General features: G+C 44.8%; 1 protein-coding gene and 1 non-coding gene across 2 annotated transcripts; one reads left to right on the top strand and one right to left on the bottom strand.

Annotated features, from left to right (window-relative positions):
* Window positions 1-85,862: 85,862 nt before the first annotated feature.
* On the bottom strand, window positions 85,863-85,990 carry LOC138297996 (U6atac minor spliceosomal RNA). The gene has a single exon (XR_011204527.1). It is a non-coding gene; the product is annotated as a U6atac minor spliceosomal RNA (small nuclear RNA).
* A 24,423-nt stretch (window positions 85,991-110,413) lies between these two features.
* On the top strand, window positions 110,414-234,700 carry MRPS18A (mitochondrial ribosomal protein S18A). Its single transcript, XM_069236303.1, has 6 exons — window positions 110,414-110,586; window positions 143,193-143,224; window positions 156,546-156,659; window positions 169,269-169,392; window positions 175,403-175,472; window positions 233,919-234,700. The coding sequence occupies exons 1-6, from the start codon at window positions 110,433-110,435 to the stop codon at window positions 234,061-234,063; spliced, it is 639 nt and encodes a 212-aa protein (XP_069092404.1). The 5' UTR covers window positions 110,414-110,432; the 3' UTR covers window positions 234,064-234,700.
* The last annotated feature ends 53,658 nt before the right edge of the window (window positions 234,701-288,358 follow it).

Genomic DNA, 288,358 nt, shown 5'->3' with positions numbered 1-288,358 from the left:
TGCATTCTATGCCACTCTACTCTGCCCAATGCCACTATATGCAACTGCACTCTAAACAACTGCACTGTATGCAACTGCCCTTTACTCTGCACCACTGTACTCTATGCCACTGTTCTCTATCCCACTCTACACCACTACACTGACACTCTACTCTGCAACTCTGCACTCTACACCACTCTACTCTATGCCACGGCACTCTAGGCACTATACTCTACTCTACACCACTCTACTCCACTTTGCACCACTCTACACCACTGCACTCTGTGCCACATGAGTCTACTCTGCACTCTATGACACTGCACCACTCTGCATTACTGCACTCTACTACTCTATTGTATGCCACTCTACTCCACTGCACTCTATGTAACTCTACCCCATGCCACTCTATGCCACTGCACTCTGCGCCAATGCACTCTAAACAACTGCACTGTACGCCACTGCCCTCTACTCTGTACCACTGTACTATACGCCACTGCTCTCTGTGCCACTCTACATCACTGCACTGACACTCTACTCTGCAGCGTTGCACTCTCCACCACTGTACTATACACCAATGTACTATGTACTACTGCATTCTATGCCACTCTAATGTATTCAACTCTACTCCACTACACTCTATGCCACTCTACTCTGTCCCACGCCACTCCATGCCACTGCACTCTAAACCACTGCACTCTACGCTAACACACTCTAAACAACTGCACTGTACCCCACTGCACTGTACTTTGCACCACTGGGCTTTACGCCACTGCTCCTATGCTACTCTACTCCACACCACTATGCCACTAACTTTAAGCCACGCTGAACAGCAGCTACTCTGGTGTATAACATGGCTAATGGCTAAAACACATTAACAAAGCCAATAACTCTTTCGTAGATGGGACCTATTGCTTTGCCAATGTGTGTTAGTACTATGAGGTACCGAGGTACCTGAAAGAACTGTGAAAAATACAATTACATCATAATAAAGGCTGCTACAAAATGCGCAAATACATTTTGGTTAAATAAAAAAAAAAAGTGCTTCTGAAATACAGATTTGAATGATTACAGTTTATACCTAATACTAAAAAAATGTATAACGCTCCATTAAAACCACACACTCCACAGCTCACCTTGGAACAGTAATGTCTTTGCCATCAGAAAACTTCAAGTGACTCCTTTTAGTAAAGTCAATGCAGGTTTTCAAGCCCTTTTGTATTTGCAGATTTACCAGTTGGGCACATTTGCATGTCTTTAGGGAAGGAGACTCCCTGACAATAAGGTCTGATACTTATCTGTCTGCCCCTCCCTCCCTCAGAGCACTGGAGACTCCCTGCCTTCCAGTCCAGTTGGGGAAACTGATCTGCCGTAATTTCGCCCTGTCTCCGTTGCCCTTTAGGTGAAAGGCTAAAATTACGGACAAATGCCGTCCGTTAAAGCTTTCATCACGGACAACGGACAGCAGGGCAAAATTACGGACAGTCCGTGAAATTTACGGACGGGTGGTCACCCTAGGCTCAACAGAGGTGCGGGCCAAGCCCAAGCGCGAGGGCCAAGGATGTAACAAGCACCTCCTCGAGCCCTGCTATGCAAGGGGGAGGGTGGGTGACAATAAGAGATGTGGAGATGGAGGTGAGCAGGCAAGATGAAAAGAAGAAGTAAGAGATAGGCCACGCCTGTCACAAGGTGGGTGAAAAGGGCTCTGCCATGGCCCATGGCAGCACTGATGCTCACCAGGCAAGACTCTTCAGGGCCCTAGCTTCAGGGGTGTTTTGGGGTATTACACACCCCTAATAAAGGTATTCTGTAGTAACTAGTTGGGTACAGGTGCTTCATGTTGGGTATGGTGCGGTGTCTGTCAGATTTCCCTTGGGATGTTTACATGCACATGCACATAAAAACACACACACGCAGTCTCATCTTTGTTTTAAAGGTCTTAAAAATTGTTATTTTACAAAATATCGAGTTATATGTACCCCTCACAACTCACACTCCTCTCCCTGCCTACTGCTGATTCAGGGTCCCTCCTGCCCTGCTTCTCATATAATGTATTTTAATCTGCATAATTGTAGGGAAATCTGAAGCCTTACCCCCCCCACAACCTTACTGCCCAAGCTCCGCCCCTGAGTATCATGACCCGCTCTGCAGAAGAAGGACACTTCTCAGCAGGTTACCAGGTGGGGCGCACAGGACCAGGGTCATGCCACCATGGGGAAATGCCAGCTCTTCTGTGGGTTAAACTGGTGATGGGTCTGGGGCCTGTTCACCGTAACAAAGGCACAGTCTTGTCGCCCGTTCATCGTAGGGATGATGCTTGTACCTCTGGGTTTGTCCTGTGGGGACCAGGCTTGTCAGATCTTAGTGCAAAGGCCTGGTGCTAAAACGTAAAGCGAGGCCCTTTAGGTGCATCTATGTTTTTTCACCTGGTGCAATAAGCACTACCTGTTCAAGGAATTAAAAAATGTACTTAAAGAAAGAGTAAGTGTGGCGTTTGCCGCCATCTTGTGGTCTGGTCACACACGCTGTTGCGTCATTAACGTGCCCCTCTGACACCCCTTCCACATGACAGCCCTCGTGGGACCCTCACATTTCAGCTGCCACATTCTTCTGTGTACTTGTAAGTATGTAAAATATGTTATGTTATGTTATTAAACTTATAGAGCGCATGGCTACCCGAAGGCCTCCCAGCGCTAATGGACTGACACCTAAACTAGGAGGAAGGACAGCCAATTCTAGAACAGCCAAGTTTTCAGTGCTTTTCGAAAATTGTATTTGTGACTTATCAGTCGAAGTCTAGGGGGGAGGGAGTTCCAAAGTTTGGCTCCCAGGTAAGCCCTCGTAGCACCACCCCATCTTACCTTTTTAACTCTAGGTAGGGTGGCCAAGGCTGCCGATGTCGACCTGAGGTCTCTGTTAGGCTTATAAAAGACTGCAAGGGTCTTTAACAGAGGAGGACCTCTGTTGTGCAGCGACCTATGAATACAGCACAAAGCCTTAAACTTATTGCGCTGTTCCACTGGTAGCCAATGCAGAGAGACTAATGCTGATTTTAAAGAAGAACGTCTGGGAATGTCTAACAGAAGGCGGGCCGCCGCATTTTGTACCACCTGCAATTTCTTTTTCACATAAGTGGGAGAGCCAAGCAATAGACCATTGCCGTAATGAAGACTGGAGAGAATACTCGCCTGAATAATGAGCCTTTTTGCCAAAGATGGAAGTATTACAAAGACCTTCCTCAAGAGTCTCAATAATCCAAAGCAGGTGGCAGAGATGTTCCTAGCATGCTGTTCCAGCGTAAGTAGGGGATCTAGCCAAATTCCTAGACTCTTAATATTTCTTTGGGGGGGGGGGGGAATTCTCTCAGGGCGCTTGGCATCGTAAGAAGCTTGCCTAGTCCAGAGTAATGGCCCAAGATCATTACATCTGTTTTATCACCGTTAAGTTGGGGCCTACTATCCGTCATCCATCTTTAGACTGCTTGTAAGCAGGAGGACAATGAAGAGTTCTCCAAGGCAAAGTTCGATGAGAAAGAGACCACCAATTGGGTGTCATCTGCGTAAGAAACCAGTGATAGTCCAAAGGATTCCACCAGCTCGGCCAGAGGGGTCATATATATATTAAATAGCGTGGGGCTGAGTGATGAACCCTGTGGCACTCCGCAGCTATAGTGGAGTCTATCAGAGAAGTAGGATCGGTCAAGGACTTGGAATGATCTACCCTCTAAAAAAGAGGTAAGCCAAGAGAGAGCTAGACCCTCAATTCCAATTTCCTTTATCCTTTGACCCAGCACCTGGTGATCTATGGTGTCAAAGGCCGTCAAGAAGTATTAGGTCAGATCAAGAAGTATCACCGCCGTCATCTGGCCCAGGTCCATGCGCTTCCTAGCCTCTTCCATGACTGCAATCAGGGCTGTCTCAGTACTATGACGGGGTCTAAAGCCCATCTGGGTAGGGTGAAGGCAGTTATTTTCCTCCAAAAAGGTAGAAAGTTGAGTGTTAATATGCTTATCTAATATTTTGTCCGGAGCGGGTAATAATGATATGGGTCTGTAATTCTTGAGTGCAGCGGCATCCAAGGTAGGTTTCTTTAACAGTGGCTTGACTATTGCGTGTTTCCACTGACCGGGTACTGAACCCCTGAATAATGACCCGTTCAGTAGTTCTGTCAGGACCAGAACAATAACTTAGGCCCCCCCAAATTAATATCTGAGGGGGAGCTGGATCCAGTGGAGACCCTGATTTAAGAGAGCTAAGAAGCAAGGCAACCTGCTCCTGTGGTAGAGGGGTGAACTGAGAGATAGTGGCAGTACCATTGTTGGTGGAACTATCCCGACCTTCCGACCTAGCCTTACTGGTAGGAAGGTTCGAATATATATCGATAATCTTTTGTTGGAAGAACACAGCCAGCTTATTGCTGTGCTCTACCGAAGCTACAGTGGGGTCCTCCTCTAAAGGAACCTGAATTTCTTTCAACACCTGAAAGACCTCTTTGGGAGAGCCAGAGGCTTCTTCAATTCTGTCAGCATAGTATGTACTCTGTGCTGATTTTATCTCTGCGTGATAGTGTCTGATCGCTATCCTATATGCATCCCTCTCCGCCAGGTCGTATGATTTTCTCCGCCTTCTCTCTAAGCCTCAACACTTTCTTTTAAGAAGATGCAGGTGAGGGGTGAACCACTGAGAACCAGCTTTCCGGCGACTCCTGGTTTTTGCCCTATAAGGGAGTAATGTATCTAAGCTGTCAGTAATCCAATCGTTAAATGCCTCCACTTCGATAACATTACTGTTAAAGAAAAAGGGTTTGCGGCTTTCCAGCACTCCAATCCAGTCATTGGTACTAAGCTCGTGCCAGCGCCTGCCGGGCTGCACAGTTGGCTGTAAGCAATCGCTTGAGGTGGAAATGGCTAATTCCAAAGAAATTAGGAAATGATCTGACCAAGCCAAAGGAAGAGGGGGTTTAGAAGTTAAAGCTGTTAGAGTAAAATTCCTGAGAATGTAAATAGTGGATTGAGCGCGAAGGAGAAGAACATACCCTCCCCTTCTGATAACTGAAGGGGGTGGTAGGTAAGTTTAGTAGAGTCCTTATAAATAATCACAACTCCTCCCCCTCTGGAGGTAGTTCTATCTGCCCTAGCTATGAGGTATCCTGGAGGTAGTGACAGATTGATATCAGGCCCGACCCTTCGTGCAGCCACGTTTCCGTAAGGAACAAGGCTGTAGGCGATGCCTCATTTAATAGAAGATTAATATCAAATTTGTGAGCTGGCAAAGACCGACAATTAATCAACAGGAGGGAGGTATGGGATGTAACCTCTGCGGGCGCCCTTGTCCCTCAAAGTTGGGGAGACCACTGGCAGGAGGGGCATCTCCATGAATTAGTCCTCAGATCTGGGCAAGCCAGACACTCCTTAAAAAGGGGCGGCCTAAGTGCCCAGAGGGTTTCAAAGGAATAAACAAGAACAGACCTCTTTGAACCCTTTATTGTGGTCGGGCCAGGGGAAACTCGCCCCTAGGCCCGACCTGGCGCGGACGGGCGCAGACGGGCTTGCCTTAGGCGCACCAGCGGCGCACCCGCTGCACGCGTCTGCTGCGTGACCGCAACATCGCGCTCTAAATAGAGGTCTCGGCTTAGTTCTCTAGCAACTAGACCGCTAACAGCTAAAAATGGCGGCTGTCCGGTGTGCTTATGGCCCCAGAAGGCGAAATGGCGGCCGCACCCTGACCGGCAGTCAAAACGGCAGCAAAACAGGCAGGTGAGTGGGAAAAGAAGGGGAATAGCACCAGATGTAAAACTTTCCCTGATAAAACTGACTGGCCACTGAACACAGGCCTGAGTCATATATATATATAAAATTGAGGCTAAATTGCTCGCTATCACTTCCAGGGGAGACAATAAACAAAGTTTAATTTGTCTGAGAAACATCAGGTATTAGAAAATCAAAAACATTGTTTGAAGACACGGTTATCACCTCGCCTATCACAATCAATCAGGATTTGTAAGGCGTGGCTAATCACCCAGCAGGGTATTGTAGTAAGTTGTTATTCTTAGGTCTAGTGCTAAGTTCTATATCCAAGTTTGTTTGAAAAACAGTCACGTCTGCATGATTGTTATGTATGTTTCTTCCTATTGGTTCATACTTGTATGTACTTTCACTTTACATTCTAAGTTCTAAGAGGTCAGAGAAGGCAGTTGCTGTTGGTGTTTCACCCGCATGGATGCGCCAATAAAACGCTTATACTTCATCAACTTATTGTGGTTTTCATTACTTACCACAGGCATCCAGGCGCTTGCAGGTCCCGGAGGCTCAATCGAACCGGCAGGTCTTGAGGACCCTTTGGAATTCCAGAAGTGAGGTGATGGTCCGGAGTTGCGCAGGGGGGCTGCACCAAAAAACGCGGTTAATGCAAGGAGAAAGCAGTGAAAACACGGGAAAAGCAAGGAGAAAGCAGTGAAAACGAGGGAAAAGCAAGGAGAAGGCACACAAAAAACAGGAGGAAAAAAGCAAGGATAAAGCAGTGAAAACAAGGAGAAAGCAGTGAAAACTAGGGAAAAGCAAGGAGAAAGCAGTGAAAATTAGGAGAAAAGCAAGGAGAAAGCAGTGAAAATGAAGGAAAAGCAAGGAGAAGGCACACAAAAAACAGGTGGAAAAAAGCAAGTTGAAAGGAGTGAAAACAAGGAGAAAAGCAAGGAGGAAGCAGTGGAAATTAGGGGAAAAGCAAGGAGAAAGCAGTGAAAACGAGGGAAAAGCAAGGAGAAAGCAGTGAAAATGAGGGAAAAGCAAGGAGAAGGCACACAAAAAGCCGGAGGAAAAAGGCAAGGAGAAAGCAGTGAAAACGAGGAGAAAGCAGTGAAAATGAGGGAAAAGCAAGGAGAAGGCACACAAAAAACAGCCTCACATTAAAAATAAATTAAAGGAAAATGGTATTTAAAACAATCTGCTTAAGAATTCATCAAGGCCATCATGGAAAGACTCTGCAGAACAGGGCTGGATCTACCAGGGGGTTCACTAAAAACCTGGGGTCCGGGGCCAGAGCCCACTTTGCCCATGCCTTAAAACACCTCTGCCAGGCTGCACCCCTCACGTCTGTGCATGGTGGCTGGTACTAGAATACTCGTGAAGCGTGTGCAGAGGAACACATGAAGTTTAAAAAGCTCTGAAGAGCCGCCCGCTCCACTCTGCACAGGAATCTGAGAGCGGCGATCCTTTTCTAACCAGAATTCATTTGTAAAAAACAACAGTAATTGCTGGGGATAAAAAAATTTCTCAGGAGCCCAGTGCTGCCTATTGCTTGGGTTGTCGAATACGTGCGCTGCTTGGTCTTGATTCCACCTCATGACTCTTCCATCACCCTACACTTCCTGTCTCATTCTCTCACTCTCGCAGATTCTTTCTCATCCCTGCCCTCTCCCTTTGTCACTGTTCTCCCACCTTTCCCTTCCTCCTTCTTTTTCCATCTTCTGCATGTCTCTGTCTTGCTTCAGGTCCGAGTCTGGTGATGAAAAATAAGACCTGGCCAGGTCTTAATTTGTGCCAGTGGCTGCCGGTGCTTAGCATCGGCACTAAACAGTCAACACCGGCTCTTATGACAGTCCGCCACACGGAGGTGCTGTTTGACAGTTTTTAAATGAGCACAACAGGTATTTAGTAATTTAACATGCATTAAAATGACAAAAATCTGCTGCCCGAGCCTTTCTTATAGGTTTTAGTGGCCTGGAATAGTCTGAACTGTCTCACTTGTGGGAGTGGGATGGTTAGTAGTTGTGTTGGTTCTGTCCTGAGCAGCGCTGGCAGGGGCAAAGAGGATACCAGCTGCAGTGGTCGCCCGATGAGGACCCTGGCACTTCTTTTTTTTTTTTACAAATCAAGCCCTGGCCCTTTAATTTAAAATGAGAGTTGGTGGCCACAAGAGTTAGTTGCAAGCACTGCTCTGAGAAGCGCTCTGAAGCATCAGCTGGGCAATGCAAGCACTGTAGAAAATAGAAATAAAATTAATGAAATCAGTACTGGACAATAGCTGCTCCTCTTTCAGGAGCTGGGGTTGACAAATACCACTAGTTGCCTGGTACCAAAGATGCCAGGAAGTGTTATTCCTTGTATACTTAAAGAGACAGGGTCCCTTCATTGCAGACTTCTGAGAATAAAGACAACGCAGCGTGCATGATTAGTGGTTTAGCACACGGTCTCTCAGTGGCGTGGCCCAGCAGCTCTGCCGCGTGGGACTATTCCCCGGGGCTGCATTCATTCAATTCGATTGCAGTAATCGAATTAAAATAAGACTAAAATAAATGGCGTTTCAGGCGACTCCTGGAAAGATGAGAACCCCCCGAGCAAGCTTCCTGTCCCATAGAAAGGAGGCACAATATTGTGGCCTAGACAGGCCCCTGTGGAAGGCCGCGAGCTCCCCCTAGTGGATTTAGCGGTTATCACAAGTCTCCAGGCGCAATAGATGAACGCGCGTTGTTTCCGAGATCAGCTACATCCAATGAGACAACAGCCGGGAGCCTCCATCCTTCAGGTGCAACACTACCCTTCAGCCTGTGTCTAAATGACCCAGTCTTTGGCACAGGGTGGAAAGGAAGCACCACGAGGGAGTGATTGGCCCAGGATCACACAACTTGTCATCAAACAGAGAAGCCGAGACTAACAAAGCGCAATCAGTAATTTGCTCTGTGGCATGACAGCTCAACCAATAACACTTCTCTGAACTTGTGCTCAGGCATAGTCATCGGGGCTAAAAACTGAGCTTTTTGGTGATAACTCTGCTCTGACCTACATCAAAGAGCAGCAGAGCGCTGAACCGAGAACAATTTAATTTGTTTAATTTAATGGTTTGTAAGTGCTAAACTTCAGGAACAATTCTCAAGATCGATAGATACAGACAATACCCAGTGCTTTAAATGGGCCGGTACTCTCCGGTACTGAGTACCGGCACTTTTTTATTTTGAGAGGGAGAGTACCGGCATATCTCAAGAAAAACGTAATACTTTTAATTCTAGAGTACCGGCACTTCTCAGAAACAAGCAGGTACTCTGGTACAGAGTGCCTGCACTTCTATTTTTCCATTTAAAGCACTGACAATACCCATTGCAGAAAAGGCCTGCACTCTGCTTTGTGATAGGTCTACAAGTTACATTCATTAAAACAAGTAGCGCTCAGAGAAAATCAGTAGAAACAAAGCTAGAGCTCCCTGGGGAGAACATCGCACACATGTATACCCAGAGGCATCTTAAGAATTTCAAGGGCCCTGGACCAAATGTAATTTGGGGGCCCCTATTCGGAACAGTTTTGAGTTTATGATCCAATTTCAGCTCTTTCATGTCCTCTATGCCAGGTCACTGACACCGCACAGGCACACTCCTCCAGATCCCAAATGTGTTTACATGTAACATTCGGCGACAGCGACACGTGTTTTCAATATTACAGTACAGCAGCAGCTCACTGATTTTGCTGCAGATAATATTTGTGACTCGCCCATTTTTCCTATGTGAGGTCCTGTTTTGATCTAAAAGAAACTTTGTTTATGGATGTTGCACAGTGTTGAAAAACAAACATTTCTCTATACAATGTCTCCTATAGACTCCCACACATCACACACAATAAAGATAAATAAAAGGAAAACGGTATTTAAAACAACCTGTTTAAGAATTATACAAGGTCATCAGACCAAGACTCTCCGCAGGTCAGAGCTGGCTCTATCAGGACCCCCTGAAAGGCCGGGGCCACAGCCCACTTTTCCCATGCCTTAGAACGTCTCAGTTTAAACCCAATTTGAGATTATCCTAGATGGGCCACCTGAGTGTATGTTTGGGCCTTGTAATCTAAGGGTACAAGTATTATTTAATGTGAAACAGAGAGTCGACTCAAGCAGCCTTCAAAACTATCCACACAGGAACAAGGCTCCTAGAAACACAGCAACTTCCAACATTCACGATTCAGATGCCAAGTTACAACCCATCCAGATGTGAAGTAGTTTGTAACTTATGGTGGATTTTGGAGCATACTATCACAAATATATTACTAAAACAAGGTGTGGTAGCACACTGCTATTTACAAACACCATAGTTTCCATTGCAATGGACACTAAGGTTGCATAGGCGTGCAGGTTTACTGCTAAAACTACACCGTACACACACAATAATGTGTTATCATCAAGAAACGTATCTTAATTTTCTTTTGGTTCTATTAAAATCTTTGTTTCCATCAAGCCTCAGAATTTCCCAACAATGTGCCTTATACATGCTTCCCTACTGATATATGCGGATATATTTCCAAATATCTGTGAGGTTCATTTACAGGTATAGAAATGTCAATGTGTGTTAGAATACACTTGACATCCTACAGCCTTTCCTTTCACACTCCCTGCACTCCTGCAGGATTGTCACACAGCTCGCGTCACAAAATCCCCACACTTTGCAGTGAAAGAAAAGTAAACACCAGTCTCCATATTAATAGAATAAGCATTAAGAAGACATAGCCTGACATTTCACCAGTCTTTGAAGGGACAACACCTGACATGATAAAACATTTTAAGGCCTCTTTATTGCTCAGTCATTCCTGAACTCCAGAATGCTTATTTTGAGGGGTGTTGCAGCATCCCCGGTATCTTTATGTCCGGCACCTATGCCTTTAAGCCTTTCTTGACATAAGCTTGAAGAGGGAACAGTGTTCCAGACCATTAGAACCCAAACCAAGATGGCGTGTGCTCTCCTTCTGAGACCAGATTGCAGAAAGCAGTAGATGACAGAGAAGGTGTGATGGCAACATGCACTCAGGAGAGACACTGTACACAGTTGATTGTTTCTGTATTTACTGTATGAGATGCAGAGATTAGCTGCTTTGACGAGATTCTCATGTTTTTTGGTCACATGCTGAAGTCAGTTGTCCAGTTTCCAAAGTCAACGACCTTGTCATCAGCTCACAACTCCAGTGAAATTTCTCATGACCAATGTTTCTGTGTGGGCATTTCTTTCTAATAAATATGTAAACAAATATCATTCTGTAGAATAAAATAAGACCATATGACGTATGTTAGCGCCTTTAACACACAGCCACACAAAATTGAAACAATAATCCTATTGTCAAATCTGAATTCGCATTGATTTAATTACCAGTTCTTCCCACTTTTACATTAACATCACAAACAAAATTGCAGGACCTGGAACAAAATTGCTTTATCCATAAGGCCGCCTATTTAGTAAAGATCTGTACGGTCACACTACATCGCAACTCTATAGTGGCCCACTTCTGCTCTAGGAGTCCAGCTCCCCTACGCCTAGTAGCTACTTAAATGTATTTTAGCCTTAGAATGATGAACGTCAATTCACCAAAATGGCAGCGGAAGTGATGTCACACACCCTTTGACCTTCAGTTTCCCTCACACAGATGCTTACACATATATGCACAATCACACTTACGCACACACTATCTCTCTTGTAAACACATACTCACCTACAAGCACACACACAACATACATTTTAAAGTATTTTTTTTATACTTACCTCAGCTGCCAGGGAAGGTCATTATGCAGATAATTGTACTCCATTTTTATTACACTAGCAGTGAATTATGAAACATTAGTCACTATTAGTGCAATAAAAAAACTGAGAGAAAACAAAGAGAGTGGAGCCCCAAATGAGATGCCCCTGCCATTGATTTTGCCACCTCTGAGGCCGGGGATCACAAAGGTAGTGCCAGATATGCGTGCCTGTTATCCAAAAACTATCATGGCCGCCAGTTATAGGCGGGTCAGAACTGGGACATGAAAGCAGTCCTGGCAAACCAGAGCACCCCTGGAGATACATATCTTACATAAATGTTGAGCTTCAGAAAGTAAAGGACTTTTATATCCCATGAGAAGGCTGTTCTTCCATAAGAGCGGAGGAGCGTCCCCCCCGCCCCCCCACACTGCTGCAGAAAGCGTGAAAAATAAAATGGTAATGAAATGATTTTATTACCATTTTATTTTTTACTCTCTTCCGAATGGAGTGTGAGGGCGGGCCAGTGCGTCATTGCAGTAGTGAGGAGTGGCGACTTCAGTTTGAAGTGCACATATAAGTGTGGCCGGCTGTCATGCTACAGCCAGACGGACATGCGCAATTCAAGCCTCTCAACCCAGCTGCCACGAACAGCTGGGTTGGAGTGAAACTACAAGCCTCTAGTGCCTTTCAGAGCGCTGAGCCAGTCTACTCCAGCCAATCCAGACTCTTCGCTCATGCTGGTTATGAGAGTAGCGTCTCGATTGGATAAGGTAGCTGGCTGTGGGACCTCGCACTCAGAGTAGGACTGGAGAACACAGAGGATGTGCTGCAGGCTGAGGTAAGTGAAACTTTTTTTTTTGACCGGATAGACAGGTAGATTCTTTGGAAGAAGTTGGATGCCACGGCTATTCCAGGGAGCTCTTAAAACTTATTATTGCCCTTTATACAGATACTTGGGGCCATTTTAACAGAAAATAATGGAGCGCAATGGTGCACCAAAATAGTCAGCACCGCGCTCCGTAATTTTCACAATGCAGGGTTGCACCGTATATAATTGAATATGGCGTACCCCTGTGCTACCCCCTGCACTGGCACTACATTTGCAGCCAAGCGCCAACACAGCCACCCTTGAGCCATGGTGCAAGGATGGCTGCGTTGAGGGGGAGTCTGCTTTTGTGCAGGAGGGTCACTTTCCTACACAAAAACAATCTTAAGTGGCGATTTGCACTACAGCACACATAGAAAGAGCAAAAAACGAGGAGAAATAAAAACAGTAACCCAGGGGTGGCATTAGATTTAGATTCGATTTTGGCACTGCTGCAGGTTTACGAAAACTCGTAAATCTGGGGAAGCATCAAAATACAATGGGTGTTGCTGTGGCACACCCACAGCAACACCCATTGCACGCCCCTTCCATGCACAGTGCTGCATGTGAAGGGGACGTATTTACAAGGTGGCGTTAAACCACAAAAGGTGGCTTACCGCCATCTTGTAAATACAGAGCAGGGAATAGCTCCACCGTGGTGTCACGAAAAGTGGCACCCCGGTGGTGCTAGGGGCTCTTAAATATGCCCCTTGGTGCCATGTGATGTTAGGTGGAAGACGGCGCATGACACCTACATTTTTGACTAGAAACAGGCTTAATCGGGGCTTCCTGTTGGCGCCTCTGCTTTTTTCTTCATATATTGCAGATTTACCCTTGTTGTTGAGTAAGTCTGGTGGGATGCTCCAAAATTAGGTGGCTACTCCTTGGGGACTCTGCTATAGGCAGATGATATGGTTTTATTAGATCTGACACCTAAAAGCCTTAAGAAGCATCTTGATGCTTTATCCGTTTATTCTGAGGCCCACTTCTTGGAAGATAAATATAAATAAGACCAAAGTCATGAGATGTACTGTAAAAGGTTGTCCGAAGGGTAGAGGGTATAGATGGTCCTTTAATAACACTCTTTTGGAGTTAGTAAATTCATACCCCTATCTGGGTAGAATTATTCCATCAAATTTGGGAGATAAGGACCATATTGCCTATATTTCAAATAAGGCTTATGCCCATGGAATCGCATTAAAAGCACTTTAAGGGGCAACTGGCTACAGGCATTTTAAGCATCCCTTAAAGGTGTACAAAATGAAGGTCCCCCCTACTCTTCTCCTCTTCTCTATGTTATAGAGACGATTAAAGTTAACTGTTGGCACTTTATGCATAAGGTTGAAGGTAAGATTCTACTTACTATTTGCACTTTAAATGCTGTGGTCTCAGTAGAAGCACAAACACTAGAATTAGGATTGGTGATACGTATGTAAGAGGCTTAGCTGCTATTTTGAGAGGGAACCATTTTATCCTACACGCTAAAGATAATACTTTAAGGGGCCTCATAGCTGCAGAATCTCTATTTGATTATGCACAGACTGGTTGCACTGCAGCACTCTTCACTGTCTACATTAGACATCCAGAATATGAGTTATGTTCATCTCCAATCATTTTTAAAGGGCTACATGAAGAATTCTTCAATGATGCATGATATGAATGTATGTAATGTTAAGCCTTCTTTTATCAATGTGGTTCATTCCTGTCAACTGGGTAGTCCACGGGTATATTTAACCTGGAATGTGGCGCATAGGGTGCAAAGGTGTGTAATGCTTTCAAGGATGAAGTGACTGCCGGTACATATTGTAATTGGTGCCTGGTGGGGAGTACCCAGGGATGAAAGAATATGTAGTTGTGTCAAACAGGTCTGCAGACGATTGAGCATGTTATTTTTGTCTGTCCTGCCTTAAGGCTTTTGCAACAGAGATATTTAAAAGCGTTATTTAAAAGGTACAGAGTGAGATCTGCAAATGCTGGTATGGATTTGTCTAGTGAATGAATTAGTGTGTGGAAAACTTTTTAAATGTTTTGCTTCTTTTTTTAAATGTGTATTGAATTGATTTTATATAATGCAGATCTTGTTGTAAGATCCATATCTTTAATAAAAACTTGTCGTTTTTTATTTATTAAATGTTTATTTTGATGAATGTTATGTATGTATTTTTATGTATAGTGCTCCACCATTTTTGTAAGTCACTAACCACCACTAATCCCATGGCAGCCTGGTGCAGTGACCCAGAGAGTGTGTTATTGTCTACCCTGCAGACCTGCTTGATCTGGAGGCAGGGTGTGGCGGTGTCCAGGTGTGCTCACTTTCACAGCCACTATGTTTCTATGCAGAGTATTCTGAGAAAGGGGTTACTGATTGTCCTTCTGGTGAGTTTCTGAGAGAGCGGGGGAGGCGGGCAGGGAAGCATGGGCCTGCAACCCCTGCAGCTCCTAAGCAGGCTGCTGTTCAGCACTGGTCCACATATGGAGCGTGCACCGGACCTGTGTTAGTGCTGGCCTCCATGGTTCCTGATACTGTCACACTGCACCAGGGCGCAGAGAAGGAACATAGGGCCAGATGTATCAAAGGGATTTACCCATTCTGTGTCTATGGGAAAATGCGTTGGTACATATGGCCCATAGCTCCTGCTTGAGAAGAGTGGCTGGAACGGGACACCGTCCAGCTGCCGCTCGATGCTTGCACAGTGTCCCCTAGCTTGACTGTCTAGAGTTCAGGAACAGGGTGGAGGTGGCAGAGGGAGATGTCTCCGGCTTCCTCAGGATGAATTTTGAGATATCTTAAATTTGAGGCTCAAGGCCCAGTGGTAGACAGTACCGTGCACTTTGCTGCAGTGGGGGTGTCTCTGTGGGCGCTCGGGACCTGAAATTTTACCATCCTAAAAATGTACCTCAATAGAATGTCCACAATTCAATGAATCAGAGACAGTGTTAAACCTCAATTTCATGAGGCAAGGTGTCCTAAGTTAAGGCACCACCCAATACTTCAAAACTATCAGAAAAACATTAAATTAAGTAAAAGGCCCACTCAATAATTGAGTTTTAGATTAGTGGAATCGTTTGAAGATTTATTACAAAAATTTAGAAGTACAGTAAAGGTTAATTGTCATGAAGGCTCTCAGCAAATAAAGTATTACAGAATTGCAAAATCAAACAAATACTAAATCCCAAGTGAGTAGCAAAAGAACGGACAGCGTCCCTAATAGAAGAGGAACGTCTCTTGCTCAGCCCCAAAACTGAGGGTTTTTATACATTATTTTAGCGTATGAAATTAACAGAACTGCAAAATAGTGGTATGAACAAACATGTTAGCAAATCAGAGAGCAGACTCTTAAATTGTTATATTTGCCGAGCATCTAAGCACTATTGCATAACATGAATAATGAGTCTGTCCCCCTCTACGCTAATGTCACCCAGAGATGGTGAAACAAACTAGATACATGAAGAACAGGGTGCTTTGGAACGAATAGGAAAAAGTGATCTACCAGGAACATCCAATAGTTGCAGTTTTGTAACTAAGGAACAACATAAACATTGGCAATGGATATGAATAATATTCTGCTTGATTACATGCTGCAGAAATCACAGACAGTAGGATGTGCAGGGGGAGGACAAGATTACATACATAACGAAAAAAGTGGCTGTTAGGCCCAAGTTGAGGCGTAGTTGACAAGAGTCAGGAAAATGCACTTTTATACAACACAGGAAATTGGTTTCAAAGACAATAGTACTATGTGTGCATGTGTATTGTTGAGTATGAAACTGTATTCTGCCTGTTGTTAATGATGCACAAAAATATAAATGCACAAACTCCTCACTACTCCAATGTAATTTAGGTCAGATGATTGTCTCTAGATATTTCCTTTGACACTCCTACTGATACATTCAACGAGGAAGGCCTTCTTGGCTCTGTTGCTAACTATCTCTGTGTATTTTGCATTGTGTCTTGTCTCGGAAGATCTGACTCTATGCTCTGTCTTGCTTCCCACAAATCAACACATTCCTTCTTGTAGTCTTATTCTTGGCCTTGCTTTCTATTTTCATTTTCCTTCAGTCTGCTGGCGGCAGGTGTGTCCTGGGAAGCTGATGCACTGCGATGGGGATTAGCTAGCAGAGCCTCAGAATCAGTGGCCTTTGGCGGTGTGTAAGGAAATGCCTCCTTGGCATGGTTGCCCCCTGACTTTTTGCCTTTGCTGATGCTATGTTTACAATTGAAAGTGTGCTGAGGCCTGCTAACCAGGCCCCAGCACCAGTGTTCTTTCCCTAACCTGTACTTTTGTATCCACAATTGGCAGACCCTGGCATCCAGATAAGTCCCTTGTAACTGGTACTTCTAGTACCAAGGGCCCTGATGCCAAGGAAGGTCTCTAAGGGCTGCAGCATGTCTTATGCCACCCTGGAGACCTCTCACTCAGCACAGACACACTGCTTGCCAGCTTGTGTGTGCTAGTGAGGACAAAACGAGTAAGTCGACATGGCACTCCCCTCAGGGTGCCATGCCAGCCTCTCACTGCCTATGCAGTATAGGTAAGACACCCCTCTAGCAGGCCTTACAGCCCTAAGGCAGGGTGCACTATACCATAGGTGAGGGTACCAGTGCATGAGCATGGTACCCCTACAGTGTCTAAACAAAACCTTAGACATTGTAAGTGCAGGGTAGCCATAAGAGTATATGGTCTGGGAGCTTGTCAAACACGAACTCCACAGCACCATAATGGCTACACTGAAAACTGGGAAGTTTGGTATCAAACTTCTCAGCACAATAAATGCACACTGATGCCAGTGTACATTTTATTGCCAAATACACCCCAGAGGGCACCTTAGAGGTGCCCCCTGAAACTTAACCGACTGTCTGTGTAGGCTGACTAGTTCCAGCAGCCTGCCACACTAGAGACATGTTGCTGGCCCCATGGGGAGAGTGCCTTTGTCACTCTGAGGCCAGTAACAAAGCCTGCACTGGGTGGAGATGCTAACACCTCCCCCAGGCAGGAGCTGTAACACCTGGCGGTGAGCCTCAAAGGCTCACCCCTTTGTCACAGCCCAGCAGGGCACTCCAGCTTAGTGGAGTTGCCCGCCCCCTCCGGCCACGGCCCCCACTTTTGGCGGCAAGGCTGGAGGGAACAAAGAAAGCAACAAGGAGGAGTCACTGACCAGTCAGGACAGCCCCTAAGGTGTCCTGAGCTGAGGTGACTCTGACTTTTAGAAATCCTCCATCTTGCAGATGGAGGATTCCCCCAATAGGGTTAGGATTGTGACCCCCTCCCCTTGGGAGGAGGCACAAAGAGGGTGTACCCACCCTCAGGGCTAGTAGCCATTGGCTACTAACCCCCCAGACCTAAACACGCCCTTAAATCTAGTATTTAAGGGCTACCCTGAACCCTAGAAAATTAGATTCCTGCAACTACAAGAAGAAGGACTGCCTAGCTGAAAACCCCTGCAGCGGAAGACCAGAAGACGACAACTGCCTTGGCTCCAGAAACTCACCGGCCTGTCTCCTGCCTTCCAAAGATCCTGCTCCAGCGACGCCTTCCAAAGGGACCAGCGACCTCGACATCCTCTGAGGACTGCTCCTGCTTCGAAAAGACAAGAAACTCCCGAGGACAGCGGACCTGCTCCAAGAAAAGCTGCAACTTTGTTTCCAGCAGCTTTAAAGAACCCTGCAAGCTCCAATTTGTGAATGTCTGCTTAAATTCTTATGTGCTTATTTTGTTGAAATCTCTGTTTGAGGTTGCATGTGATCTGCACATGTCCATGGTCCCTAGGCTACACATGAAAGAGCTGGTTACTAAGTTGTCAGATCGTATATGTGATTCCAGATAGGTATGTCTGGTTTAGACTTTGTGACCGAATAAAAAGGGCCTGATAATGAGTTAAGAAGATACATATGTGAATGTGCAGATGTCCGAACCTATTGTGCCGCTGAGCACGTATCTTTCTGTTATGAGTTAGAATGGGGAATAACTTTGCAGGCCCAGATTTACTGGGCTAAATTTTGCACGGAATGGGTCATAACACATATATTTACCAACTGCTCTAAATGTTCTGAGGAAGGCTGGGAATGGCTTGCACAGAGCTCAGAGAGGGTAGGCAATGGAAAGGAAGGATCTTTCCTTGGGGGGAGTAGAGGGGAAGTATTACAACCTGCCTCAGTGGTTTGGTAAAGGTTCGGACAGGGGACAGTGGCCGGGTCCGGCCTGCGTTGAATCCCAGGCCCAGTGCAATTTTACCAACTGGATTTTCTGGCCAGCAAACTCAAGTCACACATGGTAACTCTGGGTGCATAAGCAATCACCCACCTTTAATTTGGATGTGTAGCAACTACCTGTGGTGGGTCATTCAGTAGATCATAACCCAGCGGAGCTGCACTGCTTGTTTAATTTGGGGTCTGATATTCCAGAAATTAAAGCCTCCTGCAACAGAGTTTTCTGGCTGTTGTCTGCAGGTGTAGGAGTAATTTAGGGATGTTTCTCTTGTGGTGTCAGAAGACTACTGCAGTAACGAAACAGCTGTTTACGATGATTGCACAACAAGCGACTAAGCGTTTGAATCATGAGCAATAAATATGCGGTGCTTCAGGTGCTGGTTAGGGGTGTGGTGTACACTGGAGCCAATTGTGACATTTTCAATTTCCTATCTCTGTAGAAGATGCTGTACCCAGGAAGAGCTTGTCTCCCATCATGTTCACAATTGTCACCAGACCATGTTTCTTTTGAGCAGGCTACACTGCAGTCATTTTCTTCAATCAGAAAATACTACAAGAAGCTCTTTTTGGTGCCAGTGAGTGCTGCTTTGCCAGATATTTAGGAAGGGATTGGACTTTTTTGAGGATCTGAAACCGTCCAAAGGCCCTGGTTTTGGGGTGTCTGGTGATTTAGCTTGGTCATGGTCATCTCATAGCATTTTTCTCAGGCAAGCAGCCAAGAATAATTCCAACGAAAGGCTATATCACCTATATCGTGGTTCCAATAGGTAATAGCCGTGGGACTATTGGATTTTAAAGAAGTAACTCAGCACCGTTAATCCACGTAGATTCAGTGATGCTAGAGTGGCGATACGGGTGTTAGTGTGTGGCTCAAATGTTGAGACACTTGTTGAGCAGATCTCGGTCGAGTGATCTTTTTGGCCTTTTTGAGTCTGTTGAGACCTGCTTCCGTTGTTTGCTTGAAACATTTTTGAGCCAGCAAAGTGGAAATTAACTGTGAGCTTTCTATGCTATTTGGTATTGCTTGGTACTTCAATCTGAAACATTCTTTGCTCCTCAAGCAACTAGAAATGGTTGATACTACTATGAGACTTTGTTTCCAAGCTACTATGGAAAAGAAGAGGGACGCAAGGTTGCGCGTTGCATTGCGAGTGACGAATCTCTTCAGAAGGGTACTTCAGTCTCTCTTAACCGTCTTAATGTTATGGTTTAGTTTAGTTAAGTTTAGTTTAGTTTAGAGTTCATTCAGGGAATATATAGAGCACAACTTATAATATGACAAGCTTATTGGTACAGTTTGCAGGAAGAAATCCTCTATTTCAAATGTCAGACCACATAAATGCGCACACTGAGTCGGGACCATCCAGGTTTTCTAACCTCACCTGTACGACAGGTGGATATCCTTTAATTTTAGGGATGGGAATAGAGATTTTTTTTAAAAACTCAACCCTCTAATTACCTCCCAGTGTATCCTCTAGACCACAAATTGATGGTTCCTCCTAGTACTATGGCACAATTCTTTGTTCATGGAATATCAGTGCCCGCAAGGGAAAGACTTAAACCTAATTATATAAGCTTAGGTTACCATTTTACAAACTGATATTTAGGCACCCTATATAAGGGCCACTGTAATTATGTAATTCTGTGGCTGCTGTGTTTTTCCATATATAATTATAGATTTTCCCTACTTGCCATTTAAGCCACCTACTACTGCATTATTATTAGATTTCAACAAAAATATGTTTTGTTACTAGCTTAAGCAGATCAAAAGTTGCTACGTAAACTGCCCCACCAATTGCCGCACAGTGACAGATCATTTGAAAAGTTTAGTGATCTTTTAGTTTCTAATTGCTATAATAAGGTGTTGAACTGGCTCTAGTGCAATAAAAGTTCTGCCCAAACAATATTAATGTGTGTTTGGATGTCATCGTAATGGATTAATACTGACACAGAATATGTTGCATTATGCTGCAGAATTTGTCACTTCATCATTTAGTGAATTCTCCTGCACAATGTGGTCCTTAATTGTTGCATAACTGCAATGACCCTGTCGAAATACATGCTGCTGGTACAATAGAAAGCTGAATTGTCAAGGCGATGCGCCAAATCTGCCTTGTATGGAGAAAAAAAATCAAATAACACAACTGAAAAGTAAGGAAAGAACAAAGTTATGAAAGTTCAACAACAGAAAAACAGATATTAATAATAAGTGCTATTGGCGTGGCCATTCCATTCACAATACATCGTTTGTGAAATGTCCAGCACATACTGCTAAGTGCTTAGATGAAACCATTGTTGGACAAGGTGTGAGGGCTTCCAAGAAATAAGGGAACAAAGACGACTTTCTATCTTTGCAGAAAACAACAAAAATACACCAGAAAGTAATAATGAGTCAGTAGATTCAGTATTTAATGTAAACCTGGGTGTCGTGTTGAATGCAATGTTGGATGATTATTGGGGGAGGGGTGACCACTACAGGTTGGATGTGACTCAGCCCCCCCTTATATTATAGTAGATTGTAGTATATTGGAGAATACATTTGTTCACAAGATTGGGAATAGGTTGGAATCAGGAGATGACAGATCAACAAAGTTATACTTGTGATAGTATAGATCTTTAGTATTTGTATTCAAGAACAGAATGACTAATTGCAAACTTAAGTGTCCAAAGAATGTACATACGTTTTGTGTTGGAAGGAATAGAGATCTTTACATTTATTACTTAGGTCAAACACTTTTGACTAACAATAAGTCATGGGTGATAGTGAGGACACTAGGAAGTGGGTGGAAGATGAACCTCCAAAAGAAGAGATGAAGCGAAAGTCAAACTCAAGAATAAATAATTCAACTTACTGAGGCTTCTGAGTGGTTGTTACCTTTGGTTGTTGAACGATAGGCAAGTGGAAAGGTGAGACTCTGTGTAGACCTCAGATGCCTTAATAATAGCATCTGTCGTAGGCTAATTTCGACTACCCAGAATTGATGAGATGTCATCCTTCCCTAAAGACAGAAATGGTTTTCCAGCCTGCGTCTTTATCAGCTTATTCCCAGCTGATGTGGTCTAGAGGTTTATGGCAGAGGTATTCTGGCAAGTGCATTGCCTTATATATTTTCAAGACAACATACTGATGTTAGAAAGAGAAATAAATGGAACATGACGTGTGCCTGTGTGAGGTGTTGCATGTACTGGTTGGCTAAGGCTTAACAACTGAAATTAACAAATGTAGGTTTGATGAACATGAGGTTACATATCTAGAACACAAACATATTTACAGAGGCATTACATCTAAGAATAGGTTAGTGGCAGCCACAAATAACACATCAGCACCTCAGAATAAGGACAACATCAAATCCTTCCTGGGGTTAGCTAAATTATACTCGAACTTTGTTTTGACATTCTCTGACAAAACCTATCATGACACATTGTTTAAAATAAGAGGTAAAGTTTGAGTGCCCACAAGAGTGCAAAAAGACGTTTGATAATGTTAAATTAGCAATCTGCAAAACTACATTGCTACAAAATGTTGATTCTAAAGCAAGACTACTATCACCACTGATTCCGGTAATGAAGGTTTTGAGAGCAGCCCTTACTCAAGCTGGATGCATGAGCAAAGAATATGTGATCGCCTTTGTCCTCCATCCAGCATCACCAATAGACGAACGTGCACAGTGATGGAGACAGAGGGTCTCTGGTATGCATATGGACAGTTGAACATATGTATAAATGCATATGTGAAAGAAGCTGATTGCAAACCTCAAACTCAATTATTGACTACTGAAGCTTTGTTTAGGGCTTCAGGTAGGATTGCAAGAATATCAGTGCTCCTGTAGGATATCGCTTATGATGTGAAATATGTACCAAGAACTGAAAACGTAGCTGCAGATTTTTAAAGACGAATGCTTGTTTTAATGATGGAATCTGCTGAAGATGGTTGGAATGAGCACAGCACTGCATGTGTCATGGAGGTGAGGGAAACTGTGGTAAGGTTATTTCAAATGAAGATAGAATCAAGCATACAGAAACAATGTTGTGTCAGCAGATATGGAAAAGCAAAAGTGCAAAAGTTCGCTTGAAGCGAAGTACAGGATGAACTTACCGAAGAAAACATTTTTCTATTGAGGGAAAGAAGAGCAATACCTCCTGTGAATTTGAGGCTAACAATAGTACTATGATGTCACAAATGGACATATGAGTATTTTTCTAATAAAAAAAGAGAATCCGAGTCATATTGTTGGTGCGACATTGATTTGCTACTAGGGGTAGATTCCACAAACTCAGAAGAGTGCAGGACTCTGCAGCACGGCTGCTGCTTAGCTTACCAAAATTTGTTTCTATGGGTCAGGCCCTCGGTTCCCTCCATTGGCTCCTGATAAAGAAGAGAGTGGCCTTCAAAGTGCTATGTTTCTGCCATAAAGTCCTGCAGGGCAGTATCCTCCAATATCTGCACCCCATGGTGTCATGGTACTGCCCACCTCGAGGCCTGAGATCTTCCACCACGGCCCTGGTGTCAGTCCCAAGAGTTAAGAAAGCAGTTAAGTGTTAAGAGTTAAGTGGCTCCTGCTTTAAACTTCTAGTCTCAAAATTATGGAACTCCCTGCCACTAGAGCTGAGGTTGGAAGGCCAGGAGGCTGTCTTTTGGGGAAAAAACTCAAAACATGGCCTTTTCAGGCTTATGAAAACTAAGTAGGAACCCTGTAAATGGTAAGATGGACCCTAGCGCAGGGACACTCCAGGTGTAGTAACCAGGCGCTGTATAAATCTCATTAACATAACATTTGGAAATGGAGAGGTATGTTTATGTATGGATGTATGTATGTATGTATGTATTGGTATTTATGATTGTATTAATGATTGTATGGATTGTGAGATAGCTGACAAGACACAAATACCATTGAGACTTTGCTACTTTTCCCATTGTAGAGTCCTTCCATACCTAAGAAAAGTTAGGCATTAGATGTAATGGAACCTATTGGTCGGAATGACTCCACGAGCAAATTTATGATTGTTTTGGTTGACATAATGGTTTGAATTAAAGCTTGTTGGCAAGGTAAATACTAATGCTGTGACTATTTCAAAATGAGATATTCATCAGGGAAGGCTTACACTGATATATATCGAGTCAGTTTGTCGCTAAGTCAATGTTAGAGTAGTTGAAATGTTCCGGGGTCATGTATAAAGCAACTTTGTTGTATCATACGGACAGGAATGGTGCCACAGAAAGTGTCCAACGGGTAATTAAAGGTACAATACAACTGGTGAGTTCTAACAAGTAAAGTTGGAAGGAAGTTAAGGAATACTGCGGGCTTACTGTGTTATGACTCAAACCACCATAGGAAAAAGTCCTTTAAGAGTTTTGAAGGGGAGTGCAAAGCTCAAAAAGCAATTGAGTTGGATGAAAAGGACATGAGTTATGAGGTGAAACCCAGTGGATCTATGCAAAAATATTGAGGAATCTCAGGGAAAGTACAACAGTTAAACACACAATTAAGAAATTGAAAGCAGATGGGACAGTGAGTATGAGTGACGAATCAGTGTAAGGTTTCCAAATGTGTTCTGGCAAAATATTGAGGAAAGAATGTCTTAAGACATCAATATTGTTTCTTAACTATTGTGATTTCAAAACTTTGGGGGGGGGGGCAGAATATGGCAGGTAAGATTATATTTTTAAAATCTTTTTTTTTCTTATTGTTATAAATAAAGTTGTGTGTCGTACCATTGTAACTTATATAATTTTAAGTGAATTTTGTGTTTGTGTTTTTATTTAATATATTTTGTTTATTGTTTACTTCTAGTGGAATAATTTTAGGAGCAACGTGTTGGGTTTATAGGGGAATTGGATGGGGAGTAATTTATATTTTATATTTTTCAAGTTTGTTCATGTTTAAATTGTGTCTTTTTCTTTTTCATTCTTAAAAATGTGTAATACATTTAATGATATCTTTAAATCTGTATTTTTAGTTTTTTTAATCAAAACTCATATTTACATATGTAGTGTTTTTTACTTCATTATTTAAATATTGTTTTAATGTTCTTACTTCTTAAATCTTCCAATACATTTAGTGCATAATTTTATAAAATATTCTTCTTTTATATGAATGATTTCAAATATTTTTACCTATTTATTGGATTTAAATAAAGATCTTTTTGTAATTTGCATTTTTTTCATTGGGAGCCTTAAATTTATATAATTTAATTTTATCATTTTAAAAATAGCCAATGTTTTTTTTATTTAACATTTTGTAAAAATAATTATAGCTATTATTTGGAAGTTATAGTTAATATTTGTTTTTATATTGTTGGTAGTACTCTGAATTTGGATTTTTATGTTGTGTGATTTATTTGTTTATGGAGTTAATGAAAAATATTTTTTTCATGCATTCTTTTAAGCGTAATGTTTAGTTTAGGTAGTAGTTAATTTTGAAACCCATAAGTATGGCACTTTCATGAATGCTGTTTTGTTTGGAATGTGTATAGTAGATTTTGACTCTCTGCCCCAAAATAGACTTCCCTTTTGCATAATTTACAGGTTGTGCAATACGAATGAGTTCAATAAAAAGAAAGTTACATGTCATAGAACTAATTTAAAGTACATATAAATTCATGGAATTTTGGCTCATTCAAACCTTCATGTTTCTACAAAGCCATTACGATGATCATAACACTCAGAATAACCCCCTTGTTGCAGAGCTCGATGAACATACAGATTGAATAACTTTGAGTGAAGATAAGGGGATTATTTGGTTGTTCATTTACGTGAGGCTCACATAAGATTCATTAGAGTGTCAAGGACTTAAGTCCACTGTGCCCTATGTTTCTGTCTAGTTACAATGACAACAATGTTCCCAGGATAGATACAAGATCATTGCAGTGCATCGACACGTAGTCTCTTGATCTGTTTTTCTAACAACCTCATGAACTTAGCGAGTCAAACACTCCAGATGGTGTTTGAGGGGGTTCAAGCATTAAAAAACTGCATGTCTACAGGTGCAGATTGCAAGGTGTTTGAGTGGTTTCCTTAAGAAGTGTCTGCACACTTTTAAAAGTTCCAGAAAGATACAATTATATGAATGATTGTTTCTCCTGCTCTGCCGCATAATCAACACATGGTACAATGTGTCAGTGTTTTCCACGTTGGTAGACTGTGCAGTGTTGGCAGATCACCAAAACGGTAGTGCAGAAATTTGCTTTATACATGCTGGGAATACTAAGAACTCAGGTAGAATTGCAGTCCGGGTGTGAAACAGTTGTTTATAATTTGGCATAATGTGCTTGTTTTGCTTGGGCCATTTTGTCCTCCCAACATCAAAAGCCTTCAAATTTACCCATTTAAAGTCTTTTTGAATTTGTTGCCCTAAAGAGGGGCCATCCATGCTTGTAACGTGTTGAGTGATGTTTCCAAGTAATTTTGACATGATGAGGCTAGGCTGGAGATACAAATTTCTTGACTGATAATTTAATCCAGGGTGCCAGGCTTTGCGGCTTTGAACAAGTGATATATCTTCAGGAAGGAGCCTTGCCTAGCCAAGTTCTATTTAGGAAGGCAATACTTAAGGAGCACTTGGGCTTGGGATACAAATTTTGCGTTGTTGCTTTTGACGAGTCATTATGCTCTGAGTCTTTTCCCCTCATTATTTCACTTTCTAAGTTAATGTGTGGATCAATTTTGCACTAATGATGTACTGTAAAGGGGCCAAATATATGTCCCTTCAGTGGTCTTGACAGCGTTATGAATGCTGTGGTTAGGGTGCCTGCTAATGCCTTTATTTGGAGCTTTTGCTGGATGAAAGAGCTCCTATTATCTACGATAGTTCCCAGATATTTGCATTCATTTTGTCAATTAAAATATTTTTACCATTTATGTTCCAGGTGCCAGTTTTTTACCTTCCTTCCAATCTTAAGCACCTTTGTTTTTTTAACAAATTTACAACTACCTTGTTTGCAATTGAATAATCATGTAGTTTATTCGATAGTCCATGAAGTTCTATTCTGGTCTTGCATAATAGGGCATCAGCATAGAACAGATTTGAGATCAGTTTGCCCCTAACTTCGGTGGGTGCGCATTGACCATGTCCAGATTTGAAGAGGGGTCTAAAACAACTTAAAAGGGGGGGGGGGGGTGCCAAAATACAACCCGTCCTTAAACCACAGAATGTATAAACGTTTCTGGACAGTTTATTACCTTCACCTAGTTTAATACACAACCATGTATTAGAGTATATGGATTGCATCACTCTGAGTAAATTGCAGGGTATACCCCAATGGACTAGTTTCTGAACGGAATCCAGTCTGATTCCATGGGACTTTTTTTGATCTGTTGTCCATTTACTGAGATCTATAAAGAGCAAACTGGCAAAACACTTGGCCTTGTGTCCAGCAGGACTATCAATCGTCAGTTCCCTAGGTTGCATTTTTCAACGCCCTTAAAAATCGGCCATATTATTGACCCCCACCACGTGGCCGGGGCATCACCTGTACTTAAAGGTGCCTCAGACAGAATACTTAGGGCCATGTTTATGGGATTTTGGTGCAGCGGAGCCAGGGATGTGGCGTACCAATGCTGGAACCCTTTTGGCTGCCTAGCGCCAACGCAGGCCCCCTTGCACAATGGTGCAAGGGTGTCTCTGATGAATGTAGGATTGCTTTTGTGCAGGAAGCGGCACCTTTATGCACAAAAACAATCCTGGGGTGATATTTCTCCTCAATACACGTCCCTTTGGGAGGCGTAAGGTTTTGACACATCCCCAGGTTTACATGGCCTTGTAAATTTGGGGATGCATCAAAATCCATGGGTGTTGCATGGGAATACCCACTGCAAAGCCCATAGGTTGCCTCCCTAAATGCAGAGTAAGGCAATGCAGTGATTTGCACTGCCTTGCCTTATTCCATATCTACGAGGCCATTCAGATCCACGCAAAGTGGCTTTGCGTGGCCTCATAGATATGACTGAAAGGTTTGGGCCACCGTTGTATCACAAAAAGTGACGCAACAACGGTGCAAGATACTCATAAATATGCCTCTTAGTTCTTTTGCCCACAAGTCTGAAAGACTTGAAAAAGGCCTGTGGCAGACCATTTTGCCCAGGGGGCCCATAGTTATAGTTATGAAGTTTGGAATTGGAATATTAAATCTAAACTTGTCCCGTCCCCCAAAGGCCAATAATATCTCCTATGTGGTTAGGTTTTGAGTGGGAATGGTAAATTAGAAACCCTTAAACTCCAACACTTTCCCCATGTGGTTAAGTTTGGAGTTGGAATAGTAAATGTCATCCTTCCAAGGTCCAACACTTTACCCAATACAGTAAAGTTAGGAGTGGGAATAGTCATTTTGAACCCATCCAAAGTCCAATTCTTTTCCCAAAGTTTTTACATTTGGAGTGAGAATAGAAAATATGAACCCTTAAAGTTCAAACTTTTGCCCAAAGTGCTTTAGTTTGAAGCAGGAATAGTAAATGTGACACTGCTCTCCACCAAAGTTCATTTTCCCCAGTGAGGTGTAGTCTGGAGTCGGAGTAGTAAAGTAGACTTTCCCAAGCAATCGCTAATGTGGCTAAAGTTTTATTGGTAATAGTAAATGTGATATTGAGAAGCTCGTAGCATTTGCTTGTATTTTTTATTTTGTACTTTTAAAAGTTATAAGTATTTATAATAATACATATTTGTTTGTTTTCAATATAGTATTTAGAAAGTTTTGTTTTTTTACATTTCATTATTATATACATTTTTAGAACATCTCTACCATGTTTTACTGTTCATTATGTTTCAATAATTTCATCATGTTTTATGGAAGATTTTTTATTTCCAAGAAAAATCATTTGTATACCTCAGAATAATTAAAACTGCACATATGATATAGTTGTAGTGTACACACATTTTATTTGTAATTATACAACATTTCTGTTAAACATTTTATACAGTTATTTTCAACAAACATAATTTTTTACATGTTAGAAATTGGGTATCTTCTTGTCAGAGGTTTGCATTCTGTTCAAGTAGGAACCACAATCCTAGTCAGGGCAAGTAAGATAGACACTAAACGTTTACCTGTGCTGACCCTCGGGTAGCTTGGCACAGAATAGACAGGCTAAACTAAGGGCCTGTTGGACTGCTGTGGTTGTGGCTGTCCGTCTGCCACATTCCAAGGTTGGCGGGTAGCCTCGCCAACCTACCGCCGTCTCCGCCATGACCTTCAATCCTGACAAGCTGACAGTGGTGCAGATCGTAATCAGCTGATTATGACCTGGTTCTCCACCAGCCTTTTAATGGTGGTTTCACCACCATGAAATGCTGGCCGGGAACAGGTGCGGTGGGCCACCGGGGGCCTGCACTGCCCATACACTTGTACTGCAGACAATGAGCATTGCAAGGGTGCTTGTGCACCCTGCGGGCAGCAGCATTACCCCCGGCTCTATTACAAGCCGACGATAATGCTCCTGCCACTTTCCCTCTGGACTGGTGGGCTGAAACCTTGGTTTCCGTCCATCAGCCCAGCGGGAAAGTCGTATTGGGCCTGGCGGGGAGGTAGCCAGTAAGGCGGCAGCCTCCCTGTCTGAAGTTTGGTGGACAGGTCATCCTATCCGCCGAACATGAAATCAGGCCCTTAATGTGTAAAGTATTTGTGCACACACAGTAACATAGTGAAAACACCACGAAAGAACATAATAATAAACATAATATCAATCTTTGGGCCCCATTATTGACTAATGTCCTTAGGGTGGCAAATAAAGGAAATTTGAAGGCGTCATGGAAAGAGGCTATCGTAGTCTGCATTTTTAAACAAGCATTTGCAATGCAGTGGGTCTCGCATTTGCTTGTGTTAGAGCTATTAGCGTTGTAAACTCTTAACCAGACTTTTCTTGCCACAAACTGAAAATGAAAAGTAAAACAGTTTCACATAAGTGAGCCGACAGCCGCCATGAGCGTGAATGAGACACACAAAAGGAAACAGAAGCTCGCTCGCAGTCACACGTATCAGTAAAAGTGCAATTATCCATATAACCGGCAAAAGTGCAATTATCCATGTAACAGGGTCGATGTCATGCAAAGCGCTCGACTGCTGCCCACCGAGATCGCACTGTGTAGGTAATAAAAGGAAAAAATATTCAGAAGCCATTTGGAAAACACGGAGCCTTGTATGTTTTCAGTAGTTTACCGGTGCTTGGAGGAGGGCTAAACACCAGAAAAGGCATGACGTAGGCATGCGTTTGACTAATGAAATCAAGCAAGCCCACGAACCAACCGCTCTGATGGGCATGACAATGGTGTGGTTAAAAGCCCACAGAGAGATTACATTAGGGGCCAGAGCACTTGCGCGCTCGACCCTAAAAAGGAGATTGGAACTCACCAACGTGCTGTCGCCAGATCTCCTTACTAGATTCTACAGTGAAGATTCTTGGACAGGTAATTTTAGATGAGTTAGAGACTTGGGCTGAGTCATCTTTTTTTCCCTGCTACAATATGGTTTTTGATCCAGTTTGGGGACTGTAGAGCAGGCCCTAAATCTGACTCTTATTTGGGGAAATTATGTCAAAGCCAGGAGAGGTACCCTTCATGTGGCATTTATGGATCTCTCCTATTCTTTTGACTTAGCGGATCGGGCAATTTTATGGGACTTGATGGAGCACGCAGGAATTGACCATACACTAGTTGGCTTAGTGCAGCAATTGCACACAGATATAACCACAGAGGTGTGCTACACATCTTCTGGTGAATGCACTAGTCCAGTTGGGGTATCTAGAGGTGTGAGACAAGGCTGCATTCTCACACCTTTTCTGTTGTTATAATATATCAACTCTTTAGGCACCTTTTTAGAATCATGTAGGAAAGACACTCCACGTGTGGTTGCGCAAGCAGTAGCGGCCCTCCTATATGCGGACGATGCTGTCCTTTTGGAGCTAACTGCAAATGTGCTTCAAAGTCTGCGGAATGGGTTTCATGATTTTATGCGTAAACTGAATCTCAAGGTATATTATCAGAAATCGTTTATTCTGACATGTGGTCCAAAAACTACAAAAACAAAGACCTTGTATATAGGGGGGAACCCAAATAAGGAAAGTGCCTTACTTTTGTTAGCTGGGCATTTTGTTTGACGCCCGTGGTTCTGGGGAGAGGTTAATTGCTCAAAGAGCAAAGGAAATAGGGATAGTGTCTGATTTGCTATTCAGATTTTCTAACCGACTTGGTTGCAAACCTATTAGGGGATTGATCCAGCTGTATAGGAGCAAATGTTTCTCCCGTGGGGGATGGTGCTGGTATGTAGGGCTGCGCATCTCCACAGAAATTGCAGGTCGCTGAGCATAAATTTCTCTACCACCTGTTAACAATACCTCAAAGTACAGCAAGTTTTATTTCTCATCTTGAACTTGGAGTGGATTATCTTGAGGCACCCCCCTGTTGTTATGGGTAGAAATCTAGGGTACACTGAAGGCTGAATTTTCCAGTCTAGTGCTACTGTTTAGAATTGGATAATTGGAACACCATCCCTTGGTTGACATACGTTAATAGTTATTTGTATGAGCTTGGCCTGAATGCACTTTTTGATTCTCCTGATAAGATCTGCCCCCAAATTAAGGAATGTGTTAAAAGGCTTCCCATGCTAGGAAGGGTGCATTGTAAGGTCCCTTAAGACGGTTTCCTTGTTGAACTCTATGCAGTTCAACAGTATTTCAGGGATGAATTCGTACCTGATTTGGCTCACTAAGCCACAGCACAGGTCTGAGAAGGTTTAGGCTCAATTTAATAACCATTTGTTTGCCTTTCCTGTAGCTGGCTCGAGAGTATCCATTTGCTCTTGTTGCCCGTGTGACAACGGTTCAACTCAATCCACTATGTACTTTATGCTCTTTTGTAAATTGTACTCTGTGTTTCGAGCTTATTTTCTTTGCTCTATTTTAAAACATAAGCACTTTATGTCACATAAAATTGGTTTGAGATATTTGCAGTCTGCACCAGAAATGTATTTCTCTGTTGTGAGTTTTATCGGGGCTGGCATGACATTACGGAAGCCATATAGTACTTAGACTTGGATTTTAAGATTCTTTTATTTTTTTATATGTCTGCGATAATGTTTCAACTTAATCTACTATGCACTTTGGCCCTCATTACGACTTCAGCGGTCTTTTAAAAGACCGCCGAAGCCTCGTGCGCCAACATACCGCGAGTGCTGGCGGTATGTCTGGCACCCTATTATGACATTTCTGCTGCGCCAGCGGACGGAAACAGCGTTTCTGCCTGCTGGCCCAGCGGAAAAGTCACAACAACATTGAAGCCAGCTTGTAATCGAGCCGGCGGCAATGTTGAGGTTCATCGGGTGCAGCAGCACCCGTTGCCCTTTCCACTGCCCCTAATTCAGGCAGTGGAATGCACGATGGGGCTGTGTATGGGGGCCCCTGCAGTGCCCATGCCAGGTGCATGGGCATTGCAGGGGCCCTCAGCCCCCCCGAGTCTCCCATACCGTCAGCCTTTCCATGGCAGTGTTTACCACCATAGACAGTCTGGCGGGTGGGGACTCGCAGCGCTGCCCTGGTGGATTACGACCGTCGGGACCGCTGGGATCGCCGGGACCGCCGGGCTGCAGGCTGGCAGCAGCCTGGCAGTATCGTCGGTATTATCGTCGCGGGTCCGCCACAGTCATAATGTGGCGGTAAGTACCACCAGTCTGTTGGCCGTACTACCGCCACATTATCGCCTCCCGCTGGGGTCATAATGACCCCCTTTATGTTCTTTTGTAATTTGTACTCTGTGTCTCAGGCTTATTTTCCTTACATTATTTTAAAACATAAGCACTTTATCTCACATAAAAATCGTTTGAGATATTTGCAATCTGCCGCTACATTGGAAATTTGTTTTGCTGTTGTAAGTTTTATTGGGGCTGCTACGAAATTACGGAAGCCATATGATATTTAGATTTGAATTCTAAGATTGTTTCCTCATGATATTTTGTTTTTGTTTTCTTTCAAAGGCATTTTTACTGTCACTGGGCAAGAGTATGTAAGTATATTTTCTTGCACAATTCTTTTTTATGATCTCTGTTTCAATCAATGTATTTTATGGTATTCGTAGATGGTGTTTTATTGTATGTGCTTTTATGGTCAATTGATGGACCGACTAACGTTTATTATGATGGTGATAATGATTGAATGGTGGTGGGCATGACTTAAAAGTGTCATTCATCATTCATATGCTACATTGCATTAATGTTAGTAAATTGTTGTTGGCAGGATAAATTATTAATTTTTTAGCATCACTGAGGTTGCCACATAAGGAAAGGGTGTCTTTCATTGAGTGGACAGTAAGTTTTGGGTATGTCTAAATCTTCATATCTTTAGGTGCTACTGGTGCTCTTCCAATTAATCTTTGTGGGGCTGGTATGCCAGGAAGTTTACCTGTTGCTAGTTCAGAAATGTTTGGTATTCTATTTGCAGGTATCATTCCTGTTGGCTCTTATGAGCTTCTACTGTTCTCTTTCAGGCCCAGTAAAACATTTGTGACATTTATTTTAGTAATATTAGGGGGTGACTATGTTCCCTGTCACTTTCGAATATCTTGTTTTTTAATGAAAGCTCTGCTACAGCATGTGTTTGAACAATATTTGGGGCACTTCAAGGGTTTTTGTTAATGGTGGCACTCTTCTTACCATAAGTAAATGAAAATGTTTCAAAATAAAAAAAAAAGTATATTCTCTGTAATTTAATACAGCTTCCCTTATTGGCATTTGTTGTATTTTGCTATTTGAAACATTTTATCTGTGGGTTCTAGAGTATAGGGTAGAGTTTAGAGTGTTTTTTAAACAATATGTGATGTTATATTCAGTTTAAAATGTTTAGATTGCAAATGCACATTTTAACCCGAGTTCTAAATGTTGTCTTCACTTATTTAGATGTAGATCTTTCCTTTGTAGATCTATATGATGTTGATTTTGGCACAGTTTTCTTTTGTTGCAGTCTGTTGAGAGAAAAAAATTGTTGGGGTGTTTTTGCTTTAGCTTTTTTTAGATATATTAAAGGGTTATTTTAGTTTAATTTTAAGTTGGTGCTTTGGTTATATTACTTACTTTCAGGGTGGTCTTTCTTGTATTTTGAGTAATTCAGTGTTGTGTCTTTAATTTATTTTCCTTTTAGCATCTTTACCTTCTTGTAGTGGGTGTACTGGTAATTTCTAGAAATAAACATGTAGCGTAGTTGTAATTATTTATTACTTTAACATACTTTAGTTAGTTATTAATTATTTAAGCTTTCATTTATTGTCAAACTTACTTGGTTTGTGGTATTTAGTGGGCCATTAAAGTGTTTCAACCTTCTTTTGTAGGTTTTCAAACCAACATTGTGATGCTGTCCTGCTGTAATTCTTTTTTTTAGGAAGACTTTACTTTTGTTGTGTGTTGTTGTGGCCTTTTTATATTGTTTGTTAATCAGAAATGTGTTTCTATTGATTAACAGTTTTTTAGTTTGATTTGATAGGTTAGTTGGAAAGTAGTTTCAATTTTGTTTTTGCACCATTTATGGTAAACACAAATTAGTGTTTTCATTATCAATGTAATGTATCTTCTATTTATTTTGCCATATTTTACATGTGTGTATATATTTAATGTAGTAATGATGTATGTTATTATTGAGAATTATGTTGATTTTACAATGTTCAATATTTAGTTTTTTGTCATTGTTGTTATGTTTCCTTAGTTTTCATGTGAAGTAATATTCATTATTTCTTTATTTTTGGCCATCTTATTGCTATATTTTAGATATTTTTACTGCAATATTTTTGTTATTGATATTTGTGTGTCTACTGTTACTGAATAGAGTTGCAATATTTATGTTTTCAATTTTTTGGGGCGATATTTTTGTATGTCGATCTTGTTTTTCTTGATGTAATATCGTTCCACTCTTTCCAAAGTGTAAAGTGTGTTGACAGAGCCAAATAAACTTGTTCAGCTGCTTTGGAATGCTGAGAAACAGAATGGTGGGAGCGGGCGGGACATGGGTAGCTTTAGCTCAGGGTAAGGGTAGTAACCAAAAGACAAGCATTGGTGCTTACAACAGATGATGTTACTGGTAGCTGGAAGAGGATATGCGTGTGGAGAACAGCTGAGAAATGACTGTTGTTTCAGTGTTTTAAGAGGAAATTAATATAGATATGGGGGGTGTACACGAGTATTGGGTTGCTGTGGGAAATAAGTAAAAGGAGGAGCAAGTTCTTGTAAAATATGCTTAAGAGATGTTTCAATTTCTACTAATGTGAAAAGTGATCAAGAAAGGGTCAGTGTTTTTGTATTGAAAATTAAAACTCCTTAAAAGTGGTGCAATGTGTATGATCATCGATTCCCATGCAATTACCTATTTCAATCTTTGGTTCTTTATTGTTTCAGCCCTGAATTATTTATGTTTTGTTTGTGTTTTTTTAATTTTAATAAGAAAAGAGGATGATGTGTAGTGATGTGTACGCTTATGCTACCTTAAAGTGGTTTCCCTTAACAGAAATGTGTTAAATTTAGTGTTCTTGTTTTGATAGTAAGATTTTTGTTTAAATGCACAAGTTTGTTGGTGAAGAAGAAGAGCGCACCTTGATGATGACGGTGGTGCCACTGGCAGTTATCCAGAAATAAAGCACAAGTGAACTGGATACTTGAGTTCATCACTACAGACAACCTATGTACAGCTTTTCCAGAAGGCACCAATGTGATCTATTCCCACTGCCAAACCAAGGTTGCTGATACCTGCCTATATAATAACCCCTCCCACTCCAAAAAATCTAATGGTAATGGTGCATCAGGATGAAAATTGTAAAAAAAAAGGGCATGATTTACATAACCACTTCATAAATCAAGAATTCTACTTCTTGAGGAAGTACTGAAGGGAGGACAAGTCAAATGCATTAAAGATATACATTTCTACAAACAAGTAACTGCATGGGGGGGATGGGGGGCAACTTGGAGACTGCCGACATCTTTCTGAGTCCACACCTACACATTAACACTCAGTTTGGCAGGAGTTCATCAAATTGCTAAGAAATGGGCTGTAGGATTTTGTGCATGCGCATTTGAACAGCAGGCGTCCTTGCCAACGCGCACTCTTTGAGATCCCACATCTGATAGTAATTAACAGTTATTCTACACTTTGAAAGCCTCAAAATAAGAAATATTAACAACCTTCCGCCAAATATTAAGGTCTTCAGCCGGTCCACCCTTCTTTCTTGGAACCACTTGAATGCGGGTTAAAGTAAGCAACTCGTCAAAACAAAGAAAAATGCTTTTTAAAAATGTTTTATGCCAAATGTGAACTCATGTGTAATAACTATTAGCGTTAAGTAGGGAAATAATTAATCCATTTAATGAAACATTAAACTTTGTGTATGTTGCTAAGTCAAAATGATTGAGCTTGTGGGCTCTATTTATTTGCACATACAACAGAAAATTATTTCTGTGGTGTTGTACGATGTGGCAAATTACCAATGGCTACAGAGACTCTTATGAAAAATTGGCAAATTTTCATAGGAAGGCCATATCCAAACAAAGCCTTTAACACCAAAAAACAGACGAAGTGCTTCGCTCTGCAGATGTTTCTTATTGCACAGAAGAGTCAGGAGGACTGAAGTGGAGCAGGCTTTAACACTGCCTTTAGGGGCATTTCATTGTGCATGGGCCCTTTTTGGGAAATTTAAGTCCAGAAAAGAAACAGAAAAAATCTCAAATACAAGCTGTAAAGTCAAAGGGTCCAATTTAGTAATGTGAACTTACACACACAAAAGGCTTAATTTATGAGGGAAAATTCACTTTTGAAAATGATAACATTTTAATTTGCCCTGGTAACCTAGTTGATATAAAATTACAAATAAATAAATATTCTTCCCATTGGCAGGATGTGTTTTATACTTAGCATAGATGCCCTTTTATGTTTGTGGACAACCCAAAGAATTGTGAGTTTGTGAGTATTCCAAAGATTTCCACAGCCCTTTGCCATGCTGGAAACATCAGAGATGTACTCCTCTCTTAAGCAAGAGTTAGGGCCTGATTCTAAGCTTGGCGGGCGGCGGGTGCCGCCCGCCAAGCGGGAACCGCCAGAAGACCGTTCTGCGGTCAAAAGACCGCGGCGGTCATTCTGGGTTTCCCACTGGGCTGGCGGGCGACCGCCAAAAGTCCGCCCGCCAGCCCAGTGGGAAACACCCTTCCCACGAGGAAGCCGGCTCCGAATGGAGCCGGCGGAGTGGGAAGGTGCGACGGGTGCAGTTGCACCCGTCGCGAATTTCAGTGTCTGCAAAGCAGATACTGAAATTCTTTGTGGGGCCCTCTTACGGGGGCCCCTGCAGTGCCCATGCCATTGGCATGGGCACTGCAGGGGCTCCCAGGGGCCCCACGACACCCCATACCGCCATCCTGTTCCTGGCGGGCGACCCGCCAGGAACAGGATGGCGGTATGGGGTGTCAGAATCCCCATGGCGGCGCAGCAAGCTGCGCCGCCATGGCGGATTCCCATGGGCAGCGGAAAGTCGGCGGTACACCGCCGGCTTTCCGCTTCTGGCCGCGGCTGTACAGCCGCGGTCAGAATGCCCGGCGGAGCACCGCCAGCCTGTTGGCAGTGCTATCGCCAACCACCGCCCTGGCGGTATTTACCGCCAGGGTCAGAATGACCCCCTTAGTCTGTTTCCAGGATGATGACAGGAAGTGCTGGGCACTAGCCATAGAAGAGGAGTCTGCCCTTACTGTTTTGAAAGACAAGTAATCAAGGTACCTCTGCAGAAGGAAGACTGGAGGAAATCCCAACAGAGCTGTCTGGGGAAGAGCTGGTCAGAAATAAAACTAGAGTGAACTCCTGCACTGCGAAGCCAAGGAGGCAATCAGCAGTACGAGGGACTGTGGTGACCCTCTGTATCCCTGCTTGCAAAGTGTGTACTCCTGTGTGAGGGAAATGCAATATGCAGTTTACAATGAATGCAATAGTATGAGTGGAGTGTACTGTGAGGTGCTCCTTCGGGCAGTGACCCTCGAACTCATCGCCACCCTGAGAGGGGGATCCTCGAGTGCAGGCTCCAACAGACGAATGTAGTGCCAATCCGGATCCTATTTCACCTACTGGTGGCGCTTCTATTTGACCATACTCCTGATTTTATGGGCACGGGTGGGTGGTAGCAGTCAGAGGACAGACTGACTGGACACGAGGAAGAGTAAACAGCTTCTGTGTCTGACCATGCTTGTTCCTGGTTCCAGGATAGCCTCACTGAGACCTTGTTGAGGCATACACTGGAAGGGAGGAGCCAAGGGAGTTGTGATAAGGGAACAGGTTGCTGTGACAGAGGTGCTCCCTCATCAATGCTTTGAAGGGAGGAACCAGGCAGACTCTTACAAAGACATAGTAGCAACCTTGTTGGCAAGGCAGGGAGACGCGAAGCTAAGAGGAAAATGGGAGCACAATCTCTATATACAGAGTGTATACAACGAAAGAGAAGACCCAAATAGCCCTTGCAGATCATAAAGGACTGATATACTAATTGCAAAAATGATCAAAGAAAGAACTGAACAAGAGGTGGGATATGACATCATTACAGCAGTATGTTGATACACAGAGTATATCTAAGGGATTAAGGATTTTTACAATATATCTTCTTATGAGAATCCTGACCAGTTAATGATGGAGGAGTGGTATGCCAGTAATGCTGTGTGTGCTCAAAGCATATGATGGAACTTCTCATAAAATTTGCATGGAGAGACAGAAAAACTTAGGGAGGAGATTGACTCTATCTTAGATGAGTTTCAAAAACTGAATGAGCAGGAAGAAATAGAAGACCTTAAGAAAGTGATGTACAAAGGATTAGATGATTATGAAATAGAAATTAAGACCAAGAAACAAAGGATGTTCCTGCAGAATTATAATAATTACAAGTTTAACCACATCCTAACTTTTGTAAAGAATTATGACAACATTCGGAGACAAGAAATGGCCTCAGTTTCACAGGCTAAAAGGATGCGGTGGTGGCTAGACATTTCAGATGTGTAGGAGGAGAATGATGTTTCAGAACCAGGTGCCAGCAAAAGTAGAATTCAGACCGATCACAGGAGAGGCCACCCAACAGGTGAAAGTGGAAGAGGTTGAGGTGTAGGAAATCCGGAAAGGGGACAGAGAAGGCACCAAAAAATTAAGACAGTGGCCTGAAAGACAAAAATAATGGAGCAATCTACAGCAATTTACCTTTCAAATAGTCTCTTGACTGACAGTAAATTGAGAATTTTGAATTTGCACCTATTGTTTTTCCCCACTGGAAAGAGTGGTTATACTAACCTTACAATTAATTTGCTAAGAATTGTGGCAACAATGACTGTTTTTTAGCTGCACATTCCAACAGTTCAATTGTTTGTACAGACGGTGCTCAAACACTAAACATGTACCTGCTGCCAAAGTACGTATGCTAGGATAGAAAAAATCTAAACAGCTACTCACAGACCAAAAGACAGTTAGCGGAGCACACGTGTATAAAGAGTCCTAATCTAAACCAAAATAGCAGATTCAGTTCATCCAAGACCATCATTCCAACTCGAAATGTATTCATTAAGATGGCGTCTTAATGGATACGGTGCATTTACAAGGTTCAATTACAAACTTGTGGAGTAAAAAGTTACTAGAGATTACATATATGCTATTTTGAAAAACATACTGGTCACAACATACTCATAAATTTCGAGTTGGAATGATGTTCTTGGATTAACTTTACAGGGGAATTAGAATTTATTTGCTAACCAAACAACTAATATAAGCGATATTTTGGAAGAAAATGGATCATATTACTTATAAAGAGCCTTAAAAAAGTCCTATAACAGGACGAAACACGTGTCGGCTGAATCCTATCAACTTCAACTATTGGCTGAATCCTGTCAACATCTGTAAGACTGCTTTTAGTTGGACCTCTCATGAACTAATTATAAATTTGGCTGAATATCTGAATCCGGCCAACATTTGTGAAATTGCCCACAGTTGGATTTTTTTCTTGTCTTTTCTAGAATCAGGTCAGAGTATTTATTATATTATGATATTGCTTGTAGGCTTGTTAGGAATTGTTTGTTGTTATGGACATATTTGTGTTAAATAAATTGTTTTATTTGAATTAATTAGCACATATCCATCCATATTTTCTGTAATTATATCTTGCAACTGGATCCTATGTCTGTATTGATATATAATGATCACTGAATCTGCTATTTTGGTTTAGATTAGGACTCTATTCATGTGTGCTCCGCTAACTAACTTTTGGTCTTACAATTAATGTATTTACATTTTCTTGTACATTTAAATTGAGGAAATATTTTGGTCAGATAATTAGCAAGCTAAAGGAACCCCCATCCCATCACATGGCATGGGCCAAAATGCCCAAACTTTCCTTGCAGTGAGGGAAGTTGACACCTTGGCTACTCTTATTGAATTACCTAATGATTCCTACTCTGAATCAAGTAGGTCAGTAGTTATGAGTGATCAGAATACTGTTTTGGAGAGAAGTAGTCCTAGTGGATTTAAAACTACATCCACTTTCTAACCTCCTGCATCTCCTCATGCCATTGATGTTTTCCAGGATGTGATGATCAAAGACATGAAAAAGCAGTGTAAAAAATATTCTATCCTGAGGGGCAATTTGAGTTGGTTTCAACGGCAGACATTAAACTCATTGGAAAAAGTTAATTGTCATATGGCCTTCTGTGGCAATGTTGCAATCACCCCGAAGGAATTGTATATAAGTGAGGCCCATCGTCAATTCTCTGGTGCAAGTTGTTATCCTTTGACTGCACATAAGGAGTTTTCTGAATTATTGTGTAAATGGGGAGATAGAGGCCTCAAGTAAATATACTTTACTTCCAAAAGCACATAAAGATAAAACTAAATCAAAAACATCCTTCCGGGAGACCCATCATTTCCTCTGAGGGAGCTTCTTGAAGAAGAAGAATAGTGATTTTCTTGCCCATCCCTTCATGAAGGCACTGTCATCATACATAAAGGTAGTCAAGTCTTGCTAGCACATATTAAGGGTATAGTTTGGAAGGACAACTTGTTCTGTTCGTTACTCCTGATGTCTGTGATTTTAATACCAGCATTGAATACACTACAGGGGAACAGGCATGTAAACAATTTTTAAAAGCTAGATCGAAGGCCTGCGCACTACATACGGACATGCTTATTGCTATGATCACTTTTTGTTTACATAACAACTTTTTCTTATATGAAAATACCATCTATTTACAGAAACAAAGAACACCGATGGGCACCTGCTTTGCCCCAGCTACGCCAATTTGATGATGGGATGGTAGGAGGAGCAGGTGGTCTGAGCATCCAAAATGGTTAGATATAATTCCCACATTATTTCATGGGTTAGATATACTGACAACCTCTTTGTAATTTGGGAGGGTGATGTGACATCTGTAGTAGAATTTGTGAGTATTCTTAATACTAATACTTTTTGCCTCTGTTGCAGGTGCTCGAGGATAGAGACAACTGTGCTGCGAGAGGCACGGCTGCACACAGAGGCTGTTACTGACGAACAGCTGGGAAAGGATACTTGAAAGGCCAGTTGTGCATAAATGTGAGACCACATTCCCCCACCTGTTACAGTTAAAGTTCTCTATGGCCAAAGGAGGGCTGTCTGCAGACTATTCAGAGGGATGCTGTCCACCCAGGACTGGTGTCTGTCTGGCAGCGAGGTTCTTGTATATGAGGGGGCATCACCTGAAGTTTGAATCACTGTCTGTACCTGTTCTGAAGTGCCTAGAAGCCTGCCTACTGAGAGAGGGAAGGGAATTGCCTACCCAGCAGGAGGAGGGTGTGTTCATGAAAGCACACAGTACAGATATACCTAGTGGCTGTGGGGCACACAGACGAGCAAATTGATGGAGAGCAATCCAGGAGGACACAGACACCTGAGGGCCCCCCAAACTCTCCTAATGGTTTGTGGGTGACAGTGGTGTAACAATAGTCCCCACGACCCCCATGGTGTGAGGAGGCCCCTGACCTCAGGTGCGGCCCCCTGGCCTGACAGCTCCTGACTGGGTCCAAAGCTTGGGGGCCCCTTTCAGGTATGGTGGGCTTGTGAGGCCCACAGTGGTGGACACACCGGGCGAGACCGGAAAGAAGTGAATTCACCCGTGAGAGGGTAAAAGACTAAAAAGACCGAGCGCACGTACTGTTTGGGGAGTGATTTCACGGCACCTGTAATAGATTCATGCAACTCCTGTTCCACAAGATACAGAGGGGAGCCAAGAGAGCACCCAGAACCAAGAAGAGAGCCTGGGGCCAGTGGGTACATGAGTAGAATTGTGTAATAAATGATTTGAAAACATAAGTACTGGGATGGACATTCACTTATTGGGTTGTTGATTGATTGTGGAGCTCTGAGTTTGAGCACCCCTATCCAACCTGCCTGAGAAGAGCTTGACTACTCGCCATCCATACCCTGAGAGTCAAGTACCTAGGGGTTGTTCATGGCCCGCTTTACAGAGCCCTTGTTGTACAGTCCCGTGACATCAGAGGCAAACAAACCCATCCCACATGGTTGTGCCCAGTAGCCACTGCTTGACCAATGGCTCCCTAAATGAGGTCAGACAGAAAATGGGCAGAGTATTGGTACCAAAGGATGATGATATCAGAGTTATCATCAGGGATACCATTTGGAATATCATCAGTTACATCACTATAAAAGAAATTAAAACACTCAGGACAGCGCACAGAAATCCAATGCTTAATTTGAGTCGGTAGTTTCCGGTGCTGAGCACCAGCACTTATTTTTGAGGGCTGGCACTTATTGAGCTAAAGACACCAATGGTAAAGACGGAGGAAGAGAAAAATTAAAAAGTGTCACAAAGGGAGAAAGCAGAAAGCTGCAAGAGTGAGGTGAAGGGGCAGGGAGTTGCTGTAAATGGATTAAAGAGGCCCGAGATGGCTTCAGGATTACGCTGCCTCAGTATTCTGTGTTTGCACATTTAATTGCATCAGTCGCGTGTTTTGAGAGGAGAGCTTTGGGCACCGGCACGTTTTTATTTACAAATTAAGCACTGCAGAAATGTAACATGCTTAATGCAAAATTAGCCAGCTAGCATCCACAACAAGGGACGTAATTGCCATATCAACAGAGCAGAGATTAGTTATTGATCATTTGGAGCATGTAAAGCTAAAATCCGTACATTTTGGTAAAAAATCCGTAGATGTTGGTGCTACATTTATACACTTTTTTGTCAATGCAAGTGAATAGAAGTGTGAAAAAGGAAACCCACAGATCGGCCCTTATAAGCAGGTGTCAGCAACTTCTGGTGGGAAGAATGCGAGAAGGACCTGGAAGATGGTAACAGATTCTTGAACCAAGTGCTAACTTCCTTATTTTCTCTAATCCTTGCTTCATTGTGCCACCCTCAGAACAAGGCTATTCTTTGCTAAAATGGTTGAGTACAATGTGCTCTGTACTGCACAGGATAACATGAGGGATATTTAGTCAAAACACTTGTAAGTGTACAGTCACACAGAGCCTTTCGAGATCTTCAGACACATACAGAAACAAAATATCAATTGACTAGTAAAATGTAGCACACATGAGTTTACATAGTATACTTGAAAGCACTAAGGCACACATGCAAATAAATTCAGTTTTTCAGTCATCAGTGATGTCATTTACCACGTCATGAAATTTGTCTTATGTGAGGTCATATGCCTGCATAGTGGGAATATGAGTTATGGTTAATTTTCCTAAACATAACTCGTGATTTTTACGTTTTGTTTTGTACCAAACCTTTACCTTAACCTTATGCTTTACCTTAACCTCTGTTTTTTCACTCAATGTCTAAGTTCTTTTAAAACTTACCTTTAGATGTTATAGCCAAGGTTAATTATAACTTCACTTCTACTTTCGTTTTTTGGTGGGTTTCTGCTCATATATCACAAACAACAGCTTCTCACACCCACCCAGACAACCCAAGACTTTTTTTTTGTTTTTATATAAACAAAACTCGGCCCACCACAGGACACCAACTCTCACTGTGCCCTGGTTTTCCCAGGGCCAGCAGGGGTAGACTCAGACCCTGGCCTTTGGATACGCGGGGATAACTAAATATATTCTATTGCAGCCTGTGTAATTGTTGGGTTTCTCGTGCTCTGCTTTGTTCCTCGCGCAGTGGAACCAGAGTGTGCGGAATCGTGGAATGGAATGTTAGGTTTGGGGGTTTGTTTTTGAAACCGAGTGGGTGGTTGGTACCGGGGGAGACTGAAGGAGGACGGAGGTATTGAAGCTGTCGTATTCTTCATAACTTAATAAAAGAAGTTCAACTTACCGGTGTGGTTTGGACTACCCTTCAGTGGCGACGAGTGATTCTTCATCTATCATGGCGTATAACAACTGGATCTTTCCAGTTCATTACGCAAAGGTTTTTCCAGATTACGTCGTGGACAACCGATCGTGAGCAACTGACAGCTTCATCTTCCGCATACATTGGGTCCTTGAAGACTTTTGATTAGTACGCTTGAATCCTGTGTGTACTGTGTTCGACGACTAGTGCGCTCCTTTTTCCGGGGGCCATTTTGGATGTATGCTTTTGCGTGTCACGGTGACACGCACACCATCCGCGGCCATTTTAGGACACAGTTGCACGTCATTGCATTGCGGCCATATTAGATTAAAGCATTTGCGTGTCACGGTGACACGCACACCATCGGCGGCTATTTTGTGGCTGTAACGTGTTCTGTATCTAGAGCGCGTTTATTAAGCTTCCATTAACCAAACAGGAATTTGCGCGTTACGGTGACACGCACACCTACGTCACCGCCATTTTAAATTGCGCTATTTGAACATTTATATTTGTATTGGACGAAGGAAAGTAATTTTGAAGAGTCTTCCCTGCCTGTGACAAGCACTCCTCTATCATCTTATCTCGGCACACTTTGGCATCCATATTGAATGTACTTACAGAGTAACTTTATTTATTACAATCTGTATTTTATGTTATTTCGATCTTCACTATGCAACAGTCTATTTCCCCACCTCCTCCTTTTGTACCTAATCCAGCTTCTCCTGACGTGGATTGGGAACAATCGAAGGAGGCATTTGAAGCATATTTGGATGCTCTTGAGGGTGAAACATTCACTCACAATAGAAAATTTGCGATTTTGAGACACTGCCTAGGAAATGAAGGGCGGAAAATTTTGAAATATATTCCCAAGGTAACTGTTGTAACTGCAGTGGGTGAAGGTGATAGTGTTGAAGATGACTACGAAACAGCAATCAAGTCTTTGGACACAAGGTTCAAGAGGTGTAGAAATGTCACCTTGGAAAGACATCAGTTCTACAAAAGGGTTCAAGCTGAAGGCAAATCTGCGTCTGGTTATGTTGGTGCCTTAAGACTATTAGCGGTTTCATGTGATTATAAGGAATTCGAAGAAGAAATGATCAAGGATCAACTCGTAGAGAAAACTAATAATAAAAAAGTGCAAGAGGCCCTGTTATCTACACCTAATTTAACCCTACAGAAAGCATTGGAGATTGCCACCAGAATCGAAAGTACTGTATCATTCATGGAACAAATGTCAATTTCTGACAAAAGTGGTCAAGTTCCAAAATCTGATGTACTTGTGGTCAAATCAAAACATAAAAAAGGATACAAAGGAACTGTACCACAATTTACAGGTGGAAAGTCTGACAAAAAATGTACAAGTTCCTTAGAGTGCTATAGATGTGGTAGTCCTGCGCATTTGGGTAATGCTAAATTTTGTCCGGCTATTGAAAAGATATGTGCCAAGTGTTATAAAAAGGGGCATTTTGCAAGAGTATGTAAAGCAAATAAGTTTAACAAAGTGGATAAATCTGTATCTTACAGAGTTAACAACGTTGCCAGACCTTTTTGTTTGGTAGAAGTAAACGGAGTCCAGGTTCAGATGATGGCTGACTCTGGATCACCCTTTACTCTTTTGAGTGAATCCAAATGGAGTGACCTGTTCAAAAATCACGGAATCACTTTAAACCAATCACGTATCCAGCCTGTTGGTTACGGTGGAAAATCTATTGATGTAATTGGTGAATTCCAGGCTGATCTCAGGTTTAAGAACAACTCAACCCTTGCTACCATATATGTGGCCAAGGATAATGCTTGTCTTTTGGGGTGGTTTGACCAAGGCAAATTGGAACTAGTTTTGGATCCGAATAACCTAGAACAAGTCATAACAAGAAAGGAATTCATGCATGTATCTTCCATTATGTGTGATAAGTGGGAGTCGTGTTATCCTGAAATTTTCAAGAAAGAGGTTGGGTTATACAAGGGTTTTTCTCACAAGATCAAAATTAACGATAATGCCCAACCAAAGGTGCACAAGGTACGGAAGGTTCCTCTCACTTTGAGGGATGATTTCAAGAAGGAATTAGACAAACTGTGTACTCTTGACATAATAGAACCAATTGAGTCCTCAGATTGGGTGGCGCCTGTGGTTTTAGCTTGTAAGGCGAATGGCACGATTAGGATGTGTGTGGACTTACGTGACCTTAATGACCAAATCTGGATCGATCAATATCCTTTACCCAACATTTCAGAAATGTTGTCTTCTGTTAAGGGTGGGAAAAAAAATTCTTTGCTTGACATGACGTCTGCATATCATCAAATTAGTCTGCACCCTAGTTCAAGACATTACACTGCCTTTATCACTCCTTTTGGGTTATTTCAGTTTAAACGGATGCCATTCGGGTTGGCATCTGCATCTGCTGTCTTTCAGAGGACAGTAGAAAGTATGTTTCAAGGTATGCGTGGAGTGATGGCATTTCAGGATGACATTCTGGTTTATGGAAAAGACATGCAAGAACATGATGAGAGATTGAACAAGGTGTTGGAGGTTTTGAAGTGCAAGGGCATTACCCTCAGTTCCAATAAGTGTTGCTTTGGTGTACCTATAGTGGATTACTTGGGTTTTGAGTTGTCAGCGGATGGTATCAAACCCAAGGTAAATTTAGTGAAAGCCATCCAAGATTTTGGTTGTCCTGAGAACAAAGACCAGTTAAGGTCCTTTATGGGCTTAATAGAATTCTATGCTAAATTTATACCCAAATGTTCAGAAAAAACGTACAATTTAAGAATGCTTCTGAAAAAGAATGCTAAATTTATGTGGGACGTTGACTGCAACCGTGAATTTAGTAATATTAAGCAAGAGATCTCCCAGGCAATTCCCTTGAAACCTTTTGACACTAGAGATCACACAATTGTAATGACCAATGCCAGTCAAAAAGGTTTAGGTGCTGTTCTGTTGCAAAAAAGAGATGGAAGGGAGGAAGTAGTTGCATTCGCTTCGAGGAGTTTGAAGGGTGCTGAAGCGACATATTCTGTGATAGAACGCGAAGCTTTGGCATGTTGGTGGGCTATCAACCATTTCAAACAGTATGTATGGGGATCAAGGTTTACGGTTAGGACTGATCATAAGCCCTTAGTTCAACTGTTTACTGCCAAGGGTGCAGAGAAAGCTACTCCACGTATTGCTAAGTGGCAGTACAAGTTGTATGAACACAATTTCAGGTTAGAGTATGTTCCTGGCAAGAAAAATATATTAGCAGATTGTTTGTCTAGATTGTCGAGCTCTGATTCTTCGGAAGGTTTATCAATGGATTTGGGGGCCAAAGACAAAGATCGTGAAATTGTGGTTTGTTCAGTAGATGAACAATTTAATGGGGCATTAGGTGAATAAGATTGGAGGGAAGCTTGCGATGAGGACCAGGACATTAAGTCAATTGTGGAAGGTGTTGCGTCAGGGTGGTCACAGTGGTCGCCTGATGGTGACCTTAAAGATAAGTACAAACATGTTTTTAGCGAGTTGTCAGTAATCAATGGTCTATTATTTAGGTCAAAGTCGTTGGTAGTACCTAAAGGCATGAGGAATAGAGTTTTGAGCCTTGCACATGAGGGCCATATTGGTATGCGTGCCATGAAAAGAAGAGTCAGGGAAGGTTTCTGGTGGCCTGGAATAGATAAATGTGTGGAACATTTTGTAAGGGATTGTGTGTATTGTGCCGTCAGTGACAAGTCTCAAATTACTGTTCCAAGTCCTACAGAAGCGATTAAGGTTCCTGAGAAACCCTGGGGCAAGCTGGCGATTGATATAATAGGGCCAGTGAGTTTATCCTATGGATCCTTGGAATACGGATTAGTACTTATGGATTTTTACAGCAGGTGGCCTGAAGTAAAGTTTGTTGAAATTCCTGACTCTAACAATGTTATCCAATGGTTAGAAGGAATTTTTGCCAGGGAAGGTATTCAGGACGAAATTTTGACTGACAATGGGTCCCAATTTACTTCTGGACAGTTTAGAAAATTTGTGAATTTATTGGGAATCAAACATTCAAAAACTTCCCTGTACCATCCTGGAAGTAATGGACTAGTGGAAAGGTTTAATAGAGTTCTTAAGGACAATATTCAATTGGCAAAAGCAAGTGGATTGCATTGTAAACGTGAATTGGAAAAATTGCTGTGGGCTGTGCGCACGACCAACAATTCTGATACACATGTATCACCTTTTGTTTTATTACGGGGACGCGTTCCGTCCTCAAAACTAACCAGGGAATGGATGGGTCATTTTGACGTGCCGTGGTACAAGGTTGAGAGTGTCATGGAAAAACGTGGGTTAGCGCAACAAAGGTATGTACAGAATTCAGAAACTCACCAACGTAAATTTAAGTGGAAGGTAGGAGATGTTGTGCGGGTGAAGTCACCTAGAACAATGGTCAAAAGTTTGTCCAAATTTGGTTGTGGGAAGAAAATTGTTCAGGTTGGTGACAGTGCTGTTAAACTGGACGACGGCAAATGGTGGAACAAGGATAAAATATCTCTAACTAAAACTGTTATTGTGGAAGATGTTAACAGTGGTAATGGTAATGGAAACAGAACAGAGCACCTTGAACGTTCGGGTAATCAGGCTGTTGTTCCACCTGTTCCATCTGCGCAGTCGTGCAGACGTTCAACTAGAACTGTCAAATCACCTAAGAAACTTGATGATTACACATTTTAATGTTCTGTATTTAATATTTTGTGAATTACCATGTATTGACTGGTGGTTATACATTAATGTATTATCTTTGTAATTTTTATGTTTTTGCATTGTAAGGGAAGAGATGTGTTGGGTTTCTCGTGCTCTGCTTTGTTCCTCGCGCAGTGGAACCAGAGTGTGTGGAATCGTGGAATGGAATGTTAGGTGTGGGGGTTTGTTTGTGAAACCGAGTGGGTGGTTGGTACCGGGGGAGACTGAAGGAGGACGGAGGTATTGAAGCTGTCGTATTCTTCATAACTTAATAAAAGAAGTTCAACTTACCGGTGTGGTTTGGACTACCCTTCAGTAATATACGCATGCAGATATGCAGAGTGTAATATGCAATGTATTACTATTGTTGAGTGTGTGTAGAAGGGCAGTGGCAATGACTCACGAGAATTGAAGCCTCAAGTGAGTCATGATGAGCTGCCAATCTCTCAAAAATGGTAATAAAGTGTGATACACTCTGTGCAGCAAATATGGAATAGGCTATGCTGTTCTGTCATGTCAATCAATAATAAAGATATTTAATCATAGCTGAATGCAAGGGTTTAAATCCATGCTCCGAGATAAAGAAGCCCCTGACTATTAGCAGAGTTGTTTCCCTCTGTCAAATCATTGTGACATGCAATCTGAAAGAGAGTAGACAATGTATGTTTTTTAGGCCTGGGAAGAGTTTGCGGAGTTCTGCTGTGCGAAACTCTGCGAAGTACTGAAAAAAGTCCACCACACTATGCGGAGTTCCACGAGCAGAAGTGTTTGGGTAAGTCACGCTGATTTTCAATGTCAGGAGTTTCTGCTGCGCTGTAAAATCAGAGCGAGCGGCATCATGCAGAGCGCCAGAGGGCTCTAACTTCTTTCTGCCGCTCAAGTAGATTTTCTACTCGAGCAGCAGCTTCTTCAATGCGAGCAGCAGCTTTCTCAGCGCGGGTGGTAGCGACCTGCCACAACCACCCGTATTCCGAAATCTCGCTTGTGCTTGCTACCATAGCGATTTCTCTCACTCACGCTTGACAACTTTACGTTGGCGAGCTGCGAGAGAGAAAAAACTCTGCTCCACATCGCTTTGCTGAGTTTTTCAGAACTCTGCGTGGAGGACTTTTTAAAATGTTCAGTTTTGCAGTTTGCTTCTTTATTTATGTACACTTTATTACTCTGTTAATATTATTTAATTTTCTAAGCTATCTCAGACCCCATGAGTTGGTGTTATGGTCCCCGCGGCACCCCGGACCACAGGTTAGGACACGTTGCTGTATTGTATCCTATTTCAGGAACAGCTGGGCTGGGAGGCTTGCAGCAGAGTGTCTGCAGGCCGGGCCCTTTGGCCAACTGCCTACCTGGATGGAGGCAACACCTGCGGCCAGCTCTCCACTGTGCACAACCAGAGGCTGTGGGCAGTGAGGGGGTTAGGTGCCCATGGGGTTGGGTGACCGCTTGGGGGTTGGAAGCACAGATTAGCCTAAGGCCTTTACTTTGTTTAACATGGAGTACTATTTGCACCCTACATTTTACTGGTTTGTGAATAATGCACCATATAACTTTTAAAATGCACAGCCACGCTTGCCACCACCGCTTACACTATTTCCATTCCATGCACCATACTTGTACACACAGTGACTCTATGCTGTGTATAACTATAGGCCTTTTGCTAAAAACTATTTTAAAATGATTTAAGGGTTTGTGAAGTAATGCGAATAACAGTATCATGGATGATGTCATCAGTAATTTTATCAATGATGTAATTTGAGATGTCATCAGTGATATCATCACTGATATAATGTAATATGTTATGAGTGATGTAATATGTGAGGTCATAAGCAGTGAAAGATTTGGAAGGGGCAAGTAATAGTTCACCAAACTAATCAGTGTTTTTTGTTTTTTATTTAACCCCTAGCTATAACGTCACTTTAACCTTGTTTTAGTGGGTATATATATATGTGTGTGTGTGTGTGTGTGTGTGTGTGGGTGTGTACACACCTGTGTGTGTTTCCAGAACAAAAGTAAAATATTAAGTCACTGGCTTCCCCTGACCAAATTAAAACAGACAATTTTAGGTATGGTTCAACACCTCACTGGTGCTACTTATAAATCAATCAATCAGGATTTGTAACGCACAGCTAATCACTCTGCAGTGTATCCAGGCGCTTGCAGGTCCCGGAGGCTTAGTCGAACAGTCAGGTCTTGAGGGCCCCTCGGAATTCCAGAAGTGAATTGATGGTCCGGAGTCACACAAATCGTGGGAAAAAGCAAGTGGAAAGCAGTGAGAATCAAGGGAAAAGCAAGGAGAAGGCACAAAAATGGGGGGAAACCAAGGAGAGAGGAGTGAAAATGAGAGAAAAGCAAGGAGAAGACACACAAACAAGAGAAAAAGCAAGGAGAAAACAGTGAGAACAAGAAAAAAACAAGGAGAAGGCGCTAAAAAAACTGGGGAAAAAAGCAAGAAGACAGGAGCAAGAGCGATGCAGCTGTGTGAGAAGTGTTGGGCCCTGGGACCTGACTCTGGGACTTATATGGATTAGCAAAACAAAGTGGCCTGTGAGAAGCCACTGAGGTTGCTTTTAGTTACTAGTTTGTATGAGACACATGTGGAAGTGCATCTTGTAATGAAGAGACATTCATTTATATTTTCGGCTTACAGTACAAGTTGAACAGCAGATGTTATATATCTGCTCAGCTGTCCTGCATACAACAGTTTTAGTGTTTCCAAAACTGTGTTAGGAAGAGAATAGGGCAGGGCCTGGGGATGTTTGCCTTGGCTCTACTTTTGGAGCAGTCATCATATGACTAGGGCCGAGCAGGAGACAGACTTTAGGATTGACCTGTGTCCAACCCTTACTTGATTAGTCAACTATTCCTTTTGTGGAGACTTTCACCATTCCCAGACTCACCTTCACCCTCAGAACAAGCCAGCTCTCACCCACCATAGACCTAAATGGGATCACCTTCTGTACAGATCTCTCTAAACGTACTCTTACAAAATGTTTGTTACCTCCATTGTTTACCCATGTTGTGTCCCAACAGGATAAGAAGTATACAGCACTGTTCATCCACCATACCTGCTAACATTGGACACACTAAACAGCAAAAGTCAGAGAAAATAATTGAGAGAAATGTGTTTTAACTCAACATCAATTTTGGAAATAAAGAAACATTTGAGAAAAAAGCACGTGGATTGCTGAGAAGTTATACGGAAACAGAATAAGTTAAAAATAAGGGGCAATATAGCTACTACTGAGTGAGTGGTGCAACTAGAAGGAGACCCAAACCAGAATTTGGGGAGTACATTATTTTTGTCAGGAGGATGGCACATACATGTTTTGGGTCCACAAATAAGTCCAGGCACTGAATACATGTGTCCCATATTTGTGAATCACCTCTTCTGAGCACCACTGGTTGGTTAGTACGGAGGAAGGAGCAAAGGATGATGCACAGAATGGCCAGCAGCACCATTGTGTGACCATAGTGGATACACAGGTAACACCTGGTTCACAAAGGTAACTTACACTTTGGAGTACGTTTACACTTTTAAGTAAGTTTACCACTTTTTGGCATTCACAAACTGCACTTTGTAGTTACTTACACTTGTGTTAAGCCACTGGTACTGCAACACCCTTCCATAGAAAATAATGGAGGTAGGGACTTACTATAAACGTGTGAGTTAAGTTTTGAAGTACTAATGTAGTATCACAAAATGCTCTACAAAGAACAGTTTGTGAATCAGGCCCTATGACTGAGGCTTTGCAGAGCAGGGCTGAGGGTGTACAGCATATGAGTCAGGGACTGAAGAGTAAATTAGGTTGATGATATGGATCCATTGTCAGAAATATATGTGGACACACATACTTGTTTGATAATACCTGATTAAAGATAATTTAAAACAACAACTAAACCACCAAATAATTTAGGTAACATATAGATAACACAGTAGAAAAGGGTGATTATCAATCATACTTTTGTCAAGGTGCATACAGATCAATCACCTTTGCACAAGGGGAGGTATCCTAATAAACAGGACTGTCACCCAGATGCTCCTGGGAACTTCCACCAGGTCCAAAATAGGCCAGGGACACAGCCACATTACTGACATCCCACCCCCTTCATCTGTCACTGACTGATGAACATCCCTAAACCTTGCAAAGATTTAATGATGGTCCTCTTCTATAGACTGAAGGTATAATGTGTTGTGCAATAGGAGGTAAAAATAGGTGAATAGCATGAAAGCAGCGTCAGGATTGGCCGGAGCGCCCTGGGTTGGCGCTCCGAGGCAGAGTGGGAGCCTCTGCCTGCTGTCTCCAACCCAGCAACACAGTGCCAGGTTGGCGAGAGCCCAGTGTGCATGTGTGTTTGGCCAGCCCGAAATGGCCGGCCAAACGCACATGCACACTGAAGGGAGTGCTGTACACTCCCCCTCCGTCCCTATCATTGCTTGTGGCCGTGCCCTCTGAAAAAAAAAAAACGATTATAAACATAATTTATTATGGATTTTATTTTTAGGTTTGTAGCTGCTGTTGCTGCCGGTGTGGAGACGCTCCTCCACCATAGCAGAGGAGCCTCCACTGCACACAGGCAAGGGTTACTCGGCCATGGGCTGCAAACCCCTGCTGCATACGGTCTTAGTTGATATTTGGACATACGCCCATAGCTAGTAAGGGACAGCCTGCACTATGCACTAGGTTGAGCTAAGCCCACCGTGTGTGGATATTTAAATGGTAAGGGACTGCCTGCACTATGCACTAGGTTAAGCCAAGCCCAGCATGTGTGGATATTTAAATTCTTTGAGGATTTCCGCTAAAGTGTGCTTTGTGGCCACTGTTAGCCTTAAGTAGATCATTCATTGGTAAGTTGAGGTTATGGCCGATTGTAAATATACTCAGGGTTATGCTGAGGAAGCCTAGGTAGATTTGTATGTTAAAATGTTTCCCTTATGTTCAGATTCACTTCTTGCCACATAGGGAGCAAGAACCTGCACTGAAATAGCAAATGGAGGAGTTGCCTGGACTTTGCATAGTTCCAACACTTGTCCTCTGAAATTAACTCTAATTTTAGTAGAATCACTGTACTTCAATACGACCTGTGAGGGGATAGTTATTTACATTGGGATTGAGCAGGCACAATTTTTGTAGTGATGTATGTCTTGTATACACAATGCCATGATTCTGGAGGTAAAATGAGTCTGGCTATTGTCTTTAGGTCCTTGTTCCACTTGTCATGCAGAAGGGGCACATTGTTGGATTTAGTGATATTCATTAGTTTATTTTTTAGAAGCAAAATATCTGGATTTGTGCAGTACAGGAAACTCCATTGGTATATCTGGGGTGTGTAGCCAGCCAACTATGAAAATGGTTTCTTTTAGTTTCTTTTAGTTCTTTTGGTTTCTGTTAAGATAACAAGCACAAAATGGATAACAAACAGGGTGCTTTTGAGTCAGACAGGGTTATATGGTTTCATGGTCAATGCCTATGGCACCAGGGTGTAAACAAGAGAGAGAGAAATACCAGGTGAGAACCCTGCTAAGGAGATTTAAAGAAAGGTATGTGGGTGCGTAGGTGTACCGAACTATGTGGGGGACCTTTGTAAATCTTGGAAGGACTGGGAGGGATGGGTGATCTCTTAGGGGACTCCTGAATGGGTAATGAGGATGGTACAAGGATGGCATGGACCCGCCTAGTGAGACTCAACTTTGGGGGAATCCCCTTCAGCATGGGGGGGGGGCGGGGAAAAATAATAGCTGGATACTTTTAGGAATCTCCAATAAAGGAGTGAGAGGGAGCATACATCCTCTTCACATGCCACATGGCTGACTTGAGCCTGGAAGCTGAGGGTAAGTGCACATACAAGCCATCCCCAAAACCATGCAGCAGGACAAGTCCAGAAAGAGACGCTCATGAGGACCTGGTGTCATCTACTCAAGGGTCTGCAAACTGCAATAGCAACTGATTCCATTTCGGAGTTATTGGGCGGCATCAAAGCCCTCTGGTGTCCTCCCTACAAAGGGCCACTGCTTCAGCCCATGCCCAAGCACTTCTCCAACTTCGCTATTAGGAGCTATCACACTTTTCTATTTCAGTGTGATTGCTCGCTTTGCGAGCACGAGGGCCAGGTACGTAAAACGGATGGCCATCGCATGTCCCTTTGAATGCTTGAAAATCTCCAGAGGTCCTGCCTCCCATGAGTCCAACTGTGCTAGGCCTGTGGTGTCTATGATCTTCTGATCATCGGTGTGACATCTGACCAATATGTTTGCAGTCTCGTACAATCCCATAGCACATGTTTGAGGTCCACCGCAGGGGAGGTACAGCTGATACGTGAGTCAGAGGTTTCTGGAAATAATCTATGAATCTATTTGGGCTAAGATTTGCCGTATGTGATGTCTTAAATTGTATAAGTGCGAGCGTGCAATATGGGAAACCCTGCAGGGGTACTCTAGAGCTCTGGACTACTCCTTGGCATGTAGAGCTATGCAAAAGTCACCCTCCCAGGTGTCTCGCAGGAATTGCAATAGGTTCTGGGTATGAGTGCTAGCGCAGCGCCCTGACAGTCAACTGGCAAGCTGTCTGCCAGTACCCAAGGTATGTAAAGACTGTTTGGGGCAGTGGGTGGTAAGCTCAGAGTTGTGCACTTGCCAGGTGTTGCGAACAAAGTGGAGGCGTAGACCATTAACCAAAATATTTCCTCTGTGAAGGTTGTATTGTTCCATGGGGGCTTCAAAGGACAGCAAATGTCCATTCTGAAAGAGATCTCCCAAGGTAGAAAGACCCAGTTGGTCCCCCAGTCAGAGGTTCAGGATGGTTATGGGATGATAGGAAGCAGGGCCCAGAGGGCCCCACCTGAATTTTAACAAGGAAGGTATCGAGGAGGTGACCAGCTTCCTGTACTTTGCTTCTAGTGCAGCAAAACTCACAGGAGAGCCCTTATGGTCCATGTCAATTATTTTGGAAGTGTCTTTTAATGCTCATTTTTTCAAGTAGAGTGAATTGCCATCCAATTTCAGGGTTATATTGTTTCACAGTGACATGACATTTGACTTAAGTGGCTTGTTCTCAATTTCCTTATCAACTGATAAGAGAACCTGGGCTATGTCTTGTACGATTGTTTTAGAGTGGCTTAGATGTGGTGGTTTATATGTGTTGAGAGGATGTAGTGGGGGGCTATTGTGTTTTCTTGATCAATAGCTAAAATAGAGGTCTAGCCAATCCTCACTGACTCTCACCACAGCTACCTTCTCGGACACGTGGAAACACACCACCATTCTGCAGCTACTGAAAAAGCCTACAGCAGACTTGAATGCACAAGCAAACTACAGAGTCATTTCCCTCATACCCTACCAGGCAAATGTCCTGGAAAAACTCACCAACAAGCGACTGGCTGGCCACCTCAACATAAGCCACCTTCAAATCAAGCCTAGCGCCAAGACTGCCCTCATACTAAAAGCCAATGAAAATCATCACGTTATGGGCAAGGGCGATTCCGCGGCTCTCATTTTTCTAAATGTCTTCATGGCCTTTGACACCGGCTCCCACCCGATCCTCATCCCATACCACCCCAAGACTAAAATACACAGAACTACTTTTCTGTGGATCAGCTTCTTTTTCACAGGCCACATAAAGGCTGTCAGCCTAGCCCCATATATCTCCTCCGCCTCCAATTTGATCTGGAGAGTCCCTTAAGGTTCAACTGTCAGTCCCACACTCTTCAATGTCTACAAGTCTCCAATCACCAGCATAGTCTGAGCACATGGACTCAACATCATCTTGCATGTCAACTACACCCTACTCATCCTCTTTGTCTCTGTTGAACACCCACAGCATTCCAAACAAAGTATATTGACTGCATGCCAGTGTCATAACTCAGAGTGCATCTGCTATTTGTTCCCCATTGTTGGCACTGTTCTCTGGTTGGGTAGGTGCCATGCACTCTGCCATGCACTGTTCATGGTATTCTAGCGGGGCAGCTGTCCTTTACTCTGCTATGCATGTTTCACTCTTTTCTAATAGGGTAGCTGCCATATATTTGGCTGTAAATTGTATTTAGACATGCTATGTACTTCAGTTTGAGTGCACTGTTTCAATATCTGTTTAATTAACTGCAAATGCATTCAGTTTATTTTTGAACAAACATTTTGAACAAAAATGTGGTGCTGATTAGTTAAAAGCCTCTGTTTCTTGCTGACCTTAAGATTGTCTGAAATGCTTGCTTGCTGTTTATTTGTTCAGCTGACCTACCATTAGATTAGTTCAAAACCTCTGTTTTCTGCAGACCCCAATTTTACTTGATATACTTGTTTGTTCTTTATTTGTTCAACTGCCCTGCCATATAATTAAAGACTTCAATTTCCTGCTTAGTCTGCAGCCAGAGACAGCCTTCTAATTGACAGGAAACACTCAATAATCTTCAGGAAGGCAACAGGCCAAATGTGTTTGTTTACTCAACCTTCTATTTCCTGCCCCAGTCTCCTGCCAAAGACAAACTTCTAATTGACGGGAAATCCCTAGCAATCTTCGGGAAGACACCAGATTATCACTTGAATGACAGGTTATGACTACTTCCCCTACTTGGCTTTGTCGATCAGTCTTGAGAGAGAGATGTGTCTCCCATCCACACCGTCCTTGGGTTCAGAGCCTCGCCACCTATGACAAGAATAACCAGAACATCTTCAACTGGAAGGTAGGGGCCAGCAGCCCCTCTTCAAACTTCATCACTTTGAGACAGCTTCAAACAATCTTGAACCCTGGAACCTGTTTTAGCAGCCGGTGCTGCTGTGGACCCATTGTCGTAACTACAAGTATCTTTTTGCTATTTAACTCTCCAGCTATTCCGGTCCATTACATGTACCTCAGGTTAATCCACTAAATGGACGCTTCTAGTTTTTGTATTCCCTTTTTCTTCAAGGACACCCTAGTAAAATTGAGTTTGAATAAGAAAGCTTTGACTAAAGGAAAAGGACTAGTTATGTGAAGTAGTATAACGTTAAGGACAGATAAAAATTTCAAAATCATATGAGCAGAGGCTAAAGGATACGTGCTCAGGATTCAGCACAGGGGTCAGTGCTCAGTTCTTATTTCATATATTTCATTAAGGACGTGCACCTCAGGCTGATTGTAAAGCATTTTTGTATGGTTGTCTGAAATTATTTTGTCCTTGTTGCAGGGAACCTCTTCTGACTGAAGGAGTGCGCCTTGCCACTAGAACTTGCAGGGACCTGCTCAGAAGGATTAACACCCACCACCACGCGCCATTGTTTTCACAGGAGCCCCAGGTACCCCAGAACCATCTCTCTCTCTCTTCCTCTAAACCCCCTATCTCCGAGGGTTAGTCACTGGTATCAGTCAACTCTTCTGATACTAAGGATTAATCTCAAGGGGAAGTGGTGGAAGAACTTCGCTTCTGTAGAAGTCCTGTCTATTCAAGTGAGCCACCTTTGGTGTGACCGCCAGAAATCACCCATTGCATGAAGTCCAACTGTGTGAAGCTCAACTCTGACAAGACAGAGGTGTACTCTGTGGGAAAGAAACTGCACTGTGGCCCTCTGAATGTTGACTCTCAAGTTAGAACCAACACCCACTCCATCAAGCCAAGCCAGGAGCATAAGGATCTTGATTGACAACCAAATCCCTCTGTCCAGCCCTGCCAACTTGTTCCACACCTTCAGCCTCCTCAGGATAATCTTCAGATGGCTTTAGCTCAAAACTCGTCAAACCCTCAACCAAGCCCTTATCACCAGCAAGCTGGAGTATGGAAATGCACTCTACGTCAGAATCACAAAAAGACTCCAGGTCATCCAGAGCTCAACAGCCAGACTTACACTCAAGATCCCACCCTGCACCAACATATCCATGGACCTCAATGACTCACACTTGCTCTCCACAAACGTGCCCTGATCAAACTACTCATGCACAGATACAAAGCACTGCATGTCCTGAGTACCTAAACTACCACTTCCAGTCATCTTCACACCACTAGTCTACTGCCCATGTTCCTGTATCCAAAGAGCAAGAGCCGGTGGCCACGCCTTCTGGTACCTCATACTAAAGCCTGGAAAGACCACTCCTTCACCCAGGGCCATCAGCACAGTCCTAGAATTCCAAAAGAAACTTAAAACATAGCTCTTTCAAGAGTCCCCTCCCCCCCCACCCACTTCTTTAAGCACATTATGTATATTTGATTTGATGATGGTACTTATAGAGCACGCAATTGCCCCAAGGCATCTTGGCACTGCATAAGCTGAAACCTCTCTCTTGTGCCCTACCAGAGTTAATGATTCACATATCACCAGTTGTTAAATAGGCATCGTAAACATCCAGGTCTTAAACATCTTATGAAAACAGAGAAAATTATCTTGTGTTTTGAGGGTGCATCGCATCTTATTCGAAAGTGCACTAGTTGAATGCGCAAAGCTCTGACCGCCCCAGTTCACTTTCTTGAATCTGGAAACAGTCACAAATCTTGTTGATGCTGATCGGAGAGCTCTTTTTGGCAAGTAAAGTCTAAATTTCTTTCTAAAAACCCTGTCCCATGTCCATGCAAAGCTTTATGTGCCAAACATAATGCTTTAAAATAAATCCTTTTTTATGACAGACAGTCAGTGGAGCTCCAGCAAGGCATTCTTTACAGACTGATATTTTTGAATATTTTTAAGTAAACGACAGGCAGTGTTTTGCAACATTTGGAGCTTGGTTAGTGGTCTCTGTTTCATGCCAACATACAATGTATTAGAATAGTCTAATCAAGATAAGACTAGCGCAATAACCACTGACCTTTGCAGATCTGGTGGAATAAATTGTAAAACCTTCCTAAGTATTTTTATGATAAAAAAGCATGATGAAACTAATTTGTTGGTCTGCACCACAAATGATAGCTCGGCATCAAATATAACCCCTAGATTTGTGACTTTCGTTACTGATGTAGGGAGAAGTCCGATTGAATGAGGCCACTATGTGAGATCTTTCCCAAAAAGTAAAACTTCGGTCTTTTGTGAATTCAGCTTTATACAGTTATTACTCATCAAGTTAGCAATTACTTGCATACATTTGTTAAAGCACCCAATGACCTCCCTAAAGTGACTAGAAACAGACACCACAACCTAGGCATCATCGGCATAAGCTACAGTAGCAAAGCAGAAGGGATTGATACGCTTCACTAAGGGAGCCACATAAATACTAAATAATGTGGGACTAAGTGATGACCCCTAAGAGACACCACACAGAAGAGAAAAAGCTTCCAAGCTGTATTCTCCAAGGGCTACTCTTTGTACACAGCCTTCCAAAAAATGATGTCAAAAGCAGAGCCATATATCGCTATTTCTGTTAACCGCTCCAGAAGCACAGCGTGACTAACAGTGTCAAAGGCTGCAGAAAGGGCTAAAAGAACCACCACTGCCCTTCCAACATTATCCATGTTGTGCCTGATTACTTCTGAGACTGCAACTAAAAAACTCGGTACTATGTCCAGATCTTGTGATGCCACAGACTACCACAGCATCCCTTTTGCAGACCGCGGTCAGGCCGGCAGTCCGCGTCTCAGGACGCCGGAACCACCGCAGCCTGTCTTTTTTGATCGGCCTGCCTTTTTCTGCCGCCATGCGGTCCACGAGTCTCATTTCGAGCTCCGGTTCTCGCATTGGGCATTGGCAGCCTCCCTGACCTTCTCCCCCACTTACCTGCTCAGTTCTTTTTCCTTCTTTTTCTTCTTTGTCTTCTTTCTTCTTGTCTTCTTTTTTCCTGGGTCTTCATATTGTCTTCTTCTGTCATGGTTGTCTTCCCAGCATGCATTGTGTCTTTCCTTTTCTACTTAGCTTTTCTTCCCATTCATTTCTGTGTAACCTTTCCCAATCCAAGGTGGTGTCATTTCGTTTTCCTGTTTTTTCACTCCCTGTTTAATGGTATATAATCACTGCATTTCCTTCTTTCTTTGCGTTGCAAACACTTCCGTCTTGGTGGTGATCCTTGCTCCTGTTTCCATTTTTCTACTCGCTCCTGCTTTTTGTGTTTCCCTGCAGTTTTGACCCCCATTTTTGCCTTTTTGTTCATTGTTTAATTTTTGTCCTATTTTTCAGGAGATCCTGTGATAGAGGTTTTTTTCCCATTACTTGGGTTTTTCCTCTGGGACTCCTTTTGGAGGGTACGGTTTACTTGGTGTTTTTTCTAGTCGGCAACACCATGGCTAAAGGGGTCGCCCTTATCTTGGCCAGTCCAGAACCAGTAAGAAACCAGGCGTCCATTCAAGTACTGCAGCCTACGGTGGTAAGAGACATGCTGACCGTGACAGATCTAAAACCAAATTCAGACTCATTTGAAATGTTATTATTATTTGACAAAATACTATTAAGATGCCTTTCAATAACCTTGACCAGAAAAGGGAGTCTCATTCACCAGGGAAACGTCCTTCCTCTAAGATTTTGTGGTACAAGTTCCATAGGATATAATGAAACTTGTAATGCGGCAGGCGGGATATCCGTCACATTTGGGATGGAGTAATCCCCTCCACCAAGGTCATAATCAGGCCCTAAGTGTGCAAAATCAACTCTGTCACCTATCTGTAAGAAATGGGAAGCAGCATAACTCAATGTCTTTCTGTACCAGGGAAGCAGACACAACCATTTGACCTGGTGGAGATCTCTTAAGATCGAATTCATTATAAACTATTTCCACTTTGTCTTTAAAATTGATTAATAGCTTATCACAGAACGGCTGAGTGGGAAGGGGACATGAAGAAAGTTCAGGCCAGGCTAAGCTCTGAGCTGTTTTAAAAAGCTCTCCCATTGAATTGGCTGTCTGAGTGATTTTCTCTGAATAATATTTAGTTTTATCCCCTCCACGAGTGCTCTTTTATACTCCTGGATCACACTCTTATACTTAATCCTTCCCCTCCACGAGTGCTCTTTTGTAGTCCTGGATCACACTCTTATACTTAATCCTTTCCTCATCGTTGAAGTGAAGTTTCTACAACTTCTCCTGCCTACGGCATTTTTGCTTCAATTGTCTTAATGACTGGAAGAACCAAGGTCCGGTCTGCGTTTTTCTAAAAGAATTAACGCATTTCTCAGGTACCACCTTGGAGGCTGCCTCTGATAGCCATTTACCATCCAAAACTGCAGACGATTTAGCATCCTCCGAAGATCCCTGCATAGAAGCCTACCAGGCATTCTTCCAACTCTGCATAATTCAATTTATTCCAGGCCCGATATTTTGTAATGCTTTCTTAGCAGGTTCTGTAGAATTGGAACAAACAAGCTCTAACTTAAAATGCACCACACTATGATCTGACCAGATGATGGGGAGTGCAGTTTCCACTTTCAGCTTAGGATAGTTGGAAAAGATACCATCCAAAATATGTCCGGCTTTGTATGTGGCCATCATAACCATTTGATTCAAACTGAAACAGTCCAAGGTTTCCAGTAATAATAGAGAATCTTTATTCTCATTATTCTCTAGACGATCATTAAAGTCCCATAGCATAGTTTAATTAGGGTAATGGACAGTCTTCTCCATGAGGTTACATAGTGACTCGAAATACTTTGCGTAAGGGCCTGGGGATCTATGGATTAGAGCTCCAGAAAATGTCTCCTGTTTTGTTAAATGACCATCAAATGCCAATGCTTCACAGTCCTCTATAACCAGTGGTCTACATAACACTTCAAGTGATTCAGCATAAATTATAGCGATGCCACCTCCCCTCATACCCAATTGGTAAGAAACATATCCAGAAGGGGCACTATCATGAAATCTGGATCTGAAGCTTCGTCAGCCCATGTTTCAGTGAGAAACATTAGGTTGGGAGAATAGGTCTTATTTATAAGCTATATTTATAAGCTATTAATAAGCTTATATTTATGTCTAATAACAAAGCGGGAATTGATTAAAAAAAAACAATTAAAAGAGTTAGAATAACCAGTCATATTAGGAGGTAAATTGGTATATGGTGGTGATTTTTTGCTTCTCCAACTAAAATCACAGCTGTTACAATGAAAACGATCATTACTATTCATACATTTAATCCGTGCACAGCCGCCGGTCACCTTACCTGCTTGATTTAGGAATTACTTCCTTCTAAAACCTTTTTTGGCTGGAAACTGCCAGGGATTCTGGTGCTAGGTGCGGTCCTGGCATGGACGGGCACAGATGGGCTTGCCTTTGGCCAATGACTAGGGCGTCAACCACACAAGATGGTGCTTGCTTGCTCCCAGAGGCGAGTGTGCAAAGTGCCCAAAAACAAAGTGACAGGTTGCAATAAAACAGGTTAAAAATAGAAAAAAAACTAAAACCTTTTCTACTAGGGCAATCAGACAGTCTGTCAGGGTATAGAGAGGTTCAACAACTAACGTCACATGCTGTCATGTGCATTAAATAGTCCCTCCTTTCTGATGACTAGAGGGTCAACCACACAAGATGGTACTTGCTTGCTCTCACAGGCGAGTGTGCAAAGTGCCCAAAAACTAAGTGATGAAGTGCAATAAAAACAGAGGGAAAAACCTTTTTCTGAAAAACCTTTTCTATTAGTGCAATCGGACAGTCAGGCAGGGTACAAAGAGGTTCAACACCTAATGCAATCTTTTTTAATGAGTCGCACCTTCTAGGTCAACTCGGGGAACATTTCCTCCACATGTCATGCCTTGGCTTCAGGGGTCCCTCAAGGCTCGGCCTTAAGCCCTGTCCTTTTCAACATCTATGTTCACCCTCAAGCCGACCTTGTAGAACGTTGTGGTCTCTCCTACGCGGATGACACCCAAATCACCCTCTCTTTGTCATCTGCTCAGGACCATCATGCCACGTCTCTGAACTCCTGCCTCAAGCTGCCTCTTGAATGAGCAACAACTCGTTAAAGCTTAACGGAGACAAGATGGATGTGCAAGTGTCTGGTAAGAATCTTTCCCTGTGGGGACCTCAGCACTGGCTGGAGGCCTTAGGGGCTATCGCTCCCCAAGCCCCTAAAGAAACCTTGGCTTCTTATAGGACTCTAGGATGTCCATGAAGTCTCAGGTGGCAAAGGTTTCTGCTACCTGCTTCTTGACCCTAAAATGGCTACGGACGTTTATCTGGATACTTCCGCTGTCTGCTCAAAGAATTGCTATTCAGGCATTTATCCTGTCCAGACTGGATTATGGCAACATTTTGTACATGGGAGTAGAAAAAGCTTCCCTGAAACTTCTACAGGTGGGGAAGAATGCGGCCTCCAGGTTGATATATAAACTGCCATTACAGGAATCAGCTACTCCCCTCCTTCAGGAGCTCCGTTGGCTCAAAGTGGAGAAACGTATCCAATTTAAGGCCCTGTGCTACGTCTTCAAAGCAAGGGCAGGGACTGACTCCTGCCACATCATGGATTTGATAAAGCCTCATCATCCGGTGTGCTTACTCCTCTCGAACAACCTGGCCCTCTGCACTGCTTCTAGAATTAAAAAGCATCGCATGGGAGGTCGTTCCTTCGCACATTTTGGCCCCAGGCTCTGGAACACCCTTCTGGAACATCTAAAGCTCTGCCCCTTGCTCACATCTTTCCGTAGACAACAGAAAAGTTGATGGTTCTGAATCAGGCAGACGTGGTGGAACTCGTTCTGCTGCTAAGAGCGTCGGGAAACCCTGTGTGGGAAGCTGTCGCTCTATAGAAGTCCTTAACATTATAAACCAATCTTAAAATAAGTGAACCATTTCATGTTTTTCCTTCTGGAATGCTGTTTGTCTTCTCTATTGAGAGTGTTGCAAGAGGCTATGGAGCACTGATGAATGACTTTAGGTGGGGCTGGTATGGAATTTTCACCTGCATCACTTTTAAACAGAATATTGTCTGGTCATGCTGCTGTTCTGTGAGTCCTGGATTGCAATTTAATACCAGTGATGACAGGGCAACTGTTGATTATGCAGAGTTGGGTAGCAGAAATAACAGAGGGGGGAGTCTTGCCTCGGCTGAGGGGGGAGCTATCAGATAGATCACCACACACTCTAACCTTGGCTGTGGGATTTCCCATCTCTATGCATTGTTGCCCAAGTCCACATTTTTGCAGCTTGTAATGCAGAAAAATGAACAAGACCTTACCAGAGGCCTCTCCTACATCCAACACCAGAGCCTCCAATGTTGAGGTAATATGTTTTTGCCTTTTCAATGCTACGAAAGAAAGTAAACGCGTTGTTGCAAGTCATTCTATTGCTAAAGAAGCCTGTTCGAGTTGGATCTATTAGTTTTTGTGTTACCTGGTTCTAGCCTCATCACTAGGACGTTTGCCCCTGATTTACAGTCTGTGTTTATCAGTAAGTTGGGTCTGTAGTTTTAGGGCAGGTGTGTATCATTGCCATCTTTGGAGATGGCTGCGTTGTTGACGGCGGGTGCCAAATCTGAAACTTTGTGTGTGTAGTGAAATAGGTTTTCATGAGGGGGGCAATGGAGTAATAGCAGGACTTATGGAACTAAAATGGGTAACTATCTTGAGCTGGGGTCTACTCGAGCAGTTTGGTTTCAGTGGCTTTGATGATTCCTTCTCTTTCAGTTAGTCTGTTTAATAGTCTTTTCTTCGAGGGGGTACATGTTGAGTTTAAGTATGCAGAGCACATAGCTTCTCTTATTGATGCATTTGGGTAATATAGGTTTGACTAGTAGTTGTGAAATGTTGAAGATGTATTTCTGGTCTTAATGTGGAGTGTGCCAGATTAATCTGAGATGGCTTTATTTAGCATTTTTTTTAAATGTTATTGGAGGTACGTTGCAAGGTTTGTGCTTGCCTTGTTGAATGTGCAAAGTTATTTAGCTTTTTGAGCTATCGAAATCTCGAAGTCAAGATCTTATTATATTAATATTTCAGTTTTTGAGTGATTAGAAAGTCTCTAAACCTTTTATACGGTTATGGTGTCCACTTAACTCCATGTCATTAAGGACGCTGCTTCCAGTACTGGGTCTTCTTGTTAACTTAATACATTCTGGTGTTGGAGGCTTTTTGTTTAACCTCCGCGGAGATAATTGCAATACCACACCTAAAATCAATAATTTGTAGTTTAAAAGTCCATAACTGCCAACAGTATTGTCATGATATGGAGTGAGATTCTTTGATTTGTTCAGTTTCTGTTTCAAGGGTGGCTATTCTTCCTGGTATTCTTTGTTTCTCTGTAAGATTGTACCTATCATGCCCCCCCTCAGTATATCTCTAAGGGCTTCTTGGGAGGTCAGGTTGGTCGTCACAAGGATGTCCTGTCTTCGAGGTTTGTCTAGTAAGTCTCTGATTGTTCTCAATGCTGTCAGGTTGACATCAGTTTGGGATTTATTTTCCATATGTCTTGCTTAGGATCACAATAATATTGTTAAGGGAGCTGCAAACATTTCACAGACTAGATTCAGCTCAATAGTTGGTTCCAGTGTGAGACAGGTGGCCTGAGTCAACAAGTAGATGGTAGATGCGAGAGTGACTCTTGTGGGGGATGAAAAGAACATGTATTCTCTACCTTTGGAGTTAAAAAGTCCCTCTGTGCCTGAGAGGTTATGTGAGGAGCATAGATTCCACATATTCTTATATGATTTGGATGGTCTAAGTATACACGGTGAGTTTCTGTCTAGAATACCGTCCATGGAAAGGTTAAAATCACCCCCAAAAATTAAGGTGAAATAAAGGCGTTTCTTGTTTAGCGGCTGAGACCATACATAGAGTGGGGCATCATGCCCATGGTAGCTTATGTGATGAGGGGTATCTGCAAAGCCAGTCATATGGGTTGTAATGAAGTGTAAAAAATGTGTCCTTTCTGCAGGGTCATCTTTTTGCCGCAACTGGACCCAATATTTTGCTGGCTATAGAGCCCTGTGCACTTTACCCCTGTTAACCAGGGATAATGTCTCTGTACTCCAAATTTCAAAATAGTGAAATTGCCATAACCCTAATTGGCATTTTAGACATACAAATAACCCCTAGTACATGTTCCAAAGTGTAACCGGGGGCTCTAAGTTAAATATCACTAGTGGACTGCAGTACCCATTGTGCCACCCACTACAGTGACAGTGCAAACATGACTACAGGCATCCCATTTGTAGCCTGACTATTGCATATTTAAGTTGAAAATTTGACCAGTCAGGCGACAGAGAAATTGACCACATCTGCTGCCAGGTAGCCTGCTGTTTACCCTCCTTTTATTGGCTCAGCTCAGTGCAGAGCTAATAAAAGGAGTATCAAACTCATTTTTTAAAAGACAATTTTTGTGGTCATGTTTATAAAAAAAATCAAAGGATTTTTTCAAAAGTGCAGTTTATTTTTATTTTTTTTGCTGATTGCAAAATTGTACTATCATGGGTGGTCTGCCAAAACCTATTTTTACTGTAGCAAGGCTGGCTTTTTATTAGAAAAACAGTGGGTTATAATATTACATTTAGTAATACTACTTTCAGTTAGGAAATAGCTAGAACAATAATTAAGCATCTATTTTTGATAGTTATTAAAAATCTCATTTAACGATGAAGTTGGACTTTTTGCTAAATATTAAGTAAAACTAACTTTCAGACATTTACCTTTTTCCTGGCTGAAATTCCTGGAGTCTAAAATACATTTGTTCATCCACTTCTCACGGTTAGTAACTAGCATTTGAAGAGGTGTAAAAACTGCACCTAGTGCAGAGAACAAAGGCCTGGATGTGGAAAGGTGCTGTTCTCTTGACAGGATGACCAGTGGTGTTGGGCTTAGGAATTGGATTATCTTCATAGAGGCCTTTCCTGTCACAGAATATGTTAGCTGACACCTGGGTAGGGCTGTTCCTTTGTCTCCCCAATCCAGGCAGGCTTCAATCACAGTACGCTCTTTTCAACATTACAGTGTCAAATTCTGCAGAAGTGTTAAATTCTGCCTGACAGATCTGCAGGGTTTTTACATATAACACTGGGGTGAATTTGAAAGGACGGGAAACAGGATGTAAAACAGTTCTTATGTCCAATGTCTGCTTTCTGGAAATCCCCGCTTTGTTCTACTAGGCTTCTGTCTCTGGGTTTATTGGATCTAAAGTGACTGCCACAAACTGGATTTTAGTGTTAGATATGGGAGGACACTACGGTTACCATAGACCACTCCTCATACCTCCCCAGCCCTGTCAGTTTAATGTGACTGAAGACTTGTCCCATTTTGAAAATGTCCAAAGTCTGTAGGGTTGGCCCCAGGAACTTTTATCCCATTACTCAGGGCATCCACAGTCAATCTCACCCCCAGCTTATGCCAGGCATGCATGCAGCATCTTCAGGCACCCACTTCACAACACTTCTGGACCTTTGGAAGACCAGAAGAGGACTAAACCTGCAGTCTGAGATCTATGAAGAGCCTAGAAGACTGGACCTCCTCTCCCTATTACACCCACGACAAAGAAGTATACTCCACGATCATAAGGCTGAACACCCGTTAAAGCTACAGAACCCAGCAAGCTAAAAGAGACACTTTACTGTAACTGCCCAGCTAAACAGTGGCAACTGGACCCTCCTGTGGACTATGGCCTGCCACCCGTTGAGTATCTAAGCGCCTCCTTTGAGGTACTCAGGGCTTTTAGAAGAGTACCCCTGCGGTGGATTGGGACTCGAGGGACTAAAGCCAGCAGGTAAAAGGTTTACCCAAGACAGTCTGGTTGGCATATCTAATGAGCACTTGTTCTCTCTATGGTGGGCGCCAATGTGGCCGCTCATCTTCATACCTTTTGTGGCGCACAGAGGGATTTACAGCGTGCACTCTTTTCAGATAGCAGATGAATGATAACTGCTTCCTCATCAACATTCTGTAATTTGTTTATGTGATCTGGTAAACAGTTTCCCATGACACCAGAAAAAGCAGCATGGCTAGTTTCTACAAACTTGCCAAAAACATGTTTTCATTTCTGAATGCAGCTGTGAGATTTTGGTTTTGCTTTGGAATGGTTATATTTGTCATTAAAGAAGCTTCTTGTCGGGCACTCGGGCTCTGTGCCTCAGAGGAGTAGGCCCTTTAAGAAGGTGGAGCGCGTAGCCTGTAAGGCTGCACGCTGCACCTCGGACGATCGTCGTCTGTGCTTGCTCCTGGGATCTCCAGTGAGATGTGTTGCTTGCGTCTCTGCTCTTGGGGTCTTAGGACAACTTCTGGCTTCCTGTTCCTCTGTTCCAATGCAGGATTCTTCAGGTGGCTGGGCTGGGCCCAGCGGTGCTTTTCATTCCAAAACTTTATTCTTCTCTGGGTAACGCGCTTGCTGAAGTACTATTTTGTTTGCACTTTAATCCTCCACTAATGAGCCTAAAGACATTTTTTACTTTTTGATTTTTTTCAGGCTCTTCAGTAGTTGATTTGTCCCCATAATGTGTTTGTTATCAGATGTTTTTTTCTCATGGACTTACTTATTGCTCTTCTAATGATGAAGTACCATTGCTCAAACCTTTGTTTCACCACCCATGTGTATGAACTCTATGTGAGCATATGATGTGGTTGCGACCTTGCAGATCTTTCCCCCATTTGTGTTATGGAACTAAGAGACTTTCCTTTTGAACTATACAAGGGTATGAAGTAGTACTCCTGGTGACCTATAATGTATTGGATTAACCAATGACTATCTATTGAAGATTATTATTCTAGTCAGGACTGTGTGCACTCTCTCTGAGAATATAGTGGAAGCATTTCTTGGAGTTTTGCTCTTCGTACAACGTTCTCTGTAAAATGTAATAGGTACTCGAAATTCCATCATCGTATATTTGCATATGTATCCAGTGAATTGTATTAGCAATAATACTTACCTTTTGAGTTTCTTTTTAGATCCAAGGATCAGATTTCACAAGGTGGCCTCAACATAAAGACAGGGAGAAGGGATGTTTAGGTAAATCTATGTCACCCACAAATCTAATTTTTGATAACTGCATCATTGAGTACGAAGGTATTAATGGTGGTCTCTTATAGATGCAGATAAAGCCCGCTGTGACAGAGGTGACTAGAGGTAGCCTGGTACACTACAAAATACATCTGTTCATCCCGGGGAATCGGGCTGACTCCAATATCCTCATGGAGTCGGTTTAGTTATTTGGCAGACATGGTTCTATTGTCATATCCATTTCACCCCTGCGAACAGGGGACTTCTCTGTAACACGAACATGCATTCTCATGCCTTCCCTTCAATACAGGAGCCTTGTTCACTCTTTTATTTAGGCTTTTCTGAAAATAAGCTGAAAAAGGTTGTTGATAAGAACTGAGACCTTTTTATGCGCCTATTATGTTCGTTGTTTAGCCTCCGGTAGGTACACAGTTAGTGCTATGTCCAAAATTAAATAGTTATTTGGTTGGTGCTGCTAAGTGCTGCTGAAGACTTTTTGCTGCTACCTCAGCCCGGACCTGCAGCAAATCAATCTTTCCCGGCACAAAGAACATATAGGCCCTCATTACGTCCCTGGTGGACGGCGGTATTTTGGAGAAAGGTACTGCCAACATGTTGGCAGTACCTTTCCCCAAAATATGACATTGGCGGTGTGGCCCAAGCCAAACCGCCAATATACCACTCTGGCCGCCAGGGCGGTAACAGACGCCGGGCTGGAGACTACAGTCTCTAGCCAGGCGGCTGTCACTGTCCCACCCCCCGGGATAATGACCCCACCTACCGCCATGGTTTTTGTGGCAATCTTACCGCCACGAAAACCATGGCGGTAGGCACTATCAGTGCCAAAGGAATTCCTTCCCTGACACTGATATGGGTCTCCCCCCGCCTCTCTGCTCCTCCCCAGAGTCCTCCCTCACCCTCCCCCTTCTGATCCCCGACGTACACGCACCAACATACACATGCATACACACACTCATATCCACATTGACCCACGCATGCATACATTCATTCACACACACACAACACACACTGATATACATTCTAGCACACATGCATTCACACCACACAACATACACACACACTCACACCCATTCATGCACACACGCATTCCACATGCCACACACCCGCATGCAGGCACACAATCACATACACACACAACCCCACACACTCACACAACACCCCCCCTCCCCTGTCGGAGCACCCGACTTACCTGCTTGCAGGGGGTCCTCCCGCAGGAGACGGGACACGGCGCTGCTGCCAGCAGCAGCATCTGCCAGCAGAACACCGCCAGGCCGTAGCATGGATCATGACATGGTCTGCGGCGGTCTACTGGAGTCCGTCCGCCGCCATGACGTAGCCAGAATTCCACCAGCCTTCTGACGGAATTCCAGCTACGGTCATAATATGGCGGATGGTAGGTCGCCACGGCAACAGTGTTTTGGCGGCCGTCGCCGCTGCGGTAGGCAGTCATTACCGCCAATGTCTTAATGAGGGCCATACTGTCCTGCCAATGTATCTCCCTACTGACCAGGAGGACACCTCAATCTTGACTGCTGTGACAGACACATAGTGCGCTTGGAGAATGTTTTACAGTCTGCTACTGTGGTCAGACTCTGCTCACGTCTGTAGTAAAAGTAAACTTAATACACGTGCATGTCAATTTATATAGCACCTCATTGTGTGAAAGTCTATGTTTAGGAACATGTACTTTAGGTAACATGGTTACTGAAGCCTAGGGAGGTGAAGTGACTTGCCTAGGATCACACAGTGTGGTGAAGAGGAGAACGTATGACTAAAGGTAACACAAATCACTCCTAAAAAGTGTGTATGATTGGAGGTGGAAGAGTAAATATTGGTGCATCACAGCAATGTTTTATCTTGCCACGTTATTGTATTTTATATTTTTGCTATACTATTTTTAATTTTATATCCAGCCATCTGTACAGCTCCTGCTATCTTTAGACTATGGGGTGATTTATAAACTATAGCAATACAAAATGATGTATGTGTATTAGTGTTTGTCATATGTGCATCAATATATGCCTTTAGGGACGCACCATGCTGCTACCTGCAGTTTTGTGTGAATTACATGTGTCTAAAAGCCAGATGTATCAAAGGGTTTTATCCATTCTGTGTCTATGGGAAAATTAGTTCATACATATGGCCCTAAGTGTGCTATATGCGTCTGCGGGCCCGATAAGGCAATGGCTGTGGGACTGAGGCAGACGAAACAAATTAATGCATGTCTCACAACATAAAGAGATGAATGCTGTTTACTTTGCCCACATGTATGTCAACAATGCTGATGTGCAAAAGGGAAATAAAGGCAAATTATTAAAGTGATTTGAATGGAGGAGAGAAATGAAAGAGGAGGCAAATGTAACAGTAGGATAGAGAAGTGGAACCCAAGGTGAGGAATGCAAAGCAAAGAGACAATGAGTGGGGGAGACAGAAAAAAAGGAGGGGAAGACATCGAGAGATAAAGAAGGAGATAAAGAGAGGGAAGGTAGACAATCTGATAAATTAGGACAGAGAGAGGAACAAAGTAAGACAAGTCTATATATGGGATTTAAAGAATATCAAATCTGGATCACTGTACTTGGCCCCACGGAATTCTGAATGAACTAATGGAAATTCAGTATCAAACATTTACTTGACAGAAAATCCTCAATTAACTCTGCAGAGTGCAATTCATGTTAAAATGCTTTCAAATGTTGGCCAATATTGTTAGCCTCACATTTATTCTTTGAAACATTCTGAATAATAGAAGCTCCGAAAGATGTCCCATCAGAAGAGTGGACTGCTGAAAAGGCATTACTAAGAAAAGTGTTCAAGGGCTCAACAGCAGTGCTGGCTCCAATTTGAATGTATTTTAACTATTTTAAACTAGGCAACTGCCTTACACTGCAGAGCCTAATCCATGCTCCTAGTGACCTCTATTTTACTATAGTAAATTCTAAGCGTAAATATTTTAAATTTCTAGAGAGAGATCCGTGTGTGCGATCTAGGCCAGCTATATATTTTGAAGAGATAGATGGTGGTGGTTCCTTCACTAGATGTTTGGACCTTTCTCACCATTTCAAATGCTACGCACTGTACCTACTCAGCCATATGGCACGTGCAGGGCTGGAGGAGGAGGACATACTATTGTGAACAGGTAGCCTAGACCCAACCTGTGACACCAAATATCACTTCCAGATCTGGGTGGACACTAGCTGACTTCTGTTCCTGTGAATGGAGAAGTAGCCGGTGCTCCCTCCCTGAGCACAGTCATCGCCACGTCACCTTTCACGTATCCCAGCAGTCTGGCTCTACCATGACCACTTGTCATCTGATGGCAGTCTCTTGTAGACCGCATTGTGCCGTCATTGCTGCGAAGCCCGCTGGGAGTATGAGGCAGTCACGCCCCTATCGCTATCCGTTGTTTAGAGCTGCCTTCAAGATCCATTCAGATCCAGTGCACAATACATAATTTCCATACATTTTGCTCCACTGTAAGCTGTGCTCATTTGAGCTGGTGGTTGCAGGTGGCGGCCACCAGAACTCATGTTTGGGGACCGGACCATATTTATAATTATCAGAATTATCAAAACAGTGGAAAAAAGGGGAAAAGAAGAGATGAAAAACAACTTTCAAGAGTGAGCCGAAGGGTGAGGAGAGGGTGATGGGGATGAAGGAATCATGAGGTGGAATCGAGAGAAGAGAGCCTTGGTATTCAGCAACCCTTCATTCAACAGTGGCACTGGGGGGCTTCTGAGGAAAAGGTGGGCACAATACTTATTCTTTCACAAATTAAACCGTGCTTCTAAGTTAAACTGTAGCCATATAAGATCAATGTTTCAAGCTAAAAGTCTGATTCTTATTTCAATAATGGTCTCAGGTGTCGTCCCAGAAGCAATGTGAAGAACCACTGTTTTTAAATGCCTTCAAGTTTCCACTGAGCAAATATTCTTCAGTTTGTGCCTCTTATTTTCACCAAAGCCCCACATACAAGACCCTGTAAAGTTCTTCTCAGGTCTCAGTAGGTTTGACCAAAGGATACTATTCCTGCATCCCAAAACTATGTCTGCTCTAAATGCTACCATGGTGTGCTGCTTCGGAACCCAGTCCCAAACCAGATATTTATGTTACAAAGTTGGTCCACACAGCTGAATAAAGCACGCTCACAAACATTCAGTTTCTGCAGAAAGAAAAAATCATTAGACGGAACATTGCTAACGAGTGCTCAATTTGGATCAATATTAAATTACACTTATGTCCCATTTACTATCATTGGTACTTTGTGATTCTTGGTGCTATTTTTACTTAAAACTTTTAAAATTCTTATCTCTGCGTCCCCTTATTTTAGTTTTGTCATTTTTGTGTTGTTCTGTTTATTAAATTTTGTTTTGGGACTTTCATTGTTTTTTATTTCAACTTTATGACTGTTTTGGTACCGACTGCATGAATACTTTACACATTGCTTGCCTGATCTCTGTCATAGCTACCAGGGTGTGGATTTGGCGACTTTGAGGATTCGGGCTGGCAAGGGCTGTAATTTTTCCATAACGTGGGTAGTTAACCGCCCCAAATAATAATCCAATTTCTTATGTTAAGTGACACATAATAGTTTCTGTGTGCCCAACATGTCAGATTAAAGATGATGAGTCCCCTTCCCACACCTAACCTTCCCCAACACTCCCGAGAGGCCTGTGGTGGGCACTGAGAACACCTCCTGGATGTTACCCAACCCCCATCAGTAACAAGTGCAAATGTGGGAGTCATATTTGCCCGGTAACAATATGGAATTTAACTGTGTGCTATGTACAGCTTTGTTTTGTAAAAAATGACAGGTTGCAAACAAAGACAATGAGGATATAAACGAACGCAAGTTAATTCTGAGAACAATTGCAAATCCAGTGAGTGAGAGCTACAGCATCTCGTTGAGGGGTTGCCATAAGGTCCATGGGGTGCGTGGAATTACGGCGTGGCGGCATGCTTCTTGGTGAAACCAGTAATGAAGAGAACAAGAACAGGGAGATTGGAACTCGGGATGGAGAGGTGGTAGGAGGTAAGCAGTGGTGTGTGTGTTGGGGTGTCATGAGGGCATGGAAAATATGGCGAATGGGCAGTAGGGGCGTGTGTGAGCCTGTGGTGGAAGATAGCAGAACAAACCTTCCAGCTGTGCTGTGTATGGAGGGTGCAAGGCAGGTTAGTGGGCCCTGGAGGCCGTGAAGGGATGGCACTTGTTGCCTCCTGGTGGAAGTGTGCCAGCAGTGTGGCACGGTGGCGGTATATCGGGCACATACACAGGCCATGCACCTCCTCGTATCGACGGGCATCTTCCTCCGCTGGGGAGTGCCAGTACAGTGTCAGTGTGGGCTTTGCGAGAAGGAATGCTAATGGTGGAAAACGGGCCTGTACTTTCTGTTTAGTATGCCTGAAAATACCTAGGGAGTTGGCCTTCCGTGAGTCGAGGTTTGTAAGTTCTGTGACAATTTGCAGCGTAGAGTGTACATAACGCAGGTACCTTTGGAGAGCGGGACAGGACCACAGCATGTGAATAAAATCTGCCTCTTGAAGCTGGGCAGCAGGGAGCAGCCTGGTGGTGTGTCTGGAAACAAGTGGCGTAACCTTGCTGGGGTGAGATATGCCCAGTGCAGGATGAGGAACTGTATATTTTTTAATTGGGAGTTGTGCGATACAAGTTTAGGGAATTGTAGCGCTGTGGCCCATTCCTAGTCCCATAGCGCCCTTCCGAAATCATCCTCCCACTGATGTTGGCGTGTCGGCAGAGGGGTGTGCATGAGTTCCTGTATTGCTAAGTATGCCCATGTGATTAGGTGGCAGCCAGTTCCCATCAGCAGGGTGGAATGTAGCACCGGGTGTGTAGGAGGTTCCCCTTCTGTATGTCCCAGAGTGCCTGGCATGTGTGGACTATAGTACCCGGATGCCTCCAGTAGGCCCCCGCCCCAACACCCGCCAAACGAAGACCGACAGAGTCTGATTGTTTTTGGCATTAGAATAATTTTATTTACAAATGACAATTACTTAAAATCACAAATCATAAAAAACATTTCCTGTAAATCAAAATTCAATCCTGTCATAAATCACGATAACGACACATCCAAGGATCCTCCTGCGTCCCGAACACCGTTGGACCACACAGGTGAACCGTACTTCACCTATATCCTTGGGGAGGCGGTTCCCAACACCTCAACGTCCCTTGTCCTCGTGCTCCGGGTTCCACCCCCACCCCAACACCAAGCTGCCGTAGGGGTGCAACAGGGTGGCCAGGAGCGGGAGCCCCGTGCCCACCCCAGCGATCTGGGCACCCTAACCCCCAAGCTGGTGTGTACATCCACCGGTTGATTCAGGACTGCAGGATCCTACCTTCGGTGTTATCCAGGGTACCCTGCCTTGGGTACCCCTCTGTTGCTTAGGGAGAATTTATTATCTCATTTCCCGACACGAGGGCGACCAGGGGCCCAGAGGTCCTTTGCCCTCCCCACCCCCAACCGAACTGTAGGAAAAGGCCTAGTTGTCCTCAAGGCAACAGTCTGTGCCCGCGTCAGAGAAAAGGAATGGTTTCTTACCTGTAACTCCAGTTCTCTCGTAGGGGTATTTCCATGATAGTCATAAGCACTGAATAGTTCCGCGCGCCTGCGGGGACCCCGGAGCACTGATGTGAAGTATATTCTTAAGTGCAAACACCAGCCGTTTGAAGAAAAGGTCTGTCAAAAAACACTTAAGAATAACATTGTGCAGCCTATGTGAATAGCTACACAGGCCAAATTGTTGAAAAGAAAATCAATAGTAGTGTAAATTCATGTTCAAACACCTATTTATTCTAGAAATGTAATAACAAATACATTCTCATACTTTATTTACACCTCTGATGAGAATAAAACAATGCAGGGCAGTGTAGCCCATAGGCTGCCATTATACAGAATGTAAATAGAGCTGTGCCTTTAAGAAAGCAAAGTCTTCCTGTATCCCATCATGCACAGCAACAGGCAGTTGCCTCAGTTCTTTTTGAAGGCTTTTAACCTGGAACAAGCTTTGTTGGAGTACCAACATCAACCATATTTATGGCAACTTTTTCTATGTGAACTCCACCGGGGAGGAGGGAGGGTTGCTTATGACTATCATGGAAATACCCCTACGAGAGAACTGGAGTTACAGGTAAGAAACCATTCCTTCTCTCGTAGGGGATTTCCATGTATAGTCATAAGCACTGAATAGAGTAGCAAGCCCATCCCCATAACCGCGGTGGAGCAGACAGAAAAAATAGTGCCAAAACACTAAAGTTATGCAAATAAGTTCTTAAGCAAGGCCTGTCCAACCTGTGCATCCGCCCTAGCGTCTGTATCAAGGCAGTAATGCTGAGTAAAGGTATGGACAGACTTCCAAGTGGCAGCCTTGCATATTTCTGCCAAAGGTATATTTCTCATTAAGGCTGTAGTAGCTGCCTTCCCTCTAGTAGAGTGGGCTTTTGGCCTACCACCGAGGGACTTGTTCGCTAGCTGATAACATAACATTATACATGAAACAATCCACCTGGATAGTGATTGCTTAGACGTGCCCAACCCTGTTCTAAGTGGGCCATAGTTAACAAAAAGCTGTTGCGATTTACGTAAGCATTTTGTCCTGTCCAAGTAAAATTTCAAAACCCTCTTTACATCCAGAGAGTGCAGCGTTCTCTCAGCAGGAGTAGCTGGATTTTGAAAGAAAGTTGGAAGTGAAATGGTTTGATTCACATGAAAATCGGAGACGACTTTCGGTAAAAATTTTGGATGAGTTCTCATTACCACTTTCGCAGAATGAAAAACCGTGTAGGGTTCCTGAGAGCAAAGGGCTTGGATTTCACTGACCCTACGCGCTGAAGTGATTGCCACAAGAAAAGCAGTTTTCCATGTGAGATGTTGAAGCGATGCCTTATGTATTGGCTCGAATGGAGGTAGCATCAGGCGCTATAGGACAACATTCAATTCCCATGGAGGAGACGGCCTTCTAATGGGGGGAAAAACCTTTTTTAAACCCTCCAGGAAGTCTTTAATAATTGGGATTCGAAAAAAGGAAGGTTGCGATGGGCTCTTCCTGTATGCTGTTAGAGCCGCCAAATGTACCTTTATTGATGATAATTGTAAGCCCGATTTTGCCAATGTTAGGAGGTATGGCAGAATAGACTCTTCTCCACAGGATATCGGGTCAATGTTGTTGTCTAAACACCACACACAAAATCTCTTCCACTTGCTTGCATAAGTGGATCGTGTGGAAGGGCGCTTAGCTTCTCTCAGGATTTCCATACAGTCCTGAGGTAAGTTCAAGTGTCCATATTGCACTAGCTCAGGAGCCATGCTGCCAAACTCAGTGATGAGAGGTTGGGATGAGATATCTGCCCTCCGAACTTCGTGAGCAGGTCCGGACGATAAGGGAGCCTGATGTGTGGTTTGAGTGACCGGTGAAGAAGGTCTGGGAACCACCATTGTCGTGGCCATTCCGGAGCAATCAGGATCATTTTGGACTGAGCATTGGATAACTTCTGGAGGACCGCCGGAATCAGGGGAAGTGGTGGAAAGGCGTAAAGAAATGCTCCTGACCAGTTTATCCACAGGGCATTCCCCAGTGTCCCTGGATGGTAATATCTGGAGGCGAAGTTTTGGCATTTTTTGTTTTCTGGGGTTGCGAACAGGTCTATAGAGGGGGAACCCCATAGTGCGAAAATGGAATGAACGACGTCGCCGTGTAGAACCCACTCGTGGTTCTCGTCCATTACTCGGCTGAGAGCATCCGCTTGCACATTCTGGATGCCCGGCAGGTGAGTTGCTACTAGCGACATGTTCCTGGCTAGAAGCCAATGCCAGATTGTCTGAGCCTCCCTGGATAAAATCCTGGACCTGGTGCCTCCTTGTTTGTTTACATGGTACATGGTGGCCACGTTGTCCGTCTGAAGAAGGAGAGTTTCCACTCTCAGAGAGGGAAGGAAAGCTTTGAGCGCAAGGTGGACCGCTCGAAGTTCCAGCAGGTTGATGTGATAGAGACTCTCTTTCTGTGACCACTTGCCTTGGACTCGAAGATGTCCCATGTGCGCTCCCCATCCGAGCAGTGACGCATCTGTTACGATGGTTTGAGCTGGAGGCTGTCGTTGGAACGGAATCCCCACCAAGAGATTGTCGGGTAGACACCACCACTTGAGGGACTGTAAAGCGTGGGGAGAAAGGAGGACTTTGTTCTCCCATTCGTTCATTAGTTGACTCCATTGATCCTCCAGGTTTTCCTGTAATGGTCTCATATGGAGGCGAGCATTGGGAACGAGATGGATACAAGACGCCATCGAGCCCAGTAGGGAAGCTATTACTCTTGCAGTGGTCTGTGGAGCCTCTTGCAGTTGTTTGCACTTTTGGAGAATCGATAATCGTCGTTCCTCCGAAGGAAACACCTTTCCTAGATTTGTATCTATAATGGCTCCTAAGTAATGCAACCTCTGAACCGGTGTTGCTGTGGATTTCAGGAGATTTACTTGAAGACCGAGTTTCTGTAACAGCTGTAGAGTCCATTTGAAATGTTGTTGCGTCTCTAGATAACTGGAGGCCTTTATGAGCCAATCGTCTAGATAGGGGTAGACAAAAATTCGATGCTTCCTCAAATGGGCGGCTACCACCGCCATGCATTTGGAAAAAGTCCTCGGCGCTGATTTTAGGCCGAAGGGCAGAACCGCAAATTGGTAATGATGTTTTCCGACGGTGAACCTTAGGAATTTTCGATGTTTCTTGGCCACCGGAATATGAAAATAAGCGTCGCAAAGGTCTACTGCACAGAGCCAGTCGCCCTGACGAAGATGTGGGTAAATTTGGTGCAAGGATAGCATCCTGAATTTCTCTTTGCGAATCCACTTGTTTGCTGTCCTTAGGTCTAAAATGGGACGAAACTCTTGCTTGTCTTTTTTTGGCACAAGGAAATACCTCGAATAAATCCCCTTCCCTTGCTGGCTGATCGGGACGGGTTCTATGGCTCTTTTTTGCAATAGGATGGTGACTTCTAACTGAAGAGCTTCGAGGTGTCGGTTGGTTGTTTTGGGTGGAACAGATGGTGGAGGACTGGTGAATCTGAGAACGTAACCATGTCTCACAATATTCAAAACCCAGGCGTCTGATGTGATGTGTAGCCACTCGTCCAGATGATTTGAGATACTTCCCCCTACCGGAGTGGGTAACGGAGGAGGGGGAAGCAAAGATTCAGGGCTTAGACGCGGGCACCTGTCGAGGTGTCTGGGTCTGAGGTGTTGAACGACCCCTTGTCGACCTTCTGGAGAAGCCCCTCTGATGCTGCTGCTGTTGCTGAGGGCGTGAAGACGTCCAATGTGGAGTCTGATACCTGTGGGTGAACAGTCTTCTTTGATATGGTCGGAATCCTTTTCGCTGTTCTTTAGGTCGCTCCATGCCTACCGCTTTCAGGGTATCCAGCTCCGACTTCATTCTGGCCATCTCGTCATCGGCATGAGAGCCGAACAAAGTGGAGCCTGAGAAAGGTAGGTTCTGTATCCTCTGCTGTGCTTCGGGTTTAAGCGATGTAAGCCGCAGCCATGCATGTCTCCTGAGCGCTATACCATGAGCATAGTTATGTGCGGATAGTGTTGAAGAATCCGCCGCAGCACTTATAATCTGGTTAGAAACCATAGCTCCCTCGCTCACGACCTCTAGGAAATCTTCCCTTTTGTCCCTAGGGAGATGCTCCGCGAACTGCAGTATAGAGACCCAGAGGGATCGATCATATCTCCCTAATAAAGCAGTGGCACTGGCTGCTTTCATGGTGATGGATGCCGTCGAGCATACTTTTCTTCCTGCAGCATCGATCTTTCTGCTCTCTTTGTCTGGAGGAGCAGAGGAAGACGGTGACGTCGAATGCGATTTCTTCGCTGCCACTATAACTACCGAGTCTGGTACTGGGTCCGACCTCAAGAATAGAGGATCTTGCTCTGGTGGACGGTACTTTTTAATGAGTCTGGAAGGAGCAGACTTTGTTGTAGCCGGCGTGAGAAAAATGTCCATTGCTGGCTCAATAAGACCCGGAACCAGTGGAAGTAAAGGTCGTGAAGATGTCTTTTGATGCAAGGTCTCAAAGATCACTGATGTCGATGGGGCCGGAGCTGCTAGCGGGATATTCAGCTTGGTTGCCCCTCTCACTAAGACCTCCTGAAATGTGTTGACATCATCTATGGGGGACACTCTTGGGGACGGTGAGTCCGATAAGGTTGGAGAGTAGTCCCGTGTGGACGATGAAGAATGTCCATGATGTGATTCCTGACGACGGTGCCTAGAGGTAGATGTACGCCTCGACGAATATCCAGAACGCCCTACAGATCGCGTTGGGGTCCTCGGAACAGGCTCTGGAGGAGGCGCCGGAAGAGGAGCCGTAGGTGTTACCGGCGTCTGTGGTAACGGCGACTGCCTTTGCGAGAGCTGTGGCGATGCTGGAAGTAGGATAAGCGAGGCCGAGGATTCCGAGGTTGTATAAACCCTTCTAGGCCTCTTAGATGGTCTTCTCGACGTCGAAGCACTCCTCGACGTCGAACTGCGGTGACGGCGAGTGCCTCTAGACGTCGACTCGTCTCGCCACTGCGAACCTCTCGACGACGACCCTCGACGTCGGTGCAGTGACGGTGAACGCCTCCGACGGCGAACACTCTCTCTCGACGGCGATCTCCCTCGCCGTGTCGACGGCGAGCCCGACTCGGATCTCCTTGGCGTGGACTGTGTTCGCCGTGTCGACGGCGACCCAGATCCTCTCGACGTCGGGTGTCTTCGCCGCCTCGACGGCGAAATAGCTGTCGACAGCGAACGATGTATTTTTCTCGCCGGCGAACCACTCCTCGACGGCGAACATGTTGGCGCCGTTCCCTGCTTCGACGTCGACGCTCTCGACGTCGTCGGAGATCTATGTCGTTTTTCAGCAGGTCTGGAAGGAGTCATGGAGGAAACAGGTACAGCCCTGGTAGAAGCCTGACCTTCTCCTCGCTCTGTAGTGGAATGGCCACTTTTTCTCCTGTCCTCTCTCGCCTGAAGTCGGATCTTCTCTCTATCACGAAGGGTTCTTCTAGAGAAGGTTTTACAAATGTCACACGACTCCGGTTTGTGGCTGGATGGAAGACAAATTATACAGACCCTATGTGGATCTGTTTTAGCCTTCTTTCTGCCACAAGAAGGACATTTATCAAAAAGAGAAGGCATTTCTAACTAGAAAAACCTCAAAATTCTGTCAGAATTTAACAGAAATCAGTAGAAAATGATCACTCAAAGGTAAAAACGTCGAGTGAAAATGAAATTCAGAAGATATTTCAATGAATTTCTGTCACAAAAAGCTTTGTGAGGTAGAGCTCAATGCTTCAGGGTCCTGTCAGCAGGAGCCGGAAAAAAGAACTGAGGCAACTGCCTGTTGCTGTGCATGATGGGATACAGGAAGACTTTGCTTTCTTAAAGGCACAGCTCTATTTACATTCTGTATAATGGCAGCCTATGGGCTACACTGCCCTGCATTGTTTTATTCTCATCAGAGGTGTAAATAAAGTATGAGAATGTATTTGTTATTACATTTCTAGAATAAATAGGTGTTTGAACATGAATTTACACTACTATTGATTTTCTTTTCAACAATTTGGCCTGTGTAGCTGTTCACATAGGCTGCACAATGTTATTCTTAAGTGTTTTTTGACAGACCTTTTCTTCAAACGGCTGGTGTTTGCACTTAAGAATATACTTCACATCAGTGCTCCGGGGTCCCCGCAGGCGCGCGGAACTATTCAGTGCTTATGACTATACATGGAAATCCCCTACGAGAGAAGTACCTGACCGCACCCTCAAACAGACTGTGTGGGATGTTCCCCGTGCACCCTGGACCAAGGCACTACCATGGTATACTTGCCTCTCCCAGGTCCAAGTCTCCCCTCTGTACGGCAATGAGTTCCGGGAACAGAAGTCCCCCGTACCCCTGCACCGACTGGACCAGTTGCTGCAGCTGCATGTCTCAGAGCACCGATCTCACACCACTGGGTACGTCGCAAAACCAATGCCGGCTGAGGCTTATGGAGCGGTAGCAACCTGGAAGCCGCCCGCCGGACACAGGAGTGACCGAGCACCCATACCATTTAATACGTTTTGCTACTGAAACAAAGGAAACAAGCATGAGTATGTCATACAGAAGTGAAGCACAGCGTAAATAGCTTTGTGTCATTGCAACACAGACCGACTATGACATCAATAGCAGACAAATGGCCACTGGCATTCAATTTCCCAGCGGCTGCCCTTCTACGGAATGACTGGCACATAACCAGCTGGGCCACCCCAGCTGCTCCTAAGGCAGTCGCCCTGTCTTAAGAAAAACATTATCAAACCACGCACACTTTAGGGCACCAGAATTTTTGCCGAACCACCATGGACAATCCCGAAATTATCTACTGGGGTACAAGGGGGGGAGGCACCATGTGCAGCTCAAAATTTTAATGGCTGTCCCTCACCCTCTCTTAGGTCGTGACCGGCTCGGAGGAGTTGGGCCGGCAGTCCAGGACAACAACATGGTTGTGTAGGCCATTCATAGACAGGGCGCTTCATGTAGACCCAACTTGGGTTACATGAACATTTGTGCGAGGCATAGCACAAGGGGGGGTACCCAATGTATCTAACAGTGCCTTCTGCGGGCCGCAGCAAAAACGAAGGAGCCCTCAGTATAACAGCATAACAGTGTCCACGGGAGCCCATCTCCACGGAAATTGTGGCCGCATCCCCTGCAAGACGTTCTATGGGAATTAATGAGAGTCAACAATTTTTCAGTGCCATGTATTTATACATAATGGCTCTAAAGCACTAAGCGGTCTCCCCCGCCTCTAAGTAACTTTCTTGTGTGTAGGCGAACCTACAAAACTGACGATGTATGTCTACACAAGAGCATTCGTCCTCTTCAGGACAGTGTCAAAAATACAGCCTGGGATGATCGTCATCTCCATAGGTAGCTATTTATTACGGGAGTGGCCACCACCGGCAGCTATGACCGAAATTCATCAGCTGGGAACCTGCAGTGAACGAAAATTTGTAACCCCATAGCTACTAACTAGCTCCCCCAGCATGGACCCCACGCGGAGCAAGGGCTCTTCCAACACACCATGAAGTGTTAACATTGTGCGATCTCTCACCAACCAACCTACCCCATAGGCCGGCTACCCAAGCATCTGCCAGTAGAATATGTAAGAAGCTCATTGGGGAGCCTCGCTTGTGGTTCTTTGGGTCTTTGGACTACAAAGTTACATTCCTAAGAAATCAGAGGAAAAATGTGTGTTCAAGCAAAACCTTAAAATGCAAACCACCATTCCGAAGCACTCCTTCGCTACCTTCCCAACCCCAAATAACCGCCTCGGATCGGCCTTTCCGGGCAGGGACGAAGAGGGGCGCTGCACTCGCCACTGGCCTGATTTTTTGCCCGTTTAACTCTTTGCAAACACCAGCCGCCCAGAGCGGGCCCAGGGCAGACCTCATATTGATTCTGGGGTCTTTAAGTCTGCTCCACCGGCTTTAGGAAAACAAGTTTAGCAGGGGGTGGCGCTCGACGGGCAGATAATGAGGGCAAGAAGAAAAGCTGTTGTGGTGTTCTATTTTCTTTTTTAATCAAAGGACCTAGCTGCTGTATCCTTTTTGTTGCCTAGTTGCTGATTAGCAACGATTTTTTACCACCCAACACCCAGCACTTATCCCTGTCAGTGGCCGTGAACATGGGTGGATGACTGGGTGGAAAGGTCCTGTGGCTTCCACCTCCCCCACTTCCCGTCCACCTACAATTGGGCGTAGGAAAGTCAGGCAATGACAAAATTAACACCTATCATTTAAAGCTCCTGAAAGCCCTTAGTTTTGTGGTGGGAGCTTGGGAAACTAAAAGTCGGACTTGGAGTACATGCCAAAGCAGTGATTGCATGAACCCACTGAGCTATCTTACTCAGTGCTTGAAATGGAAAATTAGAAGTGCAGGTACTCTGTAGCAGAGTACCTTCTTGTTTCTGAGAAATGCTGGTACCCTCCAATTCATAGTATTGCGTTTTGCTTGATAAGTGCAGGTAGTCTCCCTCTAAACATAAAAAAGTGCCGGTACTCAGTAGCGGACCGTAACAGCCCATTTAAAGCACTGATCTATGGAGCAGGGACTCACAAGTGTAGCTTTCAGGTCACATGTTTCCTTAGCAAGTGTCTTGATCTAATGAGATATCTTACTGGCATCCAACAGATTAACAAGGAGAGCTGAGCCGAGACAAGGGTCGACTCGGGCTATAAGACTCAGCACGAGCCGGGCCTTGGAACTATATGGCTGTAATTCATGCAACTAACATCGTGTAACATGTGCTAAACTCTCCTTAACACTCAAGTGTATTTCTCTAACAGGTAAAGAGTTTCATCTTAGTACATTATATTGGATCTCCGCTTTGAGAAGTATTATTAAAATTGAGTTTTTAAACATGCACTGGAACAATTCCCGCCCTAATGACGATGCTAACAATGAAAAGGTTAGGCACTGCTGAGATCTGAACTCGTGACCTCCTAATTATCAGACAGACGCTTTACCCAACTAAGAGAGCACATCCTTAAAGCACGAATTTGAAGGTGATATATGTGTGAAAATGAACAAAAACGGAGCTTCTGTGAAATAAAGCAGGGTAGGATCAGACAATTTGCTTATGCAGGAAAGCCAGGATTGATCCCAGATTTTCTAGTTTCACACTGTGCAGTTCGGACGTGTACCCCTTTCTGGCACACCAGGGATTACTGTGTGATTTTAACAATCACAGTTGAACTTTTAATCCTTTCCTTTGATGCACATTGCTATTTCACTCAAATCTAAATGAGACATTTATGAGTGATGAATGCCACTACTATTTTTGTTCTTGATTCCTGCTGGCAATTTTTTTTTTTTTTTTGATTATCTTAGACGCTCTGGCACAGCCCTTTTTGCTGCCCTAATATCAGGTGGATTGATTTATTGACGCTGGTCTGTATATCAGGTTCACATTGACCACAATGCTAAGTTCTTTAACTCAGAACGGTCTCCCCCTCTCACTGCTCAGTCGGTAGCCTTCGCTCCAAAGAATTCTGTCCTTGTACAGCACAGAGGGCAGACAATCCAAAAGGTTTACACATGGCTCTAGACTGTCATGTGGAACCTGCTATTCCATGGCGAGCAGGCAAACATTAGGACTACGTCTGCACAAAAAAATGGGATTTGACGTCAAACCCAAAAATCCGCAGGAGTGCATCTCTTTTACTGGCCTCGCTAGGAAGCACACACCAATGTGGCGCAATAGGCATGCCTCTAAGGGTTCAGTAACTTGTTTGTTGGGTGGCGGCCCACCCTCTTTTATTCTTGTTCACTGGCTTCCCAGCTCACGGAGACAGGAGTCAAGCTCAGGTAATTCCCAAATCACTGCACGAGGACAGCCTTGCCTGTACTGGATGAGAGGCCAAGGACTGGATGGGCATGCAATCTTAACTACTTCCTCACTACTCTGACGGAACCAGAGCACCCTGCCCAATAGACAAACTGACAACGCATATTCGAAAAACATGGTTAGACGTCACGAAGTAAGTGGCAGTGCCTTAACCGTATATGTGTTGTAAAGGCCACTAGGACCTCTTCCATCCTTGTCAAGGGGAGTGTTAACCTTCTCTCCTTTCATACAACAGAGTATATACAGCAGCTCGCATCTGCCCAACGTGGCCGAAGCAAGTAGCAGAAATGATAAACTCGTGAGGGCTGGGGGTGCTGCCGCCGAAATGAAGATGCCAAGCCTCAGGGTCCGAGCGGCGGAAGCACATACACAGCTCACTGACCTACAGTGCTAGATCCGGATAACTTTAATGACAATCAGGAAACAATGAGACGTACTGCCAGGTTTTATCTCTAGCAGCAGAAAGCCTCACAGACCACTGCCCGGCACCTTTTTATGTAGGATCTTCAAAGAGGCCACGGAGACTTGGAATCTACCAGTTCAGGATTACACAATTTGGCTAATTCGCCTTCCATCAAATTGCGGGGACACGTTTCTATACCCAGGAATTCGACACTTTATTTGCAGTTCACGGTATATAAATGAATAGCTGAAACCCGGCGCTCCTTCTCACCCAAAACATCCATTAGTTGGAGAGTGCTGCTCTGGGCCCCTCGTGGTTTCTGCGATCACTCTGTGACAGAAACAACCAGGCCCCTGGACTCCCACCGAGTGACGGGCACTCACCTCCTTCAAGCTTTTTGTTTACCTGATGGTCAGATTCCGGGGCGGGGAGGCCTCGGCCTGGGTGGCAGTGGTCGCTTTGGCCACGGGGTCCCTGGCGTGCACTTCACGTCATGTCAGCGTCCTCCATGTCCTTCTTCATGGCGCCGATCACCGGAAAGCGACGGGCAGAGACTAGGACTCGAACATTTGCTCGTTAACCCTAAAGACACGAGCTCTCGTTGTTGGGCCAAACCGGAGGAGGTGACCCCTATGATAGAGATCACACACTGCGCATGCTACCTACAGCTTTACCTGCTGATTTCTTGTAGAGCTGTGGTTCCCAACCTTTTGACATCTGTGGACCCCCCTTTATCATTACTGGAACCCGGGGACCCCCACTGAATTATTATAGGAATCTGCGGACCTCCCACTGAGTCATTACTGAAAGCTGGGGACCTAATCTGTTAATATTGTTTAATTTTCTAAGCAGTCGCAGACCCCCTGAGGAGGCTTCGCGGACCCCCAGGGGACCCCGGACCACAGGTTGGGAACCACTGGGGTAGAGCATTGATGATACTCTTACTCCAGCTCTTGGATTAGTGAGCGCAACACGAGAACAGGTTCTGTGCTGTGATGGGTGGGAGGTGGGTTTGCAGACAAACACCAACCACCTATTATATTAGCTTTTTACTTATAACAGTGAATGTAAGAAAATAATAGCTTACATATATTACCTAGAAAGAAGTTAAGACAGCAAGAGAAGTTTGTTTGTAGCATGGCCCTTAGTGATTCAGAGAAATTGAAAATGAAGGTCTCGATTTAGGTTGGCTGTTGGAAAATATGTTTTTTGCCCTTGAAAATTATCATGGAACATGATGGACCCAAAAAGGAAACGGTGGTATTTCTGTCTTTAATTTTGCTACATAGAAATAGAAAACCTTTGCAGCGTTTGACTGTGTTTTTGGCAAAGTCTTTGGTAATGTTGATCCTAGGACCATTCTATGTGATGCAACTGACTTTGCCCCTGTACAATAAGAGTTATTTTTTATATGTTGGCACCATAGCGGTCTAAAGATTGTGGGACTTAGGATTTGTAGGAACCTGGCAGGCAGCTTTGGTGACTATTTCAGATGTGATGTCGGGATGGGGGAGAAAGGAGCTTGACAGACACGCAGCCACGTGTTGAGCGAGTTACATAACACATTTATAATGCTCAGCGCATGCTTTGGCTCATAGGGCAAAGCCAGATCTTTGGCATGGCTCGTGCTCAGCACTCTCCTTAAATTCACTGTTTTTTCTACTTCTAGTTGAGAAGTATGCTGCTGAACTGTGTAAAATAATACATAAAAAACACTGAACTCTCAAGTTTAAAATTTTTTGCATTTTTTAAAAGAAAAATGCTTTATTGATTTTCAGCATATAATCAACATGCACTTTTACAAATACAACCAGTGCCAAGATTTGTATAAACTCCATCAATCTATCCAAATATTAATCCCATTCATCCTCTGGCCTATCCAAGACTCCCATTTGTATTGCAACAAAGACATTATGACCAGACTGCTCATCCCTGACCCGTCCGCGCCTAAGTCCAAGGAGGCCATATTTTGAAGTACTTCTTGTGTACCCCCCTGGCTTTATATACCAATTATTCAAGGATCCCACACTGATTCATTCTATTTGTCCATTTAAAGATGGAGGGAGCAGAAGCCTCCTGCCAGTGATGGGCTATTTGCCTTTTGGCCACTAGATATGGAATGGCTACTAGTGCGTGAGCCCCAAGGGGGCCCCATTGGAATCCATCACACCCAGCAGAGCCACCCTCAGACCCAGATCTATGGTCTATTTAGCACCTCACGCAGTACGTCATGAATGGCTTTCCGATATCTAGTCATCACTGGGCACTCTCAAACTATGTGAAAGAAGGTCCCAAGAGAAGACCCGCACCTGGGACAAGCAAGGCTTGCTGCTTGCCACATTTACCAAAGTTGATGTGGAGGGTAACAGAATCTTTGTAGGTACTTCAACTGTATTAGACAAAATATCATCAATATCCTCAACTGCTGTGCTGCCATATTGACTTCAACCCTCTCCTCATCTTCAAGGATCCCTAGATCTGCCTCCCATTGTGTCCGTAACTTAGACAAGAGGGTCTGGGACTTTATTAATACAGGGAGTGCAGAATTATTAGGCAAATGAGTATTTTGACCACATCATCCTCTTTATGCATGTTGTCTTACTCCAAGCTGTATAGGCTCGAAAGCCTACTACCAATTAAGCATATTAGGTGATGTGCATCTCTGTAATGAGAAGGGGTGTGGTCTAATGACATCAACACCCTATATCAGGTGTGCATAATTATTAGGCAACTTACTTTTCTTTGGCAAAATGGGTCAAAAGAAGGACTTGACAGGCTCAGAAAAGTCAAAAATAGTGAGATATCTTGCAGAGGGATGCAGCACTCTTAAAATTGCAAAGCTTCTGAAGCGTGATCATCGAACAACCAAGCGTTTCATTCAAAATAGTCAACAGGGTCGCAAGAAGCGTGTGGAAAAACCAAGGCGCAAAATAACTGCCCATGAACTGAGAAAAGTCAAGCGTGCAGCTGCCACGATGCCACTTGCCACCAGTTTGGCCATATTTCAGAGCTGCAACATCACTGGAGTGCCCAAAAGCACAAGGTGTGCAATACTCAGAGACATGGCCAAGGTAAGAAAGGCTGAAAGACGACCACCACTGAACAAGACACACAAGCTGAAACGTCAAGACTGGGCAAAGAAATATCTCAAGACTGATTTTTCTAAGGTTTTATGGACTGATGAAATGAGAGTGAGTCTTGATGGGCCAGATGGATGGGCCCGTGGCTGGATTGGTAAAGGGCAGAGAGCTCCAGTCCGACTCAGACGCCAGCAAGGTGGAGGTGGAGTACTGGTTTGGGCTGGTATCATCAAAGATGAGCTTGTGGGGCCTTTTCGGGTTGAGGATGGAGTCAAGCTCAACTCCCAGTCCTACTGCCAGTTCCTGGAAGACACCTTCTTCAAGCAGTGGTACAGGAAGAAGTCTGCATCCTTCAAGAAAAACATGATTTTCATGCAGGACAATGCTCCATCACACGCGTCCAAGTACTCCACAGCGTGGCTGGCAAGAAAGGGTATAAAAGAAGGAAATCTAATGACATGGCCTCCTTGTTCACCTGATCTGAACCCCATTGAGAACCTGTGGTCCATCATCAAATGTGAGATTTACAAGGAGGGAAAACAGTACACCTCTCTGAACAGTGTCTGGGAGGCTGTGGTTGCTGCTGCACGCAATGTTGATGGTGAACAGATCAAAACACTGACAGAATCCATGGATGGCAGGCTTTTGAGTGTCCTTGCAAAGAAAGGTGGCTATATTGGTCACTGATTTGTTTTTGTTTTGTTTTTGAATGTCAGAAATGTATATTTGTGAATGTTGAGATGTTATATTGGTTTCACTGGTAATAATAAATAATTGAAATGGGTATATATTTGTTTTTTGTTAAGTTGCCTAATAATTATGCACACCTGATATAGGGTGTTGATGTCATTAGACCACACCCCTTCTCATTACAGAGATGCACATCACCTAATATGCTTAATTGGTAGTAGGCTTTCGAGCCTATACAGCTTGGAGTAAGACAACATGCATAAAGAGGATGATGTGGTCAAAATACTCATTTGCCTAATAATTCTGCACTCCCTGTAAGTGCATTATATGTCGTGGAGATGCCACCTGTCCCCAGAGTATCAAGAATAAGGTGACGTACCAGACGGTTACTTTATGGAAGGGAGTCAAGTCTATTGCAGTATACGTCCAAGGCGTGTCTTAGCTGTAAGTAATGATACAGTTGTGACCTATGGAGGTGGATGTCAGCTGCCAAGTACTGGAAGGATCTAAGCCGTCCACACATCAACCAGTGTGGAGAGTCCCATTAAGGCACATTTGGCAAAGCCGGCTAGTCCCGCAGCTTCAGACAACTAAGTGCCCTATCACAGCGGGGTCGCCGCTGTCAACCTCCGGTTCCAGGACATGTGCTTTAACGCAGCATGTCAGCATAGGAAGGGAAAGCGAGTAATAGGAGGGAGTGTGCCTGGTGGTAACTTGCCATATAGGAAGTTTAGGATTCCATAGAAGGCAAGGAGCTCATGCTCCAGGCGATTGGCCGGGTTATTTCTATCCATGTGTAGCCAGTCGTCTACCGGCACCAGATGAGACGCCCAGTAGTATAATTTAACATCAGCCAGTCCCAGTCCTGCCTCATATGGCGACATTCAACACTCGGCAAAAGATACTCACAGGTTTTTATTGGCCCATAAAAAGGTCCCAATTTGAGCCTGGAGATTCGAGTATGGATAATGTTGCAGGATGTAAAGGAATCATGGGAGAGAAATCATTGTTGAAAGGTGCACCTCCACCTGCCATGGCCAGTGAAAATGACACCCATGTCTCAAATTCACGTTTCATCTTGCTGAATAGTGGAGCCACATTTAAGTGCCAGTATCTCAGCTGGGCAAAAGCCACTGTCATACCCATGTAGCGGAAGCTTTCTCCTGCCAGCTGGAATCCACCCCCTTGCAGTACCCCTCTCACTGGCACCAATACTGCCTTTCCTCAGTTCACCCATAGCCCTGACACCTCACCATAATGCCAGAGGATTTCCACCAGACGAGTTCTAATGGTCTCTGGATTTTGAACAAATAACTGATTACAAGGGGGGTTGGGTGTGGATAGCAGGATGGCCGATTAGACGTGCACTCCCGGGCTGCCGCCGGACGGAGTGTGCAGGGAGGTGCCTGGACCATTACTGGATCTGTGGGGGAGAGTTCTCCTTATACGGGCAGAGATACAATGGGGAAGGATAAAGTGCTTCGTCAATCACAAGCCAACAAGATTGGTAATTATACCCAAGTGACGATGGTGGTAGAAAATATGGCGGAGATACAGAAGGCTGACAAACAAGATGGTCATCCATTGTGGATAGACCCTGGACTGACCCTAGCAGATGTTATGGAGGCCATTAAGAGGACACGCATGGAACTTGCAACAAAAATCAATTTGGTCACCATTGATGTCAACCTAATATGTGCTGACCTCCATCCAGACAGAGTGACAAACCTGGAAGAGATGGTTGGAACCCTACAGCGAGGGGTCGCTGCTCTGAAACAAACCATGTTCTCCTTCCAGAAATTATCTGTATGGCTAGGGGAGTGTTCCAAGGATTCGGAAGGACGATCATGGAGGAACAATTAGCAGTTTATGGGGTTCCTGGAAAAAGCAGAGGGTCACTCAATGGAAACATTCCTGGAGGACTGGTTCATGTCTGTCATACCTATACAGACTCTGTTCAACTTCTTCACAATAGAAAGGGCACATCGGGCCCTTGCCCCTGTGCCACAGCCTGGCGCACCACCTTGTGCACTTATTGCACGCCTCTTTAATTACCGGGACACCATCCTGCGCCATGTATGGATGAATGTTCGCCTGCAGTTTGAGGGGACAACAATTGCAATTTTCCTGAACTATACACAGGCTGTTCAGGCACAACACAAAACTTATATGGATGCCAAAAAGAGACTGCGAGCGTTGGACTTGAGATACAGCCTCATGGTTCCTGCAATATTGAGGGTGATACACAGAGGTAAAGTTCATTTTTTCTTTAATGCAAGTGTATCAAGCAATTGGGTGGACTCGGTGTTGAGACCCATTGGTCGGGAATTAGTGCCTAGAGACACAGAGACATTGGGGAGCCAGAGGCGCTCGACCAGGCCCAGGAAACAGAACAGGCAAGACCGTGAAAGGAGCACACCTGGGCTGACTGGCCGCATTGTGGTGGGACCGGAAGGCACGCTTAAGCTCGCCAGCACTGTGACGGACGACAGTGCTTCTCATCAAGGCCGGCGAAGCCAACATGGGTCAGGCACGGACAGCACGAATGAAGGAAGGGAATAGGGGACACCTTGCACTGCTAGATTTCTATAGAGCGCTTGCACCAGGCACTGAATTATGTGGTATAGTCCTGTGCAAATTCTGAAAGGAGGAGATGGATTTGGGGACCTCCTCAACACATATCGTCTTCAGGATCCAGATGCTGAAGGGCCCAAACGGTTTCAAGGTATATGGGGTTGTGGGAGCTACTTGAGTGCTGCGGCCTCATGGCTTCTACAGAACCCTGGCCCTAGCGGACCATTATGTTTATAGAGTTCTGGTTGTTCGTTAAGGTGTATTAGACCTACTAGAAGGGAATGGGGCGGGTTATGCATGGCCGTGCCTGGAATTCTTCTGACTTGGACGAGGCGGTTCACTACCCAGGGGGAAGGGGGACTTGGGAGGTTGTTCTGGTTGGTTCATTCTTTGGTTCTTGGGGATTGAATGCTACTTGTGTATGGGTTGTGTGGATGCTTGAGACTGCGGATAGCAGTAGGTCAAGTGTGTGTGGCCCAGCTGGAGGGGTTGCCTGAAATTTCTTCCCCCCTTTTTTGCCTCAAAGGACTGGGGATGGATACTGTCTATAAATTGATCACCTGGAATGTCCAGGGCATAGCCCATCTAGAGAAACAACGCAGGGTGCATGCGTATTTAAAAAGATATTGAGTGTCCGCTGCCTATCTCCAGAAGACTCATATATGGAGATATTGTATACCTAGTCTCTTTAAACGTTGGCTGGGACACATCTATGCGACATCATACTCCGGCTATACACAGGGTGCCCTAATATGGGTTGCACCGGGGGGTCCTTTTCAATAAAGAGACCATATCATTGACCCTGAGGTCAGGTATGTTATCCTTTTTGGGAAGTTAGATGGCCATGAACTCTGTGTGATTAACGTCTACACCCCTAATAGTGATAGCAAAGATTTCTATGCAAGGGTGATCACAGTAACTGCGCCATTTCTGACTGCAGATGTTATGCTAGCAGGAGACTGTAACTGTGTGTTGGATGGCGACTTGGATCGGAGGCCCCCGAAATTACATACTAAACCTCATCTGACTAAACAATTGAGGGACCCACTGAGGGAACTTAATTTGGTGGATGTGTGAAGACAGAAACACCTGATATCTGAGACATACTTCTATTACACGCTGGCAATGGGAACATATAGTAGATTGGATTACTGTTTTGTCTCAGTGTCCCTGGTCATACAGGTGAAAGAAACCTCATTCCTGTCCTGTTATCTCTGTGATCAGTCCCCGTTGCTGCTGAGTAAGGTGGGAGGGTGTGAACGACATGTAGTCCCGCTCTGGAGACTGTGGTCAGAAGTACTGACAGATCCACCATTTGAGACAGATATCTGAGACGGGAAACGTCCTTTATGCCGAAGTTTTGATAACAAAGTCGTGGTTAACGAAAGCGGGAACAACGCTTTCTTTAACCACGACTCCGTTATTTTGTGCCTTAACTACGCATGTTCTGAACAACGAACATGCGTGGTTAAGGTACAAAGAAGGGAGTCGGCTAAGGAGGACGACGCAGGTGACGAGGGGACGACTAAGGTAAGTGGGGGGTTTTAGGTTTTGGGGAGGGGGTTCAGGGGGTTTTAGGTTTTGGGGTGGGGCATTTTTGGTTTTGGGGAGGGGGTGGGGGTTCAGGGGATTTTAGGTTTTGGGGTGGGGTTGGGGGGGTGGGGCGTTTTTGGTTTTGGGGAGGGGGTGGGGGGTCAGGGGGTTTTAGGTTTTGGGGCGGGGTTGGGGGGGTGGGGCGTTTTTGGTTTTGGGGAGGGTGTGGGGGGTCAGGGGGTTTTAGGTTTTGGGGCGTTTTTTGGTTTTGGGGAGGGGTTGGGGGGTCAGGGGGTTTTATGTATGTATGTATGTATTGGGCATTTATAAAGCGCATTCCGACCCTCAGGCATCGAAGCGCTAACTGGGTGAGGCAGTAAAGACCTAAGCAAAGGAGCTCCCAAACTTATTGAGGAAACAGCCATGTCTTGACCAGTTTCCTGAAAGTTAAATGGTTGTGTTCTTGCCTTATACTCAGTGAAAGAGAGTTCCAAATTTTAGCAGCTGCAATAGTAAAAGCTCTGTCTCCCCATTTTACTTTCCTAGTACGGGCTATTTGAATTTGATAGGCACCGGCTGAACGCAACAAGCGATTAGGCTTATGCCATTTCAGTTTGGTGGTTAGTGTTGTAGGCCCAATCCCATGAGCCGCTTTGTGAGTGATGCAGAGGGCTTAAAAGAAAGCCGATGGATGATCAGAAGCCAGTGTAGATCTTTAAGGCCCCTCTTAACAGAGGCCCCACGAGGTAATTTTAGTAGCAGCCTGGCAGCCGTATTCTGCATCAACTGAAGTCTGTGCAGAGATTCTTTATTCAGATTAAGTAAAAGCGCATTCCCATAATCCAATCTGGAAATGACCAGGGCCAAAATGACGGTGGTTCTACTGGTCTGAGGAATAAAAGGGAGATTTTTAATTTCTTCATTGTCCACACACAGGACTTAATTATCAGATTCACCTGAGGTTTAAATGACAATTGCTCATCGAACACTACTCCTAAATTTCTCGAGTGAGACTGTGGAACAGGAAGCGTCCCACACTCTTCCGGCCACCAGCTAGAGGTCCAATGTACCCTGTCAATTCCGAAGCACAAAATCTCGTTTTTTTCGCAATTGAGTTTCAACCAGTTGGACTTCATCCAGTGACTGACTGCCGTCATACAGGCATTGAAGCGAATAGCTACTTCTTCAAGATCATAATCAATAGGGATAATGATTTGAGTATCGTCAGCATAAGAAGTAGGAATGAAGCCAAAAGAACGAACCAACTCCGCCAGAGGTGCCACGTACAAGTTAAACAACGTCGGGCTCAAAGAAGAGCCCTGAGGGACCCCACACGGCAAAAGATAGGGAGGAGACCTAAAATCGCCACAGCTAACTGTGGCCCACCTGTCAGATAAAAAAGATCCGATCAATTTGAGAGCCTGGTCTCTAATGCCTACCTGATAAAGGCGGTCTAGCAGGATATGGGGAGCGATGGTGTCAAAAGCTGCTGACAAGTCCAATAGCACCAGAAAGGCCCCCTGCCCCTTATCCACCAGTCTATGTATAGTATCAGATGATGCAATGAGAGCAGATTCAGTACTGTGGGCTTTCCAGAAACCATGTTGCGAGTTGTCCAAGCCTTTAGAACCCGACAGGAAATCCACCAATTCCTTATTAAGGTGCTTTTCCAGAATCTTGGCTGCACAGGGGAGAAGGGCTATAGGACGTAAGTTCGTTAAGTCATCAGGTTTACCTGCTACTTTCTTTTTTAGCGGAATGATAGTAGCTTCTTTCCAAACCCTAGGGTAAAGACCCGATGCTAGCACTTCCTGAAAAATAGGGGCCAACATAGAAACCACTAACTCTGGTACTAGTTGGAGAATAGCCGGGGGGCAGGGATCCGTAGGGGAGTCCGATTTACCTTCCCGGAGCAGTTTACACAGAGCCTCCGAAGAGGGCATCTTAAAGTTAGATAGTAAAAGTAGGTCGTCTGATGCCCCGTTGGTAGTCCCCTCAGGATGCGAACAAGCAGTCAGTCGTGGAGATGGGCTAATTAATGTCTCCTCCAGCTTAAAGCTGGAGTAAATATCTAGCACCTTGCATTCAAAAAATGTAGCTACTTTGTTACAGAAATCTTGGGAATTTTCTACTCTGGGTGAACCTGATGGGGTGGTAAGAATATTGACCGTTTTAAATAATTCTCTGGAAGAGTTAGCTGCTTCATTAATTTTGCATGTAAAATAGAGCGATTTGGCTTCCTGACAGGCATTTTTGTAATTGTGGAGTGCAAGCTTAAGATCCGCCCTCTCAACTTCACCAGGGCTGAGTTTCCAGCAGCGCTCTTTCTGCCTGTATGTCCTCTGCAGGGATTTGAGGGCTTGGGAAAACCAGGGTTGATTAAATTTCCTCCTGATGCGAGAAGCAAAGATTCTTACGGGTGCTAGCGTGTCCATAGCTTGTTCAATGCCTAGATTAAATCTGGTAAGTGGAGGCAGCCTGGACAGCTTGGGCTCATTCCAATTAAGTAGAAGTGCCGCTGTCAGTGGTTCTACTTCAATTTTTCTCCAGGATCTTATCCGTTTTTCATGGGGAGTGACTATTGGGGGCTGCTGCTTGGCCAGAAATTTAACTGTCAAGAGGGCGTGATCTGTCCATTCTAATGGGGTAGTAGAGAGATAAAATGATTCATCAGGACGAGTGAAAATCCCATCAAGGGTATGACCAGCTCTATGCGTGGCCATCCCATCCTTTAAAACCCAATCTAGTGCCTCCATAAGATTGAGAAATTCCACAGCCAACAAATCACGGGTATTGTCAAAGTGAATGTTAAAATCTCCCAGAATAATGGCTTTAGGGGCCATGATTAAAGGTTCCAGTACAGAGGGCCATATCGAAAGAAACTTAGCAACGGGGCCAGGGGGACGATAAATTAAAAGGCCTTCCCAGACTAAAGATGTATCACAAAACAGTTTAAAGGCCATGGCTTCACAGACCTCTGTAGTGTAACTCGCATTATTCCAAGTACACGTGAGTTCAGACCTACAGATAATGGCTAGGCCTCCTCCTCTACCTGTATTCCTGTCCACCCTGTAGAAGGAGTATCCAATAGGAGATGCTTCGATAAAATCGGGATCCGAATCAGGCCTTGCCCAAGTTTCTGTTATAAAAAGACAGTCTATGTTAAGGGAGCGGATGAGCTCATTAATTTCGAATTTATGTTTAGGGAGGGATCTAGCATTTATGAGAGCAAAAGGGCCCCCCGCTCTGCCATCCTTTACAATTCCCTCCCGAGCTTGTTCAATATTATTCACACCTGTGGCCCAAACTCCCTGGGTTGCCTGCTTACCCATCACAGATGGCATAGGCACCGTCCAATTGCACTGCGTGCATCTCCAGGCGCACGCAGTATCCGGGTTCAGCGTATACTGTAGGTACAGCGCGGGCCCACCAACTTCTTGAGTTCATCCCCAGTGTAACTCAAGTTTCCAGAACCAGAAACAAGGTTCCTGGCCCTCTGGCCCGTTCTGGCGCGGACGGGCGCAGACGGCTGCGCGGCCGCGATTTTGCCGGCATTTATCCCCCTAGACCCGACCACTAGACCGCAAACCGTGGTTGTACCGTGAAAACCGGAAGTGGGCTTTAACCGGCCCAACTTCCTGACCCCAGTGTTTAGAAGACCTTGCTTGTCCCAGTTCCTCCCGTAAGTGAGTCAAATTCCGCGGTGCACAAAGCTTTTTTAAAGTTCGTAGGCTTCCCACACTTTTAAGCAGTCATGCAAGCTCCAAATTTCAATTTTATATTAAAAACAAAGAATAGTTATGTGCAATTTTAGGTTATTGTTGGGGGGGTGGGGCGTTTTTGGTTTTGGGGAGGGGGTGGGGGGTCAGGGGGTTTTAGGTTTTGGGGCGGGGTTGGGGGGGTGGGGCGTTTTTGGTTTTGGGGAGGGGGTGGGGGGTCAGGGGGTTTTAGGTTTTGGGGTGGGGTTGGGGGGTGGGGCGTTTTTGGTTTTGGGGAGGGGGTGGGGGGTCAGGGGGTTTTAGGTTTTGGGTTGGGGTTGGGGGGGTGGGGCGTTTTTGGTTTTGGGGAGGGGGTGGGGGGTCGGGGGGTTTTAGGTTTTGGGGTGGGGTTGGGGGGGTGGGGTGAGGGATGCAGGATCAATGGTGCCTATTACTAATGCTTTTATCAGGAATGCCTTTACAACGAAATATCGTTGTTAAGGCATTCGTGGTAAAGGCATTAGTAATAACAACGAGGTCGGTGTTCCGACCTCGTTTTTAAGGCACTAGTTGTTTCGGAAGTCGGTGTTCCGTCGTATAACCATCTGAGACGCACTCTCCAATTACTTTCAGGAGAACTGGGGGAGTTTGGTAGTAGGGCACATGACTGGGAGGCCATGAAGGTGTTAATACGGGGAGCATGCCTCAAGACTACTTATGGGGTGAAAAGACAATTGGAAGCTGATCTTACTCATTGGAAACCATAATTGTGGGATCTAGAGCAGGATATCCTTTCTAATCCACATAAACACACAGAACAGCAAAATGTTCAACGAGCACTGCTAAATGACTGGCGCAGATTGGAAAAACATGTCTACACAGCCTATAGGCAAAGACTACATGCAGAGGGGGACAAAACTGGGTCAATGGTGGCACATTTACTACATCAGGCAGACTCCTAGGAACCCGTCATGTCATTACGTATTGGACAAGCACCTTGGTGCATACACAAAAAGCAATGAATGAATGGTTTTGGGCTCATCTGGACAGGCTATACGCAGACAGGGCTGTGAAGATGGAAGATCATGGGGATGCATTCTTGTTGGAGATAATGCTCCCGACATTAAATGCTGAGGATAGAGCCATGTTAGACAAGCCTATTACTCTAGAGGAAATTAAGGCAGCCATTCGGAAACTTACCACAACAAAAACGCTGGGTGGAGATGGCCTTCCAGCAGAAATTTATCAACACTACAAGGGTTTGCTAGCTGAAAAGTTATTGGAGGTCCTCCAGGAGGCACAGAAAACTGGTAGAACTCCTGACTCTATGCAGGAAGCATTTGTAGTCCTGATCCCTAAACCAGATAAGGACTCCACGGAACCCTCGTCCAATAGGCCTTTGTCCCTTTTAAATGCGGATGCTAAAATACTCAGCAGCGTCTTAGCAGTCTGATTACATCTGCACTTATCGGCACCCAAACACACAGATCAGTGTGGCTTTATTCCACGTCTCAGCACTATGCATAGCTTGCAGCTGCTAGCGCATGTCTATCATGCACCTCAATTAAAGGAGGACTTATATGCCTTAGCCTTATTAGATATTACTCAAGCGTTCGACTCCGTAGAATGGGAATACTTATGGTTAGTGTTACACAAGAGGGTCTAGGGCCACAATACATAGCCTAGGTCAAATTATTATACATGGACCCCGGAGCAAAGGTGCACACGGGCAATCTAGTCTCGGGGAGAATATCCCTGCACAGGGGCACTCGACAAGGCTGTCCCTTGTTGTCTCTTTTATTTGCTTTGGCCATGCAGCCTTTAGCGATGTTACTGCGGCAAACATTAAGATCATGGGGATCCCCCTAGGTGAGACTATTCACGTTGTGTCACTCTATGCTGATGACGCCATGGTATACTTGGCCAATCAGAATATTCGGTGCCTATCCTGTTGAATGCCTTGCAGATCTTTGGTGAGGTCTCTGGCCTCCTTGTGAATGCTAGAAAGTCCTGTCTGTTCCCGCTGGGCAAGTTGGCGGAAAGGCCAACGACTTCACTCCCGTGTGTGGGACTCCTGTGGGGAGAGGAGGGACTACAGTATTTGGGTATCAAACTGGCCCATATGGAACAGAGGTCCCTAGACCTTAATGTTGGTAAAGTCCGGGAGAATTAAAGAATGTTGGTGAGGTTCTGGAAAGAACTGCCCCTATCTTTAATGGGTAGGACAGCCTTGTTTAAGATGGTGGTTCTGCCTAGATGTCTGTATGGGCTTCAAAATACTCTTTATGATATTCCCTGGAAGTATTTCACCAAAATGGATAGCCTTCTGGTGGAGCTGCTGTGGGCAAACAAGCAGAAGAGAATAGGGTTATCAATGCTCAAGCAGACTGGGTTAGGGGTGGCCTGGAGATCCCTCACATAGAATTGTATTACATGGCAGCACAGCTATAGCAAGCGGTTCACAGGTTGGACAGTGACGATAATTGGGAGAAGACTCTCCTGCAGGGCACGTCCAGGGAGATATATTCCTGCCAGCTCTGCTAATGTGTGGGTCTCGAACAGGGACAGCGAACCCTTACATTGTCCAACATGTGTGTAGGATATGGGAGCATGCAGTTACGTGTGTGATCCGTAGGGCACCCTATGCGTGGGATATGCCACTTTGGGACTTAAAACCCTTTGCACATATTGCTAAGATTATGTCCGTACAAAAATGGAGGGAGGGCGGCTGCACCTACCTGGGAGACCTCTACTTGGTTGATGAATTCATCATGCAAACTGACGCAATTTACTCCTACAGACTGGGGCCGGGCCAATATCTAGAATATGCATAAATCGCAGCCACGGCCTGTGAGATATGGCTGTGTTTTCTGAAATGACCCCCTGTCCCCCATACACTTACCACACTTCTCACTATGGTGGGTAACCACAGACTGATATCACACATATATAGGGCTCTTAGAGAAAACTTTCCTAGAAATACCCCTAAACCTGAACAGAGATGGGAACAGGCATTGGGTGAACCTTGCACATCAGGAGAATGGAAACAAATACACACTGGGGTGAAAAAAATAAGTTCCAATGCCACTTCAAACTGGTGCAATATACTTATATCCATTGAACTTATCCGAACCCAAAACACTTCCCTAATATATATACTAGTAGATTGGAGCACTGCCCCCAATGTGATGCCCTGATAGCCGACTTTATACATTTGGTGTGGAGCTGCCCGACGCTATTACCTTTTTTGTGGCGAAATAGTGAAGACAATCAATAGAGCGGTAGGGTGGGAGATACCATACACACCCAAAGCCATACTGCTGGGCTTATGTTAATGATATTTATAGAGCGCACAATTACCCTAAGGTGTCTTGGCACTAAAGAAGCAGTCCTGAGAACAGTCATGGGTCAGCCCTAGCAGTTATTTGGGAAACAACCAGGTCTTTAATTCCTTCCTGAAAGAGAAGAGGAGCGGTAATGCTCTGTTAGATAGAGGAAGGATGTTCCACAATCTGGCCATTCCAGAAATGAAACTCCTGCCTCCCCAGTTAGCCTTCCTAAATCTTGGGATTGCTATTTGCTTGGCGTAAGGAGGAACGAAGGTGCCTGGTTTGTTTATACCACTCCAGGCTTTTGTTTAAGAAGTCAGGCCCTTCCTTATGTAGAGCCTTGTGAGCAATGTATAAGGCCTTGAACCTGATGCAGCTCCTGACAGAAGCCAGTGAAGTTTACGAATTGATTCGGATATAGAGTAGAACTTGGGGATGCCAAGGAGAATCCTGGCAGCTGTATTTTGGACCATTTTAAGTTTTTTGAGGTGTTGGTGTAGGAGGCTGGCCTGGCTTGTAGTGGGTACCAATGGGTACTTACACTCTGTTCCAGGTCCAGTTATCCCTTATTAGTGTAGAAGAGGTATTTCTAGCAGCTTAGGCTGATAGAAGGTAGCTATAGCAGAGCAGCTTAGGCTGAACTAGGAGACATGCAAAGTTCCTACTATACCACTGGTGTCATATGAACAATATCATAAGAAAACACAATACACAGATATACTAAAAATAAAGGTACTTTATTTTTATGACAATATGCCAAAAGTATCTCAGTGAGTACCCTCAGTATGAGGATGCCAGATATACACAAGATATATGTACACAATACCAAACATATGCAGTAATAGCAAAAGGAAGTAATGCAAGCAGTGTAAAATTACAATGTATTGCAATAGGAGCACATAGGCATAGGGGCAACACAAACCATATACTCCAAAAGTAGAATGCGAATAACGTATGGACCCCAAACCTATGTGACCTTGTAGAGGGTCGCTGGGACTGTAAGAAAACAGTGAGGGTTAGTAAAATAGCCCACCCCAAGACCCTGAAAAGTAGGTGTAAAGTGCACCTATAGTCCCCAGAGAGAACAGAAGTCGTGATAGGGGATTTCTGCAAGAAAGACCAACACCAGCAATGCAACCAAAGTGGATTTCCGGATGAGAGTACCTGTGGAACAAGGGGACCAAGTCCAAGAGTCGCGACAAAGTCGAGATTGGGCAGATGCCCAGGAAATGCCAGCTGAGGGTGCAAAGAAGCTGCCACCGGATGGTAGAAGCTGTGGATTCTGCAAGAACGAAGAGGGCTAGAAACTTCCCCTTTGGAGGATGGATGTCCCACGTCGTGTAGAAGCTTGCAGAGGTGTTCCCACACAGAAAGACCGCAAACAAGCCTTGCTAGCTGCAAGGGTCGCGGTTAGGGTTTTTGGATGCTGCTGTGGCCCAGGAGGGACCAGGATGTCGCCACTTGGATGAGGAGACAGGGGGGGCGCCCAGCAAGTCAGGGAGCCCTCACAGAAGCAGGCAGCACCCGCAGAAGTGCCGGAACAGGCACTACGAAGAGGAGTGAACCGGAGCTCACCCGAAGACACAAAAGGGAGTCCCACGACGCCGGAGGACAACTCAGGAGGTTGTGCACTGCAGGTTAGAGTGTCGGGGACCCAGGCTTGGCTGTGCACAAAGGAAATCCTGGAAGAGTGCACAGGAGCCAGAGCAGCTGCAAATCACGTGGTACCCAGCAATGCAGTCTAGCGTGGGGAGGCAAGGACTTACCTCCACCAAAGAGTCACTGGACTGTGGGAGTCACTTGGACAGAGTTGCTGAGTTCCAGGGACCACGCTCGTCGTGCTGAGAGGGGACCCAGAGGACCGGTGATGCAGTCTTTTGTTGCCTGCGGTTGCAGGGGGAAGATTCCGTCGACCCACGGGAGATTTCTTCAGAGCTCCTAGTGCAGAGAGGAAGCAGGCTACCCCCACAGCATGCACCACCAGGAAAACAGTCGAGAAGGCGGCAGGATCAGCGTTACAAGGTTGCAGTAGTCGTCTTTGCTACTTTGTTGCGGTTTTGCAGGTGTCCTGAGCAGTCAGCGGTCGATCCTTTGGCAGAAGGTGAAGAGAGAGATGCAGAGGAACTCTGATGAGCTCTTGCATTCGTTATCTAAAGAATTCCCCAAAGCAGAGACCCTAAATAGCCAGAAAAGGAGGTTTGGCTACTCAGGAAGGAGGATAGGCTAGCAACACAGGTAAGAGCCTATCAGGAGGAGTCTCTGACGTCACCTGCTGGCACTGGCCACTCAGAGAAGTCCAGTGTGCCAGCAGTACCTCTGTTTCCAAGATGGCAGAGGTCTGGAGCACACTGGAGGAGCTCTGGGCACCTCCCCTGGGAGGTGCAGGTCAGGGGAGTGGTCACTCCCCTTTCCTTTGTCCAGTTTCGCACCAGAGCAGGGCTGGGGGATCCCTGAACCAGTGTAGACTGGCTTATGCAGAGATGGGCACCATCTGTGCCCATCAAAGCATTTCCAGAGGCTGGGGGAGGCTACTCCTCCCCAGCCCTGACACCTTTTTCTAAAGGGAGAGGGTGTAACACCCTCTCTCTGAGGAAGTCCTTTGTTCTGCCTTCCTGGGCCAAGCCTGGCTGGACCCCAGGAGGGCAGAAACCTGTCTGAGGGGTTGGCAGCAGCTGCAGTGAAACCCCAGGAAAGGTAGTTTGGCAGTACCCGGGTCTGTGCTAGAGACCCAGGGGATCATGGAATTGTCTCCCCAATGCCAGGATGGCATTGGGGTGACAATTCCATGATCTTAGACATGTTACATGGCCATGTTCGGAGTTACCATTGTGACGCTATACATAGGTAGTGACCTATGTATAGTGCACACGTGTAATGGTGTCCCCGCACTCACAATGTCCGGGGAATTTGCCCTGAACGATGTGGGGGCACCTTGGCTAGTGCCAGGGTGCCCACACACTAAGTAACTTGGCACCCAACCTTCACTAGGTGAGGGTTAGACATATAGGTGACTTATAAGTTACTTAAGTGCAGTGTAAAATGGCTGTGAAATAATGTGGGCATTATTTCACTCAGGCTGCAGTGGCAGGCCTGTGCAAGAATTGGCAGAGCTCCCTATGGGTGGCAAAAGAATTGCTGCAGCCCATAGGGATCTCCTGGAACCCCAATACCCTGGGTATCTCAGTACCATATACTAGGGAATTATAAGGGTGTTCCAGTATGCCAATGTGAATTGGTGAAATTGGTCACTATCCTGTTAGTGACAATTTGTAAAGAGAGAGCATAACCACTGAGGTTCTGGTTAGCAGAGCCTCAGTGAGACAGTTAGGCATCACACAGGGAACACATACATATAGGCCACAAACTTAGGAGCACTGGGGTCCTGGCTAGCAGGGTCCCAGTGACACATAACAAACATACTGAAAACATAGGGTTTTCACTATGAACACTGGGCCCTGGCTAGCAGGATCCCAGTGAGACAGTGAAAACACCCTGACATATACTCACAAACAGGCCAAAAGTGGGGGTAACAAGGCTAGAAAGAGGCTACTTTCTCACAGTTGGCCCTGCAGACTCAAGTAAAGTCCATTGCAGTAGTCAGGTTTGGACCAAAATTAAGGCACTGACAACTGCTTTTGGTGGAGATTGGGATAAAAGGCAGAATTTTCTTTAGCATGTTGAGTGTAAAAAAGTGGAAGATACCACCAAGTTAAGCTGACTTACATAGCTTAATGTATTATCAATATGGACGCCTAGGTTTTTGGCCTTTGAAATAGGTATGGGAGGGGAGCGTAATCTCTTAGTCCACCAACTAGGGCTGAAAGTGGGTGCTAAATTCCCAAACAGTACTACCTCGGTTTTATCCGAGTTAAGCTTCAGACAGTGGTTACTCATCCATAGACTGATAGCATTAATACAGTCATGGAAGTGGGATAAGACTGTTGGATCGTTGTGAAAAACTGACACTACGATCTGGGTATCATCAGCGTAGAAGGTTAATGTAAAATTAAATGGTTTAATCAGAGTAGCCAGTTCGGTGACATACACATTGAAAAGAGTAGGGCTAAGAGAAGACCCCTCGGGGACTCCGCACCGCAAAGTAAAGGGGGAGGATTCGAAGGGGCACGAACCCACAATGCTTTCTCTTCCAAAAAGGTACGAGGTGAGAAGGGATAGAACTTTATCTTTAATACCTAAGAGCCTAAGGCGGTCGACAAGGAGCTTGTGATCGACTGTGTCAAAAGCCGCTGACAAATCGAGGACGATGAGAGCAGCAGCAAATCCTCTATCTAAAGCCGCCCTAACTTCCTCCGTTGCTTTGATCAGGGAAATTTCCGTACTATGCCCTGGTCTGAAGCCAAATTGAAAAGGATCCTATAGGTGATTATTATGGATAAACTGGAAGAGTTGGACGTTCATTTCCATCTCAACAATTTTTGCTGGCAGGGGAAGATGGGAAATTGGGCGGTAGTTCTTGGGGTCTGCAGTAATTAAATTGGGTTTCTTTAAAAGGGAAAGGATAGAGGCTCTCTTCCACTGAGAGGGAAAAACTCCTGAGAGGAACATGGGATTAAAGATAGTGGAAAGATTAGAGCCAATAATTTCTGGCGCCAGCTTCAATGTATCGAGGAAGAAAGGGTCCTTAGGAGAGCCTGATTTAGCTGAGATGAGCCTTTTGCATACCACATCTGATGAAATTGGCTGAAATTCCAGAAAGGTTTGATCTGGGTTAGTTCGAGAAGATAAATTGCTTGTTTCAATGTTGTTAGATGTCTCAAATTTGGAATAGATTTGGTTTACCTCGTCTTTAAAGCCCTGGGCCAGTTCATCACAGAAGGATTGGCTGTGGTTAAATTTTTAGCTGGGTAAAGTGGTAAGCTTGAAAACCACTTCACAAAGCTCCTTCGTGGAGATTTTAGCAGATTCAATTTGCAAGGTAAAGTAGATGCTTTTCTCTTTGCATAAAAGTGATTTATAGTTGGCCCGTGCTTGTTTATATGTCATTTTGTTTGCCTCATCATAGTGTGTGCGCCAGCGCCTTTCCAGTCTTATACAATTTTGTTTTTTGAGTCTGATACTTTCAGTAAATCAAGGAGCTGAAGGTTCGTTTCTGGGTCTCAAGGAGATTTTAGGAGGAGCCAATGTATTAAAGACTGAGTTGAGCCAGTTAGTAAAGTTCAGTGAGGCCATCTCTGTGTCAGATGGGTAGTTGGGTTATGACTGAAGCAGTTGGGCATTTAAAAGAACTGGGTTCATTTTACTCCAATCCTGGTCGGTAGAAAATCATTTGGTGAGGGGGTCTGAAAGGAATTTTTGAGAGATGTCAAGATAGAACAGAATTACCGAATGGCCCATTCAAACTAAGGGAAGAACTTTTCCGATAATAATGCCCGGATGGTTGGTAAACAATCCATCTAAAGTGTGACCTGCTGAGTGGGTCAGTTTATCAATCCATTGAATCAGATCTAGGATGTTCATGAGTTCGATAAGAGCAGCGGAGTCCCTGTCAGAAGAGGATTCCAAATAGAAGTTAAAACCCCTGAGTACTGTCAGATGTTTGGCACATGCCATGGATTCGAGAATGGAACCCATGTTAGTTATAAATGTAGGTCTTGGGTCGGGTGGGCAATAGACCCCATGGAAAGGATTGATGATTATTGAGTTTAAAATTGAAAAGACAGGCTTCGCAGTCCTGTGAAGGTATAGCTTCAACAGGGGCTGTCAAGTTATGGCGAAAAATCACAGCCAGGCCTCCTCCTTTTTTGGCTGGCCTGTCGTGTCTGTGTACTAAGAAGTCTTCCGGGACTGCAGCGACAAAGTCTGGGCCTGATGCTATGTCTGCCTCTGTTTCAGTAATAAATAGTACGTCTTGATTCTGGCTGTCGATAAGGTTGGCAATTTCTAGCTTGTGCTTAGGGAGGGAGCGCGCATTAATGAGGGCGCAGCATAATTTGGGAGTTGTCTGAGTGGCGCGAATTGGGTGGGAGACTGAGGGGTTATGGTGCGCATTAGGAGGTTGGGAGCTGTGGGAGTTAGAGAGATGGAAGCCGCAGTTGAGGGTGTTACAGCACATGGATGCGGGTAAGAGATGAGACTAGAAATCCAAACGGGTGCAGAGGAAGGCGCGCCCTTTTTGAGTGCCAGAATATCCTCACCTGTGTAAGATCGTCTACCTGTTTGAAAGATGGTAGGAGGAGCGGGGGTCCTGGCGCTCAGTGGGGTCCGGGCACAGACGGGCTTGCTTTTGACACAGAAGCAGTGCGACCCTCCACAGAGGGGGCCTGGCAGCGCTCTGGTCTTGAGAGGCGCCAGGATTAAAACAAATAGTCAAATTAAAACGTGCACAGAACTGGGGTCCGGCAACCCTTGCAGGTCACTCAGGCTCCCCTTGTGTTAGCTGCTACTGGTAAAGGAAATAATAATAAAAACAAATGGTGAGAAACACTAATTGAATCATACAGTACGCAAAAAAGGGAAAACACTCCCTTTTAAGATGGCACCCACCAGGGAGCCAGGCAACTTCAAAACATGACACCTACTGTGCCTGCAAGGAAAGAAATGCGGGTTGTATTGGTGTGCCCAGGGGGGAGCTGGATTAATTCCAATCCCGAAAAAACTGACGCCACAAATTTGTGATGCTTGGATTTATCCTTTCAGAGAGGCGTAATGCGATCAAATGGTAGGCCCCTGGAAGCCTCGTTATAATGAGTCTGAAAGATATATTAGAATGGGCTGTGGCCGAAGAGGTACACATGAAACATGTACAAAGGGGTGACAAATTAGAAGTAGATATGTCGGCATGGGCACAGATGCTCCAGGGGGTCCGTGCGCCCCTGGATGAGAGGCCATTGGGTAGGGGGCTGAGTGATATTCATCCGATCCACCTCGGACAGTGATACTCATAGTGAGGGATGAATGGCAGGAAATTCCCTGGAGTACAGGTGTGGTAAGAGTGCTGGACAGGATGGAGAAGCGGGAGGTACTCTTAATAAATTATGGGAATTCCAACATGTTTATGTGATGTGTAGTATCCCTGGATGCCTAAAACACGTGATCACTTGCTCCTTAGAGCTATGTTCTATGCCTACTAACTGACTTGGATAGTTTCCTCTGAGTAGCATGGGCGGGTTGGGGGGAGAGGGGGTTAATTGAGAAATGCTCTAACGATTACCTAATGTTAATGCTTCAACTTGTATTGAAAAACTAATGAAAACATTTTTAAAAATAACTAATTATAAATTTGATCACATCACAAAAAGCGGTGTCACACAACCACTGAAGTCAAAGTCAATGACAACACAGAAAGGGACATTAGCAGTAAAATGATAAAGGATAAAAAAAAATCTAAACAAATGTAAAACCAGTAGAATAACACAAAGGCCTCACTAAAGTAGACCCATGGATTACAATAAGTTTGGTAGCAGTACTCTGCTATTTTTAAAGCAGCTCTTCTCATTAAACAGAAAGGGCTGTAGATGGTCTCCCCAGCGATGGATCCCTTCTTGAAGCCTCTCCATCTCACAGGAGCTGTTATATGCGCAGCATAACTCTGATGAGAGCTACAGTTCAGTTTTGCATTTCCACCGGGGCCATATTATGGACAGTATGACTGCGGCGCAACAGGCGTGTGCTCCCGCTTTCTGCTCCCTTGGCACTTTGTTATTAAACAAAGGGCCACAGATGCAGGTGCAGCCCTTTCTGTAATACAGATAGCTCTGGGGCACATGTATTGGCAGTGCTATCCTAAAACAGTGTTCCTTCATTTGCACAGGGTGTGGTCCCATAAAAATGAGGAAACACATTGCCCCTGTGCTCTTGCCGAATTATGGATGCACATGCAGAGGCAAGAAGCCATTTAGAGGTTTGCAGGAAAGAGGTGATGCACCCTCGGTACACCCTCATCCCCCAACAAGAACGCTCTTCTGGAAAGGGAAGAAGTGGACTTATAAAGCTCCCCATCCTCTGGACACCTCCTTGCAGACGGTTGAGATCACTTACTGCACCCGTCTGCAGAGAGACATCAGTTCCACTTTAAAGTGCAGGCTGGGTGCTGCTTGCACTCAGGGTTGCTACTTTTCCTAGAGAAAAATTAGTTATCTGTTCAGCTTTAGAGATTCTGCAAAGGCTCAAGCATGATTCGTAAGCAGAACTTTATATGAAATAGTCTGTATTCATTTTTAACTTTACCTTTCTGACTGTGTTTACTTTAGTTATCAGTCAGGGCTTGTTAGGGCAGTTGCAGAGCCAATTTAGGAGTTTTCTTCTAACATTTACTGTTTAAAGTATGTCCTAATAAAGGGAAAAATACCGGCTTTAGGTGATTTTTGTAATTTGTACCCACAGGCCATTAAAATAGCGGCCATGCCGACAAAAAAAAATGGCCAGGTGGCAACCCTACCTGCATTGTGAAACCTCAATCAGCCGGTCCATCTTTCACTATTGGGCTGCCCCCAGTGTTCCCTCCAGTGCGTTAATCAGTAACAGGGTGCACAGTTTGTCTCCTGTGCACCTAGTTAAAGCTGCGCAAAGAGGAGCAGTGCACCCTCACACAATGCTTTTGTAAAAAAAACAAAAAAACGAGCAGGTGCACAAAGCCCTCATCTGAAACACGCGGCTGCTGCAAATAAATCAACAAGCATGGATTATTGAGGCAGCGTCATCCTGACGCCTTCTCGGGCCTCTTTAATCCATTTACAGACACTCCCTGCCCCTTCAGCTCACTCTTGCTGGTTCCTGCTTTCTCCTTTCGTGACTCTTTTTCGTTTTTCGCTTCTTCTGTCTTTCCCATATCTCTTTTGCTTGCAGTAAATGCTTGAGGCATAAAAATAAGTGCCGGTGCGCCGCACCGGAAACCACCGGAATAAAGCACTGCCCTTACAGTAATACAGCACCGAGTATGTCATTTAGCCTGCATTGAGCCAGACCACGACCGTATCACCAAAAGGGACTGTATCCTACCTGGGGGAAGTTATTCCCTTTGACTGTAGAGTAAAAATGGTATGGACCTTTAAATATACCATTATTAGAATGCCTTACAGCTGCAGGTCGTGGTTTTAAAAATGCTGAACTCTTAACTTTCCCCTCAGGTTCATGCATGAGGAGGGCATCTAATCCAGAATGCTATTTTTCTTTGCATTCTGGGATTTGTAGTTCTTTTTTTCAAAATTCCATTATCACATCAAAACTCCAAGTCCCATAATTCAAAGAACAGCCCTGGTCTGGGTGAACTACAGACTCTACAGACTCATGGTCCTAGAATACTTCAGGTCTCTGAGAACGTGCCCGCGAGTTCTACAACTTCTTGTGTGCATTTGGATTTTTTCTGTAGTTCTTGCCCTGCGTAGCAGTCCGTCGTCAGTGTCCGGAGCCTATGGGAACCATCACCCGGAAGCGGAAGCGCCGCTGTCAGAAGGTCAATGTCAGCAGCAGCAGCATGGCGGCCGCGGTGCTGATGCGAGTTCTGCGGGGCGCAATGCACAGGGGACCCGGGAGCCTGAGCCTGCAGACCCGGGGGATGAGGGAAGGTACGTGAGGCGCAGGGCAGCCGCTGGGACGGGGGGACTGGCCGGGGCGCTCCTGGCACAGCTCGAGCGAAGAAAACGACTGCACGACTTGACTTTCAGTGAGACACGGGCACCCGCTCAGACCATGAGAGGCGACTGACCCGAGGGCAGAGGAGGATACGTGCTCCGAGGCAGTGCTTTAAATGGGCAGGTACTGTCCGGTACTGAGTACCTGCATTTCTTTAATTTGACAGGGAGAGTACCAGCACTTCACAGGGAGAGTACCAGCACTTCTGCATACGTTAATGCACAGGCACATTTGAGGAGCTAACAGGTACTCTGCATAGTGAGCACCTACACTTCTAACTTTCCGTTCAAGGCACTGCTCTAAGGTACGGTTACCGGATGATTATATGTCATACTGCCACCGCGATTCCAGACCTGGCCGTTATTTTCAGGTGTATTAGCCAAAATGTTCTTGTGTACTGGAACCAAGACTACATCTTTCACCTCTGGTCAGGATAAAACCTGTCCAGGTGACCGTGACCCGACTGGCACTCTTACTTTAGAGCAGCAGTTAGCAGCTAGAGGCAGACCTGTAGAGGCGCTGCCCTTAGGCACAGGACCCGGAAGGATCCCTGACCGATGGGCAGTGGCGGTCATGTGTTCTAGGAGCGAACCCAGATTGGGGTTGGACCTTGAGTCAGACCAAGAAAGGGTCTGGAACAGAAGCAGGTCAGGAAAGAGGGTGGACTTGAGCACAAAACCACTACAGGCGCTGGAACAGCAGTCCATGTCAGACACTGGCCCTAGGTAGGGGTAGTCCAAGTAAGGGGCTAGGCCTAGACACAGGGAATGGACCTAGGAACAGTCCTGGACAGGAGCTTTACTGAGGAGCAGTCCTTTACAGTAGTTGGACCAAGAGGCAGTTTCGACAGGTGTAAGACAACATCCGAGGCGGACGCTGGACTAGATTTTCCATGGCGCAATATGAAGCGGAGAAATACGGTAAATGCAGCAAACTCGGATTCACCAATTAGCGTTTCCGAGGCAGTTCTTAGCAGACTTTCACCGTTACATTAGAAATTGGGTCTTAAGTACATATAATGTGCATCAGAGAAGGACACTGAGAGGTGGGAATCAAAGGATGAATAATGATAGATAAAGAGCAGGGAAAATAGGAGGTGATGGCAGGCATTAAAAGAGAATGGCAGCGAGTTGGAGGTAGAAAAAAGTGACGGTTGACAGGAGGAAAATGAAATATACATCAAAATGGCGAAAGGGAGAAAAATGCGAGTGATGCAGGGAGCTAGCGACAGAAAGGAAAACTGATAAGTTGATTGTGGCGGAAAAATAAAGTGACACGGCGTTTCTGACAGTAAGTGTTTCTGTCTTTAAAGGCATGGTCGGTTTGGGAGAAGAAATGTTAAGGTGAAGAGATCACCTTGGACATCGCCAGAAAAGTCTGAAATATTTGATTTAATATGAAGATTCAGAATTGACTGGGCCAGGCGGCACACCAAAGCTATCACTCACACTTTACAAGTATTAACTTCTACCTATCAAGGTAAATAGATTTTGCAGATACAAGATTTAGAGAGTCAGGTAGTCCCTTTGATTATACGAGAGCTACTTTGCCGGCTTCACAATCTTTATAGCTCGAAGTCTTAAACAACCAAGCTTCCTCGGGTGGCACAAATAGTGCATACTACAGCTTTACCTCGTAGACTTAGAGCTGAGGTCCTGCAACTCTTACATGTTTGCTACAGACAGCAGAAGTATGCCTGATATTAATATGGCACAGAACTTGTAGACTTTTGAAACATAGTTTCACTGAATGTACAGGTTCAGGCATCCGTATCAGACCTATTCTTCAGGTTACACAAATCTGACACTCTGAGTCCGTAAACACTCATAGATACCCCTCTGGTACATTGTTCCTATTATAAGATTGACTAAACCTAGCTCAGTGAATTGGGCTAATAACATTTATATAACACAGTACTATAGTACACGTTCTTTTTAGGTGTCCGTCTGCATAGGTGTTAATGAGAATTCACTGGTCATGCAGATGTAAAGGCGAACATTTAGACGGACTGTGGACGAACACGATTTTATTTGAAAACTTACGTTTCTTCAATCAATCACTTCAGAATATGCCAGCAGTTTCAACAGAGCAATCTCTGAGCACCAGCTGCTCTTACGTCTCAAACGCTAAGGGTTACAACGTTGTGTACAAGCTTGAAATGGTATAAGCAAGATCCCTTATGCAAGGAATCTGGGAGACTTGCATGGCAAGGAGCTCAGGAAGCTTATGTCGCACCACCATATAGAATACTGTTAAAGAGTGATGAAGAGCAGAGTGGGGTTTGATGAACAAACAATTCTAGGAGGATGGTAAGGGACAGTCTTGTCTATCATATATTTTTGCATCTTAAAAACTATTAGCACTACATTCATATCGTGCTATATCCCAGGCTCTGAATCCTAGGAGAAGCGTTGCTGTGCATTTGCACTTGTGTAATAGGCTCATGTGCTTAACTTGAATTCTGGCATCAGCTTATAGCCAAGGCAGAGAACTTCTAGCTTCTCTCACATGAACTTGTATCTTAAAACCTCGAGTTATATGGGCTATGCAGCATAGATTAACAGAGTTAAATGCCCACGATCCCACTCTTTATCCGTTCTGGGAAAGCAGGTCTGCTTAGTTTATGCATGCGTTGTGGTCCTTTGGATTCTGTGTTTTTAAACAGTTTTGATTTCTTTTGCAATTAAAAATGCAGAGCGTCAAACAAGGCTAGATAAGCTGCTCACATTTTGAAATGGAGCAACTTGAGATCTAGTAGACAGACATGGCCAATCATTGGACCTAGCGACCATTGGGGATTACCATTTGACCTAGAAAAAGACCAGACCATGCGGTGGACCCAGCACAGCAGAAGACATGCCGAAACTACAGACATACTGAGGAAGACTCAATCTATATAAATGCATCTGGCCTAATGGACAAGACCAAAAGCTGTACTTGAGGGAAGATCAGGACACATGTTGGAAACAGCATAGGCACTGAATCCAAGAAACAAAAAATGGTCATAAAAAGATGAGGATGCAAGCCGAACCTACAGGAATAGGAACAAATGTAACCCATAAGCATTCTTCTGATTAAAGAAATGTAAGTACACGCACAGAATCCAGGAAATATGGTTACTAAAAGTACACCTAGTGACAAAACTAGGGTTTGTTCTGAACACGCGGACTGCAGGTGACATTGGACACAGGCAGATGTGGATATGGACTTCACGTATAGCTTGACTTGTATATAATAAACACATGCTGGAACAGGCAAATTGCAGAACACTTATTTTTGTGTGTTGGCACTCAATTTGGTTCTTTTTTTGTATTGTTATCCTTGAGGTGTTGCTTTCCCCACTATCAAATCAGTAGTGAATTATCTATTTCCCCCGTACATTAGGCATTTTAGGATCTCGGACTAGGACAAATAGGAGCAAAAGCTGAACCCGCGGAAAGAAATCTAATTGCAGGGTAGCTCCAGGTTCTAGAGTTTCACCAGAAAGCATACAGGAACTCAGAACAGAGAAAAGCTAGTCGCCCTAGCGACTTACCAGCACAATACGGAAATACCTGAACCTCATCCTTAGCTTAGGTAGGATGAGGTCTAGAAAGTGCAAACACATGTAGTGCAGCTGCCATTTCATTGCTGCACACGTGCAGTGGGATTGTCACTTCACTGCAGTACATGCTTTAAATATTTTTTGAGTATTGCTTTAAAGAGTTCTTCCTCCTTCGGTATATATGTCTCCTCTGTCTCTCTAGTTGACTTCCATCCCATAATTTTCATTCGCCTTGGTTGTTAGCTCATTCATCCCTGGGTGAAGCACTCATGTAGTGAGCTGGAGTATTTATTCATTTTTTAGGTATTTAGTTTTGTATAATGCAAACTTCACCTCTTTCAGAGCTCAGTACAAAATGACATTATGAGAACACAAGGTACGAATCATTTGGTAAATGGAGACAAGAAAAGGCACATATTTACAATCCAGTCCAATACATGTGTGTATATATGATGGCTAATTGGGCATTAAGCTTTAAAGTGCAGGTATTAAAGAGTTACAGAGAATTACTTTAGAAAAGGATAAAGATTAGGTAGTTGTGCAGCAACTGGTAAGCATGGCATATATTTTAACAGGTAATAACAATATAGGAGGATCAGCAAAATAAAAGGGACAGAATTTAGGATATAACCTAGAGTCCCAAAATCAAGTATTATATTATGAAATAACAACATAAATTGCATAATGGGGCTGTTTGTAAAATGCTCATTGGGCTTATAAGTATTCCATTAGAGAAGTAGAGAACTGGATTATAAACAATCGGAGTACAAGTAAAGAAAACCCGGAAACCGTGTCAATAGTTTAAGCAACAGTTTGCATAAGGCTTCAGTGTTGGTTTCTTCTCTGAGTTCTGAAAACATGGTGTACTCAACTCAAGCAACTACACTTTTTTGCACTTAGCTCTCTCATGCCAAATGTGAGTGCTCGGTTTACACTCCTAGCCTTTACCAGTCCGATGTCTTACCTGAAAAGCACACAGTTGTTGAAGTAATGTGCATGACTGCCGAATGTTAGGGGTGTGCGTTCATCAGCGACAGCCTCCCAGGAGCAGATTGTCTGTATCTGTATGGAGGTAAGAGGGGGTGCGGGGAGGGGCTGTGGAGTGCTAACCAGAGAGGGAAAACTCGGAGTGAAGTTTCAAGATCAGTGCATCTGGTGGTGGGTAGGTAACATTTGTGTGGGGTGATAGTGCTGTTGGATGTGTTGAGTCTTCAGTTTCTTTCTGGATTGCAGTGGGGTGAGTGCAGTTCTGATGTTCATATCCATATGCTTTGTACACAGATGGATGTCATTTCTTATGCTATTTTCCTTCTAGCATGAATTCGTACCCATTCTGGCAATGTCTTAGCTGCTGAGGTGGTTGATTCCTGGACCACAGGTTACTTCTGATGCATTTTTGGGAAAATGGACTGTGGGGAGGCACTTATGAAGACATGAGAAATTAGTTCCTTTCTGAAATTTACAAGAGAAGTTGCAAGTCTGCCAAACAGAGCACTGCGTGTGTATGTGATGGAAAAAACTTGTCTTATTTGTTTGTTTCTTACATTCTTGCATTTTTTTTATTTTAAGTCTAGCAGTGTCACAACTTTTTGTATTCAGTTGGCCTTCTCACGTGGCTAGTGTTTTGGCCGTGTAGACTGATGTGCTGTTCTTGACTGCACTCTATGAATTGCAGATAATGCAGTAAGTCTACTCATGGCAGAAATGTTCTCTACAAATACAGAAAACATAAAATGGCAGGTCTTGCAATTGAAGTGATCCAAGTGAGGTAGAACCATTAGGGTGGTGGTGGTATGACAATGTCTTCAGCCCATTCAGCCAGTTGGTTTTACAGATGGTGCTTTTCCAGGTGAGGTACGGTTGAGCTCGACTCCTCCCTATGCATAACCTGCCAGGTAAACTCAGTCGCCTCCTCCTGCTGGCACACACTCTGCAAACTTCGGGAGATCTTGAGATGGATCTCAGCAGACTGTCGCAGGACAGTCACCCACACCTTAGTCACAAGCAAGCTCGATTATGGCAATGCCCTCTATGCCAGCACCTTTACTACAAACATTAAAAAACTACAACTCATCCAGAACGCCGCCACCAGACTCATCCTGGACCTCCCACGCCGAGAACACATCTCCCAACACCTGAGGATCCTCCACTGGTTCCTGGTTGAGAAACGAATCACCTTCAAACTACTCACCCACAGGTACAAGGCCATACACAACGCAAGACCAGCCTACCTGAACCACCACGTCTCCTTCCACACCTTCGCCAGATCCCTCCGCTCCACCCAGATGTCCCTGGCCACCATCCCTCGCATCTGCAAAACCACAGCAGGAGGAAGATCCTTCACCTACATCGCAGCAAAGAGCTGGAATAACCTCCCCCTGCACCTTCAACAAAGCCCGTTGCTCAACATCTTCAGGAAGAACCTCAAGATGTGGCTCTTTGGATGAGGCCAAACCCCCCCCCCCCCCCCAGCGCCTTGAGACCCTCACGGGTGCGTAGCCGCCCTTTACAAAAACTGATTGATTGAGGGTGGTATCACCACCTTCCAGGTTCGTGAGGATTATGGTTTGCCAGTGATTCTGAGAGGGAACAGTTTATTTTGCATGTGAATGAGTACCTGTATGAATCTGTGTGGTTTTTTTTTCGTCTGCATGCTTTGAAGAAGAGGAAGATGTTTTAAGTGAATGCTGGTATTATTAACCCGTACAACTTGGAAAGTGGACCTCTCTAGCGTTGTCTGATGGGAATTCCTAGTCAAAATGACTACAGTTTAGTTGGGTAACAATAAACATCTGTTATTTCAGTACTAAAAGTCAAGAATGAACATGAAGTTTATAGTTGCATATATATGTTGTGTAGATATGAACTTGTTTTTTTGTTCATTTCTGTTCCTTTCCATGGAGCATGGACCAAGCACTGATTGATTCAACGTAATCAGTGCTGTCAGCAACTCCCAACGTGATTGAGGTAGTATTTTATTCTTTTAACTTCTAGTGCCTTGAAAAAAAAAAAGGTACATGGCTGGCAAAAACATGCCCAGTAGGACAAACAAAATTGAAAATTTGTATTTTCTATAGTTAACCTTTTTTTTATTTTTTATTTTGCTAAGTCTTCTTTCCTCACTTTGCACTTAAGTTTTGTTTTTGCTCATGTGCTCTGTTCTCAAAAGATGACTTATTATCTTGTTATAAATATTTCAAAGCAACATTGTTTCTTTCTTATGTGTAATTTTTGAAATTATGCTTTAACACATAATCGTGCAGTAAACCACAATCCACCCCACTCCAGTCCGCCTCCCTCTAATCTAAACCACTCGCCCAATACACTCCAATCCACCCCACTCCAATCCAAAGAAATCTGCTCCAATCCACAAAAATATGCCCCACTCCAATACAGCAATCCAAAACAATCTACCCCACGCCAAACCCAAACAATCTGCCCCACTCCAGTCCAATCCGCCACCCTCCAATCCAGTCCATCTCACTCTGTCCCAATCCGCCATACTCCAATACTCCCAAACCACCCACCGCACCAAAAATGCAATCCACAACAATCTGGCCCCACCCCCAATCCACAACAATCTGCCCACTCCAGTGTGACCCACTCAAATACGCCCCCCCTCCAATACAAAAGTTTTCCCCACTCCATTTGAAAACCATTGGCCCCATTCCAATCCATAATATTCTGCCCCACTCCAGTCCAAAAAATATGCCCCAGTCCAAAACAATCTTCCCCACTCTAATCTAGACCAATGTGCCCACTCCAGTGTGCCCCAATCCATTCCGCCACACTCCAATCCAAAACAATACATCCCACTCTAATCCAAAACTATTTGCCCCACTCCAATCCAAAACCATCTGCTCCATTCCAATCCATAATATTCTTCCCAACTCCAGTCCAAAACAATCTGCCCCATTCCAATCCAAACCAGTCTGCCCACTACAGTGTGCCCCACTCCAGTCTGCCCCACTCCACTCCAATCCAAAACAATATGCCCCACTCAAATACAAAAAAATTGCCCCACTCCAATCTGACCCACTGGAAACCAAAACCATCTGCCCCACTCAACTCCAATCCAAAACAGTCTGCCTGCCTCCAATCCCAAACCATCTACCCACTCAAGTGTGCCCCACTCCAATACAAAACTATTTGCCGCACTCCAGTCTGCCCTACTGGAAACCAAAACAGTCTGCCCCACTCCAATCCAAGACCATCTGCCCCTTCCAGGGTGCCCCACTCCAATCCGCCCCACTCCAATCCCAAAACAATATGTCTCACTCAAATCTGCCACACTGGAAACCAAAATAATGTGCCACACTCCAATCCAAAACAGTCTGCCCCAATCCATAATATTCTGCCCCACTTCCGTCCAAAACAATCTAGTCCAGTCCAAAACAATCTGCCCCAGTCCAATCCAAAACCATCTTCCCCACTCTTATCCAAAACCATCTGCTCACTCCAGTGTGCACCACTTCAGTCCGCCCACTCCAATACAAAACAATACGCCCCACTCCAATACGAAACATTTTGCCCCACTCAAATCTGCTGCACTGAAATCCAAAACAATCTGCCCCACCCCTAATTCAAACCCATGTGCCCCACTCCAGTACAAAACTATTTGCCCCACTTCAATACAAAACCATCTGCCTCTCTCTAATTCATAATATTCTGCCCCACTTCAGTCCAAACAAATCTGCCCCACTCCGATCCAAAACCATCTGTCCCACTCCGATCCAAAACCATCTGTCCCACTCCAGTCCAAAACCATCTGCCCCACTCCACTCCACACCGGTCTGCCCCTCTCCACAGCAATCTGCCCCACTCCACTGCAAAACAATTTGTTCCACTCCCAATCCAAAATAATCTGTCCCACCCCTAATTCAAACCCATCTGCCTCATTCCAATACAAAACTATTTGCCCCACTTAAATCTGCCCCACTCCAGTACAAAACCATCTGGCCCACTCCAGTCCCCAAAAATCTGCCCCAGTCCAAAAACAATATGTCCACTCTGATCTGATCCAATCTGCCCCACTGCAATCCAGTCTGTCCCACTCCAGTCTAAAACAATCACTCCGATCAAAACCTATCTGCCCCACTGGAAACCAAAAAAAAATACTCCACTCCAAAGCAGTCTGCCCCACTCCACTCCAAAACAATTTGCCCCACACCAATCCAGAATAATCTGACCACTCCAGTCGGAACACTCTGCCCCACTCCAGTCCAGAACAATCTGTCACACTCCAGAACGCCCTCCTTCAATCTAGTCTACTTCACCCCACTTCAACAGTTTACCCCACTCCATCCCAATTCACCCCTTTGCAATCCACCCCACTCCAATCCACACCACGCCAATCCAATTTACTGTACTCCACACCAGTCGAGTCCACCGCACTCCATTATTCCCCACCCCACTCCAATCTAATTCACCCCATTCAATTCAACTCTCCCCCTCCAATCCACCCCACCGTTATGCATTTCACCTCACTCCAATCCACCCCATTCACTCCACCCCACTCAAATCCATCCTACTCTAGTCCACACCACCCTACTCAAATCCAGTCCACTCCTATCTAATCCACCTAACTCCAAAAAAAAACTCTTTCACTCAAGTTCAGTCCAGTCCATCTCAATTAACCCAGTCCACCAAACTCCATTCCGCCCCATTTCAGTCCAATCCACCACACTCCGGTCCAGCCCACCCCTCTCTACCCCACCCCAATCCAGCCCACCCCACTCTAGCCCAATCCTGCCCTCTCTACCCCCACGCCAATCCTGCCCACTCTTCCCCACGCCAATCCTGCCTACTCCACCCCACCCCATCTAATCCACCCAACCTAGTCCTATCACTTCAGTACATTAAAAACCAACCCACCCCATTTCAGTTCACCCACTCTAATCCCCCCACTCTAATCAACATCACCGCGCTTTAACTCCCCCACTCTACTCTAATCCCTCCCCCTACTCTAATCCACCTCACCCCACTCTAATCCACCTCACCCTATTTCAATCCATCCCACTCCATTCACTCCACCCCATTCTACTCTATTCCACCATACTTTACTCCAATATACCCCACTCAAACCTATTCCATGCTATTCTACTCCACGCCATGACTCTCTGCCACTGAACCAATGAACACAACACTCTACTCCACTCTACAACACTGAACTCCCCCACCCCACTCTGACACTCCACGCCACTAACTTTTAGCCATGCTGAACAGAAGCCACACCGATGTACAGTATGGCAAAAACACACGCCAAAGCCGATAGATCTTGTATAAGTGAGACCTATTGCCAATGCTTGTTGGTGTCTTACTGTTGGGTAGGTGCTAGACGTCTGGGCTTGGGTGAGACACTCCTTGAATCGTAGGATTTCTTGGATTATGGATATTTTCGAAGAGAGTTATTTGCCGTTGGCATATTGGTGGATTTAAATTGTCCGTGGCAGTGAGAATTTGTAAACATTCTATGTAAATATTTTACATCTTTACCATTCTCTGGCCATACCTGATAATTGTTATGATATCGAAGAATGAACCTGGAGAAGCAGCTGTCGGATGAGAAAGCATATATGTAGATGGGCAAATGTTCCTGGCCAGCTGGTCAATTGTGTCAAAGGCTGCTGCGAGATCTAGAGGGGTGCAGAAGGCATGGATCTTCGCGTAGGGTTTCGTCTACTGACTAGGTGGTTGCTGTCTCTGTGCTGCATTGTGTTGTGATGATGAGCTGGTAGATTATCATATTTGGTTTGGTCTTGCAGGCGTAGTAGATGACTGTGATGACTGTAGCTGATTTGGTTTTGCAGTTGTATGTGAACTTATTTCTTGATTATCTTACAAAGGTAGAGTAGGTGTGTGATGGGTCTGTAGTCTTCAAGGTCATTCGTATTCGTTTCTTTAGGCATGGAAGACACTGTACTGTTGTTAGTGTGTCTGGAACATTCGTTGTGTGTGAAATGCAGTGACATGTTGTGGGGGGGGGGGGGCACTTTCATGAGGCATTTAAAGGGCCCATCAGGTGAGTGATGTTGTAGAAGATGTTATCCCCTTAACGGCTGAGGGTTTTCTACTCCAATGCTGAACCCTTTGTTAGCTTTTTGGGGGTACTCCGTGGTTATGCCTCCGTAATTTTTTTTTTTTTCCCACATAAGGTAGCCATAGCAACTTTGCATCCTTTTTTCCTCAACATCAATGGGACTTCTAAGGGTGCCTAGAGTTTGTGGATTCCTTAGCAAGGGACTAAGAAAATAGCCTAAATATAGCTACATTTAGAGTTTTTGGGGGGTAAATATGGAAAATAATGCTCCATAAAAAGTGTCTTTTTTTTGCCTAAAAATAGCATCAATGAAGTGTTTTTAACAACAGTTTTGACATTTTTCTAAGAAGTAGCCCATCTAATTTTTGAGCTTTCAACGTACTTGCGGTTTGTGGTGGCAAGGGTGGGAAACTCATGGATGATCCTGGAAAGCTATAGCTTACTGCAAAGTTGAACAAAATCTGAATTCAGCAAGTGGTCATTTGTGAAGATCCTTCAAGGATTTCCCAACGGAACTAACTATTGAAATATATATATTTTTTGAATTAGTAGGTAAAAAACTAGCTATTTTTGACAACGTTTTCATCTGTAACTTCTTGTCACGATGGGCAACTTACAAAAGCAATATACAGTTACATCTGCTAGACCCTTCAGGTTGTGGGAATATCTAAGGTTTGTAGGTTCTCCAAGAACATGAGGCACCCAGAGCCAACAAATGAGCTGTGCCTTACAGAAGTTTTTAATTGCATACCAACTATATAGCAATACGTAGTAAAATATAAAGAGTGAAAAATGGATAGGAAGGAAACCTATGTATTTCCGACGTGTATGTCAGATACTGAGTTAAGGAACAGTGGTTGTTTGTATATTTCTGATTTTGTAGGTACCCATACTAACATGTGATTGAGGGCATTTTGCAAAATGTCATCTTTTATACATGATAACTTACATTTGGAAGGAACAAATGGGGAGAAATCCAGTATATAATAACAAATGTTCTACAACTGTGTGTTCTCACACATCTCAAGATAAAAATGGCACCCCACTGGTGTGGCTGGACATAGCCACCAGTGACACAATACACCTCAAAACTCGACCTGTAGACAACATACGTCACCCAGCAGAATCCATGCCTGTTTAAAAAAAAAAAGTGGGTAGCTGCAGATTTTTTTTGGGCCCTAGCTCAGCTGCCACCCAGGAAGACTTACCATAAACAGACAGTTTTAAACACTATACACCATATGATGTCCAGGGTGTTGTGAGTTCTGTGGTTCTAACAATTGTTTTTACGCAGAAGCACCTGCAAATCGTAAATTGTGCCTAAAAACACACATTTTCCCTTTCATTTCTACAAGGGAAAGTTCTGGAACCTGTAAGGAGACTTACATTTCCTGCCACCCAATGTTCCCCCATGTCTCCCGATAAAAATGGTACCTCAATTATTTGGGTGGGCCTAGTGCCCGCAGCAGAAAAGGGCCCAAAACGCAACATTGACACATCACACTTGCCACTCAAAACCGACCCTTTTTAGGTCGAGCATAGCAGCGCGCAGGCTCTGCTTTTCTGATGTGGTGGTATGTATCTTGGCTTTTAACCACAGCCACTGCACGCCCATCGCTTTCACTGCTTCATGGGCTTGCCTTTCAAAACTCCTTTGTTAGCATTGGTAAATGCTTTACGATTGTCCCTCCTTGTGGCAGTTTTGTTACCGCCTTGGCCATCGACCCTGTTCCATGGATAATTGCACTTTTGCCGATAACTTTGACTGCGAGCGAATGTCTTTTTCATTTTGTGTCTCTCCTTTGCGCACGCGCTCATGGCGGCTGGGGCGCATTGAATCGGCTTGTTTATGTCAACTGTTTTACTTTTTATTTTCAGTTTGTGAGGCAAGAAAAGCCCAGTTTTAGGAATTTACAACGCTAATAGCTCTAACTCAAGCAAACGCAAGACCCATAACATTGCAAATGCTTGTTTTTACAATGTGGGTAGCTGTGTATTTTGGACCCTCGCTTAGCCAGCACTTACGGAAACCCAACAAAGCTGCACATTTTTGACTATTAGGTACACTGGGGAGTCCAGTGTGGCATGGTTTGCGTGGCTCTCACCAGGTGAGAAAGCCCACACCAGGGATTTTTTTTTTATTGCTGCAAGAGATGAGGTCAGCCCGATGTCTAGGCGAGCTGCCCTCAAGCCTTTCTGTCACCAGTAGAGCAGATAGGAGGTCTCTATCCCAGGGAGCAGAAAGCCCACTGCACACTAGTGAACTCTTTATGTGCCATATGAAAAGAATGGATTGCGAGGGTGTTTACCCAAAATCTGTTGCAGGGTGTCCAAAAAATAGTTATGTTCATTCTGGATGAGATGCAAGGCATGATGGGTGGGTGAGCCACCCCCATGCCCTTGTTTTTAATACATTTTCAGCCTTCTTAACCCTGCTGTCCAGTGGCCTTTGTGCTCCCCCGGGGGCAGATTTTGGGTAAGCACCATTAACCCACCCCAAGGGGGTGGAAAGACTGGTGCTCCTTTTGTGGAATGGAAGGATGGAACTATACATGAGTGAGCCACTCCTGCATCCTTTTTTTGTGTTTGGGAATATTTGTCCCCTGGTGTCTAGTGGCCTCTCTCTCTCCCCAGGTGCAGATTTTGGGTAATCACCCTCAATCCACCCTGGGGAAGGGGGTGTTGGGTGGGGAGAGGGAGATATTACCTAGCAGCCCAACCTCTAAAACTAAAAAAGGAAACAATCACAAATGACGCACTGGGGTGTAAATGCAGGTGATGGCTGGTGACCAACACCCACAATTAAAAAGTTAAAACCTCAACTGACCTTGTCAAACAAACATTCTAATATGCCTGTTGTTGGTGATTGTTAGAGATGCAGGACTGGGCAATGAGAAAACTGTTTTTGTTTTCTTTAGGGTGGATAACCCTATTAAGGATGGTAGGTTGCATGATGTTATATTTGGTTGTGCTGGTGAATAGAGGGATAATTATTTGATTGAGCATGGCTTAAAGGTGGGATTTTTGAGAATGTTGAGTCGTTGAGGGGATACGCTGGTGTTTTACCCAGTGCTGGCCATGTAGCAGCTGATCTTGTCTTTCTTGTTTTAAGAAGAATTGGTTGATGGCATTGTATTTGTCGATTGGGTCGGTTTTGGGAGTATCCCAAAACCTACCCAATCAACAAATGCAAGTGCCTTTAACCAATACTTCGTAAAACAAGATAGAACAAGATTAAAAGTGGATTAGATTATCATTAAATTTGAGTGTTTTGAAGCTCTTTTTCCTTGCTGGCAACTGCTGCAATTTTTGCCTTCAGTTGGGTAGCTTTGTTCAGTGATTTTGATTTTTGAATTTTCTTTTTCTTCCCAGATGTTTTTGTGTATCTTTTAATTGAGTACGGAGGTGTGAAAGGCTAAAGTTTTGTTCAGCAGATCTCTTAACATTTCTTTTGGGTTAATTTTGGTTGTGGTGTTTTGTTTCTGAATGTTGACGGAGAAGTCTGTAAAGGAGCAGAACTATTTTTGTAAGTTTGGGCTGACCATGGTGAGTGGATGATGTGTGATGGAGCAAGAATGGGGTATCAATGTGGCATGTCTGGTCAAGGGGTGTTGGGGGGAACGGCTGCGGAGTGAAGCCCTGGAGGAGAAGACCAAGTCATGAGTTTTGCCTTCTGCTTGGTTAGGTTTGGTAGGACATTGTGGGATGTGCTGAGGATGTCAAAGAAGGTGTCTTTTGTTATTGTAATTGATGGACCTTCAGGGAGGTTAAGATAGTTACTAGTAACTAACGGGAGAAACTGTGAAAGACTAGTAATCGAGGGAGCATTGGTTAAACAACATTGGCCGATTGAATGAAATGGACACAAGATTAACAGCAGTACTGCACTCCATTGCATAGTGTCGAGGCGAGGGATTAATACTGAGATAGATTCTGGGAGAGGGGAAACTGTTTGACTGAGGACACGTACACCATGATGCGTACAAGACATTAACAGCAAGAAGAAGCTCTTATTGCAAGATGGCAGGAACAAGGGTTAAACAGCACTGACAAACTTGACTGCAGGAACATGGAATTTCCACTAAGGAGTGTCTCAGTGACCTGGAAAGCTCTGAAAGATGAGGGGTTAAAATAAGGTATAGAAACAACTGACAGCATGGGTGGCTTTCACTGGCACATAATCGGGAATTAACAGCAAGGACAGGCTACATGACAGGGGAAAGGGTTTAATAATGAGATAGCTTGTGTATTCCAAAATGCATGGCCTGGGCTAGGGATTAAAAGCAGGAGCATGCATACATTAGAGGATCCAGCAGTAGGTGTACCATCGTCGGCATGCTCGGGCGTTCATAATAGAAGCCAAGTTTTAGAGAAGCATACTCAGACTTTTAGTGATGGGCAGATGTTTCAGACAGAAAACCAAACATCTGTTTGGCACTGGGGTCCAATATCAGATGAGGACATATGTTTAAATTAAAGAGAATGGACTGACACCAAAAGTGACTGTGGAGACCGAAGGGGGCATGCATTGTGTTTGCAGAGAAGTACTGCCGGCCTGTGCAGTGTCTAACCAGACAGACCATACATGGTCTTAGTCATTTATATTCTCTCCCCACCACCATCCCACGACCTTTACACTTTTACTTATTTATTTATTTTTAATTCATTTTTTATTGGTATTTCGAAACATAGGGGCATAGCCAACACAGCTAATTTAAATCCAGTTAACTTCTAGCATGCCAGCATTTGAAAGCTTTTCTGTTTGCTAAATTGGCCAATTTAAGTTCCTGTCTCTGTTTAAGGAGCGGCGGCTGGAAAGAGCAGTCTGGAGCAACCCATGTGGAGACTTCACTCTTTCCTCTAACAGATGGGCACTTAAATGTTTGAACTAGAACAGGCCTAGGTAGCCCTTGAGGCTACAGATGCTACACTTAATTGAAGTAATTTATCAGGTATGATGTTACCTATACATTATAGACAAACAAACATTGGCAAAGCCAATAGGTCTAAGTTTTAATCTACTAATGCACGCAGTGTTAACACATTAGAATGAAACACATGGGAGGGAGTCAGCGGGAGCAGACAGAGAAGGCTACAGTTGTAAAGTATTCTCTCATACAGTTCATTGCAAGCACTCAAGTGGAGGCGAAAGGATACACCCAAAAAGCTTTAGGTGAGACACATATTCCAATGTGCTGCACCAACTTGTAAGTAACAAAGTCTGAATCCAATGGCTGAAAGGTTACTTGAGGGAAAACAGTGGTGAAAGGGGCGCACCTAAAGTCCTCTCTTTGTACTGATGGCAGTAGGTCTCTTCAACAGTTGTGCTGTTAAAACCCAGGCTCAAAAAGAATACTTAACTGCAGAGAAAATAAGTAAAATATATAGCCATTCTTATTTTCTTATATGGCTCTCTATAAACTCCTGCATTGCATCGATCCATGTAAATATGTAATATTATCTTGCATTGAGTATACAGCTTGAGTGACTGGCACATGAAGGCTCTAGTTTTAAAACCAAGTACCTATTTTCGAAGTTCTTGTAGGGCCTTGTTACTCCCAATTCTCTCAGAACATAAGCCTAGGAACTATTTTAACAATTCTAGACCTTAGTTGCACCAAGGTTAGGCTAGTACATCTGCTGGTCCAGGAGCATCTGGATCCAGTCACACTCTGATTTGATTCTTTTTCATAAAGTATGTTATCTAACGTTTTATATAGTGTGGCTATTTAGCCATCTCACCATCTGGCCTAGTTGCAGATGGACCTGTGTGTTGTTTTGTAGTATGGTCTATGTTGGAAGAATGTGGTGAAGTGTATGAGGTTCTAACAAATGGTCTTGTGTTGCAGTAAACTTGAAGATGTGTGTATTACCACAAATGTTTCAAAGGCTAAATAAGAGGAAATGGTTTGCATTTTATGCCATAGATGATGTTGAAGGGTGTTAAGGCTGGTAGCAAAGTTTCTTCAAAACCTTTGTGTCTTGTTTTGTGGACAGAGAGAAGCTTTTGGGAGGTGGGCTGCAGGTTGATGTATATGGCTTTAAGACTTTGGATCGGTTTCCAGGTTGGAACATTATGTATAATAAACATTGAGTTGTAAAGTGCTCTGTGTTTTAGATTGTCAGCTAGCAATCAGTGGAGTTTTAACATAGCCAATCTTGGTGAAGACCAAGTAGGAACTGAAGCACACGTTTTTTTTGTTTGGACCTGCTGTATCAATCAATCAATCAGGGGTTTGTAAAGTGCACTACTCACCTGTGAGGGTCTCAAGGCGCTGAGGAGGGGGAAGGTGCTGCTACTGCTCGAACAGCCAGGTCTTGAGAAGTTTCCTGAAGGTAAGGAGGTCTTTGGTCTGGTGCAGGTGGGTGGGAAGAGTGTTCCACATTTTGGCGGCGAGGTACCAAAATTATCTACCGCCAGTTGTAGTTCTGCGGACGCGTGGGACGGTTGCGAGGGTGAGGTCAGCAGAGCAGAGATGCCAGGTCGGGGTGTAGAAGGAGAGTTGTTTGTTGAGGTATTCTGGTCCGGTGTTGTGCAGTGCTTTGTGAGTGTGGGTGAGGAGTTTGAAGGTGATTCTCTTGTTGACTGGGAGCCAGTGCAGGTTTTTCAGGTAGTCTGTGATGTGGTAGTGGCGGGGATGTCCAGGATGAGGCGTGCGGAGGTGTTCTGGAAGCGTTGCAGCCTCTTCTGGAGTTTGGCCGTGGTTCCTGCGTAGAGGGCATTGCCATAGTCCAGTTTGCTGCTTACGAGGGCTTGGGTGACTGTTCTTCTGGTTTCGGTGGGTATCCATTTGTAGATCTTTCGGAGCATGCGGAGGGTGTTGAAGTAGGAGGTGGAGATGGTGTTGACTTCCTGGGTCATGGATAGTGAGGGGTCCAAGATGAATCCTAGGTTGTGTGCGTGGTCGTGGGAGTCTGAGCGTTTCTGAGAGTGGCAGGCCACCAGGAGTCATCTCATGTGGAGTGGGTGGAGCCGAAGATAAGGACTTCCATCTTGTATGAATTGAGTTTGAGGCAGCTGCTCTTCATCCATTCGGCGATGGCCTTCATTCCTTCGTGGAGGTAGGTCTTGGCGGAGTCCTTGGTGAGGGAGAGGATCAGCTGGGTGTCGTCGGCATATGAAATGATGTTGAGGTTGTGGGATCGGGCGATGTTAGCGAGCAGGGCCATGTAGAAGTTGAAGAGGGTCGGGCTGAGTGACGAACCATGGGGTACTCCGCAGATGATTTTGGTGGCCTCTGAGCGGAATGGGGGCGGGGGGAGTTTTTTACTTTCTGCGTTCTGCCGGTGAGAAAGGAGGTGACCCAGTCTAGGGCTCTGTCGCGGATTTCAGCATTGCTGAGGCGTGAGCTTAGGGTGTGGTGGCAGATGGTGTTGAACATGGCCGAGAGGTCCAGGAGGATGAGGGCCTTTGTTTTGCTTCTGTCAAGTATGGTTTTGATGTCGTCGGTGGTGGCGATGAGGGCGGTTTCGGCACTGTGGTTGCTCCGGAATCTGGATTTGGAAGGGTCCAGGGTGCGGTTCTCCTCTAGGAAGCGGGTTAGTTGTCTGTTGACAGCCTTCTCGATGACTTTTGCCAGGAAGGGAAGCAGGGAGATAGGCCGGAAGTTCTTGAGGTCCTTTAGGTCCACCTTGGGTTTTATGAGGAGGGCGTTGATCTCAGTGTGTTTCCAGCTCTCCGGGAAGGTGTCGGACTCGAAGGAGCTGTTGATGATCTTCCGTAGTTGGGGTGCGATGACGGAGCTTGCTTTGTTGAGGATGTGGTGAGGGCAGGGGTCAGATGGATGGTGTTTATGATTTTGATGTAGTCGTCATTGTTGATGGGGGTCCAGGAGAGCAGGAGGTTGGTAAGAGGTGAATCTGTGGTGTTGGTGGTTGCCGGGGGGTCTGGGTGCTGAAGCTGTAGTGGATGTCTGCAATCTTGTGGTGGAAGTAGGAGGCTAGGGAGTCACAGAGGTCTTGGGATGGCAGGATGTTGTTGACGTTGGAGCTGAGGTTGGAGAGTTCCTTCACGATGTTGAAGAGCTCCTTGTGGCTGTGTGCATTGTTGTGGATTCGGTCTTTGAAGGAGGTTCTTTTGGCGGCTCGGATGAGTTGGTGGTGTCTGCGGATGGCGTTTTTGAAGGCTATGTGGTTGTCCAGAGTATGATCTTGGCGCCACTTTCTTTCGAGTCTTTGGCAGCTTTGCTTATATTTATGGAGGTCGGCTGTAAACCAGAAGGCCTTTCTGTTGGTGCGTCTATTGAAAGAATTCTGGATTTGGGCGAGAGTATTGGCGCAGGTGTGGACCCATTGCCTGAAGTTGCGGGCAACTGCATCAGTGTCAGTGGTGTCGATGGTTGTGTTCTGGGAGAGGGTCACGATAAGTTGGGCTTCGGTGATCTTGTTCCAACTCCGGTGGGGGATCCGTTGTGGGTGGTGGTGTGTTGTGGGTTTCTTGAAGGAGTAGTGGATGCAGCGGTGGTCTGTCCTGTGGAGTTCGGTGGTGTGGCTGAAAGAGATGTGATTGCTGGTGGAGAAAATAGGGTTGAGTGTGTGTTCTGCGGCGTGGGTTGGTGTTGTGACGAGCTGTTTGAGGCCGAGGTTGTCGAGCTGAGTGGCGGTGTTGTTGTCGTTGGTGTTCTCAAGGTGGAAGTTTAAGTCTCCTAGGAGTAAGTAGTCAGTGGATGCGAGAGCGTGCGTGCTGATGATGTCGGTAATGGAGTCGCTGAACTGCTGTCGTGGGCTGGGGGGGCCTGTAGACGAGGGTCCCTCAAAGGGTGGTGTTTGGGTCAGTGTGGGTTTGGAAGTGCAGGAGTTTGGCGGTGCTGAGGGTGTCTTCGGTGTTACTCGTGATCCTGAGGGTGTTCTTGTGGATGATGGCGATGCTTCCTCCTGGTTTGTTGGAGAGGTCCCTGCGGGTGATCTTGTAGCCGTCCGGGGTGGCTATGGCTATGTCGGGCACTGAGGAGGGGTTCATCCAGGTCTCGGTCAGGAAGGCGACGTCTGGGGAGGCTGAGTCGGGTAGATTCCATAGCTCTACTGCATGCTTGTGGATGGAGCGGGTGTTGAGGAGGATACATCTGAGATGGTTGCGTCCTGCCTTGGTGGGTGTGTCGTTGGCATGGAGGCTGGTGAATGTGCAGTTCCGGCAGGCGAAGGGTCCGCTGGTGGTCTGCAGGGAGGCTTGAAGGCAGGCGGGAGTGCAGTCGGTGTTGAGGGCGCGTAGGGTGGCGATGTAGTGAGGACGTGCGTGGCGGCGGTGGGGGGGATGGGAGCCAGGGGTTCGGTCATGGCGCGGACGGGCGCAGACGGGCTTGCCTTTGGCGCTACCGCTGCGCAGCCATGCAGCGGCCGCCATTTAGTAGGGAGGTGGGGGAGAGGACAGCTGGGAGGAGGGAGGGGGATGAAAAATGGCACGAATAAGGGGGCAGTGCCGACAAAGGGGTTGAGCTGAAAAAGTGGGCCAAGCCACGGGGGCAGCAGCGGCCAGGGGAGTGAGAGAGGGGGAGAGTGAAAGTGAGAGAGCAGAGTGAGAGAGAAACAAGGAAAAGGAGCACTAGGGGACAGTAGTGGAGCAGAGAGCAGAGCAAAGCAGAGCAAAAGGAGGAGAGAGGCAGAAGGTAGCCTAGTAGGAAAGCAGAGCTCCCCCACTAGACACCAGGGATGAGGCACAGGCAGAAGCCTGTGGCTGGAGGAGGGCCTCGAACTGCTGAGAGCGTTCAGGAGTTCAGAGGAGCCAGGGAAAGGGCTCTACTTAAACGGTGAAGCCTCAGGAGGCAGAGCAATGCACTGACCAGGTATGTTGGGCAGTGCTGTAATTTCGAACCTTGTGTAGATGGCATTGCAGTAATCTAGTCAAGATCTAGTCACATGAACATTTTGTGAGCTATTTCCTTAAACAGCCTCATGTGCCTCAGGTTTGAGGGAAAGATTGCAGTGAGACAGTCGCAGTAAGCTTGTAGCCTTCTGTTGTTTGTATAGGGGGGGGCCTTGTGTGGTGGCCTAGTTGAAGAAAAGTAGCAATGGGTGGACTGGATCCATGAACAGAATTCAGGTCTTTTCTATTTTGAGCTAGAGACAGTTGTTGTACATCTGATGTTGGAAGATTTTCACATAGATCTTCCCTTGTTGCCTTTGCCAGAACCTTCCTGCAAGTTGAGATTGGGTCAGTTGTTGCCCGCATAAATGTGGTAGTTGGTGATGATGGCCGTCGAGAACATTGTTCCTGGGACCACTGTGCAGTTCGTATTACATTTTTGATGAGGAAGGATCTCATTTCAACTTTTGGAAAAAAACAAGAGTAACAGGTTGTAAATGTTCTTACAATTTGCGCAGTCATTGAAAGTGAGTAGGTAATATATCCTGATAACAGAGGCTGCTGACAGATCCATTAGTACAAGCACAAATTTGAGGCCACCATATCACGTGCTCTGGAGTTCTCCTGTGTTTAGCACAGTGGTTTCTATCCCTCGGTAGGATAGGAAGTGGTTCTTCCTCATCTATGAGAGGGGCATTGAGAGAAGATTGCCAATTTTAGCAATGGATCTTGTGCACTAGTGACAAGTTCTTATGCTTCTAAATTGACAACCAAAGCATTTTGAGGGCACCCCAGCAGTTCATAGATGTCAGTCAAACTTTCCTCGGTGAAGTGCATGGTCCATAATGGAATTATAAAAGTAGCTGCATGCCACTATTGGGGGCATGTGCACTCTACAGTATACTGAACAGGACTTTTGGATATTTTGTTGCTTGAGCTTAAAATCGCACGTACTGTGTGTGTATTTCTGTTGTGAGAGGCTGATCTTGCAGCTTTTTAAATCTGTGAGACAAAATGCAAAGTGCCGTTTGTCTTTCATGTAACATTTACAAGTATTGGCCTGACACAGTTGTCGAACACTGATCATCAGTACACTGTAGACGTAGTGAAAGACATGGTTAGAACCGGTAATCTCACATAAATGTCAATTATTTTAAAATTGCAAATTTGAGAGAAATGGGCAAGAACTTAAAAATGAAACACTTCACCTGTGCACCATTGAGGCTTTTTGGCTTTTTCAAGAGAGTGAAGGAGAAGAGCTGTATGTCTCAATGTGAATGAATAGCTGTTAGACCTGGTTTCCTGGGCACCAGGGCACTCCGGGGCTATCCAGCTCCAATCTCATCAACTGGAGTGTCCCCCACTGGTGTCCTGGGGCCGCCGTACTAGTGGACCCAAAACTGGATAACAAAGTAATCCTCTCCAGCACCTGACCCTCTGTGGTTAGCGAGGCAAAGCAGTCCAAGGCTTACCCAAGGAGATGAGGTGTGTTTAGACATTCAGAATACAGGGTACAGCTAATAAGATCAATATCCAGTCAGAGCTTTACTTTTAAAAATAAAAGTATTTTAATACGCATAAGAGAAATGTACTACACATAAAACTATGATAATTGGTGAAAAACAGACATCTCTACAACCCTCTGGGTCAGAGTTCTGACTCCAAACAGCATTATAGCACCTAGACACTAAGGGCCATATGTATGAACACATTTTCCCATAGACATACAATGGGTAAAAACCTTGGATACATCTGGCCCTTAGCACTATAGAAACACAGCATGTAGACATACAGTTAGCACTGCATACTGCAGACCATGTTGCACAGGGTTGCTCTCATTCACTAGAGCCAGGATACCAATCCTTGTATGATAATGGTGTAGTTTCAGCATATGATGTGAAGTCAGATATTCCAGATCAGCCCCTCAACCCACCACCCAAAGAACAAAAGTGTCCTCCCATCCTTAGCAATGACACCGCTCTGGTGGTGTCCGAGACTGATCACAGGTGCCTGATGTCTTGGCACGATTTACTGGAGTCCCACTAGACCAGTGGCAACTGGCTAGCTGTAGGAGGGTATTAGCTTGGCAGGGTGCCAGTACACCCTGGTACCCCCATGTATCACAAAGAGAAAGGTAGGGGGTCTGTACCACAGGACACTCTTCCCTAGCTACAGATTGTAGCTGGAAGTATCCCAGGCTCCAACAGCACAGGAGAGGGGTCTAGGCAGATGTGACCTCACCTTCAAAGGCTTGGTGGTATTAAGCTTCCCAGTCTCCCACTGATGTGCTGCAAGGATTGTTAGCTTGAGCAGCTGTTTGCAATTCCCCTGTCTTCCAAGCCGATGCTGCTCCGCTCGACACGCCCGCAAACAGTTGGTCCTCTGCATCTGCGTTGAGGTTTCTGATAGATCCTTTTGCTCTTTCACAGCTGGCAACTTCCTTCACAGCAGAACCCATCCATCACCCAGAAAACTCCGGTTCAGATGCGGTGAGCAAGCTTCCTTGCCTATACCCCGCGGTCCCGCAGCTGGTAGATGCTTGTTAGAACTGAAGAACAGTCTTGAACAACAACTGACGCCAGACTTTTATCACCTCTGGTTGTTAGGCTGATCCAATCGGAGGGTCTGCTACTTTTGAATCCTGGGTGCCCCTCCAATCATGAGGCTTATCTTTGTCATTCTCACTGCGTGTATAAGACATGTATAGGATGAGCTCTGGGCTTCAGGACAGGCTCTTGGTATGGACCCGGGTTATTCTCCAGAGAGGAATTTTAATTAACTCCAGACCACGTAGACAAAGGCAACAGGACTATAGGCAAAGGAGACTGCACATACTTGATCAGGAGGGTGAATAGTAACCCCCTTCTCCAGCCCCCTAAAGGGTACAAGGATACAGGTATCCCTGAATATAGATTTATTGCAGTCTATCACTGCCTTAGTTGAGAGGGCAGTAGCCACTCTGTGAAATAGGGGTGCGCTATGCATGCCACCCTCAACTTCAGAGCTAAGCTCTGGGGTCTCAGTTCATCTAAACAGGGAGATCCTCAGTGGATATACATGTTTGTCGTGTTCACTGAGGTAAGGATCCAGAAAACATAAAGTAACTTTTAAGTGACTTGCCTATGAATCACCATAAGGCTGGGGAAGCATGCTCTCCAGAGACACGCAGAAGACTTACCGTCCCAAAAATAGCACTATGTATCCAGTTTATGGGGACAGTGTGATTGTTTTGAGGAGTTGGAGCAGAAATGAAACCGCAGATCATAGGTTCATTCAGAAAGTAAAGCCCTGGATTTATAGTTCTTGGGAATTGACAATTTGCAAGCTAGAAAATTGGACAGTAATCCGAACAAGAAAGTAGGAAAGGAAATCTGTTTCTTTTTGCTCCTTTTTTTTGTTAGAACTTTTCCAAATAACCTATTTTCATAAACAGAATTCCAATTTAGTCAGCAATATGTCGATATTTAAAATACCTAATCCAGAATCTCAATTCTGTTGAAAAATAAGAAAAACATACGTTGTATGACCCTCAGTGGTATGAGGGAGAAGGAGAGTGGTTTAAGATGGTGACAGAGGGAGAGGGTTTAATGAGAAAAGAGGAGCAGTGGTGACAAACATAATAAAAATACTGTGGTAGTAAAGTGGTCGTGTTTATGGATTTGTTGCTAATGGGTTTCTTAATTTTGACATTGATTTATTCAGTCCAACAAAACTGTACTGCTGTTTTGAAGATCACCGTAGAGTAAATATTCCTATCAATAATGGGGGCTTTAAGGGGGGCGTGGCCAAGCCAGAAAAGATGGCGGATGCGAGCCGATAGAGCTCTGCGTCCTATCCCGGATTACCCGGCAGCATCCAGTGCACGCGGGGCCAGTGGCGCTTACAAGACCGGTGCGCTGCGGCGCTCTGGACTGTCGTGGCCCCTGATTGTGGTCCCCGGGATCGTGCCGGACCGGAACAGGCCACGCGCGTGGGAGTTCCGCGGCCTGGGGGGGGGGGGGGGGGGGGGGGGTTGCGGCAGGTGCCGGTCCAACGGAGTGTACGGCTGCCGTGGCGGGGCAGTCAGGCGGTCGGAGCCTGTGGAGGGACAGCAGCGGGGCGGCTGCCTGCGCCAGGTTAGCGGCGGCGGGGCCTGGTGAACCTTGGGATGCGTCGGGGCGGGGGGCCGGGCTCCCTGGCGCAGTATTGCCGTGGTTGCTGGGGCCTTCCCCTGCGCTGGCTGGAAGAAGCGCGGCTCCTAGGCGCTAAGCCGTGAGTTGGCCCAGGACACCCAGGAGGGAAGAATGTCGGCTGCCTGAAGACTGGAGGAGGGTGGGAGGAGGAGCCTGCAGGGACATTGCTGGCTGGGCTGCTCGTGGCCATCCTGGGAGCGCATGCAAGCGGGCCCAGCCCTCATTGAATTGACGGAGTGCCAGTGCAGCTGGCAACTGGAGCAGCTTGGGGGTGGACCTGCCGCTGATTTTTGTGCCAGTGGCGAGGAGCTGGCCCCTGCTGGACTGAGTGGCGAGAGACTGAGCAGTTCGGCTTAACCAATTGGGAAGGCACCGGAGGTTGACTTAGTGGGCCTGACCCGCTGCACAACTGGAACATTCACTAAATTGGCCCTCCCTATCTGGTCCTCCTGGTCTGGCTGGGTGCGCTGGTGTGCCCCCGTGCGACGGAACCCTTTGTATGCCGCCTGGTTGGTGGCGAGGCGCCTGTTGACGTCCCTACGGATCCCGGATTTGGCGGGGACCGGCCGCCTCTGCTCAGGAACCGGGGCTAAGCTGTCGCAGGACACTGTAACGCAAGACAGCCAAAAACTTGACGCCGTACTGGCTGCGGTGGAGCGCATTGGTGATTCGCTGGAACGGGCCCGCACATCCCTGGAAACTAAAATCGACAAGGTGGCCAGTGACCTTGCAGGCACAATTGAGGCGCGGATAAATGAACTGGCTCCGGCGACATCCCGCCTAGAGACTAAAATGGGAGACGCACTGACCCGCATCGGAGAATTGGAGCGTCATGTTGAGGATGCGGAAGGCCACACCAGAAGAAATAACATACAGGTGGTTGGACTGCTAGAAGGCATGGAGGGTCGCAATGCTGTGGCCTACTCTGAAAACTGGCTCCGGGGATTAGTACCGGAGGGAACAATGACCCCCTTCCTCTCAGTGGAGCGAGTGCATCGGATTCCTACACGACCAAGGCCTTCGGGAAGTGGCCCCCACCCCCTTTATAATCCGCTTGCTTCATTATTCAGACAGAGATATCATTCTCAGGACTATGGGATCCTCCTCACCACCCCGGGTTGATGATGTGCAGATAATGCTTTTCCCGGACTACACATTGGCGGTGCAGAGATATCGTGCCTCCTACCTACCCTTGAAACGCAAGCTCCGGACACTGCGATTTGAGTACTCTTTTATTCCCAACCAAACTCTGCATCATAACTGAGAACAAATCCCACTTCTTTGCCCCGCCTGAAGCGGCGTGGGAATGGCTGGAGTCAACGGGCCTTATCAAGGGCCGGGATGCGGAGGGAAACCCACCTACATCGAGGAGTAGGCGCAACCGGGTGAGACGCGTCCGCAATGGAGGCGGTGCGACCACGGAGAATACGAAGCATGCTCCTGATCTGGAAGAAATTATCCAGGAACGACGTGAGGCACTGCAGTCGGTGGCAGCCATTAATGCCTCTCCCACGGCGTCTGAAGCAGAAACCAAAATTACTCAACCTCCCAGTGACCGACCTACTACCCCGGACCGGCTATCTGAATCGAGTTTCCCGACATGCGTGAGGGTGACCCCTGGCATGGCGGTTGACCTGTTCTAGACCCCTCCGGCACCTATCTGGGTGGCCCGGGGACCTTGGGATCCTCCCCTCAACATGTACTGCGCGCCTTGTCCATAGGGGCGCTATGTCATATTGTAAATGTCGCCCAGGGGCGCGCCTGTCGAATCATGGGGTGATCGGTGGGCGGGCTGCGTGGCCTCCGCTGGTACTCTAGTTGTCATGGGCACTGCTCGCCACTGGTCCCTCACTCCGTTATCCACACAAGCCGGGGTGCACAACCTAATACACGCTCATTCCAGTGTCATACGGCCTATCCCACTCTCCTACTAGTGGAGAATTAATATGTATAATTATTTTGTTGACCACATAGGTTGTTTGGTTTGGGCGGAAACCGGTTGTTCCTCTGCTCTGAAGGTATTGGGTTTGTTATTGTTGATTTGGAGTCTATACATAAGATGCCTGTCTGGGTGCTGGAACCCCGACATTGTATGTACTAATTTGCGCTCATGGGCCGAGCAGATAGCACACAGGCTCACTAACTAAGCGCTGCCATGAACTCGCACATTGCTATTATGTGGAACGTGCGTGGCATACACACGCCTAAGCGTAGGTATTCCATATACTCAAATCTTAAAAGACACTCGGCGCACATCGCCTTTCTGCAAGAAACTCATTTGGCGCTCCCGGAGATTCTCCGCTTGCAGCGGCGCTGGAGAGGCCCATTATATGCAACGGGTCACTCTACTTATGCGAGAGATGCCCTGGTCTGGATCAAGCCAGGCGTCCCCTTTGTAGCAGAAGACCAAATCATAGATGCTCAGGGGAGTTTTGCCTTGGTGCGGGGCGTCTTGTGGGTCGAGCCATAGTGCTGGGCTCCATATACGCCCTGAATGTGGATGAGGCCTCCTTCCTACACACTTTGTCTAACCAGTTGTCGGGGTGGAGTGACTATCCTTGGTTACTGGGAGGGGACTTTAACAGTGTGCTGGATACAGACTTAGTCCGCTCCTTCCCACCACTGCCTACATCGCCCACTGTGTCAGCTGCGCGTGCGTTGGCTACCTGGACCACAAACTGGCGCTTGATCGATATATGGCGGCACCATAATGCCATAGATAGAGTTTACTCGTATTACTCTGCCCCGCACTCCCTACAGGTGCACCTTGACAGAATACTCTGTACACATAATTTATCCTCTGCAGTCATAGACACAGACTATTTGGGTTGCACGCATTCCGATCACAACCCACAGCTTGTGCGCTTGGGCTAGGATGTTTTCCCTCCAAGCTGTCCCCACTTGGAAACTTAGACCTGAGCTCCTGGAAGATGCAGCATTTAAAGCATCGTTGGCTGTGGCAATTCCCGAATACTTTGAGCATAACGAAGGCACTGCCTCTTCGGGCCTGCTGGAGTGGGACGCCTTTATGGTTTTCATCAGGGGCCATTGCATGGTGACGCAATGGAATCTGCGTCGCTCGGTGGAGCGCGAACTCGCCCATATGGAGCGGAGCCTATTGCGCCCTGAGCGGGAAATTGCCCGAAGCCCCACTGAGATGGCACTGTTATCTAAGGTTCGAGCTGGGTTCTTATCTCTTCTCGAGCGGTTACGTCATTCAAATTATGCCGCTCACTCGGCGCGTACGCCTCAGCAGACAAATCGGGCAAGCTTCTGGCCTGGCTGACCTGGAGTGAATGAGACCATGGCCCAATCGTGGAGGTTCGTTCGGAGGCTGGTAGCTTACTTCATACACCTTCGGAAATACATTCCACGTTCACGCAGCGCTATAAGACTCTATGTCTCGGCTGCGACGCCCCATCGACGGGCCTGTGCTGAGTTTCTTTCTGAGGCTGTGCTCCCTCGCCTGACGGCTGCCCAGAGGAATGCATTGGAGGAGCCTCTTGAACTCACTGAGATCCAAGCTAGTATCCATGAGCTATCCGCGGGTAGGACACCGGGCCCAGCCGGTCTACCGGCTGATTTTTTTACAAGGCATTCTCCTCAATCCTTGCGCCCCAACTTCTCCGCGTATACGAAGAATCTGTGCAGAGAGGATTCTTGTCAGCATCCCAGAATGAGGCGATGCTAGTATCTCTTCCCAAACCCGGCAAAGACCAGACGGAGCTGGGCTCATACCGTCCATTGGCAATGCTCAACACAGATTATAAAATACTGGCCAAGACTCTGGCACCTATGGTACCCCACCTGGTACACCCGGACCAGAATGGGTTTGTGCCTGCGAGAGATACATCACACATTAGGCGGCTGTTCCGTGTTATACACTATTCAAGGTGGGATTGGCCGTTGGCAGGATGCCTGGTCCTCGATCTTGAGAAAGCTTTTGATTCTTTAGAGTGGCCTTTCCTTTTTGAGGTCCTGCACCGGTTTGGCATCTGGCCCCTTTTTCTTCACATGGTTAGACTACTATACACTAATCCTCTGGTCCGGGTAAAGGTGGGGGGGGAATATTTCGGAAACAATAGACGTACGTAGAGGCACAAGGCAGGGTTGTCTCCTTTCCCCGTTGCTGTTTTCCCTTGCCATGGAACCCTTGGCTGCAGATCTATGCTATAGGGGCTCCTGTTGGGGAACTGCCCTAGGAGATGGCCTGCATGCGTTATCACTATATGCCAATGACCTCTTGCTGTATTTTAGAGACATCACTCGAGTTCCTTCAGAAGTCAGGACCTTCCTGCAGCAGTTTACCTTGCTCTCTGGACTCAGGGTAAATTGGTCTTAATCGTGTCTTTTCCCCTTTGATCCCACACTCCCAAACCCAGAGCTATCCCTCTGGAAACACTGTTCCTTGGCAGCCCCACACGTTTAGATATCTAGGCATACACATTTACTGCCATAAAGAAGACTTATTCGACGGGAACCTCAAGAGGGCGGTGCCCTCCATTAGATCCCAAATGGCTTTCTGGCAAACGCTGTTGGTGGCGGGTAGGATCGCATTACTGAAAATGATCGTTCTACCACGCTTATTATACCATTTTTCCAACCTCCCACACTGCATACCGGCCAGTTTTTTCAGGGACCTGGAGCCCAAGTTGAGAGAATTTATCTGGAACAGGGGGGCGCTGCAGAGTTGCGCTTAAGAAGCTATACATGCCACTGGAGAGGGGTGGTCTATTGACCCCTAATCCTGAACATTATTACTTGGCTTCCCAGCTCCAGTGGGTGTGCAAATGGCTAGTAGGCCTTCATCTTCCTGATACGGTGACTACTGCCTTATGCAGGTGGTGCATTTGTTTCACCCTCTCACGCCCTCGGTGCTGCCAGAGCAGATCTTCCTTAGGGTGGCTCACAGCTGCTACCGAAGGTCCCTGCGCCTTACGAGTAAGACTGTTCCGTTTGCCCCGGCCTTGGCCCTGCTGGGTACTCCTCGTGGCTCCAAAGTCACATTGGTAGCTGAATTGCGCGAGTGGCATGCGGCGGAGCTGTGCACGTTGGGCGATCTGTACAATGACGGTAGGCTGCTCTCGTTCCCCGATCTGGTCCGGGAAGCGGGCCTTCCTGCGGGACAGTTCCAGCTATATAATTCGCTGTTGCGATCTTTATCAGCTAAATGGGGAGTCCTGTTGACCGCACCTCCGTCCCATCTACTAATACAATACATACAAGTGATGGGGCAGGGACGACACCTGATTAGGTGGTTCACAAATGCACACGACCCTAGAGTACGCCACACTGCGCGTGGCCTGGGACAATAAATCGGCTACCCCTTTCACGGACTCGCAGCGGAATTCTGTCCTCTCTAGCCACACTAATGTACCCCGCAACTCAAGATTTAGCCTTATACAATTCTATATCATCCACGGGGCATATCTTACGCCAGCTCGCATTAACAGATACTTCTCCCGTTGCGATGCAGCTTGCCCCGTTGCCAACACCTTAATGTAGATATGATTCACATGTTATGGTCCTGCCCCTCCTTACACTGTTACTGGAGAGCCGTAGTAGACTGTTTGTCAGAGTGCACGACACGTTCAGTACCATTTACATGGGAGGTCTGCGTGCTGAGCCTATTCCCTAGGAGTACACGCCACAAGGCTACCGCAAGATGTTTAGACTTGGGCTTAGTAACGGCTAGAAGGCTGATAAACCCGCAGGTGGAAGTCTGCAGAGGCACCTACTGATCTGGCTTAGAAGCGATCATTTGAGATTTGGGCGGGTGCGGAGGGGGTGGCATTGAGAAGGGAGGATGCACTTGGGCTGCGCAAATATCCATTATCAGATAGCTGGGAGGTGATGACTTAACGGTGTAGGCAGGGTCAACATAGGCATCAGACATCTAGTGTTTAAACATGATCCAACATATGTTAGCGCGCACATGAGACATTAAGGGGCCTCTGCACGCATGAAGGTACGATTATACAATTATCAACCACTCGAAGATATAGTACTCCATTGTTTAAGAGTGTTACTATTGTTATTTGTTGTTAGCTCCAGGACCAGCACTTACATGAGCATCTCTTTACAAATGTGTTGATCTTTCCGTAAGGGCTAGGGGGGGTGCAGTGGCATCTATTGCCCTGTATTTAGCACCAGAGACCCAATCCTTCCTTGCATGGATCATCCGTACTTGATGTAGGTGTATCCTACTGAATGTAAGATCTAGCAAAGCATATTTGAGAGCTCCATTCAGAGCTCTGATTGCCAACATTCAGTGTGTCTTGATACCTGCTGGTCATTTGTATAACTATGCAATATGCCTAACAATTATGAATATTTGCTGTACTAATGTTGATGTGAGCTCAAAATGTTATGATGTAGTTGAAATAACAATAAACCGATTTAAAAAAAAAAAAAACAATAATGGGGGCTTTAAAGTCTCACAGTTTTTAATTAGTCTTGTGCTGAGAGTGCAGGAGCAATCTTGGTGATGGTGTGTGTGGCACCTGTACTTTGTTGCTCCCCAGTTCTCTGATGACATTGGTGTCCATGAGTTTACAGTATAATACATGGCAATGGAGACATCTCAAAAATGATGTGTTGCTTGGCATTTAAATAGACCTTTTCTACTACTTGTGAAGTGTGATGTGCTTTCAGGTGGTCGAGTAAAGAGACTTCTCTGTTATGCAAGGTTGCAAGTGTGTGTGTTTGTGGTTTGTATGGGAAGAATAGTGGTGGTGTTTGTGATTTGGACACTGTAGTCCAATCATTCTGCAACTAACCTGTAGCTGCACCTAAACATTGTGTGTGGTGAAGATAAGTGGAAAGGATATTTTGCTATTGCAAATACATCCCTAAGTAACCGGATCAGGTTTCCCATTTTCCGGGACTAAGTAATTAAAAATGCAGTCAGAACAAGCATCATTCAAGGAATCCAGTATTGGGGCCCAGAAGATCTAGTACTATTAGAGCCATAGAGAGGAACCCACAAATACCTCAGTAGAGGGTGAATAAAATAACGTTCAGAAGCAACGAAGGCACAACTCACAGACCAGACACTTCAGTAGAGGGTTAAGGTTTACCATTCACAAGCAGTCGGAGTGCAACACACAGACACCTTTAGTCTGTAGTTTTCTATCCAGAAGTGTTGAAGAAATAACCCAAGTACATTCAGACACATCAGTAGAGGGTCCATAATGTACCAGTAGAAGCAGTGAAGCGTCTTACTAAAAGACCTATTGTGTACCACACAGAAGCAGTGAAGGCGTAACCCAAGTAAACTCAATGATCCTCTATAGATGGTCTCTGCTGTACTACCCAGAAGCAGTCAAGGCGTAACCATAGTAAACTTGGACACCACTATCTCTGGTCACCATTCAGAATCAAGACCGCTCGCATACAAATCAGGCACCTCCTTATTAAAGTCTATAGTGTCCCACTTTAGTGTTGAAATTACAACCCACTTGTGCAGGTGAGATAGGTAAAACCCTTGGAAGAAAAGAGACATACAGTATGCATGAAAGGTTTACAGAAGAAGTGACACAGCAGAGACAATGGGGTTTCTGACCTCCACCCTTCATCTTTTCACACCGGGAGGAGATGTTAAAAGGGAACCAGATGGGAGTAAAGCAATGAGTGGCTTCCTGTTTGAAGAGGGTGACGAGTACAGGAGTGAGGGAGTAGCAGGATGAAGGCCCTGGTATTGTGAGGGGGTGGATTTGGCTTGATTTGCATGAAGCGGAAAATACCAAATCCAAGTGCAGCACAACCAAATCTGAAAACACTTCTTGCCAAAGCCAGAGAAAAGCCTGTGCAAAAATAGTTTTTCATCGAAGGACACATACTTTGTAATGCATCTGCTAACTAGTGATATTTTAAAACCCCGAAACATGTGACTGGACTCGTTTCTGTTTGTATACATAAACATTTTTTGTCTAGGGAATACAAATTATTAGTCTCAACACTGACCCTTGTGCTCTTTGTTGCAGTGATTGAAAAGAAAGAAGGGAACGCTTCTATTGTGAGTATTTGTTTGTTACAATCACAACCTAACCCGCATGTACTTCGCTGTCTGAAATACCACTGTGTTGCAGGGTACTTTTGTAATTTTAGGTAAGGCTAACTGGGGGCAAGCTGCTAGTTGTAGAGGCACATTCACTGTGGTATCAGAAGCATTGGATGCACAACATTATAAGTAGGTAACATTCAAAGTGTTTGATGTTACCTGCACAGTCTCCAGGTATTTTCTGCTAGACCCCAACTGAGAATATTGAAAATCCCGAGATGGAACTTATGACATCACTTGTAGGGTGACAGAACTCAGTCGGGATGAGATTGACAAAAGTGACCATCAGGCAAACACATTTTCCTTCTTCCAATACATACACAATGGAAGTGGACTCCAACACTCAGTATGTCACAACACAAAACCAGTTTTATAGCCTGCCTAGCTCAAAACACTCAAATACAACCTACTTCAGACAAAGACTGCTGCAGCAGGGCAGACGTCACTTCATTACTGGGCACCAGACAGACTTTTAAGAACCCTAAGATTACGTTTGTGACATCACTGGGACTGAGGTAAAAAGGCACAGCATATGGACAGTCATGGCATTTTAATCACAGTAAAGAAGCTGCCTAAAAGTAGATTTTATTTTGATAACTTTTTTTTATTTTTTATGATCTTACTGGTACGTCTTTAGTACGATCATGATTGACTTTCGATATAACGTTGAATTGTATAATGGATTTTATTTGTGGCTGATTAATTTATGTAATGGAATTCTTTCTTTCTGATTGTTACTTTATTGCAATGGTTTTAATTAATCACGCAAATAAAATATTACTTACTTACTTGCCATGACCATCGGACAAATAGAAGTTACAATACACTGAGCCTGTGTGTCTGGTCACAGTAATAATCAGCACTTCACTTTCAATACCTATTCTAGCACTTGTGGAGAGTCTCATTCTAAAAGTCAAAGGTGATATCGTTGGCCATGACATGGCTGCTCATGTCTTCACAAAAGGCAGTTTTGTAACCAAGGCAACGTCCGCCATCTCCTAAGTTTTATGCAGTGGCAAATCTCGAGAGGAGTCCCCTTCTCAGCATCCTTAGTTGCTGATCATTATGTAATGCAGTGGAAGTTGCGTAATAATTGAGTGAAAGCTCTGCATAGAACTAGACACAACAATGTTTAGGGTTAGTTGAATAATGTGTATTTTTCACTCCCCTAAAATAGAGTACAGTTTTGAACGCAATTTGAGCTAAAACATGCATATTTGTTCTGAAACCTTCAGAGCTTTTCAGTCTGTTTTAAGGTTCCAAAACAGACATGCAAAAATTTCAGCTCGTAATGTAAAAATGTAAATTTTGCTTAAGAAATAGACGTTTAAAGGATTACAGATTTGTAGGTTGAAAGCGTAACAATTACCTCTGTTTTACTTGATTGTTGGCCTGTTTTCTTTGGGGGCAGGGTGCTGAGGTTCACACACCCCTACCCTCGTATGTATCTTCTTCTCCAACATACATATCTGCCAGGATGAAAGCAGCCACAGTATTTACAGCTAAGGAAGACAGCTCTAAACATGTTTTTTTTAAACAATTTGTATTTATTATATGTAATGTTTGCTTTCGATGTGGCTTGACATTCATATCAATGAAGCAATGTATTTTATTTTGCCTTGTAATCCCTCATCAGGGCCTTGTTGCACTTTATTGGCATATTACTAACACAATGTAGGTGGGAGTGTTGTAATCTGTTTCAGCTATCTACTCATTATGATGAGAAATTACATATGTAGTCAGATTCTTATGCTGTGATCTCATTGAATTCTGACAGATACATTTATGAAGAAAGGCATACCCAGCACTCTTATAACTAAAAATGGGGTGCAACTAATCTCAGACGAAATGAAAGAGTTTCTCACCATGATGTCTATTCAGCATTTTATAATGGGTTTGTACTGCCCCTGGGCTAATGGGTTAGTTGAGCGGGTAAAGAGAATGATCAAGGAATGTGTTCAGCCTGCATGTGTCTCAGGCGAACCTGCAACAAGGCCCTTCAAAAAAATCGTGTTGTCATCTCACACTGTTCCCAACTCAATTACGGGCATATCTCAATTTCTTTCACTTAACGGTAGACTCCCAGGAACAAATTTAACCCCTAATTGGTTGAGTGGGGGAGACCCACAATGGGTGTATATAGAAGGAGTGTGTGAGCAAGTTCCTCATCTTCAGAATAAATACTAAGGAGATGTGATTTGAAGCACGGTACCAAAAGTGGTAAAGGGGAAGGAGTGGCTGGGAGGTGGTTAAAGTCCTAGATCCTCACAGAAGGGGGAATACAACCGTTTCCATACCATTAAGATTGATTCAAGTCAGTAAAAATGTTGTGACCTTGGAAGATGTAAGCGTATGGCGTATGTACAGAATGTCTAATAAACCGCAAGTGGGTTCAATCCCAGGTTCGCAAAATGTTTCTATGTCAGAACTAAATTCCAGAGGAACCTTCCTCCTGTTAGGAATGCAGGAGTGTCCTCCTGGCACAAAGACTACATCTTTACTTAGCTTATAGGTAAGAGATGTGTTGTAACTGAATGAGTGCCCTTCTGGCACCCTGACTTTATTGTTCTTCAGTTTATGAGAAGGAGGTGTGTTATCTGTTTCAATTATCTACTAGTTACAATGAGCTGTTGCAAATGTAGGTTGTTATATTCAGATTCTTATGTTGTACCTTTCCCCTCTCCTGGTTTCCACTATATCCTTGTTTCCTCTCCTGGTTCCCCTCAGCATCCCCTAATGTTGGTGTATTCCAGGTTGATTGTGACAGTTGAGCCCTGAAGCTAATGTGAACTCTGAGGTGGCAGGGGTGTTGTGTGCATCTAAATTGGAATTAATAAAAGGCCTCAACTCCTATTCGGTTCCCTTTGTAACTCAGTCTCACACTGGCGATGAGGATGGGTTGCTAGGCTGTGCGGGCGGCAGCCAGTGACAACCCGTTTTCTGGAACGTACGTAGAGGAGCCACTGCGAAAGAAGTAAGAAACTGTACTCTTGTGACTCGCACCCTTTCCTACTGATGTTGATGGCGACTCTACCTAGCAAATTGTCATATGGCTGATATTGCAGAGTCCAGTGATCCTGAAGCAAGGAGCAGTGTTCAGTACCTTCTTGTTAATGATCTTTACCCTCCTGACATGAATCACCTTAGTGGAAGACCATAGGGTGCAATTAATAAATCTGTGGCGACATCAGTGGCATTATGATACTATAGTGGCACAATTAACATAACATCGGGTTTGTGTCATATGAATTGTCAAGTGGTTTGAAGTATTAGTATGTTGCCTACAATCCGAGATCTGAACAAGTTTCACATTTGAAATACATACATGTGAGTCCAACCCTCTGCCATCAGATGTTTCAATAGTTTTGTAAATTATTCCACTTACGTCCCTCTTTATTTAGAATGCTAGCAACAAGAATGACCAAACCCTTCACTTTTCCTGAACAAAGCAGGTGACCCTGTCCTTTCTTGGAAGGAGTGGGTGAAATTTGAATCCTACTTGGCAGCTATTGAAGAGGGAAATCTTTCCCCATAGGGAAACAGCATATTTTGTTACACAATTTAAGAATCCATGGAATGTAGGTGTGTGAGAACGGATCCTGAACTACACAAAGAAGGTGATGAGGATTCTCAAATTGCAAAAAATAACTTAACGCAAACTGGAAGAACATTTTGGCCACAAAGTGAGCATAATCTTAGAAAGACATACATTCTTTTGCAAGGTTCAAGGTTGCCAGCTGTGTTGCTTGTTTGAGAGGCGTGTCCAACACTTGTGAATTTGAATCCCTGTGTGACTCATTAATTAAGGACCAGTTGGTCCGATGCACCAATAATCCCATAATCCAAGGTAAGTTGTTGGCACGTATTCTGGATTTAAAAGAGGCTATTGATATAGCTAAAAGCGTGGAGCACGCACTGCACTCATTAAATTAAGCAGAATTCTCCTTCTGCAACAGTACATGTGGTAAAGGATCACCCTTCTCCTAAGAATTGAGAAAGAACCAAGAGGTTGAAAAAAAAGTATATGAAATACAAACCAAGAACAAATTGGACAATGAGAAGGAAACTGATAAAAGTAAGTGTTATTAATTTGGAAACAACTAGCTGGCAAAAAGCCCAAGTTGCCCACAAGTGCAAGTAGGAAGTGCAATAAAAGGGGACACAGTGCTAGAGTTTGCAGAAATGCTAAAATATAGCATAAACAAGTGCATGTGGTGAAAAGTGTGAATGACAATATGAATAAGTTTGTATTTCAAGTGAAAGGTAAGGAAGGGGTAGGTGAGAGTAATTATCTTACTTGTGATATATCTCTAGAGGAAGTTAAAGTAAGTGTTTGCTGACTCTTGCTTGCCATATGCCTTCATAGACCATAAAATATTCCAGGAAAGATTCAGACATGGAGGCTTTGTTCTACAAGAGGCAGACGTCAAACTGTGAGGATATAACTGAGACCCATTTCCTTGGTGGGCATGTTAACCATGCATATTTCCTTCACAGATCGTTCAAGGTAGGGAAGGTGTACTTAGCCGAGAAGGTCTCCTGTCTGTTGGACTGGAGGGATCAGAAAGAAATTGGATGCTTACAATGTTGAGCAGGTTATGGTGGTGGAAGGGTCTTTCGTAGGCATGGACTTATTAAGGAATTTCCTGAATTGTTGGTAGATCGGTTGAGTCACTTAAAAGATTTCCAGAAAATAACAAAACTAAAAGGCAAGGAAATGCCGGTGGTGCATAAAGCAAGATCTATTCCCTACTTAATGCAAGATCCTTTGAGAAAAGAATGCAAAACACTAGGGGTGCAAGAGGGTCATAAAACCCTTTAAAAGTTCATTATGGCTTGCTCCTTTTGTCGTTACCAAAGAATCTGAAGGAAGAGGAATATTTTTTAGTTGACCTAAGAGACCTAAATGCTAATATTTGGGTTGACAGGTCCCCTTTACCCAGTATAAATGAAATAAGTCTAATAAAGGAGGCCTGCTGATTGTGTCATTGACCTTTCATCTGCGTGCCACCAGATTGTTAAATCTAGTTTTTAAACCTCTCACGTTCTTCATCACCCCTTTTGTCACATTCAGATTCTGTAAGGCATCTTTCGGCTAAGCATCTTCGGCTGCCGTCTTTCAAAGAGTAATGTTAAAAGTTCTGAAAGGTATAAAAAATGTGTTGTGCCTCCAGAATGACATCCTGGTGTATGGAGCATCTGAGAAAGAGCACAACAACTCCCTAAGAAATGTTTTTACTGCCCTTAAGGAGCTAGCTTAACAATCATTGTTGAGTGTCAAATAGGAGTGGGTACTGTGGATTACTCTAGGGATGGTATCAAATCCAAGAGTAACCTAGTGATAGCAGTCAAGGAAGCTCCACAACTAAGAAATAACTGAATTCCTTCCCAGGCTTAGTTGAATACATGAATAAGTTAGTAAACTTTTCAGCCCTTACTGTGCCTATGTGAAATTTTCTTAAGAAGGGAGTTCAGTTTGGGATCAAAATTGCCAAAAATCTTTTGACACTGTTAAGTAAGCCATTGTGAGAGCCCCATCTTTAGGAAATGTTGATGCCAGGGGAAAGACCATTATGACCACCCATGCTAGCAGAAAAGGTTTTGGGGGCCACCTTAATGCAGGTGGTTGATGGTCAGAAAAAGATTGTGGCTTTTGCTTCCAGGACTCTGAAAGATTTAGAGTATAACTATTCCACCATTAAAAGAGCAGCATTGGCCTGTTACTGGGCCATATCCCATTTTAGATTTTTCCTGTGGGGTGTTGTCTTTCACATTACACACCGATCACAAACACCTCATCTTCATCTTCACCTCAAAAGGTAGGGATAGGACCACTCCTCACATTGTCAAATGCATACTAGGTTTAGAAGGATACAATTTCAAAATAGAATGTCCCAAGTAGCAAAAACATAGCTGAGGATTGCTTGGCCAAACTACCATGGAGAGGAGTAGTGGGCGAGAGACCAATCTTGCGGATCCCATTTTATTAGTCACCATTCCAGGCATCATGAAGAAAGAGTGGGGAGAAAGTACAGAGAATGATCTAACACTGAAGCTGGTTAAAGAAAATATTGTCCACAGTTGGTTCACAAGTCCTAACAGTTTTCAAGGAGAAATCAAATATTTCGGGGAGTTACAGCATGAATTGAGCATGCACAATAACATAGTTATGAGAGGTGATTTATGGTATAGGTTAGCTCCCGAGAGACATTTGGGTAGGAGCATCAGCAAGTCCAAGGTCCGAGCTACTTACTGGTTCCCAGGTATGGACTATGGAGTGGGAAACAAAGTCAAGGAGTGTCTTAAGTGTAAAATGAGTGAAAACCAAAAATACCAGATGGGCACCACTGTTCCCAGTGTGGAAGTACCCCTTAAACTGAACTGTGAGACAAACTTGGTTCACAGTTATTGGTCCATTCAAACACCCCATGTGAGCTGAAAAATGTATGCTAGTACTGGTGGATTATCACCTGTACTGGATAGGTACCAAAGTGGTCACTCACATCACAGTTGCTTTTGGGAAGGAGATGTGTTGTAATTAAATGGGAGTGCCCTCCTGGCACACAAACTTTATTGTTCTTCAGTTTATGAGAAGGAGATGTGTCATCTGTTTTATCTACTTGTTATGATGAGCTATCACATATGTAGGTTGTTATAGTCCGATTGTTATGTTGTACCTTTCCCCTTACTGGGGTTCCTCACTATATCCTTCTTTCCTCTCCTGCCCCTCACCCTTCCAGCCTCCCCTAGTGTTGGAACATTCAAGGTTGATTGTAATAGCTGAGTCCTGAAGCTTTTGTAAGCTCTGTAGTGGCAGGAGTGTCATGTTCATCTAAACTGGAGTAAATATAACGACTCAACTCCTATTTGGTTCTGTTTGTAAGTCATTCTCACAAGAAGCTTGATCAGAAATCTGTATATTTAGCTCATTATAGGGCATGCTGCAGGCCAGAACACTCCTTATCTCGTGGACTGTGTCAGCTCAGGAGAGCACACACTCAATCCTCCAGTATTCTTAATCCACAACCTCCATCCATCAGGCTACAGACTATCTCATTGGGCTCTACACGACTCCTAGGTTCCTCAAGAGGTTGAAGAGTGCACCAGACAGGGCACAATCTCATAAACATAATACAGTCCTTTGTAAAGGAATTTCTCAAAAGATGAATTCTATCAAATAATCTACCAGTGTCTGGTACAGTGACAGCATGCCCTACCTTTAATGATGTGGATGAGAACTTTGAGGTTTTGTATCCTCTGACGTCTGCAGAGCCCACTGCTAGAATTATTGGTTAGCCCCACCCTGGTTGGCAGTCTGGGACAGACTTCCAATTCACGGGGCAAAAAACTAATTCACAGAACTGTTCAAACTCTAACATAATGTGTATTTGTAAAGTGCATATTCACCCTTTGAGGCTTATTGGTGGTAAATAACAGGTGTTTGTTACTCTGTTCAGTGGTACTCATTTTATCGAGCTTGGCAGCATGAAAGTCTCAGATGCTTCACCGGCATTTGAACACATGGTGATGGTATCAGTGACAGCATTCTGGAGTGTGGTGTTTGTTCACAGAGCCACCAGACCTGGCAAGAATCTACTATGATTATGTTCCACCATCTACTCCTTCACTAGTTCCTTCTTCAAATCTTTGCAACTGCATACGTTTTAGACCAAAGTAAAATGTTACAATCTGTTTCCAATCTTGGATCTCCAGTCATTGAGATATAACAACTGCGATGCTCCACGTTTCTGTGCCCCACTTCCTGCCATTGTTTGAGACTACTACAACCCTTCTGCTGCTTTTGGAGTTGACTTCTGGCAAAGATGGAGAAGTGGGTAAGATTTGGTCTTCCTAAAACAAATATTGCATCACTCGCACATGCAACACAAAGGTCACCAATGTAGGAATATCAATCGACTAATGCCACAGTTGTCACTGGCACAGTCTGCGAGAAGCTGATGCTTGCTGACATTACACCATCCTGAAGAAACCAAATACTGATTGAGACACCAGCCGGCATTCCTTGATTTCCACGGCCTCATGTGCGGACCTAAATTGTTCTTCCAAATTTTCTTAGTTCTTACCTCCAGAGCTAAGACATGTTTAGACATTTCCATTGACTTCATCATCAGCCAAACCATACTTCTCCACCAGCAGTGATTGGAAGAGTGGCACATATACATAGTTCACGTCTGCCATGAGATCAGGACCCACTAAAAGTATTTCCACCTTCCTCTCCAAGCTCCCATCTTCCCTTGCACAGTTCTATATACATTGGCTATCCTCAGAGTGTCACTAATGTATTTGTGACCCCTTTTCATGCATCAGGTCCCACAGCATCAGTTATGGCGTATACTAAAAATAAAGGAAGAATCTTGGGATTATTGATGAAGTGGGGCTTTCCAGATTCACATTCAGGAATAAACGTATCATAACAATTTGTACCTACCTGAAGATCTACTTCTGGCCTGAACAACCTGCACTCCCCTATTCAGCTGCCCTAGCTCTATCATTCTATCTTTCTGCTTCCCACTCACTGGCCTGGACTGATTTTCATCACCTAACTCTTACTTCCACCAGAAATGTTTATCAACATCTTGGACATTCTAAGCAGTCTACTGAAACTCATCCTGCTCTTTACACTCAAAATATGATGTTCCAGCTGTACAGTTCTTCTAGTCAGTAACCTCACGAAATCCGAAAAGGGCAAGAAGTATGCTATCTGCCACATCTCTTGAGTTTATCACCTTCCTATACTACCTCCATTCTGATAGGATGTCTTTGTCAACAACATAATAAACATTTCTCTAATGGGCTAAGTCTCTAGGTTGCCAGGTGATGGCCAACACAATACACAGGAGAATGGAGATTCTGTCAGAGCCTAATCAATCTTTTCATTACTGGAAAATCCATATGGCTTCTGTCATAGCTGGATTTGTAGGCATAACAATGGTCACTGCGCCAGAGCAAAAATATAATTGTATAAATGGTAATTCCTCTTCTGTAACAGGGTTTGAAACTGTGTAATGGAAACCAGTACCGACTCCACACTTCTAAGCCTTTTAATCTGGGGAAAATTGGTAATGATACTTTATTGGGTGAGATCTGTCAAAATGTAAATGAGATAATCATGGCTATTTCAGTAACTTTGATCCCTACTTCAAAAACACATTAACACAAGGCCTCTGGAAATATGAGTATGAGTTCTTACTTGAATGCACAAGCAATTTTTTTTTTTTTTTTATTGTTTAATTTTTTTTTTTTGTCCTCATATTTCTTAAAGTACCTCCATTGTGACCTGACCCGGTCTGTATTCCAAACCCATTTGGGCAAGGCCGGGGCAATCCACATCCGAAAGACCAGTATGATGAGGGTGATATTACTGTGTGCCGCCCCTCATTTGAAATAATCATAAGCAACTTTTTATACATGTTTTTCCCACCAATGGATTTGAGAACTCCTGCCTACAACGAGCCATTGCGACTAATGAAACTCACCAGCCATTTGATGTTAGTCACATGCCAGGTTTAGATAGAGAAGAAATGCGCATGTTTTTGTCTTGACCTGCAGTGGTGCTAGAGAGGTTTTACGGTAGATGTATTTTGTTTTTTTTAATGTTTTCGTTGATGTGGACTTTTTTGACTTTCAATAACCCTATTTGGCTGGTGTTGACACCCCCCTATTTTCAACACTATTGTTTATAGTTTACTCTTGATTTGCTTTTATAAAAAAAAGTATTTTAACCCCTTCGCTGCCAGGCCTTTTCCCCTCCTGTGCCGAGCCTTTTTTTTTGGCTATTTAGGGCAGTTCAAGCTTAGGCCCTCATAACTTTTTGTTCATATAAGCTACCCACGCCAAATTTACGTCCTTTTTTTCCATCATCCTAGGGATTCTAGAGGTACCCAGACTTTGTGGGTTCCCCTGAAGGAGACCAAGAAATTAGCCAAAATAGAGCAAAAATTTTGTTTAAAAAAAAAACAAAAAATAATGGGGAAAAAGGGCTGCAGAAGAAGGCTTGTGTTTTTTCCCCTGAAAATGGCATCAACAAAGGGTTTGCGGTGGTAAAATCACCATCTTCCCAGCTTTCAGGAACAGACAGACTTGAATGAGAAAATCCCATTTTTCAACACAATTTTGACATTTTACTGGTACATACCCCATTTTTACAATTTTTTGTGCTTTCAGCCTCCTTCCAGTTAGTGACCGAAATGGGTGTGAAACCAATGCTGGATCCCAGAAAGCTAAACATTTCTGAAAAGTAGACAAAATTCTGAATTCAGCAAGGTGTCATTTGTGTAAATCTTACAAGTGTTTCCTACAGAAAATAACAGCTGAAATAAAAGAATATTGAAATTGAGGTGAAACAAACAGACATTTTTCTCCACGTTTTACTCTAACTTTTTCCTGCAATGTCAGATTTTTTAAAGCAATATACCGTTAAGGCAGCTGGACTCTTCTGGTTTTGGGGATATATAGGGCTTGTAGGTTCATCAAGAACCCTAGGTACCCAGAGCCAATAAATGAGCTGCACCTTGCAATGGGTTTTCATTCTATACTGGGCATACAGCAATTCATTTGCTGAAATATAAAAAGTGAAAATTCAGTATCAAGAAAACCTTTGTATTTCCAAAATGGCCACAAGATAAGGTGTGAAGAAGCAGTGGTTATTTGCACATCTCTGAATTCTGGGGTGCCCATACTAGCACGTGAATTACAGGGCATTTCTCAAATAGACGTCTTTTCTACACACTGTCTTACATTTGGAAGGAAAAAATGTAGAGAAAGACAAGGGCCAATAACACTTGTTTTGCTATTCTGTTCCCCCCCCCCCCAAGTCTCCCGATAAAAATGGTACCTCACTTGTGTGGGTAGGCCTAGCGCCCACGACAGGAAACACAAAATGGACACATCACATTTTCACAAAGAAAACGGAGCTATTTTTTGCAAAATACCTAGCTATGGATTTTTGCCTCTAGCTCAGCCGGCACCTAGGGGAAACCTAGCAAACCTGCGCAGTTTTGAAAACTAGACACCTAGGGGAATCCAAGATGAGGTGACTTGTGGGGCTCCGACCAGGTAGTGTTACCCAGAATCCTTTGCAAACCTCAAAATTTGGCAAAACAAAACACTTTTTCCTCTTACTTCGGTGACAGAAAGTTCAGGAATCTGAGAGGAGCCACACATTTCCTTCCACCCAGCGTTCCCCCCAAGTCTCCAGATAAAAATGGTACCTCACTTGTGTGGGTGGCCCAGGTGCCTGCAACAGAAAAATGCCAACAACTACTCTGCACAGACACCGCAATCACCAATGATATCCCACTAAAAAGAAAGAAAGAAAAGCAAATTAGAAATAAGGCAACACAATTATTGTTGTGCACAAATCTAAGGACAATTTAATACGCAATCTTGCATTTAGTACACCACCTACAAACATGTCATTCATGCATGGCAGCAATACTCCTTTGGAGTAAATTGTTTTTACTTACCTAAAACATGCAACTATGCAAACCGCAGGTCAACCACCGCCAAAACCTCAAGGAGCCACAGCACAGAAAGCAAAAGCTTTGAACTAGAACAAAAAGGAGGGAAAAAAATTATCACAAATGCAAATACTTTGCCAGTTGACAAACACTCCACCATTAAGCATTTAGAAATTGGTGCCCAAGTGGATTCTGCCCCTAAGGGGGCAGATGGGCCTACTAAAAAAAATAGGCCTATCTGCCCCAAGGGGGGTGGGGGGGGGGGGGGAGAAAAATACCTTTAGTAGTGTGTCCCCATGGGGAGCAACCCTTTGCCCAGGGGCCACCCCCAAACAAAAAAAAATACACACACACTCTCTCATCTCTCTTCTCTCTACTCTATACCTCTCATCTCTCTATATCTCTCATCTCTATACTCTATATATCTCATCTATACTCTATATCTCTTCATCTCCCCCTCTTGAGGGCAATGGGACTAAAAACAAAATAGGCCGATATTGCCCCCACAGGGGCAGAAATGGGCAACAGTTCTATGCCCCTGGGGGGATCCCCTTTACCCAAGGGGGTGCCCCCCCACATCCCTGGCATTTCCAGTGGTTTCTGCCCCCCTTGGGGGCAGATTAGCCTAAAAATAATAGGCAGATCTACCCCCAAGGGGGGGCAAGAAATGGCCTTGGTACACGTGCCCCCAAAGGGGGTGACTCTTGCCGAGGGTCCGCCCCCCCATCCACTAAGAGACACACACTCTCTCTCTCTCTCTCTCTCTCTCTCTCTCTCTCCTCTCTTTCTCTCTCTCTCTCTCTCTCTCTCTCTCTCTCTCCTCTCTCTCTCTCTCTCTCTCTCTCTCTCTCTCTCTCTCTCTCTCTCTCTCTCTCTCTCTCTCTCTCGTGTATAAGTGGAATCTGCCCAAGGGGGGCAGAAATGAGCAAACATTTGAACAAAAATTCCTGGTGTTCTAGTGGTTTCATAATAGGCCGATCTGCCCCCAAGGGGGGGCAAAAATGGCCACAGCAAACATGCCCCCCAAATGGGAGTGATCCTTTGCCCAAGGCGCCCTCTCCCCGACACAAAATACATAAAAAAAGAAAGGGAAAAAAATCCTGGCCTATAGTGGGCATTTCCTGCTGCCTGATCAAAATGTGATCGGGCAGCAGGAATGCTCAAAGAGACACCGGGGAAAAGGAAAACCCTTTCCTTTCCCCCGGTTGCCTCTTTGTTTCAAACCCCTCACCCACCGGAGGAGAAGCTCACCTGTTTTCTACAAGGTTGCACTGGAAGCAAATGGCTTCCAGTGCGACCAGTACCCTGTAATGATGTCAGCGCCGCGATCGTTCGCTGACGTCATTGGGGGGTGGGGGTGGGAGGGGATTTGCAAGGGGAAGGGCTTCCCCTTCATCCCTGCCATGAGGGGGGTGGGAAGGAAGACCACAGAGGGAGTGCTAGCGCTCCCTCTGAGCTCAGTGCAGAGGACGTAAAAGTTACGTCCTCGGCACATGAGCACTGTGCCGTTGGACTTAACCATTACGTCCACGGCACAGAAGGGGTTAAGTGGCTGCGCAAAAAAAAAAAAAAAGCGAATCGGAAATGTGGCCCTCTTCTTTTGTAAATATGTCAAATATCAGTAAGAAAGGCTTGATTAGCTAAAGTGTCAGGCGTGTGAAGGCTAGAGACCACCACATCTCCATGTTTATCTCACCCACCTCGTAGCCCCACTCAGGAGTATTTTGATGTTTTGGTACATTCTTGTGTTTGAAACTGACCAACTTTGCAATGTTTTTCCCTTTTTATCATTTTAGATTGAAGGAAAATTGATTGAAGACTTGAAGTCCAGTGCCGGCGTGCTCCCCCCAAATCCTGCTGGACAATGTCCGATCTGCCGCTGGAACCTAAAACATAAGTACAACTACACAGTAAGCACTTCAAGTGGTATTACAAGCTCTTGTGCTGTGTAAGAGTATCTTTTAAAAACGTGTTTAAATGTTCAAATAGCCACAGATGTTTAAATACCGACAACAACCTAATTCAGGTTTTTTTTGTGTTTTTTTTTTCATGTGATCAATGTCTCTCTGTAGAAAGCATGGGTCACTGTCTCTTCGGAGGAAGCAATATTATCAAGATAATTTATAATGGATCTAAATGAACTGGGCTTTGAGTTTCAGGTGGTGAACTGCTAATTGTTCATAAAACTCCCCTGCTTTCCTTCCTATGTGAAGATCATGCTCTGTGAATGGCAGATCCTTTTCTCAAGTACTTGAAAAAGGAACAGGCTGTGTACATGTTTTATTTGACATTTCATACAGTAGCTAGTACTTTTAAGTAAGTAATGCCGGTGCTGGAATTGAGGGAAAGGTGTGTTGGGCATCCATAAATTGAGGGTCAGGTTGTGGCAGTGGTAAGGAGGGCCTGAGAGGAGGTGAGTGGCGAGGGGTGGAGTCAGGAAAAGCAGAGTACAGTCAACCTACACTTCATCTTTAAAAACTGTATGGCAAAGAAGTTGGCAACTAAGAAAAATGTGATGGCAATTCTGTTCTGGCTTACTTTATTGGTCACAAAGAAGCCGAACATCAAAATATCTTACTGGGATAAGGCACCTTCTGCAGTGATCTGTTTGTGGCCAGCAATTTTCAGGGGATAATAATAAAGGTAAAATAACTGCTAGTTAATACACTTGCTAGAGATATCGGTATTTTGCCCATTAACGTTTTGATGAAGTCGCAAAGAATGTTGATGTGCGAAGCTTTATTTGTCGAGGACATACCTGTTCATAGGTGGTAAACGAGGGCAGGGTAGAATTAAATATTGGCTTGCGGCTCTTAATAGTGCCGCTTGGCTGCTGGATTGCAGAATGGAGGCTTAGGATTGGACGGTGTAAGCAGGGCGAGCGTGGACCTGGAGAAAAGATTAATGTAGTGATCCATTCATGTCTCAAGGGCATTCAAAGTAAAACCTGGCAGAGCTGGCATTTCCGCTTTCGTGGCACACGTCTAAAACTGAATTCTCTTTTTAATGGCTGTAAGTGCTCTACTCAGTAGTACCTAGTTCAGTGTGAAGAAAAGGTTGAATTAACTCATCTGGTGCATCTGATTTGCAAATTCCTGACTGAGAACACAAGCCCTTGAGCAGGCTGTCCCAGTCGGAGCAGGAGACAGTCCGGAGCAAGGTTGTGTATCAGTTTCTTCTGTTTGTATTTTCTCCAAATCAGCCTGATTTGCAGGCTTAATCAAATCATTGTCATATGAGCTCTGCCAAGATCAGATGCTGTAATATTTCTCCCATATACAGAACCACACAGCCAAACTCCTTTTGAAACCTGTTGTCCTCACTGTAACTCAGGAGAAGAATGTCTTCTCTTCCATAGTTTCACTTAATTTTCTCACGTTTTCCCTTAAGGTTCAGTATGACAGAATCTACAAATGCCTGAGGTGAACTTTTCATTCATTAGAGAAGCTAGTAAGCCTTCTGTTGGTAAGATCTGGGAAACTCGTGACTTTGTTGAACTCTAAATCAACTTTTTCCAGAACCATACAAGTAGTGTCTTCAAATCTGTCTTCCAGCACTATGGGTATACAAATGTTTAGAGCAGACAGTTTTCTCTTTCAAAGGATTTCATGTAAACTTTGAAAATACTGTGCTAGTATTTAACTGACTTCGAGTTTGGGAATTAGCCTGATATAGTGAGCACTCAAAACCCACTTTTTGCACTTTTTGATATGTTGTGCACTGATCCCTCATTTGATGGTGTTTCAGATGATTTCAAAAGCAATAAGCAATGAAACATACATTGAGAGAGCTGTTCTGTTGGCATGCCTTTTTTCTGCTGGTCTGGAAATTTAAAAGCACTTGAGATGGAGGAGTGTCATGTTTGCCTGACAATAAGCCTTTTGAAAGAATTTTAGCCTATCCATCCGCCTCTTGTTGTGATCGCGTCACAAGTGCTGAGCATCTAAATAAATCTACTAAAAGGATTTCTTGTGCAGTTGTCTACGTCAAATCTAATGGCTCTATGAATGTGAGACTCATCAGGTGAACATTTTCTTGTAAGATTATTGGCCACCTTTTCATTGACGTCATCAGTTTGCTGCACTTCAAGAGAAGAAGGTTATACAGGTACTTCTCTCATTCATGCCAAGTACCAAGCAACACCTTTTTTTGATTTTGTCAAAAAAAAAGAAAAATCATATTGTGCAGTAGAAAATGTTATGTGCACAGTGTTTAGCCTGTTTCTGTTATTCTGACCTCCTCTGTGGACTAAGGCCTGATTACCAGGTCTCACCCTGATATGCCCGGCTAATGTGGTGGTCCATTTTCCTCCCAGTGCAGCTCCTGCTTTTGTTTGCTTGGCTTCCTGTCAGCGCCTTAGGCTAACACTAAAGAATAATAAAATATTGAGGAGTAGGGAACAGCACATTTTCATTGTACAGTGTATTTTGCAGCTGGGTCAGTTGTGAAATTATACAGTAGGATATGTTCCCAACGTCTGGCAATGAATGTCATGCAGTTTAGGAGCTGCAGTGACTTCTAACCGCAATGCTGAAGAACCTCATGTGGGGAATTGTAACTGAATTATTATTTTTGATTTTAAGAACTGTTTAGCCCCTAAGAATCAAGTTCAGATCGTCCAATTTATTTACGTCCTTAACTGTCTTGTTTATTCTGTTTGTTGCACGCAATACCCAATAGGTTTTCTGTGGGGGATTGCCTGTGCATCTCATGCCAATGTACTGAATGTGAGCCAAGGCTTTCCTGATTGAAACTAATTTACATCTGTGGGCTCCTCTCTGAACAGTGCTAGAAACACAGCACACATCAGGACTATCTCCCTTTACTGTACCAGTGAATTTTCCTATGTGCGTCCAGGGGAGCAAGAAGGAACAGCATTGTCAATATTAGAGTGTGAGAAGGTAGCCTCTTTCTAGCCTTGTTACCCCCACTTTTGGCCTGTTTGTGAGTGTATGTCAGGGTGTTTGTCACTGTTTTCACTGTCTCACTGGGATCCTGATAGCCAGGCCTCAGTGCTCATAGTGAAAACACTAGGTTTTCAGTATGTTTGTTATGTGTCACTGGGATCCTGCTGGTCAGGACCCCAGTGCTCATAGGTTTGTGGCCTATATGTATGTGTCACTGGGACCCTGTCACACAGGGCCCCAGTGCTCATAGGTGTGCATGTATATGTTCCCTGTGTGGTGCCTAACTGTCTCACTGAGGCTCTGCTAACCAGAACCTCAGTGGTTATGCTCTCTCATTACTTTCAAATTGTCACTAACAGGCTAGTGACCAATTTTACCAATTTACATTGGCTTACTGGAACACCCTTATAATTCCCTAGTATAGGGTACTGAGGTACCCAGGGTATTGGGGTTCCAGGAGATCCCTATGGGCTGCAGCATTTCTTTTGCCACCCATAGGGAGCTCTGACAATTCTTACACAGGCCTGCCACTGCAGCCTGAGTGAAATAACGTCCACGTTATTTCACAGCCATTTTACACTGCACTTAAGTAACTTATAAGTCACCTATATGTCTAACCTTTACCTGGTAAAGGTTAGGTGCAAAGTTACTTAGTGTGAGGGCACCCTGGCACTAGCCAAGGTGCCCCCACATTGTTCAGAGCCAATTCACTGAACTTTGTGAGTGCGGGGACACCATTATACGCGTGCACTACATATAGGTCACTACCTATATGTAGCTTCACCATGGTAACTCCGAATATGGCCATGTAACATGTCTATGATCATGGATTTGCCCCCTCTATGCCATCCTGGCATTATTGGTACAATTCCATGATCCCAGTGGTCTGTAGCACAGACCCTGGTACTGCCAGACTGCCCTTCCTGGGGTTTCACTGCAGCTGCTGCTGCTGCCAACCCCTCAGACAGGCAGCTGCCCTCCTGGGGTCCAGCCAGGCCTGGCCCAGGATGGCAGAACAAAGAACTTCCTCTGAGAGAGGGTGTGACACCCTCTCCCTTTGGAAAATGGTGTGAAGGCAGGGGAGGAGTAGCCTCCCCCAGCCTCTGGAAATGCTTTGTTGGGCACAGATGTGCCCAATTCTGCATAAGCCAGTCTACACCGGTTCAGGGACCCCTTAGCCCCTGCTCTGGCGCGAAACTGGACAAAGGAAAGGGGAGTGACCACTCCCCTGACCTGCACCTCCCCTGGGAGGTGTCCAGAGCTCCTCCAGTGTGCTCCAGACCTCTGCCATCTTGGAAACAGAGGTGCTGCTGGCACACTGGACTGCTCTGAGTGGCCAGTGCCACCAGGTGACGTCAGAGACTCCTGCTGATAGGCTCCTTCAGGTGTTAGTAGCCTTTCCTCTCTCCTAGGTAGCCAAACCCTCTTTTCTGGCTATTTAGGGTCTCTGTCTCTGGGGAAACTTTAGATAACGAATGCATGAGCTCAGCCGAGTTCCTCTGCATCTCCCTCTTCACCTTCTGATAAGGAATCGACCGCTCCTGCAAACCTGCAACATAGTAGCAAAGACGACTACTGCAACTCTGTAACGCTGATCCTGCCGCCTTCTCGACTGTTTTCCTGCTTGTGCATGCTGTGGGGGTAGTCTGCCTCCTCTCTGCACCAGAAGCTCCGAAGAAATCTCCCGTGGGTCGACGGAATCTTCCCCCTGCAACCGCAGGCACCAAAAAGCTGCATTACCGGTCCCTTGGGTCTCCTCTCAGCACGACGAGCGAGGTCCCTCGAATCCAGCGACACCGTCCAAGTGACCCCCACAGTCCAGTGACTCTTCAGCCCAAGTTTGGTGGAGGTAAGTCCTTGCCTCACCTCGCTGGGCTGCATTGCTGGGAAACCGCGACTTTGCAAGCTACTCCGGCCCCTGTGCACTTCCGGCGGAAATCCTTCGTGCACAGCCAAGCCTGGGTCCACGGCACTCTAACCTGCATTGCACGACTTTCTAAGTTGGTCTCCGGCGACGTGGGACTCCTTTGTGCAACTTCGGCGAGCACCGTTTCACGCATCCTCGTAGTGCCTGTTTCTGGCACTTCTCCGGGTGCTACCTGCTTCAGTGAGGGCTCTTTGTCTTGCTCGACGTCCCCTCTCTCTGCAGGTCCAATTTGCGACCTCCTGGTCCCTCCTGGGCCCCAGCAGCGTCCAAAAACGCCAAACGCACGATTTGCGTGTAGCAAGGCTTGTTGGCGTCCATCCGGCGGGAAAACACTTCTGCACGACTCTCCAAGGCGTGGGGGATCCATCCTCCAAAGGGGAAGTCTCTAGCCCTTGTCGTTCCTGCAGTATTCACAGTTCTTCAGCCTAGTAAGAGCTCCTTTGCACCAACCGCTGGCATTTCTTGGGCATCTGCCCATCTCCGAGTTGCTTGTGACTTTCGGACTTGGTCCCCTTGTTCCACAGGTACCCTCAGTCAGGAATCCATCGTTGTTGCATTGCTGATTTGTGTTTTCCTTGCATTTTCCCTCTAACACGACTATTTTGTCCTTAGGGGAACTTTAGTGCACTTTGCACTCACTTTTCAGGGTCTTGGGGAGGGTTATTTTGCTAACTCTCACTATTTTCTAATAGTCCCAGCGACCCTCTACAAGGTCACATAGGTTTGGGGTCCATTCGTGGTTCGCATTCCACTTTTGGAGTATATGGTTTGTGTTGCCCCTATCCCTATGTTTCCCCATTGCATCCTATTGTAACTATACATTGTTTGCACTGTTTTCTAAGACTATACTGCATATTTTTGCTATTGTGTATATATATCTTGTGTATATTTCCTATCCTCTCACTGAGGGTACACTCTAAGATACTTTGGCATATTGTCATAAAAATAAAGTACCTTTATTTTTAGTATAACTGTGTATTGTGTTTTCTTATGATATTGTGCATATGACACTAAGTGGTACTGTAGTAGCTTCACACGTCTCCTAGTTCAGCCTAAGCTGCTCTGCTAAGCTACCATTATCTATCAGCCTAAGCTGCTAGACACCCTATACACTAATAGGGGATAACTGGGCCTGGTGCAAGGTGCAAGTACCCCTTGGTACTCACTACAAGCCAGTCCAGCCTCCTACATAGAGGAAAGTCAAGGCCTTTGTTTTTGGGCATTGAAAAAAACAGTCTACATGAGTTCATCGTGCTACAATGATTATTCAGCTCGGACACTCTAGCAGGGGCACTCCAGTTACCCACAAAGCCCATTGTAACTGGTATCTTACAGCAGTTTGGGATACCACAATATTACCCACCATCCTCACCAAATATTAGCATCACTATCACTCAGAGAATTATTTGCCTGTAGTATGTCTCCTCTGCAGGCTAGTCGTCAACTTCTCGCTCAGTGGCCTTCTTGCCATTACTGTAGTGTAGGCATCCTCAACACTGCCTACCACCATGTCTCCCAATAGATTCCCACAGCTTCTCTTGACACCACTTAAGTACATCCTTCACCATCACTCAGCACTATCAGCATCATCATTCATCTGCTATTACACCATAGCCCCACCACAAAATCCGCAACAGTGATTGTAATCAGATTGTAGTGACATATGAACTTTGTAAAACCGCTCTCACCCAGAGACTTACCAGCTGCCTAGCCCTTTAAGTCCACCTCCAGCAGCGGCCTTTTGCCACCATGTTTGCTGACTGCACTTTTTGCTCTAGGGAAGAATGAGATATCTTCGCATCTAGTATTCCACATTGAATTTTGAGAAATCTGAGAGCGATTTACACAAATGAAGTCTTGGTGCTGAGTTCTAAATTGTTTCTACTTTTCAGAAATGTACACATTTACGGTTCTAGACATGTTTCACAGCTGTTTACACCACAAACTGCAAGTCGACAGAAGCCACAACAAAAAAAGGAAAATCACCACCCCTTAAAACAAGCATTTTTGCCTCGCATTTCAACGAAGCTCTAATGAAGTTAGCAGAGCAGCCTGAGACGATTTATGGCCACATAATATAGATAAGCAATGCCCTGTGTGCGATGACATGAGGGCTGGCAGGGAGGGGCTCTGGAGAGCAAGAGAGCGAGCGAGAGAGTGTGAGTTGTTCAGTAAAATAAGCTTATTTTAGGAGCAGGGTAGAGGACAGCACTGGAATAAAGCCAAAACAAATGTCAGCGAGATGGGAGGAGATGTGAGGGCTGGAATGCTGCAATATAATGCAGGCAGTTACTAGCCTAAAAGGGAGCACCAAAGAAATGTAAACAAAATAGTCTGTCACAGCAGCAGATAAAGAAACCGAAGTGGAACAATACAGTAATAGGTTACTGCTCTGAAACAGAAAAAGGAGGGAGAAAAAAGCAGAACTAACCACTAGTGAGTAAGACTTTTTAAAGGACGTGACAACCGATAAATGAAATTGCTTTAACCAGCAGTGTAAGTATACTTAAGTATACACCAGGTCGAAGGCTAACGCTCGACCTGAAAATTAATACTGGGGGAAAATGTGATTTTTTTATTTTTTTGATTTTTTTTTTGTTAGAACTCTACTTCTTCCTGTCCCTCCTTAATCTTTCCTAAGATTAAGCTGATCACCAGGGCCCATCTCACAGATAAGGCTCACTGCGGGTGTCTGAATTAGTCACAGACTTTGTCAGTGGACTTTGTTACTATGACTGTCCCCAAGCTCATCTGTGAACTTGTGCCTGGCCTGGAAGCAGTACATTAGTGAAAGGCAGGCCTGCTGTGAAGCCCCTTGTTCATGTTTCACTGTGCATACAGCAACCTGGCCTGTATTTGAAAGGGGATAGAGAGCACCCTGCAGATTGTTGAGGAACAGAGAGCCCCCGGCAGGTGAGTGCAAGGACAGCACTTTTTTTCGATTAACTTTTTTTTAAAAAGTTACATTTTGACTATTTTCTTAATTATTTCCAGGAGAATCCACAAACCCTGGTTCCTTTTATAATATCCCAAGTGTTAGGAAAAGCACACAAATTAGACCTGCCTAAATATTGAGGGAAAAAACGTTATATGAAGGCTTAAGCATGAAGTGCCAAAGGGTTTGCAGCTTAAAGGGTTAAATGACTTTTGTAATACAGAGTAAAGTCAGTGATGTTCATAAAGCATTGTAATGGGACCTTTTTGGGGGGTTGCTCCTAGCAGCGTTTGTCTGGGTATCAATTTTCAGTGGCTCGCGGAATGACCTAGGTTAGATCAGACTTTTAAGTGCAAGTCTAAAGCGTTTTAGTGCAGGGGTCACTGCACTCTGGAGTTTTTTGTGCTACATTTTTGTTAGGTTGATGATCAGCCTAGCATTTGATGTTCTCACGTTAAGGTCTGAGGTTAAGTGGGGCAGTGTCCACCACTATTGAAACCTCTGGCCCTAAGTACCTGATACTCTGTGCACAGGACATTGCTTTTCAACTTGTTTTGCCCCGGCAGCATGCCTCTCTCAAGGCCTATAAGAAGCAGTGCTTTACTGGGGTTAATACAGAGCCTGCGCTGCTCAAGCCTGAATCCTCTGAAGTGCCTGGGTTTTCTTCTCCAGGGTGCTAGTCCAGACTCCGCAGCAGTAATCTCGAGGGGACAGCTCAAACATGGGTGTCTTTCACCTGCAGTAGCCGGAGGGGCCCTCTTGAGCATCTTCAGCTGGACATTTCACTTCTCTCCAGCGGGTGTGACCTGCTGGTTGAAAGAAAGATTAATCCCAAAGCAGAGAGAATAGTTTGTTAATGTGCACCTGTGGGAAGTGCCTGCATCCTGCCCAGTATCCAGGCCAGTGTTATGGGGGCCTTATAATGTCATGCTGGCCCAGATCTGTGTGATGTGTGGCGCGAGTCGCTCTCCCCTAGTGCTAGGTAACGCTGATATTGGTTTGAAGCCGCCTTTATTGCTAGTTGGACAGGGACAATGGTCTCTTTCTGTATTTTGGGCTACATTGGGGGTGAGGGAAGTAATATCATTATTGCCCACATGCTGCCAGGCGTTAACTGCTGTTAATTGCCCTCCCCTTTATTATGCACTTTAACCTGTGGCTCAGGTCCGTATTTGGCAGCAGGTAATTGACAGCTGTGTACGCTCCTTGCAGAGGGCGTGGACCTCTGTTTACACCTGGAACAGTGAACAGTGAGTAGATGCAGCAAAGAGTACCATAAAGTGATACCATTTTGGGGTGATGGAGATAAGGGGTGATGGTTACAGCTTCCCGACCTGTGACTGATGCGCTTGTCTCGAAGCTTGTGACATGGGCAAAGTGGGCTCTGCCCAGGGCCCCAGCCTTTCAGGGGCCCCCACATAGTCGGCTCTGGCCTGCAGAGTCTTGCCCTGATATATTCTTAAAAAGATTGTGGTGATTAGCGTTTTCTTTTAACGTGGGTGATGTGTCAGTCTATTGCCGACATTTTGCAGAGAAATGTTGTTTGTTTCGTGCAACATCCATAAAAAAGTTTTGCTTTTAGATCAAAACAGGACCTCACATATGAAAAATGGGAGGGTGTCACTGAGATTATTTACAGTAATATTAGTAATCTGCTGCTGCGTGAACAATATTGAAAACATGTCCCTATCCCTCAATATTAAACGTAAACACATTTAGAATTTGGACGAGTTTGCTTGTGCACTTTCGGTGAACTGGCAAAAGAGAACATAAAGAGCTGAAATTGGACCATAAATACAAAGCTGTTCCAAACAGGGGCCCCCAAAGTATGTTTGCCTCGGGCCCCTAAAATCCTTCAGATGTCTCTGGTCTTCAGCCCGAGTAGTTGATGACTTTGGACCAGGACTCGGAGCCTTTCTCTCCGGTGCACACCTCAGCCACATGGGTGTGCAGTTCTCGTCACATCTTCCTGGACCTCTGCCCCCTCTGCAGACGCCTGCCTCGCCTCAGGAGCAGTAGTCTTCTGTGGTGTCTTCTTCCCTGCTAGTTATCCATCAGGGTCCTCGTGTTCCCAGGGGCCGACAGCAGGTATGTTTCCCTGAACATCAATAAAGTAAATTGTGGCTGGAGGCCATAAATGTGTCAGCCGAGCTCGGGCTGAGCTCGCCCTGTTGGATGCATCCTTCCTGCCCTCCGGGCCTGCGGGGATGTGTTCAGCAGATGCTGCAGGGTGGATCTCTCCCCACCTGGGGAGCCCTGTCAGGGCAGCTGCACAGGCCCTGGAAAGGGAGGCCGCTCGGGGAACCTAAACCTGTCATGAGCTTTCTATTTTTGCTCCTGGTTGCTCTTAAGTGATCGTCCTTAGACAGGCTTTGTTTATTTCTGGTGTGCTGTTTGGAGATGAGCACAAGGCAGGATGTGTGTAAGGCTAAGGTCCTCCAGGGGCTGATCCCACCACCTCAAAGCTGATACATGTGAAGCCCCAGGCCTGCTTAAGCTGGCGAGTATGTCTGAGTAGGTTGTTCTTATCCCATCTGGACTGAATAGCATCATCTCTGTGAACCAGGCTGCTGCCTTGAAGCCAGGGGTGCCATCCTGGAGTTCAGGGTTGAAGGTGCCATCCTCCTGACACAGGTACCATTATGATGCAGTGGATTACATTTTATAAGCCGTAGCCAGGTGGTGTCCTCTGCCAGGCCAGATGCTGATGTTGCGGGCAGTAGCGCCATAGTTATCTCGCACAGGAAAACATCAGAGATGTGCAGAACGCTTGAATTCAGAGGCTGATCATTACTGTGTGCCATATTCTGGTCCATCGTTTTTTTACCACTTTGCCACTGCAGATGGGGACCAACCACATGGAGATCAGCCTTGCCCCTGCTCCAGCGGGAACAGTCCAGTGTGAACGGTTGAAGCACGACCCCGTGAACAGGAACACAACCCAGAGCACATTCAGCTTTTTTGTGGTGTAATCCAGGCGCTACTGCTTGGTTCCTAGGCGCAGTGAGCTCATGACGTACGCCCGGGCTTACTTTCATACTTGGATCGCCTCACTTAGAAAGACAAAAAGGTGATGGGTGTAATTCTTGAGTCGATTTCGACCACTGGTGACTACTCTGGCCTGTCCTACAGGCAGGGTGCATTCATTCGCTGTCCTGACTGAAGTCGCGACATACTTGAGCCTGTAAAGTTTCTCTTGGGGTGTTGCTTGTTCTGCTAGGCTGACCTTTAAAGCCAAAATCTGTCATTTCTCAGCGACTAAGCGAGTAAGTAGAGAGCAAGTTCACTTTAAAAAATGTTGAGAAAAATAGCCTGTTCTGCTGATGAGATATTGGATTTTTTTATTAGATTTAGGTCCATCGTAGTCCTACATATTGGTGAAATGATGTTACCTAGTTCCACAGTGTGTCTCAGGGAATCGGGAGAAGTGGAAGGTACCACATGACCTCAGTAAGGGATGCTGTACAATTCACCATACCACTTGCCCCGTCAGCTCACATACCTGCCAAAATCAAAAGTGCTTACACCAGATAAAAACCTCAACCTTTCCCTTTACAGCACTGGACGCTGACTTATGCCAAAGATGTTCTGAGAATAGCTCCTGACTTACCGTGATTGTAAGTAATGTGATAAAACTGCACCCCAATGTAGCGCACTCTTCAGGAATCGTACCTGGCATCAATACCGGGCCTTATGGTTCTTGTCTTATTGCTCTCAGGCACACGAATGCTTGGGTGGAGCCAGGGATTATGTTATGCATTAAACGCACGAAGGATGCAGCATTTGGGCGGACCGTTATTGGAACCGTAGATGTGCCAGGCCAGACCTGGCGTCCCAGAGAGCAGATAATGCAGCCCTTGGAGTGTCCGTGCTGGCGGAGTTCAGGCCACGCACCGCCGCCCCCAGACGTGTGTGGAGCGCCCCTCTGCTGCTAGATGGGACGGTAAAACCTGGAGCGAGCGGCATCTCCAGGACGGCCATGTGGGTGGCCTTGCCTTCCTATCAGTTCCCTGCACCATCAATGAATGTCATCCCATCTAACGGATGGGGAGTGCACTTGCCTCCTGTAGCATCAATTAACATGCTAATTGCTCAGCCTCTCCCTGTTCCCAGGCCCCGCCCTGTGCTTGTCTGCACCTCTGCCCTCCCTGCCGAAGGGTTTAATAGCATTCCTGGCCTGCGGCTTCCTCGGGGCTCATTGAAGCCCTGCCAAGTCTCAAGTGCCTTTGGCCCGATTCACATGTGCGATGGGAATCCTCGTGGCCGGGTTTAAGAGGAAGGGCCTGAGGTTTCTACTCGTACACGGAGTAGCCCACTTGCAGCCCGAAGTGTTGCAGGCGCCCTCTGGGCTGAAGCTGCTGGTGAGACCACTTTGTGCTGAGAAAGGTTTGAGGTCCCTGGGTCCTGCTGTAGATACTGGAGGGCCATGAGCAGATGTCGGGGCCCGGGCGTGTGTTGTGTACAGTACACTGATGCTGGGGAGAGCCTGCTCATTAGGGCACACATGCGTCTCTGACTTTACCCCCATTTTCTGAGACACATTGAATAGGTTGATAATTGATAATACAAATGATAATTTCAGTCTCTGCAGCTAAACCCACAGTTACACTAAAGAAGAGTACCCAGTAGGTGCACATTTAACACGAGACTTCTTGACATCTACACGGTGTTGATTGTAATTTGGCACTTTGTTTTTAATTGCGATTAGAAGTTTGAAGGTAAATTGGTAATTCTTCTTCTCTTTCTTCAGGACGTTCTTTTGTTGAGCCAGTTCATTCGCTCAGATGGGGGCATGCTTTCCAGACGTGTCACTGGACTCTGTGCAGAAGAACACAGGAAAGTAGCCATTTGTGTAGCCATGGCTCATAGATCAGGTAATTCTTGCATTTATGAATTCTGCATATCGGGTCCATTGCCCTTGCCTTCACAGGATGTCTGGAATGTGGTTTGTTGATGTTTGTTATAACTTGTTGATTGTGAGTGGTTGTTGGTGAGGATGTGTAGCAAGCGTGGTCCAGAGTGTGCAGATCTCTGCTCGGGTAGTCCACTGAAAGGCACCGGTGTGCACTGGCTGTCAGAATGATTCCTGCCTTTAGTGTTTGTCTGGCTGAGTTTGTCTAATTATAAGGAACCAAAGTGGTGTTTGGTTTGGTTTCATGTTATTTAATGAATACGGTTGCCTGTGTGTAGTGCAGATAACTAAGGTGGTTCTGGTGCACTGTAGGGCAGAGTGATAGAAGCGGACGTGTTGTCACCATCACTACACTGTCCAGTTGTATTTGGGGCACTGCTGGATGCGTGACATCATGGGGAACATTCTAATTTGTGTGTTCTCTTTGACCGTAGCTCTGTAGAAGAGCAATTCATTATGGTATAGCGGTTCACATCCGTCCCACTCTTCTTGAGGAAACGCTAAAGCACTGTTTGGACATATAGCACACAACTTCGAGAGAGCCCAGTGTTAATGGTGGGCGTTGTGTTGATGAGCGTGTGTTTTGTTATGCTGGCAGTATTGAGTTGCGTTAAGTTACAACTGTTTCTCGTATTTGGTGGTCTTTTGACTAGCAGGCTTGTTTGAGTTTGGTGCTGTTGAAGAGTGGTGTTTGCATTATACTTGTTGCTCCCCGCTGCATTGGTTGTATGCTGTGTCGGTTCTTTGCGTTGGCGCTATGGAGCTGTTCTAAAGGCGACAGTGGCTAAATAGTTTGTGCGGCTGCCAGTAGAGACGCATCATTCTTGTTGTCAGGCGACAGTTTTAGAAACTGACGTAACCACAGGAAATAAATTGAATCCAGAGAACCAGTTGTGCAGTGTGTACCATGAAAGGAAAAATTAAGACTGGCAACTCGAGCATTATGTTATGTAAGAAAATGTTTGACAGGTACATGTGACAAACTCACAATAATTACCCCCAGGTGTTCTAAACCACCCTGTCACGCCAATTCTTCAGGATCTGGGAAAGTAAAGTGCAACATCAGCAACTTATGTGACGCGTATTGCAGATGCTGCGACCACAGAGGCCTGCTACTGCTGCCAGCAAACTGATTTGTCATGTACCTCCTTCATTGTTGTTGACTTTCTGGGCATAACAAGGTCGAAAAGGCAAAGCTTAATCCTAAAGTTTGTTACAAATTGGGGATGGGGTGGGTTGTAGGTGCATTGTTGCACGTCGTCCTCATTTCGACCTGTATCCTTATCTTCCCTTGTGGATTACTTCTCATTACATCGCTGTCGGGGCTGCTTGGATCGTCGCACTTTTTGAGATCCCCACCTATGCCTTCAGTTCAAGAAAGAGAAGGCAAAGCACTGTACCTCAAATAAGAACATAGTTTCATATTCTACAGTGGAACAGCCAAAGCAGTTATCTCGGAGTTGACAGAAGTTTTTGTAGCTCTTGGGTGTTAGGAAGAGGCTCATGAGCCTCGAAAGGATGGTAACATACAATGGAGTGAGTTTGGTCTACAAGAGGGAGTGTGGGAAGGGTGAGGGGAAATGGATCTACCAATGAAACATCGATTGCCCCCTCCCACCAACCCAGCCTTAGTGGCATTCAGAAAACTAGCATCTGCTCTGGCAGGGATTTGCCAGGTCTCCTTTAAACATCATCCAGTGTCTGGGAATCTGACCCTTGTGACAGCCTTGTGGATGAGGCGGCGTCCTCCTCCAAGAAGAATACTGACTCCCTTTACACTTCCTCCAACCTTCACCCCTTAAAGGAAATCAAATAAAATTTGGATGATGGGAAAGGTGGTATATTCTTTGGGGAGCCTTGACTTCACTTCCGTGAATGCTACTTGGCTACTACCCCATTATTCACATTTTCATAGGAAATGGTGCGGTTGGTCATACCAAGCTTGCCTGATCTCCAGTGTGACCGTTTTGCAGAGGTCATGCAAGATTGGCACGATATGGTAAAACATCCTGCGCATGGGAGTGGACACTGGCTTTAGTGGCATATTCCATGGGCTAATCCGTTGGAATGCTTGGATATGCTCCACTGGATTCTCTTGTGATGTTCAGGCCAATTTTATGGACAACAAACCTTTGTCAGTAAGGCATTCTCAAGCCAGCACTGGTTACAGTCCAATCCTTGAGTCGATCCTTCCCTGCACACCAGTTCCATTAGCAGTGCTGCAAGTTTAGGACTTATTCATGCAGAATGCTCTTTTGGCAACGTTGCCCCTCACAGCCTGTGCAGGATCCCAGCGAGTTGGTGGAGGTGTAAAGGGCGGCGGTGGACAGCAGCAACAGTCCTCTTCCTCCCCTGGCCCTACAGCAAAACCACTTTAGTCCATTGGGGTGCACGTGAGATATTGGGAGGACGGTGTCCCACTACTTGGCACACTAGCAGTCCATCTCAATAGACTGCTACATTTCACAGTATTGTAGAGCAGGAATATGTCCTTCCCTGTTAGTGATTGCCTCTTACCATTCCCACCCCTCTGCCGTCACCTCGGACAACCGTACTCGCATTTTGCAGCAGGAGGTCCTGGACATTGAATTCATCCTGACTGTGTGAGGAGCCCCAGTGCACAAGCAAAATGGCAGCCAGACCGCAAAAGTGGTCTTCCCTGAAACTTTATGCCTGGGATCTGAAGCCGCAGAACTAAGATAATGTGGTGTATGTTGCAGGCTCCGCTGCGAACAGGCAAGAAAGCAGGATGAACTGTGTTGGCTATGATGGGCCCAAATATCACTAGGAATGAGGATTAAGGGACACAGAGCTGAGTCCATCTAGAGCTCAAAGGCCCATGCAAATAGCCGATATCCGACCTAGTGAGTGGATTGTGGGCATGTCTTTGGAGGACTAGTTGGGTGAGCTGACGTACTGGGGCCTCTCCATTCTTCTAAGTCCACCAACAAAGGCAAATAAACATTGCATGTGAAAGCCCATTTAGGTGAGCTGAACCTTACCCCTTTCAGGCAGGAACATCAGTGTCGAGATGCCAGACAGGGCATGTGGCCCTCAGACTTGGACCAGGTAACTGCACAGTGGCAGTGAGTCACTTAAGGGGAGGCTTGCAGCTGGGGGCACCCATTGGATATACTCAAATAATCTGTTTTTAGTTAATAATGAAAGTGGGGGATCTGCAGCCTGTCGGTGGATTTAATTTGTCCTCTGTCCACTGGTCAACTGAGAATACGTGTCTCCTGTGGTATCTGGCTGGTAGGCTATTGCTACTGAGCTTGAAGAAGGCATAGGCATTGCTAAACACCGTGGCGATGGAAATCTCACATAAGCTAAATACAGGGTAGCTCAGAATGACCCAACAGATACTGGATTGAACCCCTCTTCTTACCAAACATGTGCACATGGTCCTACATGATGGGACAAAGTGGGAAGGTAGTCCTCAAGTGAACAGAGTTCGAAACAAATTAGATAAGATTCTAAGGGCTATTACAGTGACCAGAGATACTCTTGAATTGAAAATTGATAGAGTGGCAGTAGACCTGGGGCAAATCAGCTGATCAGCAGAAAGCAGAGAAGGTGGCACAGGCCAAACATATGTTACAGAGACTGCAGTGCACGACAGCTGACCTACCGCAACTGATAGAGAGTGTATCTACTTCCTGGATGGGAGAGTGCAAGATGCTGAAGACTGCATCTCCATGGTGAGTTCACATGACATAGCTAAATATATTGAGCAGTGGCTGACAATTTGGTGACCCCACAAGATCGGGCTCCCTTTTTCTCACTTGAGAGCTCCTCTGCCCCACTCCCCACCTCTTCATACAGTAGGCCAGGAAAGCAAATCAGTTCACTGTGGGCAATAACAGAGTGATTATATTCCCTGATTTCAGCGCAGTAGTCAAACATCTTAGAGGTTCCTTTATAGGGATAAAGCGCAAATTACAAGAGATTTGGCTGGAGGATGCACAAGGTTATAGTGAGTCTGCAGTCTTTTTTTTACATAGCCTGGGGTAGTGTGGGACTAGTTAGAGAAACATGGAACTACTGATGATTGATTACCACATGGCAGCAGAAAATTTGCCAACCGCAACACAAAGCGTAAATAGAACAATTGTCCGCCGTTTACATAGAAATTGACCCGCCGCAGGATCAAGCAGATTGCAATAACAGCAGCTGCAAACCATGAGAGGTCGACTTCCATCAAACTCAGATCTAACACTCTGATGAAACTGGAAATGCCATTTGGTCGGCTGAGCCTGGCAGTGACATGAAAGGCATGTAGAAGTTGCCCTCAGAGAATGTTAAACTTGAAGCAGCAATTACTATTCTGGGATCTGCCCTAGGACTGTGGGATGATTTAGCTTTCATGGAAATAGTGATTGTTTATCTTTTTCAACTCTCTTCTGACGCTTATATGCTCCTGAGTGCATAAATGTTTGGCTGGTAGTGAGTTCCAGAGCTTGGTAGAGCCACGTATGGCCTCCCTATAGTAAGATGGTGTAAACCTGGAGCTTTGTGTTCTAATTTTTTGTATTACTTGAATTTAACCTATACGTACAGTGGTCATTTTCCTTGTGGGATTCTGTGGGCAATGCATGCCAAGTGCCTGTAACATGGCACCTCTAGTACTGGGTAGTCAATGAAGTGATTGCAGGACTGGACTCACGCATTCTCTCGTGTTAAGGAGTTTTTCTGCAGAGTTTGATAAATTGTGTTTTGCATATGGTGAAACTAAGGGTGCCATGGAATCAGCTGTTAGCGTAATCAAGTTTGATTATTAAGAGTGTGAGGATAGTTTGTAACTTTTTTGTTGGTATTCAAGGCATGGAAAGATGCAATACAATGTATTCAGTGTGTAGAAGGATGTCTTTGACCTTGTTGACGTGTATCAAGAACAGGTCTGAATCCATGACGACCGCCAGGCTTCTGACTTGTCTTAATCTTATTGGAGGAGCCACTGTTTCTTTTGGTCATGTGGCAGTAGGCTGGGATGTTTGCCATTGTCTGCAGGTCATGCGCTCGTTAGGCGATTACTGATCTTCCATGCATAAATGGCATGAAGGAAGTTGTGAAGTTTTAAGTTGTAGAGGTCTTCTGTGCCATCTATGTTTAGAATAATGTGTGTGTCATCTGCATATTTGTAATTAGTGAGGTTGAATGATGTCATGTCATCTACTAAGGGCCTTAGGTACATGTTGAATAATAGGAGTAATGATGGACCTCTGAGGGGCGCTACAGTGATGTGTGTGAGGAGTTGATGTGAAAGGTGGTAGGTTGAGATCAGTTCTGTGGAGATTTTGTGACAGAATAATTGCAGTTGTGGTACCTTTGACCATATTGGACGTACCTTTCGCTATAAGATCAAAGGAAAGCAAACCCAGATGTGTTTCCAATATGAAACAAGCATGTAACTGTACCTGAGGGTTTATGTTCGCAATCTTTGTAGTCTGCTACAGACTGCCCTATTTCACTCTTCATATTCCATACTTTAAGGGGCTGTAGGTGAATGCTGGGCTGAAGAGTATGAAGGACAGTAGGTGAAATCTAGGCTGCATAACCAGAGTATAAAGGGCTGAAGGTGAATGCTGGGCTGCATAACCAGAGTATAAAGGGCTGAAAATGAATGTCGGGCTGCATAACCAGAGTATAAAGGGCTGAAGGTGAATGCTGGGCTGCATAACCAGAGTATAAAGGGCTGTAGGTGAATGCTGGGTTGCATAGCCAGAGTATAAAAGGTCTGTAGGTGAAAGCTGGGCTGCAGAGAGTGAAGGACTGTAGCTGAAAGCTAGGCTGTATGACCAGAGTATAAAGGACTATAGGTCAATGCTGGGCTGCATAACGTGGTTGATAGGGACATTTGTAATATGTTTGACACTCCATAGGAGACTCTGGCTCACCATCGCAATATTAAATGTAATTAAACATCATAGTGGTGCCATTATCCTCTTATCTGTTATTTATTGTCTCGACAGGGCTCCTGCCAGATCACAGGCCTCCCCTACCCGAGGGTCACGTTCCCAAGAAGAGGTTCCACTTGAACAGGTGAGTGTGGTTCATCTTAGCTGTTTCTTTTGCAGGTGTATGGAAAAACTAATGAGGATTTTTCACCAAACTTGAACGTGAAATTGTGTAACTTCTTGTTCGTTAAAATCTCCTTTTATGCAGGTTGAATGGGCATAGCAGTTTCTTTCTATATTTTTCTGGATCTCTGTAAACAAATCGTGGAATAAAACGAACTATCTATCAAACACATATCCTGGCTGTCCTATCCACTCACTGCTGTGAATTGTCCAGCTTGCTGGTATTTATTGCGATGGGATACCTGTGATTTTTCTCTTGTCAGTAGCATCAGATCGCTCCTCTAGTGCAGTCCATCACCCGTCATTCTAGATCGCCAACCTTCCTTTTTATTTATCACACAGCAGACCTGTTAGTTTGCCTGGGGCAATACTCACAAGGTGGCCATTTCTCTGTGCAGAAAGAACATACAATGGAGTGGGGACATTTTCTGGAATGTATTCTGAGTCAGAGCGGGAGTGCTGCACTTTCAATGGCAGCATCTATAGAACCTTTGTCTTCAGTGGGCCATCTAGTCGTTAGCAGTACTGGATGTTTTTGCTCAGTTGGCTAGTGACTTTTCAAACCATTGTTTTAAAACATGGTGCACTCACTGCCTCACAGCACATGGCTAAACCACAAAGTGAGATCTGAGAAATAACTGGCTGCAGAGATTTCTGCAATTATCAGAATTCCAGGGCCTTGGCTGCAGGTGCATGCAGTGTTAAGATGAACAGTAAACGTGCCCCTTGAGCCAGTTCAGTTTATTTAGTAGTGTACAGTTATTTAAAACCGTTACACAAACAAAACCAACAGTTGAAACATACAATTCTCAATAACTTACAGTGTAGGATTGCAAAAGTTTAGGTTCTGCTATTCATAAAAACCATTCCATTAACAATAAAACCCAGATTTAAGCTATGGGCTAAAGAAGCAGGAGTGGCCTTGTTACTCAGTAACTAACAATATAGGATTGCAAGGTTTAAGGTGCTGCTATTCATAAAAAACATCTCATTAACAATAAAACTCAGATTTAAAACTTACCAACAGTTAGAATCTGAAAAAAGCTAAAGTGCTTAAGTTCCAAAATAAAATAAGCCGTTCAATGCCTCTTGAGTCTTGTTGTTGAGTGCTGTCGAGGAAGGCTTGTACTAGAAGGTGACAAGATTTGCGATGTAGTGGTAGTGCCTGATTGGGGTAATGGACGAGTGAGTGACAATAGCTTGCTTCAGAGAAAGATGACCAAACTACAGTAAAGGAAGCTGTTAATAATACAAAGTAGAAAGGACCGACTATGAGAGAAAGTTGAATGAGCAATTGTAGGGGCGGAAGGTGAGCAAATGTGTAAGACTTGGAGAAGCAGAGAATGGTGAAGGCAAATAAGTAGTGGAAGATGTGATAAGGTGGTAGAGGATGAGGAGTTAATGTCCTTGCAAATGGTGTGATCTTATAAGAGAAACCCTTAGCTCTTTGCAGCTAGGAGGCAGAATAGAGAAAATACTTGGTAAAGAAAGACGGTTCCCTTGTGCTCTGAAATTCATTTGAAACATTAGGGGCTGTAGTGATTCTGAGGATCTGTATGCCTGCTTGTAGGTGCATGCACAGAAGAAGATAAGGTTTGACCTGAGACAGAGTGTTGGAAGGAGTGGGTAGGTCTGCAGGACGGTTGAATTGCAAGCAGAAAGATAACATTAGAAAATGTAAAAGTGACTGAAGCAATTGCTTTATCCTTTCATATTTACATGGGCCCAGTGACCAGTTGGAGAAGGCTTAGTGTTGGTTAGCCAGAAGCACGATTGGGCCTGCTTGATTCGAACCACTCAGATTTTGAAGTCCACAAGCAACATGTAATGGATAATTTCCTAGCTATCGTAACGGAAAGTTTCAGTTCTATTAAGGACGATTAAACACCAATGGGCCCATTGACCCCAAGCTGATCTGTAACGCTTCAACCTGCTGGGAGCCCAAGCCTTTGAGAGTAGGTCCTCAGCTTTTTGCGAAAGACCTGGGACCGACCATTGTCCCTGGAAATTCGCCACGCCATCAATGATAGAGAGCCTTCCAGAACCATCTGATAAGGCATATTGTCCGGATTGAGAAGCAGCGAGGGAAATAGGGGGAGTCGGATTGGAGAATACCAAGAAAAGTTCCAGAACCAAACTTGCGACTTCCAAATCGGTGTCACCAAAACTGTCTGTTTGCTGGCGACAAACATGAGCAGACGTTCGAGTTATCATCATAAAGGGGGGAAAGGCATAACCTTTCTCCCGACTACAGTCCTGAAGAAAAGCACCTGTGGCAGTTGCCAAAGGATCCAGTTTCCAGCTGAAAAATCTGTGATGCTAGTGACCCAGTCTGGCTGCAAAGAGATCTATTGTAAACGGACCCCATAAATCCTGAAGGTGAGAAAACACCTCTGGATGAAGTTTCCAAAGATTGGAGTTTCTGAAATGTCTGGAGTGAAAATCCGCAATCTGATTTTGACTGCCCAGAAGGTATTGAGCAGTGACTGAAATTTGATGATCCAGGCAGAATTACCGAAAACTGGTCGCCATATTGGAAAGAGCCTTGTAACGAGTGCCACCTAGATGGTTGAGATAACGGACCGCTGAGATATTGTCCATCTTTAGGAGAACACACAAGTGGATCGAGTCTTTGGTCCAGCACTTGACTGCAAATGAACCAGCTAAAAGCTCAAAACAGTTCATATGTAAATTTTGTTCCTCCGGAGACCATGTTCCCCCAGTGGAAAAATCTCCGCATTGAGCGCCCCAGCCTGATCTGCTGGCGTCTGACTCGATTATGCAATCCGGAGCAGAACTGAAGATTGCTCTCCTGTTCCAGGCTTCCATATGTGATAGCCACCAACATATTTCTTCTATTGATTCTTCAGAGAGAAGGACTTTCTGAGAGTAGTTAAAACCTTTGTGTAGGTGACATGTCTTTAAACGTTGAAGAGCCCGATAATGGAGAGGACCGTGAAAAATTGCTTTTATAGATGGAGAGGAGTCCCCCTAAGTGAGCAATCTGCCAAAGTGAAACCCTTTGCTTGGTCAGAGTACATCGCAATTTGTGACAAATCTTTGCCATCTTTCGAGATGGAAGATTTAAGGTGGCGGAAGTCGAGTCTATGGTGAAATCTAGGAAGACCGCCCTTTGTGAAGGAATTATTAGAGATTTTGACTCATTTATGACACAACCTAGGTCTTGTAATAAGTTGACCGTTATCTGAAGTTTGGAAGAGACTTTCCTGGGACACTGAGCCAGGAGTAAGATGTTGTCGAGATAAACGATTAATCGAATCCCCTGTGTCATGAGTTGTTCCACAACGGGCCTGAGAACATTTGTGAAGCACCATGGTGCTGAGGAGAGACCAAATGAAAGGGTTGTGAACTCGAAAGTCTGATTTCTCCAGATGAATTGAAGAAAACGCTTGTGCAGCGGAAAGATGGGAATGGTCAGATAAGCGTCCTTTAGATCTAAACAAGCTAACCAATCCATAGGACGCAAGACGTCTCGAAGAAGATGGTTTTCTTCCATTTTGAAATGGCGATAAACCAGCCATTCGTTGAACTCTCTTAAATTGATGGCTGGTCTTCGACCTCCATCGGCTTTGTCTACTAGAAACAGATTGCTGATGAACACCTGAGGATGCGGCATCATCAGAGTAATAGCTCCTAGGAGTTATGACTTCTTGATCAGGTAGAGAAGGGCGAGGGCACTCAGCCCTAAGACAATTACGGGATTCCTTCTCTAAAGGTTTCCGGGTGCGGCCCGCCACATAATTTGTTACTTTAGCAGACCGAGCCCATTCGGAAGACCTATGATGAATAATCTCATTTGGGTCTAACATATCAGAAATGTCCGGAATGGACTCTTGAGGAGTAGGTTGAGAAGTGGAAGGAAGCCACGGTCTGGACGGACTGGCATCGTCATCATCTTGATCCCCAGAGGAGACAGTGTGTTGGAGAGTGGGGTTGAGGATATAAGGAAAGAGCGGGATCAGCAAGGGAAAAAATGGAATCTTTAACACGATTGATAACATTGTGACCAGCTCCTGCCACTCGATGACGCTTTGCTGGAGTCGCGGCAGTGGTAGAGGATTGAGAGTCGTTAAGGGATATAGGTGGCGCTGAGAGAGTTATGTTAGAGGCTGTAAATTTTGCACATTCACGTGCAATCTGTTGAGAAAGTCTGTCCTCAAGAGGACCAATTGCCTCAAACTGCTCTATAGATAGGCATCAACAGCATCAAAGAACTCATCATCCGTTAATGCCATAATAAACTGGATGATAATTCAACATTTTAATATATTCAACCTTGTGTGTGTGTGTGTGTATATATATATATATATATATATATATATATATATATATATATATATATATATATATATATATATATATATATACAGTTTTTTGAACTGGAAAAATACTACAAAAAGGAAATCAGCAAAAGTTGGGAAATTTTATCGTTAGAAAAATATATCGAGGTTAAAAGGATTCCAAGGGGCTTACGTATATTTTTAATGCCAACTTACACTGGAATCAAACCTGAATTGTTGACAGAGTGGGCAGAAAATAACACACAATGTTCCCTCAACATGATGAGGATATTAATTAGGCATGCCAAACTAGACTTGGAAGAAACAAATGTTAAGATCAAAGAATTGGAGGATGTGTTGAATAATCAAAATGGAAAAAATGGGCAAACCACCTTGCGACAAGCTATGGAAACTCGTTTGAATAATCATGAAGATGAAATCCAGCAGAGAAAAAAGAGTAAATTCTTAAGAGATTAAAAGGATTATAAGTTTGGAAGAGTATATACATTTGCGAAAAGATTTGACAAATTGAAACAAGAATCAAGGGTCACTAGAGGACAATCAAACTATAGTGGAGAGGAAACCTCGACTGAATCTGAAGTAGAACTGAGTGAAGGGGAGGGCACAGATATCAGTAATACCACTTTTTTAGAGGAAATGCAGGTACTCTACTTGGATCAAAAGTTATCAAGAGGAAGAGGCAGAATCAGAGGACGGGGGTATGGAAACAAACAAAATTTGGCAAGATCAGTAAAAGACAAACAAGAAGAGCCAAAAGAAACAGGCAAAAGACAATACTCTCTCAGAAGTTTAAGAAAATAAAAAAACTCCTGAATTTAGTAGTCAATCTTTCGAACTATGAACTAACGAATCTTGAGTTACAAACATTAAACAAAGGTTTATCTTTCTGCCCTGAAATCCATCATAACTTTGTGGACACTCGTATTGATATTTACAAATTTATTAGGAAACTAAAATTACTAAAATTCCATACACAACAAAGGAAGAAAGTACCACCTGCTTCTGAAGACAGTACTACTAAGGAATTGGAGGGACCCCCACTTCAAATTAATCAAGTAATAGATCTTAAAACTCTATTTGATTTGACACATAATTTACAAGATGAAGATTACACGGAAATGGAAGTATTACAGCACTTAGATTTAAAAACTAAATGTCATAAACCATCTGGCTTAAAAGAAAAATCAAAGTTTTGTCCTATACTTTCACCAGGCAATAAAATTGACTTATATTCGGAATTAGTTTTAGAAGATTTGGAACGTCTTCAAAACAAAAGTTCATTGAAAAAAACAGAAAATTTGACTAAGAAAGAGCGGTTGGCATTGAAGAATTTGAAGGCTAATAATAAAATTATAATAAAACCAGCAGACAAAGGAGGTAATATTGTAATTTTAAATACATCTGACTATATGAGGGAAGCCTATAGACAATTGAAGAATCCAGCTGAATACAAGAAATTGATGAAAAATCCTATAAAGAATATGATGAATATGTTACATACGAAATTAGGCAGTTGGCATCAACAATTGCTACTTGATCGGGAAGAATATATGTATTTGAAAAAGGAGAATCCAACAATACCTACAATATACTTTTTGCCGAAAATTCACAAATCTGTGACATTGCCACCTGGCAGGCCGATAGTATCGGCATGTGATTCATTATTTGAAAGAGTTTCTAATTATGTAGATGTTTATTTAGCTCCAATTGTTAAGACACTTAGCTCTTATATTAAGGACTCTGGAGATCTTCTGAAAATATTATTAGATCTAGATTGGCATGAAAGTTATCTTCTGGTGACAATTGATGTGATCTCACTTTACACTTCTATCAATCATACAATTGGTTTAAATGCCTGTGAATACTTTTTGAATCAGCGTAATATCTCAGAATTTGAACATTCAAAAATGCTACTTGATATGATCGAGATGTGTTTAAAGAATAATATTTTTATATTTAACCATGAGATATACCATCAATTATGCGGTACAGCCATGGGCATCTCCTTTTCTCCGAATTATGCCAACCTAGTGATGGGTTGGTGGGAAAGGGAGATAGCATGGAACAAACAAAATGAGGAATTTGCTGAGAAAGCATTACTATGGGTTCGTTTCATAGATGACCTCTTTTTAATTTGGAATGGATCAAAAGATGAATTTATGCAGTATTTCAATATCTTGAATAACAATGAAGTTGGTCTAAAATTCACTTGGAAAACTAGTAAAACATCTATAAATTTTTTAGACATTACTATCTATGTTGAGAATAACAAAATTGAAACTACGGTGTACCGGAAGGAGACTGCTTGTAATAGTGTACTACATGGTAAAAGCTTTCATCCCAAACATTTGGTAAATAGTATCCCCTTTGGGGAATTTATTAGAATGAAGAGAAATTGTTCTCATGATAGAGATCTATTAACAAAATTGGATGAAACATATGAGAGATTTAAAACTCGAGGATATAATGAGAAGATCCTGAAGAGTAATATGAGCATTATTCAATCTAAAAAACGTGAGGAATTTTTGTTTAATAAAAGAGAGGCAGAATCTGAAGAAAGAGTGCGAATGATTATGCAATACACCAAGGAAAGCACATCAATTAAAAATATTCTGTGCAAACATTGGGGAATAATAGGCAAAGACTCTGATTTGGGACCCACAATAGGTTCAAAACCCTTGTTCTCATACAAAAAGGCACCCAGTATTAAGGATATATTGGTTAAAAGTAATTTTGTGTTAGAAAAAGATAGTAATTGGCTTGAGGTGGAGAACAAGGGTTTCATTAAATGTAATTCCTGTAAAGCATGCAAAATAGGGCAATCCATGAAAAAAAAGAATTTACCAAATGGGCAGGAATGGTTTATAAAACATAAAATTACATGTGAAACTAAATTTGTAATTTACATAATAGAATGTCATTGTGGTCTAAAGTATATAGGAAGTACAATTTGTGCACTTAAAAAAAGAATCCTTGAACATATCAGAGCCATTACCCATAAGGATTATACATATGCGACAGCCAGACATTTACAAACACATACATCGAATGATTGGAGGACACTGAGATACTATGGTATAGATCACATCCCAGATCATGAAAGAGGAGGGGACCGAGTTAGAAAGTTAAGGCAATTAGAATCGAAGTACATAATTCGAATGAAAACTAAGGCCCCTTTAGGGATGAATAATGATGAGGAACTTTATGTTCATTTATGAGTACATAACTTAAGCAGTTTAAATGAACTGTGATAGTGAAATCTCCGATCGGCTAAACTCCTAAATAACAACTATCCGAAATCATCATTGTGAGCATTGGATACAAATTAAATTTTTTAAAAATATTTTTTTCTTTGTTTTTAGAGCAAGTTCTAATTTATATGAAATTAGTTAAACAATAATAAAACATTTCTACAATAGTATGACTAGAACAATTAAAACATCAGTATAGAGTTAATGAAGGTAATAGGGGAAATATGAGATTGAAATTATATACAAATGAAGTAAGTTTGTAAGACATTTAACTTTAAAAACTAAAAATAAAAAATAAAAGAATATGGAAATTTAACTATGATTGTATTTTCACCATGAATAGATTGATTGCAAAATTACGTAATTCTAAAAAATTTGTATTTAATTTATATAACATTTGTTTAACTACAGCTCCCAGCATGCACTATATGAGTTTAATGCATTCCACTATAAAAGGAACTTGCTTTGTGAATTGTTTGTTGAACTTGACAAAGACCATCCGGTCGAAACGTGTTGTTCTGTTCTTTTTTGTTTCAAATAAAACTCAAGAATTAGTTTCACCCTGGTGGAGTGCACGGCTAAATTTTTGATGCAACATATATATATAATATAATATAATATATATATATATATATATATATATATATATATAATAATTGTTTATGTGAGCTGGGTGTCAGCTAAGGATTAACGTTTGAAATCACATTAATGTATAAGGGCATCAGCCTGGGACACCTCTCCTGAGTGCACAGAAAATATTTAAATGGGGGCACAAACCTCTCTATAAATATATATAACCAGAGGAAGCTGCCTGGGAGGGTGTCTGGGAACTTTTTATTGGTTAATGTCATTGAAACCAATTAGCTGTGTACGTGTAGCTTGGTCTGAAAATACTGGTGAATGTAGATTTGATGAGTTTTGGGTTATAAAGTATTAGCTGTCTGAACTAGTCACTCTACCTTTTCATAGATGCGTGTTGCTGAATGCAAGAGCTTCACACTTTTACTGTCTTTTTCAGCAGCTCTACCCATCTTCCCTTGTGTCTGAAATATCTTGGTTTAATACATTGTAAAGTCTTTGCATGAGATCCTAATTCTCGTAGGTGTATTGGAATTTGTTCAGCTATTTGCATTCACTGCATGCACTTTCTCTGGGCAAAGTCTTGCTAATTGAGCCGAGGTGCCAAGAGTGAGCCATGCCCTGTGGAAGGTGACATCAAAATGCGCAAAAGATTCATGGTTGTGCACAGTATACAGTTTGTGAAATGTAGAGTCCCGGGAAGGCAGAAAATTCCAAGCGGAGCCCTAAGTCCCCTGGCAACACAAAATGTTATTTTGTTTTGAATTCTTGGATTGTCTCACAGTCTTGTTGTTCGATTAGTATAGTAGCATCCATGCCAAGCCACATCATTACACAAGCGTTTGCTTCTGCAGCTATACCCTTCTCTTGAGCTCTAATGAGAACAAAACGTGCCTGGAACCTCACAGAATGTGTTTTGCTGTTTGGAAAATGTAGGAGTGCCCCTTTGTACATTACGGTTTGGCAACCACTATACATTGCCCTGAAGGTATAGTCCTGTGTAGAACTGTGTAATCAACAAGGGAAATCTAAGTGAGGATCAGGGCGGGGTGCCTGTGAGCTGTCTGTATCTAGCATAGGAGATTTTGTGCTCCAAGAGATGGGTGACTGCACTGAAGGAGTGCTTGAACATTCTGCAGGAGACCATGGATTACTTTTGAAGCAGTCTTAGACAGTTCAATGTAGAAATTATCTTTCATTCTATTTTTCTTTTAAGCAACACTGAGAAAAGTACCCTGTTTACTGACATCAGTGGAGGAAGACCTGTTCATGAAACCATAAACAGCTTAATTTTAAATGTTCCAAAGATATTGACTCAAGGTTGATAAACAAACAAGTATTTTCCAGTCTTACACTTGTATGAAGGAAGAATACGTTCGGAAAGACTGCCTTCCCTACACACCGACTAAATTTCTGTGAAATTAATACCCATTTCAGAATGGCCTAGGGGACCCTCTGACAGAATTTTCCATAACCTACCCCAAGCAGCAGGAAACAGACCTGCCGAAGTCGGACTGGAGCCAGCACTAATCTGTGTACATACTTGGAGGTCCCCCCTTTCAATGTAAGGGGTTCAGTGTCCTGAAACTCTTCATAGTTTGCAGAATCCACATCATCTGCTCTCGTTTTGGCTGCTAACTCTGTGTGAGCTGCATACCAGTATGACAGAATTGAAGTAATATGTCTTTCTTCATCTGTCTTCTTCTCATGCTCCAGCTGACTGAGACAAAAACCTTCTCTATTGCCTCTTCCTGGTTATGGGGTTTGAAGTGTGGTGCCTGCGTTGCAAGGGTGCATGGGCATGCTACTGCACAGTCTGATCATATTGCCCGTTCACTCCTCACTCTCAAACATGTTTGGAGATCATGCGACATGGGCTAAGTCGTGAAGCATGTTAGCATTTTTGTTGCACTATTTTTGTATCTTGAAAATCATAGTAAGGAAAGCTATAGGTAATGAAATGGCAAACTGGTATTTTCCCATCTATAAACAAATGATAAGTTATAACAAGATCTATATTCTACTGAGTGCTGAAGATTCATGTCAAGTGTTGAATGTTGTGCCTCCCAGAAACTCTGTAAGCCTGTGTTAAGGCTGCTGGAGCTTCTGTTATCGATCCCGCTCTCTCTCTCTGTGCTGGCCCTTAGGAGTCTTCAAGGCCACCTTGTTTATTGATAAACTTTGGGTATCATTTCTGCCTTTTGCACAGTTCCTAAATTGGCGCTCCATCTGCCCCATATGAACATGAATCTGTTAGGATTGCCTCTGCTGCTGTTCTTATGAACAAAAAAAAGAACAAAATAGCGCCTAGGGACCAATTTTTCATTCAACTAGAAGTAACCACAGAATTTTCTTACCTCTTATGCATTTGCACCCAAAACATTTTTTTACTCGGACAACATAGTGAATCGACTGCTTTATCTTTGGTAATGAACATTGTCAAACTCGTTGCCATCACTACAAAAATGTTTATTGTTCACCTTTAAGTATACACGTTGAACAAGTGGCACTTAAATATTTAAACAATAGTTAAAACTGCATTCTGTGGTACTTGAACCTATTTCACTAAAAGTCCATGTGCCAATTCGTTCTTTGCACAACACTAAAGATTCAGTGTCCTTGGTTGCATAACGAGGCTGTAACTGTTGAACTAGCATTATTCTCCAACTTGTAAGGAATACTATGCAGTTTTCCTCAGTTATTCTTGTAACATCTCTCATTTCTGAAGTGTTGGCACCTTTTGATAAAAAAAATATTTGGTGTCATTAGGACAAAGATAAAAGGACTGGATGAACTCTTAAGATTCTTGTTTAGATGTCAACTTAGTGTGAGATAGCCGCCTCTAGTGTGGTGACATGTAAGTACACAGGTCCTAAAGGTTCATGGCTTCTGCTTTCTAATATGCAGTTACTATATAACTCGACTCGTAATGCAAACTGTCTCTGATCTGTGGAAGGATAAGTCCTTTGAATACTGCTCATGTGTGGCCAGTAAATTAACAATTCCTGAACCTTGAGTTTTCCCCACTGGGACATCCTGAGATGTTATATTACATATTCTCTCCCGCCTCATGTAAAGTGTGTGTTTACTTCAGGATCCTTCACATTTTTATGGTGGCCACTAAGTAGGAATAGTTGTTTCATCTCATTTGAATGTGTCTGAAGATTAGCTTTATTATTTTCCACAATTATTTGATTCAGTTATGTTACTAGAGTCATGTACTCCTTGAAGTTGGCACTTTTCTGGGGAGTGAATGGTTCTGTCTGCCTGGAGTGGTAGGTATTCACCATAGTCTCTCTTAAACTTGTTGACCTCTCAAATTACCCCCCATACCCCTCCACCTCTCAGATGTATGTGGTCCATGGTGATCTTGATGCAGATGACTGACATGGAGGAGTACTCGAATGGGATGCAGTGGGTCGCATACTCCCCCCTATATTCATTTCTAACCTTTTCTGTGGTAGGCACACATTATCTCTGTTCAGCCACCTGACGTGCTGGCTATCCCATGACTCTGCTGAAGGGGCAGCTGCAATCACCAGAAAGCAAGCCAATGTAGTGAGCAACTTCTATTCAATTCTTTGTAGCTCTATATGGCATTGCAGAAAGAATTGGGAAATAGTAACCTCCTGAGTGACAGCACACTTTACAAATGCACATAACAAGATACTTTTTTTATTGTGTTTTTAATTTAGGATTTCTTTCTGATCTGATAGTTAAGTATGCATGTTATATTCAGTAGTAGTGCCATCATGGAGCTTTTATTTCGTTCCAGAACAATACATCAATACCATTGAATTGTGGGGTTTTCTTTTCCTCTTTCTCAGTTAACCTTCTGGAATGATCACCCTCTGTGCCAATAAGACCCGAACTCCCAAACCATGAAGTGCAGTTTGTCAAGGTGCTGATTTGATATATATCAACAGCTCTGGTCCCCTCCATGCCACTGGACTATCCACCATGTCCTCTCCCCAGCCAAATGTAACTCAGTATTGAGCTATTCATAAGGATCAACTGAACTCCTCTGCCACTGCATTCTGGCATGAAGAGAGTGGAATCTACCTGCACTCTTTCTTGCACTATGTGGTGCACAAGTCTGTTGTGGTGATGGAGTCGCTGGTGCCCTCTGTCCGAATGCTGAAGCCTCGGGTGCTCTCAGAGCAGGTCACATTTATGATCTAAAGCTGTACTTAGTTCTCCACTACTGTCATGAAGGTTCAGTCCCTGGAGCAGTGTGTGCTGAGAGGGACTGCTGTTTCCCATGTTGCTGTAGTCCCTGTTGCTTCCTGTACTGTGAACGAGGCGCCATCTCTGCCTTGAAGCTGCATCCCCTCTTGCTATGTGTGCGGGGGTAACTCTCAGCCATGAACTACATTCCCAAATTCCTGATACTCGTGCGGTGAGCAGGATGCCATTCTGCCAAATGCTTGTAATCTCTACCTTAGATAGTGAGTGAGACACCTTTTTTGCATGAAGCTGCAGTATCTGGTGCCAGGCTATGAGCGAGACACCTATTTACCATCATACTGCAGTCCGTGGTGCCCTTTGCGCTCAGAGCTGGACAACTCTTGCATGATGCTGCCTTTCTTGGTGCCTCGCTAGCCAAGAGATAGACTTCACTGGCATCAAGTTGCAGTCAGTAGTACCATGTTCTTGCATGTAGCTGCAGTCTCCAATGCATTGTGTATTCAGAACTGTACACATTCCTGGCATGATGGTACGTCCCTGTGTGCTGAGGGCAGGATACCTCTTTGCTTTGCCTCTATGGAACAGCCCTTCATACCTGGTGTGCAGAGAGTGAATAGCCACTCTTGATAGAAGTTCTAGTCGTCGTTGCTTTGCGTGCCTAGATCAGGACATATCTCTGGCATGGTACATCAGTGATGAGGCTTAACAGACATGCTGCTGCTTTGAACTCCTCTTCCTGTGAAAATGAAATGTTCCCTTTGAAATATCTCTGCTTTTTGAGTCTGCTCTCTTCAGAGGCAGGGAAGATAGCCAGGCGTGTAAGCTTTTCCTGTTAAGTGTCCCTTTAGTTGCTACCTCTTGAGTTGCTGGGATTAATTTCTTGGTGCATTGCCAGCTCTGCACTAGAATCCAAGAGGAAGTTATGCCGAGGTCGTACTGTCCACAAACAGTTGGATCATAGCAACTGGAGGCCCAGAGTGCTTTCTCCTGACTCAAGCAGACCCTGTGTTCGTAGATCGATTTTTCTGGTGGTTTAATTCAGCAGGCAATTGTGTGACCTAAACCAGCTCATAATTTTCTAAATGTGGTATGTAGAATTCAAGATAGGTGATGAGATTTCCAAATTGAAATTTGTGGACTTATGAATTTGAGCCAAGACTGACATCTGCATCGACTCCAATCTTAAAACCATTCATCATTCTTGTTTACAGTGCAAGCATCTAATTTACTCTGCATTTATGAGCATATGTCCAACTTCTGGGGCAGTAGAAACGAGAAACAAGCATTTGCAATGCAGTAGGTCTCACGTTTGCTTGAGTTAGAGCTATTGGATTGTGAATTCATAACTGGACATTTCAAGCCGCTTAAATTGGTCAACCCTGCCTCCGAATTTCATCTTTTCCTGCCATAATATTCCAGTGGCCCTGCATATACCTAAAGCACTTCCATTTACCTTCTTCCTCTATCTGAAGCAAAAAATGAAAATGTTGCCATTTAGCATCCTAATCTGCCATGCTAATTCAAATAGAATACCACCTTCAACACCCCACCATCAGAGTTGTTGGCTGGATTACCCAATTCCACAAAAAAGACACATGACAGCCACAGAGGAGAAATAAACTAGAAGGGTCACCCAAACATATCTAGTGTTCAAACAGTCATAGTGTAATAAGGATGATAAATTGGCCTGAATAATGGTCATAATTGTAATAATAGAGAGATTATTAAAACATATACACTTATCATGTAAACCTTTATCAGAAATAGACATTTGGCATTAGACTGTAATGCTCAAAACAGCCCCTAGAGAACACCATGACAAAAAACTAATTTGTAAGAAACGTGGTAATCTAACGATATTGTTAGCCCTTAGAGGGCATAACCCCATGAAAAAAAACTGGAGAAAGTAATACAATGTAACCATATACTTACCCCCAGAGGGCGTTTTTATGGCTAGCAGATCTACTACAATGATGATATAACCAAAGCCTTTAAAACAAAACTACTCCAACCTGTAAAACAAACGTTATAGCTATAAGAAAACTTAAGATATTGAATGCTGAGAGGGGGTATTATTTTGGAGTCCCGAATAACAGTGTGGGGACCCAGCGATGATGTAGAGAGAGCACATTTTGATCAATGTTTTGAAGGTGGAACATTGTCCTAGGACCACCTAAGGCTGAGTTGTGAGCAAAAATGATTTGTAACCCTGCAAAGCATTATGGGGCAAGCTTTCGTGCCACAAATATTTTAAAATGTTGATATGACTGAAATGCTTAGAACTGCCCCTAGGGGACACCACAATGAAAATAGCATTTGTAAGAATCATATGGGTCATGTAACTATATAGTTAGCACCTAGAGGGCACAACCACACAAAAAGAAAATGGCAATAAATACAGAAAGAAAAGGGCAATAAATAATGCAGAGTAACCATATATGTAGCCCCTAGAGGGCATAGTACATAACATATTTTCAGGGATAGCAGGCCTATAGCAATGATATTACAAACAAGGCTCTTAAAACACAAGCTATTCCCAGCTGGAAAACAAAAGTTCCAGCCATGAGAATGCTTAAAAAGACACTGAATGGTGGGAGGAGTTATTTTGTGGGGACCCAGAGATGACTTTGACTGAGCGCACCATGCTGAATGTTTTGGTGATGGTCCCATTGCCCTAGGACCACCAAAGGCTGGGTTATGGGCAAACGTTGTGAAAAAGAATGCTTGCAAAGCATTAAGAATTGTTTTCCCAAATGCAGTGAATAATGTAGTATCGGCTCTCCTGCTGTGTCAGGAGAGCCGCTTTCGCTTTGAAGCTTTCTTTTTTATGTAAAGCTTTTACGAGTTTCAAGTTTAAGGGGAGAGCCACAAGAAATTACTCTGATTAGGTAACTGTAAACAATGTGACCAGTTCTTCAATACCGCCGATCGAGTTCACGCTGTTGTGCCTGTTCGTGCACGAAGGGGAGCGACACAAAAAAAATGGTTCACCCACGCTGAAGTATATCTGCTATTTTGCAATAATCCATGTAACAGGGGTACTCTGCAAGGCGTGACAAAAACAGCCCCAAGGCGGGACAAACATAAAGCAATTACCAATTACATCAAATGATTTTTGAAAGGCAAGCCCACAAACAAGTTAAAGTGACGAGTGTGACATAGGTGTGGTTAAAAACCCACAATACTTACAACAGGTCAAAGTGCTTGCGCGCTCAACCTAAAAATCCCCAACTTCCTTATTAATAGCAATCTAAAGAATGGTGGTGAGGTCATGGGGCACATACAACCAACTATTTATCTAGCCTGCCCATTGCGCATTATTAGAAAGTTAGGCTGCAGCACCTGTGGCCCCATGGTATGATTGTGACACTGTGAAGTTGATGCCTCGCTTCTTGATCTGCCGGATTCATCGACCTCTCTTTGTAAGGAACTGACACCTTGCTGCCAACTCTGCATCACCTCCTCTGCAACCGTAAGGAACAGACGCCTCACCTCCCCTACCTAGCCGTAAGTAAATGATGCCTCACCCTTCTGGTGTAAGTAGGGAACTGATGTTGCACCAGCTTCAGCAAAGCATCACCTCCCTGACTCCATGCAAGGTACTGTAACTGGGGTCTACACGACTCTGTGGCTGGGCGCACTCCCTCACGGGTGGCACCGGACTGTTGGAAGCGACTCAGTCAAGCTATTTCGATAGCCCCAGTTGGGGCTATTATGTTTCTAAGTGCTATACTACATTTAATCTTTGAAAATGTGTATCTTTACGTGTGTATGTTGGATTTTTGTTGTTTAGGTCTTGTTTTACTCAGATACATATTGGCTATTTATCTAAACTAGTACTGTTGTGTTTTCACTGTTACTGTGTGTGTAAAAATACTTGGCACATTGTCTCTGAGATGAGTCTAACTACTTGAGCCAAGCTACCAATGGGGTGAGCTGGGGTTATCTTAGCTGACTCTCTTACCCTGACTACAGGGAGTGCAGAATTATTAGGCAAATGAGTATTTTGACCACATCATCCTCTTTATGCATGTTGTCTTACTCCAAGCTGTATAGGCTCGAAAGCCTACTACCAATTAAGCATATTAGGTGATGTGCATCTCTGTAATGAGAAGGGGTGTGGTCTAATGACATCAACACCCTATATCAGGTGTGCATAATTATTAGGCAACTTCCTTTCCTTTGGCAAAATGGGGCAAAAGAAGGACTTGACAGGCTCATAAAAGTCAAAAATAGTGAGATATCTTGCAGAGGGATGCAGCACTCTTAAAATTGCAAAGCTTCTGAAGCGTGATCATCGAACAATCAAGCGTTTCATTCAAAATAGTCAACAGGGTCGCAAGAAGCGTGTGGAAAAACCAAGGCGCAAAATAACTGCCCATGAACTGAGAAAAGTCAAGCGTGCAGCTGCCACGATGCCACTTGCCACCAGTTTGGCCATATTTCAGAGCTGCAACATCACTGGAGTGCCCAAAAGCACAAGGTGTGCAATACTCAGAGACATGGCCAAGGTAAGAAAGGCTGAAAGACGACCACCACTGAACAAGACACACAAGCTGAAACGTCAAGACTGGGCCAAGAAATATCTCAAGACTGATTTTTCTAAGGTTTTATGGACTGATAAAATGAGAGTGAGTCTTGATGGGCCAGATGGATGGGCCCGTGGCTGGATTGGTAAAGGGCAGAGAGCTCCAGTCCGACTCAGACGCCAGCAAGGTGGAGGTGGAGTACTGGTTTGGGCTGGTATCATCAAAGATGAGCTTGTGGGGCCTTTTCGGGTTGAGGATGGAGTCAAGCTCAACTCCCAGTCCTACTGCCAGTTCCTGGAAGACACCTTCTTCAAGCAGTGGTACAGGAAGAAGTCTGCATCCTTCAAGAAAAACATGATTTTCATGCAGGACAATGCTCCATCACACGCGTCCAAGTACTCCACAGCGTGGCTGGCAAGAAAGGGTATAAAAGAAGGAAATCTAATGACATGGCCTCCTTGTTCACCTGATCTGAACCCCATTGAGAACCTGTGGTCCATCATCAAATGTGAGATTTACAAGGAGGGAAAACAGTACACCTCTCTGAACAGTGTCTGGGAGGCTGTGGTTGCTGCTGCACGCAATGTTGATGGTGAACAGATCAAAACACTGGCAGAATCCATGGATGGCAGGCTTTTGAGTGTCCTTGCAAAGAAAGGTGGCTATATTGGTCACTGATTTGTTTTTGTTTTGTTTTTGAATGTCAGAAATGTATATTTGTGAATGTTGAGATGTTATATTGGTTTCACTGGTAATAATAAATAATTGAAATGGGTATATATTTTTTTTTGTTAAGTTGCCTAATAATTATGCACAGTGATAGTCACCTGCACACACACATATCCCCCTAACATAGCTAAAACTAAAAACAAACTAAAAAGTACTTCCAAAAATATTCAGCTTTGATATTAATGAGTTTTTTGGGTTCATTGAGAACATGGTTGTTGTTCAATAATAAAATTAATCCTCAAAAATACAACTTGCCTAATAATTCTGCACTCCCTGTAGAGTGAGGGTCCCTACTTCGACAGGGTGCAAGCCATTGCAAACTGCAGACCTCATTTCTTTCTAACAATCGGGCTCTGTGACGTTTGGCGGGTCTGGAATCCAGACACATTAGCGTACACCCACACATCAGCTGCACACAAGATCAGGTCCTATATTGACCTATTCTTCATGCCCGCCACCAATTTACTTCACACCACAGACTTATTCATGCATCCTCCCTAGGGAGGTTTTTTTGATCACTCTCCAGTGTTAATCTAAATTGGGGAGACCCTGCCCTCTGAACACCCTACATGGTGCTTGCATGGTACCTGATCAACAATGAGATCACAGATTTCCTTTCACTGGAACTGGATGCCTACCTTGCCCTGAATGAGGGCTCCGTGGAGTCACCCGGAACTCTGTGGGTGGTGGGTAAAGCTTACATGTAATGAATTGTTCACTCGCACCTTAGGGCAAGGGTTAGGCAAAAATAGTACCAGGTAGAGGAACTAGAGACCTGCACTACCAGTCCGAAAGAGCAGTCAGGAGGAAGGAATTGAATTCCGACAGGTGGAGATTGACAGCATCATTGAGCCAACTCTGCCTCGATGAGGCACGGTCTAGCTGGATCGCTCCCTAAAGTAGGGGTTACGTGTGGAGAGATGAATCAAACAAACTCCTCTATTGGTTGGCCACACAGCATGTTAGAGAGGGTGCTACATTATGGATCTAGACCAGGGGAGAGTCACGGAGGAGCGAGCTGTTGCATCTTCGTTCACAGAATACCGTCACTCCGTATACGCGAAACACGGGCCTTACAGGAGTTTGCTGTCCCATTGACAGCGGATTTTCCGCTGTCTACCCTGTCAACACCTGAATGAGCTGAGCTGTAACAGCCAGTTATTCTTGTAGAGATAAATTAGGCTCTTTCTGATATGGCCTCTGGCAAAATGCCGGACCCTGATGGGTTCCTGGTTAAGTACTGTCAGAAACTCTGCAGATGCCAACTTCCCCGACAGCTAGCCCTATATAACAAAGCCGTAGCTAGGGCCACTTCTCAGATGGGCAGAACGTGGTGACATAGTGGTTAAACATAAAGCCGGGCACCATCCCAAGGTCGTTAGCCCTAGCGTCCAATCTCCCTCATCAGTAGTGAACTCAGATTATACGCCAAGGTCCTGGCCACAGACCACTCAAGGGCACTCACAAGCTGGTTTGCTCAGATCTATGTGTGTATTTGTGTTTGGACAACACTGCATCTGCAGGGTGCAGTCAGCCATGGCTCACTGGCCCCAACTCCTTTCACTTCACTAATTTTGAAAAAGTTTATGATTTCCTTGATTGGGCCTTTCTGTGGAAGACTCTGAGACGTTTCGGTTTTGAGCCGTGCTTTGTGTCATATGTACAGGTACTATATGCAGGTCCGACTGCACAGCTGTGGGTTAGCAGGATCTTGTCACAGACTTTTCTGATGCAGCGTGGCACCTGACAGGGATGCCGCTGTCGCGCCTTTATTTCATGTTGGTGATGGAACCAGTGGCATCATGGGTGCGGTGCAACACACACGTCCAGGGATTCTAGTGGGGAGATGGCGTAGAAGATCTGTGAGCACTTTGTGCAGATGATGTCTTGCTTTTTGTTTCCGACCCGGAGACCATAGGACCAATACTACTTCATATGTCAGAACAATATAGGCCGGCTTCGAGCTTGTTTGTTAAATGGTCCAAATTGCTCCTGGTCCCCGTGACTGGGCCACTAACAGGAATGGCACAGCAGACCCAAGTGATGATCCGCAGACTGAGCTTCCTATAGCTAGAGGGTGGCTCTTTTTAAGATGATGGTCTTACCGCACTTCCTATATATCCTGCAAAAATTTCCACATCCTCTTCCCAAACAAGGGTTCACTGGGATAAACTTCAGAGTGTGCTCCTTTCTTTGGGCTGGCTGGGTGCCACCTTTAGGAAATCTGTACACTCTACCTTTCATCTGGAGCCTCGCGGTGGCAGATTTGCAGCTGTTATTGCTGGGCCTCTCAACTTGTGGTCCTCAAAGACTGGCTTCACGGAGGCAGAAATGATCAGCCTGCATGGTTGAACTAATGAGTTTGGATATCATAGTGGGCAGGCTTCTTGGAGCTCCTGTGCCTCATGCCCTCCCTGACCTCACTAGAGCTGTGTTCCTGGTATAGAGATTGACACTGCGCTGGACTGGATGGGTGGGCAGGATTACGAAGCAAACCACCCCTTTAGGAGGCGTAATGGGTTGGGCCAATTAACTAATCTGGTTGGATTTGGCTTCTGGGACCTCATAGGCATCTGCAGCTTAGGAGACGCTTGTCAGGGTTCACGTATGCAGTCCTTTCTAGACCGAAAGGTGGACTTCAATGCCCGTCATGCTGTGGCCTCCCACCGAGAGTCTATTGGAGAGGCTCCCGAGTTCAGTCCCCTGGAGGCCAAATTGCTCATGGATCCCCTGGGACAGGGTTGCATTTCCTGTCTACCGTTCCCTTATTATCTCACCAGACTTAGTCACCCCTTTGAGGGCCCGTTGGGGGTCATGGGTTGGCCCTTTGGAGGATAGCGAATGGAGGGAGGCCCTTATGGCACCCAAAGAGTTGGTGATAGCATCTAGGTTCCGCCTGGTTTGGATTAATTTTCTGCAAACTACATACCTGACTCTGTTGAAGCTCTGGAGGGTGAGCTGGTGTCAGTAATCCACATGTTCCCGGTGTGGAATGGAAACAACTGACAACTTTCACATGGTCTGGGCTTGCCCAGTGATTGGGAGATACTGGGCTGCCATTTTTCAAGCATTGGCCCAGTGCTGAGTCAGCTTATTGTCTTATCTCCCCACATTGCTTTTCTTGGGCTGATGGAAGAGCTGGGGGCAACAGAGGCGACTGTGTGCTTGTGGGTCTGGGGACTTTAGTCGCCTAGAAGGACATAGCTGATCTGTGGAACTCGGCATCCCCTCTGCGGCAGCCGCGTGGCATACAACTGTGGACTGATGCGTGAAAGTGGAGGGTGCCCGCGCAAACGCAAAGATCTGGGGGAAACTGTGGTAATACTATGGAATACTAACGCACTGTATGTTACCTGCATATGCGATCGCCAATCTGCACGTGCCACAGCTTTTCTGCATTGCATGTTCTTTGGTGTGTTTTGTTATCTTTATAAAATATATTTTTTTTAAATGGTGTGTTAAGAAATATGAGTGTGGAAGAGGGAGATCTGAAAATTCAGACCTACTGCTGCCTGTGAGGGGAGTGTCTTTTTCAACTGTGTCTTGGTGTGACTCAGTGGCAGGGATGCTGTGCCCATGCAGTGCACCTGCCTCTGGGCCTTGTGGGAAGAACTGATCACAGGGGACTGCCTCTCATGTGAGCCATGGCGTGCTTCCAACACAGGAAGGGCTGGCTACAGGAGACCCCCCTCCACGTGGTTTGGTTTGGTTTGGTTTGGTTTGGTTTGGTTTGGGGTTCGAGACACAGTAAAACCTTTCTACGAAAGGACGAGCAGGGTCGCTTCTCGGTACTATTGAGTCCTGACAACAAACAAATATGATCTAATGGTGGCTATTCTAACAGAAGTTTTTAGAGATACTGATGAGAAATCCGCCGAACTTACTAGCAGCTCTGAAGAGGAACTGATGAAGTATTACAGGACATAATTGCCACAGCACACAGGAACCTTGTTTTCTCGAAGCGAAAATTGAGTGTGTGCGCCAATAAAGACAATGTGTGTCAGATTTAAAAGAAAAAAATAAAGATAGAAAACAAGCCTGCATGTGTACAGCAGCAGATGCGGTGCCTGTGGTACCCCTGGGCGCCACTGTCCAGATCCCTGTGCTGAGAGCGGCGAGGCGAGCTTAACATTCCGAGCATAACCTGCAGAGCTCATCTGCCAGTTTAGAATCCAGCAGGATTGTTTGACATGAGGCTGAGTATGCCCCTCTCCCAGGGTAGTGCTCGGGTATTGCAGAGTACTCCTCAGTGCTGGTCCCACGGTGTGATCACTGCCAGTGAACTGCTCACCGCGGCAGGGCTTCGGTTGAAGGCGCCTGGGGCGGTGCAGGTATCGCCCATTGGTGGCACTCAGTTTATTACTGGCACTGCCAGGATACCCTTGTCCAGAGTGTGAAAAGGAACCATTGCAGTTTTTAATTACACGTGCATGCTCCTAGACTTGTGCTGGGATCACCCACGGATGAAACCTTCCATGCACTTCCACACACATGCAATGCGGCATGGTGTTTTTTTTTTTATTATATATTGTGCAGTTTTATGTAGCAGGAGCTTCACCCAAAGATATCTAAGTGCTTTACATGAGCAGCAGTTTTTTGTTTTTTTTCCCATCCCTAAAAGTAACTCTAGTCTGCAGCGCACCAGAGAGGTCCATTCCTGCCCTGCTAACACCCCCTTTGAACTCCGGGGTAGTCAGAGGATAGGCAGACGGGGTTGCTAACCTCTGTATGTAAAAGCAGCAGCAAAGGGCAGGCAGACTGTTCTCCTGGAATCTGGAGCAGTTCAGACAACTGTTTGAGAGAGCAGTAATATTAAGGGGCTTCTAGAGCAAGCCAGGTAACTATAGCTGGGGAATTTGTATTTCTTTGTTAACATCTTCACCTTACGTTACTTTACTTTTTTTAATTTATTTTTTATTTTTGTGAATATATATATATACACACACACACACACACACACATACATACATAGTATATCGTCTCAGATGTAATGACCCCTGATGTAATAGCCTGTGAAGTAATTACTGACATTTACACAAGTACTAAGACTTCCTCTTATGTATATGTGTATAGATATGTGTGTGTGTATATTTAATAAGTGGTTGTAGATACACATGCTTAGCATATTCCTACCATCTAGTGTGGGACACAGGCATTTGCAATTTATTTTTTGGGGGGAAAGTCTCTCAGTTCATTGGATGTGGTGTGCCACTTCTCTCTGGCATATTGCACAAGGGCACCCGTTCATGTCCTGAACACGCATTTAGTCAGCCCCGCTTGCTTATCTTTGGATCACGTCGAATTCAACCGAGCCCCAGTACCTTCATCTTCCCGAATCACTAATACCTTTTGCAGCACCGAAGAAAGTTGTCAAGCGCCTCATGCTCTGTGTGAGACGAGATGTGCTTCCAGTCCTTTCTTGCCAGAGAATGCAGCGTGGTTGATGGAACAGACACCCTTTAAGAAATTCCCTTACTGTCCTCGAAATATCCCTGAACAGACCATCACGAGGTCTGAAATATGTGCATATCCCCTGACCACGTTGCCTCCTTGCCTTCCGATCCAAAAAGACCCATTGGTGTTGAGGGGGAACAAGACTAGGCACACAGGACATTGCATCAGATGGACATACCAGAAATCCTGGACATTTTTGGCAAAGATGACCCCTGTGCACCAAAGAACAGAAAGAGGCCAGCCCATCTGCTCTCCTTGTTGTGCACCCAGTCCAGAAACTGGCATCGATGGAGTCTGACGATTAGGATATAGAGGACATCGAACTGGCCCTCGCACGAAGACCACACCCAGCGTCATGAGTATTCCTTAGGCCCATCTTATCAACCCAGGGGCCCCAAAGAACTCATCCCCCAACCCCCGGCAATACTGCTGAAACACAAGGAGAGAACCAGCAGTCTTCTTGCTGTAGCACTCAGTTCACCACCATGCTCATGCACACCTCCATGCTGTCTCCACCAGAGTCACTGGAAGGGTCCCTTCTATCCTACTCACACCCACCCAGGCAGCCCCTTTTGTCCAGTTCCACCTTTGCAGCCAGCCATCAGGCTCGGGTCCACTGTCCATCCTGGGGATGACTACAGTGTGGATCACCCAGTTGACCCAAGTCGTGAACATTACCTAGTGAGTCTCTCACCCCTGCCCACACCACAGCCTATCACAAGGTCATTCTGACGGCTGCAGCCTTTCGCCGGTTGACTACAAGTTCCCGAGGAGAAGGATGACTTTCTTCCTCAGAAACTCTCCAAATCTGAGTGTACTGAACAATTCCTCGCCATGCTGAAGAGCACGGTGAAATCAGGTCCAGACAATATCAAGGAGCCTGCTAAAGCTAGGAGGGTGATCACCCCGAGGGTTGAAACGAAATTCAAACCCTCTCCTACCGACCCACTAAATATTAAGGGGCAAGTTTCACCTGACCAACTCCATGGTGGTGTACACTGCCCGCAAGCGTGCCTCCGCCCAGTCTCCTGAGATGCTCCTCCTCCAAATAAGGTGAGCAAGAAGATACACCACAGGTAAGAGTGGCGTTTGGAGAAGGAGCCCATTGGCAGATAGCCTGTTAGGTGGCACTCTTGTCACGCTGTGATAGGGCACAGTGGGAGGAGTCGCAAGAGCTCCTTAAATACCTCCTGGATTAATACAGAAAGCATGGGGAAGAGAGTGTCTGAGGGCAAACTCCTTCAGAGCCAGCATCAGCTATCATAGACACAGCCTCTCCAGGCATCAATACCAGGCCTGTACGCCTTGTCCTATATCTCTTAGCTCCATCCTCAGGTCAAGCAGCATCTCCTACACCCCCTTTCATTGTCGACGGGGAGCACCTTTTTGGGCCATAGCTTGACTAAATGTAAGGTGTGGAGACAGCAAAGTCCAGGGAAGTGCTTCAGATCACTCAGTACAGGGGCTCATTTCAAAAGCAGAAGCCACCAAGGGAGGGAGTAAAGACCATCTCGTCTGAGCAATCCAGTTCCTCTCTTGCATTCACCTCTGTGGCTCTCATATCCTTCTTGTCTATCTCTTTATTTTTTTAGGGTCAAGCGCGCAAAGCGCTCTGTCCCTGTTAGCTCTATATGGGCTTGTAACATGCCCATTATTTTGCCTTTTGAAATTGGCTTGGTTTGTTTAGTGAAAGGCATGCATACGTCATGCCTTTTCCAGTGTTTAGTCCTCCTCGAGTGCACTGGTAAACTACTGAAAACATACGAGGCTCTATGTTTTACGTATGGTTTCTGCATTATTTTTTTCTCTTCAGGCAGTGTGATGTCGCCAGGCAGTAGTCGTGCCCTTTGCATGATATCGATCCGTTTACATAGATAATTGCACTTTTGCCACTTACATGGATAATTGCTCTTTTGCAATAAATTTCACTGGGGGCGAACTTCTGTTTTGTTTTGTGTGTTTGATTCACGCTCATGGCGGCTGTCAGCTCACTTATGTGAAACTGTTTATCTTTTCATTTTCAGTTTGTGGCAAGAAAAGTCTGGTTAGGAGTTTACAACGCTAATGCCTCTACCGTGAGCAAACGCGAGACCCATTGCATTGTAAATGCTTGTTCAGCTTCCTCTCATTTTGCGTTATTTTCTCTTTTTACTCCTTTCTCTTATCCAGCCGGTCTCATCCCTTGTCTCCCACCCTAGTCTTTTACACCGGCACTGTCGTCCACTTTTCCTTCCTGCCGTCTCTTACCTCCCTCTCCACCACGTCGGCCAGTGCAAGGATTTTTTCCCCTTAGTTGAATGCACTTTCCTATATTAACCCCCTCTAGTTTTGGTGCCACATTTTCTGTGTGTACTGGTAATATGGAATCATTGCTCGTGGGACCCTGGGTATCCATCTAGCAGCCCCTTGCTCAAAAATTGCTCTGGCCTCCTCTTCAGCCTGTTACACCATATTATCTCACCCCGCTCTTGACCTTTATTTTTTTTTATCATTCATTCTTCCTCTTTCAAATACATGCTCCTCAGATCTTCCCCATGCTCACCTTTTTACCTTCCATTGCCTCACGTGCTCTCCTCTGACACCCTGCTCTCTTCTCCCTCCCATGTTTCCCTACCTCACTTTACACCATCAGCCCCACTGTTCAGATCTCCATCTCACCATCCTCTCATGCCATCCTTTCTCACACATTCCTTTCATGTTTCTTATAGTCTCACCTTCTTCTCACCTCTTGTCTCTAAAATACTCTTCTCTGTCCTCCATACTCCTCAAGTCGCTCTTTCCAACCTGTGGTAACACCATTCTCTCGCGTAAAGGCACCTGTACCCCCACCCAAAAAAACAGCTCTCAAATCCTCATTTCCGTCCCAAATTCCTGTCACCCTTCTCACAAACCCTTTACCTCCCTCCTCACACTGCTTTCATTCCTTCCTTCTGCCCTGCTTCTCACTCCAGCCTTCCCACTCTCGTGCCTGCCTTCAAGATGGCGGCACCTCTGTCTCCTGCGCTAACGATGAGTGATCGTTCTTCAGACGGACACTGGTGAGAACAAAGCTGCGTCCCACAGTTGGCAATATTGACTTCTAGGCCCTGCTGATGACATCCTTTGCTGGATGGTTAACTTGAGCCAGCGCACCGAGGATGGGAAGGTGAAACCTTCATAGTGAGTCGGTGTAAATGATGGGACCTGGTGCTGGGGTGACTGAGGAGCAGGCCTCGCATGTCCGTGTTGTTCCGGGCACCCCAACCGCCCCCCACAGGCACCAGGGGCCTTGATGCGCCCACCCCCTCGCCCTCACGATTCTGCACCTGTTCAGAGCAGGCAATGAGACTGAATAAGGGGGATTTGCGATAGATTCACACTGTTTCAGCATGAGTGCTTCCCTCACCTGTTTTTTTCCTGAACTTAGCTGCATTCCCAGCATTTTCTGAGAATCCGAGGTTGGCGGAGCACTAGCTTAGGCGAGCTTGTTTTTGTGCACATGCACAGCAGCTTTCGGTACCCCGTGGGTGGGTCGCCGAGCCCCGGTGGCTTCATCAGGGGTTGTACTGCCCAGTAAGAGCAGTGGCTTTGCTCGGACATGTCACCTTAAGCCCCGTTTCCACAGTCACCCTGGTGCACACCCCTCCTACAGAGTGTTAACCGGAGCCTGCAGCCCTGGCCTGGATACCTCAGTACCCACCCACTTCCAGGGTGTTACCGAAAGCTTGCAGCCCTAACCTGGTTACCCCAATACCCACCCAATTCCAGAGTGCCAGGGTGTTACAGAGAGAGAGCCTGCAGCCCTGGTCACCACACTGTCCACCCTTCTCCGAGTGCCAGGACGTTAACACAATCCTGCAGCCCTGGCCAGGCCCCTCTGCTGCCCACCCGTCCCAGTGTTCCTGGCTGCTAACACGAGCCTGCAGCCCCGACCTGGTCACCCAGCGGCCCACCCGTCTCCTGGTGCAAGGACGTTAACGCAAGCCTGCAGCCCTGGTCTGGTCCCCCTGCTGCCCAACCCCACAGTTCCAGGATGTTACAGAGCCTGGTCACGCTGCTGCCCACCCTTCTCCGGCCCTGGCCTGCCGGGGCGCCTCACTGGCCAGCCGTGGAAGCTGCTGCCAGGCGCTGTGATGGAGGGCTTCCTCCGTGGCGTCCCCCCGGGTGCTCTGTATCCAAACAAGAGCCAGATTGCCGGCAGGTTCACAAGTTCAGCGGCAGGTCCCAGACACAGCCGCAAAGTGGGGTCCAGCCGGCCCACGTGCGGGCCATCAGGAAGTGGCTCTGGCGGCGCGAGAGGCCGCCCTGCGCGTGACCACCCGCCCGAGCCCCGGGCCGGAGCGGAGAGCGCAGGTCCCCGCGGCCCTCCCCAGCGCGAGACGTCCTCGTGCACGCATCACAATCCTGCCGTCCAGGAGAAGATCTCTAGTATTTTTCAGGGGTGTTTTTTTCCGAGCAGAGGATTCTCCTGTTGTCACAGATGAGATCTCCCTTGGTCTTAGTCTCGGTGTGAGTTTATCAGTGCCTGTCAGTGTTCCGATTACATAGTCCTCCAATCCTTGGTCTCTCTGCAGAGCGTACACAGCAATGGTCACATATACCAGCCACGTTTCTTATTCTGTAGAAATCAGTGAAGGACGTACACATTTTTCAAAATATTGACAAGACGAAAGTAAAAGAAAATGTAGCGATTGCAGGTGTGTGAGTGCTTTGTGTGTTTGAGAATGGTGAAGGGTTTGCGAGGACGTACAGTCAGGAGAGATTGAAAAGAGATATGCAGATGGGCGAGATGTGGAGAGGAACAGGGCCTACTTTTCTTATTTTTTTCTTTATTTTTTTTTAAGTCGGGACGGTTTTAGCCAAGGGCAAGCTGGGCAAAGGCCCAGGGCGCCTAATTACGTAGGGGTGCATTGAATTTATCTACAAAAGTGTTAAACTGTTATTAAAAATGTATTTTTGTTTCAGAGCGTCGGTGCCTGTTCTTTATCTCCAAGTGCTGCTAAAATGGCATTGCTCCCTTCCAAGTAATTCCTGTTTTGTATAGCGCTTAGAGGAGAGAGCGAGAGAGAGGAAAAGCAACACATTAAGTTCCCCTGGCGCCTCCTTAGCAAAGACCGCTCTGCATAGAGTTGACATAAGCGGATTGATTGAGATGCTCTGAAGACCACTACCCTTTCACGGGCTTCAGTAATGTTTAACCCACAATTCCACAGTTTCAGAATCAAAACATTTCAATATTCATATTTTACAACAAAATTGTTGTTACTCATTTGCTCTAAACAGCTGATGACCACTGACAAAGCCAATAGTACTGCGTGGTCGTAGGTGTATGTAGGTTATGATGTTGTATATCACATTGCAATAACAAAGCACAGAGGCACCAAAATGCGAGTCCGATGACACGCTATGGAGTCACAGAAATGTAGTTTACATGTTCAAGTCGTGCCCTTAATTTCATAGGTCACTCCCCTTTTAGAGCCCCTCACTTAAAGCTCTTAGTACCTGCACTTAAAGCACTGGCAAAGGGGCCAAAGCACTTCATGAGAAAAACAACACTCAGGTGAACTTAGGCACTGCCCCAGCTCTAGCTGGTGCTATGTAGGATGTGCTGCCAAGCTACCAAGAAAGGCTCAGCAGGTGCTCCCGTCCAGAAAACCTCTCCAGACCAGTCGCGACTCACTGCGCTCTGAGGGAGCAGGAGGGGGGGGGGACTGGGGGAAGAGGGCAAAAACATTTAATAAAAAAAAAAAAAGTTTCTGCTCCGCTGCCGCTCCTCTTTCCCTAGTCACTGCATGCACAGACTCCCAGCCTGCCCTGCGGCCAGTCCTGACGGTGCTCAGAGCAGCGTTCGGATTGGCTGGGTGTGCTCAGCGAGGGCGCTCCCTGGTAGACTGGGAGCCTGGGCCTTGTCTCTCCAACCCGGCAACACAATGCCTGGCTGGAGAGAGCACAGTGCGCATGTGTGTTTGGCCAGCCTGGGACCACCGGCCAAACACACATGCGCACAGAGGGGAGTGCACAGTGAACTCCCCTCATCCCGGTCATCCCCCATGGCCCCGCCCTTTAACAACAACAACGATAATAAATAGTTTATCGTTTCGTTGTCATAGTAGAGGAGCCGCCGTTGCTCAAGACGTTTCTGTTTTAAGTTTGGAGCGTACTGTGTGTATTGTCCAAAACGATTGGTTTGCCTTGGCTCTCTAGCGCTATATATATAACTTAATGATAGATTAGGTCAGGTGGCTTCTTGAGCACTACATATAGTAGATTTGAACGAGACCAAAGTACCAGAGTCCCTATTAAGAGAGTGGGGGGATGGGGATGGGACGGCGCACGGGTGCTGTCTGGTTTTCACTGTGGGGCCTGCAGTACAATCGGGTAGGGTCCTATGGCCTTATTTTTTAGTTTTCCGTTTAATATATGATTAATTACAAGGGAGAAGAAGATGAACAATGTAATCCATTATAATAATAAAATAAAACAGTATTAATCTTTATGGTAAAACTACCAGAAGTTGAGAGTGAGCTTTCAACCTGTGATTATGTTGAAAGCCAGTTCTATCTGGGCATTGAAGCTTACCCTTACGTTCCCCATTGAAGGTGACTGTGGCGGATAATGGGGGAGATAGGGTAGAGATGCGAAGAGTGGACGCATTGGATAAAGGAAGGCAGATAATCTTGGTTTTGGCAGTATTTAGAGTTGAGTGGAGTGCCGTCCTCTGACTTGCATAATGGGGCTGGGAGGCAGGGGAGAGGGAGCATATTTTTGCCTTATCAGTGAGTTGGGGGGGGGGGGGAATAAGAGAGAAGAGGTAACTTGCTGAGGGAGATGGTATCTAGAGAGACAAGATATCGGATCAAGCCCGGAGTAGGGCACGTAGTTAGTTGACAGAGAAACAAGAGACAAAGGTGCTGTCCAAAGTAAGGTCTAAAATTTAAGACGAAACCCAGGTACATGTTGTATCCACGTTCCCTCAAGAGTACAGTGTGGCCCCTTGGAGAGGGGACTGTTAAACTGTGGTAATTAAGGGTGAGGATCTAGAGCAGATTCTAGGGATGTTTGTCATAACCGATGTAAGATCAGTTTCAGATGAGTGGATGCAGGGAAGATTCAGTGTGCGCATGATGGGGCACGTTGTCAGCAGAGTTCAAGCATAAGCTGGTTGTCTCAAAATGCATCTGCTTTAGTTCAGCGTGGAAGCATGAGATGAGGCTTTAGTTGGAGAGGATAGCCAGCTCTCCCGTCTGCTTCTTGAGTTACTGTGCTAAGGATGGCTCGAGTTCTAATGCATAAGGGGGCAAGGGTGGCTAGGCGCAGGGAGGGTCTTGATCTGTATGAGGGTGGGGCTCAGAAGCAAACAGTTGTGCAGATGACTTTAAGTGAAAAGTAGGAGGTGAGGTCACTGTGTCATCGAGAACAAGGTGAGGGCTGTGGATTGTTGAAGGTTTGAACTCTTCAGGCAGATTTCTGAGTCAGACTTCTAGGAATGTCTAGTCCTAGATAGCTTACTTGGCTTCATCTAGGGCAGTGCCTGGAGTGGCAGCTTACAAGGTGACCAGTGACATGTAATGCATGATTTCTGTCATCGCTTCAAACTGGTATGTATTGGTGTTTTGAAGGTCAGAATGCAGGGATGATCTGGGATAAAGGCCAGGGATGGAAGAAGTCAAGATACATACTCGGTAGGAAGAGTTGAGTGCTGGTTGGAGAGTTGTTGGACGACCTCAAATTGTTGGTGAAGGTTAAAGTAGTAGGACGCATAGCAAGGTTGCAGTGTGTTCAATCAAGGGAATGGCACAGCAAGTCTGCTAAGAATTTGTATGTGATCAGGTGCCTTTGGGGAGAAAAGTATGGACCTGTAAATGTGACATGCCAGTATAGCACACCCATTGTGCGTTTGGAATGAATGAGTGATTTTTTTCTGTTAAAAGTCGTTGGATTGGGGTCAGTGTTTAAGAGCATGCAGTTATAGAGACGTTGGCACAAACTAATCTGTTGTTGGATGTTCGTGGTTTAATTGCATCAAACTTCCAGAGTACTTTGATGTGTGTGGATATTGGCAGAGTCTGGAATGGGATTCAGGTCTTCCAAGAACAAACCCAGCAAGCCAAGTTGGATGATACAGAATTAACATGGAGTAATGTAGAGTTTGGAACAGGAAAGAAGAGTGAAGTTTGGAACAGGAAAGAAGAGTGAAGTTTGGAACAGGAAAGAAGAGTGAAGTTTGGAACAGGAAAGAAGAGTGAAGTTTGGAACAGGAAAGAAGAATGAAGTTGATGTGTTTAAAAGGTGTTCAGAGGTGGTGGGGACAGATGGGTATGACATTGGTGAGGGTATTAATTAGCTTGAGGTCCATGCTGTTACCATGGTAGAGGTTCTAAGTGTGTGAAAGAAGGTGGCCTAGTTGGGATGTAGTGTTACCGGCATGGCTTTATTCATTGGACGGAGGTTGTTTCCATAATAATCACAAAATGTCTATGGTGTTGGTCTGGAAATTTGAAGTGGTTAGTTTTTTGTTTTATAATTTGAAACTGTGAACCCCAATCAAATCGAAAGTGCATCTAGTCCAGTGCAGTCCATTGGCTACAAATTTTGTTTCCTACTGTAGTAGAACAACAGGGGTGGTCAATGTTGGTTTACAGAAGTCAGGAACATGCAAGTTTTCAGGTTAACTAACATACGGCTGTGTAAATGATCCTGCTTTTGATTCATTGTGCCTAAATCTTTCTCATGTGCACATCATGAGACTAAGGGCCAGGTCTACAAATCATTTTACGGGTCTCAAGTTACCCATCGGACCATTTGTGACTGGTAGAATGTGTTTTGGCATGTACCAAAGGCAAAATGTGATTCAGTAACTTATTACCAACTCGCATTTTGCTTTTGCGATTCGGTATTAGGAAGGAGCGTGTAAAGGGCGTCCCTTCTTAATAGCGAGTCACACTGGTATGTATGTTTTGCGACTGTGAATGCGGTCGCAAAACATTCATACTTTACTGACTCTTTGAAGGAGGCGGAAACCCATTCGCAAACAGGAAGAGGTCCCCATGGGACCCTTCCTTCTTTGTGAATGGGGGGCGCTAACATTTTTTCAGTGCAGGGAGTAGTCTCACTGACCACTACCCACTCTTAAAAAGTTTTTTTTTTTTTTTAAAGAGAACTTTTCATTTTTATTTTTGAAATGCATCACATTTTTCTTTAAGGAAAACAGGCTGCATTTAAAAAAAAAAAAAAACTGATATATTTAAAAAGCAGTCACAGACATGGTGGTCTGCTGACCCCAGCAGGCTGCCATTCGTGTGAGTGCCAGCCAGTCCCAATGAGTCACAAAATGCGACCTGCCTCATGAATAATAATGAGGCAGCTCCTTTGAGACCCATTTGGGAACAGTGTCTTAGACACTGTTGTACATCAGTGTTTGCGACTCATAATTTGCGTGTCGCAGACACTGAGGGTCGTACGTCTGGCCCTAAATGTACATGGACAGATAGGCAACTTCTCTGTCCATACCCTTCTTTCTCTCCATCTCTTTCCCTGTTTCCCGTCTAAATTTGTCTGGTCTTTCACCCTTCTCCAGTTGTTACCTGTTTATATATCTCTTTCTTTATCCATGATGTTTCTTCAGGTCATCCATTTTCCTCCCTGTCATTTTTTTCTCCATCTTTATTTTCGTCCCTTCGCCTCTTCCACTGCCCTTCTCTCGGAGATTTCAAATTGCCCCATGTCATCTTTGGGCAACCTATCCAGTCCTGTTTCCTATCTGTGATGTAAGATGCGATTCATTTAATGATCTTTTCTTGGATCCCTCAATCATGAAGTCTCTGTAGGCACGTGAGATGGTGGATCTACCAATCCAAGTGTACATGTCATTGGAAACTTACAGAGGAGACCAAATCTGAATACTTTCTGAGGGAAAAAAAGTGGTCCGTTTCTCTTCTCGCAAAGCAGTCTGCCTCGGTGACGAGACTTACAAAGAAGTTGTAAGTACACCGGGTCCTTCATTGTCCATCAAATGTATTGCAGATGGTAAGGTCAACAAGCGTAACTTCACCGCTATGTGGACCTGCATTACTGCCAAAATTAGCTATGTTTGAGGGACTAAATTCGTTTAAGTGAATTTGGTAATGGTCAGGTTCCAAAGTCGAAAAAAACAGTAGAAGTGAAGGTGGGAGGGGCCGGATGTTCTCCTCACAAAAATGATTCAGCTGAAAAATGTGCATATGTTTATTTAAAATCAGAGGATGCGTTTTTATTCACTTTCAAAACAGTATGCTATTTAGTAATCATAATAATTTTGTTAATGGTAATGTATCCACAGTCTGACTAGTAAGATCATTTATCCCTGCAGCTGTAAAATCAAGCAAGCTTTGGCAAAACTAATAAATCAGCCTTGGTAGATGTACAGTTTTCTTTTCTTTTTTTTTCCCAAACATATGCAATATAAGAAAATACTGTTCCTCTCCATGTAAGTCTGCAGATGGCTGAAGTGGACTTACCCATTGGCCAATACTGTGGTGGGGGCAGAAGCAAAATGTCTTTTTAACAAATCTTCCTGCGGATTCCTCACCCTAAAAAGATCTTTTAGGTAACAGACTCACCTGAAAGCTTTTTCCCTGGCATTGGTGTTCTAGCCTGACCAGATGGCGCCATACAGCTTTGGCCAAGACTCTGCCTGCCAGGTGTGATGATATCAGGGCATGTTAGGTGCCAACCAGCACACAGACAGGCTGGAGCTCTTTCTGAAGAAATTCCTCACCTTTTCAGCAGGAACTAGTTCAGATGTCGCCTCTTGGTTTAATCACTGTCATAGATGCTGCAAAAAAAATAAACTTGTTTGACATCATGACATCTGCATATGGTTCTTGGATCCTATCATGACCCCTTGGCCTGAGAATCCTCTTCTTTAATGCACCCGAAGGCCGTCATGGAGTGGGAGGCCAAGCTGACTCTGGCCAAAGCCCACACATCAAGCATTCCAGCTTCAATTAAGTCTTCTGACATGGAATTTACCAAAATGATCTTCCCACAAAAAAATCACAAAGTACCATCAGAAGAAGGGATCCTTTTCTTCCTTGATGAAATGGCCCACTGACTGGATCATTAGGAGTTTTGATCCTGTTCCCCAGATGCTGGATCCTTGTCCTGAAAGATTCCCTACATTAAAAAAGATGAAGCTAGAGTGAAAAATGTCCTAGCTAATATAACAGAACGTTTCAATTCTATTAAGGACACAGAAGCGAGGATTAGGCTTTGAACTTCCTTCACTTTATTCCAGCAGCCATGACCATAAAAAAATGAATAACTACAATCAGAACTGCACCATTTCCAGTAACGGCCCTTGAGGACATCTATCCCCATCTTGCTCAATCTCCGTCCTGCTTGTTAAAGTCCGTTCTTAAAAAAAAAAAAAAAAAATCGAAAGTTTAAAACCAAGAAATCGTGAACTAAAAGTCTACAATTTAACCTAATTATTAGCCATAAACATCTCTTGAATAACTATTTCAACATAAGTAGAGCTCCAAACATCATTACCAGAACAATCTTATATACTATTGGGCGGGATTTAAGAATTCTTATCATATTCGAGGGGGGCTAATGCTCTCCTCTGTGTCCTTAATAGAATTGAATCTTTACGTTTCGTTGGCTAGGGCATCTTTCATTCTGTGTCAGGACACGGAGGCGAGGATTAGGCTAGTTTAAAGGATATCTACCACTAGAGTTTCCAGATTGGTAATAGGCTTAAAATAAAAATCTTTTAAAGGTGAAATCGGAAGAAAAGTCTGCTGCAGTAAGACTATCCTCCAATCTGGCTCCCAAAGAGGCGGCCTTCGATGCCATAGCCCCTCTCACCAAAATGAGCTCCAAAACCGGAAACATCAATACCTGCTTCCTGCATGGCCCATTTAACCCATCTAGCAACTGTACGGGAAGACACCGCCGTATGAGGTTTAATAAGTGCATTTGACAATTGACATTCCCCAGGAGGACGAAGATCCTCAGTCATCTCTTCATAAGCCTTAATTGCTTTGACATCACGCAATTCTGGCACCTCTGAAAGGATGAATAGGAAATTCTTTGAATTACTGTTCTTTCTACGAGTAATATGAGGTAACCCTTCCGGGGTGAAAACTCTACCTGTTATGTCCAGAGCTCTTACATCCGAAACCCTTCGGCATGAAACAAGTCACAGCAAGGTGGCCCTCTTAGAAGATCATTGTTTTCTCGGAAAGTAACAATTGGAAGGCCATGACTTAAACAGATTAAGGACCTTATTCACGTCCCACAAGGTGGAGTATCTAGGTTCCAGCGGAACAGACCGCCTTATGCCCGCTAAAGCTTGCAGACTAAGGGATGTTTCCCAACTGGACGACCTTCTACTGGGAGATGTCCCACGGAGATGGCTGACCTGAATGTATTAACAGATTTATAGGCCATACATTTGGAAGCTAACGTTGCCAAGAAATTCAGGATATAGACAACATCCACCCCCAGGGGATCCACTTGTTGAAGACACCAACCCAACCATCGAGACCAGGTGGAACAGTGTCTTTTATTCGTGCTGTCCGCCCATGCCTTTGCAAGTAAAGAGCAGCTTCTTGTGAAATTCCTGGGACTTTCCAGCATTCCTGGTAATCATCCATGCCATGAGACACAATGAGCCTTTCATGACTAGATGATGTAGATTGTCCTGGGGATCCAGGAGCAGAGTAGGAAATAGGGGTAGGAAAATCCCAAGAAAGTTCCATCAGAACTGGGAACTAAACTTGCGACCTCCAAATCAGGGAAATCCGTACCAGTTCTGCTTGTTGCCTCCGGACCTGCATGGAAACGCTCATTACCATTGCAAACGGGGGAAGTGCATACCCAGATTTCTTGCTCCAATCCAGGAGAAATGCATCTGTGAATGTCACTTTGGATGGCAGCTTCAATACCTGTCAAGCTGATTGTTCAGCCGAGAGGCGAACAGGTCTATTCAGAAGGGACCCCACCGGTCCTGAATCTGACGAAACTCCTCCGTATGAAGCTTCCAGAGGCTGGTGTTCCTCCAGTGGCATGATTGCTAGTCTGCCACTTGATTGGTAGCACCTGGAAGATGTTCCGCCGATACCAAGATCCGATTGGTCAGGCAATACTCCCAGAACGTCTGGGCTAAGTCTGACAAGGTCTTTGACCTGGTTCCCCCCTAAGCGGTTGATGTAGCGAACTGCTGCCACGTTGTCCATTTTGAGGAGGACACAGCATTGCAATTTTCCTTTTGTCCAGCATTTTACTACAAAGGACCCTGCCGTGAGTTCCAGGCAGTTGATGTGTAAAGTCCGCTCTGCGGACCACCAACTTCCTCCTGTAGAAAATTCCCCACAGTGAGCTCCCTATCCCGTTTTGCTGGCATCCGACTATCACCACATCAAGTTGGGAGCCAAAGATCACCCGGCCCTTCAAAGCCTCCATGAGAGCAATTCACCATTGCAACTCCTCTCTCGCTTCCTTCAAGAGGGGAGTAGACTGGGACTAAGTAAGAGCGCGCTGCAGATGGGATATTTTGAGGCTTTGCAGTTCCCGGTAGTGCAATGGACTGGGAAAAATGGCCTGGATGGAGGATGAAAGGAGACAGACAATCCACAGCAAATGCCACAAAGAAATCTTTGGCATAGCCAGAGTCTGGCGCAGCTCATGCCTTATCCTGGACAATTTTCGTGGTGGAAGGCTGAGGGTAGCGGGAACCGAATCCACTATGAATCTCAGGAATTGGATGGGCCTGGAAAGATGGAGGACAGACTTCGCTTCATTGGTCACAAAACCTAGCAACTCTAGCAGGTTGATCGTCTATTGCAGGTGGTGAGACCGGGTCACCGGACATTGATTCATGATAAGAAGATCGTCTAAATATATGATGAGGTGTACACCCTGGGCCCTCAGATGTTCGACCACCGGTTTTAGCATCTTGGTGAAACACCAAGCGGCAGAAGACCGCCCAAAAGGGAGAGCCATGAACTCAAATATCTGTGAGTTCAATGGAACTGGAGGAAGCGGCGATGAGGAACAAAGATGGGAATCGTTTGGTAAGCATCTTTTAGGTCCAGACAGACCATCCTATCGTTCATCTGCAGGAGGTCTCTGAGAAGATGGATACCCTCCATTTTGAAGTGGTGTTAGACTACCCACTCGTTGAACTCCTTTAGGTTGATGTCTGGCCGTTGACCACCCTCACTCTTTTCCACCAGGATAAAGGTTGCTGAGAAAACCGGCAGGGCGGAGGGTGGAATGAACAATTGGGTCTTTCTGTAAGAGTTGCACGCTTTCGTACTCCACCAACTCCGACTGCTCCAGAGAAAGAGTTAAGTGAATCGGCCTTACGAGTTGTTGCGGAACTCCATAGAATTGTATCTGAAAGCCATGAACCGTCTGAAGGACCCAAGCGTCTGACGAGAGGGCTTGCCAAGCTTGTAGAAACTGCACCAATCTGCCCCCAACTGGCAAGCTTTCTGAATTCTGGACCCTTACCTTGTGAAGTGTTGTAGGTGCCTCCTCCTCTGGAACCTCCTCTAACACCCTGCCGCCTGGGTTAGCTTCTCGTAGGGTAGAAATTCCCAAACCTGGCCAGGTCTTGCCACTGTCCTCGACCAGAATCAGAATCTCTCGCAGGGGCTTGCTGGACACCTTAGCAAAAACACAGGGTGTAAACACCCTCCTGATCGAGGACTGGGCTTTGTCCAACAAGGTGAATGTGTTTACAAATTTGCCCAGCTCTCCGACAAATGGATCACTGAAAAGATTCCTGTGGGCAATAGGACCAGCCTAAGTAGTTAGCTCCCCCCAGTTTGGATCGATCTTTTTTAAGAGGGAACTCCTGCGCTCGTTCAAAATCATGCAATTAGCGTTACCCAGAAAGATGATGGCTCTCTGGGCTTTCGTGTCTTCGACCATATCCAGAAGCCTCGTCAAAGGCCCTGCTATTTCTAAGTTTATCCTGGCAGGCGCACCAGGATCGATCGATCACTTTCTTTGGATCACTGATAAACTTGGCCAAGAAAGTGGCCAGTTTAGTGTCTATCTCTGGGGTGTGTGCAACCTTGCCCTCTAGGGACGGTCTCTGGCATTCTGTGCTAAGACAGCTTCGCACATCTTTATTCAGGGGTTTGCACAGTCTAGCCGCCACATATGCAGCCATCTTCTACAGAATGTCGGTGCACCAGCTTGCCTGGATCGAGCATGTCCGAGGTGGAGGCGATTGCTTCCTCAACTCTTTGGGGGAATCCCCAGATAGAGTGGGTAGTGAGGATAGGCGCCAAGTTCTGCTGGGGTATGCGTCGACATCGGATTTTGCAGGAGAGTCATCCCCTCCTGTGTGGGCATGTGGGGAGGAAGGGAAGAGTCTTGGGGGATGGCAGGGGGCCCATCGTCCAGCGGGTTGCCTGTGAGTCCATACAGGCTCTTTTAAGGTGAGCAAAGGCCTCCATATCCCCCCCTGCCTCCTCTGTGTGTTTGGCTTTAGGGTTAGAAGTGTTCTGCTGCCCCGGAGGTTTAGGGACCGATGGTCTGGCGGATTCTTCCCTTGGATTAAGGGGTACCAGGCAGTGTGCCTGCAGTTGTTCTATGCTCTTCTCCAGGGGTGCCACCAGCTATGTGACAACTTTAAAAATCGAGGTATCCATTAGCCTACAGAATTCGTCAATTCCCACATATGTAACGCCCTCCTCCTCCACATAGGACTCTTGAAAGCCCTCCATATTGATTACTATGGCTAATCAGGGCAGGGAGGCAAGAAACCAAGTCAGGCCTAGCCAGACAGCAAGAGGGGGAATAACAGGGGAGTGATACCCAATACAGTTGGCACGTCCCCAATTATAGACCCAGAGAACGGTTTTCGCAGGCCTCTGGACTTCCACCCACTTTACTATGGGAATAAGCCGCCTGGGATGAGTCCCAGAAAAACTCCCTGCTTACAGGGTGATCCTACCCGGGGCACGGGTGCAAATCTCCAGGCGGAGGGTGCCTTTTATCTTGAACAATGCTAATTCCAAGCCCAGAGTGTGTCACTTGCAGCCCCTGTGCAATTTGAGCACTGCCCGTGTCTGACAACGAGTCAGAGAGGCGCAGAGCGACGGGAGATCGGGTGAGTGCAATGAAATTCTTATGCGCTGACCCCCGAGCAGTCGGCGACCGCACCGCGCAGGGAGCCGGGCTGCAAGCTCCAACGGCCGAGTAGTAACGTGAACCCTCCCGCGGCCCTGAGGTGTAATGCACAGAACACAAAAGTACACAATAGCACACGTTGCAACGGCAGCAAACGGGCCCGCCTTTTCCTTTGTGTAGTGTTCGGTGCCGTCTTCCAGTGCACACAAACAAAAGATCGTAAGGACCACTTATCTTCAGCTGCTGGAGCAGAGAAAAGAGGGGGGGGGGGCAAATGGTCCTCATGGGTTGTTATAGGAAGAAGTACAGCTCCTGTTGGATTAACCTTTTTGTTTTTCTTTCTTTCCGAAGGGTTCATGGGAAATGTAGTTAATCGTGTTTATACAGTCATGGCTGCTGGAGTAAAGTGAAGGAAGGTCAAAGCAATGGGCGTAGGAAGTGTGGGGGACGCGGGGGACGTATCCCCCCAGATTTTGGAGGGTGGGGGACACAGGGGACGAAGGTGGGGGGGACAAGGGGACAAAATAATTTCCCCTTTTACATCTATTATTCAGAGGGCCATTAGCGCACAAAAGCGCTACTTATAATATCCCTGTAGGGACCATCCTCCAGTCTGATGGTAACAGAATGAAGGTTAGTCAGGAGGCCCACTGCCGTTTTGTTTGGCCTGTTCACAGCTGTGGGCATTAAGGGTGCTCATAAGAACAAAGGGCAGGAGGAGGAGAAGAGTTTTGGATGATTACTGTCTGCATCACCTGCTGCCGCCTTGAAGAGGAGCACTGCAGGATGCCTTTAAGAGGAGCTGCAGAACAATGAGGAAGATCTAAAGAGGAAACAGAGTCCCACTCAGCCTGGTGCCTGCAGGCTAGAAAGGAGACTGTGAAACACAGTATTTGTATTTGCCTAAGATCACACCAGTTGGTGAAACAGTGAAGTCGAAATTGGGCCCAGATTTTACCCTTTCCCACAACAATTTAGGTTTTAGAAGGGTATATTTTTCTAAGATGTATGCTTAATGCTTTTTTATCTAGGTAATGAAGGGCTTGATTACAGCCTGGCTAACAGGGAGAAGCCATATTTAATTTTGGGCCGTTATGCCTAGCGTTATTATTTATGTTGTTGTTATCATTACATACTTAAGCATATTGAAGTATACTATCTTTTCTCTATCTTTTCTTCACTCTACTCTGAAACAATCTACCCTATGCCACTGCACCCTACACCACTTTTCTCCACTCTGTGCTACTCTACGCCACTGCAATCTATGCTGTACCACTCCACTCTACATCACTCTACTCTACGCCACTGCAATCTATGCTATTCTACTCTAACCATTGTACACTACACCCCTGCACTCTGCCAGTGCACTCTTCACCACTTTACTCAAAACCAATGCACTCTATGCCACTCCACTCTATGCCAATCTACTCTGCACCACAGCACTCTATTCCACTGCTTTCAATGCCACTGTACTCTGCGCCACAGCACTCTAGGCGACTGCACTATATGCCACTCTACAATACACCACTGTACTCTGCGACCCTCTAATCTGCAACATTACACTCTGCCACTGAACTCCACTCTACTCTGCACCACTGCATTCAATGCCACTGTACTCGGTCCCAATGCACTCTTTTCTGCACCACAGCACTCTACTCTACTCTACACCACTCCACTGTAGGCACTTCACTCTACTTTGAAATCATCTCCTCTATGCCACTGCAATCTACGCAATTCCACTCTTTGCTATGCCAGTCTAATCTACCCTGCACCACTCCAATCTGCTCTATGCTACTGCACTCTACATCACTATGCTCCACTCTGCAACAATCTACTCTTCACCACTATACTGTACTCTGCAGCAATCTACACTATGCCATGGCACTCTATGGAACTCTATCCTACTATGCACCACTGTACTCTAAGCCACTCTTCTCTACTCTGCATTACTCTACATCACTGCACTCTACACCAATGCATTCTATGCCACTCTACTCTACACCACTGCCCTTTATGACACTCTGCTCTGCAACCCTGCACTCTGCCACTGAACTATACTCCTCTCTATTCTGCACCACGGCACTCTACTCTGCACCGCTCGACTATATGCCACTCTACTGCACTCTACACCAATGTACTATATGCCACTACACTCTATGCTACTCTACTCTGCATCACTGCCCTCTGCACCAGTCTACTCTACCTTGCACCACTCCACTCTACCATGCACTGCATCACTCTGACACATCACTCTGAACCACTGCAATCTATGCCGTGCCACTCCACTCTGCTCCCCTCTACTCTTCACCACTCTACGCTACTGCACTGTACGCTAAACCAGTGCAGTCTTCGTCAATGCACTCTACACCACTTTACTCAAAACCAACGCACTCTATACCACCACACTCTACACCAATCTACTTTGCAACACTGTACTCTATGCCACTTCACTCTAGACCACCCAACTCCACTCTGACACTTCACTCTGACATTACACTCCATGATACTAGACTCTGACACTCTATTCCATTAAACTCTAACACTTTCTCCACTCTGTAACTCCCTACACAACTCCCTATACGCCACTCCATTCCACTTTACTCCACTCTATGCCACTTTAATCTACAATACTCTACTCAACGCCACTGCACAACCCTCTATGCCACTCCACTATACAACAATGTATAATGCTCAACAGCACTCTACCCAACTTTCTCTGTGCAAGTTCACGTTACTTTACTTCACTCTACTCCAGTTCACTCATACTTATGCCTTTCCACTCTACGGCACTCTGCCACTCCACTCTATGACACTCTATTACACTGTGACACTACTCCACTCTACTACTTTATGGCATTGGCGCTTGATTAGAGATTCAGATCTCCATTGATTGCCTTGTCACTCATATGAGACGTGAGTCAGATTTATCTTGCCCGTTTTGGTTACAAGTACTCTGTAACCCTTTTAACTCAAGCTTAACGAAGGCTTAGGATGATCCTGATACTTGTCTAGGTGATCTAAATATCGTCGGCCAAAGTACCTTGACTTAAATTTGTGATATTGTACATAAGTTGGCATAAGCATAGGTACTATGAGCTAATGACTTCTTGATTCACTATTTGAGTCATTCATGTAAAAGTGGGTGTATAAAAGCTTGTAAATCATTATTGTGGATGCTTACCTTGTAGGAAAGTAGCCTCTTTCTAGCTTGGTTACCCCCACATTTGGCCTGTTTGCCAGTGTGTTTGAGTGTGTCTACTGGGATCCTGCTAATCAGGACCCCAACAGTTATGCTCTCTCCCTTAAATTATGGTTGTTGCATACTGGTAACTCAGTATTTCACCCAAGATTGGCATACTGGTGCCCCCTTATAAGTCCCTATTATATGGTACTTGGGTACCCAGAGCATTGGGGTTCCAGGAGATCCCTATGAGCTGCAGCATTTCTTTTGCCACCCATAGGGTGCCCATGCAAAGGCTTCTGCAGGACTGCCATTGGAGCCTGCGTGAAAAGGTGCATGCACCCTTTCACTGCCAGTTACACTGCACCAGGTCACTTATAAGTCACCCCTATAGCAGGCCCTCCAGCCTGAGGGCAGGGTGCAGAGTACCTGTGTGTGAGGGCACCCCTGCACTAGCAGAGGTGCCCCGACGACCTCCAGGACCATTTTCCCAGACTTCAGGAGTGCGGGATGCCATTTTACATGTGTACTGGAAATAGGTCACTCCCTATTCCCAGCTACATAATGGTAACTCCGAACATAGGTATGTTTGGTATCAAACATGTTGGAATCATACCCCAAGGCTTTTGCAAGCATTGGTTGTATGATTTCATGCACTCTAGGGGCTCCTTAGAGGACTCCCAGTATTGCCATTCCAGCCTTCTGAGGTTTTCCAGGCAGCCCCAGCTGCTGCCACCTCTCAGACAGGTTTCTGCCCTCCTGTTGCTTGAGAAGCTCAAGCCCAGGAAGGTAGAACAAAGGATTTCCTTTGGGGGAGGGGTGCTACACCCTCCCCCCTTGGAAATAGGTTTGGAAGTGGTAGCTTCCTTCCCCAGGCCACTGGAAATGCTTTGAAGGGCACATTTGGTGCCCTCTTTACATAATCCAGTCTACACCAGTTCAGGTACCCCCAGTCCCTGCTCTGGCACGAAACTGGACAAAGGAAAGGGGAGTGACCACTCCCCTGTCCATCACCACCCCAGGTGTGGTGCTCAGAGCTCCTCCGGAGGGTCCCTGGGTTTTGCCATCTTGGATTCCAAATTGGCAGCGAACTCTGGGAGCATCTGAGTGGCCAGTGCCAGCATGTGGTGTCAGAGCCGTCCCCTGATAGGTGCTTACCTGGTTAGGTGACCAATCCCCCTTTCAGGGCTATTTAGGGTCTCTCCTTTGGGAGGATCTTCAAATTCAGATTGCAAGACTCCAGCAGGAATCCTCTGCATCCTTTACTTCACCTTCTCACCGAAGAAACTGCATCTGGACCCTCCAGGAACTAAACTGCAACAACGAAGCAAAGACGACTTCTGCAACATTGTAACTTCAGCTCCTGCCAGCAACTGCAGCTGTTTCACGGTTGTGCATCCTCAGAGGACAGCCTGTCTTCAGTCTGCACCAGAAGAATGAACGAATCTCCCTTGGAGTGAAGGAGTCACTCCCCTGCTGAAGCAGGCACCTCTCTGCAATGATGACCATCTGCGTGGGTCCCCTCTCCTGAAGAGTTGCATGGATCCTGCATCACGGGTGGTGGACTGAAGTGGTCCTGATGTCCTACTGTCCAACTTTGGTGGAGGTAAGAGCTTGCCTTCTCAAACAAGACAGTACCCCGTGCACCACGTGTTTTTCAGTTGCCAAGGCGTGTGGCATCCTTCTATGAAATTCTTTGTGCACAATGTAGCTCCGGCCTCCAGCACTCCTTCCTGAGATGCACAGCTTCCTGAGTGGTTCTCTGGTGGCGTGGGATCCTTTGTTTTTGTGCTGCGTGGGCCTCCTTTTGCAACTCCTTTGTCCCCGTGCTGGGGGACTCCTGTGTGTGCCGGCTGGTATTCTGTGGGCTTTCTGAGTTGCTGAGAGCCCCCTGTGACTCCTCCTCCTGGGTAGAGTCCACCAGGTCCCTCCTGGTCCCGGGCAGTGCCATTTTCCACTAACCATGAGCTTTGCCTGTGCCAAGGCTTGTTGGTGGAATCCAGCGATGCAAACCAGACTGAAATCATCCATCCGGTGTGGGATATCATCTGCACCAACCCGCATCCATCTTCTTGGGTGCAGTACTGACTGTTGTTCTTCACCAGTGGTTCTTCTTTTGCACCTTGATTCAGGTTAGCAGGGGCTCCTGTCCTCCCTGGACTCTTCTGCGCTTCTTGGACTTAGTCCCATTCTTCCACAAGTCTTTAGGTCCAGGAATCCACCCTTTGTGTCTTGAAGTATCTTCTGGTTCTTGCATTATCTTCTTTCTCAGGTTCTTGTGTGTTCTGGGAAAGTTACTGTGATTTACTCCTGCTTTCCTGGGCTCGGAGGTGGGTTCTATTACTTACCTTTGGTATTTTCTAATACTCCTGGCGCCCCTCTACACACCACACTTGCCTAGGTGGGAAACAGACATTCGCATTCCAGTTTCTTAGTACATAGTTTGTGTTTCCCCTAGGCCCATTTCTAACCATTGTGATTTTCACTAATTGCACTGTTTTCTGTTTTTATTGCTATTGCTGCATACTAGTGTATATAATTGGTGGGTTACTTACCTCCTAAGGGAGTATAGTCTCAATGGTATTTTTGGCATTTGTGTCACTAAAATAAAGTACCTTTATTTTTGTAACACTGAGTATTTTCTTGCATGTGTGTGAGTACTGTGTGACTACAGTGGTATTGCATGAGCTTTGCATGTCTCCTAGATGAACCTTGGCTACAACCACCCCTAGAGAGCCTGGCGTCTAGGCACTGCCTACATTTCACTAATAAGGGATAACTGGATGTGGTATAAGGTGTAAGTACCATAGGTACCCACTACAAACCAGGCCAGCCTCCTCCAAACCACTGTACTATATAGGTTACTTTTTAAATAGTTCTTGTAATTGGCGACATTGGGTCATCCAGATAACTTTTGTAATGCCCGAATACCAGTCTTTCTCGATTTCCCCTGTTGATGTTTTCCCACTACATTTGATCTTTTATATTTTGATTTGAATAAATGCATAAAACATTCCATTTGCATACTACTTTAATATCATTGTTTATGGGAGGGGTGTTGCATTTTTTTCCAGGGACCCCTGTTCCATCAAAGTTAAGTTTACTGCTCCATTCTAGGACACTCTACTTACTCCATGATACTATGCCACACCAGTCGATGACCCATCATTCTCCTTTATGCCATTAACTTTGAGCCATGCTGAATAGTAGTCTCACTAGTGTACAGCATGGCTAAAACACATTGGCAAAGGCAATAGAACTTACATAGGTGAGACCTATTGACTTTGCCACTGCTTGTTTATAAGGTATGAACTTTAAGGTGACTTTCAATATCCTTATGTACACAGGGGGTATTTTACCCCATATAATACATGGTCACACCACCAACTTTCCCACAAACCACTTAAAACCTTAGTGCATAGGTTCTGTCATTTCAATCTATTAAAGTAGAGCAGAAGAAAGAAAAGCAACATTCAATTTTTTGCTTTAAACAGCTTTATTAATTATGCTCCTTGACATGATCTGCCTTTTACCTTGGCTGCTAGCTCTGGCAGAAGGCATTGTAATGTCAGAACTCGACTGTAATAACCCTATCATAGTCATTTTCTGATGTCTTTTCTTTATAATCAGTGAATGTCTTTTCTTTACACGCTGTGACTTGGTGCATCACAAACAGCCGTTTCTAAAGAAATTAGTGACTGCAGTTTATACAGAGATTAGAGAATCCATGTTTATATAGACTGTAACTCCAAGAGTTTCTTCAGTTGAAATGCTCACACACAGGAGTAGAAGTGTTATTAGAACTATGGTTTCCGAGCACATTTTACAACTATTGTACCTAATCGCTTTTGATCTCTCCAGTGCGGTTCCAATTGGCATGAGGCGAAGGGCATGATGGGTGTGGGGCGCAAAGGGTATGTTTTTCCTTTTTACCCTCCTACCTTGATTTGCTTGGTGCATGAAGATGCAAGGTTAATCAACATGTTATTTTCACATTTGAGCTAATTACTTTGTGAATATAAATAACAATAAAAGATACTTTCAGACTGTGTAAACATGCCTTCCTTTCTCCCTATTTCACTTCCAATATATATGATTGTGTATATTTATCTGAGCCTGCAGTTCATAAACAACGAGCGATTTGTATAGGGTTGATGGAAAGTCCCCAAGGCTGTCCCTGTCCCCCCCAGAAATGTATTGTCTCCTACACCCCTAGTCAAAGCCTAATCCTCACCTCTGTGTCCTGACATAGAAGGGATTCCTTCCGTCAACCCCGTGGACATAGAGGCATTTTGGATGGCCGTACTAGATTTGTTCAAGATTATTCTAGTATTCTGTTCGCTTCTTCCCAGTGGGGTGCTCCCCCCCCCCCCTCCCAAGCCCACCCCCCCCCCTCTAGTTTAGTGGGTCCAGTGGCATCCAAGCCTCCAGGCTGCGCTTCCATAGGCCCTGGCATCTCAGCAGAAGTCGATGCCCTCCAAAGCTCCATTATTCTGATAGGTCATTGCTGTCTGTGATGTGTACTTAGACGCCGCCATAGAAGTATATTACATCTGAGTGGTGAACAAGATGATTTAGAGATGTTTTGATGACAAGTCTATTGTTGAACGTTGTTCTAGGACCTAGAGTTTTTTCACAGATGGGAGAACTCTTTGCGACTGATTTATTTTCGCTTACCATGTTTGATGAGGACTGAGTACAGAATACAATGACTCTGAGGCTGATAAGCTCCTTCCTCCTCAAAACAGTTTTGTGGTATTATATCTTGATTTATAAAATGTAAGTACCGTGAGTACATCTCCAGAAAGAGCGCTCACTCCTCTGCCGTGCTTCAGTAGAGGTCTCTTCATTCATTATGGTGGAACGAAAAGCAACAGAAGAACTAGAGGAAACTGTGTCTGGAGTGGCTAAATCTTACTTTCTCACTGAAATCTTTAAGGCAGTTTCATCGGTAGTACAGAAAATGTTAAGCTTATTCCAAGACTGCCATTCTGGTAGTAACAACTTTCATAGCCAGGCTAAGTGCCCCAACAAGTGTATCGCTCCTTTAGGGGCACGGTAGATCTAGGGGATGGCATCTTCAACAGCAGCAGCTGATCTAGTCCTGGCTTTTCTGCCTCAGAAGCTCACGGACTCTCCACCCATGCCTCTTTCAGCCACCATATTCCGGTGGAGGAGGGTGGTTAATTTTTTCTTGAGTTGAGAGACCATCATGACAGATCGCTGGGTTATCCAGCTAGTCGACATAGGCTTTGGCCCTTCCCTGTCTGTCCCTTCGCATAGTTGCCCTCCTTCTACAAAGACTTATTCTCTGGCACACCCCTTAATATTGGCAGCAACTGCTCTTGCCCTGCTGAACAAAGAGGCCCTTTTAAGAAGGGGACACAGGATTTTTATCCCTTTTTTTTTTTTTTTATATACATCTTTATGATGATGCAGTTAATAACAAAAACGAATACTGCTGTACACCGTCATGATCATTAATAGCAATTCCCCCTCAACATCAACCATTCCCTGTCCCCAGCCTCACCGCCCCCTTATCGTGAATATCCGCATTCAACGCAGATGATTAGGGAGTGACTCGTCAGAGCTGATGTAGGGAGAGGAGTTCAAGGACTGCGCCTGCATTCATTCTATTGTCCCAGATTGTCACACCATTTTGGGAACAGCCGCAACCTTCATATATAACCTTCTCGCCAACATGCACCGATCCATGTCCCGCTTCCAGTGCCCCAGTTCTGGTGCCCGCCCCACTCCCCACAGTTTTACAATATGTTGCTGGGCTACAGGCAGTCCCAGGGTCACCCATATGCACCCCATGGGTTTAGATTTCTCATCCCGGATGTTCAGTAGACGCCATTTTGCGGAGGCGCTCATGTTGCTCCCACACATCTCATTCATGCAACGATCCTTTTACTTCTTGGTTCCTAAGAAGAACAAGGTTCCGAGACTCATCTTGGACTTTTTCTTCCTAAATCTTTTCATTCAGCAGGATAAGTTCAAGATGTTGTTCCCAAGGCAAGCCCCACTGGCCTTCGGTGCTGTAGATTGGTTGACGATATTTCTGGTGGATACATCATCTGCCTGCAGATGCTTCACTGTCCTCCCTGCGCTTTTATAGGTCAGTGCTGTGTTCACTAAGATCCCAACATAGGCAGACATTTCTTTCTGCTGTATTTGTCTCGGTCATTGATGGTCTCTCATTTGCTCTTCTTTGCTTCCATGGAGTGTGGAAAAAGTGCCAGGAACTGACACCAGCACACAGGTTTGTGCCAACTATACCCAGAAGTTGTCACATCCGTCTTGCAGAGTTGCACTAAATGTGCTTGGGGGCGCCAGAGAGCTATTGTTTGGAAAGATGTTTTCAGACAAATCTGGCACTTAGAGGCTATTCCTAAGGTGAGGAAGTTGCAGAAAGATCATGGATCTGCCAACAATTTAATTACCAAAGATAAGTAGTTCTTTCATCTCTGGAAGCGAGTGATGGGTAAATCCGGCTCACCGAAAGCCTCTCTTTGTATGTATGTATTTTTATTATGATTTTTTTTTGGGGGGGGGGGAAATATGCTGGCGCTAAAGCAGTCTGTGGGCCAGCCCTAAAGTAAATAGTCATTTTATTTTTGGAGCAAGTACACAGGCTGCAGGCATTAACTACAGCCACGTGTACCCTGGCACCGTCTGTGAATCTCCTAAGAAATATTTGAGTATTTATTTGCAGAGAGGCTATCGAGACATAAACACAGTCAACCTAACTAAGCATAGAATGTCTGCCTGCTTTTGTAACTATATATAAGGATTATTTTTATGGCGTTCAATATAAGTTAAGATTGTAGTAATGACATTAAAAAAAAAAAAAAAAACTCTGAGGACTTTCCGCAAAGGTTCCTGTGGAAGAAACTGACCTGTTCAGTTGGATGCTTGGGGAGTACATTTAAGGATCGAAAAATGGAGAAGCGCGACAGCAGGATTCTTAAGTACTGGAGACGGAGCCCGCTGGCCCATTCATCTAAAAGAAATGTTTTCCCGGGCTCCCAGGCTCGAAAAAGGAACATGATGCCACCATCCCTAACTGAATGCCTCCTGTGGGCAGAGCTCTAAAATGGGAGCTGTCCTCATGAGTTTGCTCTGGCCATTATCCCATAGTAATTATTTCTCCCCGAGATTTTTCCAGTGCATGCGATTTTTCATTTCGCTGTATTTTATGTCCCTTGTTACCACAATCTCGAACAAATGTCGACTGAACTTAAAGATGCACCTGAAACAAGCGAGGCGGGTCGTGGAGGTGACCAGGCGTGTCACTAGGACTTTAAGGGACGGTAGTGGACGAATCACTTCCTGTCTAATTATGTTGTTGCCAGTTTTTTTAAACCATGGGGCTAAATTCTCTCGTTTTGGTTTCTTCACCGAGAAACAGAAACTGGATGTAGCTTAAGGCAAGGATTCTCACGATTTGCTCGAGGGATGGCTGTCTGCTTCTTCAGCATATATTCAGTCTACAGATGCATTTCTTCGTGGGAAGTCTCACCTCTTAACAACACTTCAAAGGTGCTCCACCTCTCTGTCCTCCTGGAAGAGGTCCCCTCCTTCGGGGCCACCGCTGCCCACTTAGTGAGGTTATGAAAACAGGCCTCTGGGCCCACAGAGGGATCTTCAGCCCCTTTCCGTGGAGACTGATGGTGCTTTGTGGCTTTGATCTCCGTAGGGAGGTGCGGGCGCTGAGTGCTCATAAGGCCGTCTCCGCCTACACCCGCACAAATTACTTAAAGATTTACCCTACCGAAAATCTGCATTAATGTATACAGTGAGCTGCAGAATTTCCCATTGGTTTTATTTTTAGGTTTAAATATTCTTTTTTTATTCAAGTATGAAAACAATACAAACACGTGCACCTTTGAACCGTCTGGCGAGGCCGTATACTACCTGAACTTGTTGTCAAGTATACATTTACCACAGTATTGCAAGTGCCCCTTACATACCCGATTACAGTGAAGTTAAACATTAGACAGGATCCGTAGGCACGAAGAGCCGGATCATTTGCCTCTTGTTGTACTGTTCCTTTTACATGAACCTCAAAACTTCCAGTCCCCCACAGCCATGTTGCTGCCTAGACGACAACTAGAGGTCATTAGGTTGCTACAGTGCAAGTGTTCAGGGCCGGCGGTGCCTGGTGCAACACTTTCACCCCCCCCCCCCCCCCCCCCTTATCTCCTCTTCAGATTCCCTCACTACTGCCCCTCATCTCTCCATAGCCCCCTTCCCTCACTTACATTTAATTTGTTTTAAACGTCAGATAAATGCTGGCTTTACTAATCCACTCAGCTATCCACATAAAATACAGATCTGTTCCTTGCAGCAGGCATAGTAACCCTCTACACTACCACAAGACAAAACTCCATCTTTCTAGCAGGAACCTTAATCACAAAAGTTACCTTTACATTTTTATTGCTGCCTGAAAGCTGGACTCACAAGGAACTCTGCAGCAGGTGCTTTCAAATTATACGTTTTTTTTTCCAACTTTCATTCATTTTATTAAGTTATTTGTTATAACAGCAAGACTCCCTGTATGCATTATGCACGGTGGAACAATCTATATGCATAGTAACCTTAGCATATTATTATCAATAACATTGCCCTTCTCTCATCCATAGAAAAACCTCTTATTGCTTCAAATCAGAATCTTCTCCCCTGCGCTCCTCCAACGTTGCAGTTTCTGCTCTCCTCCCACTGGTCCCAGACTATTGGCAACAGTAGTTCGCTCTCTGTGTAGGTGTGCACTATATGACCCCCATATGTCACGCAGTTTGTAGCAATTAGGCTGTAGTTCTCTATAGTCATCTGAGTGTGTGCTGCAATATACCATATCGGTATGCACTCCTTCATCTGTGGCACGGACCCTTGGTCCACCGGATAGCAATCCTGCGCCACGCTAGCGATAAGCCCATGGCTACTAGTCTCCTATTAGCGGTTGGCACCATTTTATCACATCCCAATAACGCAAGCAGCTGATCCCTATTCGAGTTCTTCCAGGGTGAGAAAAGCCTCCTCCCAGAAGCGCTGAATGTTCAGACAGTACCAAGCCACGTGCGCAAAGCCTGCATCATCCGCCTGACATCGCCAGCACTTGGCACCTTCCCGCTTTAAATCATAAGCTATTATTAAACACAGCGCCTCCTCCCCGAGTTCAGTGCCCCCCCCTTCCAGGCCAGCGCCCAGTGCGGCTGCACTGGTCACACATCAGGGGTGTGGAATTTATTAAAATCTCTACTTGTCCAGGGGACAGGTTGCTTCTCAAATCTACTTGTCCTGTAAAAAGATCTACTTGTCCCTCTGGTGCCATGTAGTGTGGCGACAAATTATGGCAGCAATCTCCTTATGTAAGAGCTCTGATAATAGCCTCTCTGATTATGCCAGGGCTACTACCATAATAGGGCTTGAATACTTGCAGTTTCAATCCCTACTGTAGCAATTTCCTTATTTTGCCACCTTTCTGCAGATCTGCGTACTGGGGCTGGAGGAAGCAGTAAGCAATAGTTCCTGGGCTGGAATGCCTTTGAGTCTGCAAACCTACTAACCTGCAAGTTTTATAGATTTTCACCATCTTCTCTCTAATATTTTCACATAATAAGAAAGGTTGGAAATGTACTCCTGACAATGGCAGAATTAGAACTTCTTCCAGGGTTGGGAAGAAAGTGGCTGGAGGGAAAATGAACTTGCAAATGCTCAAAATATTTTCACATGAGCAAATCTACACATGCGTATTTAGCCATGCTAAAATACAGTTCACAAATATTTTATTGGGGTATGATTTCCTGGTATACTTCTCTTGAAAGCCACTAATTCAAAGACATATACCATGGGTGCACTTTTGTGACTTTCTTTAAGAATTTGGGACCACATGTAGGTAGGTTCAGATTTGCGACTCGCAATTTGCGAGTTGCAAATCCGAATGTAGGATGGTGTCCCTGACACCATCTGCGATTCGCAAGGGGGTCGCAAATGCCCACCTCATGAATAATCATGAGGTGGATTGCAATTTGCGACCCCCTTGCGAATGGCGGCCCTCACAGGGATGGGGGCCTGCTGGAGACAGCAGACCACCATGTCTGTAACTGCTTTTCAATAAAGCATTTTTTTTTTTTTTTTTGTATTGCCCGTTTTCCTTAAAGGAAAACGAGATGCATTACAAAAACGAAAAATGAAATGTTTTCGTTTTTATTTTTCAGAGCAGGCAGTGGTCCGCAGGACCACTGCCTGCTCTGAAAAAATGTTTACAGTGACATTCACAACGGGGAAGGGGTCCCATGGGGATCCCTTCCCTTTTGTGAAAGTGTTAGCACGCGGTCACAAAACAATCCTACATTGCACTGCGAGTCGCAATTAGGAAGGGAACACCCCTTCCTAATTGCGAGTCGCAAACCCGTTTTGCGATTCGGTAACCAGGTTACCGAATCGCAAAACTGGGTTTGTGCATCGCGATGTGCTTTTTGCACATCGCAAACAGCGAAATTCGCTGTTTGCGTCATGCAAAAAGCTACCTACATGTGGGTCTTGGTCCCTAATTAGGTCTGGTGTTAACAAAGATATTTTGTTTTTATTAAACTTCTATTTCTCTCTCTTTCGGCTGGCTTTACTGTGAGTGATCGCATTCTGCTCTTCCACAAGGAGCATATTGCCACACAAAGTAGTTTTGTTCAGTGTCAGGAACTACAGCGGCAATCAGTGACGTAACGAAACTGGAGGGTGCCCCTTTGCAAAGAACATGGAGGAGCCCCCTCTTCAGACTCACTCAGGGCAGGTGCTGTGCTGAAGGGGTTCCCTGGAGGGCAGCTGCAGGGCCTTTGTTATGCCACTGGTGGCAACGTGTGCTTTTAGAGTTCAGAAACTTTTTTGGGGGGGGTTTGCCAGTGTTTGTTACAATGTTGAGGGCCTGGTAGCTCCCACAACAATAAAATGTTACAAAAGCCATGTCAAAACAAGACACGCATTGATGAAACTAAAAGACTTATAAAACTATGTCGGATCAGTTGACTTTTTCAGTGTTTGTTTATTTTCATGCTTCCCATAATCGTGTTGAAGATGGTTACACTGATTTTCCATTACAAATATTTTTTGGAAATACTAGCATGCATCAACACATTTTACTAAATGACACTTCAAAGAAATAGCACCTAAATTTTCATGGTAGCGAAACTTTTTCCCTACTTGCATTTTTTCGGAACATTTTATTTTAAAAGCAAAGACTCTTCTCTCTTGCTTACAAGCTTCTGCAAACAATTGCATCTAATCAGAGAGCATTCTGGGAGCATTATACTTAGCCTCATAGCCTAAACTTTTCAAACATGTGTACACTTTTTTTTTTTTTGTACTGGAACCAACGTCAGTAGTGAAGTGTGACCTTAAAACATTTATTTACAGCACTCACCCTAATAATGAAGGCTTTCAAATAATGAACCATAAATACAAGTTCGAACACCATTATCTTTTGGAAACACATTACCTCAACTGCAGAGAGTTCCACTCCCTGTAAACTGGCAGCCAAAGGGTTTGTGCTGCAGAGGGTTGGGCCTACTTGTCTCAAGGACTAAGTAAACATGAAAACTTGTTGCCCTTGACCCGGCCCTGCACACGTTTCATCATTCACCTCTCTTTACTGCATACTTCTCTATGGGATTGCCTTAGTCCCTGGAGAAATGACTGAGCTGCTACATGACGTGAAACCACATAGGTCTTTTAAGCTGGTGCACAGTCTAGTCGGGGGGCTGATGCACCATCCACAATGCAGGTGGGCCCCAGATAGTCTATCACGCCTGAGTTCGGGCTGGCAGAGACATTTTAAGGCATTGACAAAGTGGCCAATTGCCCAAGATCCCCACCTTCTGAAAGGCCCCTTGGGAAAGTCCACTTTCCTCATTTTTAATGTATAATTCGATATTTTTAGGCAGCATAGTGCTCTAATTAGCATAAAAGGATAATAAATTACAAAGCTTTTCCAAACAGGAACCCCCTAAAATCCTTAAGAAAACACTGTGGGCTGCCCACCAGTCCTCCATAGTCAGCCACGGTCTCACTTAAATTTTGCTTAGGAGTGCTGCAAAAACATTTTTGCCTTCTCTTGTGACCCCTCTTAGCTCACGGTGATCTTTTCTACCTACCATGAGCCCCTGCAACATGGTGACAGGATTTTGTAAACCAAAAACTGGTACATTCAGCAAACCTAGAAGAGGGACAACAACTTTTATCAGCCGAGGCGCGGGCAGTAACTTAAACTGTGCCTCTTTGGAAGTCATGACGATTGTCATGATGCAGGACTTACAGTGGCGTAACATAGCCCCTGTGGTGCGTGAGGGCCCCGGAGTTCCAGGGGGCTCCCCCAGCACTGTGCATGGACAGTGGCCCCTTGGCCTTAGAGCTCCTTAATGGGTCCGCGGAGGAGGGTCTCCATGTATTTTGGAGGGGTCCTTACATTTCGTTCTACCACTGAGGACATTGGGGGCGTCAGTCTGACACACCATTTTTTCATTTTATACTGTTGTACCAGCGAATCTCTGGAACACTAAAGCCTAACATTTTAGTCTGCACAGACCACATATTGCAGAGCTTGTGCCGTCCGCCAGTCACTCTTATCCCATCCAGCACAGAGGCGGCGTTTGCTGCTGGAGTCAGTGCAGACTGGCACTTATTTTACAGTCCAGAAGAGGTTATGCCAATACAGACCTCGATTGTGGATATGTTGTTCGATGGCTCATCCCTGTTCACTGAGAGCCAATTCTACCTCGGAACACTTCAAGGAGAGTAGGGCAACAGCGTGCTTTCCGCAGGTTTGGCTCCTGCTAAAAAATTACTTCACTTGTTCTGTAAATTCTGAAACTACTGTAGGGGGCTGGCATTTAGGCAACATCAGTCTCCACAACCTAAGCTGCACTCACCCCAGTCCTTTAGAGGCCGGAAATTGATCTGTCAGACAACGCAAAGGCCATCAGTCCAACCACTCCCTTTTTCCTTTGGCAACGTTCTCCAAGCTGCTTTACCTTGCCCTTAGTGATTCACAACCACCCCGTGGGAGGCAGGATCCGGCCTTTCTCCGTTGGTGTAGATCCCTCACATCAGACAGATGGGTCCTCCAAATCGTTCAGCATGGCTATGCTCTACCATTTCATCCCCCGTCCCACCCCCCTTAGATCTTTGCCCTCTGAATGCCAGTCTATGATCGAGGCACCAGTTATAATTGTTTGAATAAACTAGAATGACTTTAAGTCCCAACTCTATCTCATGTATGCCCTGACTCCATTTTAGACAATGGAAGCTGCCATATTCCCTTATTTATGCAGAACCATTGTCATGTCTGCCTTTTGACGCAGATGTTGCCAGACCTTATCTTTTCTTGGAACTGTGATATCATCAAGTTTTTTGATTAAGGGCATAGATACAACATCTAATGCGCCATTTGTCTAATTCAGATGTCTCCTCCTTACTATGTCAAGGTTAAATCAGAAAACATGCAGAAATATAATTAGGATAATGTAGTCTGAGTTTACGTCCTTTTGCCCTATATGCGCATAAGAAAACATCCGAGAAGCATACGTTGATATGCATTACCTGTGTCAGACATTCCCAAATTTGTCAAATTCCAAATCCTAATAAGATTTAGTATATAAGGACTGCCACTTGAATACTTGTCGAGAGGTCCTTCACCCAGGTTATTACCCAAGGTTCTACCAGAGACTGTCTCACCTGCTGCCAGCACACTTCACACTTCGCAGATGATACATCTCTTCTAAAGACTGAAAATGATAAAGCCAATTCCCAGAGGAAGACCGACGGACTGCTACCGCAGTGGGTATTTGCCCTTTGTAGGGAACACTGTCTTCACGCCTCTGATGATAGACAGCCCTTGCTGTCAGCAAGGTATACAATGCATCTCTTCTCCCTCTCTAGTCTGTAGAACTCTAGATTGTAAGTTTCTCTGCCTTTCATGCTCTCATAGTATAGGGTATAGAAGTAGGCATTAGGGTGTTAGGTTCTAGATAACATTTTAAATTATTTTGTTCTCATTCTTTATAACATGGCTTGTTGCTGTTTTAGATGTGCCAATAAACAGATTGTTCCTGTTGTAATAAATCATTTAGACTTAACTGTTCGTTCTTAGTACAGTATGTGTGATACTGCAAATAGCAAAATAAGGTTTGTTACTGTCTCTGCGGTGCCCCTGTTCCCTTTATGGGATTGTTAGTAACCTAAAAGTAATACTTCAACGTCAGTTACACATTGAAAAGTGTTTTGCGGGGCTACAATAACAAGTCTTTCACAATCATCGCTTTGAATTGAACCAAGTTCACTTGTGTCAGCCGTGGGTGGGAAAGCACCCCTTGTAGAGTTAGGCCAAAGTTGTAACTTACACATAGTGTTTTAGTTTTTTTTGTCAGCACATCTCAAACTCCAACACCTAAGTAGAAGTCATCTTAACCTTTTGGGTTTTTTCATTGAAAAAAAAATAAAATAAAATATTTGTGTGACAGTAATTGATGGTATACAGTTTGTTGTTTTAGCATGTTGGGCTATTTGAAAGTATTGATTACTAGATGCGATGAGTACTTATTGATGACCGCTGTGGTGACTGCTATAGATTTGGTTGGCATGTTTCGAGTGTAGCTAGTGTACTCGTTTCTGGGATACTTCTGGATGTGAATAAACATTCTGATTGCTGAGTAGTTCAAATGTAAAGACCTGACCTTGTTCTTTAGGTTTATGCTTCAGCTCTCTTATAAGGGTGTATATGCCAATGACGTTAATGGTCCACATTAGAGATCCGATGAGACACTGTGGGCGCCACTCCACTATCATGAGTAGCATCTGCCTGGATGAAGAAAGCTTCCTGATGCCATCTGGGCTAGGCAAGCCTCCGTGAGAACTGGCAAATCCTCCAGAGTGTTTCCTTTGCTCTTGTAAGACCCACTAGCATCTTATAACATGAACAGTTTTCTCTGATGCAAAACATGATGGTCGATCACAAAATCAAGTATTCATCTTGAGGAACGATCAGAGACCAGACATTCCCTCTGAGATAATAAACGCTAACATAACACTCGCCGGTGTAAACACCACATCGTTGCCTGTAACTTGTGAAACAGCCCTGAGGTTCCTCTCTTCACAGCTATATTATAGGTTACCTTAAAGTAATGATGCCACTGTTTCAAAGCTGGGTTCTGCATCACACCAGGATCTTTCAGTGAATCGCCTCTCTGAAACAATCAACAGTGATATTCTGATTATGAGGGGTTCCTGAATTCACTCCCTGATGGGTGGTTGTTGTCAAATTCACAGTGACTCAAACATAATGATATTGGTAGGTGTCAACTAATTCTGATATTTGAAGATTCTTTTGTACTCCTTTCTTCTTGCTCAGCTCACTTTATCTTGAAGGCTTTACTCAGTTTCTCTGTTTGTTAATATAAACTTCAAACACTCATCCAAGACAAATGCGACTCATCGCTTTCAAGATTGAGACCAATTGCCCTTTTGCCTTATGGTGCTGACTGTATTCCTTACACAATAACTGCAGATATGTACATTTGTATTTATTGCAAATCTTTTGCACAGCAAATGGCAGAAACAATCCTCGCTTCTTGGCACCTACAATCAAAACAATGTATATTTGAGTTAATGCATAGCACAGTAGACACACCTTCGCATGCTAAATGGTGCCAGGTTCCCACCGATCAGCAGGGAATCGCTAGCGCAGACCCCTCCCATCTGATGGGTGCGTTTGAGCAATGGGCCTTGGTTTACTCTTGATGCTGCTCCACAACTTAATGTTCTATGAGGAGATGGTTAATAGAGGCCAGAAAGCTACACAAGCTGCTTCCTGGGGGTTCTTCAAGTTTGTTTTGTTGCCACCTTTGTAAAATGCATTAATGTATGAGGATTGGGCATTGTTTGTATAAACCTTTGCATGAATTAAAAGGTTAGTACCATTTAATGGAAGCCTAGAGAGCTCTCAACAGGATACTGAGAATACTTAGTTTGTCAACCAGGACTCAGCTGGTATTTTTGCTTTTGTTACAGGTATCTCACAAGGTGGTCTATTGACTCTGTAAAACCCATTTACAAGAAGGGGCTGAAGTGGTGCAAAGTACGGATGGACGTCGGGGACCCAGCCCTTAAGGACAACATTAACTATGGGAAGAAGCCTCTCTACCTCAAACACTGACAGCCTTCAAAGATGTCACCATTATAAACCAATGTATCGGGCCTCCCGCTGGAGCGATCCTGGCACCCAGAAGGCCTTTGTTGTCTCCACTGAACTTACGTTTGCCACCATAACTGGCTTGCACGTTCTTTGATCCAACAAAGAAAGTCCTTACTTCTAAGACCAGTTACCCTACTCCAGGGCCCAGAAGATGGGCAGATGATCCTCACTGCAAACATACTATTTTAGGGTATTTCATTTGGTGTGCTTGAGACCCTCCACTGGGGTTGTCCCTAGATATTAATAGGTTTCTTAGTCTTGACATTGCAGTCCATCTTCTGAAAGATATCTCTTATAAACTAAAAGTTATTGGCTTCGTAAAGTCAGACATATTCTACACCGCATTCCTCATCAGATGTCGCGCTGTAAAGTTAGACCTCCAACTCGCCAGCATGTGGTAGTGTTTGAAGTAACCATGACCAGCATACAGGAATCCAAACAGACTGCTATTCTTCAAGAAGATATTTTATTCTCTTGTTTTCCTTCCTATTTCTAATCCTCTCCCTTCATGGAAAATTCTGTTGCCCCTTGACTCTGTATCTTGGACAGCAGTTTGAGTTGGTTTCACAACAGTCCAATAAAATGGTTATGAAATGTGTGTGTGCACAATGAGGCTTCCTGTGGTTTACTAAACATGTTTCTTCCTTGCAGATAAGGAAGCCAGTTGGATGTTATGAGGCCAGTTGGATGTTATGAGGCTGGCAACAAGCGGGAACTCTTTGTGGACAGAAAGGGCTGGACTCTTAAGGCTCCATAAACTCAAAACAGTTTCTGAAACATCTTTTTAATGAACATCCTGTCTCACTTTCTCAATATTTCATATAATTTTGAATGATACCATTCCAATCCTTAAATTTAATTAGACGCTGGGGGTGGCTGTCAGTGGCTGCGCATTTGTGTAGCATGGTCTGTTACCTTGGAGAGTATGACCCATCAGCCTGGTGGTTGCGCAAAAAGACAGACGGTCAGTCTTCAACTATTTTTGCCTTAGGTTCTGGTAATGCTGTGATATATTGCCAAACATATATGAACATTTTAATATCTTCACAAACATATTTTTCAATAATGAAAGAAAAGTTTTGAATATGAGCAAAACCTTTTTCTGAAAATTTGTTTACCGTTTTGTTAAAAAACGGTGCGTATTTTGCCTGCAAAAGCAACTTTAAAGAGGCAATCCTTTTGAACTCTTACCTACAGCTCTCCGACAGACCTTGTGTGTCCAATACCAATACTTACAGTGGAATTTGGGTCAGCATGTTGCTTGTTAGGTTGGTTTTCAGGCCACTCATTTGTTTGCTGCTTAATTGATGGCTTCTCGGTTTGTCCCTCCAGTGTCGCACACCTTCTTTACTATCCTTTTGATTTGAGAACTAACTTGTATCCTTCGACTGCTTGCATTCAGGTACCTAGTTTTTCTGCTTTCACTTCCTGCACTCTGAGTGCATGTCTTCTTGCTTTCACTTTCACTGTCGTCATCTCACATGCTCACCCCATTGCTCCCCGCGTTGCCGCTCCCTCTTCCAGCTAGTCTGTTGCCCCCTCTCCTTTCCAATCCCATTTTATTTTTTTCTTGTATTCAGAATTTTTTTTTCCCCCGAGGGCCCAGCTACTGCCATTTGCCAGTCCACTCCATGCACTAGGCACACTTTATGCTACCTGTCTAAGATGAGTCCACCATCTTGAAATGGTAAATTTAGGAATTCAAAAAATAGGCTGCCACAGAGTCATGACCACTTTCATGTGCAAGTTTGGGACACATACTCGCGTACACCTCTTCTCACTGGAGCGAGTCATACTGAGAAAAGAAAACATTAGAAACAAGCACTGGAAAAAGCAAAACGTGGTCTAATTCCTTTCAAAGGTAAGACCGATTAGCTTTGCCAATGTTTGTTATATGAGTCATGAGAACATGGCACACATCCTCCTCTTGGCCATGGTTATGGCATTGAAACTGTTACAGTAATTGCAGTTTCTTTCGGAGGACGTCCTTGAATGTACTCATACATTGTAGTAGCAGAAGCACTGTGGCAAGAAATGTAACATAACAGTTGCACTGTACATAAGGAGTTGTCATATTTGTGGTGACAACATACAGGAAACAGTTATGGATTTGTTAGATGGTGAACCTTGAAGAAATACAAATGCTTATTTTTTATATATACATGTAGGACTTTCCCAGATAAGGTCTAGATGTCAAGTGATGATGTATTAAAATTCCTTCCCTTCTTGTAGTATGAAGTCAGCCACAAGAGATTTTTGGACCAGGTAAGCAGAGGGATGGAGCATGTTTTAACCAGGAAGGGTGTTTTCCCTGTGCAGAGGCCCCCGCAAGTAGAAATCTCCATTGCACAGAAGAAGGTACGGGTGTTGCTAGGAGATTAAGGTTCGTTGATCATAGGTTACATTTGGGATGCATCCGGTCAGAATAGAAGAGTAGTAGTTTGGGGAGGGACCATTGATAGTTTTTAAAAGCGCGCCTCAGTTGCTCATATAATGATCTAAACTTGGCGGTTAGCCACCTTGCTCGGTGCTACTAGACAGAAGTAGAAGTCTGTTTTGGAAAGATTGTACATAGACAAACTTTTAGGCTCGAGTCAAGAACTAGGAGAGGGAAATAAACAGCGGCTATGAAGTTGAAACCCATGGGCAAGGGCACTTTCTGTAGAGTGTACAACATCCAGACCACAATGAAAGGAACTGAGAAGCCCGTGAGTACGGAGGCTCCTTGTGCTGGACCTTGTGACAAGAAAGGGAGTAGAGGGACGGAATAAAAGACCCCATCTCTACTCCCTTTCTTTTTACAAAGTCTCCGGTACACAAGGAGCCTCGGTACTCATGGGCTTCTCAGTTACATGGTCATGGACACACACAATCTCTCTCTCCTCTCTCCTCTCTCTCCTCTCTCTCCTCTCTCTCTCCTCTCTCTCCTCCTCTCTCTCCTCTCTCTCCTCCTCTCTCTCCTCCTCTCTCTCCTCTCTCTCCTCTCTCCTCTCTCCTCTCATCTCTCGATCTCATCTCTCTCCTCCTCTCTCTCCTCTCTCTCCTCTCTCTCCTCTCTCTCCTCTCTCTTCTCTCTCCTCTCTCTCCTCTCTCTTCTCTCTCCTCTCTCTCCTCCTCTCTCTCCTCTCTCTCCTCTCTCTCTTCTCTCTCTTCTCTCTCCTCTCTCTTCTCTCTCCTCCTCTCTCCTCCTCTCTCTCCTCTCTCTCCTCTCTCTCCTCTCTCCTCTCTCTCCTCTCTCTCCTCCTCTCTCTCCTCCTCTCTCCTCCTCTCTCTCTTCTCTCTCTCCTCTCTCTCCTCTCTTCTCTCTCTCCTCTCTTCTCTCTCTCCTCTCTCTCCTCTCTCTTCTCTCTCTCCTCTCTTCTCTCTCTCCTCTCTCTCCTCTCTTCTCTCTCTCCTCTCTCTTCTCTCTCTCCTCTCTCTCCTCTCTCTCCTCTCTCTCCTCTCTCTTCTCTCTCTCCTCTCTCTCCTCTCGTTCTCTTCTCTCTCTTCTCTCTCTCCTCTCTCTTCTCTCTCCTCTCTCCTCTCTCTCCTCTCTCTCCTCTCTCCTCTCTCCTCTCTCCTCTCTCCTCTCTCCTCTCTCTTCTCTCTTCTCTCTTCTCTCTCTCCTCTCTCTCCTCTCTCTCCTCTCTCTTCTCTCTCTCCTCTCTCTTCTCTCTCTTCTCTCTCTCCTCTCTCTCCTCTCTCTCCTCTCTCTTCTCTCTCTCCTCTCTCTTCTCTCTCTCCTCTCTCTTCTCTCTCTTCTCTCTCTTCTCTCTCTCCTCTCTTCTCTCTCTCCTCTCTTCTCTCTCTCCTCTCTCTCCTCTCTCTCCTCTCTCTTCTCTCTCTCCTCTCTCTCCTCTCTCTTCTCTCTCTCCTCTCTTCTCTCTCTCCTCTCTCCTCTCTCTTCTCTCTCTTCTCCTCTCTCTTCTCCTCTCTCTCTTCTCTCGTCCTCCTCTCTCTCTTCTCTCGTCCTCCTCTCTCTCCTCTCTCTCCTCTCTCTTCTCTCGTTTCTCCTCTCTCTCATCTCTCTCTCTCCTCTCTCTTCTCTCTCTCTCCTCTCTCTTCTCTCTCTCCTCTCTCTTCTCCTCTCTCTCTTCTCTCTCTTCTCTCTCTTCTCTCTCTCCTCTCTCTTCTCTCGTCCTCCTCTCTCTCTTCTCTCGTCCTCCTCTCTCTCTTCTCTCTCTCTCCTCTCTCTCTTCTCTCTCTCCTCTCGTTCTCTTCTCCCCCTTCTCTCTTCTCTCTCTCTCCTCTCTCTTCTTCTCTCTCTTCTCTCTCTCCTCTCTTCTCTCTCTCCTCTCTCTCCTCTCTTCTCTCTCTCCTCTCTCTCCTCTCTTCTCTCTCTCCTCTCTTCTCTCTCTCTTCTCTCTCTCCTCTCTTCTCTCTCTCCTCTCTCTCCTCTCTCTTCTCTCCTCTCTCTCTTCTCTCTCTCCTCTCTTCTCCCTCTCCTCTCTCTTCTCTCTCTCCTCTCTCTCCTCTCTCTCCTCTCTCTCCTCTCTTCTCTCTCTCCTCTCTTCTTCTCTCTCTTCTCTCTCTTCTCTCTCTCCTCTCTCTCCTCTCTCTCTCCTCTCTCTCCTCTCGTTCTCTTCTCTCTCCTCTCTCTCCTCTCTCTCCTCTCTCTTCTCTCTCTTCTCTCTCTCCTCTCTCTCCTCTCTCTTCTCTCTCTCCTCTCTCCTCCTCTCTCTCTTCTCTCGTTCTCCTCTCTCTCATCTCTCGTTCTCCTATCTCTCTTCTCTCGTTCTCCTCTCTCTCTTCTCTCGTTCTCCTCTCTCTCCTCTCGTTCTCTCCTCTCTCTCCTCTCTCTCCTCTCTCTTCTCTCTCTCCTCTCTCTTCTCTCTCTCCTCTCTCTCCTCTCTCTCCTCTCTCTCCTCTCTCTCCTCTCTCTCCTCTCTCTCCTCTCTCTCCTCTCTCTCCTCTCTCTTCTCCTCTCTCTTCTCTTCTCTCTCTCCTCTCTTCTCTCTCTCCTCTCTTCTCTCTCTCCTCTCTCTCCTCTCTTCTCTCTCTCCTCTCTCTCCTCTCTCTTCTCTCTCTCCTCTCTTCTCTCTCTCCTCTCTCTCCTCTCTCTCCTCTCTCTCCTCTCTCTCCTCTCTCTTCTCTCTCTTCTCCTCTCTCTTCTCCTCTCTCTTCTCCTCTCTCTCTTCTCTCGTCCTCCTCTCTCTCTTCTCTCGTCCTCCTCTCTCTCCTCTCTCTCCTCTCTCTTCTCTCGTTCTCCTCTCTCTCATCTCTCTCTCTCCTCTCTCTTCTCTCTTCTCCTCTCTCTTCTCTCTCCTCTCGTTCTCTTCTCTCTCTCCTCTCTCTTCTCCTCTCTCTCTTCTCTCTCTTCTCTCTCTTCTCTCTCTCCTCTCTCTTCTCTCGTCCTCCTCTCTCTCTTCTCTCGTCCTCCTCTCTCTCTTCTCTCGTCCTCCTCTCTCTCTTCTCTCTCTCTCCTCTCTCTCTCCTCTCTCTTCTCTCTCTCTTCTCTCTCTTCTCTCTCTCCTCTCTCCTCTCTCTCTTCTCTCTCTCCTCTCTCTTCTCCTCTCTCTCTTCTCTCGTTCTCTTCTCTCGTTCTCCTCTCTCTCCTCTCGTTCTCTTCTCTCTCTTCTCTCTCTTCTCTCCTCTCGTTCTCCTCTCGTTCTCCTCTCGTTCTCCTCTCCCTCTTCTCTCTCTTCTCTCTCTTCTCTCTCTTCTCTCTCTTCTCTCTCTTCTCTCTCTCCTCTCTCTCCTCTCTCTCCTCTCTCTTCTCCTCTCTCTTCTCCTCTCTCTTCTCCTCTCTCTCTTCTCTTCTCTCTCTCCTCTCTCTCTCCTCTCTCTCCTCTCTCTTCTCCTCTCTCTTCTCCTCTCTCTTCTCCTCTCTTCTCCTCTTTTCTCCTCTCTCTTCTCCTCTCTCTCCTCCTCTCTCTTCTCCTCTCCTCTCCTCCTCTCTCTCCTCCTCTCTCTCCTCCTCTCTCTCCTCCTCTCTCTTCTCCTCTCTCTTCTCTCGTCCTCCTCTCTCTCTCCTCTCGTTCTCCTCTCTCTCCTCTCGTTCTCTTCTCCCTCTTCTCTCTCTTCTCTCCCTTCTCTCTTCTCTCTCTCCTCTCTCTTCTCTCTCTCCTCTCTCTCCTCTCTCTCCTCTCTCTCCTCTCTCTCCTCTCTCTCTTCTCCTCTCTCTCTTCTCTCGTCCTCCTCTCTCTCTTCTCTCTCTTCTCTCTCTCCTCTCTCTCCTCTCTCTCCTCTCTCTCCTCTCTCTCCTCTCTCTCCTCTCTCCTCTCGTTCTCTTCTCTCTCTTCTCTCTCTTCTCTCTCTTCTCTCGTTCTCTTCTCTCTCTTCTCTCTCTTCTCTCTCTTCTCTCGTTCTCCTCTCTCTTCTCTCGTTCTCCTCTCTCTCTTCTCCTCTCTCTCTTCTCTCGTCCTCCTCTCTCTCTTCTCTCGTTCTCCTCTCTCTCCTCTCGTTCTCTTCTCCCTCTTCTCTCGTTCTCCTCTCTCTCCTCTCGTTCTCTTCTCCCTCTTCTCTCGTTCTCCTCTCTCTCCTCTCGTTCTCTTCTCCCTCTTCTCTCTCTTCTCTCCCTTCTCTCCCTTCTCTCCCTTCTCTCCCTTCTCTCCTCTCGTTCTCCTCTCGTTCTCCTCTCGTTCTCCTCTCCCTCTTCTCCCTCTTCTCTCTCTTCTCTCTCTTCTCTCTCTCCTCTCTCTCCTCCTCTCTCCTCTCTCTCCTCTCTCTCCTCTCTCTCCTCTCTCTTCTCCTCTCTCTTCTCCTCTCTCTTCTCCTCTCTCTTCTCCTCTCTCTCCTCTCTCTTCTCCTCTCTCTTCTCCTCTCTCTTCTCCTCTCTCTTCTCCTCTCTCTTCTCCTCTCTCTTCTCCTCTCCTCTCTCCTCCTCTCTCTCCTCCTCTCTCTCCTCCTCTCTCTCCTCCTCTCTCTCCTCCTCTCTCTCCTCCTCTCTCTCCTCCTCTCTCTCCTCCTCTCTCTTCTCCTCTCTCTTCTCTCTCTCTCTTCTCTCTCTCTCCTCTCGTTCTCTTCTCCCTCTTCTCTCGTTCTCCTCTCTCTCCTCTCGTTCTCTTCTCCCTCTTCTCCCTCTCTTCTCTCCCTTCTCTCTCTCTCTCGTTGACACTCAGACCTTATCTTTAGCTCATGCATGCCACACTCTTATCCAGGCAAGCTAGGCTAGCTCTGCCTCCTGGCTAAATCTGCTTGCTTGGATTAAAAAATAAAAAATAAAGACACTTGACTTGCCAGAAAGAGGTGATTAGAGTACAACATGTTCTTTGTGCCCGTGATGTTATGCCTTTATTCACCATGTATGCGTTGCCTTGGTATTTATCTATTTAGCCATATGCGTTATCATCTGCTTATTGTTAAATGTTAAACTTAATTGAATGACATTGGCAGGGGAAGGGTCGGTTCATAGAAGTCCTTAATGTGTTCCTATAGATTTAATGCCATGTTTGGGCTCTTTAGGAAGACTCTTTGGAAACCTTACTGTTAAACTCCTTGGAGTGCTCCCGTGGATATTTTCTGTATGATAAAATCACTGGTGTACGTTTCCACATGCGGAAATATGCTACAAAAGTCCAGTGGCACTTACAGATATTTATTTACATTTGACTACGTTTTCACATTTTCCCTACCTTGGAAAATTATTTTCCCCGTAGAGAAAAACTTCCTATGCACTTCTATCAAATTTAGGGGTATTCTCCCTCCCATTGCTACCCAAACACACATTTACGTCTCGTGAAAAAGTACATTCGTGGGCATTTTTGGTGTGAGAACCTTCAGATCATGAATTCTAATGAGTTTGACTTTCTGAAGCATTTTCTTGAGGTTTTCGAAGAGAATGAGGTATCAGGACCTTTCGTCTATACTATACTGCACTAATGCGGTAATGCACTAGGTCTGCAAAATAAACCAGAGAGAAGCATAGCAGTTAACATTAGCAACGATTCGGGTCGTAAGATCCATTTTGTTAACGTAAACTGATTAATACAGTTCTTCGACTTAGGGGTAGCCACAAGGATGCAGACAGATTGGCCTCCTGCTCTGCACTTTTTAAAACTAGAAATTTTGGCTAACTGTGCTGTAGCTGAGCGACGGCTTCTGGGTGAAAACTAACGTCCAAGATCCACCTGTGAGTATTTAGGGCTTTGTTGCATCATAATATATATACATGACCATGATGCGTACGTTTTTTAAGGTGATCTATTGTCCATGGGGAGCCGGGGTAGTTTTGTTAGAACCAGAGACTTGCAAATCCTGTTGCTAGAAGGGCCTGGGTACAGACATGTTGCCTCAAAAAATAGCTATTCCCAAAACCCACCAGGATATCCACCCTTGCCAGCCTTAGCAACGTCCTTGATTGTTCAGGTGATAGCTGGCTGCCCATTAGTGTCACATTTGAAGATGCTGGAATCCAGGGACCACTTAAGGGCTCAACTGATCCCTTAATTTCAAAACTGGAGACAAATACTAAAATAGTGGGGCATTTCCCACAATATTATAAAGTGTCCCCAAATCTTCAGGTGCTTCTTACTCCGCTTTGTGCACTAGTGCACCCTGGGGGTACAGGGAAGCCCATCACAGTTCACCAGGTCTCTGGTTGCACTGAGTATTGTACACTGTTCCTAACTATAGGGAGAACAATTAAAGTTTAGGAGCTAGAGCCCTCACACACCCAAAGGGTGTCATGCTTCATCATCGGGAAGCTCCTCGTCAGACCGGCTGGTGCAATGTCTGACGGGCTCCCCTTTCGGGGGCTCTTTGCCGGAGATCTTTTTATATATGGTGACTGCCGTAGAATCAAAAAGGTCAGGCACTTGATGTGGCAGGAGAGTGGAGAAAATATATTAAGATTGATTAGAGACCCCCAAACTAATCTGTTTACTAGCAATCAAAAGGGGTCACGATCAAGATCACAATTATGTGTGTGAAGAACAATAGGTACCAGTCACTTACATTTTGAGTAAACTGTCCCGTCAAGAGTCTCAAACAAAAAAAGGTCGCCCCGCCCACATAATTGTGTTAGTGATATCTTTTACAGACAGCCAGGAGAAGTCCAGTTTGATATAGGTCCTGATGAAGCGTTAGAGGATCTTTCACGACCACATTTACGCGAAACATGTTGACCAGACCCTAGGGGTCAGGTGACAATTTCCCAGTACTCCAGGCTTTTCTAAGTGGTTGAGCATTATTCTCATTGTCCACTTAATTATGTTTTTTTAATCTTGATCGTGACCCCTTTTGATTGCTAGTAAACAGATTAGTTTGGGGGTCTCTAATCAATCTTAATATATTTTCTCCACTCTCCTGCCACATCAAGTGCCTGACCTTTTTGATTCTACGGCAGTCACCATATATAAAAAGATCTCCGGCAAAGAGCCCCCGAAAGGGGAGCCCGTCAGACATTGCACCAGCCGGTCTGACGAGGAGCTTCCCGATGATGAAGCATGACACCCTTTGGGTGTGTGAGGGCTCTAGCTCCTAAACTTTAATTGTTCTCCCTATAGTTAGGAACAGTGTACATGTTGCATTTAATCAGTTATATTGGGAGTACGTACACTGGACCTTCAATCCTCCCGATCCCTCTTGTTTTCAATGCACTGAGTATTGATCAGGTTGTAGTTGCAGGCACAGTACAGATCCTCGTGCTGCAAGTAGATAATCCTGGTTGTGCAGCAAGATGAGTCCTCAGGTGGCAACAATGTAAGTCCAGTCTGGAGGCTGGTAGGCAGTGACCCAGATAGTCCATTTCTGGTCCAATATTTGTCCGTCCTTCTACAGCTCTATTCTGTGTCTAGTTTTTGAAGCAGTACCGATTTACTGGCTCAAATGGGCACAGCTTTTCCTTCTCTGGTGGCCAAAGTGAGATGTTAGATACAATCGGAGGACTGCGCTTTTAAATGTTCCAAGGTTCCTCTAAACCTGAATTAACATTTTCCTTGCTGTTCCTGGGTAAAATACCCCGGCTTCCTTAGTTGGAGTCCACACTAAGACGGGTTTGGGCTGGCTCATATTTTTGTATATTGTCCTCCGTCTGGAGCACCATTGTCAGAGGAGATGGTCGCAAAAAATAAATAAGGGATAGTGGGTTTTACTTAGGCAGAGAAAGTTTGCACTAAAACAAAGGAGTTAGGCTTAACTCATGAACATGGGGACAGAAGAGTACATATGTGCAGGCTGAAATATCGGAGATGAGCATCACCGGCCCGCCCCGCCCCAAAGAGACCACAATCTTGTGGAGCACACGTACACCACTCCCCAGTCCACCTAGATTCAAACAACCAAGACTCACATTGCATGTGATGTGAACCCTTCACACGTGCCACACATGAGAGCTAAGGACCACAGTGATCCGGACCAGGCAAACGTTTTCCTGCGGAGAACAGGTAAGCTGTGTCCTCAGACTATAAATACTGCTGACACTATAGTCTGCCACTGAAGAGCGTAGTTCGAGAGGGTAGTAGCCACCCTTACTGCCAATAAGCACTGGCAAAGCTTCTAGGTCTTACCTATGCAAGCCATGTTGTACACCAGTGTGGCTGATATTCAGCATGGCTAAAATTTAGTGGTGCAGGGGATAGTGTTGTGGAGTGTCATAGAGTAGAATGGCAAAGAGTGAGTCATATAAAGTGAACTGATGTGAAGGGCATTGGTGTAGCGTTTTACAAAGTATAGTGACATAGAGTGCAACAGCATAGACTTTAGTGGTGTAAAACTTGGCATCGTAGAATGCAGTGGTGTAGATCAGAATGTTGCACAGTAGAGTGCAGTGACATTCAGTACAGTGGTTCAGAGTGGAATGGTGCAGAGTAGTGTACATGGTGTAGAGTGCAGTGATGTAGAGCGGTGCAGAGTTGGGTATAGTGCCATAGAGTGCAGTGGCGTAGAGCGCATTGGCATAGAATGCAGTAGAGTGGGGAAGACTACAGTGGGGTACAGAGAAGTGGGCAGAGCAGAGTACTGTGGTGTACCGTGGAGTGAACTGGACACAGAGTGCAATAGTGTAGAGCGTTGCAGAGTATAGTGGCGTAGAATTCTGCGGAACACAGAGGCATTGTAGAATGCAGTGGCACAGATTAGAATGGTGCATAATAAAGTGCAGTGACGTAGAGTGCACTGGTGCAGAATAGAGTGACATACAGTGCAGTGGAGCAGAGTGCAGTAGTGTACTGGTGCTGTAGAGTGCAGTGCTGTAGAGTCCTATAGTGCAGAGTAGAGAGGTGGAAAGTGCACTGATGCAGAGTGGGATAGAGAGGAGTGACTTAGACTAGAGTGGTGCAGAGTAGAGTGCTGTAGATTTGAGTAATGGCATAAAGTGGTGTTGTGCGTAAAGTGGAATTGTGCACAATAGAGAAGTGGCCTAGACTGGAGTGGTGTAGAGTGCATTGGTACAGTGGTGCAGACGAGAGGCGTCGAGTGCAGTAGCATAGAGTGGAGTGGTGCAGAGTAGTATGCAGTGGTGCAGAATGCAGTTGTGTGGTGTAAAGTGGAGTGGCACACAGTGGAGTATGTATGGCGTGGTAACACTGCCATTAAAGACAGCACATTTTCAATTGAAATTACCATTACATTTCACAGACATACAGTTTTACTAATAAAACTATACCGTGCACAAACTATAATGTGTGGAAATGCCATCACTTAGTGAACCGATTTGTTTAGATCATACTAGATTATTTGTTTCAAACACACTTCAAAATTGACAAAAAATGTGCTTCATTTGCGATTTATGCTTTCCTGATTCTGATAGTCTTAAATATCTGCACAGTTAATATACAGACATTTTAATTTTGTTGTGTGCTAGAAAAAAAATAACATCCTATAGCCTTCCACTAGCACACCCACAGTAGCAAGTATGATTGTCACATATCCTCTCACTTTGAATTCTGAGAAAGCAAGGTAATCACCAAGCTCCCCCAGAAGGCACAGCCCAACATTTGACCTCTGTCTTTGAATACCAAGCAAATGTGATGAGATAAGAACAAGATTTAAAGGTCTTTTTACAGATATCGAACACTGGTGGACGGATGTAGTAAACAAAGAATACTCTACAGAAAGGATGAACTCAAGCTGGACAGCCTAAAACGTGGGTACTCACAAATATTTTCCCGGGGGCCGCACTGTTTGGTCTTTGATGTGACCAAGGGCCGCATTGCTGCCATCATGGTGGCAGTCGTAGGGTGGGGAGGGGTAGTGGTAAAGTGCGTGCAGGGCAAGTGGTAAAGTGTGTGCAGGGCAAGTGAAGCATATACATCTAGCGTCTGAATTGCCCAATGTGAAACCAGAAATTTGGGTACAAATCCCGACTTCTCCACTTAACCAAATTGTGTGATCCTAGGCAAATGTTTTATTTCACTTTACCTCCTTTTTTCGTTCATCACATAAAAGAACCTTGAAATAGGTCTTCAGGATGTACGCTGTATAAAACCTTTTGTGTCTGATTTAATAAACTATAATGTTGTTCATGTTTTATAGAAACCCAGCCCTCCCAAAGAGGTCACATAACAACTGACTTGCCTTTTAGTTCACATTGGTGTCAGGGTGTGGGGGATGGAAGGGGATGAAAGTTTCTAAATTCATGTTTGAAAACTATGACTTTAAAAAATGCTTATCAATGCAGTGATATAATGTTGTGCACTAAGGTGAAACGGTTCTGCAGGTTAATGAAATGCACTGTTTGAATTTCACACAGATAATACTTTTATATTTTTGCTGCAAGATGTCATTAATAATGAAGGTGTTTCTAAAGTTAAGAGTTCCAGAACACCCTAGTTACTCCTTTTCGTTAACTTCAATTAGACTCCAAAGAAATACGTGTATATTTTACAATTTTTAGTGCCAGTGCGAGTCGAATAAACAGCAGCACAGTGCTGCTGTTGACCTGGGGGCCGCATGTAAATGTCAGGAGGGCCGCATGCGCCCCCCCGGGCCGTACTTTGAGTATCACTGGCCTAAAATATACAAGGCCAGCAAATGGAAATCAAGCAAATGTGAGTTACAAACCACAAGGCCAATGGTAAACAGTGGGCGGAATGCAGTTATAGGGAAGCTTTCCAATTGTCCCCAAGATGTCTTTAGCAAACGAGACAGCTGTGCTGTCTGGCGGACTACCACCTAAAAACCTAATTTCTTCACCATGAACTGTTCTAGGTTCTGCCCCTTGAAAGTCAAAGCCAGTAAGAACGGTTCCTGGCGCTTCAGTGAGCTCGTAGTAGGCACAGTGTCTGGGCCATAGGGCAGGGCAATGCTTCTGACAAGGATTAGCAGTATCTGTGAGGCCTACAGATCCTGGAGAATTTACCGGACACTGTCCATGGATGTATGTAGTAATAACTGTTGCCTAACCACAGTCTCACCGCACAGCTCTTTTGGCAGAAGGAAGCCATCACCTATCTTGGGGACTTGTTTGGCAGTACCATGAATGAATGTGATTGTTAGCCCAGAAACCATTATGTCAGAACTTTGGCTGGAACTTGAATCAATGAAGTCATAGAGCGCTTGGCCTTATTGGGAAAATCCTGAGAGCTGCCAACTTTGGAACTGGGGAACCTATATGACATAAGTGCTTCTTTGTTTTGTTGAGATCTCATTTTCTTCGGCATCAAGAATGCACCACAAAAATCAGCGGCAAATGCACTGGGGGACCTTTTGGAAAGCTTCCATTATCCTAATAAAAGGGGGAAGCCCTTTTATTTATAGAAATGGGGGGGCATGTAGGGTCCCTCCACAAGCTCCCCCCCACCCCCCGGGGCCCACCACAATTTAATGGGGGAGAGAGGGCCACGTAGACCCCCTCCCCGAGCCAATTTCAGCCCTAGGGGCATGGCCTTAACCTATATTCTGTTTTATAGGGAAGGGGGCGCACAGCCTCCCTCCCTGGGCCTATTTTGGCCCCGGGGACCCCATCCCTGAAGGCTGGGGGTGGCCATGTCACTTGGGTGCTCCCCTCCAGGGCACCCGCAGTGTGGGGGAGCCTGACTGCCCCTGCGGTCCCAGCCGGATCCCCATCTCCTGTGGGAGCCAGCATTGCTCTCACACATAGGGGTATGCTAAACATATAGCACCCTGTGTGTGAGAGCAACCCTTTTGTCTGTTTACCTGCCCGCATCTCTGCTGCTGGGGGTAGTGGTTCACCCGGGGACATAGCAGGAGCCGGCCCTGGGAGGTGGCGGTCCCGAAGGCCATTATTGGCTCCATGAGGGGGACCGGCCCAAGGGAGGTATATGGCCTGGTAGGGGGGGGGGGGGGCTGTGTGGTCCCCCTCCAACTTTCAAAACTTATTTTGGCCCCGGAGCAGGTGGTGGGCACTGGGCTGGGGGTCTGTGAGCCCCCTCCTTCCTTACTGTGATTTAGCCCCGGGAAAGTGATCATCCCTGGGCCTTGGGGGGAGGGAGGGGCTGGTCAGGGAAGCCCCCCATTATGAACATTTAGCCCTGGGGAGGTGGTGGTCCCCAGGGCGCCAATAAAGATCCTGGGAGCTGGTGGTTCCCGGGGCCCCAAGAGCCTTAGGAGTATTTTTTTTTTTTTAAATAATGTGAAATAATGCCCCTGGGACCTTCCCACCCTGGGCCTTTTTCCAAAACAAGCACGGGAGCCTGAGCTTTTTGAATTTGTGCCCAAGTCGAGATTTGCTGCCCCTCTCAACAATATTTTTTTCAAAATGCTTTTTGGCCCTGGCTGTGTCCCTCTAAGACCCCAGCACGAGAGCTAAGAGGTCAGGGTGCCCTAGCACCCCCTCTTTATTATTTTTTTAATTTTTATTATAAATCTTTTTGTCAGGGACTTGGTTGAAGCGGAGTCCCAAGGTGGCTGCCAACACTTCCTTGTTGAAGTGTTGGCAGCCAGTCAGATCTCAGCACAAGATCAGGAGGGTTTGTGGAGCTTTCACGCTCCCTATATATACAGATTCGAATTTTCTTCAGTATCTAAAAAACTACTGAACGGATTTACACCAAACAACAAAAAGGGTGCTTTCTGGACCTAGAACTACTTTTCTGCCAATCCTGGTGTAATCCCGTCCAGCCGTTCTGGCTGTAGCCCTGTTCAAAAACCCAATGGGGAATTAACATGAGGAAAAAAATTTTGGGGACCCCCCTTGCTTTTTCTCAGCCCCCATTTGACGATCACCCTAAACTTTCCAGACAACAGCTGAAGCATATTTTTTATTTTAAGCTTCATTAACCAGCGTCAAAGATACCGGCAAGTCAAAAACACTTTTTATATAGAACCTAACTAGAACTACCTAGTGATGACCACCACTATATATATATATATATATATATATATATATATATATATATATATATATATATATATATATATATGTATATGTGAGAGAGAGATGTATATATTTGTCAATAGTACCACAGTACATTTGTTTGTTTTTAGCCCCAGTGAAAGTTATCTTTTGGCAAAATGAACTGCAGCATATGTCCTCTCCTTTATATCCTATGTAAGCTATCATCAGCTACTGCTTGGTGTAAAATGTATGTCTGAATCACCTGAATGCTTCCTTCCTCAAATGTATTCTCAAATATCAAGGCTGCAACCCAAGATACCCTCCGTTTATTACCCCTTATCCAATGACTCATCGGACCAGGACTCCTCTCCCATGGGCCAGTGCCTCCAAGCTGGTGATGACTGGATGCTAATGAAGCACATCAAGATAAAGGGCCTGATTTAGATATTGGTGGACGAGTTACTCCATCACAGCAGTGACGGATATCCCATCCGCTGAAATCTCAATCCCATTATATCCTATGGGACTTAGATTTTGGCGGGCTGGAAATTCGTCACTGTTGTGATGGAGTAACTTGTTCTTCACTATCTAAATCAGACCCAAAGTCATCTAAAACCCAGAAGTTCTTATTGAGGGCCGGAATGTATCGGCCTCTGCCTAGAAGAGCATGCTCGACCCTGATCATCTTGATCTAGGAATGCAGGGATTATGGGTTCTGGCCTCTCATTTGCAGCATATGCCAACGGAGTTCCTAGAGAAATATTCTACACCTTGTGAGCCATACTCCATATCTTTCTTTCCTTAAGATTCACCCGTAAAGAAGAGGCCACCATCACTTTGATGCTTTCTCATCTGTCATGCCAGTGGTCATTACCTTGAAGGCTGGTGCTATCTTCTTCATGGGCTCCAGATTATCCACAGTGCAGCAGCTGGACAAGTACTTAGCCTTCATATCCCCGACTACACCTCAGTCGCCTCCAGTCCTTGCTTTGGCTGCCTGGGGCTAGACTTGCCAGTGATACAAATATGTGCTTTGCACATCCAGCCATCCACAACAGCTTTTTCCTTTAACATAAGCTCTTCACCCACCATCAAACTAGGCTGCTCCGTTTTAGATTGCCTCCCACAAGTGATCATTTCTCTAGTCAAAACATCTTGCACCGGTGGGAGATCATTCTCAGTGCAGACAGTGAAACTCTCGATTCCTGCAAGAAGAGTAATGGACAATTATCTTTGTATAGTGCTAGCATTTTTTTTATTTTCAGCCACATGATGCCCACAAGACAGCCAATATTAAAATGAAATGCTTTATCAGGGATCTAGTCAGTCTGCTAAGGGACCACACTTGTTACTGCACACATCAGTATCTACTGGCTATTAGAACATTGGAATGCTGGAGGCTCCATTGAAAACAATGGAGTGCTGCGGGCTTTTACTGGCCGGTAAAAGCCCGCAGCGCCAACATTCCAATGTTCGCTTTGTTCACAGCAACAGCTGTGAAAAAAGCCTCACGGAGCCCAAGGGGATTTTAATCCCCTCGGGCTCCGTGAACATTTTTTTTTTTTTTAATAGAACATTCTGCCCTGAGTGGCAGAATGTTCTAATAGCCTTAGAACCCGCCGTAGCGGGCTCTACCGGCTATTAAAGTCCCTCTCCCTTGTTAAATGCCCTCGCCTTTGGTTCGGGCATTTAACTCGGTGAGCGGGCCTTTAATAGCCGGTAGAGCCCGCTATGGCGGGTTCTAAGGCTATATAGAACAATTCCATTGAAATCAAATGCAGTCAAATTATATTTCCGATTCTGAATAATGGTGGTTAGTTCAGCATCAAATCTATTTTCTTTCTATTGCCAACCTGGAAACTCTGTAAAAGTAACTCTCGATGGATGGCGTCCTTAGGTCTCTAGTACAACCCCATGCGTGTTGTTTGCTGGATTGTTTCGGTCACAAATGTCAACTAAATGTGCATTCCAATAATCATACATTTTACTGTTTGATTAGCACATTTAACTCAATAAGGTGAATACCCAGGACAAAAATTACATAATATCCGTAACACACTATTACTCAGGCTCACTCACACATTTTTCACACTTTCTTTTTTGCACCAGCTCAGGTTTACTCACAGCTTTATGTTTCCCGTGACATACATGGTGCACATCTCTGAATTTCACATGTACTACAGCAATTGCTTCCCGCAAAGGTCAGACTACACAGCACTGTAGAACATCTCCTCAAAAACAATTGCCAGTCAGCTTCAACGTTCTTTCCAACCTTGGTGTGATTCTGAAGTTCTATCTCAATGGTGTCCTTGCACCACTGAAAAGTTATTGTAAGGTGCCCCCAACGTCATCGGTGTTCAGTTGATGCATACTAACCACAATGATATGGTGAACCAGCAGACTAGCCGGGGCTATCCAGATATCTGCCACTGCCCATCTAGGTTAATAATTGATCTGTGCATCTTAAGTCCCAAGGGTTTTAGAATTTAAATTACCCCAACCCTCATGGCTGAACATGTGATAAGATCCATGCCTTACGGTGCATTTCCTTAAACACTAATAATTAAGTATGCAGGACATCATCTTCCACGCTAAATGCAGGTGCTAGGTAACCAACTTAATTGTTCGGTTCAGAAAAAAACACCACAAGATAGAAGCTTGGTACGAAGGCGATGGGCTATACTAGGAAGGAACAACAATTTTGCGCAAAGATGGAATCTAAATTAAGATTAGCCTCCTGTAATCTGAATGGGGCCAATAATAATGTGAAATTATGTGCTGCGCTTAGTTGGCTGACAACAGCACAGGTTCAAGTGCTTTTGGTACAGGAGACACACTTAAAGCGCAATACTAAGCTACCAAGACTCCCGTCCGATATTGCCTATTCTTTTTATGCTTCAGCGGACTCTGCGGTACGAGGCGTGGCAATTTTGTTTACCAGGAGATTCGTAGGGAAAATTAATAGGGTTATTCGAGACCCACAGGCAGGGTGGATAATAGTCTCCACAATGTTAGTAGATAAAGAGACTCATTTCATAAGCTATTATGGCCCAATAGAAGATGATGTAGCACCATTGCAGACATTATATACGCATCTCTCCCTTCTTCAAGGGTATTTCATAATAGGAGATTTTAATGCTATGCCAAATACCCTGTGGGACTCATCACGTAATAAAAAAATAAAATAACTAAATAAATAAATCTTCCATGCTTTGATCTATCATTCATACCACAGTGGGCACGACAAAGCAATGTGTACATATCCCCATCATACAAATGACAAATCGAGGACCAAGGTGGAGCACTTGCCCCACATGATTTAAGTTGGGAAGAGATTTTTAACAGTTGTCTACATCCACACTCACCTCCCACAGCTGTTAATGTACATCCCTGGTGTGTCCGTCAAACAGTATGGTGCACAAAATGTCATATGGAGCCTGTAGGTTTACCCCCCTCATATTGTGTACACAATTGACAACCACTTCAACATACAATAGAAGTTGAGTGAGACGTAGTTATCCTAAATTTCTCCTACTCCCTACATCGACTCCTCACTTTGAGGCACCTACTCTTGCACCGCCGGGTGTGCTGAGCCAGAGACCGGACAGAAACCAAGCCCAGGTATTATCCGCACAAAGTCAGCCTCAGTCGTGATGCACTCTAACAACATGACTGGAGGGAACCAGCCGTGCTACCATATTTTTTTGTTCAGTGCAACAAAGAGATCTTGATAAGGTGTGTAGATATCAACGTTAACTGCGGCATGCAGGAGACAAGGAGCACCACTGTGGCTTCTGGAACCTGATTCTGCCAACCTGAAGGTAATCCCAACCTCCCATAACTGATGTCTCTGATAGGCTTACTTCTTTGGTGTGGCTTTTCCATCCAAAGTTTGTCCTCCCTGGCTGGACGGTGCCGCTGCCACCAGACCGTGATATGAGAATCACCTGCAGAGGGGCTTTGGCTCTGCCCACATGTTGGGAGGCAGGAGTTACAGGTTTTCACTGTGCAGACGTGTGCGTGCTTCCACAAAAGAAGTGCTTGCCTCTACACAGCCGAAATCATTTTATTTATTTATCCAGCTGCCTGAGCTTGAACTCTCAGGGGCAAACACATGATATTGTCATGCTATTAAAGTGTCTTGGATAAATAGATAATTTACAATGTTGTTCTGTGACAGCAGCAAATGAGGAAGGAGTGCTGTCATTAAATTCGTGGATTTTTAGGTCTGGATTGACAGTGAAACTGTCACCTGACCCTTTAACCAATATTAGTCTATGTTGCACACAAATACATATCCCTTGCTATGCTATCTTCTTGTAATGCCATACAACATTCCTTTAAAGCCAGACCGATTGGCATTGCCAAAGCTTGTCCCATCTTGATCCCATGTAATGCACATGATGTTCCATTACATGTTTTCACGTTTTCAAGGAAAGTCCTATTCGCGAGTGACCTTTTACCTGGACTCCTCCTCTCACCAGTGCTGAAGCAGCCTTTGCATGATTGCTTCTTCTGCCTCCAGTGGTGTATCTCATCAACAGCACTTGTTTTGAAACACAAGGCCTCAGTTACAAGGATTTTGCCCTGCTGTAGCGTCCTTTTTTTTTTGTTGTTATGCTAAGGTGGTGCAAACGGCCCCCACACAGCACCACATTTACAAATTTGCACAATGGTACCATTGCACCAGTTTGTAAAGCCTTGTGCCACATTATACTTGCGTCAGGTATAATGCATAGAAGGTAGGCATTCCCCCACAAAAAGCCCTGCAGGAAGGGCGCAGTGAAATCTACAAGATTTCTCTGCACGGTCACAGTGTCATTTATTTAATGCCTGCTCAGGGCAGGCGTTGAAGTTATGCTGTGCTGTTCTCAATGGGACCCCCTTAGCATTGCTGGTCTAGCGTCAACATTGTTGACGCTAGGCCAGCAAAGCTAAGGTTTATCCCCACAACTGCATCAGAATTTCTGAGGCAGTTGTGGACACTGCGCCATGGAGCACTGTACTATGAATACAGCGCTCCCATGGCGTCATTAGGGGTGCGCAGGGGGGCGCACGAAAATTGGCGCATCTTTCACAATGCACCAGTTTTTACTAAATGAGTCCTCTAGACTTTTGTCCCTCTCTGAGTTTGCGCTGCGATACACGCTGTTCCTGTGCAGTGTAGTTTTCCAGAGCGCATTTGACTGTTCCTACGACTTTTTCTTATAAAGTTGAGACACAACTCTGATTGTTATGCCTGGCCGACGGGAGGCGCGGCTGTGCGTGCCAAGCTTTCAGCGTGTTTTTCAAAACCTTCAAAGTATGTTATTGTAATTTTTGGCTGCTTTATGTTCACGTAGCAATAGTAACACAAAATATTCAGTTAGGCAACGAATCATTAACTCTGCTTTTTATAATCGTATAAATTGTTCTTGGGTCGGATGGATTTTGTAATTTGGCCGCCACTGAACTTTGGAATCCCGTTTTTCTACTTTTTATTTCTGTACTTGACATCTCGTTTCTGGGTGTTAAAGTTCTGCTGTTCATTGTACCTAATGTGCACAAAAAATATTGTTCAGGCAGATAGACCCCAGACGGATACTATGATTAGCACAGGTTTGTGCTTTTAACAGCCACCCCTCGAATGTCCCTGTGTGGGTGTATTGGTTGGTGTTTCCATAGAGCATGCCCAGTAGAGCAGAGCTGAGCGCTTTATGGGAGGGGCTCAGAGATGATACAAGGCAGAGCATGTTGGGATGGGAATGTACTCTACATAGTGTGCAGTCGTGGGCCCCTGCCCTGCATGCCCAAGTGCAAGTATCTGGTGTCCTGATTTTTATGGGCGAGCGCAAAGCGCTCCGTCCATGATGTAATCTCGCTTTGGGCTTGAAACCACGCCCATGCCACCTCAGTCACTTTCATTGGTTCCTGGGCTTGCTCTTTAAAATCCGCTTGCTCTCATTTGTTAAAGGCGTGCATATGTCATGCCTTTTCCGGTGTTTAGCCCACCTACACAGCACCGGTAAAGTACTGAAACCATTCGAGGATCGATATTTTCAGCCCGGGTTTCCGGACTACTTTATCTGTTTATTTTCCCCGCAGCGCGATCGCGCTGAGGTTTACATAGCGCGATCGCGCTCCGTTTTTACGTTTAGAATTTCAGTGCATTTGTGCTGCATTTTACATAGCACGATCGTGCTGTGTTTTTTTATGTTTTTTCTTTTAATTTGTGTCAAGAAAAGTCCGGTTAGGAGTTTACAACTCAAATAGCTCTAACTCGAGCAAATGCGAGCCCTGTTGCATTGAAAATGCTTGTTGATTTTGTCCCTAGCCTCACGCTAATCTAGTGTGTGCCCATAGGCCTAAGTCTGTCCCATGACACAAGATAGGTCCTGTCCTGTGACCTGGAGGGCGCATCAAGCGTGCTCTGATTGGTCTGGCAGTGGACGACTCTCTCCGTCGTGGACTTGTAGAGCGATGGTGGCAGCGCTGTGTTCGGGAATCCATTGTTGTGACCTTACATTTTTATCTGGGCCAATGGAGTGGTGGTTTACTGGCCCACTTGTGTAATGTTCCACTTCTATGCACTAGCCAAGTCAGAGCGCTAACATCCCGAGTGCATGTTATGCATGTTCATGTATGTGACCTGTGTATCGCATGCATTGTCTGTGTAGAGTTACGAATATTGTGTATTTTCTCTCCTGCGTATTCCCATTACTGAGTTACATGTAGTAATAAATCAATTGTGAAGTGAATATGGGTGATGCATAGAACACACATCTAGATTATATTATGTTCTGAAACGTGATTCTGAAGTATTTATTCTAAGTGCAGACTGTTCTGTTTTACGTGATTTGTTACTGTCTGAGCCAGGTGCTGTAAGGGTTGTATTGGACCAGCTGATCCTTAGCAGAGCTGGACCCTGGGGCATCAGAGACAAACTCCAGTCCCTAGGGCTGAGACCCAGTAGCCCCTGCTTTCCCTGTAGCGCCCTGAACGGGGTCTGACTGTGTGCATCAAGTGGAGATTTATATCTGTGAATTGACCCAATTACATTGCATTTCATAGTTACACTTGTGTTTATCATGATAACATTTTTCGGTGCAGGGAAGTTACATTGCTTTCCCAGAATCACACAGTTTTTGGTTATGTGCCAGCATCAGCAAAGTGTGACTTTTCCATGTGTTCTTTGCACATCTAGTGCATGGACTCTTTTTGGTAATACAACTCCAAACCTGATCCAACCGCATGAATTTGTGATCCTTCAGAGGTCTACAAAGCATCACAGGCTTCGACAGAAGGATGAACACGATGTGTTCAAGACATCATGGCAGATCCTGCTGTAAGAGGTGGGAGGCGCACTGACGGTCCTCCATGGACCCTGTCAGATGAAGATAGTACCGGTGGTCCCACCTAAACCAGTGTCATTGTCACCTGCACCATGAAGGGTATAAACCACTGAGCTATTGAGTTATTCACTTGTAGAATGTGTACTATAGCATGGACCTAGCCACAAGGGCAGCAGAGTATGGTGAAAAAAAATAAAAAATAATAATAATAATAATAGGCACAATTAACAGGTATCGTCTGAGGATGAATATACAGTAAATCATGAGGGGGAAAAGAAAAAAGGGGCATCAGTGGGTATCTGAGAGGAAGCGTCTGAAAAGGTAGGCGATTGTGAGCCTGATTTAGATATTGGTGGATGAGTTACTCCGTCACAACGGTGACACCCGTCCACCAAAAACTAGATCTCATTATATCCCCTGAGATTTAGATTTTGGCGGACGGGATATCCATCACCGTTGTGACGGAGTAACTTGTCCGCCAATATCTAACCCAGGCCCTATGTCCCGTCTAAATCTAGGAGGTTTGGGTTCAACCTGATCATTCCCAGTATCATGTTCCACCATTTGGGAGTCAGGCATGAGAACATGGGATTCCTGGTGTTTGATTTCTGGGCTCAGGGTATCGTCCGTATGAGATGGGTCTTGCTCCTTGTCGACACGAGGCCTCCTGTGGAGTCCGTTTAAACTTTTAGATAAGAACAGGGCTCATGGATCCCCAGAGAAAGCAAGAGAAGAAATCAGGCTTCCGTAGAAGTTCTTGCTACATAATACAGTGGGAGGCGAATCTCCCCTTTCATACTTAAATGTCAGCACGTAGTGTCCACCATTAATCTTTTACGACACATAACACCATTCCAAATTTACACTTAGTCCCATATTCACAAAGCCAGTGTGCCACGGTTGCATCACTTTTTGTGGCGGCACAAACCACTAAATCATATTTATGAAGGCACTTGGTGTGGCTTTGAATGGCCTCGTAAATACGGAGTAAAGGAAGGGAGCGCAAATTGCTGCGTTGCCTTACTTTGCGCGAGGGAGGCGTTACATGGCGTTGCGGTGGGTGTTCTCACACAACACCCATGGTTTTTGACGCATGCCCACATTTACAAGACCTTGTAAACACAGAGATGCGCCAAAACCTTATATCCCGTCCAGAGGAGGCCCAACAATGAAAAATATCTTTATTTTTCCCTCATTTTTTCCTCTGTGTGCTGTATTCTGCAGCACACATAGAAAGAGGAAAATGCCTCTATAGATTGTTTTGTGCAGGAGGGTGCCCCTTCTGGAATAAAAACAATCCTGCCTACAACACGGGCACCCCTGTACCGTGGTGCGAGCGTGCCTGCGTTGGCGCTGGTCTGCCAAAACGGCACCAGCGCAGGAGGAAAGGACAGGAATGCGCTGAATTGCTTAAATATGATACATTCCCGCCCTTTCCCTGCGCAGCAAGGTAACTGGCTGCACTGCCCTGCGCCACATTTCTCATAAATACTCCCCTTAGTACGGCACTGGACTACACTTGCCTAGTCTGAAATCATTTCAGAGTGAACCCAACTGGTTAATCGCTGAACAATTCACACTGCCAGCTATCACAGATAGCTCATAACCTCCTTAACTAGACCTCCAGCCACACGTAAAAGACTCATGACGTATTGTATTTTATTAGATGCTTATAGAACGCATAGCTACCCCGGGCATCCGAGCGCTATAGTGTACCACACATTACACAGCAGTGATGATGGTAAACATTTGCCATCGGAGCCAGGCGATCGACAAGATTGTGCAAACAGACAAGTCTTTAGCTGTTTGCGGAATGGACATCCCACTTCAGCAGTCTGCAAGGTAATAGGCATAGAATTCCATAGTTTGGAAACATTGTGCTGGGCATCGTAAACCTCAAACTTCCTCAGCCTCGCAATTTTTTAATTAAGGCTTCCAGTTTCACTTTTTACTGATTTTTTCAGATAAATTCAAACACAAACCATCTATTTCCTGTCTGTTTTTTTTTTTTTTTTTAAATGCAGGAAATAGATTTTCTTTTAGACAATTTGCACTACTGTCAGTCATGAGCACAAGGTCAATAGCTGTGCAAATTGACAGATGGAGGAGTTAAAAAAACGAAAATATTTCCAAAAGAAGCTTCGATAACTTCAGGAGTACAGCTGTGAAACCCATTGGCCATTCAAACATGAGTAAATATTTGTTGGTTAAATAAATGTGGAAATATACCCATGGCAGTTTCATTTTCTAAACTAAGCACAAAATAAATGTATAATATACAAATAAAACAAGCAAAAAATAAACATGGATAAATACAGATGGACCCATCAAAAAGCATAAATACCAGAAATATGGATCTCTCTTCTTAATACACCTCACAAACGCCACCCTTCGGTCAGCGATGGAATTGTGTATGTGTTTGATGCAGTGCATGTTTCTTTATTTTTTATGTATTGTTTTGTGGTTCAAATCATCAACAATGGTTAGACTGTGTTCCCCGGCTTCAGTAATGACTCAGTGGGGGGGGGGAGGGGGGAAGGTCCCCGTATTCCACTAATGATAAAGTGGGGGTCCACGGAAGTAAAAAGGTTGGGAACCATTGATTTAGAACATTCTACCCTCACTGTGTGGAATGGTCTAAATACATAATAGCATTTCTGCCACACACTATGTTGGTTGTTAAAGGCCATTACCCGCATCTTAGATCCATAACTGAGGATCAGGGTCTTTAAAAAAATGCTAGCCCTCGGCAGCAGAAAATATTGCTGTATCACTTATTCTTTAATAACTGAAGCGAGCATTGGCAAAGACAGTAGGTTTTTGTCTACATGAAAGCGATTAACTTTGTAAATGTCTTTTACCCATTATGGTCAGCAGCATGGAGTTGAGTGGAATGTTGTAGAGTAAAGTGGACTGGCATAGAGTGCAGTGTGGTAGAGTAGAGTGGACTGGTGTAGAGTGCAGTGGTGTAGAGTAGAGTGGACTGGTGTAGAGTGCAGTGGTGTAGAGTAGAGTGGACTGGCGTAGAGTGCAGTGGTGTAGAGTAGAGTGGACTGGCATAGAGTGCAGTGGTGTAGAGTACAGTGGACTGGTGTAGAGTGCAGTGGACTGGTGTAGAGTGCAGTGGTGAGGAGTGGAGTTGTGCAGAGTAGAGTACAGTAGTGTAGAGTGCAATGGCATAGAGTAGTGTAGAGTAAAGAGCCATAGAATGCAGTGGAGTAGAGTGCTGCAAAGTGGACTGGAATAGAGTGCAGTGGTGTAGAGTACAGTGGACTGGTATAGAGTGCAGTGGTGAGGAGTGGAGTTGTGCAGAGTAGAGTACAGTAGTGTAGAGTAAAGAGCCATCGAATGCAGTGGAGTAGAGTGATGCAGAGTAGATTGGCATTGAGTGCAGTGGTGTAGAATGCAGAGGCATAGAGTAGACTGGTGCAGAGTAAAGTGGCATGGAGTGTAGTACTGTGGAGTTCAGTGACCTAGAGTGGTGCAGAGTGGAGTGTTGCAGAGTGCAGTGGCATAGAGTATAGTGGTGCAGAGTAGTGTGCAGTGATGTACAGTGCAGTGTCATAGAGCAGTGGTTCCCAACCTGTGGTCCTGGGACCCCCAGGGGGTCCGCGAAGACGCTTCAGGGGGTCCACAACTGCTTGGAAAAATAAATAATATTAACAGATTAGGTCCCCAGCATTCAGTAATGACCCAGTGGGGCTCCCTGGATTCCAATAAACATTCAGTGGGGGCCCCCGGGCTCCTAAAATGATAAAGTAGGGGTCAACAGAAGTCAAAAGGTTGGGAACCACTGCCATAGAGTGTAGAGTCATAAAATAGAGTACAGTGCTGTACAGTGCAGTGGCATAGAGTGCAGTAGTGTAGCATAGGGTAGAGTGGTGCAGAGTAGAGTGCAGGTGGAATAGCCTGCAGTGGTGTAGTGATGCAATTAGAGACGCAGTGTGCAGTGGCACAGGCTAAAGTCACATAGAGTACAGTGGCATAAAGTAGAGTGGTGTAGACTAAAGTTAAGTGGTGTAGAATACAGTGGCATAGAGTTTGCAGAGTAGAGTGCAGTGGCAGAGAGTTGAGTGGTGCAGATCCGAGTGGCATAGAGTGCAGTGGCATGGAGTAGAGTGATGCAGAGTAGATTTTAGTGAAATAAAGTACAGTGGTGTAGAGTGTAGTGTAGAATGCAGTGCTCTAGAGTGGTGTAGAGTAGGGTGCAGTGATGCAGAGGGGTGTATAGTGCACTAGAGGATGATGGCAATGAGTGCAGTGACCGAGTGATGCAGATTGCAGTGGTATAGAGTGCAATGCTATAGAGTAGAGTGGTGCAAAGTAGAGTAGAGTGCAGTGGCATAGCTGGTGCAGATTAGAGTCGAGTTGAGTGCAGTGGCATAGACTGCAGTGGTGTAGAATTGCTTGGTGCAGAGTAGAGTGGTGCAAAGTGCAGTACAGTGGTGTAGAGTGACAGAGTGCAGTGGGATACAATAGAGGGATATAGAGTGCAGTGGTGCAGAGTAGAGTGCAGTGGCATAGAGTGGTACAGAATAGTGTGCAGTGGCGTAGAGTGGTGCAGAGTAGAGTACAATGGTATAGAGTGGTGCAGAGTAGAGTGGTGTAAAGTAGAGTGGTACAGAGTAGCCTGCAATGGCATAGAGTGGTGCAGAAAAGAGTGCAGTGACGTAAAGTGGTGCAGAGTAGAGTGGCATAGAGTTGAGGGGTGCAGAGTAGGGTGCAGTGGCATAGAGTGGTGCAGGGTACTGTGTAGTGGCATAGAATGGTGTAAATTAGAGTGCAGTGTTGTAAAGTGCAGTGGCATAGAGTAGAGTGGTGCAAAGTAAAGTGACATGGAGTGCACTGACTTAGAGTGCAGTGGCGCGGAGTAGAGTGGTGCAGAGTAGAATGGTGCTGAAGAGTAGAGTGGTGCAGTGGTGTAAAGGTCAGTGGCGTAAAGTAAACTTGCCATGAGTGCAGTGGCACAGAGTAGAATGCAATGGCATAGAGTGCAGTGCTTAATTTGAGCCTGTGGTTGCAGGTGGGGGGCACCAGCACTTATTTTTGGGGGCCAGCTCTGTTTTGTTTTTGCATCAGGCATTTACTGTGAGCAGAATACACTAATGGGAAATACAGTGGAAGAGAAAGATGGAAAATCGTCTCAAAGGAAGAAAGGAGAAAGCTGCAGGAATGAGCCGAAGGGGCATGGAGTGCCTGTAAATGAATTAAAGAGGCTTGAAATCACTTTAGGATTACAGAATTTGATGCTTGCTCATTTAATTGTTGTAGACGCATGTTTCAGAGGAGAGCTTTGAGCACTGGCAAGATTTTATTTACAGATTCACTGGTGCAGTGGCGTAAAGTAAGGTGGTGTGGAGTACAGTGGCATAAACTGCAGTTGCATAGATTAGAGTGGTGCAGAGGATAGTAGCGTGCAGTGGCACAGAGTAGAGTGTTGAAGAGTGCAGTGGCATAGGGTAGCGTGGTGCAGAGTAGAGTACAGTGCTGTATAGTGCAGTGGTGTAGAGTGCGGCATAGAATGGTGCAGAGTAGAGTGCAGTGGTGTAGAGTAGCATGCAGTGGGATAGAATGATGCAGGGTAAAGTGTAGTGGCATAGAGTTGATTGGTGCACAGTAGAGTGCAGTGGCATAGAGTAGAGTGGTGCAGAGTACAGTGGCGTATAATGCAGTTGCATTAAGAGCAGTGGCATAGAGTGGTGCAGAGTAGAGTGCAGTGGCCTAGAGTGGTGCAGATTGGAGTGGTGTAGAGTAGAGTGGCGCAGAGTAGTGTGCCGTGGCAGAGAGTAGAGTGGTGCAGAGTAGATTACAGTTGTGTAGAGTGCAGTGGTGCAGAGTGGAGTGGCATAAAGTGCAGTATGGTAGAGTGTAGTGGCAGATAATGCAGCAGTGCAGAATGCAGTAGCATAGCATGCAGTAACACAGAGTAGAGTGCAGTGGCATAGATGAGTGGTGCAGAGTAGGGTGTAGAGTGCAGTGACCTAGCATAGAGTGGTGTGGCATAAAGTGCAGTGGAACACAGTAGAGTGGTGTAGGGTGGAGTGTCATAAAGTGCAGTGGTGTGGAGTGCACTGGCATAGAGTGTGGTGGCACAGAGTAGAGTGCAGTGGTGTAGAGTGGTGCACAGAGATTACAGTTGTATAGAGTGGTGCATAGTGCAGTGGCTATAGTGTAGTGATGTAGAGTTGAGTGGTGTAAAGTGCAGTGTGTAGAGTGCAGTGACGTATAGAGATGGGATTAGAGGGAAAAGCAGCAATATGGAAGTGGGATCGGTGGGACGGAGCACAAGTTACATGAATGAGGATATGAAAACACAAGCTCTCATATGGAGTGCTTGAACACAAAACAAAAAGTAGCTCCAAAAACAGAAGCAGTGGATGGGCACAAGTAACTTGGTCCATGCCCCAGGGAAGGGCCAAACACAAGAAAGGTCATGATGCAGGCATGTCTTGACAAACGGGAGTGATGCAAATGAGAACAATGCCCACTGTATGTGAATAACATATTTCACAGAGACAGCACATGTACTGTTTAGGCAAAACATATAAAGGCTATTGGCACTTGCGTCATTCTGTAGGGGCATGCATGTATCACTACACCGGTGCCATTTCAATTTTTTTATTAACCAATCTAAGATGGGGGGACACCACGTAGATCAGGAAATAAAAATGAATAATTTGTAAGTACGTGAAATTGCTTTTTTGGTAGCAGAATGACCGACAGCAGTTGCAAACCAAATATATCAGGACAAAGGACCCAGCTTTGTGAAGCTTTAATCGCATTCCGCTCACCAACCAGTGAGTTAAATTATTTTTGACAAAGCATTAAAACAGTAAAAAGACTGTCAAAACCATAAGCATAGAAAAGGGACAACAAGGAATTACATGTACCAGTGGGTACAAAACAAACAGCAAAGGAAACAGTAAAAAGACTGCCAAACCAAAGGAATATAAAGGGACATCAGAGAATTACATGTACCACTGGGTAGAAAACAATTAGAATTTAAAAAAAGAAGAACTTTTCACAGCCACCACAACAGGATAACATAATTTACTGCCACCGTTCATTTTGAATGTTTAAATATCAGTAATTTTGTTTGAGTAGCAGCAATGGCAGCAGGAAGCATTTTACCACCTCCACAGTTCCTGTCCGATGCAGGGGGACCGATATTACCATGGAAGAGATGGAGGAAAATGCTAGACTCGTATATTATGGCAATAGGTGGAGAGAAAATCTCTCCATCAAGAAAACAAGGAGTCCTCCTACACAATTTAGGAATTCAAGGTCGTAATATTTATGAAAGTTTTGATGAAATTACTATAGGAACAGCTGAAGGTGAACCTCGTGATATTTCTGAGATGTCTGTGTGATGTGGGAAAAACATTTTGGCCCAAAAATAAATGTAGTAATGGAACGACATAAGTTCTTCTCAAGAATGCAAGGGAAGACAAAGAAAGTGGGAAACTACATAGCATCTTTAAAAACCTTGGCACACACGTGTGACTTTGGAGAACTCATTGATAAGAGATCAATTGGTGCGTTGTACTAACAATCCATGAGTACAAGAGAAGCTACTAGCGAAGAACCCAACTTTGAAGGTGGATATCATTGAAGGGATGTAATACACCACTGGTTGGGTTCGAGAGATGCGTGAGAAACCCCTTAGTGCTAATGTAGCTGAAGTGAACACAACCAGTGTAGTAGAGGAGGAGTATGATCTTACCAGTCCAGTGCAGATGCTAAGCATCAGGAACACACAGAGTAAGGAGAGAATGAAAGGAAAGGCAACAAAAGACTCGCAAGACAATTACAAAACCAAGTGCTTCAGATGTGGTAATCCAACTGATTTTTCAAATAGTCCTGCTTGTTTTGCTCAGAACTTAACATGTAAAGGGTGTGAAAAAAAGGAACACATTACTAAAGATGATATTCTCATTTATGGTGAAAATGAATTGACTCATGATGTAACGTTAAAAGAAGTTTTATAGAGACTAAGACATAAAGGCCTTTCTGTAAAAAGAGAAAAGTGTCAATTCATAGTTAACACAGCATATATCTAAGACATGTGGTATCTGGGGAGGGCATTAAACCCAAGATGAGTCTAACTGAATCAATTGTCAAGGCGCCAGCTCCTGTTGACAAGGCTGGCGTTCGAACCTTTTTAGGTATAGCAGAATACTATTTGAAATTTGTTAAAGGTTTTGCTAGTATAGTTATGCCACTAAGGATGTTGCTCAAGAAAGGGAGCAAGTTTGTTTGGTCTGATGAGTGTGAGAAGGCATTTGTATGTGTCAAGAACATCGTAGGCAATACGCCAAATTTGAACCATTTTGATATGACTAAAAAAATCATTCGCACCACTGATGCAAGTCTCAAAGAGTTAGGTGCAGTTTTGAGACAGGTAGACAATGGGGAAGAGAAGGTGATTGCGTTTGCCTCTCGTTCTCTGAAAGGAGCGGAAAGAACTATTCCGTCATTGAACGAGAGGCACTTGCTTGTGTGTGTGCCATTCATCATTTCAAGTTCTTTTTGTGGGCCTACCTTTTACACTAAGGTCAGATCACAAACCATTAGTGCAAACTATCACATGTAAGGGGTCAGAAAAGGCCACTACCAGCATTAAAAGATGGTTGGAGAGTGCTGGAGTTTAACTTCAAGATTGAATACTTACCCAGACTGAGGAATGCCACTGCAGACTGTCTAGATTACCTGTTGAAGGAGATGACTCAATGGAGCAGAGTGCTTCGGTGTTGTGGGTGATGGAGTCAGCTTTATCTCAGGAGGACTTAGCAGATATAAAGTGCATGATAGTGAATGGATGGCCTGATCGGACGGATTTGAATATGGAAGTACAAAAGTTTTGGAGAGTGAGAGATGAATTAAGCATTTTGGATGATCAAGTGTTTAAAGGTGACCGTGTGGTTCCACCAGAAGGGTTGAGAGATAAAACAATGAATCTTGCACATGAAGGACATTTAGGCAGGAATCTTACTAAAGCAAGATTACGAGAAAAATATTGGTGGCCTGGGCTTGACAAGGAAACAGAAAATGTAGTGAGAGATTGTTGCTTGTGTGCCAACAGTGATAAAACCAAAGTGGTGAGAGTAACAACTTTATCTCCCACGGAAGTGCCTCGGAACCTTGGTCCAAACTTGGACTGGATATAGCGGGGCCTTTCAATTTGCTAAACCCGCATGAGAGATACATATTGGTTCTGGTGGACTATAAGTCTAAGTGGGTGTACGCTTGTTGTGTTGGATCAATTACTACTAAGACTGTGATAGAGTTCTTCAAGGATGTGTTCGTTTTGGAGGGCATTCCCAAAGTGATTGTTACAGATAATGGGGTGCAATTTGTTTCTGATGAAATGGAAACATTTTTGATGGATTTGTCAATTGAACATCAGCGTACAGCACTTTATGCTCCACAAGCCAATGGTCTTGTTGAAAAAATGACTGAACTTATAGGAGATTGTGCTCAGTTAGCCATGACAAATAGAGGAGAGTTCAGAAATATTTTGAGGGATAAGCTGTAGGCCCATCGCACTGCTCCAAATTGTTTACAAAGGAATCTCCATTTCAGTGTTTGAGAGGACGAGTGGCAGGGTCTAAGTTGTTCCCTAAGTGGTTATGACGCTATGGTAATGGTGAAAGTGCAGATGGCCGCAGAGTCCGTGTACATCAGTGGAGGTATAAAGAACGATTTGATAACAAACATGGTGCAGTGGTCAGGAACTGGAAAGTAGGAGAGTTGGTGTTTGTAAAGAAACCTAGGTGGTCATGCAAAGGGGAGTCTAAATTTATAGGACCATTTGGCATTAAGGAACCTAAGACGAATGTAATGATCCTAGAGAATGGAGAAGTTTGTAGCATGTCTAGACTGGCTAGGTGTGATTGAAATACTAAATTAGTGGAAGCCAAACTGTGTGCTGATGAGCTGGGAGACAGTGGATTAACCTTACAGCATCATAATTCTGATTTGTCACCCAGGGAATTTCGCACTCAAAGGAGGCCAGAGTATCTCAAAGACTATGGGCCTGATTACAACTTTGGCGGAGGGGGTTAATCCGTCCCAAATGTGACGGATATCCCGCCCGCCGTATTGCGAGTCCATTATATCCTATGGAACTCGTAATACGGTGGGTGGGATATCCATCACATTTGGGACGGATTAACCCGCTCCCCCAAAGTTGTAATCAGGCCCTATGTGTGATCATGGATTTCCACATTGTGTTGTACTTTTATATTTTACACAAAGTATGTGAGTAATGTTTTCAGCCTATTGTATTGTTGTAAATTAAGTGTCCTTATTATTAATTTTTGTTAAGTATTTGTTTGGGGGAGGATGTTTTGTGGCGTGACTTTAACTGTGATGTACCTAATGGTTTCTTGGGTGCATCACAGAGAATGTCTGAAACCAGGCAACAGGGGGACTTGGAAGAAGGCAGCAGGAGGAGCCGGAGCAGGGTCTGTTGTGGCTCTGTTGTGGTGGCTATTTCTGACAAACTTGAAGTTTAATAAAAATGCCTGGAACATGAACTGAACTCACACAAACTAAATAAGATATGTTTCTGTAAATACATTAGACATTGAACATTGTGTATTAATACTGCACCTATTTTGTGCTACTGTAGCAGAACATTTTGGCTGCTATTACCTGACAGTATTGCCTTTGAGTTTTCTGCTCTGGCTTATATTAAATTTAACAGGCAATTGATGGGGCATCAATAATTTGTATTTGTTTTATCGACTGATTATAATATTAATTCTGTAACAGTGAACAAACTCTGAACAGTAAGTAATTTTGGATTTGACACTATTGTTATGGGCATGTGGGTGTTTTTACGAATGAGGTTTCGAGACCATTTTTGATTTTGTTTCTTGTATGTATGTGATACTCTTTCAAATCACGTTTGTGTGAGCTAGACTCTGGTAAAGTTTAAATACGTCACCTCTTTGCCTTCAATGAAGCATCCCGCTCTGGAGCTTCTTTACAGCTCCCGCATAGATTGGGTCAGCTAGTTTTAATCTAAATAATTTATCTGGGGGCCAATACAATAGTGGTAATGTGAAGAGTTTGGTTTATCTGAGTGATGGGATAAGCTTATGGACAGTGCTTGTCAACACATTTTTGTCCAAGTATCTATTGAGAGTTTGAAAGTTAGTGATCCAATGAGTGGTGGAGATTTGCTGCTTCCTTAATGAAAAAATGTGTATATTTTTGAGTCTGTAAGGCCTGTTGCAAGCCATTGTGTATGGTGCATTGCCAGTGTGGGGCACTGTGAGGGGCCTAATTTCAAGGAACTGTAAAAATCCAGATTTGAAAGTGAGACGTTAACTTGCAGGATGGCAATGCATAAGGGTTCGGAATTGTGGTACAGATCTTTAACCATCCAAATAGCCTTCCTGGCCCAGAGTGGTCCAATGGCTAATGAACTTGATGGCTTTGTTAGTTTCACTTTTTGTTATTCCATACAGATAATAGCTTACATTTATGTGTGGGACAAGATAGGTTTCTGTCATAGTCTCATAGAGCCTCAGTATAATCTTTTTGGATTGGATGCTACTGAATTGGTCCAAGGTTCGGATCATAAGAATCAGGAAGGGGGACCACAGGTCCTTCTCTATCTGAAACTCCGGTGGTGACATTACTGGATTATCAGAAGAGCAGAAGACTCCCTGGTTGGCGAGAAAAGCTACCTGGTAGTCATACCAATTCAGTAGAATGCATATTGCATCGCAATAGTCCAATTTAAATTTCTTTAAGTGATATTCTGGCTTTCTTATTGTTTCATGAGAATTAAGAGGTGACTTGATCAATCAAAGAGAAGAATGATTGGAAGAGATGAATTGGGATCATATTAGAGAGAGAAAACTAACTAGTTAAGTTATCGTCATTTTAATTGTCTCCAAACATCCCCACCTGGAAATAATTTTGGGTGACTAATAAACCAATAACATTTAAATTTTGGTAATGGTTTAATGTTCATTTAAGTAACTGATTCATGGATGTTGCTGCAGAACCAAACACCTAGGTATTTAATGTATTTTTGATTGTCATTGAAGACCCATCTCATTTATACAAGAAGGGAGGCAAAATGGACTGAGGGGGAGAACTTCAGTTCTATCTTTATTCAGAGTCTATCCCGCGTACTTAGAGATCTCATAGATAACGTTGATAATAGCTGAGATTGCTGAGTCAACGTCTGTGGAAAAAAATCACATATTATCCACACAAGCCGTGATTTTGAGTTGGGCATAGTAGAAGGTAAAGCCTTTAATGTCTGATGAATTATTTAGTAGATGTAAGAGTGTGTCTATATCCTTAAGGAACAGCAAATGGGATAAAGGCCATCACTGTTGTGTGCATTGCTGGAGGGGAAATGGATCTGAAATATCACCTTTAATTTTGTTTATTGCAGAGGAGTTTGCATACAGGACCATGGACATTCTTACAAAAGTGTCTCCAAGGCCACAATGAATCAGAGCAACTTCTAGGTGAGACCAAGTGACCTTATTGAATGCTTTTTTAGCCTCTATGGCTATAGATCCCACAGGTGATTTGGATAGGAAGGTTTTCTCAGTGACATGATAGGAGGTGAGAATATTGTTGTAGCCAGTCTACCCTTGACAAATTCCAATTGAGAGGTATGTAACAGTTTAGTGATAAGAGGTTTGAGATGAACAGGCAGACTTTTTGCATATATTTTTGCTTCCTATTGATTAGTTAGATTGGTCTGAATTTTTTTGGATCAAGATGGTCTTTGTCATCTTTCAGAAATGGGAAGGCCATCTGGGCCAGGGGCCTTATCTCCTGGTATCCAAATGGGAGTGTGCTTGCTAATGATGGAGTTATATTCATATTTTAGTTGTTTTAGAGTTTCAAGACTAAGTAGATTCTTAGAGTACCTACGTAGTATTTTATTGTTTTAACGAGAGTGTGTTTTATTTATTTCTTTTCCCTAGCCATTGAACTTATAATTTTACCTTTGATGGAGAATTGGAAGGGATCCCACAGAATCACAGTGGAAGAGACTGAGGCCCAGATTTATACTTTTTGAGGCAAAACTGTGCAAACGCAGTTTTAGGGCGAAAAGTATAGCGCCGGCTTGCACCATACCACAGCACCAGCTGGACTCCGTATTTATTGTATGGCGTAATCCCGCGCTAAACCTGGGCTAGCGCCTTAGAAGAAGACGCTGGCTGGTTGGTGGTGGCGTTAGGGAAGGAGGGGGCTGTGCGCCAGGAAATGGCGCTAGCCTGGTTTGAGGCTAAAACAATGCCCCTAACCAGACTAGCACCATGTCCTGACGCACAACCACCAAAAACATGACTCCTGTCTTATAAAAGACAGGAGTCCTGCCCACCACCCCAATGACCAGCACAGGGGACAAGTGTCCCATGGGCATGGCCATTGCACTCTGTGCCATGCAGGGGGCCCCAAGTTAGGGCCCCTGATGGCACTTTAATAAAAATAAAAAAATAAAAATTACCAATACTTACCTGGGATGGGGTCCCCCATCCTCTGGTGTCCCTCTGGTGGGGGTGTTCCTGGGGCTTGGGGAGGGCACCTGTGGACCCATTCCATGATGTTTAATCGTGGAAATGGGTCCACAGGACCTCTAACCCCTGATCTGACACAGGCGTTAAATAATAGTGCAAAGCAAGCTTAGCACCATTATTTAGTCCCTCGTTCCACACGTGATGCACGGGGGATGTATATGGGACTATGGGGCTAGCCCCATTTCTTTGATGGGAACACCTACCATGCATCTCATTGACGCAAGGTAGGTTCACGCATCAAAAAAATGTTGCTAACTCCAATATTTTGACGTTAGACGTATCTAAAATATAAGTATGGAGTTAAGTTTGCGCTGAATTTCATAACAAAATGATGCAAATTCAGCACAAATGGAGTATAAATATGCCCCTGAGTTTACATTTTCTTGTAAGAAATCTTTTAGTTCTCGGTCTAGCTCCTGGACATCAGAATCCTCTTCGGGTATTTAATTATCCATTTGCCATGAGTGGGCTTTCGGTTGAGTGGGAGCAATCTTCAGTGAGATAGATATGGCAGCATGGTCAGACATTACAATGGGTTCAATTGAAGAGGAGAACGTTTCCTGTAGGAGGGAGGAATGAGTATATAGTCAGTTCTTAAGAAGCTCTGATGTGGGGGTGAAAGAAGGTAAGTCGCTGCCTGTGGGATTATGCGTCTCCAAAGGTCTGCAAGGCTGTGAGAAGAGCAAAGGTTACATGTGATTTTGTGAGCTTTCGGGATCTGAATTTGAAGGCCGATTGTCTCTCTAAAATGATATCCATAGGGAGGCTGAAATAAGCTCCAAAAATTATGCAAGTAAATTGGAGGAGCAAAGCTAGCTTGAAGATTAATAATGACCTGAATTAAGGTACATCCTTATTTGGGGCAAAAATGCTGATGGCATATGATTCAATTTTGCCACTTTTAAGTCTAGTGATTAAACATCTTCCTTCATTGTCCTCCACCAAGGTTATGATGGAGAGACCAGACTATACTAAGATGACACAATTCTTTTTGATAATGTCGCAGAGTATGTTGGGCCGTTTACCCAGCCATTAATGATCAACAGGATCTCCTTGTAGCCAATTTTGTTTTTTTAGAGGACTACCAAGTAACTTTTAAGGCCATTACAGTATTCAGAGATTTTGGGTATTTTCAGTGGAGGGTTAGACCCTAGGTATTAAGTAAACTACCCTCAAGGTGGCCATATCAATAGGATCAATGGATGATATAAATTGTTGGGTAGAGGATTAAGTTTGAATGCGTGAGTTTGTGGACAAAGGAGGGTGGAATAAAGTGGGTGCCATAAGGTCCAGGGGTTACTATTGAGGAAGGAAGCATGATGAAATCAAATGAGTGGTAAACGGATACTGAGAGAGTACATCCTAGGGGAAAGAAAAAAGGAAATAAATGTGCCTGAACAATACAAAAGCACAGAGTGAAACTAAACCAAAAAACGACCCCAAAATCAGAAAGGGGGAGTCCCTAAGAGACAAGGGGTCAGACACTGGGCTATGGAAGACCCATACAAGTGGGTCCTGCCAAACTCTGTTAAAATGAATTTAATGAAATAAAAGCATCCTGGCTGGGAGAGAAGCATCAGATTAACTGACATCAAGATGCAAAACCTTGTGTGAGGGTCAATGCTAAAAAAATTAAATAGTACAACAGAAACCAGTCTAACCAGGGGGTAAACATTAGCATGAGCATAACATTGTGAGCTTGTAGGGGAGACCAACTGCCTAGAATTTGAAGCAAGAATAGTAGGTGCGTTTATGCTGCAATTAAGAACGATATCCAAATACAGCTTTAGAAAAAACACAGAGACTATAAAACTAAAAGAAGTACAGTGAGGTGCATAATAAGTAGACCAAGCAGGGGGTCCAAATATATCAATCGTACAGTGGGCAATCTGTCGGGAAGAACGCTGACATGTGAGAGTGGATTATAACTGTGACATAAACTATAATATATTAAATTTGTGGTGGATGAAGTCAGAGGAGGTAGATTGAGTTACTGTCACAATCTGTGCAGAGCTGTAAGGTTGAATGTTCAGTATGCAACTTTGAATACAAGTTTAATGCGCAAGTTTTATACAAATGTTACAAGTGGATATTTAGGCGCGAGTTATGAGAGTAATGGGGATGTATCTGAGTGATTTGTGTGTACAACGCTGGAGGTAGCATCTTTTAATAGGACAAGGATCTTGGTGTAACAAAGGAAAGACCAGCATGATGGATACCAGTATTTGGATAATCACAGGACATCTTGGGGTATACTGGCATCTACTTGCATTCACCGTTCATATTAAATATCTAGAAAAGTTTCTAAATCAGCAGATTCCATGAAAACAATTGTTTCCCCTTAAAGACAATTTAAATTTGGAGGGGACAGTGAAATAATGTTGAATTGAATTCTGGATGAGAAACCTCCGGATGGCGCGAAATCCTTTCCTTATTGTGACAGTTTTTTTTGGCAAAGTCTTGGGATATGGAGATTCTAGTTCTATTCTACATGATTAACTTTACTTTCCCCATGCAAACTAGGATAAGTTCAGAGTGTTGATGTCATAGATGCTTCAATATTAGCAGGCTGGGGAAGGTTGAGTACTTAGATCTGAAGGTTTAGACACTAAGGGGGTCATTCCGACCGTGGCGGTCGGCGGTGAAGCTGCGGGAAGACCGCCAACAGGCTGGCGGTCTTTTTTTTTAATTCTGACCATGGCGGTTACCGCCATGGCCAGCCGCCGCTTTACCGTTCCGACCGCCACGGCGGTTACGACCGCCGGGCTGGAGACCTGGGTCTCCAGCCTGGCGGTCGTCACATACCGCCGGCGGTATTCCAACCCGCCTGACCCCGGCCTACCGCCATGGATTTCATGCGGTTTGGGACCGCCATGAAATCCATGGCGGTAGGCACTATCAGTGCCAGGGAATCCCTTCCCTGGCACTGATAGGGGTCTCCCCCACCCCCAACCCCCACCCCGACTCCCTCCCCTACCCCCCCACCACCCCTGCCACCCCCAAAAGGGTGCAGGACTCCCCTCCCCCACCCCGATCCCCAACATATACACACACATACACGCACGCATTCATGCACATACACACACCCCCGCATTCATACACGCATACATGCACATACACACCCCCCCGCATTCATACACGCATACATGCACATACACACCCCCCCCACATTCATACATGCATACATTCACATACACACACCCCCGCATTCATACACCCATACATGCACATACACACAACCCCCGCATTCATACACGCATACATGCACATACACACCCCCCCCATTCATACACGCATACATGCACATACACACACCCCCGCATTCATACATGCATGCATGCACATACACACACCCCCCACATTGATACACGCATACATGCACATACACACACCCCGCATTCATACACGCATTCACGCACCCTCTCAACATACACACACGCACACCCCCATGCACGCACACAACACACAACACCCCCCATCCCCCTTCCCTAACGGGCGATCACCTTACCTGTTCCTGGTGATCCTCCGGGAGGGAACGGGACCCATGGGGGCAGCTCCGCCGATGCCGCCACGCCAACAGAACACCGCCACAGCGAATCACAGATCGTGATTCGCTGGGCGGTGTTCTGTTGGCGTGGCGGTGGAGGTGGAGCTACCTCCACTTCCCCGCCTGCCGCCAGTATGGCTGTTGGCGGCGCTTCGTCCGGAAACGGGCGGAGCGCTGCCAAAAGTCAGAATGGCCCGTGCGGAAGACCGCCAGCACTGGCGGTCTTCCGTACGGCGGTCCAGACCGCTGAGGTCGGAATGACCGCCAAAGTGCCCTTTCAATCTCAAAGTCTTTCATGAAGCTAATGCCAAGTGTAGTTAGTATCCATGTTTCGATAACATTGTTCGTTGAGAAGGCACCCTCCTCAGAACCTTCTGGTAAACCAAAGATCCTAAGATTACTTCTCCTGTTCTGGCCCTCCAGTTCTGAATTTTCACATTTGAGACCACATACTGTCAAATTTCTGCATGCGTTTAGTATGAAGATTGCTCTGGTCTATTGCAGTAATCCTGCCCTCAGTGTTAGTGATCATAATTTCGATATCTTTGAGGTTGTTCCTGATGCCAGCTACCTCTACTTGTAGCAAGCCCATATAAGTCTTAGTGCTTTTGGGCAATGTCATGGACTGTATTTAGTTTCTTTAATATGGCATACATGATGGAAAGGATATCTGCTTTTTCTTCCAATTATTGAGTCAGGTTTCAGCTGTTGTTGTTAGATTGCCTTTCCAAATTTTTCTCTTTGTGCTCTTTAAGTTTTTTGGTGTCTGAGCTATTAAGTGGGTAGGATGTAGGTGAGGCAGATCAAGTGGGTAGTAATGAGCTTGTGAAAGGTCCACATAAAAAGCGGAGTTGAAGCCAGATGATAGGAGTCACTACGCAGTTAGATGAAGCAGAAGCTTCAGTGTGGCACCTCTTAGAAATGCTACTTAGCATTGATGTATAAAAGGTCAGTTTAGGAGAGTGTGACCAAGGTGTTTTGTGCTAAAATTACTTAATTTTTTAAAAACAAACTTTATTGTATTTTGTTAAGGCATAACCGTACATGCTATTTCTACCATCTGGTTTACATGCATGGGACTTATATTAAAACATGTTGTTTGGTTATCATGTAGTCATAATGAATAAGCACATCTATATGCAAATATTAAACAGTAAACATTGTAAACATCCACCCACCCTTACCCAACTGCCACGTCAGCTGATTGTGAACGTATGTGTGTAACAATACAAGGGGGAATGAGACGCAGATCCCACTCATGTGGGGGGGAGGGCTGCAGATCTGTTAACTCCTAACCTAAGTTACGCTAAAATTACTTCATAAACAAGTTAATAGTTAACAAGTCAGTATTCACAGGAGGAGACAAAGGATGCAGCTTAAATCATTCTGCAGGTCTTGCTGATATGTAAGCATATATCATACATCTCAGGTTTATCGTTAAGCTACAAGTCAGCAATGAGGAACAACACATGAGGCAATAAACTAGACGGCCAGTCCTCCGCAGCAGTACTGTCTAGAGGGTGGTGGTGTACCATGCAAGACCACCCTCTGCAGGCATGTTAAGTCCTTTGTGCTTGGAGTGCTGACCAAAGAAAGGTATTTGTGGATTAGGGGTGGCACTTTAAGGACAAGAGAGCAGAAGCATTTGTATGTTGACTCACTGAGTGCAGGAAAACTCAGTGTGTTTGCAGCTGAGAAGCCTGTAGATGTGATCCCCATATAGCGTGCTGCACAGAGGTGATAGTTAGAGGTCGGAGTAGCATCCACCCACAGACAAAGTTGACGCCTGGTGCTTATTGAAGGGTTAGCCTTGCTTAAATTATCTCTTGTGACCCAGCACTCATAGGAGCTGCACAGCATAATAAAGAGTCCAATGACATTCTATTTCAGTCATAAATGGCACAGACCCCCAAGGCTTTTTTCTTATTGAAGCATATTCTTTTATTCAAGTATTTTCCACAAAAAAATCTTCAATTCATTGTAGCCAACGAGTTTCATCCACATGGACTTCTTCAGGGCTACAAACCTATATATAAATATATACATGCATACACCAATTGTACATAATAAAAGACACAAAAAACACATACAAAACATAAAAACTTCTCCATATATTTACGGAAACTACACAATATTCACATATTTACATATATCTATCTTTTGCTTTCTGTTTCCAAAAGACAACCTTCCTTGTAGTTAACCACATTATGATTATTTTTTCATAAGAATTTATTGTACCAGAACCAAATCTTGTAGTTAACCACCCTGTAATCATTTATTATCATTGGAATTCACTGTGCCAGTCCTTATATATGATCGTGAACAGTAACATAATATATTCAAGAGACTCATTCTTCCAAATTCTAAAACTGGGAGATATATTTTATCCTTGATCAAGAGACCACCCTCTTTTTACTTATATTCATAATTACCACAGTGAGGTCTATCCTATTCATCCACCGTGGGGTCAATATTCTCGTACATTGATCACTATTTTAATAATTCTTAGGATCTTTTCCTTATACTTTCTCTACTCAGGCTGGCCCTCAAGTCTCTTGCACCATTGATATAACATGTTGCTTCTGTTGTTTGTTCTACCAATGTGGTAGGGTGCGGTATCTATTGCCTCAACCTTCTATTTGATTTGGTGAGTGCATCTTGTTTAAATGATCTTTGAGGGGATTACATTGTAGCCAGATTTGGGTGAATAGTTTTTTCCAGGCTTATCAAAATTGGTGCTTGGTGCCGCCATTTTGAAAACATGGAGACTGGCCCAGAAATCACATCAATCACAGTCTTTGGCAGTCATGCCATGAAACGCAGATTTGGTCATCCACTCATTGCTAGGTGTTGTCTCTCAGTTAAAATAGTGCAAAATGAAGCTGAAATCAGCTGATGAGCATTACAGAGCACTTCTGGGTCACTGGGGCTTAAAAGGGAGACATTATCCTGCTTGGGCTCCAAGCTCTGTTCCCTACAAAGAATATATCCTAATAGAATTTCTTCCCGGGCCCTGTCTCACACTTTTGGGAAGCATTAGTCTGTGGGTGCCATTTAAAGCAAAGATACTACTTCAACCAGAAAAGCCTGTGCAAGCTCATTGCTTCAAGCCCCCTCACACTCCTATTGGGCTTCCTCTCCTTTGTATCACCTATGTGACTCTCTACTTGGCAAGTGTATGCCGTGCTTCAAACCTGTATGTTGGGGTAAAGATTAAGGAACTGGTCTGTGATAGTTGGTAATGAGGGTTGGTGAGGAACCCTTGACTTAGGGTCTCTACTTTTAAAGACATAGCATTCTGACAGTCGGGGGAACAGCTGGTTGAAGTGGGTTCTGATTGGCTGGAGTTTGGGTTGTATAACGATGTGGATAGGAAAGAAAGGTAACATTGTTTATACTGCTCTATGTTAGGTTTGCAGGGGTTCTCAGTTGGATGACGGGGAATAGTTCAAGCAGGTGAATCTATGAAGAACAAATGCTGGAGAACCCTAGATTTAGAGTCTCTACATACTGTTCTCCTGGAGAAGTTTCTTTCTGCAGCTCCAGTTGACTCCCAACAACCTGTAAATGATGGAGAACTAAGAAGAGTACCACAATCACAATGAAAATATTTTCCTCATATCGTTTTATTATCAGTACACAAACTCTGTGCCAACAAAATGTTCATGTATTTTGTAGTTCCCGGGTTGAAGTCACATTTTTCCTATCCCCGTTTCAACCGTTTCAGCAAAGCTTTGAATACTGGCTTAGCTGAAATTGGAAAAAATCCCTCTACTGGGGGACAAAGGGTGCTAGTTCATTTTACTATATATCTGTCATTCAAACTGTTATTAGACCAAATAGTTTCTTAGGGACAGCTTCTGTGAGTCGACTCCGGCTACCTGTGCCAGCTATTGTCAAACTCAATCTGTTTAAATTCACTTATAAGACTTTAAGGTCCTTTTTCCCACGTTCTCTGTAAACACCAAGAGCCAATTGACATGGTTTGAATGTTCCACATTATCTTGTTTACTAGCTGCGGTTGACTTCAGCTTTTATTTCGTTTGTTTGCGGAATAAAGGTTTTTACTGAACATTGAGTTTCAGCAAGTGTCCCAAGAAGAGCTTTCCTCCAAAGTACGCCGGTCATTCCCAGTTCTAATGTTTGTCCGGAAGGTTGGTATCCAGCCCAGTGCTCTCCTCCAGAATTTACCTTCTACATCTCCAAGTTATACATAATTTCCCCTGCTAAAATTATCAGATTGGTATCACTCTCTGCTTCTATGAGTTTCCCCTCAATACTGTGCATTGAACCAGACCAACCCTTTAAGGGTGCATCCACCTAATAAAGGACCTTGTAGAGCTCTCCCCAAGAATAACCATTTCCACACCTCCTAGTTTCTTGCAAACTTCAACTTTCCCGTAAGAAAATTGACAGTGGGGGTCTATTTACTAAGGCCCATATTTATACTTCAATTGTGCTGAATTACGCAAATTCAGCGCAAACCTAACTCCATATTTATATTTTGATGTTAGACACATCTAATGCCAAAATATAGGAGTTTGCACCATTTTGTGGATGCGTGCACCTACTGTGCATCAATGAGATACAAGGTTGGCATTCCCATCTAAAAAATGGTGCTATCCCCATAGCCCCATATTTATCCCCCCGTACTAAAATGATGCACGGGTGGGAGAAGGGGCTTAATAATGGTGCAAAGCCTGCTTTGCACCATTATTTAACACCTGGGTCAGACAGGCATTAGGGGACCTGTGGACCCATTTCTACGATTAAAAACCATGGAATGGGTCCACAGGTGCCCTCCCCAAGCCCCAGGAACACTCCCACCCACACTAGAGGGACACCAGAGGATGGGGACCCCATCCCAGATAAGTAGGGTAAGTATAGGTAAGTATGCTATTATTATTTTTTAAGTCCCATCGGGGCCCTAACTTGGGGCCCCATGCATGGCACAGGGTACAGTGGCCATGCCCAGGGGACACTTGTCCCCTGTGCTGGCAATTGGGTTGGTGGGCATGTCTCCTGTCTTTCCTAAGACAGGAGTCATGTTTTTGGTGGTTGTGCGCCAGGAAATGGCCCTAGTCTGGTTAGAGCCATTTTTTTGCCTCTCACCAGGCCTGCGTAATTTTCTGATGCACAACCCCCTCCTTACCTACCGCCAGCCCCACTCAGCTAGCGTCTTCTTCTAAGACGCTAGTCCAAGTTTAGCGTCCGCTGTCACCATTCAATAAATACGGCGCCCGGCTGGCACTGTTAAATGACGCAAGGTGCAGTTTTGCGTTAGCGCAGTTTTGCAGCAAAAAGCATAAATATGGGCCTAAGTTTTAGTGCCATGCTTGCGCCATTACTTAGCACCAAGGGGGCGTACCATGGGTGGTTTTATTGGTGTTCCCATGCAACCACCCAAGTTTCTGATGCTAAGCCCTATTTATTTAAAAAAGTAGACAAGGTTTAGCCTCAGAAAATAGCACCCATATCAGATAGGCGCAATTTATTTATTTAATAATGGTAGCTTCTCAGGAGCACACCAAATGTAGTTGCAAGTGTCCTTAAATCAATCCAAAGTCATTGAATACAGACGAATCGAAGGTTCGTAGTTCCTTTATTGTAAATGAAGCTTAGGCAGCCGACACATGTTTCGTCATAGACAACTTCCTCAAGGCTGCAAAATTAACATCAGAGAAGAAAACTTCTAATTAATAATAAGGCCCACAAAGAATAAGAAGCGAGTATTAGACATAAGCACCCCAAAGTGCATCAAATAAATGAGATGAGTACGCAAAAACAGAGATGTTGCCAACTTTAGATACATGATTTAAGACACCTGAGAACAAACTGTGTAATAGATTTTAGAGGACCCATCACCAATAATAAGAATTCTGGAAAGTTGGATGTATACAAACAGAACAAGATGAAGCATGGTAGAATGTCCAAGAGGTAGATTAATGTCTATTGTTCTAACGACCGCCATGGTACACTGTATTATAAATACGGTGCACACAAGGTGTCGTTAGGTGGGGCAAGGGTGACGAAAGGAAAGTAGCGCATCAGTACTAATGCGTCGCTTTCATGTAAATCTGGCCCCATGTTTAACAGTCCTGAACACGGAGTGAAAAGGTGGAAGGGACAATGCCTGCTGTCTATCCGACAGGTTGGACTGAAACCAGTTCACAACCGTGCCCTTGACTCCAATTGAGCTCAGACTAGCCAAAAGTGTGCTATGATCGACCATATCGAGTGCAGCAGATAGATCTAGTAGAATCAAAACCACTGATTGACAATTGTCTACTTGCATTCTTAGTTTGTCTGTGGCGGTAAGCAGAGCTGTTTTAGTCCCATGACCTGGTCGGAATCCGAATTGCTCTTCTGCAAAAATGTGGTTAACCTCCAGATAGTTGGATAACGTTTTACTGACAAAACATTCCAGAATCTTTACAGGATAAGGTAAAAGGGATATATAGGTTCATTACAACTTTGACGGGGACCGCAGGGCGGCCGCCAATGCGGCTGCACTCCCACCGCGGCCATCATGAGATCCCCGCTGGTCCGGCGGGCGGAAACCTGGTTTCCGTCCGCCGGCCCAGCAGGGATCTCGGCCGCAACACAGGAGCCAGCTCCAAATGGAGCCGGCAGTGTTGCGACTGTGCGATGGGTGCAGTTGCACCCGTCGCGCTTTTCACTGTCTGCACAGCAGACAGTGAAAACCTGCATGGGGCCATGGCAGGGGGCCCCTGCACTGCCCATGCCACTGGCCACTAGGGGCCCGCGACTCCCCTTTCCGCCAGCCTTTTCATGGCGGTTCAAACCGCCATGAAATGGCTGGCGGGAGGGGGACTTGTAATCCCCTGGAGGATTACTCCCGCCGGGACAAAAGTGGCGGGAAACCGCCGGTCCCATCGGTGCAAATACCCTGGATTTCACCGCCAGCCTGTTGGTGGTGAAATCCGACGAAACAACCCTGGTGGTCAAAGACCGCCAGGGTTGTAATGACCCCCATAGGCCTGAAGGTATTTAGGGTTGCAAGATCAAGCGAAGGCTTTTTTAATAAGGGTGTTACAATTGCCTTTTTCAAGCTGCTGGGCTCGAGCAATTCTGCAGGGATTGGCAGCAAATTTGCCAGAATATTGGAAATAGTACTTTCACCTGCGATTCTTTGAGGTAGAGGATCCAGAGGTGACCTGAATGGCGTGGTAAATGTTTAAGCTTGAAAATCATCCTCTGTAAGACATTAAAAGTGTTCTAAATCAAATGTGAGGTTCTTATACACATTACTGTAAGTAGTCCGCATGCCTATGCTATCCACCTGGTTGACACTGACGCCCAAGGAAACCTGAGTCAAAGTGTAAATGCCTTCGCTGATTTTATTGATTTTCTCTTCAAAGAAACCTGCAAGGTTGTCACATAATGCCTGTGACGTGGGTATAGAATGGTTCAGGCAATTTGGATTAGACAGTTCACACATTATATTGGACACTTTCTTCACTCTGTTGGGTGCAGCCAAGATAGCGCTAGATTAGTGTTCCTATTTAGCTTTCGTGATTTCTTACTTGTACTCTTGTAAAACATCTTTTAAAGCTCTTTTATCCTCCTCTTTATAGGACTTCCGCCATTTTCTCCTGGCTTGTTTGCAGGTCAATTTTAAGGCTTTAATCGAGGCGCTATACCACAGAGCCGAAGGTCTCTTTGGGGTTTACAGTACTTTAAAAGGAATAATCCGAACTAAGATGGCTGTAATACTGTTTTCCAGCTCTAAGTAATTTTCCTCTGCAGATCTGCCCATTTCAATAGAAGGGTCAAAAATAAAACAAGGCCTGTTTCTGGGCTGTTTTATAAGTTTATTCCAAGCTCTTCCAAGATGTCAGGTGGCCAGGTGTCAACGACTGCCCAATCGCCAGGAGAACGAGTCTCAATACGTCCCTCTCCTCCCCTGCAGGTTGAATACCATCCCTTTAATGGAAGTTTACATTCCGAAGAGGAGGAGCGGCTAGAGGATAACTTCTGGGTACTGACCCTGGTGTCAGGAAGAAAAGAGGGGCCAGACTTGGAAACGGCGCCTTTGCAGTGGCAACCGGAAGCGGAGCCAGGAGAGAACAGTGGCGAGCAACCGGAAAAAGAACAGACGTTCAGACATCTTCGGGGGTCGACTGGAGTTGAAGAAGATGGTGGGAACCTCCCCATTCGCTGTGATCCAGAGCAGGAGACGATGAAAAGGGAGCAACCCGAAGCAGCCCATGAGACGACTCAGGAGGCCGTTTGCCGTGGCGCTGCATCTTCCCGCCACGCTTCAGGAGGAGCGTGGCTCCGTTAGGTGTGTGGCCAGGTGCGGGGATTGGGAAAAACACTTGCGGCTATCCGACTACCCCAGTAGTTCTAACAAAGAGAAATCACGAGGTGGGGTGGATGGGGGGGGCGCTCTGTCTTGCATGTCGGGGAATGGGCTGAGAATAAGCCTTACTAACCTATTGGGACAGCATCTAATTTTCTTTATATTCTTCTTTTTTCCTCCCATATCTAAAAGGGAAAGAAACCTTTCTTTTCCCCAATTCCATCGCTTTGCGTTTCAGTGCACATTCATGGTGTTTATGGTATCAAACTAAGAAGGAGAATCAAATACTCATTATTACTTACTGTACTTCTCTTGAGGGAACGGCAGACAGACCTCCTCTTTGGACCATAGAAGAGACACGGAAAAGAACAAGCCTTAATCTTCAGATGATGTTTATGTTGGAATATCTTGAGAAGAAATATGAAAAGTGCAATCCCTAATTAGAGTGCGACTAATTCCTAGGAAGCGCTGCACAAGCATCACACCAGGTTAGGCTTCTGGAAAGCTGATTCTCTGCTTTGTAAGGAAAAAGTCACAAGGAAGTTATCTGTCCAAAGGGGAATAATATCCCCTAGATTTTGAGTGGAGAAGATAAGGTCCAGAATATGCCCATCTTGGTAAATTGGGCTCAGGACTAATGGTTGCAGTCCAAAATTGTTGCAGGAACCAAGAAGCTTTTTTTCAACGCTGGGCCAGGGGCCCAACAGCACACATATTAAAATATGACAACAAATCTTGAGTGAGCCAAAGCCATATTGCCAAAAATATCAATAAGGGATTGTAAATAAGAGTTTGAGGAGTCTGGTGGGCGGTATCACAAAATACCAGAGAATACCTAACCCTTACTAACCTTAAGGGAGAAGCCCAACAACTCGTGCACACAATCTTATCTAGGCTTAGTGGAAAAAAATCCCACTTGTCCTTGTCCCCTTTCCTCTGATTCTGGGGTTTTTGAAAGATCACGTAACCTGGCTGGCAGGCAAATCCCAAATCACCATCAGAGTTGTTTGTGGTCCAGGTTTCCATCAGAAACAACACATTGCAGTCCCCTGATTGAAGAAATAGATAAATGGGCCAGATTTACAAGGCCCTAGCACCTCTTTGTGCCACATTAGCGTCATTTTGTTTATGCTAATGTGGCTCAAAGAGGCAATTTTCACAGCGCCATATTAAGAATGTGACGCAGTGCCTGCATCGGGCCACTTTGCAACCCCTTGCGCCACATTATGCCTGCGTCAGGCATAATGTATGCAGGGGGGGCCGTTCCGGTGTCAGGAGGCCTGCAAAAATGGGCCAGTGAATTCTACAAAATGTCGCTGCACCATTTTTGGTATAATATTTAACACCTGCTCAATGCAAGTGTTAAAGTGACGCACCCATTGTAATCAATGGGCCTCCTTGCACTTTGCTGTACCAGCGTCAACATTTCTGCTAGTGCAGCAAAGCGCCACAATTGCGTCAAAAATGCTGATGCTATTGTGCTTACGTGCGCCATGGTGTGCTGTATTGTTAATATGGTGCAACCATGGTGCCATTAGGTGGCGCCTGCTGCCCTGCACTGCGTAACAAACTGGTAAATCTGGCCCTGGCAATCTCGTTCTGTCCCTATAGCTGCAACGTATGCCAGACCAGAAACCACATAATAAAGTCTTAGGCCCATATTTATGGGCTTTGTGGTGCAGGGCAGCGCAGCAAGTCACCGTGCAGTGCTGCCCTGCATCACAGGGAAAGGGCAGGAATAATCTGCATTTATCCAATACAGCGTATTCCTGTCCTTTTCCCCAGCACTGGTGCCTTTTTGGCAGCCCACACAGGCACCTTTGCAGAATGGTGCAAGGGTGCCTGTGTTGCATGAAGAATTGTTTTTGTGCCGGAAGGCACGCCTTCCGGCACAAAAATCTTCCTGAGAGGCTTTTTTCTGCAGCACACATAGAAAGAGGAAAAAACGAGGAGACATAAAGATATTGGTCTCCGTTATGTCTCTCCTGGGGAGGCATATCTTTCTGGCTCATTCCAAGGTTTACTAGTTCTTATAAATGTGGGAATGCGTCAAAATCCATGGATGTTGCATGGGAACACCAATGCAACACCCATGGAAACGCCTCCTTGGTGCAGAGTAATGTAATGCGTTGATTTGTGCTGCGTTACATTACTTGAGATTTATGAAGCCACGAAGGGCTACACAAGATTGCCTTGCATGGCTTCATAAATCTCACTTAAGGTTTACATTACTCATGTAACACATTGCGTGGTGCAAGAGAGATGCAAAAAAGGCTATAAATATGGCCCTTAGTATCCTGCAAGTGCATTGACATTCTTCAGCGACTCAGCGATGTTGAAGACTGAGAAGAGGCAGATGGTGAATGTTGGCAATTGAACAGAGAAAAAGTGCTGGACTAACTACAATGTGCATTTTGCTTGCTCCAATGCCTGGTACATTCCCGTGCTCAAAAGGTAGGAAAGGTGGGAAGCGACAAAAAGCACAAGCTCAATGTAAGGAATCATGTGAAGTACCAACTAACCAAACTATGGGCCAGATTTATGAAAAGTGGTGCATCATTTTATGATGCACCACTTTTCTTGCAACCCATTACCTTCACCTAACACCACCGTGTGTACGCCGTATTTATGATACGGTGCATCATTGCATACATTGGGGAACTAATCTCAAAGATTTTGACACTAGTTTGGCACTTTGCAGGATTAGCTCCAAAAATGTTGACGCTAATCCTGCAAAGTGAAAGGATGCCCATTGAAAACAATGGGAGCGTCATTTTAACCTCCACCCTAGCCAGGCGTTTAAACTGATGCTAAAAATGGCACAGTGGAATCTCATAGATTGCACTGCGCCATTTCTCTGGGCCTCCTAACGCCGGAATGCCCCCTTTACATACATTATGTCTGGTGCAGGCATAATGTGGTGCAAGTGTTTACAAAGTGGCGCATTGCATACACTGCGCCTCTTCGTAAATATGGCGCGGCATTTCTTCCAACTTAACGCCACATTAGCGTACAAAAAAATGACCCTAATGTGGTGCAAGGTGGCGCAAGAGGCTGATAAATATGCCCCTATACATCGCTACTGGATGAATGCCTCATGGAGTAAATGTAACGATGAGGTGGGGCAGGATCAAAAGAAAGCATCTTTATTCACTTGCCCATCAACAGCATGCCTGCATCTGTACTGGGCAGAATCTTTTATATACAAAGTTCCCAACATTCTAGAGCACCTTCTCGCTCACATAGCCCCCTTTTTAAAAAAAAATATAAAAAAAAATATACCATGAAACATCCTGATAACACAACACCATACTTGACTCCCCAGACATAAACCAACAAATTCCCCAGAAAGACAAGCAATGGCAGAGCCAATCGGTTTCACCTTCTAAAAAGAAATGACGAACTTTTGGCTTTGTCCACGCTTGTTTTCTTTGGCAATGTCAATTGCTTTTTGCTGATGCTGCTCAGCAAGCACCTGGAAAAAGTGAAGCACTATAAAAAAGACAATCGTTTACATTGAATGAGGACATAGGTGCAATTTCTGGCTGAAAGAGATGGCGCAGAGATTGGATACTCCAAGGGCGATGTCCTGGTCAAAGATTTTACCTTAGACTTCATTGCCAACTGCTATGAAAGCTTCATCTGGTCATTTTTACAAACCATAGCTTCTAGAGGCATGCTTTAGGGTACCAGTTCTCTCTTCACCCCGTAGTGTGTCCTTTTTAGTTAGGTTAGCCCTGTCTGCTTTTTGTGTCCTTGAAGCAGGTAAACAGGAGGCCAACCACATGACCCTCTGGAAAGTGGTTCCAGGAGTCATGGTTCTTCTTCCAGCAGGCCCGCCTTCTTCAGATGGAGTCTTCGCAGGTCCAGGAATGTTTTGAGGAGGAGATGGTGGTGGGTGTGCCAGATTTACCCTGCAATAGTCAGTGATTGGAGGAATTCTTTTAACCACTCCTAACACTTTTCTCACAGCCCTGGACTCCTTTTGTACCACTTCATCTTTACTGGACTGTAAAATTACACAGGATCCCTCATTCCAAGAGAGCGGGACCCAGCTGCCACCAGGCAGGCCTGTCTTCAGCTTCTTGGCCTCTCCCCTGACAGGGTAAAAACTGGTTTTCCTTCCTACTGAGGCTGGAGCACAACTGTCTAAGAAGACCATAGCGATGAACAGAAGAAGCTCTCCATGCCATCTCCAATCCAAAAGCAGTAGTGCTGAAGCTTGCCTTTGTTTTACCAACTGATTTTCTCCACGCCAAGATGGCTAATCCCTGTTACATGGTCAGCGGTTAACACCCATTGGCCTTTCATTGGCCCAAAGCAAGTAACCTCTCTCAGCCAAAGGTATGTTTTCTAGCTCTGGAAGTATGTAGGTGACACAACCAGTTTTCCCTCCTTTTGTGACTGACGTTGGAATGTCTAGGAGGATCCTGGAAATAAATAGAAAATACCCTTCCTGTCAGCTTCAAGTCAAAAGAGGTAATGCTAAAGCTGCCGTGTGTTCTGCCAACGGTTCCTGGACTCCAGAGACCCATTTCTTGCTGCTTGGTCAGCAGTTAACACCCATTAGCCTTTTCTGGGTCCAGAGGCAAGCCATTTCAATCTAAGCCAGGGTTGTTAAGTCTCCCAGCCGAGGACGTTTACTTAAGTGTAATGCTTGACAGAACTAGTTTCAAGCCAGTTTTGGCTCAGGCAGTCTAAAGTACAATTTCACCATTAAGTCAGATTAAAAAAACTAAGAGGCATATTTATGAGCCCCTTGCGCCACGTTTTGTGGTGGTGCAATGCCCTGCACTGTTTTTACAAAGTGGCATTAAGCAACTTTTTTTTGTGGCTTTTCGCCACCTTGTAAATACGGTGCCTTCACACTCAGCCCTTTGCGTGGAGGGGGCGTGCAATGGGTGCTGCTGCGGGCATGCCACAGCAACACCCATCGCATTTTGACACTGCCTCAGATTTACGAGCTTTTGTAAACCTGAGACAGCGCCAAAATCTAACACCACCCCAGGGGTGGTGTTAGCAAGGTGCAACGAGGAGGAGTACTTTTATTCTTCGTTTTTTCTTTTTCTATGTGTGCTGCATTCTGCAGCACGCATAGAAAGAACAAAATACCATGAATGATTGTTTATGTGCGGAAAAGTGTCCCTTCCTGCACATAAACAATCATTTAAAAATGACGTTTTGGCACTTCTGTGTGTGCTGCATCTTGCAGCACACACAGAAGTGCCAAATCGCCTTTAGTGATTGTTTATGTGCAGGAAGGGACACCTTCCCACACATAAACAATCACACCCCTCAACACAGACACCCTTGAACTATGGTGCAAGGCTGCCTGCGTTGGCGCTAGGCAGCTCAATTTAGCGCCAGCGCAGGGGGAAACACAGGGGTGCGCCATATTCAATGAAATACGGAGCATCTCTGCTTTGTGAAAATGACAAAGTGCGGTGCTGACAATTTTGACGCAGCGTTGTGCTCCATCATTTTCCTTTAAATATGGGCCTAAGTATGGAATAAATGTGAAGCATTTTTGTACCCATTTCCTGAACAAAGGTGGAAAATAATTAATTTAATCCCACATATGACTATTAGGGAAAGGTCAGTAAAGGCCTACAAAGTGGAATAGCTTTTGGATTTATTTGACTATGAGAGCACACTAACTTCAATATGCAGTGTGTCCTATCTTTATATACTAGCACTCTGCCCTCTGGGCTTACAGAGCAATTTTATGGGTGGCGTATAACTGTATAAAAATAGGCTTTTCCTACATGGCAAAGGTATGTTTGCCGGCCATGTGTCACTTTAGTGCATTTAAACTGCAGCCTACCCAGAAATATATTTTTGTTATACATGTGGGTGGTGTAAACATAAGTTGCAGCCCATACATGACATTTTTCTTTCCATGCCAAAGGTGCACTTAATGCACCATTTACAAGGGACTTTCAGGGAAGTTAAATAGGCCCAATTAAGAGATCCAAGGTCCAGCACATATTTTAGGAGGGAAGCGCATGCACTACTGCTAAACAGTGGTGAAGTGCACAGTAATAAAAACAACAAAAATAGGGTCTAAAAAAAAAACAGATAATCTGGCGTGACCATGCAGAAAAGGCGAGTTTGATACAGGAACAATAGGTCTTCGACAACAGACAGCTAAAGCAGTCTGTAGGCAAGACCAAAAATGTGAATTTAAAAAAAAACCATTAACCGAAAGCTCATCTGGTACATTTTCTGGTACTGCACCTTCTCCATTGCTTACCTTTTCCTTGATCATGCCAAACAACTAAGGGCCCCCCAATAAAAGCCACAGTCAGTGTGCTCCATGATCTCTGAATGTTC

This window comes from Pleurodeles waltl, chromosome 5 (genome assembly GCF_031143425.1).
Source record: "Pleurodeles waltl isolate 20211129_DDA chromosome 5, aPleWal1.hap1.20221129, whole genome shotgun sequence".
NCBI classification, from domain to species: Eukaryota; Metazoa; Chordata; class Amphibia; order Caudata; family Salamandridae; genus Pleurodeles; species Pleurodeles waltl.
Note: the sequence above shows the minus strand (reverse complement) of the source record. Positions and strands in the feature narration are given on the sequence as shown.

Bases quoted from the DNA above. Each gene is read 5' to 3' on its own strand.
- MRPS18A (XM_069236303.1), top strand. From the start codon at position 110,433: ATGGGAACCATCACCCGGAAGCGGAAGCGCCGCTGTCAGAAGGTCAAT. The intron at 169,393-175,402 runs GTAATTCTTGCA...TTGTCTCGACAG, and splicing joins AGCCATGGCTCATAGATCAG to GGCTCCTGCCAGATCACAGG. The intron at 175,473-233,918 runs GTGAGTGTGGTT...CTTTTGTTACAG, and splicing joins AAGAGGTTCCACTTGAACAG to GTATCTCACAAGGTGGTCTA.